A 213,992-nucleotide genomic window follows, 5' to 3' on the forward strand; every position below is an offset into this window, starting at 1 on the left:
GTGTGTATTACAACAAGCTAATGAATTTGGGAAATTGCAACCGGTTGCTTATGCATCCAGAAGTCTGTCTAAGGCCGAGAGGGCCGACAGTATGATCGAAAAAGAAGCGTTAGCGTGTGTTTACGGGGTATTGAAAATGCATCAATATCTGTTCAGGCTCAAATTTGAATTGGAAACTGACCATAAGCCGCTTATATCCCTCTTTTCTGAAAATAAGGGGATAAATACAAATGTATCGGCCCCGCATCCAGAGATGGGCGCTCACGTTGTCCGCATACAACTATGCCATCCGCCACAGGCCAGGCACAGAAAACTGTGCCGATGCTCTCAGTCGGCTACCATTGCCCACCACCGGTGTGGAGATGGTACAGCCCGCAGATTTAGTTATGGTAATGGAAGCATTCGAGAGTGAGCAATCACCTGTTACCGCCCGACAGATTAGAACTTGGATGAGCCAGGACCCCTTACTGTCCTTAGTAAAAAAAACTTTGTGCTCCACAGGAGTTGGTCTAGTGTCCCGTTAGAGATGCAGGAAGAAATAAAGCCGTACCAGCGGCACAAAGATGAGATGTCTATACAGGCAGACTGCCTCCTATGGGGTAGTCGGGTAGTTGTGCCAAAAAAGGGCAGGGACACTTTCATTAGTGATCTCCATGGTACCCACCCAGGCATTGTAATGATGAAAGCAATAGCCAGATCCCATGTGTGGTGGCCCAGTATCGATGCAGACTTACAGCCCTGTGTGCAGAAATGTAATGCATGTTCCCAGTTAAGCAATGCACCCAGGGAGGCGGCACTAAGTTTCTGGTCTTGGCCCTCCAAACCATGTTCTAGGGTTCATGTCGACTATGCAGGCCCATTCTTGGGAAAAATGTTTTTAGTGGTTGTAGATGCGTACTCCAAGTGGATTGAATGTATTGTGTTCCTAACACAGATGAGACTGCACACAGGGAGGTTAAAGTAACAGTGACCTCAGTCTTTATTAAGACACTCCAGAGTGAGGAACAGGCATTAGGGGCCGTCTTATATACAGTGCTCCCAAGGGATGCTGGGATTCCTTGGGATTTCAGGGGATGCGCTCCCTGGTGACGTTATATGGGAGTGCATGCTTTACAGATACACAACATCACTCCCGCCCCCTCAAAGTCAAAGTGAAAACTATTTACAAGGTGAGGCGGTCGGGAGCCTTTCTTTCCCTGGTGGACCGTCTCGGTACAAATGTCTGTTCTAGTGTGTTGGCTGTGCCCTCGCTGGGCTGGCGTGTTGTTGGCCCTGCAGGGCTGCTGGGTGAGCCTGGCCTTGCTAGACTGTTGGGCGTGATGGGTTCGATTTCTTGGTCCGGCGTGATCATTTGGGTGTGTGTTGTGGGCTCGAAGAAGGTGGTGTCTGCTGTGGGTTGTTCAGGGCAGTCTGTGAACCGCAGCCTCGTTTGGTCCAGGTGCTTTCTGCAAATGTGTCCATTGTCTAGTTTGACTACAAATACCCTACTCAATTCTTTAGCTATCACCGTGCCCGCGATCCACTTGGGACCAATGTCCATAGTTTAGCACATACACAGGGTCATTCAGATCAATTTCTCGTGACACAGTGGCGCGACCATCGTTTACATTTTGTTGCTGCTGCATGCTCTCTACCTGATCATGCAGGTTGGGGTGAACCAGCGAGAATCTGGCTTTAAGTGTCCTTTTCATGAGTAGCTCAACCAGGGGCACCCCTGTGAGCGAGTGGGGTCTCGTGCGGTAGCTGAGCAGTACTCGGGACAGGCGGGTTTGGAGTGAGCCATCGGTGACTCTTTTAAGGCTCTATATGATTGTTTATACTGCCCGCTCTGCCTGCCCATTGGAGGCTGGTTTAAACGGGGCTGAGGTGACACGTTTGATCCCATTGCGGCTCATGAATTCTTTAAATTCGGCACTGGTGAAACATGGTCCGTTGTCACAGACCAGTATGTCAGGCAGGCCGTGGGTGGCAAACATGGCCCTCAGGCTTTCAATGGTGGCGGTGGTGGTGCATCCCGACATTATTTCACATTCAATCCATTTTGAAAAAGCATCCACCACCACCAGGAACATTTTACCGAGAAACGGGACGCATAGTCGACATGGATCCTCGGCCATGGTCTGGAGGGCCAGGACCACAAACTTAGTGGTGCCTCTCTGGGCGCGTTGCTCAACTGAGCACACACGCAGCATTGCCGTACACAGGACTCCAAGTCAGAGTCGATACCGGGCCACCACACATGGAATCTGGCTATCGCTTTCATCATTACTATACCCGGGTGTGTGCTGTGGAGATCTGAGATGAACGTCTCCCTGCCCTTTTTTGGTAGCACTACGCGGTTACACCATAACAGGCAGTCTGCCTGAATGGACAGCTCGTCCTTTCGCCGCTGGAACGGCTTGATTAGCTCTTGCATTTCAACGGGGATGCTGGCCCAGTTCCCATGCAGTACATAGTTTTTTACTAGGGACAGCAAAGGATCTTGGCTAGTCCAAGTCCTAATCTGGCGGGCCGTGACAGGTGATTAATCATTTTCAAATGCTTCCATGACCATCAACAAGTCTGCGGGCTGCGCCACCATCAACAAGTTTGCAGGCTGCGCCATTTCCACCCCCGTGTTGGGCAATGGTAGCTGACTGAGAGCATCCGCACAGTTCTCGGTGCTTGGTCTGTGACGGATGGTATAGTTATATGCTGATAGGGTGAGTGCCGACCTTTGTATGTGGGCTGAGGCATGAGTATTTATCCCCTTGTTTTCAGCGAACAGGGATATGAGGGGTTTGTGATCGGTTTCCAGCTCAAATTTGAGGCCAAACAGGTACTGATGCATTTTCTTTACCCCGAACACACACACACACACCAATGTCTCTTTCTCAATCATGCTGTAGGCCCTCTCGGCCTCAGACAAGCTCCTGGAGGCATAGGCTACAGGTTGCAACTTCCCCGCAACGTTAGCTTGATGTATTACACACCCGACTCCATACGACGACGCATCATATGCTAGCACAAGTCTTTTACAAGGGTTATACAATGCAAGCAGCTTGTTGGAGCATAAAATGTTTCTGGCTTTTTCAAAAGCAATTACTTGTTTTTTTTCCCATACCCAGTTCTCACCTTTACGCAATAACACATGTAGGGGCTCGAAGAGGCTCCTTAACCCCCGTAGGAAGTTACCAAAATAGTTGAGGAGTCCCAGGAACGACCCCAGCTCCATGACATTCTGTGGCCTGGGTGCGTTCCTGATAGCCTCTGTCTTGGCATCTGTGGGCCAAATGCCATCTGTCGCGATCTTTCTCCCCAAAAACTCCACTTCTGTTGCCATGAAGACGCATTTCGACTTCTTCAGCCGCAGCCCTACGCAATCCAGTCGCTGGAGGACCTCCTCCAGGTTTTGTAAGTGCTCGACGGTGTCCCAACCCATGACCAATATGTTGTCCTGAAATACCACTGTGCATGGTACCGACTTGAGTAGGCTCTCCATGTTTCTCTGGAAGATCGCTGCAGCCGACCAAATTCCAAACGGGCATCTGTTGTAGATGAACAGTCCCTTGTGCGTGTTGATGCAGGTGAGGCCCTTCGAAGACTCCTCCAGCTCCTGCATCATGTAGGCCGAAGTCAGATCGAGCTTGGTGAATGTCTTGCCTCGTGCCAGCGTGGCAAATAGGTCGTCTGCCTTCGGTAGCAGATATTGGTCCTGTAGCGAGAAACGATTAATAGTTACTTTATAATCGCCACAAATCCTGACCGTGCCATCACTTTTGAGAACTCGAACAATCAGGCTGGCCCACTCGCTGAATTCCACTGGAGAGATGATGTCCTCGCATTGCAGCATGTCCAGCTCGATTTCCACTCTCTCCCTCATCATGTGAAGTACCGCTCGCGCCTTGTGGTGACTGGATCGTGCCTGTGGGACCAAGTGGATCCGCACCTTCGCGCCAGAAAAGTTTCCAATGCCTGGCTCAAAAATTGAAGGAAATTTGTTATGAACCTGGGTATATGAGGCCTCACCGACATGTGATAGCGCTCGGACATCATCCCAGTTCCAGCGGATTTTGCCCAGCCAGCTCCTTCCAAGCAGTGTGGGGCCATCGCCCGGGACAATCCAGAGTGGCAGTTCATGCACCGTGCCCTCGTAGGTGACCTTGACCATGGCGCTGCCCAGGACAGTGATGAGCTCTTTGGTATACATTCTCAGTTTCGTGTGGATGGGGCTCAGGGCTGCTCTGAGTGCCTTGTTGCACCACAGTCTCTCAAACATTTTTTTTACTCATGATGGATTGGCTAGCACCAGTGTCCAGTTCCATGGCTACGGGTAAGCCATTCAAGTTTACATTTAGCATTATAGGTGGACATTTCATCGAAAATGTGTGCACCCCATGTACTTCAGCATCTGCCTTCTCACTCTGAGGCTCGAAATTGCTTTGATCCACCATGGACCGATCTTCCTCTGCCACGTGGTGGTTAGCAGGTTTGCTGCAAGCTCGTTGGAAGTGCCTCATTGTTCCAAAGCTCTTGCAAACACACCCTTTGAAGTGGCATGAATAGGCTAAATGGAAGCCACCACAATGCCAACAAGGTGTGAATTGCCTTGCATTCATCCTTTGTTGCAGACTCTGAGTCATCTGGGTCACCTGAGGCCTGCTAGCAGTTGCAGACTCGTGGTTTCTGCCCTGTACATTTCTGCTCACAAACACAGTTCCAGTTAATTTATGAACATTGCTAGCACTTGTGTGCTGAGAGATTTGTTTGGTGTTATCACTGGTGGACATAAACGCCTGTGCTATCGCAATTGCCTTACTGAGGGTCGGTGTCTCTACAGACAAAAGTTTTCGTAGGATGGTCTCGTGGCCAATGCCCAGTACAAAAAGGTCCCTGAGCATCTGCTCCAGGTAGCTATCAAACTCACATTGTCCTGCAAGTCGCCTTAGCTCAGCGATGTAGCTCGCCACTTCCTGACCTTCAGATCGCTGGCACATGTAGAACCGATACCTCGCCATCAGCACGCTCTCCCTTGGGTTAAGATGCTCCCGAACCCAGTGTACACAGCTCCTCATACGACTTATCTGTGGGTTTCACTGGAGCCAGAAAATTCTTCATGAGGCTGTAGGTCGGTGCCCCGCAGACCATGAGGAGGACCCCTCTCCTTTTTGCAGCGCTTCCTTCTCCGTCCAGCTCGTTGGCTACAAAGTACTGGTCTAGCCGTTCAACATAGGCTTCCCAGTCCTCACCCTCCGAGAACTTCTCCAGGATGCCCACAGTTTGCTGCATCTTTGCGTTGGATTCGTATACTCGTCACCAGTCATTGTGTTCCTAACACAGATGAGACTGCACACAGGGAGGTTAAAGTAACAGTGACCTCAGTCTTTATTAAGACATTCCAGAGTGAGGAACAGGCCTTCGGGGCCGGCTTATATACAGTGCTCCCAAGGGATGCTGGGATCTCTTGGAACTTCAGGGGATGCGCTCCCTGGTGGCGGAACATGGGAGTGCATGCTTTACAGATACACAACAGAATGTGTGATAATGTCGGCAAACACGTCCGCTGCCACCATTGAAAGTCTACGGACCATTTTTGCCACGCACGGCCTGTCTGATGTCTTTGTAAGTGACAATGGGCCGTGCTTTGCCAGTGCCGAATTCAAGGAATTCATGACCCGCAATGGGGTCAAATATGTCATGTCTGTCCTGTTTAAGCAAGCGTCCAACGGTCAGGCAGAACGAGCAGTTCAAACAATCAAGCAGAGCTTGTAAAGGATAACTGAAGGCTCACTGCAGACGCGCTTATCCCGAGTCCTGCTTAGTTACCGCACAAGACCCTAATTGCTCACCAGGGTCCCTCCCGCTGAACTGTTCATGAAAAGTGCACTTAAGACAAAGCTCTCGTTAGTCCACCCTGATCTACACGAACAGGTAGAGAGCAGGCAGCTTCAACAGAATACATATCATGATCGCGCAAATGTGTCACACGAAATTGAAGAAAATGATCCTGTATTTGTGTTGAACTATGGACAGGGTCCCAAGTGGATTGCTGGCACTGTTCTGGCCAAAGAGGGGATTAGGGTGTTTGTGGTCAAACTCGCAAATGGACTCACCTGCAGAAAACACTTGGACCAAACCAAACTCAGATTTACAGACTATCCAGAACAACCCACAATAGACTCTACCTTTTTTGACCCTCCAACACACACACACAAGTGGCAACCAACCCAGCGGTTGACCATGAAGCAGAATCCATCACCCACAGCAGCCCAGCAAGATTCACCACCCCCAGCAGTCCAGCAAGGCCAGCTGCGCAGCAGCCCAGCGAAGGCCCAACAAGTGACTCACCAACACCAGCATTTGCACCGAGATGATCAACCAGGGAAAGGAAGGCCCCAGATTGACCTATGTTGTAAATAGTTACATTATTGACTTGGGGCGGGAGGGGAGTGTTGTTATGTAAGTAAACCCGTAATTACCATGTCTAACCACCAGAGGGCTTATCCCCTGGAGTCCCAAGGGATCCCACAATCCTTTGGGAGCACCTGTATATAAGGAGGCCTCACAGGCTGGAGAAGCACTCTGAGATATATAATAAAGGACTACGATAACACTTACTTTGAGCTTGCAGTATCTCGTCTGACTCTTTATCCAAGATATAACACTTTTTGAGCTGCTACCCACACCCTATCAGTGCGTGTACCTTCCATGGACGTGACAGCCCCCAGCAGGTTTGTCGTAGTTCTGGAATGCCTTGGATTTGTAGTCAATGGGGCTTTTGGTATGATTGTACCCTGGAATTGCGCTGTTGTGATGATGTCAGATGTCACTGCATATTATCACTTCCTTTGGCTTTGCAATAATTCTGTATGGCTGTCTGCACTTTCTACTTTTAATTTAACCCAGATGTATTGTATTATTATGCATTAACCAAAATTCTATTCAAGCCAATTATTACTGGACACTTGATTCCACAAAACAAAAGCTGCCAAATTCTGTATGTGCAATGCACACTAAGCATGTGTGGTATGTCCCATTCTAAGTAGCATTTAATACTTCCCATACAGTTTGAGTACAATTTAGTCATAACTTGCCTGTACATTTTGTCCTAAATATGAATCACCAGCGATGACTGATACAACAGAATGTCAGATGGCACGCGATGGTAATGTATCCTTAACATGAATTCTACAATGTGCAGTTAAATGAGAAGTATTCAAACAAACGCAGGTTCAGTTGACACTGAAGAGTGAACAAAATAATTTAAATTAAATTTTCTCACTTGTCAGCTCAGTCGTTCTTTCTGTGGTATAACCCAGATCCACAATATAATATTCTGCTGGTGAGAGCAGTCCCTGTGGCCAAACTGAGGTTCACTAGCACTTAGAGACACTCTCCTAGTGCACCATAATTCTCTCAGTTCCTAGACAGAACTCATGCTAAGGCTACAGTGCAGTCCTTAGTAAGTGGCCTACTGTTTTTAATCTGTTTTATTTCTAAATGTGTGTAATTAATTTCATCCTTAATTTTATTTGAAATTCACTAATCTACTCCCTGTTTGTTTTTCTCCCTGTGGATTTTTATCCAAATTCCTCCTGGCTACACTCTAGCAGTTATTCTGGTTTTTAGCATTTATTCTTGTGATTCTTAATTTTACTATAAGATTTTATCTACAGCTTTTTCAAATCTTTTCAATGCTGTTTGTATTCTGCTGCACACGGCCTTTTATCTCATGGTCTTACTTTCTCCACACCATATTCAGGCTTTAACTATCCTCTTATCTCCTCTTATTGCAAATGCAAGCCCACTTGTCATAATCACTTACTCCTGTCTCATAAATTAAATGTTAGATGAAGTAGGGTGGGAGGTTGCACGTGTGGAGCATAAACACCGGCATAGACTAGTAAACAAATGGCCTGTTTCTGTGCTGTAAATTCTATTTAATTCTATGTATGTGTACTTGAACGGGCAGACACCCCGTACTAAATGTCATTATGGCTTAATGTCCCTGCATTAGTGTTCCCACAATAGGTTTACTTCTGTATTTCAAAAAATTAGCACATTTGGCCTTCATACCTTACTTAACAATTCAGATTGCCAGTTAAATTTCCTTTTGAATTTATGTTCTCTTGCCACATTCCCTGACAAATAGTTTCAGAATATCTCTCTTTATTTACTCAACTGTACAGTAAATTAATGCTGTCTTGTAATTGTGTCGCAGCTTTCTGTGTGTCACTCGTTCTGTAACCGTCTTTAAGCTCTTGATCCTCCCTAAGCTTCCACTCATCTGTCAATCAGCTGTAACTGGCCCCTGCCATGATCCCAGGGCCACACACATCTTGGGGCAGTTTTATTAGAATGCTATGAAAGGTTGACCTATTCCCAAGAGGTTGCTTGATTTCAATCTGTTGCTTTTTGCTTCCATCTCCAAGCTCTGGAAGCAAGTGCGCTATAACTTCCCTCCTGTTTAATTGGAAGTACCACTCAGTCTCTCTGAGTCAGTGCATGGGTTCTCCTGAGTTCCAATGCATGACACTTCCCACTAGTAACTATCTGCCTCTTTTCACACAAGGGGAGGCACGAGCATTCAGTCTGATGTGATCTAAAAGGATTCTAGGTGTTCAAAAATACACATAAAGGGTCATTTTTACAGGGTCGGGATCTTGTGCGTTGCATGAGCACTGTTGCAAATTTTACAGGGTGCAGTTTTGCTGGCCAAAATGGGGCTGTGCTCCGATAAGCAAAAGGCTTGTTTAAATGGAAGAATTATTTAAAGAAGGCCCCATGCCAAATACCAAGGCTGGAATTTTGCCGGCGCTCAGAAGACAGGATTGGAGGCAGGGCAGCTGTCATATTGGAAATGATTGACAGCGGGTCGGGACCACACTGTCATCCCGCCTCCACGTTACTTTACCAGCTGTCGGGTCTGTCAACACTGAGCAGACCCAACATGCAGTGGCGGGGGAGGCAATTTAGGTGCTTAAGACCTTGTTAGGAGGCTTTTTAACACAATTTTGAGGTCAACTTACCATTTTTCCAGGTTTTCTTCAAGGTTGGCGCTGCTTGGAAATCATGTCAGGTAAGAACATCGGGAATTGTGTCATCATGAATTCCTTTCTTTACCTGACGGCTGCAAGTTTGCAATAAAAGCTCCCATCTCACAGCTGTTCACTTTCCAAGATCAGAATCTCTTGCTTACTGCATTTTGAAAGCACATTGACCTTTAGGTAAATTGCAAGTCGAAGTTGGGGTAATATATTAGCATGGATAGAAGATTGGCTGACAAACAGAAAACAGAGAGTCGGGATAAATGGTTCATTCTTGGGTTGGCAATCAGTAATGAGTGGGGTGCCACAGGGATCAGTGCTAGGAACCCAACTATTTGCAATTTATATCAATGACTTGGAAGAGGGGACTGAGTGTAATGTAGCCAATTTTGCTGACGATACAAAGATGGGAGGAAGGCTAATGTGTGAGGAGGACATAAAGAGGCTGCAGGAGGACATAGACAGGCTAAATGAATGGGCAAGGATTTGTTAGATGGAGTATAATGTTGGAAAGTGTGAGGTCACGCACTTTGGCAGAAAAAAAATCAAAGAGCAAGTTATTATTTAAATAGAGAAATATTGCAAAGTGCTGCAGTACAGCGGGACCTGGGGGTACTCGTGCATGAAACACAAAAGGATAGTATGCAGGTACAGCAAGTGATCAGGAAGGCCAATGGTATCTTGGCCTTTATTGCAAAGGGGATGGAGTATAAAAGCAGGGAAGTCTTGTTACAGCTATACAGGGTATTGTTGAGGCCACACCTGGAATACTGCATGCAGTTTTGGTTTCCATATTTATGAAAGGATATACTTGCTGTGGAGGCAGTTCAGAGAAGGTTCAGTAGGTTGATTCCGGGGATGAGTGGATTGACTTATGAGGGAAGGTTGAATAGGTTGGGCCTCTACTCATTGGAATTCAGAAGAATGAGAGGTGATGTTATCGAAATGTATAAGATTATGAGGGGGCTTGACAAGGTGGATGCAGAGAGGATGTTTCCACTGGTGGGGGAGACTAGAACGAGAGGGCATGATCTTACGATAGGGGGCCGCTCATTTAGAACTGAGTCTGTGGGGTTCGCTGCCTCAGAGAGCTGTGGAAGTTAGGACATTAAATAAATTTAAGACAGAAATAGATAGTTTCTTAAACGATAAGGGGTTATAGGGAGCGGGCAGGGAAGTGAAGCTGATTCCATGATCAGATCAGCCATGACCTTATTGAATGGCAGAGCAGGCTCGAGGGGCCTTATGGCCTACTCTTGCTCCTATTTCTTATGTTCTTTGGAGCAATCTCTCTATTCAGTGTCACCTCATTGGAATAACCTCTCACCACTGACAGATCGCTTCTGTCATCTCAAGTTCACCTGCCATCTATTACATTAGCATCGGTGTCCTTGAAACGATCTCACCTTGGTCCTCAGAATCCCACCATGATAAGCTCCAACTCCAGCAGCACCAGGCACACCAGCAGCACCACCAACAACACCAACCTTCTCCGCACTCAACTGATGCTGCACAGGACACAGGGCATCAGCACTGGCCACATTGCTGCCCGGGGCGCATGGGATGGCCTCACCATGGCCACATTTACTTCACTTGACGCTGCACACCCTAGCTGGTACATCATGCACCAGGTTGGCACCACCCCACACTAACAACATAAAGCATCCCTACAATGCCCAAGCCATTCCTTTCACACTCATCACCACTGCAGGGAGTACCCTTATGTCTCACCATTCACTGCAACTCACTAAGCCGCTGCCAAAGGTGCACACAAATCTGTGCAAGAAGTGTGTTGAAAATAAAGATTTCGATGTTTGACAACACATTAACAGAAACTTTACATGAACATTGGCGAAAACACCCAAGTATTTTGTTAGTTGGTATGCTTGCACTAGGATGAAAAAGAAAGAAAGACTTGCATTTTAATAGCGCCTTTCATGACCACTGGATGTCTCAGAAAGCGCTTTTTCGCCAATGAAGTACTTTTGGAATACTGCAGCCAATTTGCACACAGCAAGCTCCACAAACAGCAATGTGATAATGACCAGATAATCTGTTTTTTGTTATGTTGATTAAGGGATAAATATTGGCTAGGACACTGGGGATATCTCCCCTGCTCTTCTTCGAAATAGTGCCATGGGATCTTTTATGTCCACCTGAAAGAGCAGGCAGGGCTTCGGTTTAACATCTCATCCGAAAGACAGCTCTCCCTCAGCATTGCACTGAAGTGTCAGATTAGATTTTTGTACTCAAGTCCCTGGAGTGGGATTTGAACACACAACCATCTGACTCAGAGGTGAGTGTGCTACCCACTGAGACACAGCTGACACTGAGTATGAGGGTTGGCTAGTGAGATGGGGATGTGATAATGTAGATAGAGAGGAATGGGTGGAGGTGGAAGATAACCTAGTGTGAGTAAAGATGTGCAGGAGTAGGGTAGGAAAGGATGGGGATGTGATGAATGGCACAGCAGGATGAGGTTGAGTGTGGCTTTGCAGCAATGTTTCGTGGTCTGCTAATATCATTGAAAGGTTTACGCCACTGGAGCCAGGTCCTCATGACGGCATCCCTGCTTGTGTCCTCCTCTGCAATGTACAGGCTGCGTTGGTGTCCTGAGGAGTGCCCATTGGAAGGGAAGAAAACCTCTTTGCGTGCTTTGACTTCCTCCATAAACATATGGAGGGAGTCATGGGAGAGCCTGGGTGCAGCCCTCAATGCTGTACAACACTGACAGCACAATTGTCAAAATCAAGTTGGACATGGTCCCTTTAAGGAAACCGGCTGATGACGCATCATCAAATGAGGCCGGGAATGTAAAATCACTTCTACAGAGTGGGCTGCAACCAGCAGCAGGTTCGAACCCTGCTACCGACCCCGGCCACACTGAACCCATCTCGGTTGGTGAAATCGTGGCCCAAGAGTTTCAGCCAAGCTCCGCACAGCGACACTTTGCCCACATAACATGGGCACCTTAAAACTCTAAACGTCTGACCTGTTTTAATATCATCCTTAAAGCAAAGGTATTATTATTGCAGTTGGAGCTGAACTGTTGCCATTTTTCTGGCAGCAAGCATTTATTTTTACAATGAATAAAATAGAAATTACAACACAGAAACAAGCCGTTCAGCCCAACCAGTTCCTGTTGTTGTTGATCCAACACATCAGCAGTCGACCTAATCTCATGTGCCGGCTCTGTTCCCACACCATTTTATCCCTTCTTCAACTATCTATTCTTAAAAGTTGACAAAGTCTCTGCTTTAATCATTAACACTGATAGTGCATTCCACAGCCTCACAACCCTCTGTGTAAAAAAAAGTTTAGCCCCTCTCTGTCCTGAATCTTTTATATTTAATCTTATATCTATGTCCCTTTGTCCTGGACTGTTCAATCACTGGAAACAGTTTGTTTCTATCTATCCTATCCCATCAAATCATACCTTTAAATACCTCCATCAAATTAAATTAACAAGCCACCATTCTTCAAATTTGTATTCCTCATATCAGGTAGCAACAACAACAACTTGCATTTATATAGAGCCTTTAATGTATCAAAACGTTCCAAAGCACTTCACAGAAGTGAGTTTAAAACAAAAATTTGACCGAGCCAAAGAAGGAGACAGTAGGACAGGTGACCAAAAGCTTGGTCAAATTGGTAGGTTTTAAGGAACGTCTTAAAGGAGGAGGGACAGGATGAGAAGGCAGTAAGGTTTAGGGAAGGAATTCCAGAGCTTGGGGCCTAGGTTGCTGAAGGCACGGCAGCCAATTGACCGAAGGTTATTGGAGAAGCACAAATGCAGCACTAGGCTCTATACAGCAGCTTAGTGAATTTATGCTGTACATTTAAAATTTTGTATTTTTGCCTGAGCATTTTTACAATATTTTTCACCTTGCAAGGCAAGACTGTTCTACAGTTTTTTAAATAGCTCCTGCATTACAAGTTGCAGCTAAAAAGCTGCGAGGGTGGGAATCACTTAAGGTGGGAACATTGTGCTACATAAATTACATAAGGAGGATATTTTCACACATGGTAAAATGGTGCCACAAGCAGAATGCTTGCTTCCGTTAATACCTAAGGAGCTGTATTTATAGACGGCAGTATTCTTACCTGAGTATGTCAGAGGACAACTGTCTTCACCCCACTGCAGTGTCATCAATCAAACTATGCCATCTGCTGCATTCTGACTTGCATAAAACATAAAGGATGAGGCTGGCTCTTCCCATGATTCTGAAGGTATCAAATGGTATTAAGGCTTCATTGGTGCAGGATTCTTCCAGGGGACAAGTGCCAGAGAAGCCTGTTTATTCCACTGTGAAGCAGGTTTCTGATACCACGGGAAATCCGGAAAACACTTTTATAACATACCCAATGGAAAGAAGATATCAACTGAAGAGGGCAAAGAACTTTTACTGGCTGGCAGGATTCCCAGCAGTCCAGATCCTTCTAGGTGGAGGCCATGTGGCCACAGGTCAGCCGTAATGTATAGCTAACAGGAAAGGATACCACTCCATTAATGTGAAAGTTGATACTGCATGTTAATGACAAGGAAGACTGAATGATGCTTCGATTTGAAGGTCCTAAGAAAATGAATGGAAGCCTGTTTCACGAGCAGGACCTTTGTATGGGCCGATGACCCCATTTGGAAGCCTTCACTGAGCAGATAAGTTCAAATACCATGAGAAGAGGGGAGTTCTCCTGTTTCCTAGCCAACATTTATCCTTTAGCCAACATCACTAAAAAACAGATGATCTAGTCCTTGTCTACATTATAACAGTGCTTCAAAAACTACTTAATTGGCTGTAAAACGCATTGGGGCTTCCTGTGGTTGTGAAAGGTGTTTATATAAATGCCAATTATTTATTTTCTTCTTTCTTACTGCCAAACACACCATACAAGGACTAAAGTAGTAAAAGTGTTCATAGAATCATCGAAAATTACAACGCAGAAGGAGGGCATTCGGCCCATCGTGTCTGTGTCGGTCGAAAAAGAGTTACCCAGCCTCATCTCACCTTTCAGCACTAGGCCCATAGCCTGTAGGTTACAGTTCTTTAAGTGCACATCCAAGTACATTTAAATGTGATGAAGGTTTCAGCTTCTATCACCATTTGAGGCAGTGAGTTCCAGACTCCCACTACCCACTGGGTGAAGAAATGATTCCTCATCTCCCCTCTCATCCTTCTACCAACTACTTTAAATCTATGTCCCCTGGTTTTTTGACCCCCTCTGCTAAGGGAAATAGGTCCTTCCTAGCCACTCTATCTGGGCCCCTCATAATTTTATACACCTCAATAAAGTCTCCCCTCAGCCTCCTCTGTTCCAAGAAAATAACCCCAGCCTATCCAATCTTTCCTCATAGCTAAAGTTTTCCAGTCCTGGCAACATCCTCGTAAATCTCCTATGCTTCCTGTAATGTGGTGACCAGAACTGTATGCAGTACTCCAGCTGTGGCCCAACTAATGTTGTATACAGTTCTAGCATAACTTCCTTGCTCTTGTATTCTACGCCTCGGCTAATAAAGGAAAGCATTCCATATGTCTTTTTAACTTCCTATATATAAATGCCAGTTATTTATTTTCTTCATTCTTACTGTCAAGCACACCATACAGGTACTAAAATAGTAAAGGTGTTCTACAACCACGGCTTCCAAAATCATCTCCATTTGCTGCATACTGTACAGCTTTGTACCCAGGAGTGAGCATTCAGCAAGATGATAAGAAGGCCCAAGAAGCTGCTGGCCCATAGGAAGAGAGGAGGTTGACATGGAGGAAATTAATGAACAGTCCGGGAGATCAGTGCAGTATTCTGTGATCGGGAACTGCTCCCATTAATTGTCACATCTGTCATGTATGTATGCTTGGGGTCACTAGCCACCAGGTGGTGTGACTGTCGGAGGTCATTGGGCTGTACGCACATGTGTGCGACCCAGGTATAAAAGGCCAACCATCTTGTAATGTAATCACTTTGGGCCAGAATCAAGCAGAGCCAGGTTCGTACCTGAGTTTGTTTACAGTATTCAGTCTGTCGAGTTATTATATACATAACATTTGGCGACGAGATAACTTAAGAACCTTTGCATGCAAAAGTGAGCACAATTGGAATTCTGGAGAGATTCGTGGAGGGAGAGGACTGGGCAGATTTTATAGCTCGCCTGGACCAGTACTTCGTGGCCAACAAAATGGAGGAACCCACTGAAGCAGTTAGGCGCAGGGCGGTCTTCCTCACGGTTTGCGGTCTAAAAATCTATGGACTCATAAAGAATCTTCTCTCACCTGCAAGTCCAACGGACAAGGACTATGAGGAATTGTGTTCTCTGGTACGTGACCATCTCAAACTAGTGAAGACGGCGTCATCATCTCACGATATCGATTCTACAAGCACGTTCGTTCTGAGGGACAGGATGTGTTGGAATTCGTTGCCAACCTAAGAAGTCTAGCTGGACCGTGTAAGTTCGAAAACACGTTGGGAGACATGCTGCGGGACTTCTTTGTAATCGGCATCAACCATGAGGTGATCCTGCATAAGCTACTGGTGGCGGAGATGCTGGATTTGAACAAGGCCATTGTCATGTATTCAACTATCATTGTAATCCATGTATAAACTGACCTAAGTTGTACACCATGAGAACATTGACCACTAGGTGGTGAACTTGTGGGGGACACTCCTAACCTGGACTTTCAGGTAAAAAAGGGGAAGCTCCACCAATCTTCTCCACTTCAGTGCTGGCGAATAAAAGTTACTGGTCACAGAGTGACCTTCTTTCAAGTATGGGCCTCGTGTGCATTTATACTGTATAGTAAGGACATATTATTGGCGACGAGAAACTGGGATTTAAACCACGCGAGCATGGCCACTAGCAGCACAGACGAGAGGTACTGTGTTGGTGATGATTGGGATGATTTTATTCAGAGACTACAGCAAACTTTCGGTACCAAGGAATGGTTGGCTCAGGATTCGGCCGACAAACGCAGGGCTCATCTCCTGACGGTTTGTGGATCCAGGACGTACTCCCTGATGAAGGACCTTCTAGCGCCAGAGAAGCCGGCGGACAAGACTTTTGAAGAGCTCAGTAAGTTGATCGGGGATCACTTTAAACCGGCGAGCAGCATGCACATGGCAAGACACCGGTTTTACAAGCACCGGCGGCCAGAAGGGCAAAGCGTTCCAGACTTCATGGCAGACCTCCGGCGACTGGCGAGCCTATGTAAGTTCCCAGATGCATGCAGAGCGGAGATGCTACGAGACTTTTTTATTGAGGGCATGGGGCATGCTGGGGTTTTCAGGTAACTGATTAAGACCAAAGACTTGACCCTGGAAAAGGCGGCTTTGATGGCCCAGACATTTATCTCAGGAGAGGAAGAGACCAGAATGATGTTTGACAAAAATCTTGGTTTAAATGCAGCAAATGGACAGGGAGTCAACATTGTTAACGCGGCACACAGGCAGACAGGGGCAATCGGAATGCCCGATTATGTAGTCGAACCCAAAGGGGGAATTCAACAGAGACAATGGCTAGCTGAACGGCGATTCATGCCATCGCAAGGGACAATGGGGCCATCAACACCTGTCAATGATGCGTTTAAGGACAGTTACAGAGACAGTCAGAGACAAAATACCTGCAGAAATTGCAACGTCAGCGGTCACTTGGCATGTATGTGCAGGAAGCCTGCAGCCAGGTTGATGTACAAGGAGGATGGGCCCGATGTAATCCCTACGGGGCCAAATGAACACTGGGGGAAATCGCTGGAAGCTGAAGTTCAGCGAGTTCATGTTGAGCACGTAAACAGTTCATACACCAGGACGCCACTGATAATGATGAAAGTGCTCCTCAATGGCATCCCAGTATCAATGGAGCTAGACACAGGGCCCAGCCAATCCCTGATGAGTATCAAACAGTTCGACAAGTTGTGGGCGTCCAAGGCCAGGAGGCCAAAATTATCGCCGATTGACGCTCAGCTACGGTCATACACAAAGGAGATCGTTCCGGTGCTAGGCAGCGCCACGGTAGTCGTGACCCACAAAGATTCGGAGAACAGGTTGCCACTCTGGATTGTCCCAGGGGACGGTCCCGCACTGCTGGGGAGGAGTTGGCTTGCTGTCATGAACTGGAAATGGGGCGATGTCAATGCAATTTCGTCTGTGGAGCGAATGTCATGCTCACAGGACCTGGACAAATTTGACTCACTATTTCAATCCGGCATTGGCACTTTCATGCGGACCAAGGTAGTGATTCACATAAACCTGGACGCTAGGCCAGTACACCACAAGGCCAGAGAGGTGCCATACGTGATGCGGGAAAAGATAGAAGGCGAATTGGACCGCCTGCTGAGGGAAGGCATCATCTCGCCAGTCGAATTCAGTGACTGGGTGAGCCCGATTGTGCTGGTGCTCAAGACGGATGGGTCGGTCAGGATTTGTGGTGATTTCAAGGCCACCATCAATCAGGTGTCACTCCAAGACCAGTACCTGCTACCGAGAGCAGAGGACCTCTTTGCGACGCTATCCGGTGGCAAACTTTTTTCAAAATTGTACCTGACCTCAGCTTACATGACCCAGGAGCTGGCGAGTGAGTTGAAGAAGCTGACCACCATCACGACACACAAGGGGTTGTTTGAGTATAACAGTTCGGGATTCGCTCGGCTGCCGCGATCTTTCAATGAAACATGGAAAGTGTCCTCAAGTCGATTCCAAGGACTGTGGTTTTTCAAGACGACATCCTCATCACGGGTTGCAATACTGAAGAACACCTCCACAACCTGGAGGAGGTGCTACGCAGACTGGACCGGGTAGGTCTGCGACTGAAAAAGGCGAAGTGTGTCTTCCTAGCTCCAGAGGTAGAATTCCTGGGGATGAGGGTAGCAGCAGATGGAATCAGACCTACTGGGCACAAAACAGAAGCGATCCAGAGAGCACCCAGACCACGTAACACGACGGAGCTGCATTCGTTCCTGGGGCTTCCGAACTATTTTGGTAACTTTCTTCCCAAATTGAGCACGCTGTTAGAGCCGCTACACCTGCTCCTACGCAAAGGTCACGAATGGGTCTGGGGGGACAGCCAGGAAAGGACTTTTGACAGAGCACGCAATTTGTTATGCTCCAACAATCTGTTAACCATGTGACCATAGCTATATGACCCATGTAAGAAATTTGTGTTAACGTGCGATGCGTCGTCCTATGGGGTTGGGTGTTTGTTGCAGCATGTGAATGCCAAGGGTTAGTTACAGCCGATAGCTTATGTCTCCAGAAGTCTGTCCCAGGCAGAAAGGGGCTACAGGATGGTAGAAAAGAAAGTGCTTGCGTGTGTATATGCTGTAAAATAAAATGCACCAGGACCTGTTTGGCAGGAAATTTAAGCTGGAGACAGATCACAAACCCCTAACGTCCCTTTTGGCCAACAACAAGGCCATAAATGCAAATGCGTCGGCCCGCATACAGAGGTGGGCACTCACGTTAGCCGCCTATGACTATACAATTCGGCACAGACCGGGCACTGAAAACTGCGCCGATGCACTCAGCTCCCACTAGCCACTACCGAGGGGGCAACCGAGCATGCTGCTGAGATGGTCATGGCTGTTGAAGCTTCAAAAGCGAAGGCTCACCCGTGACAGCCCGTCAGATCAAAGTCTGGACAAATAGAGACCCGCTACTGTCTTTAGTCAAGAAATGTGTCCTGAATGGGGACTGGGCAGCCACGGACGGGGCATGCCCTGAGGAATTTAAACCATTTCATAGGCGCAAGGATGAACTCTCGATTCAGACCGATTGCCTACAATGGGGAAACAGAGTAGTCATGCCCCAGATGGGCAGAGAGGCGTTCATCCGAGAACTCCACAATGAGCACCCAGGCATTGTCATGATGAAGGCAATTGCCAGGTCACACGTTTGGTGGCCAGGGATAGATGCAAACCTGGAACTTTGTGTTAGCAGGTGCAACATGTGTGCCCAGCTGGGCAATGCGCCCAGGGAAGCCCCCCTTAGCCCCTGGTCCTGGTCCGCCAAGCCATGGTCACGCATCCATGTGGACTACACAGGTCCTTTCATGGGAAAAATGTTTTTGGTTGTAGTCGACACCTACTCCAAATGGATTGAGTGTGACATTCTCAATTCAAGCACATCCTCTGCCACGGTAGAAAGTCTACGGGCAATGTTCGTCGCCCATGGTCTACTGGACGTCTTGGTCAGCGACAATGGCCCGTACTTTACAAGCATTGAATTGCAGGACTTCATGGCAGGAAATGGTATCAACCGTGTCAGAACGGCACCGTTCAAGCCGGCCTCAAATGGCCAGGTGGAACGAGCAGTGCACATAATCAAACGGGGGATGCTCAGAATCCAAGGGGGTTCCCTACAAAGCCACTTATCACGCCTCCTGTTGGCCAATAGATCCCGACCACACTCGCTCACAGGGGTTCCACCCACAGAGCTGCTAATGAAAAGGACGCTCAAAACCAGGTTATCCCTTATACATCCCACCATGAAAGAAATTGTTGAGAGCAGGCGCCGGTCACAATGTGACTACCATGACAGGAATGCGAGGGCATGATGTATTGATGTCAATGACCCTGTCTTTGTCCTCAACTATGCTGCAGGGCCCAAATGGCTCACAGGCACTGTGGTTGCCAAAGAGGGGAATAGGATTCTGGTAGTTAAACTTACCAATGGACAAATCTGCCACAAACACGTGGATCAAACAAAAAGGAGGTTCAGCAACCCCACAGAAGAAGCAGAGGAAGAACACGATGTCGAGTTCACTCCACCACAGGTGACCTAACACCGGAACCAAGCGGAGGAGAGCCCAGTCACTGTGGGCAGTCCGGACATGCCTGAGGCACCGCAAACAGCAGACACTCAGGCCAGCGCCCAACAACCGGTGCCCCAACTCAGGCGCTCTACAAGGGAGCGTAAACCACAAGAGAGACTTAACCTGTGATCCCAATAAGACTTTGGGGGGGAGGTGATGTCATGTATTCAACTGTCATTGTAATCCATGTATAAACTGACCTAAGTTGTACACCGTGAGAACATTGACCATTAGGTGATGAACTTGTGGGAGACACTCCTAACCTGGACGTTCAGGTAAAAAAGGGGAAGCTCAACTCATCTTCTCCACGAATAAAGGTTATTGGTCACAGAGTGACCTTCTCTCAAGTATGGGACTCGTGTGCATTTATACTGTATAATAAAGACATATTAACCATCACGATTGCCCAGGCATGCATGACGACGGACAAAAACTTAAAGCAGATATCATCGAAAAATCGGAACTCGGCAAGTACTGTAAACAAGATTGTATCATCGTTTGGCAGAGCTGCGTATGGCAGGGCCTACTCGACTGCGTATGCGAAACCTGTGGCTGCCCAAAGTTCGCCAACAGGAATGAATCCGATTTCACCTTGTTGGCATTGTGGGGGCAATCATCGGCTTCATCAGTATTAGTTTAAACAGTACATTTGTAAAGGCTGTTCAAGACTGGGGCATCTCCAGCGCATGTATCCGCAACTGAGCAAGCATGTTGTGACACACCACATGGAGGATGATGACCAGTATAGCGCGGATCCGACATACCAGAGGAGTAAGTGCATGGACTGTATTCATTCCTAACAAAGAGCCAACTGATAATGATTAATGTGAAACTTAAAGGTGTACCGGTACCGATGGAATTGGACACGGGTGGGAGTCAATCAATAATGAGCCAGCGGACATTCGACAAACTGTGGGACACTAAGGCTGTGAGGCCTAAGCTGAATCCAGTCAATGCCATGTTGCATCCGTACACTAAAGAACTCATAACAGTGATTGACAGTGCAGTAGTCAAGGTGTCGTATGATGGTGCGGTTCATGATTTACCATTATGGATTGTTCCAGGCAATGGTCCAACGCTGTTCGGCAGGAATTGACTAGAAAAAATCAAATGGAATTGGAATGATATCAAAGTGTTGTCGTCAGAGGATGATACTCCATGTGCTCAAGTGCTGAGCAAGTTCCCCTCGCTGTTTGAACGAGGCATCGGCAAATTCACGGGAACCAAGGTGCAGATCCACATGGACTCAGATGCAAGACCCATCCATCATAAAGCTCGGGCGGTTCTGTACATGATGAGGGAGAAGGTCGAAATCAAACTGGACAGACTCCAGGGTGAAGGGGTCATATCACCAGTCGAATTTAACGAATGGGCCAGTCCCATTGTTCCTGTATTGAAGAATGATGACACTGTCTGGATTTGTGGAGACTACAAGGTTACGATCAACCGAGTTTTGAAACAGGATCAATACCTGTTACCGAAGGCTGATGACCTGTTTGCAATGCTAGCACTAACCTGGATCTGACATTGGCCTACATGACACAGGAGCTGGTCGAAACATCGAAGAAACTTACGTGCATGAACATACATAAAGGACTGTTTATCTACAACAGGTTTCCTTTCAGAATTCGCTCTGCTGCAACCATATTTCAGAGGAACGTGGAGAGTATACTGAAGTCCGTCCCTAGAACCATCGTGTTCCAAGATGACATCCTGGTCACAGGTTGTGACGCCGCTGAACATCTGAACAACCTGGAAGAGGTTCTACATCGTCTGGACAAAGTGGGACTCAGACTGAAACGTTCGAAGTGCGTCTTCATTGCACCGGAAGTCAAGTTCTTGGGAAGGAAAATTGCTGCTGATGGCATCAGGCCTACGGACTCAAAAACCAAGGCCATCAAAAATGCACCCTAGCCTCAGAATGTGACGGAGCTGCATTCGTTCCTTGGTCTACTCAACTACTGCAGTAATTTCCTACCGAGATTGAGCACTTTATTAGAGCCACTGCACATGCTGCTAATAAAAGGCGACAACTGGGTTTAAGGTACATCTCAAGTCAGAGCTTTTGAGAAAGCTACTAATCTGCTTTGCTCTAACAAGCTGCTGGTACATTATGATCCATGTAAGCATCTAGTATTGGCCTTTGATGCTTCGTCATATGGAGTTGGTTGTGTGCTACAACAAGCTAATGAGTCAGGTAAATTACAACCTGTTGCGTATGCTTCTAAAAGTTTGTCAAAGGTGGAAAGAGCCTACAGCATGGTAGAAAAAGAAGCATTAGCCTGTGTGTATGGGGTTAAAAAGATGCAACAGTACCTGTTTGGTCTTCGGTTTGAATTGGAAACAGATCACAAGCCACTCATTTCATTGTTTTCGGAAAACAGTGGTATCAATACCTGTGCATCGTCCCGTATCCAAAGGTGGGCGCTGACATTATCTGCCTATGATTATGTCATTCACCATAGACCTGACACCAAGAATTGTGCCGATGCACTGAGCCGTCTGCTGTTGTCCACACCGGAGGTGGAGAAGCCACAACCTGCAGACCTACTGTTAGTCACGGATGCTTGAAAGTGAAGGAACCCCTGTCACGGCTCAACAAGTTAAGACCTGGACCAGCCAGGACCCGATATTATCGGTTGTGAAACGTTGTGTTCTTAGTGGTGATTGGTCTGCCATACCCAAGCAAATGGGTGATGAGACCAAACCTTACAACCGTCGCAAAGACGAACTATCCATTCAATCAGATTGTTTACTGTGGGGTAATCATGTTGTTATACCTAAGAAAGGCAGAGAGAAATTTGTACAGAATCTACATAGCACTCATCCTGGTATTGTCATGATGAAAGCAATTGCCAGGTCTCATGTATAGTGGCCTGGAATTGACTCTGATCTGGAATCATGTGTGCATCAGTGCAACACTTGCATGCAGCTAAGTAAAGTACCAGCGGAATCGCCGCTGAGTCTGTGGTCGTGGCCATCTAAACCATGGTCCAGGATCCACATCGACTTTGCAGGTCCCTTCCTGGGAAATATGTTTTTAATTGTGGTGGATGCATATTCCAAGTGGATAGAGTATATAATCATGTCATCCATCATCATCATCATCATAGGTAGTCCCTCGTGATCGAGGAAGACTTGCTTCCATTCTTAGCATGAGTTCTCAGGTGGCTGTACAGTCCAATACGAGAACCACAGTTTCTGTCATAGGTGGGACAGATAGTCGTTGAGGGAAAGGGTGGGCAGGGAGCCTGGTTTGCCACATGCTCCTTCCGCTACCTGCGCTTCATTTCTGTATGCTCTCAGCGACGATACTCGAGGAGCTCAGCACCCTCCCGGATGCACTTCCTCTACTTAGGGCGGTCTATGGCCAAGGACTCCCAGGTGTCAGTGGGGATGTCGCACTTTATCAGGAAGGCTTTGAGGGTGTCCTTATAACGTTTCCTCTGCCCGCCTTTGGCTCGTTTGCCGTGGATGAGTTCCGAGTAGAGCACTTGCTTTGGGAGTCTCATGTCTGGCATGTGAACTATGTGGCCTGCCCAGCGGAGCTGATCAAGTGTGGTCAGTGCTTCAATGCTGGGGATGTTGGCCTGGACAAGGACGCTAATGTTTGTGCATCTGTCCTCCCAGGGGATTTGCAGGATCTTGCGGAGACATCGTTGGTGGTATTTCTCTAGCGACTTGAGGTGTCTACTGTACATGGTCCACGTCTCTGAGCCACACAGGAGGGCAGGTATTACTACAGCCCTGTAGACCATGAGCATGGTGATAGTTTTGAGGTACTGATCTTCAAACACTCTTTTCCTCAGGCGGCCGAAGGCTGCACTGGCACACTGGAGGCGGTTTTGGATCTCATCATCAATACCTGCTCTTGTTGATAGGAGGCTCCCGAGAAAAGGGGAAGTGAGCCATGTTGTTCAGGGCCACGCCATGGATCTTGATGTTTGGGGGACAGTGCTGTGCGGTGAGGACAGGCTGGTGTAGGACCTTTGTCTTACTAATGTTTAGCGTAAGGCCCATGCTTTCATACGCCTCGGTAAATACGTCGACTATGTCCTGGAGTTCAGCCTCTGTGTGTGCACAGACACTGGCATCATCCGCGTACTGTAGCTCGACGACAGAGGTTGGAGTGGTCTTGGACCTGGCCTGGAGACGGCGAAGGTTGAACAGCTTCCCAATGGTTCTGTAGTTTAGCTCCATTCCAGTGGGGAGCTTATCAACTGTGAGGTGGAACATGGCAGTGAGGAAGATTGAGAAGAGGGTTGGGGCGATGACGCAACCCTGCTTGACCCCGGTCCGGACATGAATTGGGTCTGTGATGGATCTGTTGGTCATCCAGTACATCCACAGCTACCATTGAGAGCCTTCGTGTCATGTTTGCCACTCATGGTCTGCCCGACATCGTTGTAAGCGACAACGGACCTGGCTTCACTAGTCTGGAGTTTCAAGAGTTCATGAAACTCAATGGTATCAAACATGTGAGGTCAGCACCATTCAAAGCCACATCCAATGGTCAAGCAGAGCGCGCCGTCCAAACCATCAAGCAGAGTATGAAACGTGTAACTCAAGGTTCACGGCAGACTTGCTTGTCATGCATATTACTTAGTTACAGGACAAGACCCCACACGCTTACCGGGGTCCCCCCTGCTGAACTATTGATGAAGAGAGGTTTCAAGACCAGGCTCTCTCTTGTCCATGCTGATTTGAATGATCATGTTGAATACAGACGTCAAAATCAGCAGTGGTAACATGATCGCGCTACTGTGTCACGCAACATTTCTGTTAGCGATCCTGTGTATGTACTAAATTATGGTCAAGGTCCCAAGTGGATCGCCGGTACTGTTATGGCCAAGGAGGGTAACAGAGTGTTTATCATCAAGCTCAAGAATGGGCAAACATGCAGGAAACATGTCGATCAGATAAAGCTGCGGCACACGGATGAACTGGAACAGTCTGAGGAAGACACAATCAGTGACCAACCAACCTACCCTCAGTCATCAGAGGACTCCGCTGTCATCAATGAATCTGGACTTTCAATGCCTGACGTGGTCATTGCCACTCCCATCAGATCGGCTACCCAGCCCCCAGTCATAACAGACTCAGAACGCTCGCCCAAGGCTGGAGTTGAACTGAGACATTCAACTCGGGAGTGGAAAGCCTCGGACTGTCTGAATTTGTAAAAAGACTGTTACTAATATCTTAAAGGGGGCTATTGTCATGTATGTATGTTTTGGGTTACTAGCCACCAGGTGGCGTGACTGTCGGAGGTCATTCAGCTGTATGCACATGTGTGCGGCCCAGGTATATAAGGCAAGCCATCATGTAATGTATTCACTTTGAGCCCGAATAAAGCAGAGCCAGGTTTGTACCTGTGTTAGTTTACAGTATTCAGTCTATCGAGTTATTACATACATAACAACATCTTTCCACCGAACATCGTAATGAAAACATTGTGCTCCCCTCCCCAAAGAAAATGGCAGGTGTTCCCTCTACTGAAACTGAACAGCTGTCTTTCTTGTTCCAAACCAGCACTGAAGAGCAATAAAACAATCATAGCCATGAAATTTCTGGAGGGCCCTTGAACTCCTGCCCACCCATGCCAGAAGCCATAGGCCAGGTCCCAAATCCCAGGGATTGGGTCAGTAACATACCCGTGGTGAACAGGCGTAGGTTCCATTGAGTCTACATCAGGAGCCAGACTGAGTGGAATTTCCCAGGGCAACCTTCAACTCCCACAGCCATTCCTCTTGACATGGAGGGGTTGGGGGTGCAGGTAGTAAATTCATCCATGGCCACTCTTACAGGATCAGTCCAAATGGGATGTATCAGCTTCCATCCCAAATCTCTATGCCTCCACCCTCAGTCTTCCCATCCTATCCAGCCCAAGGAATCTCAGGGCCCAGTTAAATTTTATGTATTTCTCAAAATATTGATGACCAATAATCTGCATTAGAGCAGATGATGTCTATGCTATGGGTGACGGCTACTGTCATAGCTCTTTTCAACCGATCACCCAGTCTGCCTATCTGCCAGCAGTAACTGAATGGTTAAAGGCTCAATCATGGCTCAATCACGACAGTGTTGATGGTAGAAAGTTGTACATCATGTCTCCTGCTATGATAATTGAGAAAGTGAGTGAGTGTATGAAGGATAATAAAGAATGGAGGTTACTTGCTGGGTGGCATTCCTTCAAACTTGTCCTCACTTATACCCAACACAGATCCACGCCCAAAAGAGCCTTGGCCTCCTCAAATTGTGACAGCTGCTTCAAGGTACATACCCACCCTGTCCTCGTCCTATGTTTGTGTCGCCTTGACTTGGAAGCATACATAATGTATGAAGATGTTAGAAACTGCCTACTTCTTCTTAGGCGGTCCCTCGTATCGAGGATAACTTGCTTCCACCAAAAAAGGATGAATTCACAGATGTTTCAATGAAGGACATAATATTCCAGGTCCCAAATTGCATATTGAAGGGTGGAAGATGCCTGTGTGTGGATTTTTTTAATGTTTGGTGGCCGTTGCACACCAGCCACCACATGGGCTTGACAGAACTAGGTCTTGGTCCAGTGGTAAGGATTAACCAAGACGACTAGAGACCAGCTACTGCCAGAAACTGCCTACCTCGTGCCCAGCTCATCTCCCATTTGTGCAAGAATTGGGAACTGCTTTGGAAATAACACTGACCAGAAAATATACTCAGTAATATTTAAGGCTATATTACATTATTGTTTCCAACAGAGGGGGATAATCCATCATCATAGACAGTCCCTTGGAATCGAGGAAGACTTGCTTCCACTCTTAACATGAGTTCTTAGGTAGCTGAACAATCCAATACGAGAACCACAGTCTCTGTCACAGGTGGGGCAGATAATCATTGAGGGAAGGGGTGGGTGGAACTGGTTTACTGCACGCTCTTTCCGCTGCCTGTGCTTGATTTCTGCATGCTCTTGGCGACAAGGCTCGAGGTGCTCAGCGCCCTCCCGGATGCACTTCCTCCACTTTGGGCGGCCTTGGGCCAGGGACTCCCAGGTGTCATTTGGGGATGTTGTATTTTATCAGGGAGGCTTTGAGGGTGTCCTTGCCGTGAAGGAGTTCCAAGTAGAGCGCTTGCTTTTGGAGTCTCGTGTCTGGCATGCGAACTATGTGGCTTGCCCAGCAGAGCCGATCAAGTGTGGTCAGTGCTTCAATGCTGGGGATGTTGGCCTGGTCGAGGACGCTAACGTTGATGTGTCTGTCCTCCCAGGGGATTTGTAGGATCTTGCGGAGACATCGTTGGTGGTATTTCTCCAGCAACTTGAGGTGCCTACTGTACATGGTCCATGTCTCTGAGCCATACAGGAGGGCGGGTATTACCACAGCCCTGCAAACCATGAGCTTGGTGACAGGTTTGAGGGCCCGGTCTTCAAACACTCCTTTCTTCAGGTGGCCGAAGGCTGCACTGGAGGCGGTGTTGGATCTCGTCGTCAATGCCTGCTCTTGTTGATAGGAGGCTCCCGAGATAAGGGAAGTGGTCCACGTTTTCCAGGGCCACGCCGTGGATCTTGATGACTGGGGGGGGGGGCAGTGCTGTGTGGCGAGGACAGGCTGGTGAAAGACCGTTGTCTTACTGATGTTTAGTGTAAGGCCCATGCTTTCGTACACCTCAGTAAATACATCGATTTTGTCCTGGAGTTCAGCAGGCATGTGCGCAGACGCAGGCATTGTCCGCGTACTGTAGCTCGACGCCAGAGGTTGGGGTGGTCTTGGACCTGGCCTGGAGACGGCAACAGTTGAACAGGTTCCCACTGGTTCCACTCCAGCAGGGAGCTTATCGACTGTGAGGTAGAGCATGGCAGCGAGGAAGATTGAGAAGAGAGTTGGGACGATGACGCAGCCCTGCTTGACCCCGGTCCGGACGTGGATTGGGTCGGTGATGGATCCATTGGTAAGGCTCATGGCCTGCATGTTGTCGTGGAGCAGGTGGAGAATGGTGATGTACTTTTGGGGGCATCCGAAACAGAGGAGCATGCTCCATAGACCCTCGCGGTTCACAGTGGCCTTTGTAAGGTCAAAGAAGGCCATGTATAAGAGGGGATTAACCACAGGGGTAATGTCATACATTGTGTAGGCTCTGGCTCAGACAGACGTGATCTGAAGGAATAAAGACAGAGGCAGTGATCTGAAAGAAGCAGTGGTTTTTACTCAGAATATTATGCCACACAATGCATTAAGTGACGATGTTTTGAATACACCTACACTGACTGCGATTTGCTGAAAGAAATGGCTATAAATATAGGGCCACAATTAGATTTAACAACACGTGTGTCTGAAGTTGACAACAGAAAATCGTGCGGCACAAGAAAATCCAGCAAGTCAGATCGGGCAGCACCCAACCCCAGAATGTGTTGAGCTGCTATCTAAAAGCTGTTTTGTTTCATACCCTGTAACTTTATTTTAACATTTGCAACAGGATGAAAGCGAAAGTACCCTGCCAACACAGAAGTAAAATATTAATTAAATTTATTCTAAGGTTGCTGAACAAACGGGAAACAAAACTCTAGTACTTAACCAGGAAAGTAATTTCTGGGCATCCGATTACCCATCTGCTCAATGCAGTCCTCGCAAAGCCTGTCAATGACAGATTGAGGTCGAGCGCAGGCACTCTGCCACTGACTGCTGCCTCCGCCTCATTTGCACAGACCCGAGAGAGCAACTACTCCCTGATAACAGAGATGCAAAAAAATACAAATGCCCTTTAGAAACCACCACACTGTCATCCAAAGATTTACTGGAAACACCCCACCATGCGTCAAACCGCGGGGAAATTGGAGTGAAACATGTGTGTGTGAGCGGGACAGGAGTCTGGCAACCCCCCGGAATCCCCCCCAGCAGCCCAGAGTTCATTCATTGATTTGTTTTGTATTTGTGCTCAGGGTGACCTCGGGCTGAGGGGTGGGGGGGAGATGGCTGACTCTCCCCGGTCTGCGGGTCACCTTCAGGCGGGGAGATCGCTGTGACCGGGTCCGCCTGGGAGCTGTGGAGAGGGGCAACACGTAGAGGTGGGGCAAACATGAACAGGGGGTAAGAGGGACGGGAGGAAACAGGGACGGGGGTAAACAAAGAGGGGGGTAAAGAGAGATGGGGAGGGATGGATAAACAGGGAGGGGGTAAACAGGGACGGGGTGGGGGGTAAACAGGCACGGGGGGGACACAGGGATGGGGGGGTAAACGGGGATGGGGGGGCAAACAGGCATGGGGGGGACACAGGGACGGGGGGGAAACAGAGATGAGGGGGATGAGGAGGAGGAGAAGGGGAGGAGGAGGAGAAGGAGGGGTGGAGGAGGAGAAGAGGGGGAGGAGAGGGAGGTGCGTAGGGAGGGAGAGGAGGGAGATGTATAGGGAGGGAAAGGAGGAAGATGGTGAGGAGGGAGGAGGAGGAGAAGTGTAGGGAGAGAAAGGCGGGAGGGGTGTAGGGAGGGAGAGGAGGGAGCGGTGTAGGGAGGGAGGGGAGAGAGCGGTGTAGGGAGGGAGGGGAGAGAGGGGTGTAGGGAGTGAGGGGAGGGAGACATGTTGGGAGGGAGGGGAGGGTGGAGTGTAGAGAGGGAGAGGAGAGAGTGTTGTTGGGAGGGAGAGGAGGGTGGGGTGTAGGGAGGAAGAGGAGGGTGGGGTGTAGAGAGGGAGAGAAGATTGTAAGGGAGAGGAGGGAGGGGTGTAGGGAGAGAGGGGAGGGAGGGTGTAGGGAGGGAGGAGAAGGGAAGGGTGTAGGGAGGGAGAGGAGGGAGGGGTGTGGGGAGGGAGGGGAGGGAGGGTGTAGGGAGGGGAGGTGTAGGGAGGTGTAGGGAGGTAGAGGAAGGAGGGGTGTAGTGTGGGAGAGGAGTGAGGTGTGCAGGGAGGGAGAGGAGGGAGGGATGAAGGGAGGGAGAGGAGGGAGGTGTGGAAGATGAGGGAGGGGTGTAGGGAGAGAAGGGATGGAGGGGTGAGGGATGTAGGAGGGAGGGGTGAGGAATGTAGGAGGAGTGGAGGGAGGTGTGTAGGGAGAGGAGGGAGGGGTGTAGGGAGGAAGGGAGAGGGGAGGGAGGGAGAGGGAGAGAGCAGGGGAGGGTGAAGAGAGGAGGAAGAGAAGGGGAGGGTGAGGAGAGGGGAGTGGAGGGAGGGAGAGGAGTGGAGGGGAGGAGAGGGGAAGGGGGGAGCATGAGGGAGGGAGAGGAGTGAGGAGGGAGAGGTGGGGGTCGGAGGGAGGGAGAGGAGTGAGGAGGGAGAGAAGTGGGGGAGGGAGGGAGAAGAGGAGTGAGGGAGGGACGGAGAGGAGCGAGAAGAGTGAAGGAGGGAGGAGAGCAGTGAGGGTGTGACGGGAGTGAGGGAGGGAGCAAGAGGACTGAAAGAGGGAACGAAAGGTGTGAGGGAGGGAGAGGAGCGAGGGAGGGAGAGGAGAGGGAAGGAGGGAGGAGAGGGGTGAGAGAGGGAGAGGAGTAAGGGAGGGAGAGCAGTGAGCGAGGGAAGGAGAAGGAGTGAGAGGAGGATGAGGGAGGTAATGGAGGGGAGTGAGTGAGGTTGGGAGCAGAGAGAGGGAGAGGAGAGGGAGGGAGGAGGGGGTGGAGTGAGGAAGAGTAGTGGGGGGGAGAAGAGTGAGGGAGAGAGTGGAATGAGGGAGAGGAGTGAGGGAGGGAGAAGAATGATGGAGGGATAGGAGTGAGGGAAGGAGAGAGTGAGGGAGGGAGAGCAGTGAAGGAGGGAGAGGTGTGAGGGAGGGACTGAGAAGTGTGAGGGAGGGGGTGAGAAGTGTGAGGGAGGGAGTGAGAGATGTGAGGGAGGGGGGGTGAGAGGTGTGAGGGAGAGAAGGAGAAGTGTGAGGCAGGGAGGGAGAGGAGTGAGGGAGATGAGGGAGGGAGGGAGAGGACTGAGGGGAGGAGGGAGAAGACTGAAGGGGGGAGGGAGCGGAGTGAGAGAGGAAGTGATGGTGGGAGATGACTGAAGGAGGGAAGGTGAGGGAGGGAAGAAGTGAGGGAGAAGAAGGGATAGTGGAAGAGGAGGGAGGGAGAGAGGAATGAGTGAGTGAGTGAGGAAGGAAGAGGATGGAGGGAGAGGACCGAGGAAGGGAGAGAGAGTGATGGAGGGAGAGGAGTGAGTGAAGGCTGTGAGGGAGAGAGAGAGGAGGGTGGAAGGGAGAGGAGTGAGGGTGGGAAGGGCTGGGAGGGAGGGAGAGGAGTGAGGTTGGGAAGGAATGAAGGAGATGGAGGGTGGGATTGTGGGAGAGGAGGGAGATTTCAGAGGGAGGGAGGGAGGGGAGAGGAAGGTGTGAGGGATGGAGGGGAGAGAGGGAGTAGAGTGAGGTGGAGAGAGGGGAGAGAGCGATGGGAGGGAGGGGAGAGAGGGAGGGGGAGGAGAGGGGAGAGAGGGGGAAAGTGAGGAGGGGGAAAAGGGAGGGGACGGAGGGGGTATGGGAGGGAAGGGGATGGATGAACGGAGGCAGGGGAGGGACGAAGGGAAGGGGAGGGGAGGTAGGGCGAGGAAGGGAGGGTGGGAAGGAGGGGAGGCGAGGGAGCGGAGGTGAGGGGAGGGAGCGGAGGGGAGCAAGGGGAGAGGAAGGAATAATGGAGGGAGGGAGAGAGAGAGGAGTGAGGGAGAGGAGTGGTGGAGGGAGGGATGGAGAGTAGTGAGGGGGGGAAAGGATGGATGGAGGGAGGAAGTGAAGGAGAGGAGTGAGGGAGAGAAGTGAGGGAGAAGAGTGAGGGAGATGAGCGAGGTAGAGGAGTGAGGGAGAGGAGTGAAAGGGGGGGATGCAAAGGGCGGGGTGGGAAAGGGAGCGGATGGAAAGGGAGTGGTGGGAGGGAGGGAAAGGGAGGGGAGAGAGGGGGAAGGGAGGGAGGGGGTAAAGGGATGGGAGAGAAGGAAGGAAAGGGAGGGGAGGGGAGCAATGGGAGGGAGGGGAGGTAGAGGAGTGAGAGAGAGGAGGGAGGGAGGGCGCGAGCGGAGAGAGGAGGAGGGAGAGGAGTGAGAAAGTGGAGTGAGCGAGAGGAGTTAGGTGTGTGAGGGAGGGATGTGAGGGAGGGAGGGATGTGAGGGAGGAAGTGTGCGGTTTGAGGGAGGGAGGGGTGTGAGGGAGGGAGTGAGTGGTGTGAGGGAGGGTGTGAGGGAGGGAGGAAGAGGAATGAGGGCAGAAGGGAGGGAGTGAGGGAGGAAGTGAGAAGAGTGAGGGAGGGAGGGAGAGGACTGATGGAGGGAGAGGAGTGAGGGAGGGAGAGGATGGATGGAGGGAGGGATGGATGGAGAGAAGTGAGGGGGAAGGAGAGGAGTGAGGGAGAGGAGTGAGAGGGAAGGAGAGGAGTGAGGGAAGGAGAGGAGTGAGGGAGTGAGAGGAGCGAAAGGGAGGGGAGTGGAGGGAGGGGTAAAGGAGGGGAGGGGCAGGAGGGGGGAAAGGGAGGGGATTAGGAGATGGTGGGAGGGGGAGAGGAGGGAGGGAGGGAGGGAGAGGAGTGAGAGTGGGAGGGAGAGGAATGAGAGTGGGGGAGGGAGAAGAGTGAGGGAGGGAACAAGAGAGTTGAGGGAGAGAGCGAGAGGAGTGAGGGAGGGGAGAGGGAGGAGTGAAGGTGGGAGGGGATGGGAGGAGTGAGGGAGGGAGGGGAGAGGGAGTAGTGAGGGAGCGGAGAGGGAGGAGTGAGAGAGGGAGGGGAGAGGGACGAGGGAGGGAGGCTGTGAAGGAGGGGGGCAGGATTGAGTGAGGGAGAGAGAGGAGTGAGGGAGGGAGAGGAGTGTGGGAGGGAGGAGTGAGGGAGGGAGGGAGGGGAGAGGGATGAGTGAGTGAGGGAGGAGTGAGGGAGGGGAGAGGGAGTGAGGGGGAAAGGAGGAGTGAGGGAGGGAGTGGAGAGGGATGATTGAGGGAAGGAGGGAAGAGGGAGGAAAGGGATGGAGAGGAGAGAGGGTGGGAGAGAGGGAGGTGGAGGGGGCAAAAGGAGGGGAGTGGAGGGGGGAAAGGATGGGGAGGGGAGGGGGGAAAGGGAGGAGAGGGGAGGGAGGGGGAAAAGGAGGGAAGGGGATGGGGTGGGGGAAAGGGAGGGGGAAGGAGGGGAGGGAGGCAGGGAAAGGGAGGGGGAAAGGGAGAGGAGGGAGGGACGAAGGGGGGGAAAGGGAAAGGGAGGAGTGGGAGGAGGAAGGGAGGGGAGGGGAGAAAGGGAGGGGGAAAGGGAGGGTAGGAAGGGGAGGGGAGAGAGTGTGGAGGGGAGGGAGGGAAGGGGAGGGGAGGGAGGAGTGAAGGGAGGGGGAAAGGAAGGGGAGGGGAAAAGGGAGAGGAGGGAAGGGGGAAAGGGAGGGGAAAATGGAGGGGAGGGATGGGGAAAGGGAGGGGAGGGGAAGGGAGGAGGGGGGAAAATGGAGGGGAGGGAGGGGGGAAAGGGAGCGGAGGGAGGGGGAAAGAGATGGGAGAGAGGGGGAGAAGTGAGTGAGAGGAGTGAGGGTGGGAGAGGAGGGAGGGAGAGGAGTGAGGGAGGGAGTAAAAGGATTGAGGGAGAGAGGGAGAGGAGTGAGGGAGAGAGGGAGGGAGAGGAATGAGGGATGGAGGGAGGGAGGGAGTGAGGGAGAGAAGTGAGGGAGGGAGGGAGAGGAGTGGGGGAGGGAGGGAAAGGTCTGGGGGAGGTGGGAAAGCTGTAAGGGAGGGGGATGGAGGGTGGGAGAGGATTGAGGGAGGGAGAGGAGTGAGGGGAGACAGAGGAGTGAGGGTGGGAGGGGAGAGGGAGGAGTGAGGGATGGAGGGGAGAGGGAGGAGTGAGGGAGGGGAGAGGGAGGAGTGAGGGTGGAAGGGATGGAAAGGAGTGGGGGAGGAAGGGAGAGGTGTGAGGGTGGTGGGAGAGGTGTGAGGGAGTGAGGGGAAATCGAGGTGAGGGATGGAGGGGAGAGGGACAAGGGAGGGAGGGGAGAGGAACGAGGGGAGGGAGGAAGAGGAGTGGGGGAGCGAGGGAGAGGTGTGAGGGAGGGGGACAGGAATGAGTGAGGGAGGGAGAGGAGTGAGGGAGGGAGGAGAGTGAGCGGAGAGGGAGGAGTGAGTGAGAGAGGGAGGATTGAGGGAGGGAGTGGAGAGGGAGGAGTGAGGGAGGGAAGGGAGAGGGAATAGGGAGGGAGGAAGGTGAGAGGGAGGAGTGAGGGAAGGAGGGGAGAGGGACAGAAGGGAGAGAGGGAGGGGGAGAGAGGCAGGGGTGGGAGGGGGAGGGGGTGGGAGGGGGAAAGGAAGCGAGGGCGGTAAGGGAGGTGTGGGGAGAAAGGGAAGATGAGGAAGGGAGGGTGGGAGGGAGCGGAGGAGGGATGGGAGGGGAGGGGAGAGGGAGGGAGGGGTGAGGGAGGGAGTGGAGAGGAAGACGTGAGGGGAGGGAGGGAAGAGAGGGAGTGGGAGGGAGGGGAGAGAGGGAGTGGGAGGGAGTGGAGGAACAGGAGAGAGGTGAGGGAGGGGAGGGAGTGAGGGGGAGGAGAGGGGCAGGGGATGGGAGGGGAGGGAATGGGAGGGGAGGGATGGGGAAGGGAGCGGAAGGGAGAGGGGGAAACGCAGGCAGGGGAGGAAGGGGAGGGGAGGAAGGGGAGGGTAAGAAGGTAGGGGAGGAAGAGAAAGGCGGAAGGGAAGGGAGGAGGAGAAGGAAGGAGAGTGAGGGTGAGGAAGGGGGGCGTGGGAGGGAGGGGAGATGAGGGAGCGGAGGGGAGGGGAGCAAGGGGAGGGAGAGGAGAGAGGGAGGGTGGCAGAGGAGGGAGGGAGCAAGAGAAGAGAGGACGCGAGCGGAGGGAGGGAGAGGAGTGAGGAAGAGGAGTGAGTGAGGTGTGTGAGGGAGGGGTTGAGGGAGGGAGGGGTGTGAGGGAGGGAGGGAGGAGTGTGAGGGAGGGAGCGAGGGGTGTGAGGGAGGGAGGGAGAGGAGTGAGAGAGAGGAGAGGATGGATGGAGGGAGGAGAGGATGGATGGAGAGAGGGAGTGGATGGATGGAGAGAGAGGAGTGAGGTAGGGAAGGAGAGCAGTGAGGGAGGGAAGGATAGGAGTGAGATTGAGGAGTGAGGGTAAGGAGTGAGGGAGGGAGAGGAGTGAAAGGGAGGGGAGGGAAAGGGAGGGGTGAGAAATGGAGGTGTGGGAAAGGGAGGGGAGGGAAAGGGAGGGGAGGGGAGGTTGGAAAAGGGTGCGAAAAGTTGGGGAGGGGAGGGGGGAAAGGGTGAGGAGGGGAGGGGGAAAGGGTGGGGAGGGGAGGGGGAGGGGAGGGGGAAAGGGAGGGGAGGGGAGAGAGGTGAGGGCAGGGGGAAAAGGAGTGGCGGGGAGAGGGAAGGGAGGGGAGTGGGGGAAGGGAGTGAGGGGGAAAAGGTAGGGGGAGGGAGGGAGGGAGTTAGGTAAAGCGAGGGGAGGGAGGTAGGGAAAGGCGGAAAGGGAGGGGAGGTAGGGGGGAAAGGAGGGAGGGGGAAAGGGAGGGGAGGGGGAAAGGGAGGGGAGTGGAATGGGGGGAGGGGAGTGAGAGAAAGGAATGGGAGGGGGAAAGGTAGGGGAGGGAGTGGGAAAGGGAGCGGGAAAGGGAGGGAAGGGAGTGGGGAAAAGGAGGGTCGGAACGGGAGGTGTGTGAGGGAGGGAGGGATGTGAGGGAGGGAGAGATTTGAGGGAAGGAGGGAGGGAGGGGGAGGGAGGGAGGGGGAGGGAAGGAGGGAGGGAGGGGGAGAGAGGGAGAGAGGGGGAGGGAGAGGGTGAGGAATGAGGAAGGGAGATGAGGGAGGGAGAGGAGTGAGGGCGGAAGAGGTGTGAGGGCGGGAGGAGTGAGAGGGAGGGAGGGAGAGGAGTAAGGGAGGGAGAGGAGTGAATGAGGGAGGGATAGGCGGGAGGGATCGGAGTGTGGGAGCGCAGGGAGAGGAGTGACGGAGAGATGGAGAGGAGTGAGGGAGAGAGGACGGAGGTGAGGGAGGGGCGGGAGCACGGAGGTGAGGGAGGGGTGTATGTCGGATGGGGAGGGGAGGCTGAGTGAATCCGTGCCCTCCGGAGGTGAACAACAGACGGGGATTTCCGCAGCCTTCCCCCGCTCTCTCTCTCTCTCTCTGCCTGTGTCCCAGCCCAGGAGCCGGTTGCGGGGAGTCCCTCTGAGGGAGGAGCAGGTCCCGCTGCCCAGTGTTCGGGAAGCTCTTCCCTACCCAGCGCCAAATCTCCGCTGATGTTTAAACCCAAGCTGCAATCTGCTGTGATCGGATTAAGCGGATCCGTAGCTCAGTCTCGGCGTCTCAGCCCGTGCTCCGTGTCCATGTGTTTGGGGCAATGCTGTTAACCCGGAATCGGAGGATGGAAGCGGCTCGGCGAGTGACCCGGACTCGGGCTGTAGAGTGAGAGCGGAGCGGACTCGGTACAGCGGCGGCTCCGGGCTGGGGACTGAGCGTATGGCGATGGGACTGAAGGATGAGCGTTGAGAGGGAGCTGGGGAAAGGAAGGAGCCTGAGCGACACCGAGCGACAGAGGGAGTCTCCCCACATCCCAGGACCCTGACCCACTCATCCTAGGATCATCACCCCATTTCCCCACACATCTCAGAACCCCATTCTCCCACTCATCCCGGGACCTCACTCATCCCAGAACCCTCACCCCATTCCTCCACACATCCCAGAACCCTCACCCCATTTCCCCACTCATCCCAGAACCCCACTCCCCCACTCATCCCAAGACCCCACTCCCCCATTCATCCCAGGACCCCACATCCCAGGACCCTGACCCCACATCCCAGGATCTTAATTCCCACTCACCCCAGGACTCCGGCCCCCACGTCCCAGGACACAGCCCCCACACACTCCGGGACCCTCAACTGTGACCCCCACTCACCCGACCTGTGACTCCACTCACCTGGTCACAGACCCTCGACCCATCCCAGTGGGGAACCCCTGTTAGAGCTCCAGTCGGGAGATCCTGCTCTGTCCCGCCTTTGGGTCTGAGGCCAGAGGTTTCCGGGGGGGGGGGGGGGGATTCCCTGGTTGCCCCTCCTTGGGCTCCCATTGCCGGGGTCCCCGTGGATGGCGGACGTGCCCACATGCTGCTGATGACGGAGGCGAGACTGGCAGAGGTCAGCGGGAGGCGTAGGGCAGCTGCTGTGCCTGCCAACACCACCTGCCTCGTGCAGGTGCCCGAGGAGGAGTGGGAGGATGACGAGGATGGGGACCAGGATTCGGATACCTGCAGCATCTTGTCAGATGACTCCTTCTACCCTCCTGACCTGCAGTCCCTAAGCAGTGAGACAGCGAGCGCAACAGGCGGCCCACTCAGCCTGTATCGGGCATGCGCCACAAGCAATGCCATCGGACTCAAGGGGCTGATGTGCCAGGAGCTGAGCGAGCGGGAAGTGATGGAGAGGGACAGGAATGGCAGGGTAAGTGAGAGACTGGGACAAGGGCTGGCACTGCCAGACACACTCTTAACACACTGCCAGACACACACACACTGCCAGACACACTCATACACACAGTGCCGGACACACTCACACACACTGCTAGACACACACACAAACACACACACTGCCAGACACACTCTAACACACTGCCAGAACACACACACACACACACACATTGCCAGACACACTCACACACACAGTGCCTGACACACTCACACACACTGCCAGACACACACACACAGTGCCTGACACACTCACATACACTGCCAGACACACTCACACACACTGTGCCAGACACAGCCACACTCACACACAGTGCCAGACACACTCACACACAGTGCCAGACTCACACATACACTACCTGACACACTCACACATACAGTGCCTGACACACTCACACACAGTGCCTGACACACTTACACACTTACACACTGCCAGACACACACACACACACTGCCAGATACACTCATACACAGTCAGACACACTCACACACAGTGCCAGACACACTCACACACACTCCCAGACACACTCACACACTGCCAGGCACACACAATCTCTACCAGACACACTCACACACACAGTGCCTGACACACTCACACACAGTGCCTGACACACTCACACACACACTACCAGACACACGCACACATACAGTGCCTGACACACTCACACACAGTGCCTGACACACTTACACACTGCCAGACACACTCACACACACTGCCAGATACACTCATACACAGTCAGACACACTCACACACACTGCCAGACACTCTCACACACAGTGCCAGACACATTCACACACTGCCAGACACACTCACACACAGTGCCAGACACACTTACATACTGCCAGACACACTCACACACAGTGCCCGACACACTCTGACACACAGTGCCTGACACATTCACACACTGCCAGACACACTCACACACACTGCCAGACACACTCACACACACTGCCAGACACACTCACATACACTGCCAGACACACACACACACTCCCAGACACACTCACACACTGCCAGACACACACAAACACTACCAGACACACTCACACACACTGCCAGACACACTCACACACATTGCCAGACACACTCTCACACACAGTGCCAGACACATTCATACACTGCCAGACACACTCACACACAGTGCCAGACTCACTCACACACACTGCCAGACACACTCACACACACTGCCAGATGCACTCACACATTCAGTGCCAGACACACTCACACACACTGCCAGACATACTCACACACAGTGCCAGACACACTCACACACAGTGCCTGACACACTCACATACACTGCCAGACACACTCACATACACTACCAGACACACTCACACACACAGTGCCTGACACACTCACACACACAGTGCCTGACACACTCACACACAATGCCAAGCAGTGGCACACTCACACAACAAGACATTTTTTTTACATATATTAAATCTAAGTCGTTCCTCCCCTTGATTTATTTTTATTTTTATCTCTGGTACTGCATCCAAATCCTCTACTGTGAAAACTGATACAAAGTAGGTATTTAGTAAGTCTGCCATTTCCTGATTTCCAGTTACACTATCGCCTGTGTCTGCCATTAAGGGGCCCACACTACTCTTTACCACCCTCTTTCTCTTTAATATATTTATAAAAACATTTAGTGATTTGCTTGATAACCCTCGCAAACTGTTTTTTCCTGTAATCCTTTTTACAGCTCTTACACTTTCTTTGTGTCCCTTTGCTGTTCTTTATATCTCTTCCAATCCATGGGATCTCCACTGTTTCTTTGCATTCGTATAAACCCTTTTAGTTTTATGCTACCTCTCACTTTCCTTGTTGACCAAAGTTACTTAATTACGAATGTAGAACTCTTGTCTTTTAGGGTATGTACAGATCTTTTTCGAATACCTCCCAGTGTTCATCCGTAGTTTTATCTGTTAATAGTTCTGCCCAGTCTATTGTGATCAATTCCCTACAAAGTCAGCCCTACCTAAATTTAACACCTTGACTCAGCCATCTCCGTTTCAAACCTAATATTGAATTCTATCATATTAGAGTCACTGTTCGCTAGGTGTTCCCTTCAGGCTCATTACTCATGACTAAATCTTAGATGGCCTGTTTGCTAGTTGGTTCAAGAACATATTGTTCTAAAAAAAACTGTCGCGAATACACTCGAGAAATTCGGTGCCTTTGGGACTCGAGTTGTGCTGCTTATCCCAGTCTATGTGAAAATTGAAATTTCCCAACTAGTTTGTTTTTGCAACAAGCTTCTTTGTTCTCCTGCTATTTTATCATTGCTAACTGGAGGTCTATAAACAACTCTCACCAAAGTCTTGCATCCTTTTTTTTATTCTTCAACTCTACCCATAGTGTTTTTACTGCCTGCTCACCCTTACTGATATCCCCTCTTTCTAATTGTCATGTATGTATGCTTGGAGTTACTAGCCACCAGGGGGCGCCACTGTCGGAGGTCATTAGGCTGTACGCACGTGTGTGCGGGCCAGGTATATAAAGTAAGCCACCATGTAATGTGGGCACTTTGGGCCCGAATAAAGTTGAGCCAGGTTTGCACCTGAGTGAGTTTACAGTATTCAGTCTATTGAGTTAATACATACATAACACTAATGCTGTAATAGTGTCCCTTGCCAATTTTGCTACTCCTCTTCGAATTTCCCTGTCCTTTCTAAAGACCATGTAACCTGGAATATTCATCTCCCAGTCATGCTCAGCTTGTAGCCAGGTCTTGGTGGTGGCTACTACATCATACCGTTTAGGCTGAATTTGCACTTCTAATTCACTTGTTATATTTCTTGTGCTATATGCATTAATGTATAGAACTATTAATTGGGCAATAAATTTTGACCTGCTCTTATCCCCTGATATTTTTAACACACATTTTAACTTATCACACTCCTTGTTTTTGTCACTTCTTTGTATTTTTATCAGTTACATATTTTGTTGTTATTACATATATTTGTTTCTGAACCTGAAGTATTTACCTTCAACACTATTGATGACCTGGACTTTGCACTCATCCCTTTTTTTAATCTTTTGGTTACTTTTATTTCTGCCTGAGCCCTTCCCGCGCCCCCTGCCCCCCTTTATTGGTTTAAAGTCCTTTTAAAGTGGTGATGGAGAATCTAATGATATTAAAGATGGATAAATCTCCAGGACCCACTGGTTTTCACCCCAGGGTATTAAAAGAAGTAGGTGAGGAATTTGTTGATGCATTAGTCATGATTTTCCAAAGCTCTCTAGATTGAGGAATTGTCCCTTTGGATTGGAAAACAATGTTACTCCATTATTTAAGAAGGGTAGGACAAATAAATTAGGAAATTATAGGCCTATTTGTCTAGTGCAGTTGTGGGAAAGTTACTAGAATCTGTTATTAGGGACAGGGTGACTGAGAATTTGGACAAATATGAGCTGATCAGAGAGAGCTAACATAGATTTGTAACGGATAAGTCATGTCTAACGAAGCTCGCTAACATTTTGAGGAGGTAGATGAGGGAGTGTCTATGGATGTTACTGACTTCCAGAACACATTCGATAAGGTTCCACATAGGAGATGGTTAACAAAAATAAGAGCACATAGTATTGTGGGTAACCTGTTGGCTTGGATAGGAAATTGGTGAGGAGTTGGGTGACAGAGAGTAGGTATAATGGGTATGTACTCAAATTGGCGGGATGTGACTAGTGGTGTCCCCCAGGGATCTGTACTGGGGTCTCAGCTTTTCACAATATGTATAAATCACTTGGTTGAAGGAATAGAGAGCCATATATCTAAGTTTGAATAACACTGACTTAAGTGGCACAGAGACGTTGATAGATTAGGTGAGTGGGCAAAACTGTGGCAGATGGAATTTGGGAAAGTGTGAGTTCATCCACTTTGAACCTAAGAAAGATAGATCCAAGTATATTCTAAATGGTGAGAAGCTAGGAACTGTGGATGAATAGAGATACTTAGGGGTCCAAGTATAGAAATCACTAAAAGCTAGTGGACATGTCCAAAAAATAATTTAAAATACTAATTAAATGTTGGCCTTTATCTCAAAGGAATGGAAGTTATGTTACAGCGCTCTGATTAGACCCATCTGGAGTACTGCATTCAGTTCTGGGCACTGCACCTCAGGAAAGATATATTGGCCTTGGAGGAGGTGCAACACAGATTCACCAGGGGGATACTCGAGCTAAAATGGTTAAATTATGAGGACAGGTTAGAATCATAGAATCATAGAAATTTACAGCGTGGAAGGAGGCCATTTTGGCCAATCGTGTCTGCGCCGGCCGACCAAGAGCCATCCAGCCTAATCCCACTTTCCAGCTCTTGGTTAGTAGTCCTGTAGGTTACATCACTTCAAGTGCACATCCAAATACTTTTTAAATGTGGTGAGGGTTTCTGCCTCTACCTTCCTTTCAGGCAGTGAGTTCCAGGTCCCCACCACCTTCTGGGTGAAGAAATTTCCCCTCAAATCCCCTCTAACAGTTACTTTACATCTATGCCCCCTGGTTGTTGACCCCTCTGCTGTGGGAAATAGGTACGTCCTATCCACTCATAGTTGCATGGAATGGGTTTGTATTCCCTTTAATGTAGAAGATTAAGGGGTGATCTAATTGAGGTGTTTAAGATGATCAAAGGATTTGATAGGGTAGATAGAGAGAAACTATTTCCTCTGGTGGGAAAGTCTAGAACAAGGGAGCATAACCTTAAAATTAGAGCTGGGCCGTTTAGGGATGATGTTAGAAAGCACTTCTTCACACAAAGGGTAGTGGAAATCTAGAACTCTCACCTTCAAAAAACTGTTGAGGGTGGGGGTCAATTGAAAATGTCAAAACTGAGATTGATAGATATTTGGTAGACAAGGGTATTAAGAGTTATGGAACCATGGTGGGTGGATAGAGTTAAGATATAGATCAGCCATGATCTAATTGAATGGGGGAACAAACTTGAGGGGTTGACTGGCCTACTCTTGTTCTCCTGTTCTTATGTTCAATGTTCCAGACACACTCACACACACTGCAGGCACACACTCACATACACACACTTCCAGGTTACCTCACATACTACCAGGCATGCTCACAGTGTCAAGCGCACTTAACAGATTATCCCATTGCTGTCTGTTGGAGCTTGCTTGACACAAATTGGCTACCATGTTTCTACATTACAATGTGACTACACTTCAAAAGTAGTTCATTGGCTAGAAAGCGCTTTGGGGCGCCCTGTGGTCATGAAGGTGCTATATAAATGCAAGTCTTTCTTTTCTTTTATAACAATCATACATCTTGGTCAATAAATTGTCCTGAAGCTTTTTTATGGTCATTTCAATGTACTGTCTTCCAAATAGCAGAAGGTACCAAAAAAGTCACTTGTACTGGTCGTTACTAATATTTTTTAGTTGGTAATGTGACTTTAATTTCAGGAGACTTTTAATCGGTTAGTTTGGGTCTTCTGTCTTTAGCCCATTTATTGTTGACAGCATTATCTCAAAGAGAGTGTCTGTTGTTGATGACGTGATTCTCTATAGGATTTAGATGAACTGGAAAGGGAACTAGCCTCTTAAGAGAGATTGAATTCCCTCATGGCTTTATGGTAAAATGAACTGCCTAGTTTGGCACTGAAACATACAGCCATGGGAGATGTCAGATCCCCGCTGATCTCAACTCGGGCAATAGTTGGGTGGCTACGTTGGCCTCAGTATCTTCAGGTTAGGGAGGGGGGGATGGGGTAAAACCTGTTCTTACCTCTGCTCACTATTTGGTGACCCTTTTGGAAAGGACATGTGTTGGGATTGGCTAGGGGGCAGGATTAACGAGGCTGTGATACCCCAATTATTGAATAGCCACTAACACCCGGGGTAATTTTAACCTAACTCGCTGGGCGGGAAACCCACATCATCGGGTGGAAAAACGAGTTTACATATCACCCAATATTACTCTCCCTTGACTTTTACACCCTGTCCAATATTACCCTCGTTGACATCAATGGAAAGTTGAATTGGGCGGAGTGTCAAACTAGCATTGCACCCGATCCCAACAGTTTCCCGACAGGCGGTTCAGGCTAAAATTGTCTTCATACTGTCCAGGCTCACTCAAAGAAAAAAATGGCTTCTTGAGTAAGGTTAACACTGCACCCCTTCAGAACATTCACGAGAGAGAAGGGAAAAAAGGAAGGAAACTGAGCAATTAAACATTGGACATAATCAATATAGGGCTATGGGGAAAGAGCAGGGGAGTGGGACTAACTAGCTAGCTCTTTCAAAGAGCCGGCACATGCTGTGCTTTAAGATTCTATGATTTAGTTTGAAAAATATTCTCACGTCCCCATTAAAATTGTTGATGATTGATATTATCTTGTGAAATAAATATTGTAGACTGTGTATGAGTAAATATTCAAAAGCAAGACTAACCAGGTTACTGGCAAGTAACAAGGTCAAAAGAGTGGAAGCATAAAACAGTATGCTTGTTGAGAACTGGTTGTCAGACAGGAAGCAAAGAGTAGGAGTAAATGGGTACTTTTCAGAATGGCAGGCAGTGACTAGTGGGGTACCGCAAGGTTCTGTGCTGGGGCCCCAGCTGTTTACATTGTACATTAATGATTTAGACGAGGGGATTAAATGTAGTATCTCCAAATTTGCGGATGACACTAAGTTGGGTGGCAGTGTGAGCTGCGAGGAGGATGCTGTGAGGCTGCAGAGCGACTTGGATAGGTTAGGTGAGTGGGCAAATGCATGGCAGATGAAGTATAATGTGGATAAATGTGAGGTTATCCACTTTGGTGGTAAAAACAGAGAGACAGACTATTATCTGAATGGTGACAGATTAGGAAAAGGGAAGGTGCAACGAGACCTGGGTGTCATGGTACATCAGTCATTGAAGGTTGGCATGCAGGTACAACAGGCGGTTAAGAAAGCAAATGGCATGTTGGCCTTCATAGCGAGGGGATTTGAGTACAGGGGCAGGGAGGTGTTGCTACAGTTGTACAGGGCCTTGGTGAGGCCACACCTGGAGTATTGTGTACAGTTTTGGTCTCCTAACTTGAGGAAGGACATTCTTGCTATTGAGGGAGTGCAGCGAAGATTCACCAGACTGATTCCCGGGATGGTGGGACTGACCTATCAAGAAAGACTGGATCAACTGGGCTTGTATTCACTGGAGTTCAGAAGAGTGAGAGGGGACCTCATGGAAACGTTTAAAATTCTGACGGGTTTGGACAGGTTGGATGCAGGAAGAATGTTCCCAATGTTGGGGAAGTCCAGAACCAGGGGTCACAGTCTAAGGATAAGGGGTAAGCCATTTAGGACCGAGATGAGGAGAAACTTCTTCACCCAGAGAGTGGTGAACCTGTGGAATTCTCTACCACAGAAAGTAGTTGAGGCCAATTCACTAAATATATTCAAAAGGGAGTTAGATGAAGTCCTTACTACTCGGGGGATCAAGGGGTATGGCGAGAAAGCAGGAAGGGGGTACTGAAGTTTCATGTTCAGCCATGAACTCATTGAATGGCGGTGCAGGCTAGAAGGGCTGAATGGCCTGCTCCTGCACCTATTTTCTATGTTTCTATGTTTCTAAGTATACTTGGGTAGGCGCAGATATTCTATTTGTATCAGTTTGTGTTGGAGTCAAAACTCCATGTGAACTTTATTCATCCTCCACAGCTTAATACAATCCTCAATGTGATACATATGATGGGGTTAAGATGCCATCATAAATCGCAAAGTTTATCAAAGCCTACTCAAATTCTGCCCTATTGAACATCCTGGATTATAACTGCTCAACCATTGGTGGCCGTGCCTTCAGCTGCCTCGGCCCTAAGCTCTGGAACTCCCTGCCTTAACCTCTCCGCCTCTCCACCTCTCTTTCCTCCTCCTTAAAACCTACCTCTTTGACCAAGCTTTTGGTCATCTGTCGTAATTTCTTATGTGGCTCGGTGTCAAATTTATTTGTTTTGTCTTAAAACACTCCTGTGAAGCACCTTGGGATGTTTTACCACATTAAAGGCACTATATAAATATAAGTTGTTGTTGTATTGCTGCTTTGGCAATCACTCCAGACTATGCTGTTCTATATAATGTATCCAGGTCTGGTGATTTCTTAGTGTAGTTCCATTTTTAGTTTTTGCCAGTGGGGGTATTATTGGTGGACACTTGTGAGGAAGAGCTTATTATTTCAGTAATGTGACACCTGGGACAGGCAGCTTCATATTTCAAGAACAACAACAGCATGCATTTATATAGCGCCTATAATGTAGGCAAACGTCCGAAGGTGCTTTGCCGGAGCATAATAAGAAAAAAATCGAAAACAAACCAAAGAAGGAAACATTAGGACAGGTGACCAAATGCTTGAAGAAGATTTTAAAGATAATCTGAAAGGGAGGTAGAGAGGTTTAGGGAGGGAATTTCAGTGCTTAAGGCCTAGGCAGCTGAAGGTACAGCTGCCAATGGTGGGACAAAGGAAATCAGGGATGCACAAGAGGCCAGAGTTGGAGGAACACAGAGTTCTCAGAGAGTTACAGGACTGGAGAAAGTTACAGAGAAAGGGAAGGACGAGGACATGGAAGGATTTGAACACAAGGATGAGAATTTTTGAAATGGAGGCATTTGGGAACAAGCAGCCAATGTAGTTCAGCGAGCATAGGGGTTATCGATGAATGTGAGAGTGCTTCAAATCTCAGTGACGTTCATGGGTTATGGATATTTCCCATGTGAATTCACTGTCTTGGTGTCATGGACATTAGAGACCAGACAAATTCTGATTCTCAACATACAGCTCGGGCCCACATGCCAACTCACCTGAGTCTGTTTTACCCTCCATTCCGTTGGAATAATGTCGACAAATATTTTTCTTGCTAAATTAGTTTTTCTTTTGGCCACATTATTGGGCTCTCTTCTGTTTACTGGGCTCGATTAGTATTAAATTGTTAGTTACAGAACATAAAAAATATAACCTGGGTGAGCTGATACAAATGAAATGTCTTGTGGCCACCCTGGTATATTGTTTTATGCTTTGTATTAATTTGATGGGTGCTTGCCAAAACATTGCAACGTAAAGGCACAAAAGGCGTGGAAATGCAGCACTGCATTCTGAAAACCTTGTGCTACTTGCACACGATAAAGGATGATCCATGGACTAGTCAGCTTTCCTCCCTCCCTCGATATGAAGAGGGTGGACTCGGAATCCCAGGGTCATTCTCCCAACCTCCTGCTGCGGCTCGGTGGGAAAAGGCCAGAACACCTGGAGAAACCGCGTGAACAGCTGTTTCTGCCATTTCTCTGGGAGGCTCCGCCGGGTGCCTGCTAAAGCTACGCAAGAAACATGGGAGGAACGGCCACAGAATCTCCAGCCCCGTGCTTCTTTCCTGTGTACTAGCAGCCCTAGAAAGGAAGGAAGAACTTGCATTTATACAGCTCCTTTCACGACTTCAACATGTCCCAATTTGCTTTACAGCCAATGGAATACTTTTGAGGTCGCGTCACTGTTGTAATGTAGGAAATGCAGCAGCCAATTTGTGCACAGCAAGCTCCCACAAACAGCAACAAGATGAATGACGAGATCATTTGTTTCAGTGAAGTTGGTCAGGAATATTGGACAGGAAACTGGGAGAATTCCCTTGCGCATCTTTGAAATAGTGTCGTGGGATCATTTGCATCCATCTGAGAGGGCAGATGAGGCCTCGGTTTAACCTTTCATCCGAACTATGGCACTTTGCAGTGCAGCAATCCTTCACTACTGCACTGGAGAGTCAGCTTATATCATGTGCTCAAGTCTCTGGAGTGGAATTTGAACCCACCACAATCTTCTGATTCAGAGGTGAATGTGCTATCACTGACCCATGGCTGACCCTTCTGCATGAGTGCAAATATTCATTTCTCCACACCAGTCATCCTTATTTCTCCCTTAGTCCTTAACCTTAGCACAGTAAACCTACTCCTACTTTAGATAATCTTCCTGCACAGCTCCAGTCCAGTATTGCAATTTGTGTTATCCTGGACCTTATAGCAGGAAGCTCTGATGGTCAGAGATTAAATGTGAAAAGACTGCTCTAGGTTTAGGCAGCGTTCCCAGATCATAATTGGATTTTTCCCCTTTGACTACCAATTATTCTTGTATTTATGGATGATGTCCCTGTATATTTTTCTGCAACATAGAAATCACAGGTACCGGGCTCCAACCAAGCACTACCTGTTCCCCCTAGTTTTCTTATGGGCGCGCTGTCCTTGAATGGGCAGCGCAACCCATTCAAAACTTTGCGCTTGTGCAAAATCTCCCATAGAAAAGCCGGGAAGCGGCCTGTGTGGGACGACTGCACAGCTTAGCGAAAATGTTGCCTGGTATCCCATCCAAGCAGCACCTCATTATATGACTGTTACACACTTGAAACATTCTGGTTAGAAACATCGGAACAGAAGTAGGCCTTTCAGCCCGTCGAGCCTGTTCCACCAATCAATTGCATAGAATGTACAGCACAGAAACAGGCCATTCGGCCCAACAAGCCTATGTGGGTGTTTATACAAGGCTCCTCCCACCCCTCTTCATCTAACTATCAGCATAACCTTCTATTTCTTTCTCCCTCATGTGTTTATCTAGCATCCCCTTAAATGCATCTATACTATTCGCCTCAACCACTCCTTGTGATAGTGAGTTCCACATTCTCACCATTCTCTGGGTAGAGAAGTTTTTGCTGAATTCCCTTTTGGATTTATTAGTGACTATCTTATATTGATGGCCCCTAGTTTTTGTCTCCCCATAAGTGAAAAAATATTCTCTATGTCTACCATATCAAACCCTTTCATAATCTTAAAGACGACTATCAGGTTACCCCTCAGCCTTCTCTTTTCAAGAGGTAACCTCCTAGTTTGTTAGGATAAACTTAGGTTTGTCACTACAATAATTAGCCTTTAAGGTAGGTTATGTATAGCAACTCTAAATCTTTCCTATTATTTATTCGTTAACATTTATTCTATTATAAATTAAATCTGCAATAATTTAAATGGGTGTGTGTTCCATTCCCAATTTAATGTTTCTGTTTGAATAGGATAATGTTTTCTCACGAAAGCAACAAGCCTGTTAAAGAAAGACTTTCATTTATACAGCGCCTTTCACGGCCACCGGATATCCCACAGCCAACAAAATACTTTTTTTGAAGTGTAGTCCCTGATGTAATGTAGGAAACGGGGCAGCCAATGTGCTCACAGCAAGCTCCGACAAGCAGCAACGTGGTAATGATAGATAATTTGCGATGTTAATTCAGGGATAAATGTTGTCCAGGACAACGAGGATAACTTCCCTGCTCTTCTTCAAAATAGTGTCATGGGATCTTTTACATCCACCTGAGAGAGCAGACGGGGTGTCAGTTTCATGTCTCATACGAAAGATGGCACCTCCGACAGTACAGCACTCCCTCAGTACTGCCTAGATTTTTGTGTTCAAGTCTTTGGAGTGGGACTTAAACCCAGAGCCTTCTTACTCAGAGGCGAGGGTGCTATCCACTGAGCCACAGCTGATGCATTCACTTCAACAAGATAAAAAAACAAAATACTGCGGATGTTGGAAATCTGAAATAAAAACAGAAAATGCTGGAAATACCCATCAGGTCCGGCAGTATCTGTGGAGAGAGAAACAGAGTTAACATTTCAGGTCAATGACCTTTCATCAGATATAATAACAAATCATGTCTGAGCATTTTAAATCCACAAAAAGTTGAAAAGATTTTGTATCATTTTTCAACGGGAAAGAAATGTTGTTCTTGGCTCTCACCAGAAACCTTCCTTTCATGTTGATTTATGGGTTTGGGTGCATTACTAAAATAACATTAATTTACAACAAAAATACAAATGCCAGATCAGAATTAAAAGACATTCTGCAGAAGGTAGCTGGCTTTAGGCCTAGGACACAGTATATTAACCATATCAGCGACTTTGCAGTAGCTAACATGAATTCCTTGTGGAAAAGGTTCATTTTTACATAACTTCAAGGTTACTTATATCGTTCAAGTCTTGATAATGATTTGAGACAAGAGAAGACAGACTTTCAGTCAGAGAAAGACATCATCATCATAGGCGGTCCTTCGAACGAGGATGACTTGCTTCCACATGAGTTCACAGATGTTTCAATGAAGGGCCCGATGTTCCAGTCCTGAATTCCAATTGAGGGGGTGGAAGATGCCTGTGCATGGATTTTTTTAAAGTTTGGTGGCCGTTGCACATCAGCCACCACACGGGCTTGACAGAGCTAGGCCTTTATCCAGTTGCAAGGGTTGAACCAGGACGACTGGAGACCTGCTGTGCTGCACAGGCCTAGTGTGCACACATATCACAATGTGGGCTGGACCATGCTGCCCGTGGGCCCTCGGCACTTCTGAACCCCGTATCCTCATTCGCCCCACCTTCGCCCACGATGTTCCAGGGCCCTATTTATAGCCCCGACCTGCGGCGGTGTTCTCACACAGGTCAGGGCGGCCCACAATGTTCCAGGGCCCGGTATCCATATACCTGGGTTAGACCACACTTGGAGCACTGTGCACAGTTCTGGTCTCCATATACCTTGGTTACACCACACTTGGAGCACTGTGCACAGTTCTGGTCTCCATATACCTGGGTCAGACCACACTTGGAGCACTGTGCACAGTTCTGGTCTCCATATATCTGGGTTAGACCACACTTGGAGCACTGTGCACAGTTCTGGTCTCCATATACCTGGGTTAGACCACACTTGGAGCACTGTGCACAGTTCTGGTCTCCATATACCTAGGCTAGACCCACTTGGAGCACTGTGCACAGTTCTGGTCTCCATATACCTAGGCTAGACCCACTTGGAGCACTGTGCACAGTTCTGGTCTCCATATACATTGGTTAGACCCACTTGGAGCACTGTGCACAGTTCTGGTCTTCAAATTATTAGTGACTATCTTATATTGATGGCCCCTAGTTCTGGTCTCCCCCACAAGTGGAAACATCTTCTCTACGTCAACCCTATCAAACTATTTCATAATCTTAAAGATCAGGTCACGCCTCAGGCTTCTCCTTTCTAGAGAAAAGAATCCCAACCTATTCAATTTTTCCTGATAGGTATAACCCTATCAGTTCTGGTATCATTCTAGTAAATCTTGTTTGCACCTTCTCCTGTGCCTCCATATCCTTTTTTTATAATTTGGAGAAAAAGATATATAGAATAGATGACTGATCAGTCCATTTACCTGCCTTAATTTCATATCCAATAATACCCTTACCTAACAAAAATCTATCAACCTCAGTCTTGAAACTTTCAGTTCACACAGCCTCAACAGCTTTTTGGGGGGAGAGATCCAGATTTCCACTGTCCTTTGTGAGCTTCCTGGTATCACCCCTGAACAATCTCACTCTAATTTTAAGGTAATGCTCCCTTGTTCTGGACTCCCCCACCTGAGGAAATAGTTTCTCTCCATTTACCCTATCAAATCCTTTAATCATCTTAAAGACCTCAATTACATCACCTCTTAACCTTCCATACTGGAGGGAATCCCGAGCGAAGTCTGTGCAGCTTGTGATTTAACCCTTTTAGCCACCGTTCATGCAAAAAGACTGAGAGAAATGTTGGGAATTAAAAATCATTGTTAAAAACATTATAAACCAAATACACACACTAAACAGATTACACATTAAACATGAGAGTAGGTTTTATCAATCGGTACTCCCATCAAAGAACTTTGTGTAATGAAACATACTTTGCAATTGTGGGGGTCAGCAATGAAAGGACTGAAAATCAAGCAAGCATGAGGTGGAAGTTGTAACCTTTGCCCCTAAATTTGTGACTTGCAGTTTTGTATTACAAACCTGTGGCTGGGAGTGCTATATCATAACATTTAAGAAAGAACTTGCATTTATATAGTGCCTTTCACAACCACTTTACAACCAATGAAATACTTTTAAAAGTGAAGTCACTGTTGTAATGTCAGAAACAATGCACCCAATTTGCGCACAAACAGCAATGAGATAACGACCAGATCATTTGTTTTTAGGTGTCGGTTGAGGGATAAATATTGGTCAGGATACCGGGAGAACGCTCCTGCTCATCTTCAAAATAGTGGCGTGGGATAGTTTACATCCACCTGAGAGAGCAGATGAGGCCTCGATGTAATGCCTCATCCGAACGAAGGCGCCTCCAACAGTGCGGCACTCCCTCAGTACTGCACTTGAGTGCCAGCCTGGATTTTGTGCTCAAGTCTCTGGAGTGAGGCTTGAACCCATAACCAGAGGTGAGAGTGTTACCCACTGATCCACACTGCTGCCTAAGCTTCATTTGCAAACAGAGAGGGGAAAAAATATACAGAACGTTATCATTTGGTCAGTGTTTATATCTGACTTCTACCCATTCATTGAATGTGTTGGCAAGGTTGAGTGGCTGGTTACTGAAAATTGTGCTTTACCAACTTTCACCATAATGAGCTGGATCATGGTGGTGATTTTACAAATTCCCACTGTTGGTGTGGAGTGTCACCCAGGGAGAAAATATCAGAAATTTAGCCAATTACTTGCCTTCCGGTAATTTTAAGGGATGGAAAATCATGGGAGGTCCGGTGGAAGGAGCGTGCATACCCAGGACTCAATAAACAAGATGTGCTCCTGGTATCTGATGCTTCGAGTGGAAATTCATAACATTACTCTATTTTCCGTACAATAATCCCAGTTCACAAATTAGAAACTGTCTTAAATCAAATGGTGAGTGACAACCCCAACTATCCCTTATTGTTCGTCATCATCTTGGTCACAGTCACCAATTGAAGGGCCATTTCCACATCAAACAGCTGGCTCCTACGACATGATATGAACACCAACCATTGTTTGAGGTCCTCTCTTTCACCGTTTCCTTCTGTGCAGCAACAGTGACATGACTGGAGTTGTCCTATCTGAGATATCTTTTAGATAGACGTCCACTTATTCTAGCTCCCTGTGTTATTTTCCTGCAAGAGTCTACATGGTAACCATCCATCCAGTAAAATGTTCAACCCATCCAGACTGATATCACAAGACTTCTAAGTACTTGATCTCAGCACTCAGAGCATTGCCAGCCAAATTTTCCATTGTGTTTCTGGCTTGAAATGATCCTGATTTCCTCACCGCTCATCTGATTTTTGGATTGCTCTTCTCTACTTTTACTGGAAATGTTTCACTCAGCTCTTGTTTGGCCTCTTCCAGACTGTGGCAGGGATCTCTTTTACAAATCTGATCTCCTCTGCTTTCATTAAACATCAGGCATTAAGAAAGAGTGAAGCAGCATTTGTCTTTCGGGTTTTGAAAAAATTGTTCTGTTTAGCTGACAGTCTTGGAGTTCCACTATTTAAATACGTCCTTGATCCTTGTAACATGAAGGACAATAACCACCAGAACAACTGAAGATTAGAAGTAACCACCTCAGTGCGTAAATCTTGTTTTTTTCAGTAGCTGTATTTAACTACAGTATGACGAAATAGTTGTCTTCACCAAATATTATCTTTGGAAAATCAAAGTTAAATTCGAAGAATTGAGTTGCTGTAACCTGACTGAATTCACAGAACTCCCCTAACGTCTGAACTAATCTACAATCTGACAAGTACAGGACCCAGTTCTGATGAAGGGTCACAGACCCTAAATGTTAACTCTGTTTCTCGCCACAGATGCTGCCTGACCTGCTGAGATTTCCAGCATTTTCTATTTTTATTACAGATTCCAGCATCTGCAGTATTTTGCTTTAGAAGTACAGGAAGCTAGTCATGGCTCCGCTTGATGTTGAAGGGAGCTTCATACACTCGGATATTAGGTTTGTTTCCTTCTATGAAGGAACAAGAGGAAGGTGAGCTCCTAATCCAGTGGCGGCCTCTTCAAGAAGACATTGCTTATACATTTTGGCAAATCCTTTTTGTCTGTCAACGTAATGACGTGCTGACTCAATTCATGCCATTGCACCATAACAGCATCACCATTCCACTTAACCATAATGTCACTATGATGGAAATTGGTGCACATTATTGAGAAGATGGAAAGAAAGTCTTAAGAGATGCAATGGCAATGGTTGTAATCACAATCTGCGCTTACAACCTCTTGTGTAGATTTTCCACTGGTCAGATGAGTAGCAGTTGAAACAATTGCCCCATTCCCTTTGTCAGCAAATTAAACATTCCCGAGGAACACCCAGCTAAGGATTTGGGTTCCTGCAGAAGCTGACAGAACAGTGTGATTAGGGAATGATTAGTGGGCACTTGTGCAATTTTTCGAAAGAGACACATGCGTCCTGAACACGTCTGCTGTAGATTTCACTTCCCGACTGATCAACATTTTAACTGAAGAAGGGTACAAATCTCCCATTTAGCAGCAGCTGGTCGATAAAACTGAGCAATTGCACTGACCCCTGTCTGCACAATACTGTGCATTAGCTACCTGACAGCTTGCTTCAGTCACGCATTTCCAGAGGTTACTACAATTGTCTGTGAGTCTACCTTTCGGGCCATTTCGCTCTCTTCCACCGACGTTCTTGACTTAATATCATTGGTAATCATTGGCGTCTCAGCAAAGAAGTTTACATGGGCTTACATAGGATATACGACACTGAAACATGCCATTTGGCCCAACTAGTCCATGCCGGCATTTATGCTACATTTGAGCCAGTTTTGCTGCCAGTTTCAAGGTCCTTTGATAATTGCAAATAGTGCCATCCCTCTCAGTGTGCGCCATTTTCCAGACTATACAGTTCTCATGAAATAAAATCTACCTCCATGTGAGCTACCTATCTCTTTCTCTTTCTTTCTCTCTTTTCTTTCTTTCTTTCTTGTTTGTCATCTGAACCACTCATTTGGAGAACTGCCTTAAACCAACTGACTGGTATTCCATATGGTGGAGAGAACACTGTAAATTATGCTGCAGTTGAAGATAAAGTAGTACAGCATTGAGTAGGCCAAAGGCTATTATTGATTTTATGACCCAAAGCCTGAAGATCTATTGGATTTATAATGCAGTGGAAAAACGTCAGGGGTGAAATCCCAGGAGTGAGAGAGAGAGAGACTCTAAATGAAAAAGCAAAATACTGTGGATGTTGGAAATCGGGAAAAAAACCAGAAAATGCTGGAATTATTCCACATCTGTGAAGAGAGAAACAGAGTTTGAGGTCGATGACGTTTCACTCAGACCATGAATGCATGTAACTTAAGTTCACACAGAAAGAAATTGTCCCTGTTAGTTACTGGAGGGTAGTTGGCCTGAGTCTCTCCCACCAGGAGTGGAATAGTTTATATTTACATTTTTAAATTTATCTCTTGCAATGTTGCTTGGAGGTCGAGAGTAGTAATTAATTGACAGTGAAGTGCTTTGGGATGCCCGGAGGACATGAACGCTCTTTCCTTCTTTCTTTATTTCCTTCTGATTCTTGGCATTAAGCGTCCTGAGTTTGGGCTGCACACGGTACTGATAGTTTCGGGTGGTCGGTGAGACCCTGAGCCAGCATTGAACTCTCTCCAAATCAACAATTTCCGAAACCATTTGCAGCAGAAAAACCCCTCCGTACATCCCATCAGGAAGAGTTTGTGCTGCATCAGCTGTCCTCCGGAGAATTCGGAGTCTGTTAGAGTTTTTAGCACGGTGATTTACATCATGCAGAGCTGTTTTTACTAACCGGCAAAGGTCATAAGGCAACAAAACAATTTCTACTGTGTATGTTTATCAGTGAAGATAGTGATGTAAGTATTTGATGTTTGGCTAGGGTTTCCAACCTTTCACAATTGTCCTGGAGTCTCCAGCGGTAACCGATTAATCTCCTGGACACTGTTGCGAGCAACCCAGGAAGAGCGTTAAGGAAACAAATTATTCATTTTCATTGAACACTTTTGTATCTTAGTTATAAAATATTGGAGATGGAAAAAGGTTGATTAACTGGGTGGGACTGTTGGAGGCAGGAGGTCATGTGATGAAACTTTCAGGAATATGTCCAACCAGAGTTGGTGGTTCTATGTGCTGTTCGTCTTTTCCTGCTTCCTGTTGAGTCCAAACGTCACGGTTTCAAGCCACACTCCAGGATTTGAGCAGATAATCTAGGCTGGCACCTCAGTGCAGTACTGAGGGAGCGCTGCACTGTTGGAGCTGTTAAACTAAGGCACCGTCTGTCTGTTCAGGTGGATGCATAGGATCCCATGGCACTATTCAAACAAGAGAGTGGGGGGGTTCTCCTCGCACATCTTCGTATTGCTGTTTGTGGGAGCTTGCTGTGCACAAAATGGTAGCGGTATTTATCTGCGATTACACTTCAAAATTAATTGACTGTGAAGCGCTTTGGGACGTTCTGAGGGCATGGAAGCTTTTTCTTTCTTTATTCTCTTCTCATTCTTGGCATTCTTGGGCTCCACACAGTACTGATAGTTTTAGGTGGTGAGAGAGGCCCTGAGACAGCATTGAACTCTCTCCTAATCAACAATAGGGAGGAAATAAACATGTACGCTGATGACACCCAGCTCTACCTCAATACCACTTCTCTCGACCCCTCCACAGTCTCTAAATTATCAGACTGCTTGTCCGACATCCCGTTCTGGATGTGCATTAATTTTCTCCAACTGAGTATTGGGAAGACAGATACCATTGTTTTCGGTCCCCGCCACAAACTCCGTTCCCTAGTCACTGACTCTATCCCTCTCCCCAACTTCTGTCTGAGGCTGGACCAGACTGTTCGCAACCTTGGTGTCATATTTGACCCTGAAATTAACTTTCGACCACATATCTGCAGCATAACTAACGCCGCCTATTTACACCTCCCTAACATTGCACGTCTCCGCCCTTGCCTCAGCTCATCCGCTGCTGAAACGCTCATCCGTGCCTTTGTTACCACTAGACTTGACTATTCCAACACATTCCTGGCTGGCCTCCCACATTTAACCCTATGTAAACTACTGGTGATTGAAAACTCGGCTACCCGTGTCCTAACTCGCACCATGTCCCCCTCACCCATCACCCCTGTGTTCGCTGACCTACATTGGCTTCCAGTAAAGTAAAGCCTTGATTTCAAAATTCTCATCCTTATTTTCAAATCCCTCCACGGCCTCGCCCCTCCCTATCTCTGTAATCTCCTCCAGCCCCCAAACCCCCCCGAGATGTCTATGCTCCTCTAATTCTGCCCTCTTGAGCATCCCTGATTATAATCGCTCAACCATTGATGACAGTGCCTCCTCTGGCCTAGGCCCCAAGTTCTGGAACTCCCTGCCTAAATCTTTCCGCCTCTCTACATTCCTCCTTCAAGTCGCTCCTAAAAACCCACCTCTTTGACCAAGCCTGGTCACCTGCGCTAATTTCTACTTATGCGACTCGGTGTCAATTTTTAAAATCTCATAATACTCCTGTGAAGGGTCTTGGGTTGTTTCACTACGTTACAGGCGCTATATAAATACAAGTTGTTGTTGTTCTGGTGTAATCTTGCGCAGGACAGTCCCAGTGAATCTACTGGGGGTTGTTAAAAGAAACTAGTATTTAATCCCACCACGTTATCTCAGAAACGTCCGAAAGGCACAATAGGTTACTTTGAGATGCAGTGGTTTATAATGTAGGCAAAAGCACAGTAAGATCCCACAGACACCACTGAGATGAATGACTCGTTAATCAGATTTATTTGGAGGTGTTGGTTGGAGGAGGATTGTGGGCCTAGGAAACCGGGGGATCTCCCTGACAGGTCCGACAATAGACATTGTGCAGTGTGGTTTGCCAGCTGTCCGATGTTTGGCTCCACAACCTCTTTATGAGCAGGGTGGCCTGCTATAATTTCTAATGTAATTAGGGTGGAAAGAATCCATCTTCTGCTGTTGCAGGCTTTGCCCAGTTTTTGGGAGCCTTTTCTGCTCACCAGCCCAGGGTCACATTGAAATATCAAAACCAGCCCAATTCAAAGTATGCAAACCTCTCCAGAAATCAGCCTCTCGAAGTTAAGTTCATCGCCACCAACAGGAAGAGGAGCAGCACTCCAGTCTGGGAAACTATTTAATAAAAAAATTCAGAGAGAAAAACAAATAAATATCTTACAATTGGGAACCAGGAGAAATAGAGATATATATGTATGAACATAGAATGACTTGGTGATATTATTGTTTGAACACTTAATCTGCTCAAATTGAATTCACTATTTATCTTAAGTGGGTTAACACCTGTATTAAAATAGCAGGCAGGAATTTGATACAGTTGTTGAGTGTTTTCACAATAACAGCAGCAACAGTCATTTCCAGGCAACTGATACTAATACAAAGATAATACAAGTCATAACAGAAAGACTGCATTGAAATAAATAAATCCCCTGAAACTGGTTGAATGTCGAGGTCACACAGTAGAGTAAATAATCTGCTGTAAGCCATGCTCTTGAGCTCTGCCTTGTGCCCGCTTCTGGGTGTGACAAAAGATGGTGAACCCAGCTGCCACCCTTTCTCCAGACCCAAATTGGACGTTGGGGTGTAGGGGGGTGGGGGGAGCGGGGAGAGGAGAGGAGAGAAGGAAGTGCACAGAATGTTGGATTTAACCATTCATATGTACAATTTAAAAAAAATGCAAGGACCAGAAACCGTGAACATTAAGATACATTTTATGAATTCCTGCTCCTGCATGATGTACACTCTGTGTGTGGGAGAGACAGGCACTGTGTGTATGTGTGTGTTAGTTCCACATCGTCTGTATGCCCGACACGAAACTCCCAAAGCAAATGCTCTACGCAGAGTTTCGACACGTCAAGCGAGTTCCAGTTGGGCAGAGGAAACATGGACCCTCAAGGACACCCTCAAAGCCTCCTTGATACAGTGCAACATCCCCACCGACTCCTGGGAATCCCTAGACCATAACCGCCCAAAGTGCAGGAAGAGCATCCGGGAGGGCGCTGAGCATAGTGAGTCCCATCGCCAAGAACAAGTAGAAACCAAGCGTAGACAGCGAAGGAGCGTGCGTCAACCCAGGCTCCTCACCCATCCTTTCCTTCAACCACTGCCTGACCCACTTGTGACAGAGACTGTAGGTCGTGCATTGGAGCAGGTCAATCCTCGACTCCGAGGGACTGCCTATGATGATTGTGTATGTGTGTGAGAGAGAGAGAGAGAGGCGACAGTGACACATACTGAGAGAGAGAGAGAGAGAGAGAAACACAGTTGCTGTGTAGGTGTAAGGGGGGGGGAGGGGAGAGGAACAGTGACAGTCGCTGTATACGAGAGAGATGGGCACTGTGTGTGTGTGTGTGTGTGTGTGTGTGAGAGAGAGAGAGAGAGATGGAGAGAGACAAGCACTGTGTGAGAGAGAGGGAGAGAGTGATATATCCATACTTATATGTTCATAGAAACATAGAAAACGTAGAAAAAATAGGTGCAGGAGTAGGCCATTCGGCCCTTCGAGCCTGCACCGCCATTCAATAAGATCATGGCTGATCATTTCCTCAGTACCTCTTGCCTGCTTTCTCTCCATACCCCTTGATCCCCTTAACCGTAAGGGCCATATCTAACTCCCTCTTGAATATATCCAGTGAACTGGCATCAACAACTCTCTGCGGTAGGGAATTCCACAGGTTAACAACTCTCTGAGTGAAGAAGTTTCTCCTCATCTCAGTCCTAAATGGCCTACCCCTTATCCTAAGACTATGTCCCCTGGTTCTGGACTTCCCCAACATCGGGAACATTCTTCCCGCATCTAACCTATCCAGTCCCGTCAGAATCTTATATGTTTCTATGAAATCCCCTCTCATCCTTCTAAACTCCAGTGAATAAAGGCCTAGTTGCTCCAGTCTCTCCTCATATGACAGTCCAGCCATCCCTGGAATTAGTCTGGTGAACCTTCGCTGCACTCCCTCAATAGCAAGAACGTCCTTCCTCAGATTAGGAGACCAAAACTGAACACTATATTCCAGATGAGGCCTCACTAAGACCCTGTACAACTGCAGTAAGATCTCCCTGCTCCTATACTCAAATCCCCTAGCTATGAAGGCCAACATACCATTTGCCTTCTTCACCGCCTGCTGTACCTGCATGCCAACCTTCAATGACTGATGAACCATGACACCCAGGTCTCGTTGCACCTCCCCTTTTCCTAATCTGCCGCCATTCATATAATATTCTGCCTTCGTGTTTTTGCCCCCAAAATGGATAACCTCACATTTATCCACATTATACTGCATCTGCCATGCATTTGCCCACTCACCTAACCTGTCCAAGTCACCCTGCAGCCTCTTAGCGTCCCCCTCACAGCTCACACCGCCACCCAGTTTAGTGTCATCTGCAAACTTGGAGATATTACACTCAATTCGTTCATCCAAATCATTAATGTATATTGTAAAGAGCTGGGTTCCCAGCACTGAGCCCTGCGGCACTCCACTAGTCACTGCTTGCCACTCTGAAAAGGACCCATTTATCCCGACTCTCTGCTTCCTGTTTGCCAACCAGTTCTCTATCCACATCAGTACATTATCCCCAATACCATGCGCTTTGATTTTGCACACCAATCTCTTGTGCGGGACCTTTTCAAAAGCCTTTTGAAAGTCTAAATACACCACATCCACTGGTTCTCTCTTGTCCACTCTGCTAGTTACATCCTCAAAAAATTCCAGAAGATTCGTCAAGCATGATTTCCCTTTTATAAATCCATGCTGACTTGGACCGATCCTATCACTGCTTTCCAAATTTTCTGCTATTTCATCCTTAATGATTGATTCCAACATTTTCCCCACTACTGATGTCAGGCTAACTGGTCTATAATCACCCGTTTTCTCTCTCCTTTTTAAAAGTGGTGTTACATTAGCTACCCTCCAGTCCATAGAAACTGATCCAGAGTTGATAGACTGTTGGAAAATGATCACCAATGCATCCACTATTTCTAGGGCCACTTCCTTAAGTACTCTGGGATGCAGACTATCAGGCCCCGGGGATTTATCGGCCTTCAATCCCATCAATTTTCCTAACACAATTTCCCACCTAATAAGGATATCCTTCAGTTCCTCCTTCTCACTAGACCCACTGTCCCCTAGTACATTCGGAAGGTTGTTTGTGTCTTCCTTCAAGAATGTATTTGTTCAATTGGTCTGCCATTTCTTTGTTCCCCATTATAAATTCACCTGAATCCGACTGCAAGGGACCTACATTTGTCTTCACTAATTTTTTTCTCTTCACATATTTATAGAAGCTTTTGCAGTCAGTTTTTATGTTCCCTGCAAGCTTCCTCTCGTACTTTATTTCCCCCCTCCTTATTAAACCCTTAGTCCTCCTCTGTTGAATTCTAAATTTCTCCCAGTCCTCAGGTTTGTTACTTTTTCTAGCCAATTTATATGCCTCTTCCTTGGTTTTAACACTATCCTTAATGTCCCTTGTTAGCCACGGGTTGAGCCACCTTCCCCGTTTTATTTTTACTCCAGACAGGGATGTACAATTGCTGAAGTTCATCCATGTGATCTTTACATGTTTGCCATTGCTTATCCACCGTCAACCCTTTAAGTATCCTTTGCCAGTATATTCTAGCCAATTCATGCCTCATTCCATCGAAGTTACCTTTCCTTAAGTTCAGGACCCTAGTTTCCAAATTAACTGTGTCACTCTCCATCTTAATAAAGAATTCTACCATGTTATGGTCACTCTTCCCCAAGGGGCCTCGCACAACAAGCTTGCTAATTAGTCTTTTCTCATTACACATCACCCAGTCTAGGATGGCCATCTCTCTAGTTGGTTCCTCGACATATTGGTCGAGAAAACCATCCCTAATACACTCCAGGAAATTCTCCTCCACCGCATTGGCTACCAGTTTGGTTAGCCCAATCAATATGTAGATTAAAGTCGCCCATGATGACTGCTTTATCTTAATTGCACACATCCCTTATTTCTTGTTTGATGCTGTCCCCAACCTCACTTCTACTGTTTGGTGGTCTGTACACAACTGCCACTAGCGTTTTCTGCCCTTTGGTATTCCGCAGCTCCACCCATACCGATTCCACATCATCCAGGCTAATGTCCCTCCTTACTATTGCATTAATTTCCTCTTTAACTAGCAACACCACCCCGCCTTCTTTTCCTCTCTGCCTATCCTTCCTAAATGTTGAATACCCCTGGATGTTGAGTTTCCAGCCTTGGTCACCCTGGAGCCATGTCTCCATGATGCCAATTACATCATATCCGTTAACTGCTATCTGCGCAGTTAATTCGTCCACCTTATTCCGAATACTCCTCGCATTGAGGCACAGAGCCTTCAGGCTTGTCTTTTTAACACATTTTGCCCCTTTAGGATTTTGCTGTAATGTGGCCCTTTTTGTTTTTTGCCTTGGGTTTCTCTGCCCTCCACTTTTACTATTCTCCTTTCTATCTTTTGCTTCTGCCTCCATTTTATTTCCCTCTGTCTCCCTGCATAGGTTCCCATCCCCCTGCCATATTAGTTTAAGTCCTCCCCAACAGCACTAGCAAACACTCCCCCCAGGACATTCGGAAGCTTCTTTCTTCTCTGAGGTGTGTGCAGACGTTTACAAAGTTCCCCTCGCTCCAGGATGTATTGTTGAACGTCAGAACAGGATCCTCTCAAGCCTGCTCTGCCATTCAGTTAGATCATGGTTGACCTGTACCTCAAATTAATTTATCCACCTTTGATCCATATCCTTTGATACCCTTATTTAATAAAAAAATCTGTCAAAAATGTCAATGGTCCCAGCATCCACAGCCTTCTGGTGGAGAGAATTCCAGATATCCACTACCCTTTGTGTGAAAAAGTGCTTCCTGATTTTATTCCTGAGTGACCTGGCTCTAATCCACTTGTTCTGGATTCCCTCACCAGAGGAAATAGTTTCTTTGTATCTACCCTATCAAATCATTTTATCATTTTAAACACCTCAATTAGATTACTTCTCAATCTTCTGAACTCAAGGGAATACAAGCCAGGTTTATGCAACATTATGACATAAAGCCTGCATCCGCCCTCCCACTCAATGATTTTCAGACTATTTTTACTTCTCACAAGTCTGTTATTTTATTTTGGGATTCTATCTCCTGCAAATGATCATTTCCTGTCATGAGATTTGCAGTTCTCTAAAGTGGTCTTTATTTTTAATATTTATTCCTGGCGTTGTTGGCCAGGCCAGCATTTATTGCCCATCCCGAATTACGCTTGAGAAGGTGGTGGTGAGCCGCCTTTTTGTACCGCTGCAGTCCGTGTAGTGAAGGTACTCCCACAGTGCTGTTGGGGAGGGAGTTCCAGGATTTTGACCCAGCAATGATGAAAGAACAGCTATGTATTTCCGAGTCAGGATGGTGTGTAACTTGGAGGGGAACTTGCAGGTGATGATGTTCCCATGTGCCTGTTGCCCTTGTCCTTCTAGGTGGTAGAGGTTTGGGAGGTGCTGTCGAAGAAGCGTTGGCGAGTTGCTGCAGTGCATCTTGTAGATGGTACATACTGCAGCCATAGTATGCTGGTGGTGGAGGGAGTGAATGTTTAAGGTGGTGGATGGGGTGCCAATCAAATGGGCTGCTTTGTCCTGGATGGTGTTGAGCTTCTTGAGTGTTGTTGGAGCTGCACTCATCCAGGCAAGTGGAGAGTATGCCGTTACACTCCTGACTTGTGCCTTGTAGATGTTGGAAAGGCTTTAGGGAGTCAGGAGGTGAGACAGTCGCTGCAGAATACCCAGCCTCTGACCCGCTCTTGCAGTTAAGTTTCTGGTCAATGGTGACCCCCCAGGATGTTTCGGGGTTGACTGTAACCAATAGCTTTTGATCAATACTTCTGTCTAGTGTTCACTTGTGAGCAAGTGTGTGCGAAAAATAGAAACACAAACAACAAAGTAAATGAATCAGATTCTGAAACCATGGCTTCTGCCAGAAAGCCCCTTCAGATGAGAATTCCAGTCTGCTGTCAACAAGCCTGTTGTCAAAAAATTCCATTGCCTTGTCACACTAGCAACATGGTTTAGATTGGAGATGACAGAGAGGAGGGAGCAGCGAGTGCTGTTCAACAAACTTATTTAAAGCATTTCCTGCCAAACATCTGGTGGTTCCTGTAATAGCACCATGAGCTCTCCCATAATATTAGGTCATATAAATTCTCTACAGGAAGTTGAGCACAATGCAGAAATTAGTGATTCCTTTTGTACCATAGAATCTTACAGCACAGAAGGAGGCCATTTGGCCCACCGTGCCTGTGCCAGCTCTTTGAAAGAGCTATCCAATTAGTCCCACTCCTCTGCTCTTTCCACATAGCTCTGCAAATGTTTCGCCATCAAGTATTTATTCAATTCTCTTTTGAATGTTATTATTGAATCTGCTTCCACCACCCTTTTAGGCAGTGCATTACAGATTACAGCAACTTGCTGCGTAAAAATAATTGTTTTCATCTCACCTCTGGCTCTTTTGCTAATTACCTTAAATCTGTGTCCTCTAGTTACTGACCCGTCTGCCATTGGAAACAGTTTCTCCTTACTCTAGCAAAACTCATGTTTTTGAATACCAGTTAAATCTCCCCTTAACCCTCTCTGCTATAAGGAGAACAATCCCGGCTTCTCCAGCCTCTCCGTATAACCGAAGTCCATCATCCCTGGTACTTTGCCTGCTAATCTTTGCATTTTTGTGATTGACAGTTTTAAGGGAACTGTCCTATGTGGGGTTAATAAAAGATGACACTTTCGGTACAGAATTGTCTACATTCCCCCATGGTAAATCAGTTCTGCCAATGCTTACAGAATTCATTGATGGGTTGAATGGAATTATGGTATGTTACCATTTTACCTGCCAGTAATGAACCATGTGACGTCAGTTAATGAGTGTGTTTTACAGTCATCATCATCATAGGCAGTCCCTCGGGATCGAGGAAGACTTGCTTCCACTCTTAGGATGAGTTCTGTACAGTCCAATATGAGAACCACAGTTTTTGTCACTGGTGGGACAGATAGTCGTTGAGGGAAAGGGTGGGCAGGGAGCCTGGTTTGCCGCACGCTCCTTCCGCTGCCTGCGCTTGATTTCTGTATGCTCTCGGTGACGATACTCGAGGAGCTCAGCGCCCTCCTGGATGAACTTCCTCCACTTAGGGTGGTCTATGGCCAAGGACTCCCAGTTGTCAGTGGGGATGTCGCACTTTATCAGGGAGGCTTTGAGGGTGTCCTTGTAACGTTTCCTCTGCCCGCCTTTGACTCGTTTGCCGTGGACGAGTTCCGAGTAGAGCGCTTGCCTTGGGAGTCTCGTGTCTGGCATGCGAACTATGTGGCCTGCCCAGCGGAGCTGATCAAGTGTGGTCAGTGCTTCAATGCTGGGGATGTTGGCCTGGACGAGGATGCCAATGTTTGTGCGTCTGTCCTCCCAGGAGATTTGCAAGATCTTGCGGAGACATTACTGGTGGTATCTCTCCAGCGTCTTGAGGTGTCTACTGTACATGGTCTACATCTCTGAGCCATACAGGAGGGCGGGCATTACTACAGCCCTGTAGACCATGAGCTTGGTGGCAGTTTTGAGGGTCTTCAAACACTCTTTTCCTCACGTGGGCGAAGGCTGCACTGGTGCACTGGAGGCGGTGTTGAATCTCGTCGTCAATGCCTGCTCTTGTTGATAGAAGACTCCCGAGGTATGGGAAGTGGTCCACGTTGTCCAGGGCTGTGCCGTGGATCTTAATGGATTATAACCATTATCTGAATGCTCGCATTAGATTACTGCCTTAGTGTTCACTTCATAGAGTCCTTTTTGTTAGTGGTAAATGATGCACGACTGCCAACCTGTAACATGTCCAATAATATAATCTTCTTGATGAACCATTACTGCACACTTTTGCCGCCACAATTTACAGTAAGGAATCCTGTGATTGCTGTATATAATGGGCTGTACTTTATTGAAAGAAAAATGGTCTGTTAAATAAATTAGTATGAAATAGATGACTGTTTTTAAACCCTATCCTACTAAAACCATGCTGTGCTATAACATCAGTATTGTGCAGCTAGGCCTGGTGTTTCCACCGATGGCGTAACCCGAAAGTTAGACCTGAAAACGCGCCCATTCTGCGGATGTCAAGTTACGCTCAAATTTCCTGCGAGTCTCATGAGAATATGCCCGAACATAAATCAACGTAAACAATCGGACCGAGCAAAGTGCCAAACTCACACCATATATGTTTATTCTTCAAGTATGAAAATTAAAGTTTCAACTCATTCAACCATCCTTCAGGCACAGCATGTTTAAGAACCTGCGATGTGACATTACTGAAGCCGTAAAAATACATTCAAAGGAACAAAAAATACAGAGCAGGTCTCAGTCAAGATAAATTAAAGGAAAAACGCTGAATTTCAAAAGAACACCAGATAAATGACTATTTTCTGTTGCGCCTGAAAAGCTGCCCAAAATTTGAAGAGAGCCTCTGAGCAAGAGCAATTGCAGGGAAGCTCTGTATCTTGGGGGCAGGGCCAGGTTGGGGGCAGAGATGCATTCAAGCGGAGGTATCAATAGACTATTATAAAAGATCGCTTGAATTGGATGTACTCTGAATCCTTTTTACACAAAAGGCATTGATTATAATACTCTGTCATTTTTGATCTGGCTAAACTCTACAAATTTTGAAGATAGAGGCTTCTGTCAACAGTCTCTCATTGTCTAAAAAAAAAACATTGTTTAGTTATGATTGGGCAGGGGAAGTTTACAGAAAATAATTGAAAACATTTCCAGGGAAACTTCCAACCACTTATAATTTACCAGCAGGAGGGATCTGTAGAGATCCAAACGTGACTGATACATGGCTAATAATCTTTTGAGTAAAGAACTTCAGTCACAGATTCTGAACGTGAGTGTTTGTTACAGACTTTGCTTGTGCAAAGTATTTACCGGAAGCTTTGATTTACTTCTGTTTTGTACAAAGGTGCACAGCCATGCAAAAACTGCAAGGCCAATGGGAATAGCCCAATCGGCATCATTAAAGCCACCATTTCTGATGAGCTTCTGTGGTCACAAGTACTGAGCAGATTGGATTTTAGATATTAAGGGAATCAAGGGATTTGGGGATAGTGCAGGCAAGTGGAATTGAGGTAGTAGATCAACCATGATCTCATTGAATAGCAGAGCAGGCTCGAGGGATCAAATGGCCTACTCCTGCTTCTATTTTGTGGGTTCAAGTCCCACTCCAGAGACTGGAGCACAAAAAATCCAGGCTGACACTCCAGTGCAATACATTGGGGAATGCTGCACTGTCGGAGGTGCCGTCTTTCGGATGAGACGTTCTCTCAGGAGGACGTAAAAGATCCCATGACACTATTTCGAAGAGCAGGGGAGTTCTCCCCGGTGTCCTGGCCAATATTTATTCCTCAATCAACATAACAAAAACAGATTATCTAGTCATCATAGGCAGTCCCTCGGATCGAGGATGATTTGCTTCCACATCAAAAAGTTCACAGGTGTTTCAATGAAGGACCTAATATTCCAGATCCCAAACTAAATCTTGAAGTGTGGAAGATGCGTGTGCATGGATTTTTTTAACTAGTGATGGCCGTTGCACACCAGCCATCACACAGGCTTGACAGACCTAGGTCTTGGTACAGTGGCAAGGATTAACCAAGACGACTGGAGACCAGCTCTGCTGCACGGACCTCATGCGCGCACATATTGCAGTGTGGGCTGGCCCGTAATGCCCCTGGGCCTTCGTCTCTTCTGAGCCCTGAGCTCGTGCATCATACAGAACACAAAAGTCCTATGTCTCGACATCTTTTGTTTGTCTAATTTCTCTCATTATCGCCTCTGGTCATTATCACATTGCTGTTTGTGGGAGCTTGCTTGTGTGCAAATTGGCTGCCATGTTTCCTACATTACAACAGTTACTACACTCCAAAAGTACTGCATTGGCTGTAAAGTGCTTTGAGACGTCCAGTGGTTATGAAAGGCGCTACATAAATCCAAGTCTTTTTTATTTTTTATGTTCTTATTGCTCATTTTTTAATCATGCTCAGCAAAATAGGGCCTTTCTTGAGAGTGAGAGGTCAGATAGTCATTTTAGGGTTTCCCAGTGACTCAGAGGCTAAACATGTTTTGTTTTGCACTGCATTATACAGAACACAAAGGTCCTATGTCTCGGCATCTTTTGTTTGTCTAATTTCTCTCATTATCGTCTCCTGTGTCTTGCACTGTCATCTTTTGTTTTCTCCCCTCTGCCTCTTTTTCCCTGGCTCCGTTCCTCTTCATTAGCTGTTCGTCTGCGACATCTCCCGCTTCCCACCAAAGGTCATCAACCTGAAACGTTTGACCCTACCCTTTCTCTCTCCACAGATGCTCGCTTGACCTGTTGAGCGTTTCCAGTATTTTTTTATCTGATATTGTTTCAGATTTCCAGCATCTGCAGTGTTTTCATTGATTTTCTTTTTGATCCAAGGTGCAATCCCTGGTCTGTTAGATGATCTAAGCCTGGGTAGTTGATCGTAGTGATAATGGGTGAGGCCGTACCCCAAGCACAGGTAAGGGGAGGAGGTGAGGAAATGGACAACATTGAAAACTAAATCAGTAGTTGAGCTCCAAGCTCTTCTGTTAACCTCGTTGTGCCAACGATATTTAGTCCACCTACTGCTGGGAATGACTTTGCTTGGAGAGCCAGTGACCTTTACAGTCTTATTCATGTTGGACCCCTTCACCTTCACTTGTCCGCAGTACTTTTGTGTGAACTGTCAACCATTTAAATATTGGCTGGAGACTGCTTAAATACTGACAAATGCTTCATTTCTACAATCAATCTTGTATTCTATTTCATTTTCCCCTTCTCCTTTCCTTCAGCTTCTCAGCTATTCCTATTTCTTTGACGCATTCTTTCTTTGTTGTACCTGCTCATCTATACGTCAGATTCTTGCACCTGTATGTTTTATTCACAACTTCTGATTTCTGCTAGACCAAACTCTCTCTCTAACACTGCTAGGTGGTTTCTGTTTCTAGACTGGGCTGATGGTTGCTTGTTACCAGGGGTTCATGGACATTGTCTTCATCTTGGCCCAGTGCCCTCACCTTGATGTCAACTCGCAGGACAAAGAGGGAAACACAGCTCTAATTATTGCAGCGCAAGCAGGTAAGAACTGGAATGTCTAATACATTTGTGAGTTCTAATACTTTCTGTCACAATGCTTCTGCCCTCCATTTTCAATTTATTTTCCACCTTGCTTCTCCCCTGCAGTTGAGGAGGGAGAATGCCTCTTAGCCTACTTCCAGACCTCTACCAGTGCAATGCCACATTTCAATTGACTGCTTCAGGAGTGCAAGAGAAGATTACGCCCCCCCCCCTTTTATTTTGTACTTGGTGACTCTCTCCACTCGCACACATCTAAAATGGCCACATTCAGTCCCACAATGCAACTGATCTGCTTGGCCTTGAGTGGCTCCAGTTCCTCCTTCTAAATGATCCGGTTGTTCAATTGTGATGACCTCTGATCGCAATTGAGATCATATCCTTTCTAATTAAAAAAACGGCACATCCAACAGTGCTGTGAGACAACCGCAGCTTAAGGCTGCTTCTGCTCTGACATTATTTTGGTTCACCAGTGTGAAAACACACTGAACATAAATGCAAATGCACAAATTAACGTGTGTTTACTTATGCTCCTAGCTTTGGGTCACTCTGCAGACCAACAAAGACAGCTCCTTGAGACATCCGGAAAAGTAAGATAGTAATTCAGCCGATCACTGCACAGTGACACTGCAGGCAGAGCGACAAAGAGAAATTTATCACTGACTTCAGCACTCAACAGGCAGAGTAATAGCCTTGACACAGAACCAAAAAATCTTTTAGTTAAAATCTTCAGGTTAAAATGATTAGTTGAAGCAGCAGTCAATGCACTGAAACCTGTTCAGTTCTCTTGTTTGATGTTATAGTCTTGTGATGATGGAGGTGGTTCGTGATCAATGATGCTTTATATCAGTTCAAATGTTTAATTCAAGCAAATGCCTTCGTTTATAATTAATGCCTAACAGACCGTGCTGCAGAAGAATGGAAGTAGCATGTTGGTGTACTGGAGGTGACCTGGTTATAATAAGCTGAGTATAGGAGAGGTAATTCCTCAGTGCTCACACACAGCCAGTACCAGTTTGCACTGTCTTGTGTCACAGGTCTACTTTGTTCATGCCTCAATTTCTGACTCCTGAAGAAAACATTCCTTAATGGCCTAAGTAGGCCAAGCTCACTGACCTACATTGGCTCCCCGTCCATCTCAATTTTAAAATTCTCATCCCTATGTTCAAATCCCTCCATGGCCTCACTCCTCCCTATCTCTGTAATCTCCTCCAGTCCCACAACCCTTCGAGAACTCTGTGTTCCTCCAACTCCGGCCTCTTGCACATCCCCCACTTCCTTCGACTCACCGTCGTCAGCCATGATTTCAGCCATCTAGGCCATAAACTCCTGTAATATCCTCCCTAAACCTCTTAGCCTCTCCACCTCTCTCCCCTCCATTAAGATGCTGCTTAAAGCCTACCTCTTTGACCAAGCATTTCACCACCTTTCCTAATATCACCTACTTTGGCTCGGTGTCAAGTTTTGTCTCTTTACATTCCTGTGAAGGGCCTTGGGATGTTTTACGACATTAAAGACGTTATCTAAATGCAAGTTATGATGGTAGTGCACATGAGGCATGCTACGTGCCTCACGTATGAGCAGATATGTGCAAACTGTGCCTACCAGAGCCTCCTATCCATAAATATAAATGGCAGCATTGAGGAACGTTATGATTCAATGTACAAATTTCCTTCATGTATAACTTTTTTTTAAGTATTGCTCACTAACCTTAAAAATGATGGGACTGTTTTTTGAGTTGATAACAGCTGCGATAAACCTGTCCTGTTTTTGCACAATTGCCCAATCAACACCATTTGTTCCAGTTTTTGTTGTAATGTTTGTTTTAAGAAGCTAAGTATACAAATTCTTCACACACAATGTTCTGAGGCTGTGGAATTCACTTCCCAGGTTAGTCAGAGAAAATAGTATGTTCCTCATGTGCAGCACCTACTGCCGCTAGATTTCGACAGCCTCACCCTCACAGCGGGCACCCTTCCTCAAAGCTGGCGTCCTTCCCTTCCGCTGCCTGACAAGGTTCTATTTTAATGTAAATTTCAATTTTCACCCAGCCTCTTTAAGCTCCTTGGGCCTTGCGTTGGCTTGAGTTGATTCCAGTGTATTGCATAGATCTCGGCATTTCCAACTTCCTTATAACTTTCAGGATTCTCATTTTATGTTTTAAAAAATGCCATCGATGCTAAGTGAGGTAAAATGTGATTGTGAGTTTGGACTTGAAGTGATTGTAGCATCCGTAAAGGCCATCTTTACAACCACTAGCAGATTTCTTTAAATGTCCTTAGGAAGTACAAACGCACACTCCGGTAAAAGACCCTTCCATTGTTTGTGATAATGCTCAGACAGGATTAGCTGAGATCTCAATTATTGACCTTTCTTAATGTGACCACTTCGAGAACTGAAGGTTAAAATTATTTTGTCTGAAGAAAGACTTACATTTATAGAGCACCTTTCATGACCTCAGTGCGTCCCAAAGTGCATTACAGTCAATGAAATACTTTTGAAGTGTAGTCACTGTTGTAATGTAGTGAAAAGCAATAGCTAATTTACCCACAGCAAGGCTGTAAACAGCAATGAGATAAATGACCAGATAATCTGCTTTAGGTCTTAGTTGAGGGATAAATATTAACCAGGACACCGGAGAGAACTCCCTTGCTCTTCGTTGAAATAGTGCAATGGGATTTTTTACATCCATCTGAGAGGGCAGGCAGGGTCTAGGTTTAACGACTCATCCGAAAGACGGCACCTCCGACAGTATCACACTCCCTCAGCACTGCACTGGATAATTTTGTCTGTGCCAAACAACCTCTGTTATGAGAAGGCTGCATTGCTAATTCGCTTCAGGGGAAGAAAAATTAGGGCAGCTTCTCCCAGCTAAAGTATGCACTGTGGGAATGAAGTATGGAAACAAAGCAATCCCCACACAGCTTCATATTTATGTGAGGATGGAGGCAAAATCCGAGGCACCTGCATGCACACACATACACACATAGAGTTTGTACGGTGACAGTCGCCAATCTGGCTTCCTTGCGAGACTGGAGGGGACACCTTGGGAGAAATTCAGCAATCCCAGCAGGAATCTGAGCTCAATGGGAGTGCGAGTCAGAAAATCTTTGCTGGGATCACTTAATTTATCCTATGATCTATGTTAAAATAATTGCCAAGTGCCCTTTGGAGACACCTCGTTGACCAATAGTATGGCATTCCGATTGTCAGTGTCATTTTCTAGCAATGTGATTGACCAATGGCAATCATATGACTGTTCTACGCGTATCACTTGCTAGCATCTTGGTAAAGGTTAGAAGTCTACCTTTTGCTTCTGTTATACAGATATATATTAGAGGCCGTTAACTGTAAACTGAAGGAACATGACGGTGACATTGTAAAACACAGATATCGGTTAATAGGAGCCTGACAACAAACAACAAAGCAGTAATTCAATCTGGCAGTTGTGCTGAGATTGGAAACTGAAGAAGCAAAGCTCAGGTGGTTTATGTTCATCAGCAGTACCCTGAGACTGATTTATGGTCTTAATCTTCACCGCTGGGCGTCTGTTAGTGTTTCTAAAATACACAAAGCAGTTTTTCAAGGGGTGCCTGAAAAATGTCAGCTTGGTGCATTTGAGGGCTGATTGAGCCAAGGGAATTAAGCATATGCACAGGAGTCGGCTATTCAGCCTGTTCCGCCATTCGGCCTGTTCCGCCAATCAATTCGATCATGACTGATCTGTATCTCAACTTCATTTATCCATCTTGGTTCCATGGCCCTTAATACCCTTACCTAACAAACATGTATCAAGGTTAGTTTTGAAATTTTCAATTGACCCCCAGCCTCAACAGCTTTCTGGGGGAGAGAGTTCCAGATTTCCACTACCATTTATGTGACAAAGCACTTCCTGACAACACTCCTGAACGGCATTGCTCTAATTTTAAGGTTATGACCCCTTGTCCTGGACCCCCCCCGCAACCAGAGAAGATAATTTATTTGTAGCTATCCTATCAACTCCTATAATCATCTTAAACACCTCAATTAGATCACCCCATAATCTTCTATACTCAAGGGAATACAGTATATACCTTTCCTGAGGTGCCATGCCCAAAACTGAATGCAATACTCAAAACTGAATGCAATACTCCAGATGAGATCTAACCAGAGCTCTGTACAGCTGCCGCATAACTTCCACCACTTTGGACTGGAGAAGTCCAAGGAATGGGGCAGAGATGGTCGTTGAGCTACAGCAGCATGGGGATCAAGAGGGAGTGCTGAAAGTGAACAGGGAGCAAGAGGGAATGGGCCAGAGAGTCTGTGTGAACAGGGAGTGAGTGTGAACAAGGAGTGAGTGGGCCAGAGAGTGAGTGTGAACAGGGAGTGTGATTGTGAGCAGGGAGTGAGTGTGAACAGGGAATGCGTGTGAGCAGGGAGTGAGTGTGAACAGAGGGTGTGTGTGAGCAGAGAGTGAGTATGAGCAGAGAGTGAGTGTGAGCAGAGAGTGAGTATGGACAGGGAGTGAGTGTGAGCAGGGAGTGAGTATGGACAGGGAGTGAGGGAGTGAGTGTGAACAGGGAGGGAGTGTGAACAAGGAGTGAGTGGGCCAGAGAGTAAGTGTGAACAGAGAGTGAGTGTGAACAGGGAGTGAGTGTGCGGGCAGTGAGTGTGAACAGAGAGTGAGTATGAACAGGAAGTGAGTGTGAACAGGGAGTGAGTGTAAACAAGGAGTGAGTGTGATGGCAGTGAGTGTGAACAAGGAGTGAGTGTGAACAAGGAGTGAGTGAGCAAAGAGTGAGTGTGAACAGGGAGGGAGTGAACAGGGAGTGAATGCGGTGAGGAGATTGACTAATACAGAAAATCTCTTGCAATTGCACTGATACTAAACGGGATTTATGATGCAAATGCACTTTTGTTCTGTCACGGAAAATACAACTCAAGGCCCCAGAACATTGTTATAGTACTGCTCACTCTCACCTCTGACCCCCGGTGATCCGCTCACTCTCACTTCTTCCCTGGGGATCTGTGCTCCATCACTTCTTTTCCTGGGGATCCGCTCATTCTCACTTCATCCCCCGGGGATGTGCTCACTCTCATTTTGTTCCCTGCGGATCTGTGCACCATCACTTCTTCACCCAGGGATCTGCTCACTCTCACTTCTTCCCCCAGGATCTGCTCACTCTCACTTCATTCCCTGGGGATCTGCTCACTCTCCCAACTTTCTGTGGGGATCAATCTGGTAGCCCTCTATGTTGTTTCTATGAAAACAGAACCCACAAGGACCAGCTCTGTAATCCCTGGGAGGGAGGGAATAGAATGGCACTCCCGGGGATAGAAACCAGTCAACTGCTGTAGGACAGAAAGTGATGACACCGCCATGCTGAATTGCAGGATTAACATTATCCTTCAATCCAATGTCATCACTCTTCTCTCGTTCATCAATCGTGCTGCTGGTGCTAACGGCACAATTGTCAACTTCACATCCCTTCCCTGTTCCTACTGGCAGTTTACAGTAAACCATATTATGGGAAGGACGGTGAATTTTTGTACAGTACAGCAGCTAACCTGTGAGGTTCTAGGTCACGCAGCACTGCGTTGAATAAAAGCAGCAAAAAAGCTTTCCACTGAAACCAAAGTATTTATCATTTGATAACCTCTTGCCCGTTACTTACATAGAGGCAGTGGTCCAGTCTTTCAGGACCATAACAACATCTACCCTCCTATAACCGGTTTTGTACATTGTAATGTATGACCAAGATGCAACATTCTTTCTACAATAACCCCTCCACCCACCCATAGGTATCATAGAATGATACAGTGAAGTAGGAGACCATTCGGCTGATCGTGCCTGTGCCGGCCCTTTGAAAGAGCTAACCAATTCGTCCCACTTACCCGCTCTTTCCCCATAGCCCTGCAAATTTTTCCTTTTCAGGTATGTGTCCAATTCCTTTTTAAAGTAACTATTGAATCTGCTCCCATCACGCTGTCAGGCAGTGCATTCCAGATCATAACAACTCGTTACGTAAAAATCAGAAACCCTGGTTCTTTTGCCAATTCTCTTAAAATGTATCTATTGCTCTGTATGTAGATTTACCAATCGAGAAAGGATTTACGTAGATTTACAAGAAAGGGTATAAAAGATAAACAGCATAAAATTGAAAAAAGACACATGTTTCTACTTGAACTGTGAAACACATGCCTGGAGCCTTAATTGATTTCCACAATATGATGATGGAACATCCAGTACAGCACATGTCTCACTAGAAGAGAGAAAAGTCTGGGCTCTCAAGAACACTTTGATATTGTGGGAAATGTGGGGTCATCAGGAAGGGGTACAGGTGCAGAATTTAATAGGATAGGTTCACCCAGCAAGATAGATTATAGGAAATTGAAACAAATTTGTGATAGGCCAGTGGGTTGTAGTCCAAACAATTGGACCAGGCACAAGAGTAAGTAAGCCACCATTAACAGCAAATAGGCTTCACAATGTCAACACAATCATAGAAACATAGAAATTAGGTGCAGGAGTAGGCCATTCGGTCCTTCGAGCCTGCACTGCCATTCAATAAGATCATGGCTGATCATTCAACCTCAGTAACCCTTTCCTGCTTTCTCTCCATGCCTCTTGATCCCTTTGGCCGTAAGGGCCATATCTAACTCCCTTTTGAATATATCTAACGAACTGGCCTCAACAACTTTCTGCGGTAGAGAATTCCACAGGTTAACCACTCTCTGAGTGAAGAAGTTTCTCCTCATCTCGGTCCTAAGTGGCTTACCCCTTATTCTTAAGACTGTGACCCCTGGTTCTGGAACTCCCCAGCAACGGGAACATTCTTCCTGCTCTAACCTGTCCAATCCCGTCAGAATTTTATATGTTTCTATGAGATCCCCTCTCATTCTTATAAACTCCAGTGGATACAACCGCAGTTGATCCAGTCTCTCCTCATATGTCAGTCCGGCAGAATGCACTGGACATTGCGTCGGTTTTGCCAAGGTGAAGTTACGGCCACGTTTCCGCACAAACTCATTAGCAAAAGCCCAAATGTGACATTACCCATGGATCAGCTCAATCAAACAGTGTAATCGATCGTAATCAATTTGTGACTGGAACAGACCATCTGCCAGCATCACAGGGGAGTGGGATTGCCAAGAAATTAGCCATTCTTCAACTGACTGATGCAGTGCTCTTGGTCTTACTTTTTAATTGGCTTCAAGTGATTGCTGCTCACTGTTGTCTTCAATTAACTAATTACTGCAGCAGAGCAGGACACACCTGTGTGGCTTCAATTGCCGTCTTGGAACAGGTCCTCGAGGTACCAAAAGGCAGCTCAATTGATTCAATTTTTACCAATTTGAATTGAATTTAAAGTAATTGCCGTAGGAGAAACAGACCTGGGTCAGGCTTCAATTGACTGCTGGTCACTGCAGGTCAGGTGATTGACGCTGGATTCATGTGACCACTGGTGCCTGAGCACCCAAGAACCGGGGCACAATGTGATGAACCCCTCCGAATGGGCGCAGTCGGCAGAAACTCGCCATGACAACCTGGGGGTGTGGCCAACTTTGTGGGCGGGGACTGCTTCGAGTGAGTGGACTTTTGAACTAGCGTAAAAGATTGCGAATACTCCAGCATAATGTGGTCATGGACGCAACTCACTTATGCTTAAAGTTCCACGATCTTCAGCGCTATTTCAATCGATTCTGCCCAGATCACAATGATATCTGGGTGGAAATCATATGGAAACTGCAGGTCCCTCAGTTTAGAGATCTGATTATAGGGACACAATTTCTCAAATACTGCTCCAACTGAGTGCTGCTTCTTGTCAGGAATGTCCGATTGGGCAACCAACACATTGAGGAAATGCTTGGATCGGTTCAGGATTTGGGATTCACATCTGCCAGTCCCAGAAGCTTTCCCTTCTGTGGTTGGGACCTTATTCAGCATCTTACAGGAATACATCATTAGGCCCTCGAATGTTCACTCACCCTGTTGCTAACCGGACATCTACAGGACATTGACCCCACCCGCCCCTCATGGATGACATGTGTGTGAAAGTCACAGCAAAAACTACAGGAATCTGGCCCAGAACAGAACATGTAAGAGGCATTCTTCATCTCATGCTGGGGCAGGGTTAACGATTATCAGTGTGCTAAGAGAGGAATTTGGCAAGCAGTCTAAGTGACTGCAAGAACAATACTTGTATCTTCTGTGGAGAAATGCCAATGAAAGTAAAACTCAATAATATGCCTCACCCACGAGCATCAGAAGGACTGCATCAGCGTGAGTTTCTTTGTTTCCATTCACCACATCCGCCATCCTTGTGGTTTTTCTGAATGAGACTGCTAACTTAATGTAAATTTAATATAGAATATGGACATCTTTGTGCTCTGGACCTGTACCCATTAGGAACGGGGGAGGGATTTTTTCCTATTTTTTGTCGATGTTGGTTATAAAGCTGTAAGATTGTAAAGCTGATTTTCCCCATTTTATACTCATGTTGTTTTTCAATCACTAGAAAATGAAGGAAAATATACTCCTTAAATTGAGCTTGTCCAAACTTAACTGCAGACATCTCTTGCTGTCATAGTCTCAGGTGGATGTAAAAGATTCCATGGCACTATTTTGAAGAAGAGCAGGGGGAGTTCAACCCAGTGTCCTGGCCAATATTTATCCCGCAACCAACTGACAAAAAACAGTTTATCTGGCTATTATCACATTGCTGTTCTTGGGACCATGCTGTGTGAAAAGTGGCTGCCATGTTTCCTATAGTACCACAGTGATGACACTTCAAAAAGTACTTCATTGGCTGTGAAGCGCTTTCGGACATCCTGAGGTCGGGAAAGGTGCTAGATAAACACAATTTCTTTCTTTCATGCAGTTAATAAGAACATAAGAAATAGGAGCAGGAGTAGGCCATTTGGCCCCTCGAGCCTGCTTCGCCACTTAATAAGATCATGGCTGATCTGATCATGGACTCAGTTCCACTTCCCTGCCTGCTCCCCATAACCCTTTATTCCCTTATCGCACAAAAATCTGTCCATCTCCACCTTAAATATATTCAATGACCCAGCCTCCAAAGCTTTCTGGGGCAGAGAATTCCATAGATTTACAACTCTCTAAGAGAAGAAATTCCTCCTCATCTCAGTTTTGAATGGGTGACCCCTTCTTCTGAGACTATGTCCCCTAGTTCTAGATTTCCCTATGAGAGGAAATATCCTCTCTGCATCTACCTTGTCGAGCCCCCTCATTATCTTATGTTTCAATAAGATCACCTCTCATTCTTCTGAACTCCAATGAGGTCAGTGTTAGGGAAGGAATATCCCTCCCATCCCATCAAACTTAGATCCCAGAAGCAAAAGAGCTCTTTTGTAACCCCCTTAATACTTTGCCTTTGCTGCAGCATTTGCCTGTGTAGACTAAGACCCACTTCACTGCATGTGGTTGCTGTTCATGAGTTTCTATGTGATTTGCAGACTCTAAATACCATTGCACCTTACTTTTTGCAGGACATATTACGATCACAAACTACTTGCTGAACTATTTTCCCGGAATTGACATCGAGAGGAGGAGCGCCCACGGGTTCACTGCACTGATGAAAGCAGGAATGCAGGGAAGAACAGATTGTGTCAGAGCCCTGATGTTGGCGGGTAGGTACTGATGATGTCATTGACGATGGTGGTTGGCGTCTCGCCCCTGTTCTCAATACAATCCCCAGTAAAGATGGCAGGACAAGTCGATCAGGCTGTTTAAAAAAGCATACGGATTCCTAGGTTTATAAATAGACTACAAAAGCAAGGAAGTTATGCTAAACCTTTATAAATCACTGGTGTACTGTGTCCAATTCTGGGCACCACACTTTTGGAAGGATGTCAAGGCCTTGAAGAGGGTGCAGAGGAGATTTACTCAAATGGTACCAGTGATGAGGGACTTTAGTTTAATGTGGAGAAACTAGAGAAGGTGGGATTGTTCTCCTTACAGCAGAGAATGTTAAGGGGAGATTTAATAGAGGTGTTCAAAATTATGAAAGGTTTTAATGGCGTACATAGGGAGAAACTGTTTCCACTGGTGGGAGGCTCGGTAACCAGAAGACACAAATTTAAGATTATTGGCAAATGAACCAAAGGGGAGATGAGAATTTTTTTTTTACGCAGTGATTTATGATCTGGAATACACTTCCTGAAAGGGCGGTGGAAACAGATTCAGTAGTAACTTGCAAAAGGGAATTGGATATATACTTGAAAAGGAAAAGTTTGCAGGGGTATGGGGAAAGAGTAGGGGAGTGGAACTAATTTCAAAGAGCCGGCAGAGGCACAATGAGATGAATTGCTTCCTTCAGTGCTCTATGATTCTAATCCCAGGCAGTGGCAGATGCCAAATGATCCTCTGCAGCATTGTAGCATGGATGAGGCCTGTAAAGTTGTGAGCTGACAGTGGCAATGAATGAGTTACAGGTCGTAAAGCTCCAAGTAGAACAGCTCCCTCTGGCGTGTTTCTCGAAACTTCAATCTCATTTCAACTTTGGTTCACAGAAAGGGCGTTCATTGGTGTCAATTTTGAATGAACAATCGAATCAGCTTGCGGTTTGACGCGCCAAGAAGGCAAAGCAGCTTTGAAATTCTGGTGTATGGCGATGCACAGTAATTTCACCTGCGGGGGGCACTTCTCACTTGGGTGCTATGTCAGAGTGGGTATCAATTATTTTCCCCCTTTTTTAAATTCATCCATGAGATGTGAACGTTGCTAGCGAGGCCAGCATTTATTGCCCATCTCTAATTGCCCTTGAGAAGGTGGTGGTGAGGCGCCTTCTTGAACCGCTTGCAGTCCGTGTGGTGAAGGTACTCCCACAATGCTGTTAGGTAAAGAGTTGCAGGATTTTGACCTAGCGATGATGAAGAAACGGTGATATATTTCCAAGTCAGGATGTTGTGTGGCGTGTAGGGGAACTTGCAGGTGATGGTGTTCCCATGCGCTTGCTGCTCTTGCTCTTCTAGGTGGCAGAGGACGCGGGTTTTGGAGGTGCTGTCGAAGAGGCAGATGCACGATGACTGTATAATGGTTATAAAATTATATAATCTTGCAGCATAGAAAGAGACCGTTCGGCCCATCGATGTAATATGAGTTTGGGCAGCTCAGTGGCACAGTTAGGAATGGAATTTTGGTTGTGTCCCAACTTATGGTGGTCAGACAATAACCTGAATTGATGCTCGGGTTCACACTTAGTGGCAGCAAAGAAGTACTGTATGAAGCTGTCTCCACCAAGCAGTAATACTGCCTTTTCTCACAGTACACGGAGGGATATTTGAAAGAGACTAACCCATAGATTTCTGTGCAAGGCTTATTCACTCATTACCTGATTTACAGATCGAGAACCTAAACTTTGCCTCCTCTTAAACAAGCAAGTTTGTTTAGTTTACACGACTGATTTTGTTTGGAAGCAGTGTCCTTAGTTTAGAGAAGTCCTGTTGATTTTTCAGCATCCTCCATTGCCTTCTGCTGGAATGAGGATCATTGGGTGCGATCTGAACAGAATACTTTGAGTGTAGTAGTAGTAGGCTGCACTGTAGTGTTGTAGAGTATAGGTCAATAGTAATAGAACTCAGACATTTCCCACTACAGATTCAGCACCTGCATTGACACCCAGCTCACCGAATTTGGCTGGACCTGGGTACGAATTGGATGGGCCGCAGCCCACCCATGACTAAGCCTCTGGGGCAATCAGCTCTGAGTGGATGAACATTCACAGTACACAACTGTCCCCAGCTCTGTAATCTCCTCCAACCCTACAACTCTCTAAGAAATCTACCTTTTCCCAGCTCTGGTCTCTTGCACATCCTAGATTTCTATCGTCCCACCATTGACGGCTGTGCCTTCAGTTGCCTAAACCTAGGCCCCAAGACCTGGAACTCCCTCCCTAGGTTACAATCTATATTAACGACTTGGAAGAAGGGACAAGTGTAACATAACCAAGTTTTCTGATGATACAAAGAATGGGAGGAAAAGCAATGTGTACAGGCTAAGTGAGTGGGCAAAAATTTGGCAGATGGAGTATAATGTTGGAAAGTGTGAGGTCATGCATTTGGGCAGAAAAAAATTAAAGAGCAAGTTATTATTTAAATGGAGAAAGATTGCAAAGTGCTGCAGTACAGCGGGACCCGGGGTACTTGTGCATGAAACACAAAAGGTTAGTATGCAGGTACAGCAAGTGATCAGGAAGGCCAATGGAATCTTGGCCTTTATTCCAAAGGGGATGGAGTATAAAAGCAGGGAAGTCTTGCTACAGTTGTACAGGGTATTGGTGAGGCCACACCTGCGTGCAGTTTTGGTTTCCATATTTACGAAAGGATATCCTTGCTTTGGAGGCAATTCAGAGAAGGTTCACAAGGTTGATTCGAAGATGAGGGGGCTGAATTATGAGGAAAGGTTGAGCAGGTTGGGCCTCTACTCATTGGAATTCAGAAGAATGAGAGGTGATCTTATCGAAACGTTTAAGATTATGGGGGCTTGACAGGGTGGATGCAGAGAGGATGTTTCCACTGATAGGGGAGACTAGAACTAGAGGGCATAATCTTAGAATAAGGGGCCACCCATTTAAAACTGAGATGAGGAGACATTTCTTTTCTCAGAGGGTTGTGGATCTGTGGAATTTGCTGCCTCAGGGCACTGTGGAAGCTGGGACATTGAATAAATTTAAGACAGAAATAGACTGTTTCTTAAATGATAAGGGAGTAAGGGGTTATGGAGAGCGGGCAGGTATGTGGACCTGAGTCCATGATCAGATCAGCCATGATCGTATTAAATGGCGGAGCAGGTTCGAGGGGCTGTTTGGCCTATTCCTGTTCCTATTTCTTATGTTCTTATGTAAACCTCTCTGTCTCTCCCTCCTCCTTTAAGATGTTCTGTAAAACCTTCCCTTTTCGCCAAAATTTTGGTCACCTGTCCTAATGTCTCATTCTGCTGTTACTGCTGCTGTTAATCACATCAAGGACTGAACCATATTTATTCTGACAGTTGATGTTTGTTTCTGCTGATGTTAATAATCCCTATAACTGGGCTGGAGTTTAATATTCTGGATAAATGGCATTGTAAAAATGAAAGTTGTTGTTAATTGGGACCAAACATTCTCAGTGAAGGTTGGTCTGCGAAATGGAACGTGCCACACTGATGAATGGGCTAAACTTCTGAGGCTAAACTTGAGGGAAACCCGCGCATCTGACCTGGCAGTATTTGATCACGTAAATTAAATGTTATGTTACCTGATGTACACAAAAAAAACTGACCCACAAAAAGTAGCTAAAGAAAAGGCTTGCACTTCTATAGTGCCTTTACAGCGTCAGGTTTTCCAAAGCACTTTACAGCCAATGAAGTACTTTGGGAGTGTAGTTACTGTTGTAATGTAGGAAACACAGCAGCCAATTTGGGCACAGCAAGGTTCCACAAATAGCTAAAGATAATGATCAGATAATTGTACTTGGGTACTTCTGCATGAAACACAAAAGGATAGTATGCAGGTACAGCAAGTGATCAGGAAGGCCAATGGTATCTTGGTCTTTATTCCAAAGGGGATGGAGTATAAAAGCAAGGAAGTCTTGCTACAACTATATAGGGTATTGGTGAGGCCACACCCGGAATACTGCGTGCAGTTTTGGTTTCCATATTTACGAAAGGATATACTTGCTTTGGAGGTAGTTCAGAGAAGGTTCACTAGGTTGATTCCGCGGATGAGAGGGTTGACTTATGAGGAAAGGTTGAGTGAGTTGGGCCTCTACTCATTGGAGTTCAGAAGAATGAGAGGTGATCTTATCGAAACGTATAAGGTTATGAGGGGGCTTGACTAGGTGGATGCAGAGAGGATGTTTCCACTGATTTGGAGACTAGAACTAGAGGGAACGATCTTGGAATAAGCGGCCACCCATTTAAAACAGAAATGAGAAGAAATTTCTTCTCTCAGAGGGTTGTAAATCTGTGGAATTCGTTGCCTCAGAGAGCTATGGAAGCTGGGATATTGAATAAATTTAAGACAGAAATAGACAATTTCTTAAATGATAAGGGGATAAGGGGTTATGGGAACCGGGCGGGGAAGTGGAGCGGAGTCCATGTCAGATCAGCCATGATCTTATTGAATGGCAGAACAGGCTCAAAGGGCGGTATGCCTACTCCTGTTCCTATTTCTTATGTTGTTATAATTTGTTTTTAATTATGTCGGTTGAGTCAGGATACTAGGAGATCTCCCATGCTCTTCTTCAAAATAGTGCCATGGGATCTTCTATGGCCACCTGAGCGGGCAGACAGGGCTTCGGTTTACTTAATGTCTCATCTTAAAGATGACACCTCCACCAATGCAGCACTCCTGCATCAGCCTCGATTATGTGCTCAAATCTCTGAAGTGCGACTTGAACCCGCAATCTTCTGACTCTGGTGAGAACGCTATCTCTGAGCCAAGGATGACACCTAATTCTGGAAAATAATTAATTTCAGCTGGTCCTCCTTCATTGGTTCAGACTCTATTTTAGGTAATGGTGTACGATTCTGAAAGAAGGAGAAATATCTTACATTCATATATATTTTCTCTCTAGGTGCAGATATTAATGCCACGGATCCAGCGAGGGGTTTTACCCCACAACAATGGGCAAAGTTTACAGGGCGGTATGAAACCATCTTTCTTATGCACAAACTCCTGGCCAGGCCCTGTCCAGTCCAATTCAGTGACCGATACAAGCCAGAGTGGCCAAAATTGAAAGAACTCGTAGCCAAAGCCAACGAACCCAAGAACTGTTGGGAAAAAATCTGTGAGACTATCAGGTCAACCTTGACCATCAACTTTCCCCATGATCCAGAAGAAGATGGGCCGCTTGACCACATGGTCAGGATGACCACCTCCATGTCCAGCCCTTTTGTTGCGACTGGATGCAGGACAATCTTTCCGAGCAGCCCCCCATGTGTGGGCAAGAGGAGGTTCATGGTACAGGAGATCCTGAGACAGCAGGAGCCTCGGGAAGTGAAAACTCCGGACAAGGATTATGTTAAATACCAAAAATTATTTCAGAACTCTGAGCTAGTCGTGGCCCCCAAAAGGAAGGAAAGGAGAGCCAGCCTGCAGCCGAAGAGCTCTCCTTCCACGCAGGTGACAGTCGCTTCCTCCAGGAGGGGCAGTCTGATGCCCTTGGGCTTGCTGAGGTGGAGCAGCGTGCAGCCTGGGGTCATGGTGCCCAAGGTGCGTGTGGTCAAGGCGCCCACTCCGACCTACAACCCCGAGAGTGTGCGCCGAAAGAGCAGTGAGAAGGGCAGCAACTTCTTGGAACTACCCAAGTGGAGGTACAAGGAGCTGAAAGAGGAGAGAAAGAAAGCGGAGGAAGAAGAGAAAATAAGAGCTCAAGAAGCAGAGAAAAGTAGCTTTCAAAACAGAAAATAAAATAAAAACTACAAAGAAATCGGAATCTTGCACTTCTGATCGATTCCATTGATCAATAGGAAGAATGATTAACTGAAAGGAGCGGTCTATGAGTTGTGTAGGGGCCTGTCCTACAGTTGGAGCACACAGAATATCAGCGATAAACAGTTGAATGTAATGGATAATTCATGCTATGCTATGGGGAGTATGATTTTAGTGACACAGGATATGGTTAGCTGTTTCCCATTTACTTATGTTCTGAAATCTTCAGCTCAATGAATGCAATCTGCCCTTGTGTAAATAATGTCTAGAGACAAAATCAATGATGCCTCTATTATAACCAATGTTAAAACTGTGCTTAGCACGTAATTCTGAAAATTGTCAAAGACATTTTATTTATTTTTAATACACCATGCGGACAATTTGGGCTTCTGTTTAATAAGCGGAGTGTCACAGCATCAGTGAATGCTTTCTGCAGGTTTGCCTGCATTGATCGAGCACTGACCTCATATACCTCAAGCACCCAATGTACTGATCAGCATGGCCATCACATTCTGCACTTTTAACAGCTATAATTGGTCGATAGGACTGAGAGGTCTGGTACGTCAACAATTCAATTGTGTCGATTAAATTAAATTGTGAGATGCTCCAGTGCTGCAATCACATTGGATAACCCACTACAGATCTGATCGATTAATACTCCAAAATACTTTGGAATCTGGTTTTATTGATATTCGTACTGGCGCAAACGAGTATTTGCCCCAGGGCAGTGAATTTGTTTTGATGGTGACTGTACTGGGCAGAACAGCCATGGCCACAGCACGTTTGAAGGACATGATGGTGAGCTCGGCCGTCACTTGATGGACAATGTCGAGAAGTTCTCTTTGTTTCTGAAGTTGGCAGAAAATGATTAGACAGCTGTAAGAAAACCAGCTACAAGTGGCAGAATAAAACAATTCATCTCCCTTGCATTTATATTTAAAGAGAACAATTCATGATATGGATACATCTATGTTGGGTGGGGAAGGGGGGGGATTAAGGGAAGACATCTACCTCTTCGATCAAGCTTTTGGTCACCTGCCCTAGTGTCTCCTGCTGCAAGTTGTTGTTGAAGCTGAATTCTACATTTACTGATGCTCACTGCAGTCATTCTGCTTGGTTCACACAACAAAGGCAACCTTGGAAGAATTCGGAGCACATGCTTGACCTTTGCCCTCCCCGGGCAGAGGTTACACCTGCACCGTAGAAACAGAGGCCCACTGAGGAGTGGAAGTTTTACATGTATCATTTTCAGTGAAGTCAGTTGTCTTTTGGACAGAGCAGTATTGACCTATTTCAGTCTTGACCTTTTATTTTTTTTTTTGAAAGGGATGTAACTAAAAGGATGTTTAAAGGGCCCATTATTAGTCTACGGCTTATTCGAGACACCTGGCTCAGTTTTGAAACACCTCAGGCAGTTTTCAACAGCTACATGTCTTTATGACATCTTGCAGGATGCTGCAAGGCAAGTTTGCATCGTGGACTCTTTCCAAGAGAGGACAGGGCCCTTTAACAGATTATACAAGGAAAATGTGAGGGCAAGTGACAAGACAGCTCTTTAGATGACTGGTATGTCCAGCTTAGTGCATCAAAAGTCCTGTTTACCCAGGCTGCTAACCACAAGGCAGAATCAGATGTCACTTCTGTAAGTGTCTGTCTAGTTTGTGATGTTAAAATGCACAGAACACCATTGCCGATCTGTGCTTGGCGATGTATTGTGGGCCCACAGATCTGTCTACATGCCAGAATCGGTTTTCATTAATATGGGAGCCACAGAGGTTGTACAATGCCAGCACTAGATCAGATCACCCAAGGGTTTGCACCGAGAAGGTGCCAGCTTGCAATCTATGGAGCAGGGAGTCACTTCCTTGTCTGTATGATTGGGACAGGAAACATTGCATGACTAGGCTCATATAGTTAGCATTATCAGTGGGATTATATTAATTATATTCCAGGGAGGAATCCACTTGGTGCTGTTGATGTGCTTCTAGTTGATTTAGACAAGAGATTTAGCAAAAGTAGCCAGTTCGAGGTCAAAAAAGGCCCATGTCTATAAACTGATTGTAATGTGAAGTTGAGATGTTACAAATATTGACTACCCCAAGCTACCATTTTGTCATTGCCTATCTAGTTTGTGAAGTTAAAACACATAGGTCATCACGGTTACTCTGTACTTGGCTATGCATTGTATGTACTGTGGATCCATGTCAGAAGCTAACCCAAGTGTACACAGGTGAGAAACTGTTTTAAGGGTTTGATAGAGTCCAACTCAAAAACCCAAGGGAAAGTGCTTAAAGCACATTGCAGCTTAAATGTGGTAGTCAATATTTGTTTTAATATACCCTTGGGCTGCAATCAATGAAACTAAAGGCGGCTTTTTTTTTTAGCCCTACTATTGATTGCCCACCCATGATAATGGTCTTCATCCCATGTCCAGCTCTATCGCATGTCTCCTCTGCAATCTTACTGGAGCCCTCCCCCTCAAGAAATAGCCACAAACCATGATCTAAAAGGCACACAATGGGGTGATATTGGCTGCAATATTCACCCAACCAAAGAAGTTTCAGTACTTGTGAATCATTTGCTTTGGATACACTTACTGGAAAAGCATCATCCCAGAAGAGAACCTTGGCACGTGTCCTCCATTTTATTGGTGGCAGTCAACTCTGACTGAGGCCTACGGCCCACCGAGCACTGTTCTCAGTCAAGGGATGTAGCATGTTTTAGGCCTAGGATGGAATACATTTAATAATATAAGGCAGGGCACTCAGGGATGAGGCAGTCCACACCAGCTATGGCACATAGGATGCCATTGCACAGGATTCTGGTGTTTTTACTGCTAGTTCGCCAATTAGCAATAATTTAAAAAAAATGGTTTCACCCTTTTCCCCCTGGTGATGTTTTTATATTAGAGGGGGAGGAGTTAAAATGTAATAATGGTTCTACACTGTGTCAGATTAATATATTTATATGCAATTTTTTTAATGTGCAATACCACGCTATTTTTACAAAACTGCTGCATAATACTACTTGGGTCGTTTGAAAATAATTTTATGGACTTGCAGAATTGACGTGGGAACTGTCACTTTGAATCTTATCAAGGTTGATCCTTGCTGAAAAAAATACTAAATATGACTAATTATATGTACTTGCAAAAATGCATCAAATATTGAATGTCATAAATGAAAAGGTTGAAACTCACACTATAATTGATTTGAAAACTATGTTTTTGCAAGAAAAAAATAAACCTGGCTGAAAATGCAGACCACTCATTTTGCTAATGTGAGATTTTCTTTTTCAGCACATTCAGGGTCCCAGTGGATTTCATTTGCAACACATCAGGTATATAAGGGCCAGCAATTTGCGTCAGCTAGTTTTACAGAACATCTGACAATTAATTTCAGTCTACTGTCTCAGCCATGTGATTGCACAAGCTCAACTGTGTATCCACTTCTTATCTCTACTCAAGGATTATCTCTTTTTGACCAAAGGCAGAGTAATCTGGAATGGTTTGTTCTACAGGACTTTGTATTGATTAAATAAGAAACAAATTAAGCACGAGGTATAATAAGAGAAAATGCTGGAAATACTCAGCAGGTTAGGCAGCATCTGTGGAGAAAGAAACAGAGTTAACATTTCAGGTCAATGACCTTTCGTCAGAACTGGAAGAAGTTAGAGATAAGGCAGCTTTTAAGCAAGTATGGAGGGGAGGAAAGAATGGAGAATGGAAGAGATTCCTTACAGGAAGCAGGGTGGAAGGAAGTGCAATCAAGTTAGCGGTGCGCTTATTGTAGATATTGGTCGACAGCCTATCTCCAGAAAATTGAGATAGAAAAGGTGAGGGAAGAGTCAAGAGATGGACCACATGAAGGCGAGCGAGGGGTGGAAATTGGAAGCAAAATTCATGAAGTTTTCCAGTTTGGGGCGAGAGCAGGAAACAGCACTGTTTAAACATAGTCATCAATGTACTGGAAAAACAGGGGAGGAGATCAGAGTGGGACTGGAACAATGGATGTTCCACATATCCCATGAAAAGGCAGGTATGGGTTCTCATTTGGAGACGTGAGTGGAGGCAAAGGATAAATTGTTCAAAGAAAGAACAACAACTTGTATTTATATAGCTCCTTTTAATGTAGGAAAACAACCCAAGGCGCTTCACGGGACAAAAACATTTTTTGACTCCGAGCCAAATAAGAAGAAATTACGGCAGATGACCAAAAGCTTGATCAAAGAAGTAGGTTTTAAGGAGTGTCTTAGAGGAAAGAGAGGTTTAGGAAGTGAGTTTCAGAGCTTGGGGCCTAGGCAGCTGAAGACACGGCCACTGATGGTTGAGCAATTATAATAATGGATGTTCAAGAGGGCAGAATTTGACGAGTGCCGATATCTTTGGGTGGGGAGGGGGGGATTTGTAAAGAAGGATGATAATTTTTAAATCAAGGTGTTGCTTAACCGGGAGCCAATGTAAGTTAGCGAGCACAGGGGTGATGGGTGAACGGGATTTGTTGCGAATAGAACATGGGCTGCCGAGTTTTAGACGACCTCAAGTTTACGTAGGATAGAATGTGGGAGGCCAGCCACGAGTGCGTTGGTATAGTCAAGTCTATAGTAACAAAGGCATGGATGAGGGTTTCAGCAGCAAATGAGCTGAGGCAGGGATGGAGACGGGCAATGTTATAGAGGTGGAAATAGGCGGTTTTAGAAATGTGGCTGGCAGCTCATTTCAGGGTCAAATACGACACACCTAGGTTGCGAACAGTCTGGTTCAGCCTCAGACAGATGCTAGGGAGAGGGATGGATTCAGTGGCTAGGGAACGTAGTTTGTCGTGGGGACTAAAGACAATGGCTTAGGTTTTCCCAATATTTAATTGGAGAAAATTTCTGCTCATCCAATACTGGATGTTGCTCAAGCAATCTGACAATTTAGAGACCGTGGAGGGGCCGAGAGAAATAGTGGTGAGGTGGAGCTGGGTGTCAGCAGCTTACACGTGGAAAGTGACAGTGTTTTCAGATGTCGGCTAGGGGCAGCATGTAAATAAGAAATAGGAGGGGATCAAAGATAGATCCTTGGAGGACACCAGAAGTAACGATGTGGGAGTGGGAAGAGAAGCCATTGCAGGAGATTTTCTGGCTACGATTAGATAGATAAGAATGGAATCAGGGCGAGTGCTGTCCCACCCAGTTGGATGATGTTGGAGAAGGATAGAGTGGTCAACCACATCAAAGGCTGCAGACAGTTTCAACAAATTCAGCCAGCTGGAGGAGTGTGGTGGATGGGGACTGGTTGAGCCTCCATTCAAAAAGAAGCGGTGGTCCCGCAGGCCATCCTGATGGGGGTTGCTGCTGTAGATGGACTGTATGTCCATGGTGAAAATGTATAAGGTATGTAGCAAGTAAGATTCAGATAATTCGGTGAATAGTGTGTGGCCATTTATCAGCTAGTTCCTAAAAACTGAGACGGTGGCAAGAGAATCATACGGCACAGGAGGTGGCCATTCGGCCCATCGTGCCTCTTTGAAAGAGCTATCCAATTAATCCCACTCCCCTGCTCTTTCCCCATTTTTCCTTTTCATGTAAATATTCAATCTCCTTTTGAAAGTTACTAGTGAATCTGCTTCCACCACACTTTCAATAGGCGGGACTTTCATTGTTAAACCTCTGAAGAAGACATTTTGATGCTAATGTTTTGAGCCCTTACTCTTTTCTGATGCACACAATCTCTTACTAAACTATATTTTGATGACCATTCGTTCGTAGTTTCAGAAAACACTGAAATGACTGTGAAAGCCTCTTTTGTCACTATTGTAAAAACGTATTCTTGTTACCCTTACTCTCAAGCAAACATAGAAACAGGAGAAGGCCATTCAGGCACTTGAACCTATTAGAAAAGCCAGGCCCCCGGGCTGGGAATCGAACCTGTGGTGTAAGCGCCAAATCCTAACCACCAAAATACGCTGCAGGTGGGCCTCTTGTTGCCCACTGTGCCATAACCTTGGCCAAACGAGGGAGGTGCTGCCAGGCATCTACTGTTGCCACTTCAGGACCAGTTGCTACGGGAGTCTGTTAAAGAGGCTGAAGTGGCACCTTCGTTCTTCCTTTATGGAAGTGGCTGTCAGCTGCTCAATGTCTTCTCATAACACATGGTTGAGATCGCTACTCAAAATAAGGAGAATTTTTTTTATACATGGAAAATTGCCCATCATAGAACTGCAGAGTCAACATACAGCACTTAGAAAATGTAAACTGAAAATTAGTAAATAAACACAGCTGCTTGACTACTTACAACATCTCTGCATTGGTCCTGTAGAAACTTATTCTGTTGAGTGCATTACATTAAGTCATTTTCATTTAGTCGGTTTGCAGTCTGTATGCACAAAACTCACTCACACAGCAGATAATTGGGTCTAATTGTTACCTTCACAGATGTGATCCCACTCCCAGGCTGACCTACACTGTTCCAATGAAGCTCAAGGAACAGCACCTCATCTTTTGATGAGGCATTTTACAACCTTCAGGTCTCAACACTGAGTTTGACAATTCTAGATGATTTACTTGGACAGCAGGTGCTGGTAATGATCCTGCTGTAACCAATTACAGCTCCTCTGGACTTCTCTTTTGTTTCTGTTGTCCCATTACCACCCCCTTTTGCTTTGCATCATCATCACTTTTGTCATTAATCAGTCCTGTCCTCTTTCTTCTCCTTGCTTTTTCCATGGCTCTGTACTTGCTTCTAAATGTTACATTTCTAACTAACTTCTGCCAGTTCTGATGAAAGGTCATCGACCTGAAACATCAGCTCTGCTTCTCTCTTCACATAATCTGCCCGTTTCCAGCTCTTCCTGTTTTTATTTAAATGTGATTGTTCCTTTTAAAGTCTCAGGGCTTTAAAGGCTTAGGGGCCGGAATTGTCCTCAGCTGCAAAGTGGGGAGGGTACTTCAATTTATCCGGAAATTTACCGCCCGGCGGGAGTCAGAGGAAAGAGCTCTTTAACTGTGACACTGCCTCCCAGTGCTTTGGGGCATTGTTTGAGACGGTGTAGGGGAGGGAGGGGGAGCAGTGATGACTTCAACGCAATGCAGACCTGCCACGTCGCGCTGATGCGTCGCAACATCCCTCCCCTTGCCTACGTGGAGCCCACTGGGCCACCAGGGAGGGGTTCAGCCGGGCTAGCTGCCCGGCACCCAAGAGGGGGTCCCAGGCTGCCTGATGGCAGCTCGGCTGAACCAGCGGCCACCATTGTCGGGCCGACTCAAGAGTCGTCCGACAATTACTGACAGCTTACCACTGCGTGAAGTTGTAGGGGGCACTGACTGGCGGTGTCTGCGCCCCTATGGGGCAATTTCCCCCACGGGGCGCTAAGGGGCTGGTGCTCCAGGCGAGGCAGAAACACTGGGCGCAGCAGAAACCCATTGCTGCCACCCCTGGCCCATGGGCAATTGCAGATGTGTCGGCCCTACCGCCTGCCCCATGGCGGAAAGGCGGTAACGGGCCTTAAAGAAGGGGGCAATTTCCCTCCCTTAGTGTCAGCCATGGCTCAGTTGGTAGCACCCTCACTTCTGAATCAGAAAAAAAAGGAATTGCATTTCTTTCACAAGACTCATTCCAAGGTCTTGAGCACAAAAATCTAGGCTGACACTCCAGTGCAGTCTTTCAGAGGAGATATTTAAATTGAAGCCTCATCTGCTTTCTCAGGTGGACGTAAAAGATCCTATGGCACTATTTTGAAGAAGAGCAGGGGAGTTATTCCCGGTGTCCTGGCCAATATTTATCCCTCAACAAGCATAATAAAAAGCACTAAAACAGATTATCTGATCATTATCACATTGCACACAGCAAGATCCCACAATCAGCAAATTGGCTGATGCGTTTCCTACATTACAACAGTGACTACACTTCAAAAAGTACTTAATTGACTGTAAAATGCCTTGATAAATCCGGTAGTCGTAAAAGGCACTATATAAATGCAATTCTTTCTTTTCTTTCTCATTATTCAGAGGAACTGTTAGACAGTGCATTGTCTGACACTCCCAGTGCAGTACTGAAGGAGTGTGGTGCCATTGGGGGTGCCGTCTTACAGATGAGACATTAAATTGAGGTCTTGTCTGCTTTCTCAGATGGACGTAAAAGAAGAGCAGGGAAGTTCTCCCAAGTGCCCTGGCGAATTTTTATCCCTGAAAAAACATTATTAAAAGGCAGAAAATGCTGGAAATACTCAGCAGGTCAGGCAGCATCTGTGGAGATAGAAACAGAGTTAACGTTTCAGGTCGGTGACCTTTCATCAGAACTGAAAAATGTTGGACAGTAATTTGCAGTCAGCAGCGAAGCAAAAGCGTTTGCCACTGGCCCTAAAGTAAGCTTCCTACAAAGATCTTGCGATCTCTGTGGCAAGAAATTCGGGTTTGCCAAATGCAGTTGATATCAGCATAGTTCAACGGGAATCCCATAGCGTGAACTGCTATGACATCAATAAGCTGTCTAAGCAGCCAATCACAATGCAGAATTCTCACAGACTGAGAACAAGGAAGTGAAGGAGCTCCTTAAGTTTCTTAAATTTTAATTTTTACTAAAATGGATAAATTTGACACACTACAAAATTAAAATTAGTTTTTCCAAAATTAGTTTTCCAAAATTAAAATGAGTTTTTCCAGTTTGTTTAGCAGTCAATACGCTGTTAAAACCCCAGTTACACCTAATCCAAAAGGGTCTAACTTTTAATGGGGTATTACTGCAGAAGAGCCAACGTTTTCATCTGATTTTACAGATTACATTGATTGCCGGCTGTATATGCACAGCGCAGCCAATGTCAGAGGACTGAATGACTGACCGAAACTTCAGCATTTCTGCATTAGGGTGCACATATGCTGTTCGTTCGCTGTTATTACCCACCGCAAATTTCAGGCCCATACAGATGCAATAGGTTTTAAGCAATTACAGAGGTATTAAAGGGGGGAGGGGAGTAAAGAACAAAAGGGAAGGTCTATGATAGGGTGGAAGGCAGGAGAGATTGAATGACAAAAGGGATGATGGTACAAGGGAGTGGTAATTTCTTTACCTGTCCCATTACCACCCGCTTTTGCCTTGCACCATCATCCCTTTTGTCATTCAATCTCGCCTGCCTTCCACCCTATCACAGACCTTCCTCTTTCTTTCCTCCCATCTCCATTTTCTCTGCCTCAGTACTTGCTTAAAAGCTGTTACATCTGTAACATTTTCTACAATTGGCTGCGATGTTTCCTAAATTACAACAGTGACTTCGAAAAAAGTACTTCATTGACTGCAAAACGCTTTGGGACATTGAGGTCATGACAGGTGCTATATAAATGCATGTTCTTTCTTTCAAGGCAGAGTGATGTCCAATTTCACCTCCCACTTCCCTGCGTTATCTGTACAGTTGCTCCTATTTCACAGCACACATACTTACTTTTAGTTACCTTATCGGTTACTTCTGGCACGCTGATGCCCTCAGTTACATCTTCTGCAGGGATTCAAAATGTATACTGAGTCACACTGTGAAACAGCACGAAATATACTGACCGTAACCAACACATGTGCACGCAACGCACACGCGGAACACATGCATGCACACAAAACACAAGCGTACACGACAGACGCACACATACACACGATACGCACACATGCACGAGTGATCAACGTATTGTCACACACATCTCTATCATTCCAGAAGCACAACTTTTATCTATTATTTCTGAAATAATATCAAAAACAAAACAGTATCCTGGGTACCAATTTAATTAAAAAATGGCTATTATCTTTTCAAATGTGTTTCGACAAGGTTTACAAAATTTAAAACCGTAGCTCTGTTTCTAAAAACAAAAGAAAAATTTGCTTCAAATATCTGAGACATTAGGAGTCCAGCTAATGGATTGACATTTCCCACAGATTTCTGATCTACACCAATATCTGTACATTCATTCCGAGGGCTCGGGTCCTTCACTTGCGAGGCTGGTGGATGGAATGATTGATCTGATGTGCAACAGGCAGTTTCTCCACTGATGGGTAAGGCTTCTGGTGGGCAACTTGGGCAGCAGCTGGAGGAAAGTCTTTATCTCCCTGTGACAGGAATAATCAAAGCACAATTGGTCTGTATCTAACAACATAAGCAACAACAACAACAACTTGTAATTATATAGAGCCTTTAAAGTAGTGAAACATCCCAAGGTGCTTCACAGGAGTATTATGCGCTAAAAATTTGACACTGAGCCGCATAAGTAGAAATTAGCGCAGGGAAGCTTGGTCAAATAGGTATGTTTTAAGGAGCGTCTTGAAGGAGGAAAGAGAGGTAGAGAACTGAGAGGTTTAGGCAGGGAGTTCCAGAGCTTGGGGCCGAGGCAACAGAAAGCACAGCCACCAATGGTTGAGCAATTATAATCAGGGATGCTCAGGAGGGCAGAATTAGAGGAGCGCAGACATCTCGGGTTGTGGGGCTGGAGGAGATTACAGAGGTAGGGAGGGGCGAGGCCATGGAGGGATTTGAAAATAAAGATGAGAATTTTGAAATCGATGCGTTACTTAACTGGAAGCAATATAGGTCAGTTCCTGTTTCGTCATTCAATTAGATCATGGCTGATCTGTATCTTAACTCCATCTACTCGCCTTGGTTCCATAACCCTTAATACCCTAGGCTAGGAAAAATCTTATCAATTAGATTTAAAATTATTAATTGACTTAGCCTCACCAGGTTTTTGCTTGTGTGAAGAAGTGCTTTCTAACATCACTCCTGAATGTTTTAGCTCTAATTTTAATGTTGTCCCCCTTTAATAGACTCTCCCACCAGAGGGAATAGTTTTTCTCTATCTACCCCATCAAAGATGGCACCTCCGACAGTACAGCACTTCATCAGTACATCAGGAGTGTCAGCCTAGATTATATGCCGAACTCTCTGGAGTGGGGACTGAACCCATGACCTTCTGACTCAGAGGCAAGAGTGCTACCAACGTAACCTCAGTTAACGTGCTCCTCAGAAGAAGAAAAGGGCTAAAGGGTGCTGGTGTGGGTAACCACACAAGCCACAGTTCAGTGGAAGTATTATGTGCACATTACAACAATGACTACGCTTCAAAAAAAGTACTTCATTGGCTATAAAGTGTCCCAAGGTCATGAAAGGCACTATATAAATGCAAGTTCTTTCTTTTTTCTGACTACTTCACCATCCCCTTCCCATTACATAACAATTAAGTCACAATTTTTACTTAACTAAATAAATTCATTATGAATACAATATACAGTGTGTAAATTCCCAAAAAATAGTGACACAGCAACTGTGCAATTTGGACACTCAAAGGCTGGAAAAGAGGTACAGAAATTGATTTCCAAAAGTTAACAGGGTTAGAATTTCCAAGAGGGGTTTCCCGTTTTACCTTGTTTCTTCCGGGTTTTCCCCAAGCTTCCCGTCGGAAGAATCCCCACAGGGTTGTTGTTTTTTTTGAGTGGGAGTTAAATTACGAAATCCAGACAGTATTATATAACGTCAATGGGGCTTTTGTGGTGAGCTTTATTGCTCTCATATTTTATAGAAAGCATCTAGTGGTGAAAATCCAGTACTGCAGTGTAAAAATGGATAGAACCTTGGAAAGTGCCTGCAACTCCTGAATATTTTTAACACAGACTAGTTAGGATTGTCATCTTCCCTTGTCTTGTCTTTCCCACCAGTATTGCTGAACTTTTCAAATGGAAGCCACCTAGAAGTTTTAACGGGCAATACAGCAGGAGCTTGTTCTTTAGCCCACCAAGCCAAACTTCCCCCAAGATTCCCCCTCGCCCCAGCACTGAATTCTTATCTTTCTCAAGTTTCTCTCCTATCTTCCCTCATGCCATTACCAAGTTCATCTTGTCCATGAGACCTACCTCCTGCTCCCTCGATCCTATTCCTACCAAACTGCTGACCATCGATGTTCCCTGTCATTTTTTTCGGCCCTGCGTAGGCCTTTCATAATCCCGCTCACGCGTGGTTTTAATGTTGAAAAGCCGGCTGCACAGGTTCCTTGGAGCATCACGCAGCTCACAGGGAACATAGCTGCCCACTCGACTTCCCATCCTGGCCCCCATGTTAGCTGATATTGTTAACAGTTCCCTCTCTTCAGCAACTGTCCCCCTCCCCTTCAAATCTGCCGTCATCATCCCCCTAAAAAAAAAAACACCCTTGACCCCTCTGACCTTGCAAACTACTGCCTCATCTCCAACCTCCCTTTCCTCTTCAAAGTTCTTGAACGTATTGTAGCCTGCAAAACCACGCCCATCTTTCCTGCAACTCCTTGTTTGAACCCCTCCAATCATCACTGAAATGGCCTTAATCAAAGTCACAAATTACATCTTGCATGATTGTGACTGTGATAAACTATCCCTCTTCATCCTTCTTGACATGTCTGCAGCCTTTGACATGGTTGACACACCATCCTCCTCCTTCATCCAGATGGTTGGGACTGCACTCGCCTGATTCCATTCTTATCTATCCAGTCGCAGCCAGAGAATAACCTGCAATGGCTTCTCTTTCCACTTCCACACCATTAATTCTGGAGTTCCCCAAGGATCTATCCTTGGCCCCTTTTATTTCTCATTTACATTTTGCCCCACGGCAACATAATCTGAAAACACAACATCAGGTTCCACATATACACTGATGACACCCAGCTCTACCTCACCATCATCTCTCTAGATCCCTCCACTGCCTCTGATTAGTCATGCTACTTGCCCGACAACCAGTGTTGGATCAACAGAAATTTCCACCAAATAAATATTGGGGAGACCGAAAACATTGTCTTTGTTCCCTGTCACAAACTCTGTTCGCTAACCACTGACTCCATTCCTCTCCCTGGCAACTGTGAGGCTGAACCAGACCGTTTGCAACCTTTATGGTCAGCCGTGGTTCAGTGGGTAGCACTCTCACCTCAGTCAGTAGGTTGTGAGTTCAAGTCCCACTTCAGAGACTTGAGCACAAAAATCTAGGCTGACACTCCAGTGCAGTACTGAGGAAGTGCTGCAGTGTCGGCGGTGCCGTCTTTCGTCTGAGATATTAAACTGAGGCCCCACCTGTTCGCTAAGGTGGACGTAAAAGATCCACCTATTTCAAGGAGGAGGAGTTATCCACGGTGTCCTGGTCAATATTTATCCCTCAATCAAAATCACAAAAACAGATTATCTGGTCATTATCACATTACTGTTTGTGGGAGCTTGCTGTGCTCAAATTGGCTGCCGCATTTTCTATATTACAACAATGAATATACTTCAAAAAGTACTTCATTGGCTGTAAAGCGCTTTGGGACATCCTGAGGTTATGAAAGACGTTATATAAATACAAGTATTTATTTTTTGGCGTCCTATTTGAACGAGATAAGCTTTCAACTACATATCCGCTCCATCGCCAAGACTGCCTACTTCCACTTCTATAATGTCACGCGTCTCCCCCCCCTGCCTCAGCTCACCTGCTGCTGAAACTCTCATCCATGCCTTTGCTACTTCTAGATTGGACAATTCCAATGCTCTCCTGGCCGGCCTCCCACCTTGCACCCTCTGTAACTTGAATTCATCCAAAAATCTGCTGCCTGTATCCTAACTTGCACCTTTCTCTTTTTAATTAGATTTTAAACTAGATAAGTCTAACTAGAGGGATGGCAGGGCAGCTCAGTCCCGTGGAGTGCATATCCTGTGACATGTGGGAAATGCTGGACGCTTCGCGTGGCCGAGACAACCATGTGTGCAGGTGTTGCCTCCAGCTTCAAATACTCAAAAGCTCTGCGTTTGAGCTTGAGCGAGGCTGAAAGCTACGTGGATAGCACGTTTCAGGAGGTGGTCACCCCGCAGCTTAAAAGCGTGCAGGCAGAGGGGAAGTGAGTGACCACCAGATGAAAGAAGAATGCTAGACAGGTAAGTGCAAGAGCCCCCCCCTCCGCATCCATCTCGCTTTCAAACCAATATTCACTTCTGAGTATCGGTGAGGGTGATGGTGCCTCTGGGGAGTGCAGCCAGAGCCAATTCCAAGGCATCATGGGTGGCTCAGCTGCACAGGAGGGAGGGACGAAGAATAAAAGAGCTCTAGCGATAGGGGATTCTATAGTTAGGGGAACAGACAGGCGTTTCTGCGGCCGTAGACGTGACTCCAGAATGGTATGGTGCCTCATCCGGTGCCAGGGTCAAGGATGTCACAAAGCGGATGCAGGGCATTCTGGGGGGAGGGGGTAAACAGCTAGAGGTCGTGGTCCATATCGGGACCAACGACATAGGTAAAAAGAGGGATGAGGTCCTACAGGCAGAATTCAGGGAGCTTGGAAGAAAATTAAAAGGGTAGGACTTCAAAAGGTAGTAATCTCCGGGTTACTACCGGTGCTATGTGCTAACGAGTACAAGAACAGAAGGATAGACAGGATGAACACGTGGTTGGAGAGTTGGCGTAGGAGGGAGGGCTTTAAGTTCTTGAGGCATTGGGACCACTTCTGGGGGAGATAGGACCTGTACAAACCGGACGGGATGCACCTCAACAGCGCCGGGAGAAATATCCTCGCGGGGAATTTTGCTAGTGCTGTTGGGGAGAGTTTAAACTAGCTCGGCAGGGGGATGGGAACCGGAGAACAAATTCAATAGGGAAGGAAGTAAAGCAGAAATTGGATAGTAAGAATTTAGAAAGCAAATCTGTAAGACAGACGAAACAAGAGTTAGTAAATAGTAATCAAGGAGGTCTTCCTGTGCTAAATAGTATATACTTTAATGCAGGGATTATAGTGAATAAGGTGTTGAACTAAGAGCACAGGTAGACACTTGAGATTATGACATTATAGCCATTACAGAGACATGGCTGAAAGAGGGGCAAGTTTGGCAGCTCAATATTCCTGGTTACAGGATTTTTAGACAAGATAGACGGGGAGTTAAAAAAGGGGGAGGGTCGCGGTGTTGATTAAAGAAACTATTCCAGCTGTGAGGAGGGATGATATGTTAGGGGGATCATCAAATGAGGCCAGATGGATCGAATTGAAAAATAAAAAAGGGCGATCACACTGCTGGGCATGTATTATAGACCCCCAAACAGTGAGAGGGAGATGGAAGAGCAAATATGTAGGCAAATTCCTGAGAAGTGCAAAAACTATAGGGCAGTAACAGTAGGGGATTTCAACTATCCTAACATTAACTGGGACAAAATTAGTGTGAAGGATATAGAGGATGCAGAATTCCTAAAATGCATTCAAGAGAACTTTTTTAGCCAGTATTTAGCAAGCCCAACACTGGAGGGAGCGGTTCTGGATTTAGTTTTAGGGAATGAAGCTGGGCAGGTGGAAGGGTTTAGGTGCTAGTCATCATAATTCAGTCAAATTTAAGGTAGTTATGGAAAAAGACAAGAATAGACTAGGAATAAAAGGATAGGCCTGGAATAAAAGTCCCAAATTGGAGAAAAGCTAATTTTGCTAAGTTAAGGAATGATTTGGCCACAGTGGACTGGAAACACAGTGGGTAAATCAATGTCGGAACAGACCCGAAGGCTCAGGCCAAACATGTGCCCTTAAAGAAAAAGGGTGGGAATAATAATTCTAGAGCCCTCTGGATGTCCAGGGACTTTCACGGGAGGATAAAGAAAAAAAGGGAAGCTTATGTCATATACCAACAGCTCAATATTATAGAATCTTTGGAGGTATATAGAAAGCTAAGAGGCAAAATTAAAGAGAGTATCAGGAATGCTAAGAGAGAGCATGAAAAATTCTTGGCTAGTAAAATTAAGGAAAACCCAAAGACGTACTATAAATTTATTAAGAGTAAGAGGGTAACTAAAGAAAGGGTATGGCTTATTAGAGACCATGAGGGTAATCTTTGTGTGGAGGCGGAAGATGTTGTTAGGTTCTTAATGAATACTTTGCATCTGTTTTCACAAAGTAAAGGAGCAATGCAGATACTGCTATCGAGGAGGAGTGTGATATTCTGGATGAAATAAACATAGCAAGAGAGAAAGTATTAAGGGATTCAGCAGCTTTGAAAGTAGCTAAGTCCCCAGGCCCAGATGAAATGCATCTTAGGCTGTTGAGCGAAGTAAAAGAGGAAATAGCAGAGGCCTTGACCATCATTTTCCAGTCCTCTTTGGAATTGGGCATGGTGCCGGAGGATTGGAGGACAGCTAATGTAGTACCCTTGTTTAAGAAGGGAGAAAGGGATAGGCCGAGTAATTACAGGCCTGTCAGTCTAACCTCAGTGGTGGGAAAGACAGGATAAATCTACATTTGGAAAGGCAAGGATTAATTAGGAACAGTCAGCACGGATTTGTTAAGGTAAGATCGTGTTTGACTAACCTGATTGAATTTTTTGAGGAGGTAACCAAGTGGGTCGATGAGGGTAGTGTGTACGATGTAATGTATATGGACTTTAGCAAAGCTTTTGATAAAGTCCCACATGGTAGACTGGTCACGAAGATTAAAGCCCATGGGATCAAGGGAAAGTGGCAAGTTGAATCCAAAATTGGATTAGAGATAGGAAGCAAAGGATAATGGTTGATGGATGTTTGTGTGACTGGAAGGATATTTCCAGTGGGGTTCTGTCGGCTCAGTACTGGGTCCCTTGCTTTTTGTGGTATATATCAATGATTTAGATTTGAATATAGGGAGTATGATTAAGAAGTTTGCAGACAACACTAAAATTGGCTGTGTGGTTGATAATGAAGAGGAAAGTCATGGGCTGCAGGAGGTTATCAATCTACTGGCCAGGTAGGCAGAGCAGTAGCAAATGGAATTTAATTCAGAGAAGTATGAGGTGATGCACTTTGGGAGGACTAATAAGGAAAGAGTATCCACATTAAGCGGTAGATCATTTAATAGTGTAAATGAACAAAGGGACCTTGGAGTGCTTGTCCACAGATCCCTGAAAGTAGCAGGCCAGGTGGATAAGGTGGTTAAGAAGACATAAGGAATGCTTGCCTTTATTGGCCAAGGCATAGAATATGAGCAGGGAGGTTATGCTTAAATTGTCTAATACTTTGGTTAGGCCACAGCTGGAGTACTGCGTGCAGTTCCAGTCACCGTATTGTAGGATGGACGTGATTGCACTTGAGAGGATGCAGAGGAGATTTACAAGGATGCTGCCTGGAATGGAGAATCTTAGTTGAGGACAGATTGGATAGTCTGGGTTTGTTCTCATTGGAACAGAGGAGGTTGAAAGGAGACCTCATTGAGGAGTACAAAATATTAAGGGGCCTGGATATAATGGATAGCAAGGGCCTATTTCCATTGGTGGAGAGGGGTCTATTACAGAAGAACATAATAAATAGGAACAGGAATAGGGCATATGGCCCCTCGAGCCTGCTCCGCCATTCAATAAGATCATGGCTGACCTGATCATGGACTCAGCTCCACCTCCCCATAACCCCTTATCATTTAAGAAACTGTCTATTTCTGTCTTAAATTTATTCAATTTCCCGGCTTCAACAGCTCTCTGAGGCGACGAATTCCACAGATTTACAACCCTCAGAGAAGAAATTTCTCCTCATCTCAGTTTTAAATGGGTGGCCTCTTATTCTAAGATCATGCCCTCTAGTTCTAGTCTCCCCCATCAGCAGAAACATCCTCTCTGCATCCACCTTGTCAAGCCCCCTCATATCTTATAGGTTTATAAGATCACCTCTCATTCTTCTGAATTCCAATGAGTAGAGGCCCAACCTACTCAACCTTTCCTCATAAGTCAACCTCCTCATCTCCGGAATCAACCTAGTGAACCTTCTCTGAACTGCCTCCAAAGCAAGTATATCCTTTCGTAAATATGGAAACCAAAATTGGGGCGTAGTTTTAATGTGGTTGGTGGAAGGTTTAGAGAGGATTTGAGGAGAGGCTTCTTTATGCAGAGGGTTGTGGGGATCTGGAACTCACTACCTGGAAGTGTGGTGGATGGAGAAACCCTCACCACATTTAAGAGTGTGGTTGGATGGGCAAAAGTGCCGTAATCTGCAGGGTTGCAGATCTAGAGCTGGTAATTGGGATTAGACTGGATAACCTCTTGTTGGCCGGTGCGGCTATGATGGCAGGGAATCGAATATGGCCAGGATGATCTCCTGGACTAGTTTCGATCGCCTGGATGGTTCATAGAGGAATTTTTCCAGATTTTTTCCCCCCCAAATTGGCCTGGGTTTTTAATCTGGTTTTTGCCTCTCTCAGGAGATCACATGGCTCCGGTTGGGGTGGAGTGTAGAATGTTTCAGTGTAAGCTGTGTCGCAGTTGTGTGGGGCGGACTGGTTGGGCTGTGTGCTCTATACCTTTCCGCCATTGTTCATAGGTTTATATATAACCTTCAGGGCTGCTGACCGAGGACCATGCGGCTCTTGTCGGCCGGCATAAACAAGATGGGCTGAAACGGCTTCCTTCTTCACTGTAAATTTCTATGTTTCTAAATCTTGTTCACTCATCATCCCTGTACTCTCTGGCCTACACCGGCTCCCAGTCTGGCAATGCCTCGAATTTTAAAATTCTCATTCTGGTTTTCCCTCCTTGTCCTTGGCCTTGACCCTTCTTATCTCTGTAATCTCCTCCAGCCGTATGACCCTCCAAGATCTTTGCACTCCTCCAATTCTGGCCTCTTGCACATTGCCAATTTTAATTGCTCCACCATTGGCAGCCGTACCTTCAGCTGCCGAGAATTCACTCTCTAAGCCTCTCCTTTTCACTACCTCTCCCTTCTCTTCTACGATGCTCCTTAAAACCTTCCTCTTTGGCCAGGCTTTTGATTACCTGTCCTAATATCGCCTTATGTGCCTTGGTATCAAATTTTGTTTGATAACGCTCCCGTCCCATGGGCGACTTTAATCTACATATAGATTGGGCTAACCAATCTCGTAGCAATACAGTGGAGGAGGATTTCCTGGAGTGTATTAGGGATGGTTTTCTAGACCAATATGTCGAGGAGCCAACTAGAGGGCTGGCCATCCTGGACTGGGTGATGAGTAATGAGAAAGGACTAATTAGCAATCTTGTTGTGTGAGGCCCCTTGGGGAAGAGTGACCATAATATGCTAGAATTCTTCATTAAGATGGAGAGTGACACAGTTAATTCAGAGACTAGGGTCATGAACTTAAGGAAAGGTAACTTCGATGGTATGAGACGTGAATTGACTAGAATAGACTGGCAAATGATACTTCAAGGGTTGATGGTGGATAGGCAATGGATGAACTTCAACAATTGTACATCCCTGTCTGGAGTAAAAGTAAAACGGGGAAGGTGGCTCAACCGTGGCTAACAAGGGAAATTAAGGATAGTGTTCAATCCAAGGAAGAGGCATAAAAATTGACCAGAAAAAAGCAGCAAACCTGAGGACTGAGAAATTTAGAACTCAGCAGAGGAGGCCAAAGGGTTTAATTAGGAGGGAGAAAAGAGAATATGAGAGGAAACCGGGAACATAAAAACTGACTGCAAAAGCTTTTATAGATATGTGAAGAGAAAAAGATTAGTGAAGACAAACGTAGGTCCCTTGCAGTCAGATTCAGGTGAATTTATAATGGGGAACAAAGAAATGGCAGACCAATTAAACCAATACTTTGGTTCTGTCTTCACGAAGGAAGACACAAATAACCTTCCAGAAATACTTGGGGACCGATGGTCTAGTGAGAAGGAGGAACTAAAGGAAATCCTTATTAGTCAGGAAAATGTGTTAGGGAAATTGATGGGATTGAAGGCCGATAAATCCCCGGGGCCTGATAGTCTGCATCCTAGAGTACTAAAGGAAGTAGCCCTAGAAATAGTGGATGCATTGGTGATCATTTTCCAACAGTCTACCGACTCTGGATCAGTTCCTATGGACTGGAGGGTAGCTAATGTAACACCACTTTTTAAAAAAGGAGGGAGAGAGAAAACGGGTAATTATAGACCGGTTAGCCCGACATCAGTAGTGGGGAAAATGTTGGAATCAATTATTCAAGATGAAATAGCAGCAAATTTGGAAAGCAGTGACAGGATCGGTCCAAGTCAGCATGGATTTATGAAGTGGGAAATCATGCTTAATAAATCTTCTGGAATTTTTTGAGAATATAACTAGTAGAGTGGACAAGGGAGAACCAGTGGATGTGGTGTATTTGGACTTTCACAAGGCTTTTGACAAGTCCCACACAAGAGATTGGTGTGCAAAATTAAAGCACATGGTATTGGGGGTAATGTACTGACGTGGATAGAGAACTGGTTGGCAGACAGGAAGCAGAGAGTCGGGATAAACGGGTCCTTTTCAGAATGGCAGGCAGTGACTAGTTGGGTGCCGTAGGGCTCAGTGCTGGGACCCCAGATATTTACAATATACATCAATGATTTAGATGAAGGAATTGAGTGTAATATCTCCAAGTTTTCAGATGACACTAAGCTGGATGGCGGTGTGAGCTGCGAGGAGGACGCTAAGAGGCTGCAGGGTGAATTGGACAGGTTAGGTGAGTGGGCAAATGCATGGCAGATGCAGTATAATGTGGATAAATGTGAGGTTATCGACTTTGGGGGCAAAAACACGAAGGCAGAATATTATCTGAATGGCGGCAGATTAGGAAAAGGGGAGTTGCAACGAGACCTGGGTGTCATGGTACATCAGTTATTGAAAGTTGGCATGCAGGTACAGCAGGCGGTGAAGAGGGCAAATGGTATGTTGGCCTTCATAGCTAGGGGATTTGAGTATAGGAGCAGGGAGGTCTTACTGCTCCTTGGTGAGGCCTCACCTGGAATAGTGTGTTCAGTTTTGGTCTCCTGAGTTCTTGCTATTGAGGGAGTGCAGCGAAGGTTCACCAGACTGATTCCCGGCATGGCAGGACTGACATATGAGGAGAGACTGGATCGACTGGGCCTGTATTCACTGGAGTTTAGAAGGATGAGAGGGGATATCATAGAAACATCTAAAATTCTGATGGGACTGGACAGGTTAGATGCAGGAAGAATGTTCCCGATGTTGGGGGAAGTCCAGAACCAGGGCACATAGTCTAAGGATAAGGGGTAAGGCATTTAGGACTGAGATGAGGAGAAACTTCTTCACTCAGAGTTGTTAACCTGAGAAATTCCCTACCGCAGAGAGTTGTTGATGCCGATTCATTGATTGTATTCAAGAGGGAGTTAGATATGGTTCTTATGGCTGAAGGGATCAAGGGGTATGGAGAGGAAGCAGGAAAGGGGTACTGAGGTGAATGATTAGCCATGATCTTATTGAATGGTGGTGTAGGCTCGAAGGGCCGAATGGCCCACTCCTGCACCTATTTTCTATGTTTCTATGTGAAGCGCCTTGGGACACTTTACTACATTAAAAGGTATTATATAAATGCAAGTTGTTGTTAAAAGTCAAGCTTCCAAAGGAAGAATTGAATTGTGTGCATCGTTAGTCATCAGCTAACAATAGCGGCAGAAACAGTGCTGGCACTTACACAGTGGTAGCTAGTGGCAACAGCTGGGAGATCTCGAGACAACACGAGGGCAAGTGCGCACTGTGACCAGGTACAGACTTAGAAGAGGTCACAGGTTTAGAAGAGAATTTTCTGTCTGTTAGAGACTTCAAAATATCAAAAACAATGGCAGAATAAATGTATTTAAACTGAAGCAGAATAAGACAAACAAAAATAAATACAATACACAAATACAAGATCTTCACTAATAAATCTAATATGGAATTCAGGAGAAGCTGCTTTACCTAGAGAGTAGTTATAATGTGGAGCGTGCTACCACAAGGAATAGCCGAATAGCATTGATGTCCTTATGGGGAAGTTTGATAAGTACATGAGGGAGAAGGGAATAGAAGATTATGCAGATAGGGTTAGATGAAGAGGCTCATGTGGAGCATATACACCGGCACAGGCCAGTTGGGCTGAATGGCCTGTTTCTGTGCTGTAACTTCGATGTAATATGTAAAGTACAAGTAATGAAGGTGAAAGCTGCAAATACTGGAACTTTTCAAAAAAACAAAAGTGCTGATCTACTGTTTATTTCCAGTCAGCAGATGAAAGAGAAAATGGAAGCTTAACGCCTCAGGAGTGCACGGGGGAAATCGAACAAAGAGTTTACACCCAAAACATTAACCAGTCTTTTTTGCTTTCCGTGCGCTGACAGACAGGCTGTGCATTTCCAGCAACCTCTTATTCTCTTCTTGCAGAAACGGAGTAAAATTGAGAGAAGTAGATGGTTTCTTACCCTTGCTATAGCACCAGAGATAACGATCGGTACAGTCGGTTTAGGACTGAAAAAGAAAAAGCAAAATAAAAATTTACATATGACTGTGCCAATCGGAACTGTTATAATTTGACATCTAATAGAGGATAATGAAAGAAAACGCACTCACATTGTGATTCAACACAGCCCAATACTACTGAAAATCCACAAGTACAGCAATATTTACAGAAAAGCATGAGGCTTAAAACAATAATCAACATTAGTGACAGCAGTGACAATATTCTAATGGTTTGTAATTCTGCCCTCCTGAGCATTCCTGATTATAATCGCTCAACCATTGGTGGCCGTGTCTTCTGCTGCCTAGGCCCCAAGCTCTGCAACCCTCTGCCTAAACCTCTCCACCTCTCTTTCCTCCTTCAAGACGCTCCTTAAAACATACCTCTTTGACCAAGCTTTTGGTCACCGATGGTAATTTCTACTTATGCGGCTCGATGTAAATTTTTTATCTCATAAAACTCCTGTGAAGGACCTCGGGACGTTTCAGTATGTTAAAGGTGCTATCTAAATACAAGTTGTTGTCGTTGTTTACTTGTCATATTGCTCATCAATCAGCACTTAGTGTGATTTGTTACCAGACTTCCTTCCGTTTTCTTTTTTTCCCCAATCTTCCTTTTGCAAGTTTGAGCCTTTCTATATATTTAGTATCCTTCCCCCGCAACGCCCCCCCTCCCCACCGCACCATTTAACAGCTCCCAGGATGGGAGAGTGGGATCTGGGAGGGGGGGTGGTCGGCCAATTGCGGGAGTCCAATCATGTGTAGGTTAGCTTGTTGGGCCTGGGGGATATACTCTTGCTCCTCCTGGCCCACAAACAGTGCAACAAAGGATCTTCCCTCATGGATCCAGCCCTTCTCTACTCCTTTTACCTGCTGGTATTCCCAAGGCCTCGGAATCCTGGCCTCCATCAGTTAAAAATAAAAATGCAGTTACAATAGAGGCATGCAGCCTCCTTAAAATATTTTAGTTACCGACCTGCCTTCTGAGAGTGAGTTGATCATTTCCACCCCCCCCACCCCCGATCTGCCTCAGAAAGTGGGTGGTTTTGACCCGGATCAGGAATTTTAAAAATATTTTAACCTTTCCACCCTCCCATCCAGCCTTGAGGGTAAAATTCTGCCCATAATCTTTAATAAAACCTCAAGCGTTTGACTGCGAATTGAATTCATTCTTGCCGTCCAGGCACAGCAGGACTGCAGCCTTTGTTTATATTATTACAAAACTTAGATTCTTAACAGCAAGATGCCACAGACCACAATCAACTAATGGGCAATTAATTTTGATGGTGATCGTGGTGGAGGGATAATTGGCCAGGACAACAGAAGAACTCCCTGTTTCCATGATTAGCACCAAGAGATCTACCACATCTATCTCAACCACCAGAATTGGTTTAACCTCAGTTTAACATCTCATCTGCAGGACAGCACCACCAGCAATCCCTTGATGCCGTGTTGGGAGTGATCGTCTAGATTGCACCCTCAAGACCACAAGGCAAATATGCATTCCCAGTAAAGTCCCAAAAGAGCCGAGAAAAATTAAAGCAGGACTCTGCAGATAATGGTGGACCATTTTTTTAAATCTGGGCTTCCTCCTTGATCAGCAGAAATGGTAAAAGGATATACACAAACTTTCTACTGCACCAACTCGGACCAGAGCTATTGGGCTTTTAGGATCACATCTCCTTCTTGCTTTCGGGGCATTCATCTAGAATCATCTCCACTCATTGCTTGCAGATAGCCTATCTTCAGGCAGAGTATGAGCCTAAGATGGGTCTTCATGCCCGCAAAATGCTGGATGTTCTGGTATCTTCTCTACGACATCACAAACACACACATACAAGATGGCTTCAACTCAGGAACTTGTCAGGTGATCTGTCACCTGATGCTTTTATTGTATTTCCAGCAATGGCTGTATTACCAAAGTAATCCACTAGGTGGAGCAGTAGTCGACTAGGTGGAGCTATACTGCAGATGTGCTTTTGTATTTTCTGAACCCATGATTATTTCCAAGTCACATTGCTGCTTTACAGTAGTGTGTGTTCCTCTACATGTTGATATATTGTTTCACTAGAAAATACTTACCACAGGCTTGGACCCTCAGAAAGAGATCTCAATTGATCTACAGTCTGCTTGACAGCCTAATGCCAGTGCTGCAAATGCTTTGGCTGTGAATGATATCACCGAATTTCTTGGAAGTATGCAGCTGAATCAGTGTAAGATGCCGACTCACTGCTCTCAAAGAATATTGCTGGCACTAACATGTAGATGGCCTATTAAGGTTTACTAGCTCTAATGGAATTTGCATTGTTGTCTCACTTAGAACATTGAAGAATCATAGAAGTTTACAGCACGGAAGGAGGCCATCTCAGCCCATCGTGTCCATGCTGGCCAACAGGAGACTATCCAGCCTAATCTCACTTTCCAGCTCTAGGTTCGTAACTGCGCAGATAGCAGTTAACGGGTATGATGTAATTGGCATCACAGAGACATGGCTCCAGGGTGACCAAGGCTGGGAACTCAACATCCAAGGGTATTCAGCATTTAGGAAGGATAGACAGAAAGGGAAAGGAGGTGGGGTGGCGTTGCTGGTTTAATGCAATAGTAAGGAGGAACATTAGCCTGGATGATGTGGAATTGGTATGGGTGGAGCTGCGGAATTCCAAAGGGCAGAAAACTCTAGTGGGAGTAGTGTACAGACCACCAAACAGTAGTAGAGGTTGGGGACAGCATCAAACAAGAAATCAGGAATGTGTGCAATAAAAGTACAGCAGTTATCATGGGCGACTTTAATCTACATATTGATTGGACTAACCAAACTGGTAGCAATGCAGTGGAGGAGGATTTCCTGGAGTGCATTAGGGATGGTTTTCTAGACCAATGTGTCGAGGAACCAACTAGAGAGCTGGCCATCCTAGACTGGATGCTGTGTAATGAGAAGGGACTAATTAGCAATCTAGTTGTGCGAGGCCCCTTGGGGAAGAGTGACCATAACATTGTAGAATTCTTTATTAAGATGGAGAGTGACACAGTTAATTCGGAAACTCGGGTCCTGAACTTAAGGAAAGGTAACTTCGAAGGCATGAGGCATGAATTGGCTAGAATAGACTGGCAAAGAATACTTAAAGGGTTGACGGTGGATAAGCAATGGCAAACATGTAAAGATCACATGGATGAAATTCAGCAATTGTACATCCCTGTCTGGAGTAAAAATAAAACAGGGAAGGTGGCTCAACCATGGCTAACAAGGGAAATTAAGGATAGTGTTAAAGCCAAGGAAGAGGCATATAATTTGGCTAGAAAAAGCAACAAACCTGAGGACTGGGAGAAATTTAGAATTCAACAGAGGAAGACTAAGGGTTTAATTAAGAGGGGGAAAATAGAGTACGAAAGGAAGCTTGAAGGGAACATAAAAACTGACTGCAAAAGCTTCTATAAATATGTGAAGAGAAAAAGATTAGTGAAGACAAACATAGATCCCTTGCAGTCGGATTCAGGTGAATTTATAATGGGGAACAAAGAAATGGCAGACCAATTGAACAAATACTTCGGTTCTGTCTTCACGAAGGAAGACACAAATAACCTTCCGAATGTACTAGGGGACAGTAGGTCTAGTGAGAAAGAGGAACTGAAGGATATCCTTATCAGGTGGGAAATTGATGGGATTGAAGGCCGATAAATCCCCATGGCCTGATATTCTGTATCCAAGAGTACGTAAGGGAGTGGCCCTAGAAATAGTGGATGCATTGGTGATCATTTTCCAACAGTCTATTGACTCTGGATCAATTTCTATGGACTGGAGGGTAGCTAATGTAACACCACTTTTTAAAAAAAGAGCCAGAGAGAAAACAGGTAATTATAGACAGGTTAGCCTGACATCAGTAGTGGGGAAAATGTTGGAATCAATCATTAAGGAAGGATGAAATAGCAGCACATTTGGAAAGCAGTGACAGGATTGGACCAAGTCAGCATGGATTTATGAACGGGAAATCAAGCTTGACAAATCTTCTGGAATTTTTTGAGGATGTAACTAGCAGAGTGGACAAGGGAGAACCAGTGGATGTGGTGTCGTTGGACTTTCAAAAGGCTTTTGACAAGGTCCCGCACAAGACATTGGTGTGCAAAATTAAAGCGCATGGTATTGGGGGTAATGTACTGACATGGATAGAGAACTGGTTGGCAGACAGGAAGCAGAGAGTCAGGATAAGCTGGTCCTTTTCAGAATGGCAGGCAGTGACTAGTGGCATGCCGCAGGGCTCAGTGCTGGGACCTCAGCTCTTTACAATATTCGTTAACGATTTAGATGAAGGAATTGAGTGCAATATCTCCAAGTTTGCGGATGACACTAAACTAGGTGGCGGTGTGAGCTGTGAGGAGGACGCTAAGAGGCTGCAGGGTGAGTTGGACAGGTGAGGTGAGTGGGCAAATGCATGGCAGATGCAGTATAATGTGGATAAATGTGAGGTTATCCATTTTGGGGGCAAAAACACGAAGGCAGAATATTATCTGGATGGTGGCAGATTAGGAAAAGGGGAGGTGCAACGAGACCTGGGTGTCATGGTTCATCAGTCACTGAAAGTGGCCATGCAGGTACAGCAGGCGGTGAAGTAGGCAAATGGTATGTTGGCCTTCATAGCTAGGGGATGAGTGTATAGAGCAGGGAGGTCTTACTGCAATTGTACAGGGCCTTAGTGAGGCCTCACCTGCAATATTGTGTTAAGTTTTGGTCTCCTAATCTGAGGAAGGACGTTCTTGCTATTGAGAGAGTGCAGCGAAGGTTCACCAGACTGATTCCAGGGATGGCTGGGCTGTCATATGAGGAGAGACTGGATCAACTGGGCCTTTATTCACTGGAGTTGTGAAGGATGAGAGGGGATCTCATAGAAACGTATAAGATTCTGACGGGACTGGACAGGTTAGATGCGGGAAGAATGTTCCCGATGTTGGAGAAGTCCAGAACCAGGGGACATAGTCTTAGGATAAGGGGTAGGCCATTTAGGACTGAGATGAGGAGAAACTTCTTCACTCAGAGAGTTGTTAACCTATGGAATTTCTTGCCGCAGAGAGTTGTTGATGCCAGTTCATTGGATATATACAAGAGGGAGTTAGATATGGGGGTCAAGGGGTATGGAGAGAAAGCAGGAAAGGGGTACGGAGAGAAAGCAGGAAAGGGGTACTGAGGGAATGATCAGCCATGATCTTATTGAATGGTGGTGCAGGCTCAAAGGGCCGAATGGCCTACTCCTGCACCTATTTTCTATGTTTCTATGTAACCCTGCGGGATACGGCACTTCAGGTGCACATCCAAGTAATTTTTAAATGTGGTGAGAGTTTCTGCCACTACCACCCTTTCAGGCAGTGAGTTCCAGACCCCCACAACCCTCTGCATGAAGAAATTTCCCCTCAAATCCTTCGACCAATTACTTTAAATTTATACCCCTCTGCTATGGAAAATCGGCCCTTTCTATCCACTATATCCAGGCCCCTCATAATTTTATACAACTCAATGAGGTCTCCCCTCAGCTTCCTCTGTTCCAATGAAAACAAATCCAGCCTATCTAATCTGCCCTCATAGTTTAGATTCTCCACTCCTGGCAACATCCTCGTAAATCTCCTCTGTACCCTCTCCAGTGCAATCACGTCCTTCCTGCAATGCGGTGACCAAAACTGCACGTAGTACTCCAGCTGTGGCCGAACCAGTGTTTTATACAGTTCAAGCATAACCTCTTGTATTCTATGCCTCGGCTAATAAAGGCAAGCATTCCGTATGCCTTCTTAACCATCTTATCCACCTGGCCTGCTACTTTCAGCGATCTGTGGACATGCACTCCAAGGTCTCTTTGTTCCTCTACACTTCTCAGTATCCTACCATTTAATGTGTATTCCCTTTCCTTGTTAGCCCTCCCAAAATGCATTACCTCACGCTTCTCAGGATTAAATTCCATTTGCCACTGTTCTGCCCACCTAATCAGTTGATTAATATCTTCCTGCAGTCCACAGCTTTCATTATCAACCACACAGCCGATTTTAGTATCATCTGCAAACTTCTTAATCATACCCCCTGTATTCAAGTCTGGATCATTGATGTAAATCATAAAAAGCAAGGGACCTAGTACTGAGCCCTGCGGAACCCCACTGGAAACACCCTTCCAATTGCAAAAACACCCATCAACCATTACCCTTTGCTTCTTGCCTCGGAGCCAATTTTGGATCCAACTTGCCACTTTGCCCTAGATCCCTTGGGCTTTTACTTTTGTGACCAGTCTGCCATGTGGGACCTTATCAAAAGCTTTGCTAAAATCCATATACGCTACATCATAGTCTTTGCCTTCATCGACCCTCCTGGTTACCTCCTCGAAAAATTCAATCAAGTTAGTCAGACATGACTTTCCCTTAACAAATCCGTGCTGACTGTCCTTGATTAATCCATGTCTTTTTAAGTGAAGATTTATCTTGTCCTTCAGGATTTTTTCCAATAATTTTCCCACCACTGAGGTCAGTCTATCCCTTTCGCCCTTCTTAAACAAAGGTACCACATTAGCAGTCCTCCAGTCCTCTGGCACCACACCTGAAGCCAGAGAGGATTGGAAAATGATGGTCAAAGCCTCTGCAATTTCTGCTCTTGCTTCACTTAACAGCCTGGGATACATTTCATCCGGGCTTGGGTGTTTATCCACTTTCAAAGCAGCTATACCCCTTAATACCTCCTCTCTCACTATGTTTATTTCATCTAATATTTCACACTTCTTCTCCTCGATAGTAGTGTCTGCATCGCCCCTCTCTTTTGTGAAAACAGACACAAAGTATTCATTAAGAACCATACCAACATCTCCCGCCTCCACACACGGATTACCCTCATGGTCTCTAATAGGCCCTACCCTTTTTTTTAGTTATCCTCTTACTCTTAATTTATTTATAAAACATCTTTGGGTTTTCCTTGATTTTACTTGCCAAGAATTTTTCATGCTCTCCCTGCTTTCCTAATATCCTTTTTAATTCCACCCCTGGACTTTCTAGATATTCAGTAGTATTTAGCCCTTGAATTCTGTCATAAGCCTCCTTTTTTTTCTTTATCCTACCCTGTATGTCACTCGACATCCAGGGGGCTCTAGATTTGTTAGTCCCTCACTTTTTCTTTAAGGGCACATATTTGGCCTGAACCCTACGGATCTCCTCCTTGAATGCCTCTCACTGCTCTGACACTGATGTACCTTCAGTAGCTGTTTCCAGTCCACTACGGCCAAATCACTTCTCAGTTTAGCAAAGTTGGCTTTTCCCCAATTTAGAACTTTTATTCCGAGTCTATTCTTGTCCTTTTACATAACTACCTTAAATTTGACTGAATTATGGTGACTAGCACCTAAATGCTCTCCTACTGATACCCCTTCCACCTGCCCAGCTTCATTCCCTAAAACGAAATCCAGAACCACTCCATCCTGTGTTGGGTGTGCTACATACTGGCTAAAAATGTTCTCTTGAATGCATTTTAGGAATTCTGCACCCTCTATATCCTTCACACTAATTTTGTCCCAGTTAATATTAGGATAGTTGAAATCTCCTACTATTACTGCCCTATAGTTTTTGCACTTCTTAGAAATGTGCCTACATATTTGCTCTTCCATCTCCCTCTCACTGTTTGGGGGTCTATAGTACACTCCCAGCAGTGTGAGCACCCCTTTTTTGTTTTTCAGTTCAACCCAAATGGCCTCATTTGATGATCCCTCTAACATATCATCCCTCCTCACAGCTGTAATAGTTTCTTTAATCAACACCGCAACTCCCCCTCCCTTTCTACCCCCCTCGATATCCCATCTGAAGATCCTGTAACCAGGAATGTTGAGCTGCCATACCTGCCCCTCTTTTAGCCAGGTCTTTGGAATAGCTATAATATCAGACTCCCTAGTGTCTATCTGTGCTCTCAGCTCATCTGCCTTATTCGCTATACTCCTTGCATTTAAGTATATACTATTTAGTACCGCCAGACCTCCTTGTTGACTACTTTCTAGCCCTTGTTTCCTCTGTCCTTCAAATTCACTTTCTACATTTTTGCTTTCCAATTCCAGCTTTACTCCCCTCCCTGCTGAATCTATTCTCAGGTTCCCATCCATCTGCCAAGCTAGTTTAAACCCTCACCAACAGCACTAGCACCCCCCGCCCCCCCGAGGATATTGGTCTCGACTCTGTTGAGGTGCAACCTGTCTGGCTTGTACAGGTCCCACCTCCCCCGAAGCGGTCCCAATGCCTCAGGAATCTAAAGCCCTCCCTCCTGCATCATCTCTCCAGCCACCCGCATTCATCTGCTCTATCCTCCTATTTCTGTACTCATGAGCTCGTGGCACTGGGAGTAATCCGGAGATTACTACCTTTGAGGTCCTGCTTTTAATCTGCCTCATAAACTCCTTAACTCTGCCTGCAGGACCTCATCCCTCTTTCTACCCATGTCATTGGTACCGATATGTTCACCTTCTCCCCCCAGAATGGCCTGCACCGCTCAGTGACATCCTTGACCCTGGCACCAGGGAGGCAACATACCATCCTGGAGTCACGTCTGCGGCCGCAGAAACACTTGTCTGCTCCCTATTACTATTGAATCCCCTATCATTATAGCTCTTCCACTCTTCTTCCTACCCACCCCCTGTGCAGCTGAACCACAAGTGGTTGCACTCCCCAGAGCCACCATCGCCCCCACCAGTACGCAGAAGAGAATACCGGTTGGAGAGCGAGATGGACTCAGGGGACTCCTGCACTACCTACCTAGTCATCCTCTTCTGTCTGCTGGTCACCCACTCCCTCTCTGCCTGCACACTCTTAAGCTGTGGGGTGACCACCTCTAGAAACATGCTATCCATGTAGCTCTGAATCTCGCGGATGCACCGCGATGACTCCAGCCGCCGCTCAAGCTCCAAAACGCGAAGCTCAAGTTGATGCAGCTGGAGGCACCTCCTGCACACATGGTCGTCCAGGCTGCACAAAGTGTCCAGGACTTCCCACATGCCACAGGATGTGCAATCCACGGGACTGAGCTGCCCTGCCATCCCTCTAGTTCGACTCGGAACTATCAAGCAAAAATAAACTCTAAACCTTAGCAAAACACACCCAGCAACTACTCAGCAATCAGCTGATTTAATTAACCTTTATTTAAAGACTTAGTACTAACTTAACAGAAAGAAAACCCACTCACCCACTACTCACCAATCAGCTACATCCCTTGTGCTGATAGAAGATAGAGAAAAAGGGCAGGATAAGACAGCATTTGTAGTAGATAAGAACGTAAGAATTAGGAGCAGGAGGAGGTCATACGGTGCCTCAAGCCTGCTCTGCCATTCAATATCATGGCTGATCTTTGACTTCAACTCCACTTTCAGCAGGCTCCCAAGATACAGGCAGGGCACCAATATAGTCAGAGCTTCTGGAACTCTGAATGCTGCAACATTGTTGGGATGATGACAACTAAGCTTTGCCCTTTAAGGTGTCATATTCCTTAAATTTGCTTGGATTTTAAAAAACATTAATTCTCAGAATGTGGACATCACTGGCAAGGCCATCATTTATTTCCCATCCCTAGTTGTCCTGGTTACAATTAAGTGGTTTGCTCGGCCACTAGAGAGTGCAGTGCAAAAAAATACATGACATGCGCATCCGCACACTAGACACAGAAACTTTCTATATAGACTAGCAGATTTCCTGTGGTATTCCTCACAGTGAGTTGTGGTATTCCTCACAGTGAGTCAGAGGATATTCTATTTTAGAATATGGTTGTTATACCTTTTAACATACAATTAGCAGAGTCATTGATTTACAGTGAGTGAATAAGTCGAATTCCACTTTCATTGATTGGCATTCTGGAATTTTTGCCCATGCTTCGGGAATCCGCAGGTTCTCATTGGTATTTTTCTAGCCACCTTTGACTCTTTTAATTTATATAGATTCTGATCATCAGTTCTGATTTGCTGCTGTTTTACTTAGTCAACAAAGTGCGATGCCAAAAGTCAGGTAGGTCAAAGGTGTCTTAAAGGAGGAAAGGCAGAGAGGTTAAGGAGGGATTTCCAGAGCTTAGGGCCTAGGCAGCTGAAGGCACGGCCATCAATAGTGGAGCGATTAAAATAGAGAATACACAAGAGGCCCGAATTCGAGGAGTGCAGAGATCTCAGAGGGTTAAAGGTCAGGAGGAGGTTATGTTAGAAGACTTGCATTTATATAGCGCCTTTCATGACCACTGAATGTTTCAAAATGCTTTACAGCCAATTAAATACTTTTGGAGTGTAGTCACTGTTGTAATGTTCTGGAAAGAGTAATGGTCAAAAGCAGAGCCAGGCCAGCCTGCCAGTGATTCTACAGCGGGGCCATCAATTTACCCACTCCTGCTCCTATTTCTCATGTTCTTACATCAGTAATCGGTTAATGATTGCCAAATGTGCTTCCAGTCCCCAAGCAACGGTCAGCAAGGGGTCCGAAAAAAAAATAGTATCTCATGATTTCTATACCAAATCTCATGATTTCTAGGAGTTTGCCTCCTAACTTTTAAGGCGGTGGGGTTGGCAATACTGTAACTGCTAGAGATTGATTGCCATGATTAGTCAACAACTTCCATTATCATTTCAGCAGGAATGTTCCATTGCAAAATATATGTATATAACAATGGCAGGGGACGAGTGCACTCTTTGGAAGCTGTGTTTTTTTGGCAGCGTGCAAGACTGCAGGAAGATATCAATGAACTGGTCTGGTGGGCAGAACAGTGGCAAATGGAATTCAATCCGGAGAAGTGTGAGGTAAGGCATTTGGGGAGGGTTAACAAGGCAAGGGAATATACATTAAATAGCAGGACACTGAAAAGTGTAGAGGAACAAAGGCATCTTGAAATGCATGTCCACAGATCCCTGAAGGTAGCAGGACAGGTAGATAAGGTGGTTAAGAAGGCATACGGAATACTTGCCTTTATTAGCCGAGGCATAGAATACAAGAACAGGGAGGTTATGCTTGAACTGTATAAAACACTACTTAAGCCACAGCTAGAGTACTGCGTGTAGTTCTGATCACCACATTTCAGGAAATGAGAGATTGTACCAGAGAGGGTAGAGAGGAGATTTACGAGGATGTTTCCTGGACTGGAGAATTTTAGCTATGAGGCAAGATTGGATAGGCTGGGGTTGTTTTCTTTGGAACAGGGGAGATCTTATTGAGGTGTATAAAATTATTAAGGAATAGGAAGGACCTATTTCCCTTAGCAAAGGGGTCAACGACCAGGGGGCATAGATTTAAAGTAATTGGTAGGAGGTTTAGTGTGGTTGGGTCTGGAACTTACTGTCTGAAAGGGTGATAGAGGCAGAAACCCTCACCACATTTAAAAAGTACTTGGATGTGCACTTGAAGTGCCGTAACCTACAAGGCTACGGACTAAGAGCTGGAAAGTGGGATTAGGCTGGATAGCTCTTTGTCGGCCGGCACAGATACGATCGGCCAAATTGGCCTCCTTCCATGCTGTAAATTTCTATGATTCTATGATTCACTACAGTCGGGCGAAGGAATCATAAATTTTCCAGCGATCTGGGCCAGATGATGGCATCATTGCCCTTTGTCGAATTTCTGATCCATTCCAAAGATTCACCCTGAATCCGCACAGCTTCGAGCTTAACTGATAAAGTTCCGCATGAAAGACTGTCAAAAGCCTTTTGGATATTCTAGGTACACCAGGGTACAGGGCTTTCCACAGCCCCTTGGTATTTCACTTACTCAAAGAAGTCGAGAACATTGATCGCCGTGACCTTTCTCTTGAGTTCATGTTCAACTAGACTATTATTTTCCCCTCCAAGCCACGCAACATCCTGATTTGGACATATAATTGCTGGTCCTTCATCATCTGGCTCAAAATTCTGGAATTCCTTACGTAAGAGTACCTTCACCACACAGACTGCAGTGGTTCAAGGCGGCGGCTCATCACCACCTTCTAAAGGGCAACTAGGGATAATAATGGCAATAAATGCCGTCCTTACCAGCGACACTCACATCACGAGAAGGAATAAAAAGAGATCATCCTCAAATTTACCCGATATTTGATTCTATTAGTTCACACCAGGATTGAAGACTAATATTCTGTAGTTACCATTGTCCCTTTGTTACCCTTTTATAAATGCGTGCACCACATTATCCTGTTTCCAATCTACTGGTATCTTCCCACTGTTTATTGGTTCCCTCGTAATGACAATCAACACCTCACAAATATTAATCCCCTGCCTTTCTCCATGCTGTGGGATTTATTTGTTCAGAGTCCTTTTAAGAATTAACTTTCATTTATATAGAACATTTCACTACCTTGGTATGCCCCAAACTGCTTCACAGCCAATTAAGTACTTTTGAAGTGTAGTTACTGCTGTAACGTAGTCTCTCTAGGACTTTATAATGAAATCGTTAATGCTTTTGAGGCAGCTTATGTTGATGTTTTCCTTTGTGAATATTTGGAGGACGTAATTCTTCAGAATATTAACTACTTTGTGTTCATCGTCTGTTTCAACCCCATTTATGTCTCTCGCCTCATCTCTGACTGCCTTCGTCATCAGTGAAAGAATTTGCTACTGTTATGTTTAGTGTCCGCAGCTGTGCATTCTCCCAGACCTCCTTTACCAAGTTAATCACAGTTCACTCCGCTTTTCTGATCCTGATGAAATGCATCCCAGTGTATTAAAAGAGATGGCGGAAGTTATAGCAGATGCATTCGTTATAATCTACCAAAATTCTCTGGACTCTGGAGAGGTACCAGCGGATTGGAAAGCAGCTAATGTAACGCCTCCGTTTAAAAATGGGGGCAGACAAAAGGCAGGTAACTATCGGCCAGTTAGTTTAACATCTGTATTGGGGAAAATGCTTGAAACTATCATTAAGGAAGAAATAGCGGGACATCTAGATAGGAATAGTGCAATCAAGCAGACGCAGCATGGATTCATGAAGGGGAAATCATGTTTAACTAATTTACTGGAATTCTTTGAGGATATAACGAGCATGGTGGATAGAAGTGTATCGATGGATGTGGTGTATTTAGATTTTCAAAAGGCATTCGATAAGGTGCCACACAAAAGGTTACTGCAGAAGATAAAGGTACGCGGGGTCAGTGGAAATGTATTAGCATGGATAGAGAATTGGCTGGCTAACAGAAAGCAGAGAGTCGGGATAAATGGGTCCTTTTCGGGTTGGAAATCGGTGGTTAGTGGTGTGCCACAGGGATCGGTGCTGTGACCACAACTGTTTACAATATACATAGATGACCTGGAAGAGGGGACAGAGTATAGTGTAACAAAATTTGCAGATGACACAAAGATTAGTGGGAAAGTGGGTTGTGTAGAGGAGAGAGGCTGTAAAGAGATTTAGATAGGTTAAGCGAATGGGCTAACGTTTGGCAGATGGAATACAATGTCGGAAAGTGTGAGGTCATCCACCTTGGGAAAAAAAACAAAAAAAGGGAATACTATTTGAATGGGGAGAAATTACAACATGCTGCGGTGCAGAGGGACCCGGGGTCCTTGTGCATGAATCACAAAAAGTTAGTTTGCAGGTGCAGCAGGTAATCAGGAAGGTGAATGGAATGTTGGCCTTCATTGCGAGAGGGATGGAGTACAAAAGCAGGGGGGTCCTTCTGCAACTGTATAGGGTATTGGTGAGGCCGCACCTGGAGTACTGCGTGCAGTTTTGGTCACCTTACTTAAGGAAAGATATACTGGCTTTGGAGGGGGTACAGAGACGATTCACTAGACTGATTCCGGAGATGAGGGGGGTTACCTTATGATGATAGATTGAGTAGACTGGGTCTTTACTCGTTGGAGTTCAGAAGGATGAGGGGTGATCTTATAGAAACATTTAAAATAATGAAAGGGATAGACAAGATAGAGGCAGAGAGGTTGTTTCCACTGGTCGGGGAGACTAGAACTAGGGGACACAGCCTCAAAATACGGGGGAGCCAATTTAAAATCGAGTTGAGAAGGAATTTCTTCTCCCAGAGGGTTGTGAATCTGTGGAATTCTCTGCCCAAAGAAGCAGTTGAGGCTAGCTCATTGAATTTATTCAAGTCACAGATAGATAGATTTTTAACCAATAAGGGAATTAAGGGTTATGGGGAGTGGGCAGGTAAGTGGAGCCGAGTCCACGGCCAGATCAGCCATGATCTTGTTGAATGGCGGAGCAGGCTTGAGGGGCTAGATGGCTTACTCCTGTTCCTAATTCTTATGTTCTTATGTTTCCCCACTTCTGTCTGAAAATCAATGGGAGGAGAGTTCAACTTTTCCAAGATTTTTGGCAGAACTGGAATGAGAATTTGTGTGAGGATGGACCAAGATCGCTGAATGCTGGAAACTGAGGTGGAAATCCGAGAATTATTGCTTCTACATATGGGCCTAATCCAAAAGCGATTAACATACAACCAAATTTGTTAACAGCTTTTATTTAACATCCTTTAGAAATACAACAAAAAGGATTTGATTAAAAAGGGAATTTGGATTTTATTGCTTCCATTTGGGGCTTCAGTTCAGCGAGGCTGTCCTGCATCATTGCCAAGTTGAAAAAGCAGGTAAAGATCCTGCTCCAAGTCCTGTGTGAATATTGGTCTGTAACCAGGGTAAGAGCTCTGGACTGGCTCCTCCGAGGAGGATAGGAGCCAGCTTCTGCTCAGTAACCTTCCCTTCAAAATCATCATCATCATCATCATCATAGGCAGTCCCTCAAAATCGAGGAAGACTTGCTTCCACTCTAAAAAGTGAGTTCTCAGGTGACTATACAGTCCAATATGGGAATTACAGTCTCGGTTACAGGTGGGACAGACAGTGGTTGAAGGAAAGGGTGGGTGGGTAGTCTGGTTTCCTGCACACTCCTTCTGCTGTCTGCGTTTGGTTTCTGCATGCTCTTGGCGATGAGACTCTAGGTGCTCAGCTCCCTCCCAGATGCTCTTCATCCATTTAGGGCGGTCTTGGGCCAGGGACTCCCAGGGGATGTTGCACTTTATCTTCATTCCCTTCAAACAGTACAACAGAGATCGGTAATTCACAGGTACAAATTTATATCCCAAGGAGTATGTCCTGAGCTGCAAATATCATGCATTACCCAAAGCTACTTTTTTCATGAATTGCAAAAGAAAAGGAGAATTTAAAAAAAAGAATTTCAGGTATAATGCTCCAAACCATGCCATCAGATAAATGCTGATAGTCATTGTATGAAAAAAAAGGAATCCAATTCTTTATTTTGGGGTGGTGGTGGGAGAAAGAGGTGGGTTAGGGAGGTACAGATAGATGTATTTCTAGTAATTATTTGAAGCATGCGCAGTGTCTATGCTGACTAAATGGAGAAAGGATGGCATTCACGAGTGATTAGCATTTTATGCCAATTTTGCTTTTTTGGTTGGTGTCAAAAAAAATGTGCGCGTCAAAACTTAATTCAGAAAAGCATTTGTTCTGAACCTTTAATTATGGAAGTGGTCAAATCTTAATTAGTTAGTTAGCTCTGTGAATGGCTCTCTGGTGCACAATCTTGCATCTGGTTTCTTGTCTGCAATATCAGACAATATGTGGCTTCAGCACTGCTTCGTATCAAGGATGCCTGGCTGCTGAGTTGAAATGAGCCAGGTGATTGCGTTCTAAATTAAGTCAGTGCGGTAGCAGGATCAGACAGAAGTCTTTATTTGTTCACTGTACTTTTAGGTAAAGTCATTATTTGTTTAGAGAGATGAAACTCACACGAAACCAGCACGCAGACTGCGTCTTGCAACTATTTCAGCCATTGTGTTTTTGTTGACATTTTTATTGAAGTGCATTTCAATTCTTCTACCTATAAATAAATCTGACCATTAAATCCCACATTTGTGGGGATGGGAGTAGAAATCTGACCCCTGACTGCAGATTACTTAAGGAATAAGGAACCCATGAATGATTGGCTCATGTATTCCAGTGCAGCTCTCCACCGGAGGAAAAATTGTGCATCATTTCACGAGTTTGTTAAAAGGAACGGATATTAACTGTTTTTTTAAAAAGAAATGTACATTCTAGATATACATGTTATTTTAAACTCTACTGATACTGTTCAAACTATGTCTAATACATCTGTTTCTGTACATGGAGTGTAAAAAAACTGATTAGCTTTATCCTGTACGAATCTGCCTCATGATGTAGTATTTGCCACCATCTGACAAGTCCGCTAACAAAATGAGAACACCGCCTAAACCCCAGCAGTAACCCACTGCTGTCAGGGTACACGGTTAAACTAAAAAGAGTTAGGTACAAGGAATTATGTTAATGAGGCTGTTGAGAGCAGGTTACTCGCCTGTCCCCCACCCGTTAGTAGGCGCGTTCCCAACAAGTTGAGGTCGGTTTTCAGATTTTTAAGAATTTAACCTGCCCCTCTACTGCCCGTCCTGGTGGGTTAAAATTCCCCCCATAGGGTCAACTGAAGACACTAAACTATCAGCACATCTCAACCACTTTTCTCAACCTTTTCCCTGCATGTGTATTGTACAAATGCTTGTCTGAAATGTAATCTTGGAAGACCAAAGCCATCCGCTACGGATCCATCTTTCCTCCTCCCTCTAAATTCATTCATAATGCTAGAGTCATACTCCAGCCGGAGATAAGCCTCCTAATTTCTCTACCACAAAGACTACCTACTTTCACCTCCCAAAAGTCATCGGCTTCTGCCCCTTCCTCAACACAGGAGGGAGGGAGAGAGAAAACAGGAAATTATAGACCGGTCAGCCTGACCTCAGTAGTGGGTAAAATGATGGAATCAATTATTAAAGATGTCATAGCAGCGCATTTGGAAAGAGATGACATGATAGGTCCAAGGCAGCATGGATTTGTGAAAGGGAAATCATGCTTGACAAATCTGGAATTTTTTGAGGATGTTTCCAGTAGAGTGGACAAGGGAGAACCAGTTGATGTGGTGTATTTGGACTTTCAGAAGGCTTTCGACAAGGTCCCTCACAAGAGATTAATGTGCAAAGTTAAAGCACATGGTATTGGGGGTAGTATGCTGACATGGATTGAGAGCTGGTTGGCAGACAGGAAGCAAAGAGTAGGAGTAAATAGGTACTTTTCAGAATGGCAGGCAGTGACTAGTGGGGTACCGCAAGGTTCTGTACTGGGGCCCCAGCTGTTTACATTGTACATTAATGATTTAGACGAGGGGATTAAATGTAGTATCTCCAAATTTGCGGATGACACCAAGTTGGGTGGCAGTGTGAGCTGCGAGGAGGATGCTATGAGGCTGCAGAGTGATTTGGATAGGTGAGGTGAATGGGCAAATGCATGGCAGATAAAGTATAATGTGGATAAATGTGAGGTTATCCACTTTGGTGGTAAAAACAGAGAGACAGACTATTATCTGAATGGTGACAGATTAGGAAAAGGGGAGGTGCAACGAGACCTGGGTGTCATGGTACATCAGTCATTGAAGGTTGGCATGCAGGTACAGCAGGCGGTTAAGAAAGCAAATGGCATGTTGGCCTTCATAGCGAGGGGATTTGAGTACAAGGGCAGGGAGGGGTTACTACAGTTGTACAGGGCCTTGGTGAGTCCACACCTGGAGTATTGTGTACAATTTTGGTCTCCTAACTTGAGGAAGGACATTCTTGCTATTGAGGGAGTGCAGCGAAGGTTCGCCAGACTGATTCCTGGGATGGCGGGACTGACCTATCAAAAAAGACTAGATCAACTGGGCTTGTATTCACTGGAGTTCAGAAGAATGAGAGGGGATCTCATAGAAATGTTTAAAATTCTGATGGGTTTAGACAGGTTAGATGCAGGAAGAATGTTCCCAATGTTGGGGAAGTCCAGAACCAGGGGTCACAGTCTAAGGATAAGGGGTAAGCCATTTAGGACTGAGATGAGGAGAAATTTCTTCACCCAGAGAGTGGTGAACCTGTGGAATTCTCTACCACAGAAAGTTGTTGAGGCCAATTCACTAAATATATTCAAAAAGGAGTTAGATGTAGTCCTTACTACTAGGGGGATCAAGGGGAATGGCGAGAAAGTAGGAATGGGGTACTGAAGTTGCATGTTCAGCCATGAACTCATTGAATGGCGGTGCAGGCTCGAAGGGCCGAATGGCCTACTCCTGCACCTATTTTCTATTCTATGAACAGCTAAAGAAAACAAAGGCTGCTATTAGATTAGCAAAAAGGATAACAGAAAAGAGGATTATAGACAATTGTAGAAGTAATGGGAAAAGCTTTTTCAGTTATTTGAAGATTCAGAGAACCATCAAAGACTGTATTGGTGATTGTAACCTGTCCTTGAACATCCTTCAAAAGGACTCGCTGGGTATGGCGAAAATATAAAATGAGTACTTCGCATCAGTCTTCACTCTTGAAGATGATGCTCGACTGTTAGAATTGAATGATTTTAATAATAAAATTAGTAATATTAACACAGATGAACACATTGCTTTAGATAGAATTAAGAACCTGAAAATAGCTGGGTCAGATAATATCCACCAGAGGGTCCTCAGGGAGATGGGATTTGTAATAGCTCACTGCGCTCTGGGATGGTTCCTGTAGATTGGAAGGAGGCTAATGTAATCACCATCGTTAAAAAGTGACAAAATGGACCTGGGTAATTACAGGCCCATTAGTTTGACATCAGTAATAGGAGAGATGCTTGAAGGCATCATCAGGGTTGCAATACATGATTGCTTAGATAGAGGGGGACATATAAGGGACACCTAATATGGCTTCAAATTTGATTGTATTTATATTTTTGAACAAGTCACCAAGCTGGTGGATGTGGGAAGTCCAGTATGCAATGTCTACATAGACTTCCAAAAAGCTTTTGGTAAAGGTACTGCACAAGAGGCTTCTCTACAAGATCGAAGTCTCTCGTATTAGTAGTAATATATTGAGCTGTATTGAGAACAGACTAGAAGGATGTCGGCAGAAAGTAGTTAGAAATGGATTTGGATCTGTTTGGAGTCCGGTCACCAGTGGTGTCACGCAGGGATTGGTATTGGGGCCGTTGCTCTTTATTATTTTTATTAATGATCCAGACATAGGTCTTGCTGAATTCCTTCAAGCGAGAGCTGGATCAGTTCCTGGCTGGGGGGAGAAGGGACAAAAAAGGTAGGTACTGCAGGGAACTCAGGGCCAGAATGGTCTCCTGGACTCGTTCTGATCGCCTAGGTGGGTCGGACAGGAATTTCCCAGATTTTTTCCCCTCCAAATTGGCGTGGGCTTTTATCTATTTTTTTAACCTCTCCTAGATCACATGGTTTAGGTGGGGTGGAGAGTGCGAGACAGGCTGGATGGACCAGAGGGTTTTTATCAGTCCGTCATTGTTCGTATGTTTGTATCTCTGCAAGGCAGAAGGGGAAAAAGGTGCAGGTTTTGGACTATAGGTAGACTTATGAAAACTCTCGAGTTTATGAAAACAATCCGTTTGAATGAGGATATCGCAATCTAAAAGCCAGAACAGCAACACACTGGCAATGAGTGTCACAACCAGAACACCCTGTATAGTTGACCCTAATTGAACAATTAATGATATTAAAACATCAATGTGGTGTGAAAGAGTGATCACGTTCATCACAGTAGTCAATCTATAGTTATATAAACATAGTGTATACTAGTTATAATTTGTTCAGAATGTCGTAAAGCAGGTGAATGTTGTAAAAAAAAAAGGTGAGCAAACAAAAAAGAGAACACAAAAAAAACCTCCCACAAAATAAATGGAATAAATTACATTAGAAAACATTAAGAAAAAAGTAGGTTGGAAATCCTGAAATCGCACGATATAGAAATAAGTGAATAAAACAAAAATACACCAGCAAGCTAAAGTTGATTATTAACAGCTGTTCCCCTTCTACCCCCTGCCTTCCCCATCAAGATGGTATTAAAATAAAACCGAGCTGCTGCTTCGATCATTCACACAATCACATACTGCAGGTTATTTATATTTAATCATACTTTTAAATTACAATTGCTCAATTTCCACTGGGGGGCAGTCTAGGACCGCAACATGTACAAATGCACGTCATAATGCAGAGATTTATGACTGTTCCAACAGACACGCGCGCTCCTTGCAAAGGTCCCCTCCTCGTCACCACGGCATCTGCATGCTCCAATTTGCAAGGTCCCGTGTCTTACTAATGAAGAACACTTCACAGAATACACCGAATCTCCTTTATATTTCACAGGGCCTCCTCATTACAGACAAGAGAATCTCCCTGTACCAAAGTGCAGCCGACCAAAATACATATTTCCTGAAAGCCTCCCAGTTCAGTGACTGCGTTTGACATGATTTTTGTTCTGCTCAACAGCGCCGGGATTTGTCGCTATAATTTTGCATCCCTAGTAGGTCTATTCTTAGCCCCTCATCATTCATCAGTGGGGAGCACAGAGAACATGCCCTCCGGGATTGCAATATTCAGTCATGCCCAGTGGTATTGCTGGTCTAACAAACGGCAAGTGCAATAAACCCGGCTTGCCGACACCAGGATTGATCTCAGGGTTAAGAGGCCTTCAGTAAATTCAGACGTTTGGTTGGCTTGAGGTCAGTACAGTAGGTCCTATTTTGGACAGGTGGTGGTCAGTATAGTAGATCCAACTTTCGTTGGGTAGCGGTCAGTACAGTAGGTCCCTTTTTGGTCGGGTGGTGGTCAGTATAGTAGGTCCTAGTTTTTGACTTCTGAGCGACTGAGTTTCCACTCTGTCTAACAGCTTCTGCTCCAAAATACTTTTAATAGAGGTTTTAGTGAATTGTCGAATGACCATGCAATACAGCAATTCTAATGCAAGAAAATCCATGATATAAATAGTCAGTGTTTGCTAACGGAGTTAGATCAGTTATGCAAACATATTACACATTAAACACCCAATGAATATAAAATATTCTATTATAAAAGGCAAAATTCAGTAGTCCCTCTCCAATAGGATTTCAGGTGTCTCTTACCTTCATTGCTTTCTTTTCCCCTCTCATGTTTGATCAGGTATCTATTAAAACTCACTTTCACAGCCACATCTCTTTCCTCAGCAATTGTCTCTGGCACAGACTTATTCCAGAGAGACTCCAACTGATGCAACAAATGTTGCATATTCACCCATGATTAGATATTTGCATGATATTCAGCTTTCTCGAACCACTGATCTCGCCCCTTCCCGAGATCCACGCTCAATGGCATGCGCTACCACGTATGCTCTTGGCCTCTCTCTTCAGCAGAACCGATGCGATCGCTCTCAGAATTGTCTTGGTCCACAGTTCCATTTCATGCTTTACCTCATCCTGCTCTTCTTTTCAGGTGTCAAGGACCACAAGCTTCAACATATCAACACACCTCCAGATCGTTCTTCCCCTTCCCTTTGATCTGACTCCATCACTCGTTCGAATCTAATTCTTTGCTGTGTTTTCACTATCCCCTCTGACCCCGAATGATCAATCCTCAGTTTCTTCCCCTTACGCCCCAGCTCAACGAATTCCGAGCTCGGCACAATGCTGAGCTCTTCTTCCATCACCAGGAGTCTTGCCAACACCGCCCAGCCGCCCCTTGCTTCTTCCTTTTTCCTCAACCGACGATTCCCCTCCACTGTGGTCAACAGGGCCTTCGGCCGTATCTGTCCCATATCCAGAACTTCTGCTCTCATGCCTTCCCTTCCTAGCCAGAGCCAAGATAGGGTTCCCCTTGTCCTCACCTTTCACCCCAGAAGCCTCCACATACCGCCATTTTCACCACCCCCTGCTCAATACCACCACCAAACACATCTTTCCTTCCCCTCCACTTTCAGCATTCCACTCTTCCATCATATCCAATAGCCACTCCCCTTCCCACAGCACTTTCCCTTGTAGGCACAGGAGATGCAGCACCTGCCCTTTCACCTTCCCACCATCCAGGGCCCCAAATACTCCTTCCAGGTGAAATAATTCAGTATTAATGTATTCGCTGATCACGATGTTGTCTCCTCTATATTGGGGAGACCAAATGCAGATTGGGTGACCGCTTTGCTGAACACCTCCATTCGGTCCGCAAGCATGACCCCCGAGCTTCTGGTTTTCATTCTCAATCCCACTCTGACCTCTCGGTCCTTGGCCTCCTACACTGTTCCAATGAAGCTCAACGGACCTCGAGGAACAATACCTCCTCTTTCGATTAGGCATTTTTTGAACCTTCCTGACTCAACACAGAGTTCAATAATTTCAGATCATAACCACTGCCATTTTTTGGACAGCCGGTGCTGGTAATGAATCTGCTGTTGCCATTTACATCTCTTTTAGACCCATCTTTTGTTTCTTTACTCATCCTATTTGTCTTACACTATCAACCCTTTTGTCATTTAAGTCTTTTGCCTTCCAACCTAACAAAGACCTTTTCTTTTGTTCTTTTTCCCCCGTCCCCCTTTCCTTGCCTCTGCACTTGCTTAAAACCTGTTTGTTGCATAACATTTTCCAGTTCTGATGAAAGGTCACAGACCCGAAACAGATGCTACCTGACCCGCTGAGTATCTCCAGCATTTAAAAAAAAAATTATATAATTCTCTATGTAGGCTAATAAATGACGAACTGAAGCAATATAAAAAATGACACTGAATGAACAGAGAAAAACTCAGAAAATGGACCTAGGAGTAATAGAAAGGCCAATTTCAATGTTCAGACAACGTGGCAAAATAACAAGCAGACCCAACAGAATCCGATGATAATGAACCAGATTAGAATATGTCTACAGAAGCGGTGCTAAGGCTTTTACAATTCACTGGTTAGATTTGACAGTCAATTCCAAAAGGTCTCAATACAAATTGCAATAGCATCTCCTTCTCGAACCTTCAACATGAATCTCATCACACTGCAGGGTACCAGAACCAGAAATGTCCTTATGATGTGTGTTTCCCATGCACTTATATCTTTTGAAAGTTTATCGGCTGAAACAGGCTCAAAATGGGTATCATTTTCTATAACTTTGCTTTGCGAGTCAAGACACCAGTTATTGTTGAATGCTCACTGTTTTTCATCACCAATTTGCCTCCCAAGCTGTGCAGTCAACTTAGTATGATACAATACAAACCACTTTTGATTAACTGAAATAAGAATGAATTACAGGGGATGGGGGGGGGTGGGACGGGGGGGGGAAACTGTGCAGAGGAAGAGGGGTAAAAATTCAAATCTATAGTATGTTGTACAATGCAAGATTGCCAGAGAATGAAGTACAAATATGCATGCGCTCTGTACATCAATGCACTTACTGAAAAACCAACTCACAATCTCATTAACACTGTATATACATACACACCTCAGACCACCCACACGAAATAGAAAATTGGTATAATAACCCAAGAGATATTAGAATGGCTATTAGTTATAAAAGACATAGGAATTGTTAGATGAAAAAAGACCAAGGTCCATCTAGTTCGCCTTCTGCCATCCGGGTTGTCGCGTGATACAATGATAATGGAGTTGTTGCTTAATGATGGCAATCAATCTCCATCAATTCGTCTACAACATACGCAGGCATGAGGAAAACTTCAGTGCTGGAAAGTTTAGGTCCAAAGTCACCTGTTCTTCCCCAGCATGCTACACTTACCATGTTGTGTCTCAAATTACTCACATATTGGATCGCAAAATATGATTTTCTGAATAAATTATTCCAATCGAGAGTTGATATCAAACCATAAAAGCATTGCTAGCTATCTGCACATAACCCAGTTTTAACCTGTTACATCTTTATAAATGTGAGCACCATTCATGCGACTCATCAGCATATATACATTGGTGTGCAACATGTGACTCAGTCGGTATCGGACATAACCAGAATTGTAAGCTCTGCAGATGGTGATAAATGCCTTAACATATGCACGGTTTAGATTTGATATCTGAAATAAAATCAGATTAGTGTCTTTGTAATTCACAGACAGCAAACCAGGTTTTACGATCATAAAAACCTGGATTTATATAGTACTTTATATCAAAAAGTCTCAAAAGCACTTCATAGTGAATTATCTTGAAGTGCATTAATCGTTATGTAGCCAAATATAACTTCAATATGTAGTGAATTAAACCTTTAAACAGTATTGTATAGAAAAACAACAGGTTTGAAGGGTTAAATTAGAGGTGTGCAGCAGATGGTGCTGGCTTCAGGGTTGTGCGTACCCAGATGGTTACAACCTTAAACCACAACTGCATTAACGTTATTCCACGAATGACGGATTCTAAATGTGAGCTTCTGTAAAAACAGAAGTGGAGATGTGCACAATGTGCAGTGTCGCCTCAGCCTCCATCAGCATGACATTATCCAATCGGTTACTCAAAGATAGGGAAAACACAGCATCTGCAATTAAAGCTTGGAGTGTGTCTTCATATTCACTTTACACCCAGGCCTCTGCTAAGCAGAGATCAATTAGGACCAACCTAACCACTTAATCACCCTCAGGATCAATGTAAATTAAGGTAGGAATATGGGAGCACTTAATAACAATGGAACAGTTTTGGTACAAAGCAGAAGTGATGCTGCAATGAACTCAGGAACAGTAAAGGGCCAGCATCTCCAGTCACCCCACCACTGGCGACCATGCTTTCAGGCACCTAGACCCCAAGCTTTGGAATTGCCTCACTAAACACCCTTTCTCTCTACCACCTTTAAGACCTTCATTAAAACCTTCCTATTTGATCCAAGCTTTTGGCCACTCATCTTAATAACTCCTTCTTTGGCTCAGCATCCTTTTTATTTTAATTATGCCTCTGCGAAGCACTTTGGGAGTTCATTGTACATTAAAGGAGGTTGTTATATTTACCTATCGAGTCAACAGAGGACTGTACAATAATTTTACCTAAATTTTTGATGATACTTTTCCTTTAAATTTTCTGTTGGTTTTATTGCCTTTTGCGTTCTTTTCCCCTAGCCCTGGCTAGAGTGGAAGTCAACAGCTGTTGTGTTTTGTGATGTTAACCATGGTCATTTGGATGAGACATTAAACTGAGGCCCCATCTGCCCTTGCAGGTGGATGTAAAAGTTCCCATGGCACTATTTCAAAGAAGAGCAGGAGAGTTCTGCCTGGTGTCCTGGCCAATATATTTACCCCTCAACCAACATCACTAACACAGATTATCTGGTCACCTGGGAGGGCAGATGGGGCCTTGATTTAGCATCTCATCTCAAAGACAGCACCTCTGACAGTGCAGGACTCCCTTGGTACCGTACTGGGGGGTACCAGCCTAGATTTTGTACACAAGAGTGAGACATTAACAGTGTGGAGGAACCAGCTTCTGTCGGGTAAGATTACTCTACCATCAGCTGAGACAGCTGCTGCACGTCCTACTTCAATCTGATTATTAATGAAATACGGAGAGGCTACATGACCAAAGCGTCCCATTTCTTCAGTGGTGGAATTTTTCCTTTGGTTCTGTTTTGTATTGACACAGGCATTCGTTTGCTCTAAATGGAAAACTGTTAACTGGAACAATCCAAATTGGTTTTGACAGGTAGGTACGAGACCCACATACAAAATTCTACGCAGGCAAATTCAAGTATTTCTTTTCCAGTAGCTACCAGTTGCCTCAAGGTTGCTCAACAACAACCTGCAGTTATTTAGCACCTTTCGAGTGGTAAAATATCCAAAAGCGCTTGTACAATCAGGGTACATTTGAAAGGGGGAAAAAAATCAGTGTGGCTATGTTTTTTTAAATATGCATGAGAAATGAGAGCTCAAAACAGCTGTTTAGTCTGTCCACAGTGTTCTGTCAATGTTTTTGATTCTAGGGAATAACCGAGGATTGAGAAGGGGATGGGGGAAGCAGAGTGATTAGGCAAACACTTAGATAAAGATTGTTAGGAGGAAACAACAGCTGAGCAGGAGACACTTGTAACCAGCAGGTGCAGCTAAGGACTCAATGAATGATCGGAAACGAGCAAAGCAACTGGTTGGAACTGGAATTATATTTTCCCTGATGGAGGGATGGGTCAGATGAAAGGACAACCTGTGGAGATGATTATCAATCATAGGAATTCTCTAGATATCCAATGTTTGATGTACTGTGTCTGAAATGCTGCAATGCAGTCATTTCAGTCTCCAGTCTTTACTGTCTGAAAGGTTTCACTACCAATGGAGGAAAGCATTATTAATATTTCAACATTTATAATAAGTGAATCATTGATGGTGAGCTTTCAAAAAGTTTCAATTTAAACTACTACTCCAAACAATTGGACTCAGAAAATGTAGAAAGGCCAGACGAGGTAAGAAATGCCCCCTCCCCCGGACTTCAATTGCTGAAATCAAGGCCAATATAGATCAGATCAAACAAGCTGTCAAGAAACAATATGATGATGATGTTGCTACCTATCTCTCCTCCTTTAAACACCCCTTAAAACCTACCTCTTTGACCAAGCTTTTGGTGACTTGTCCTAATATTTCCTTATCTGGCTCAGTGTCAACTTATGTTCAACAACACTCCTGTGAAGCGCCTGAAGACGTATTACATTAAAGGCACTATATAAATGCCTGTTGTTATTTTTGATGGCACCAAAGTCAATACTCTGATCAGGCCCGATGGTGGGAAGAAAGCCTACATCAATCTGGCCCCTGATTGCACTGCACTGGATGTTGCGAATATGAATGGCATCATCAAAACTGGTTTCAAGAGCTGTATAAATATTGCAATAACATTTTAAAGTACAGGAAAAAACTACCATGGTGATTGCATTAATAGACTCAAAACATGGCAATAGGCATTGGCCTAGAATTTGCTGGAGTGGTGCATCTCGGTGTGCCTAGTTAGAACTTTCTCTCATCAGTCAGCTCAAAAAGTGTTCAAACCACAAATTGCTGGGAGTGCGAGGTGATAATGGTGCGGCGAGGGCAATGGGGCATCTGGGACCTTGGTGAACAATGGAATCAAAAAGGTCTATCTCCTTAATCAATGACATTTAGAATAGGGATAGAAACAGGAATGACAGAAAAGGAAATAAGGTGAATTCTTCTCTTCTTCTTAGGCAGTCCCCCAGAGTCGAGAATGACTTGCTTCCACACTAATATGAGTTCTAAGGTGACTGATGTCTCTGTTACAGGTGGGGCAGGTGATGGTTGAAGGGACGGGTGCACTCCTTCCTCTGTTTGTGCTTGGCTTCTGCATGCTCCCAACGAAGAGACTCGAAGTGTTCGGCGCCTTCCCGGATGCTTCTCCTCCACTTTGAGCGGTCTTGGGCCAGGGATTCCCAAGTGTTGGTGGGGATGTTGCACTTTTTCAAGGAGGATTTGAGGGTGTTCTTGAAGTGTTTTCTCTGCCCTCCTGGGACTCACTTGCCATGTCAGAGCTTGGAGTAGAGCGCTTGTTTCGGGAGTCTAGTAGCGGGCATGTTTAGAGTCAAATCAGGTATACAAAGAGAAATAAAAAAAGAGTGGGAAAGAAAGATTGGATTGAGAGAAAAAGAAACAAAGGAAAAGTAAAAAAAACATGTAGCATTTTATTTTTTTTAAAACCTCTAGGAACAATTTACTACCTGCAGGAGTGAGATTCCATAGTTTTAATTGTTCCCTTTAAGGACTGAAGAGATTGAAGGCTTTACAGGAACATTAATCTCGACATTAAAAGGGTACTTATGTCGTTAACTTTCTGCAATGAGTTTAATTAGTTTCAACAGCACAAATATATCAATTTTTTTTAAACTAATGAAGTCGAGAGCGAGCTCCCATTTCGGCAGACTAACGGCGCAAATCATCCAGCAATTTGTGGCGATTCACAACTCGCAGCGTATCTCCTCCTCGTCAAAAATTGCTGGATTATTTATAATAACGGCACACATTAAACTCACTGAGTTTCATTGCAAATTCTGGCCCAATGTCTCATTGCTTCCATTCACGGCAAGATGAAGAACGACTCCTCCCAAATGGAACTGGAAAGCGATAGTCACCATTAATTGCTGCAGCATGACAGTTGGGGTGCAGCTATATTTTCAGAGAATTCCAGGCAGAGGTAGTCACTACCCAAATTTTATGAGTAAACATATTTGAAGTACAACGATAGCAGAGTCATGAACATTCGCTTCTCCTTCATGCTGTCCAACCATACCAGGCCTGTCTACTTCTTTCTCTGCTGATGTTACCTGTTTGAATTTCACAGACTTGGAAAGTCCTGCTCTCAGTGTGGCTGCTTTGATATTATATCATTTGCTGATTTAGGAGTGATCCACCAACAGCAAAACTGAGGGTAGACCTTTCTAAGCCTGTGGAATTCAAACAGGTGAAATCAGAATAGAAAGCAGCTTGCAACATTGCAAAAAAAGTAACTTCCCCAAGTAACTGTACTGTTTAAAACCCTCAGATTACAACTTCAGATTATTATTTTAGCTTGGTCGCTAATGGGCATCATATATATTGGGATTAGTGTAGGAAAGGCATTCCAACATTATAGGGTTAATTTCTCAAACTCTTGAAAGGATTTTTTTTGTATGATTGACTAGTCATCAACTCCAGAAGTTAGTGTTGGAATTATGGTCAGCAAAATACTACATTCTCATTTTTAATTTAACCAGGTGCGATGAACCTTTCAGAGATAATTATTTGGATAGTAGGTGTGTATGATTTTAATGAAACCCCCAGTACTGAGGAGAAGTGACTAATGGGTCTGATTGCCTGAAGTAATGTTTTAATTTTGAGAAGCCAAGGTGATTAAAAGGGAGCTTTTTTGCCTGAGTTTTCAGAAGCAACATGAATTTGAAGAGAAAGATTTAAATTGTTTTGGAGTACAATTCAGAGACAAGTACAACAGTTTAAAGTATATGAGTAAAATTCATGCAAGATGTTCGCCTTCTAACTTCAAGCTAAGACTGCTGATGAACCAGGAAAGAAGACCATAGATGCATTCGAGGCCTGACGCCAGCACACTGCAGAGGAAGACAGAACGGTTTTCATATAGTAGTTAGACTTATATCTGATCACAGATGGAGTATGTTTTTATATTGATCCTGTCCAAGATATAGACTTAAAACAGGAAGACTGCAACGGATGTATTGAGAGATAAATAATAAATTAGTTACTGTTGTAAGGTTCAGGAACGCAATTTGAGCTTTCTCTAGAGGATCCTTTAAGGACTAAATTTGAACGAATATTGTGCTAAAATTATCCATATGAAGTGCTTAAATGTCATTACCCCAGACGATTCTGCATTTACAACCAAATATTTTTAAAATTACACAGGTACAAACATGATACATAGAAACAGGAGTAGTCCATTCACTCCCTCAAACCCATTCCGCTATTCAATCAGATCATGGCTGATTTGTACCAAGACTCCATTTATTCACCTTTGCTCCATATACACAGTGCAATTTAAGTTAAACCCTGCATTACCTCACTAGTAACATGCAGTAACCGGGGCTTTAACACATGAAAACCTCGCAATCAGTGGGTTAGACAAGTACGGAAACTCCCCATCTCCATCCTGGCACTGTTGAGTTATCAGTGAAGTATACACATAAGCTTAGAATAGAATCATAGAAATTTACAGCACGGAAGGAGGCCATTTGGCACATCGTGTCTGTGCCGGACAACTAAGAGTTAGCCAGCCTAATCCCACTTTCCAGCTTTGTCTGTAGCCTTGTAGGTTACGGCGCTTCAAGTGCACTGTCGAGAAATTTTTAAATGTGGTGAGTTTCTGCCTATACCACGCTTTCAGGCAGAGTTCCAGACCACCAGCACCTTCTGGGTGAAAACACTTACCCCTCAAATCCTCTCTAAACCTTCTACCAATTACTTTAAATCTATGCCCCCTGGCTGTTGATCCCTCTGCTAAGGGAACTAGGTCCTTCCTATCCACTCTATATAAACCTCAAGAAGGTCTCCCCTCAGCCTCCTCTGTCCCAAAGAATACAACCCCAGTCTATCCAATCTTTCCTCATAACTAAAATTCTCCAGTCCAGGTAACATTCTTGTGAATCTCCTCTGTAGCCTCTCTGGTGCAATCACATCTTTGCTGCAGTGTGATGACCAGAACTGCATGCAGTACTCTAGCTGTGGCCTAACTATTGTTTTTCAGTTCAAGCATAACCTCCTTTCTCTTGTATTCTATGCCTCGGCTAATAAAGGCAAGTATTCCATATGCCTTCTTAACTACCTTATCTACCTGTTCTGCTACCTTCAGGGATCTGTGGACATACATTTCAAGATCCCTCCATTCCTCTACACTTCAGTCCCCTACCATTTATTGTGTATTCCCTTGCCTTGTTAGCCCTCCCCAAATGTATTACCTTACAATTCTCCGGGTTGAATTCCATTTTCCACTGACCAGTTCATTGATATCTTCCTGCAGTCTACAGCTTTCTCCTTCGTTATCAACCACACGGCCAATTTTTGTATAATCTGTAAACTTCTTAATCATACCCCCTACATTCAAGTCTAAATCATTGACATACACCACAAAAAGCAAAAGGACCTAGTACTGTGCCCTGCAGAACCCCACTGGAAACAGCCTTCCAGTCACAAAAACACCCATCGACCATTACCCCTTGCTTTCTGCTTCCGAGCCAATTTTTGATCCAACTTGCCACTTTGCCTTGGATCCCATGGGCTTTTACTTTTGACTAGTCTGCTACGTGGGACCTTATCAAAGGCATTTGCATATACACTACATCAAGTGCACTACCCTCATCGACCCTCCTTGTTACCTCCTCAAAAAATTCAATTAAGTTAGTCAGACACGACCTTCCCTTAACAAATCCATGCGGACTGTCCTTCATTTAGAAAGACACTGATTAATCAAGATTTATCCTGTCCCTCAGAATTTTTTCCAATAATTTTCCCACCACCGAGGTTAGGCTGACTGTCCTGTAATTCCTCAGCTTTTAAACAACAGTTAGCAATCCTCCAGCACCATACCGGTAGCCAGAAATTATTGGAAATTGATGGTAAGAGTCCCTGCTATTTCCTCTTGCTTGAACAGCCTGGGATACAGTTCTTCCGGGCCTGGGGATTTATCCACTTTCAAAAGATACTAAACTCCTCAATACTTCCTCTCTCATTATGTTTATTTCATCTAATATTTCACACTCCTCCTCCTCCCCCCAATTGCAATGTCTGCATCACACCCTCTTATGAGTGAAACTAAGGTCATGCTTTAACTACGACCTTGACAGCCGAATGGGCTAGTGTACAAACTTTTGCTTATGTAACTGTGGTCAGCAGCCTTCTGTACAAATAGTATACAACAGGCTGCAGCTATTCTCACCAATTAGTTGTGCTAGAAATGAAGGAGAAAGAAAAAAAAAGACAAAAAGAGATAGAGATAGAAAGAGGGGAAAAGACAGATGGACAGACAAAAAAAAATACACATGTATGGAATATCTTGCACAATCTCAAGACATCCCAAAGTGCTTTGCAGCTAAAAAAAAATACTTTTGAAGTGTAGTCACTGTTGTAATGTAGGAAATGCAGCTGTCAATTTGCAGCTTCACAGGAAGCTTCCACAAACAACAATGAGGTAATGAGCAGATAATCCATCTTAGTGATTTTAGTTAAGGGGCAAACTTCCCTGTTCTTCTTCGAAACAGTGCCAAGGGGGTTTCTTTTACACCCAGAGCTTTGGCTTAACATCTCACATGAAAGACGGCACCTCAGACAGTACAGCATTCCCTCAGTATGGCACTGGGAGTGTCGGCCTAGATTACATGTTCACGTCTCTGGAGTGGGACTTGAACCCACAACCTTCTGACTGAAGGCAAGAGTATTACCCACTGAGCCATGGCTGACACCTTTATGTGACTGGTTATTTATTCTAAGCAAGTGTCAGGGTAAAATCCTCTGCCTGTCGACCTCAGAATTGTAGGTCAGCAAGCACAGGCTAAATTAAATCTTAATATTGTATCTGTTGACAATCCATTTACATAGATAATAGAAATTCTAATCAGAATAAGGGTTAATATTGAATTATTGTTCAATAAGCAATAAATATTTTATGCAAGGACGCTATAGAGTAACTGAAGCTCAATACTTTATGGTCTACAGTTTCTCCTTTCGGTGTTCACTTGTCCAACACATTGGTTTTCGATGCAAATGTTAAGACATCTATGCTGTAGAACATTCAATTATTTAATCAGCTGGATGATCCTAGTTTCATAGCCCTGTGCGAATAGTATACAGTCAGCACTGACTATTTATTGTGACCTGCATTTTAACATCATTTGGTTTGATGCCATCTGCCCGAGAACAGCTGTACAATGTCTCCATTTAAAACACCTAATTAGATAGTTATGATTCTTCATTCTACTTCAAGGTTTAATTTTGATTGCAATAAGCTGTCTATTTATGGGCCTCCACCTTTTAGCCTCAGTACATAACTAATTACTTTAAAACTCGTAACATTTTTCTTTTTAAAAAAAAAACTTAAATTGACCAAATCAAGTAATCTGTGCTGTAAATTAGCTAAGATGCATTTTTAAACGAATGCCAAACGAATTCAAAGAGCAGTCTATTTTTGAGCAAACATCTGTTTGAATTTTGTTTAGGCAATCTAGTCCAGATTCATAAATGCAGAAATAATTACTCAGCTGGCTGCTGAGTATTGGTACATCTTTAAAAAAAAATTGTTTAAAACAGCCAGGACTTTAAACGTGAAGATTTAAAAAAAAAAAGAGAAATGTCAATTTGTAATTATAACTGCTGTAACAGCACCTCCAACCCAGAGGCAGAATGTGAATCCACCACATCTGTAATGTATTTATAGTCATTGCCGCAACTGTTAATTAAAAAATATTTTAATTTACAGGCAATCCTTGTTTAGAGTCTAATTTGTTTAAGGATGCATTCAAAAATTAGCAACGTGATAGTGAGTAGATTATTCTCTTTCTAGATGCACAACGAGAAAGGAAAAAAAAACGCGGCAAGTTTTAATGATATTCAAGGCAATGCCATTAGCACTTGCTGTTTTTGCTAGTAGGGCTCATATGCTCTTTATCTATAATCCAATTACATTCATATTTGCCCAAATATTATTCCAATCAGTGTTATGAATGAACAACTTGCATTTATATAGCACCTTTAACATAGTATATCGTCTCAAGGCGCTTCACAGGAGCATAATCAGACAAAAAAAAAATCGACACCAAGCCAAAGATTAGGACAGGTGACCAAAAGCTTGGTCAAAATGAAACACACTTTCATCTTTTGAATGGCGGGGGGGGGGGGGGCGGTGGAGGAACACAGCTACCTTGTATCTTCCTCTAGATAACGAGCTGAGAATCTGGAACTCACCACTTGATTAAAAGGCCGCATCCTACCATTCTTACAGCACATTCATAGAAGCATAGAAACTAGGTGCAGGAGTAGGTCATTCGGCCCTTCGAACCTGCACTACCATTCAATAAGATCATGGCTGATCATTCACCTCAGTACTCCTTTCCTGCTTTCTCTCCATACCCCTTGATCCCTTTAGCCACAAGGGCCATATCTAACTCACTCTTGAATATATCCAATGAACTGGCATCAACAACTCTCTGCGGCAGAGAATTCCACAGGTTAACAACTCTCAGTGAAGAAATTTCTCATCTCAATCCTAAATGGCTTACCCCTTATCCTTAGACTATGTCCCCTGGTTCTGGACTTCCCCAACATCAGGAACATTCTTCCTGAATCTAACCTGTCCAGTCCCATCAGAATTTTAGATGTTTCTATGAGATACCCTCTCATCCTTCTAAACTCCAGTGAATACAGGCCCAGTCGATCCAGTCTCTCCTCATATGTCAGTCCTGCTATCCCGGGAATCAGTCTGGTGAACCTTTGCTGCACTCTCTCAATAGCAAGAACATTTTTCCTCAGATTAGGAGACCAAAACTGAACACAATATTCCAGGTGAGGCCTCAATAAGGCCCTGTACAACTGCAGTAAGACCTCCCTGCTCCTATACTCAAATCCCCTAGCTATGAAGGCCAACATACCATTTGCCTTCTTCACCGCCTGCTGTACCTGCATGCCTACTTTCAATGACTGATGTACCATGACACCCAGGTCTCATTGCACATCCCCTTTTCCTAATCTGCCACCATTCAGATAATATTCTGCCTTCGTGTTTTTGCCACCAAAGTGGATAACCTCACATTTATCCACATTATACTGCATCTGCCATGCGTTTGCCCACTCACCTAACCTGTCCAAGTCACCCTGCAACCTCTTAGTGTCCTCCTCACAGCTCACACCGCTACCCAGCTTAGTGTCATCTGCAAACTTGGAAATATTACACTGAATTCCTTCATCTAAATCATTAATGTATATTGTAAATAGCTGGGATCCCAGCACTGAGCCCTGCGGCACCCCACTAGTCACTGCCTGCCATGCTGAAAAGGACCCATTTATCCCGACTCTCTGCTTCCTGTCTGACAACCAGTTCTCTATCCACGTCAGTACATTACCCCCAATACCATGCGCTTTAATTTTGCACACCTATCTTGTGTGGGACCTTGTCAAAAGCCTTTTGAAAGTCCAAATACACCACATCCACTGGTTCTCCCTTGTCCACTCTACCAGTTACATCCTGAAAAAATTCTAGAAGATTTGTCAAGCATGATTTCCCTTTCATAAATCCATGCTGACTTGGACCGATCCTGTCACTGCTTTCCAAATGCGCTGCTATTTCATCTTTAATAACTGATTCCAACATTTTCCCCACCACTGATGTCAGGCTAACCGGTCTATAATTACCCGTTTTCTCTCTCCCTCCTTTCTTAAAAAAGTGGTGTTAGATTAGCTACCCTCCAGTCCATAGCAACTGATCCAGAGTCGATACACTGTTGGAAAATGATCACCAATGCATCCGCTATTTCTAGGGCCATTTCAAGGACTCTGGGATGCAGACTATCAGGCCCCGGGAATTTATCAGCCTTCAATTCCATCAATTTCCCTAACACAATTTCCCGCCTAATAAGAATTTCCTTCAGTTCCTCCTTCTCACTAGACACTCGTTCCCCTAGTATTTCTGGAAGGTTATTTGTGTCTTCCTTCGTGAAGACAGAACCAAAGTATTGGTTTAACTGGTCCGCCATTTCTTTGTTCCCCATTATAAATTCACCTGAATCTAACTGCAAGGGACCTACGTTTGTCTTCACTAATCTTTTTCTCTTCACATATCTATAAAAGCTTTTGCAGTAAGTTTTTATGTTCCCAGCAAGCTTCCTCTCATACTCTATTTTCCCCCTCCTAATTAAACTCTTTGTCCTCCTCTATAAAATTCTCCCAGTCTTCAGGTTTGCTGCTTTTTTTGGCCAATTTATATGCCTCTTCCTTGGATTTAACACTATACTTAATTTCCCTTGTTAGCCACGGTTGAGCCACCTTCCCCGTTTTATTTTTATTCCAGACAGGGATGTACAATTGTTGAAGTTCATCTATTTGATCTTTAAATGTTTGCCATTGCCTATCCACCGTCAACCCTTGAAGTATCACTCGCCAGTCTATTCTAGCCAATTCACGTCTCATACCATCGAAGTTACCTTTCCTTAGGTTCAGGACCCTAGTGAATTAACTGTCACTCTCCATGCTTCCTTGCTTGCGCAGTGTTATTCTACATTAACGTCTTTTTGTATTATGATCAAGATTCCTTTTTAAAGTTAAAAAAATGACTAATTATAGACAGCATATATGCACAAAACTGCACAGCTTCAAAGTATAAAAAACAATTCTTGACCATTTCTTAAAAGAACCTGTCAAGTTCCAATTATTTTGCTGATCTGATAGATCAGGTTAAAAACACACCCAGAACAATGTAAATCTGAACACACCCTTGTTTCAATGAGTGAAGAAAAACCAAACCCAAGTGCTCATGAACAAACAGGCCTGATTAAAGGACTGTATGTGACCAGCAAAGTGATAAAACCACACTGACAGCTTTGCTGTGATTTTTGTTAAATGCACATTCAGCAGCCTTGAACCGTCTACAAAAAGGAATAACAAAGGGAGAAGAGAATTATAACAAGGCTGTTAAATCAGGATGTGCATAACAGTGTTTTAAAAAAAACCCTGAATTTTAATGAGTTCTCATCAGCTGCATAAATTCAGCTCCATAGACAAAGGGATAAATTTTACCAGTTTAGGCTCCCTGTGGTCAGACTCACGAGATAGGTGGTCAGTACATGCAATTTTTTTTAAATTTATGAATTTTAGTGACTGGATAATTGTGTTTGTGAGGGCACACAGACCTCTCTACCTGACGGTTTCATCTGACCTTTGGTTAAGCAAGGCTCTCTAGCCAGACCACTAACTCAGTAAAATATTAATTTTAGTAAACAAGACAAATTTTTCATATTACACAGAAGCAGCTGGGTTTGAACACAGCAAGATAAAAGTAATTGGAAATTTATTGTAACCGCAAACCTACAAAATAAAATCTACCATCTAAAATATTGAGAAGACTTTAGCTTAAAAGTCAATTAAGATGACACAGAATCCCTGTAATTACTCAGCATAATTAGCTCGTAGAACTAGACAAAATGGAATGGGGAGGGGAAGGGGAACAATTGCATTTTGTTGGGATTCTCCAAACTGGGCACGAGAGTCTACAGGCACTTTGACATTTAACATTAGGGCTGCAGGAAAGGACACTGAAATGAAGACTTTGACATCAGAGTGCTGGTTACCCATATTATTTTATGCAATATGCCACATTCTGGAATACCAAGCTAAATCTTGGCTTCTATTCTCTACTGCTAACCATCTTAAATCCCTCTCCTGTCTCCTCCATCCTCACCTGCGACAAGTGTGAGGAGCTCATGGACTTCTTTGTCTCTAAAATTGAGACCATCCGTTCAGCTGCCTCTGCCACTTCCCTTCCTTCCCCATGCCCACCGTGTTAAACTTCTTTGAAGATTCCCCCCGCCCTAGCCTTACATTTTTCTCCAGTTTCTCTCCGATCTCCCCTCATGACTCTCTGCATTCATCTTGTCCATGAGACCCACTTCCTGCTCCCTCAACCCTATTTCCACTAAACTGTTAACTATCCAAGGAATAGACAAGATAGAGGCAGAGAGGTTGTTCGGGGAGGCTAGAACTAGGGGGCACAGCCTCAAAATACAGGGGAGCCAATTTAAAACCGAGTTGAGAAGGAATTTCTTCTCCCAAAGGGTTGTGAATCTGTGGAATTCTCTGCCCAAGGAAGCAGTTGAGGCTAGCTCATTGAATATATTCAAATTACAGATAGATAGATTTTTAACCAATAAGGGAATTATTGGTTATGGGGAGTGGGCGGGTAAGTGGAGCTGAGTCCACGGCCAGATCAGCCATGATCTTGTTGAATGGCGGAGCAGGCTCGAGGGGCTAGATGGCCTACTCCTGTTCCTAATTCTGATGTTCTTATGTTCCTTTTCTGACTCCCATGTTAGCTGGCATTGTTAACTGTTCTCTCTCGTCAGGTACAGTCCCCCTCTCTTAAATCTGCTGTCATCACCCTCTCCTCAAAAAAAAACCCTTGACCCCCTCCGTCTTTGCAAACTACCACCCCATCTCCAACCTCCCTTTGCTCTCCAAAGTCCTTGAATATGTTGTCGCCTCCCATATCCGTGCCCATCTTTCCCACAACTCTATGTCTGGAGAGATTCAATCAGGTTTCTACCCTGCCACAGTACTAAAATGGCTTTCATCAAAGTCACAAATAAGTTCCCTAGTGATTGTGACATAGGTAAATCATCCCTCCTCATCAAAAACTCGGCTGCCCATGTCCTAACTCTCACAAAGTTCCATTCACCCATCACCCCTGTGCTTGCTGACTTACATTGGCTTCTGCCCTCTTGAGCATGCCTGATTATACTCGCACAACCATAGGTGGCCATTCCCTAAGCTCTGGAATTCCCTCACTAAACCTCTCCGGTTCTCTATCCTCCTTTAAGACAGTCCTTAAAACCTACCTCTTTGACCAAGGTTTTGATCATCTGCCCTAATTTCTCCTTATGTGGTTCAGTGTTAAATTTTGTATTTTATAAAACTCCCAAGAAAGGCCTTGGGACGTTTTACTGTGTTAAATGAGCTATATAAATACAAGTTGTTGTTGGTGGTGAAAGTGGGACCTGTTGGGAGGATCAATGGGAAAAGCGACTTATTTTCTATGCCTCTAATGCTCATTCTTGGAATCCAGGAAATGTTGGGTCCCATATGGTGCTGGGGAGCATGAAGATTACCTCTCTTATACTGTCAAGTGCACTCTTATACTGTCAAGCGACCATGGCAACCATTGTACCATACAACAATGTAGTGACAGGATCTATTGCCCTTAAGCATAGGATAGAACGGAGTCTACTGATGGTGAGGTTAAAGCCAACGACTGTGCAAATGGAGGTTGGGGCCGGGGGAGGATTCACATCCTGTAATTATCTACAGAAATGTACCAATTGAAATTGGAGAATGTTTCACAAACTGTGCAAATATATAATCTCAGGATTCCTGGAATATTTCAATACAGTGGGGGTATGGCAACTTGCATATGGTTTCAAACAATGCCACTCTAATCTGCCCACTAGGAAGCACCCAGAGAGAAACCAATAGGTGCTACTGATATTCTCTGTCTTCTTCTATACCTCACAGTTAAGATTAGGAATTCATGGCACGAGGGAAGTATTGTTCCAATCGCATTTTATTCCAACTCAGCATCATCATCGGCGGTCCCTCAGAATCGAGGAAGACTTGCTTCCACTCCTGAAGTGAGTTCTTTGGTGGCTGAACAGTCCAATACGAGAGCCACAGACTCTGTCACAGGTGGGACAGACAGTCAATGAGGGAAGGAGTGGGTGGGACTGGTTTGTCGCACGCTCCTTCCACTGCCTGCGCTTGACCTCTGCACGCTCTCGGCGTTGAGACTCGAAGTGTTCAACGCCCTCACGGATGCACTTTCTCCACCTAGGGCGGTCTTTGGCCAGGGACTCCCAAGTATCAGTGGTGATGTTGCACTTTATCAGGGAGGCTTTGAGGGTGTTCTTAAAACATTTCTGCTGCCCACCTTTGGCTCATTTGCCACGAAGGAGCTCCGCATAGAGCACTTGCTTTGGGAGTCTCGTGTCTGGCATGTGAACTATGTGGCATGCCCAGCGAAGCTGTTCGAGTGTGGTCAGCGTTTCAATGCTGGGGATGTGGACGAGGACACTGATGTTGGTGCGCCTGTCCTCCCAGGGGATTTGCAGGATCTTGGAGACATTGTTGGTGATCCATCTCCAGCGACTTGAGGTGTCTTCTGTACATCGTCCATGCCGCTGAGCCATACAGGAGGGCGGGTATTACTACAGCCCTGTAGACCATGAGCTTGGTGGTAGGTTTGAGGACCTGGTCTTTGAACACTCTTTTCCTCAGGCAGCCGAAGGCTGCACTGGAGGGGGTGTTGAATCTCCGCATCAATGTATGCTTTTGTTGACAAGAGGCTCCCGAGGTATGGGAAATGGTCCACATTGTCGAGGGCCACGCCGTGGATCTTGATGACTGGGGGGGCAGTGCTATGCGGCGAGGACAGGCTGGTGGAGGATCTTCGTCTTACGGATGTTTAGAGTAAGGCCTATGCTTTGATATGCTTCAGTAAGTACATCGACTATATCCTAGAGTTCAGCATCTGAATGTGCGCAGACGCAGGCATCTTCCGCGTACTGTAGCTCGACGACAGAGGTTGGGGTGATCTTGGACCTGGCCTGGAGGTGGCGTAGGTTAAACAGCTTCCCACTGGTTCTGTAGTTTCGTTCCGCTCCAGTGGGGAGCTTGTTGACTGAGGTGGAGCAGGGCAGCGAGGAAGATTGAGAAGAGGGTTGGAGCGATGACGCAGCCTTGTTTGACCCCGGTCTGGATGTGGATTGGGTCTGTAATGGAGCAGTTGGTAAGTATCACGGCCTGCATGTCGTCGTGGAGCAGGCGAAGGATGCTGACAAACATTTGGGGGTATCCGAAAGAGAGGAGGCCGCTCCATAGACCCTCGCGGTTGACAATGTCAAAGGACTTTGTAAGGTCGAAGGAGGCTATGTATAAGGACTGGCACTGCTCCCTGCATTTTTTCTGCAGCTGTCACGCTGCAAAGATCATGTCTGTTGTGCCCCGCAGGGAACGAAATCCACACTATGACTCCGGCAGAAGCTCCTTGGCCATAGGGAGAAAACAGTTGGAGAACTCTAGCAACAACTTTCCCAGTGGCTGATAGCAGGGAGATTCGCCTGTAGTTGCTGCAGTCGGACTTGTCCCCTTTGTTAAAGATGGTCACGATCACTGCATCTCGGAAATCTCCTGGCATGCTCTCCTCCCTCCAGATGAGTGAGAGGAAGTCATGTACCCGCGCCAACAGCGCCTCTCCGCCATACTTTAGCACCTCAGCTGAGATTCCATCTGCTCCCGTAGTCTTGTTGATCTTGAGCTGTTTTATGGCTTTTCCTACCTCGTGCAATGTTAGGGTTTCACGGAGGTGGTGGCGGGTCGCATGCTGCGAAATGGAGTCGAGAACACTCGAGTCAAAGGCAGAGTCTCGATTGAGGAGATCTTCGAAGTGTTCCTTCCAGTGGGCCCGGACTGCCTCGGTGTCCTTGATGAGTGTTTCCCCATTCTTGGCCAGCAATGGGGTGGGACCTCGGGTGTTTGGACCATAGGTAGCCTTGACTGCGATGAAGAATCCTCGCACATCATGGCTATTGGCCAGCTGCTGTATCTCCTGTACTTTCTCCATCCACCACCTGTTCTTTAGATTCTGGGGTTTTTGTTGCACCTCAGCCTTGAGCCGTCTGTAATGTTGCTTTGCTGCTCCCACGTTGGGTTGTTGCTGGAGACTCAGAAATGCTCTGCGCTTGCGATCTATTAGTTCTTCGATCTCCTGATCATTTATATCAAACCAGTCCTGGTGTTTTCTGGTTGAGTGACCAAGCGTCTCTTCACAAGCACTGGTAATGAAAGCCTGGAGGGAAGATCAAGCACTGTGGGCATTCAACATCTCAGGGTCATCAAGGCATGCCAGGTTAGCTGTGAGGCACAGGCTGAATAGGGTTCTCTTAGCTGGGTCTTTAAGTGCCCCGGCATTAACTTTTTGTGGCATTACTTCTGCTGTCCCCTCTGTTTTGCGGCTACGTTAATGTTGATGATGGATCGGATTAGGCAGTGGTCAGTCCAGTAGTCGTCAGCTCCTGTCATGGCGCGGGTGATGCGCACATCTTTGCGATCCCTGGCTCGGGCGATGACATAGTCGAGCAGGTGCCAATGTTTGAAGCGAGGGTGTTGCCATGATGCCTTGTATTTGTCCCTCTGGCGGAACAGGGTATTGGTGATGAGGAGTTCATGTTCGACATTTCGTCAGGAGTAGGGTGCTGCTGGAGTTGGCTTTCCCTACCCCCTCTCTGCCAATCATGCCTCCCCAGAGGGCTGTGTCTTTGCTGACCCTGGCGTTGAAGTCACCTAGGAGGATCAATTTGTCGCCTGTGGGGACACAGGACAGGGATGTTTCGAGATTGGAATAAAAACCCTCTTTGGTCTCATCTGTTGCATCGAGTGTTGGGGCGTACGCACTGATGACTGTGGTGCATTGGTTCCGGGATAGGATGAGTCGGAGAGTCATGAGGTGTTCATTAACCTCGCAGTGGGGAGTCTTTGAGGCGGTCGACCAGCTCATTTTTGATGGCGAAGCCAACTCCGTGAAGGCGGCGTTCTTCCTCTGGTTTTCCTTTCCAGAAAAAGGTGTAACCTATACCTTGTTCCTTGAGCTGGCCTTCCCCTGCCCGCCGGGTCTCGCTTAGGGCGGCGATGTCGACGTCAAAGCGTCTAAGTTCCCGGGCGACTATGGCGGTGCGGTATTCCGGCCTGTCGCTGTTGGAGCTGTCCAAGAGGGTCCGGATGTTCCAGGTCCCGAACTTCATGTTAATCAAGTGGGAGATGACTGTGCATGAGTTCTTTTAACACGGGCTTGACAGAGCTAGGACTTGGTCCAGTGGCAAGGGGGTCCAAAACTGGATAACAGGCACTGCTGCATGAGTCTAATTGCCTACGGCGAGATATTGGCCGCAAGCTCGGTGCAGAGTAGTGCCCTTGATGGTAGGTGGCCCGAGGCTTGGTTGGGGGCAGGCATTAGGAAGGTCAGTTGTCCGCTGGAGTTCCGAGGGATGTTAAAAGTTTCTTCCAAAGTTTTTCAAAAGTTTCTCCGGAGGTTTCAAAGAAAAATTCTCCAAGTTGCTTAAAAGTTTAAAAATTTTCCCAAATTGTTTAAAAAGTTTCAAAAAGTAGATTAAAAGTAGATTTTTTCAAAAGTAGATTAATAGCAGATTTTTTATAAAGTTGATTAAAAAGAGATTTTTTATAAAGTTGATTTTTTTTTAAAAAGTTGATTAAAAGTCTAAAATGTAAGTCAGTAGTCTACAGCCCAGTCAGTGTTCACCGCTAACAACCTTGGGTTGGTACAGCCCATCGTTGGGCCGGGCCGGCTGGCTGAAGGGACCTGGAGTGCGTCGTTGGGTCAGGCCTACAGCTGAAGGGACCTGGAGTGCATTGCTGGGTAAGACTCTCTGGCTGAAGGGACCTGGAGTGTGTTGTTGGGCCGGGCCGGCAGGCCGAAGGGACCCAGAGTCCCGCAGTACTGCCCCTCAGACAGTGCAGCACTCCCTCAGTAATCTGAAGAAGGACATTCTTGCTATTGAGGGAGTGCAGCGAAGGTTCACCAGCCTGATTCCCGGGATGGCTGGACTGACATATGAGGAGAGACTGGATCAATTGGGCCTTTATACATTGGAGTTTAGAAGGATGAAAGGGGTTCTCATAGAAACATACAAGATTCTGACGGGATGGGACAGGTTAGCTGCGGGTAGATTGTTCCCGACGTTGGGCAAGTCCAGAACCAGGGGACACAGTCTTAGGATAAGGGGTAGGCCATTTAGAACTGAGATGAGGAGAAACTTCTTCACACAGAGAGTTGTTAACCTGTGGAATTCCCTGCCGCAGAGAGTTGTTTATATCCACTGAACTGGCATCTTCAAGAGGGAGTTAGATATGGCCCTTACGGCTAAAGGGATCAAGGGGTATGGAGAGAAAGCAGGAAAGGGGTACGGTGGGAATGATCAGCCATGATCTTATTGAATGGTGGTGCAGGCTCGAAGGGCCGAATGGCCTACTCCTGCACCTATTTTCTATGTTTCTACTGCCCCTCTGACAGTGCAGCACTCCCTCAGTACTGCCCCTCCGACAGTGCAGCACTCCCATCTCTATTGGGCTATTCCAACTACAGCACATAGAGCTGGAGTTATCGTGCTTTAAAGATCCACTTCCAACATTCTTGGGCAGAAAAGATAGGAAGAAGAAAAGTAAGAGTAGAGGGCAGAGAAACCCAAGGCAAAAACAAAAAGGGCCACATTACAGAAAAATTCTAAAAGGAGCAAAGTGTGTTAAAAAGACAAGCCTGAAGGCTCTGTGCCTCAATGCAAAGAGTATTCGTAATAAGGTGGACGAATTAATTGCGCAGGCAGCTATGAACGAATGAGATATAATTGGCATTACGGAGACATGGCTCCAGGGTGACCAAAGTTGGGAACTCAACATCCAGGGGTATTTCAACATTCAGGAAGGATAAAAGGAAAAGGAGGTGGGGTAGCGTTGCTGGTTAAAGAGGAAATTAACACAATAGTAAGGAAGGACATGAGCTTGGGTGATGTGGAATCTATATGGGTAGAGCTGCGGAATACCAAAGGGCAGAAAACACTAGTGGGAGTTGTGAGGTTGGGGACAGCATCAAACAAGAAATTAGGGATGCATGCAATAAAGGTACAGCAGTTATCATGGGTGACTTTAATCCACATATAAATTGGGCTAATAGCAATATGGTGGAGGAGGATTTCCTGGAGTGTATTAGGGATGGTTTTCTAGACCAAAATGTCGAGGAACCAACTAGAGGGCTGGTCATCCTAGACTGGGTGATGTGGAATGAGAAAGAACTAATTAGCAATCTTGTTGTGCGAGGCCCCTTGGGGAAGAGTGACATAATATGGTAGAATCTCTTATTAAGATGGAGAGTCATACAGTTAATTCAGAGACTAGGTTCCTGAACTTAAGGACATATCAAGAAAGACTGGATCAACTGGGCTTGTATTCATTGGAGTTCAGTAGAATGAGAGGGGATCTCCTAGAAATGTTTAAAATTCTGACAGGTTTACACAGGTTAGATGCAGGAAGAATGTTCCCAATGTTGGGGAAGTCCAGAAACCAGGGGTCACATAAGGATAAGGGGTAAGCCATTTAGGACCAAGATGAGGAGAAACTTCTTCACCCAGAGAGTGGTGAACCTGTGGAATTCTCTACCATAGAAAGTTGTTGAGGCCAGTTCACTAAATATATTCAAAAAGGAGTTAGATGTAGTCCTTACTACTAGGGGGATCAAGCAGGAATGGGGTACTGAAGTTGCATGTTCAGCCATGAACTCATTGAATGGCGGTGCAGGCTCGAAGGGCCGAATTGCCAACTCCTGCACCTATTTTCTATGTTCTATGTTTCTATGAAAGGTAACTTCGATGGTATGAGACATGAATTGGCTTGAATAGGCTGGCGAGTGATGCTTAAAGAGTTGACGGTGGATAGGCAATGGCAAACATTTAAAGATCACATGGATGAACTTCAACAATTGTACACCCGGTCTGGAGTAAAAATAAAACGGGGAAGATGGCTCAACTGTGGCTAACAAGGGAAATTTAAGGATAGTATTAAATCCAAGGAAGAGGCATATAAATTGGCCAGAAAGAGCAGCAAACCTGAGAACTGGGAGAAATTTAGAATTCAGCAGAGGAGGACAAAGGGTTTCATTAGGAGGGGGAAAATAAGTATGAGAAGATGCTTGTCGCGAACATAAAAACTGACTGCAAAATTTTCTATGGGTATGTGAGGAGAAAACGATTAGTGAAGTCAAATGTAGGTCCTTTGCAGTCAGAATCAGGTGAACTTGTAATGAGGAACAAAGAAATGGCAGACCAATTAAACAAATACTTTGGTTCTGTCTTCACGAAGGAAGACACAAATAACCTTCCGGAAATACAAGGGGACTGAGGGTTGAGTGAGAAGGAGGAACTGAAGGAAATCCTTATTAGTCAGGAAATTGTGTTAGGGAAATCGATGGGATTGAAGGCTGATAAATGAAGGCCTAGAAATAGTGGATGCATTGGTGATCATTTTCCAACAGTTTATCGACTCTGGATCAGTTCCTATGGACTGGAGGGTAGCTAATGTAACACCACTTTTTAAGAAAGGAGGGAGAGAAAAAACAGGTAATTATAGACCGGTTAGCCTGACATCAGTAGTGGGGAAAATGTTGGAATCAATTATTCAAGATGAAATAGCAGCACACCTGGAAAGCAGTGACCGGATCGATCCAAGTCAGCATGGATTTATGAAAAGACAAATCATGCTTGATAAATCTTCTGGAATTTTTTGAGAATATAACTAGTAGAGTGGACAAGGGAGATTTGGATGAAGGAATTGAGTGCAATATCTAGAAGTTTGCAGATGACACTAAGTTGGGTGGCGGTGTGAGCTGTGAGGAGGATGCTAAGAGGCTGCAGGGTGACTTGGACAGGTTAGGTGAGTGGGCAAATGCATGGCAGATGCAGTATAATGTGGATAAATGTGAGGTTATCCACTTTGGTGGCAAAAACACAAAGGCAGAATATCTGAATGGTGGCAGATTAGGAAAAGGGGAGGTGCAACGAGACCTGGGTGTCATGGTACATCAGTCATTGAAAGATGGCATGCAGGTACAGCAGGCGGTGAAGAAGGCAAATGGTATGTTGGCCTTCATAGCTAGGGGATTTGAGTATAGGAGCAGGGAGGTTTTACTGCAGTTGTACAGGGCCTTGGTGAGGCTTCACCTGGAATATTGTGTTCAGTTTTGGTCTCCCAATCTGAGGAAGGACGTTCTTGCTATTGAGGGAGTGCAGCGAAGGTTCACCAGACTGATTCCCGGAATGGCAGGACTGACATATGAGGAGAGACTGGATCGACTGAGCCTGTATTCACTGGAGTTTAGAAGGATGAGAGGGGATCTCATAGAAACATATAAAATTCTGACTGGATTAGAAAATAGAAACATAGAAAATAGGTGCAGGAGTAGGCCATTCGGCCCTTCTAGCCTGCACCGCCATTCAATGAGTTCATGGCTGAACATTCAACTTCAGTACCCCATTCCTGCTTTCTCGCCATACCCCTTGATCCCCCTAGTAGTAAGGACCTCATCTAACTCCTTTTTGAATATATTTAGTGAATTGGCCTCAACAACTTTCTGTGGTAGAGAATTCCACAGGTTCACCACTCTCTGGGTGAAGAAGTTCCTCCGCATCTCGGTCCTAAATGGCTTACCCCTTATCCTTAGATCATGACCTCTGGTTCTGGACTTCCCCAACATTGGGAACATTCTTCCTGCATCTAACCTGTCTAACCCCGTCAGAATTTTAAATGTTTCTGAGGTCCCCTCTCATTCTTCTGAACTCCAGTGAATACAAGCCCAGTTGATCCAGTCTTTCTTGATAGGTCAGTCCCGCCATCCCGGGAATCAGTCTGGTGAACCTTCGCTGCACTCCCTCAATAGCAAGAATGTCCTTCCTCAGGTTAGATGCAGGAAGAATGTTCCCGATGTTGGGTGAAGCCCAGAAACAGGGGTCACAGTCTAAGGGTAAGTGGTAAGCCATTTAGGACCGAGATGAGGAGAAACTTCACTCAGGAGTTGTTTACCTGTGGAATTCTTTACCGCAGAGAGTTGTTGATGCCAGTTTGTTGGATATATTCAAGAGGGAGTTAGATATGGCCTTTACAGTTAAAGGGATCAAGGGGTATGTACAGAAAGAAGGAAAGGGGTACTGAGGTGAATGATCAGCTATGATCTTATTGAATGGTGCTGCAGGCGCGAAGGGCCGAATGGCCTACTCCTGCACCTATTATCTATGTACAGTCCTCAATGGGTCAAAACACATAAATTTTCTCTTTCAATTAATTAGTTATGGTTTTAAAAAAAAGCCTACACTAACTCTGAAGATTCTGCACAGCAAACACATATGCTGTTACAACATTTCCATGTAAATCTAGGAGTGAATGGGAAATGCAAACCTGAAAGTTGTAACAGTATGGGCCCAAGTTTCCACATGATTTGGGCCTGATTTTTTAGGAGCAACTGGTGGAGAACGGACTATCTTAGAAATCGCAATTCTCCACATTTTTTTTTCTGCAGTTATAGTCAGGTAGAACAGTTCTACTTTGGAACAGAATTTTTTCTTCAAAAGGGGGCATGTCTGGCCACTGACGCCTGATTTCAAAGTTTCCAAACTAACTTAGAATGGAGCAAGTGATTTTTGTAGAACTGAAAAAACCTGTTTTACACATTAAAAAAAAAATCAGGCGCAGGTTACAAATTAGGCGTCCAGAACGAGGTGGGGGGAAGGGAAGTCATTAAATTCTACAATAAATCCTTATTTATACTTCTACAAATAAATCCAACCTGAATAAACATTTATAAGCCAAGAAAAGATTAAATAAACCATCTTCCTACCTGTGTGAAAGTGCTTCAGCCACGGAGAATGCTGCAGTCAGCCTCACAAGTTGAGGCGCCCGTTCGTTCCCGCGGGGGAGGGAGGAGGCGCCCGTTCGTTCCCGCGGGGGAGGGAGGAGGCGCTCGTTCGTTCCCGCGGGGGAGGGAGGAGGCGCCCGTTCGTTCCCGCTGGGGGGGGGGGGGGGGGGGGGGGAGGGAGACAGTGAGAAGGCTGCAATAAGCCTCAGTGCTGATGGTAATGTGCTATTAAAAAAATGTTCAAAAATTAAACAGCTACAAAGAACTACAAAAATGGCCGAGTGCCAATGTTTTCTTCACACTGCGCGTGCGCGAACGCTCCAACGCACACGCGCAGCGTTGCCGGCGGGAAAAAAAACGAATTTAAATGGTACCCGCCCCCTCCCACTTACAAAATCGGCGTGAGTGTAGGCTCTGGCCCCCTGGGCGCCGCACCAAACAGACAAGGAGCTGCAAAGCGCTCCAGAATCGCGCGTTTTTTTCCGGCGCCGTTTTAGGCGCGAAAAACGGGTGCCCAGCTCGGAGGGGCGCCCGTTTTTTATCGTGTGGAAACTTGGGCTCTATGAATTTAACTATCCCTCTTGTGATAACGATGAAGAATACACTACAGAGCAGTTTAAAGAATTTTTATTTGATTTATATTTGATGAGTAGTAGTTGTAAAATGAGAAGTCAAGCAAGAGTCAGCATGGTTTTATGAAACGGAAATAATCTCTGACAAATTTGCTGGAGTTCTTTGAGAATGTAACAAGCAGGGTGGATAAAGGGGAACCAGTGGATGTGGTGTATTTGGATTTCCAGAAGACATTCTATAAGGTGCCACATTAAAGGCACAAGATAAAAGTTCACGGGGTTGGAGGTAATGTATTAGCATGGATTGAGGATTGGCTAACTAATAGAACAGAGAGTCAGAATAAATGGGTCATTTTCCAATTGGCAAACAATAACTAGTGCGGTGCCGCAGTGATCGGAGCTGGGTCCTCAACTATTTACAATCTATATTAATAACTTGGATGAAGGAACCGAGTGCAATGTAGCCAAGTTTGCTGATGATACAAAGATGGTGGGAAAGCAAATTGTGAGGACACAAACAATATGCAAAGGAATATAGACAGGCTAAGTGAGTCAGCAAAAATTTGGTAGATGGAGTATAATGTAGGAAAATGTGAGGTTATCCACTTTGGCAGAAAAAAATAGAAAAGCAAATTATAACTTAAATGGAGAAAAATTGCAAAGTGCTTCAGTAGAGAGAGACCCGAGGGTCCTTGTGCATGAAACACAAATAGTATGCAGGTACAGCAAGTAATCAGGATGGCCTTTATTGCAAGGGTATATAGAGTATAAAAGCAGAGAAGTCCTGCTACAACTGTACAAGATTGGCATTCAGGCCACACCTAGAGTACAGCGTACAGTTTTGGGCTTCATATTTAAGGAAGGATTTACTTGCATTGGAGGCTGTTCAGAGAAGGCTCACAGGATTGATTCCAGAGATGAGGGGGTTAACTTTTGAAGATAGTTTATGTAGGTTGGGACTATACTCATTGGATTTCAGAAGAATGAGAGGTGATCTTATCGAAACATACAAGATAATGAGAGGGCTCGACAAGTTGGGTGCAGAGAGGGTATTTCCACTCAAAGGGGAAACTAAAACTAGGGGGCATAGTCTCAGAATCAGGGGCCGTCCATTTAAAACTGAGATGAGGAGGAATTTCTTCTCAAGAGGGTTGTAAATCTGTGGAATTCTCTGCCCGAGAGAGCTGTGGAGGCTGGGTCATTGAAGGCGGAGATAAGACAGATTTTTGAGCAATAAGGGAATAAAGGGTTATGGGGCGCGGGCAGGGAAATGGAACTGAGTCCATGATCAAATCAGCCACGATCTTATTAAATAGCAGAGCAGGCTCGAGGGGTCAAATGGCCTACTCCTGCTTCTATTTCATACGTTTCATATGACGGTTCTTCTGAGAATTTGTCGCGTTCAATCGAGCCCAGATTAAAAACACATTGAAAATCACCCATCTGGTTAAACATTGGTTAGCCAAGGCTCATGGGTACCACCTCGGAGTCAAAAGGATGTCGGTTGAAGTTCCACTCGAGAGAGAGACCTGGACACAAATCTGAGTTGATACTCCAATGCAGTACTGAGGAAGTGCTAAACTTTTGAAGGCACCATCTTTCGGATGAGATGCTAAACCTCTCGCATGGATGAAAAAGATCCCATGGCATTATCTCCTTGATGGCCTGGCCAATATTTATCCCTCAACCAGCAACATTAAACAGATTAGCTGGTCATTGTCAGGTTGAAGTTTGTGGCATCTTGTTGTGTGCAAATTGGCTGCTGTGTTTCTTACATTACAACAGTGGTTACTCTTCCAAAAGTACTTCATTGGCAGCGAAGCGTTTTGGGGCATCCTGAGGTTGTGAAAGATGCTATATAAATGCAAGTCTTTCTTACCACATTAAAGGTTAACAGATATCCTTCTCATCTGAGCAATACTTGCATGGCAAGCTCGGTATTTAATTAAATAACACATTTTAGTGCCTGAGCTAGTCAACTCATTACTAACGTGAAAGGAATAGAAAACGCCTCACATCTTTGCGTCCATGAGATGCGCAGATTTAAATTTAAAGGCCTAATATCATGTATTTGTTTTAAATCTTGCGATATAGAATAAAAAGAGGTAATCAAAGTTGCAGATGATCTGATGGGACCACATTATTCCCAGGCAATGCTGTTGTCACTAATTTTCTTGCTATAGTAATAAAACGGTATTTGGATTGGTCAAACTTGCTGACCTTGCATCCTAAAATGGAGAAACATAGATCTTAACGACCGCAGGATGTGTCAAGGCCCATTACTCGGGTGCCAGATTCCTATAGGAGCCATTGCGGGGCTGGGTGACTTCATACATAGAAACATAAAAACATAGAAAATAGATGCAGGAGCAGGCTATTCGAGCCTGCATCGCCATTCAATAAGATCATGGCTGATCGTTCCTTCAGTACTCCTTTCCTGCTTTCTCTCCATACGCCTTGACCTCCTTAACCGTAAGGGCCATATTGAACTCCCTCTTGAATATATCCAGTGAACTGGCATCAACAACTCTCTGCGGCAGGGAATTCCCAAACCCCACCTACTTCCCATATCCAACTCCATCTACTCCCCATATCCACAAAACCCACCTACCCCCATACCTCACCTATTCCTCAAATCCCCATACCTCACCTATTCCCCAAATCCCCAAACCCCACCTATTCCCCAAATCCCCAAACCCCACCTATTCCCCAAACCCCACCCGCTCCCCGTACCCCCAAACCCCACCCGCTCCCCGTACCCCCAAACCCCACCCGCTCCCCGTACCCCCAAACCCCACCCGCTCCCCGTACCCCCCAAACCCCACCCGCTCCCCGTACCCCCAAACCCCACCCGCTCCCCGTACCCCCAAACCCAACCCGCTCCCCGTACCCCCAAACCCCACCCGCTCCCCGTACCCCCAAACCCCACCCGCTCCCCGTACCCCAAACCCCACCCACTCCCCGTACCCCCAAACCCCACCCACTCCCCGTACCCCCAAACCCCACCCACTCCCCGTATCCCCAAACCCCACCTACTCCCCGTATCCCCAAACCCCACCTACTCCCCGTATCCCCAAACCCCACCTACTCCCCGTATCCAGGTAAAGCACTGCAAAGCTTTCCAAAGGGGTGAAATTAGACTTTGGCGGCTGGGCGAATATTTGGGGGGGGGGGGGGGGGGGTGGGCGGGGCACAGAAAAGTGCCCACAAGCCCTGAAGGTGGTGGGTGGCAAACTCGGGGAGCCGGGCGGGGGATATGGAGAGCCAGCCGATCTCAACGGCTGGGCTTCATTACCATAAACTTTCCCAAAACCCCGCCCGCACCCATTTTACACTGAATTTAATTCCAGCTCCCCTCCTCTCGCCCATATTATCAACATACCTCTGACAGTTGGGCGAATTTAGCGGTTTTTGGGGCCAGCCATGCACTAAATTGAAATCTTGCGTTTATTCAGCATACTGTGAAAGTGCTTGGTAGTTCCTTAAACAGCAAAGAAAACAAGAGTTGTATCAGGGTTTCCCTGGTTAGTCCTGGAGTCTCCAGGAATTGAACATTAATCTCCAGAACACTGCTGTGAGCAACCCTGAAGAAAAATCATAAGAGCATTAAACAAAATTGGTTTGTTTCATTTTCTTCAAATACTTTATTAGTTATAAAAATATTGGCGATGGCCAAAAAAGGCAGTTTCAGTAACAGTAAAGATTCCAGTGGCAACAAGGAGTCTGTTCCCTTCTCAATTGGCTTGGGAAGGCAATGTGCCTGGAGGATGGACCAATGACAGGAGAGTGGGGCGAGATGGTTCGAAGCATGAAGTGATGAAACCTCCAGGAATACACAACCAGAGTTGCCAACCCTAAATTGTATTGAGTTGATTAATGGCCGTTAATTATTATGTTTCATTAGGCAGTTTTACTTTAATAAAGTGCAGTTGAGCGCAGACACACAGTACTCCAACACTTGAATACAAATGACCCAACCTCTTGAAAACAGCCCACATTTTTTCATTATTCTTGCAAACTGCCATCGAGCGTTCAGTTGGAACTAAAAGCACGGAACTGGAAATACCCTTTAGGAATGGGAACCATTGGTCTTGAGCTTGCAGGCAAGAAAAATAACAGCACATAACGGTCACATGTCTCCATTTAAATGCCACACCAGGACAACTTTATATAATGAAAAAGTGACAGTTAAAACATTACTTTCGAAAGAAACTTTTAAAAAAAGCACCCATTACGTCCTAGTGAGAAAGAAAGATGCATTTATATAGCACCTTTTACAATCTGTAGGGCCAATTGTGCCAGTTTCACAGACTTTTGAAGTGTAGTCGCTTTTGTAATGTAGGAAACACAGCAGCCAAATTTCCACAGCAAGGTACCACAAACAGTGGGATAATGACCGGATAATCAGTTGGCTGAGGGATTAATATTGGCCAGAACACCAGGGAGAATTCCTCAGCTCTTCTTCAAAATAGTGCCGTGGGATCTTTTATGTCCACCCGAGAGGGCAGACGAGGCCTCGGTTCAACATCTCACCTGAAGGACCAGTACCTGCAACAGTGCAGCACTCAGTCAGTACTGTACTGAAGTGTCAGACTCGATTTTGTGCTCACGTCTCTGGAGTGCTACCAACTGAGCCACGGCTGACAGTGTGAGCAAACCATTACTGCCAGACTTTGTTTAATGAGGATAATGGCTTGATATGGTGGCATATTAATTAAACATCTTCAATCATAAACAACATGGAACAATACAACAATCCTTCAGTGGCAGATACTAAAGACTCTTGTTAGATCAGCATTAAGCTACATAGAAACATAGAAAATAGGTGCAGGAGTCGGCCATTTGGCCCTTTGAACCTGCACCACCATTCAATATGATCATACAACTTCAGTACCCAATTCCTGCTTTCTCTCCATACCCCTTGATCCCTATAGCCGTAAGGGCCACATCAAACTCCCTTTTGAATATATCTAACAAACAGGCCTTAACAACTTTGTAGCAGGGAATTCCACAGGTTCACAATTCTCTGAGTGAAGAAGTTTCTCTTCATCTCAGTCCTAAATGGCTTGCCCCTTATCCTTAGACTGTGACCCCTTTTTCTGGACTTCCCCAACATCGGGAGCATTCTTCCTGCATCTAACCTGTCCAATCCCGTCAGAATTTTATATGTTTCTATGAGATCCCCCCTCATTCTTCTAAATTCCAGTGAATATAAGCCTAGTCGATCCAGTCTTTCTTCATGTGTCAGTCCTGTCATCCCGGGAATCAGTCTGGTGAACCTTCGCTGCACTCCCTCAATAGCAAGAATGTCCTTCCTCAGATTAGGAGACCAAAATTGCACACAATACTCAAGGTGTGGTCTCACCAAGGCCTTGTACAACTGCAATAAGACCTCCCTGCTCCTATACTCAAATCCCCTCGCTATGAAGGCCAGCATGCCATTTGCATTCTTTACTGCCTGCTGTACCTGCATGCCTACCTTCAATGACTGATGTACCAGATCTCATTGCACCTCCCTTTCTACTAATCTGTCACCATTCAGATAATAATCTGCCTTCCTGTTTTTGCCACCAAAGTGGATAGCCTCACACTTATCCACATTATACTGCATCTGCCATGCATTTGTCCACTCACCTAACCTGTCCAAGTCCCCCTGCAGCCTCCTAGCATTCTCCTCGCAGTTCACACTGCCACCCAGCTTAGTGTCATCTGCAAACTTGGACATATTACATTAATGGATGTTGTAAATAGCTAGAGTCCCAGCACTGAACCCTGGCGGCACCCCACTAGTCACTGCCTGCCATTCTGAAAAGGACCAGTTTATTTCCACTCTTTGATTCCTGTCTGCCAACCATTTCTCTGTCCACGTCAATACATTACCCCCAATACCAAGTGCTTTAATTTTGCACACTAGTCTCTTGTGTGGGACCTTTGTCAAAAGTCTTTTGAAAGTCCAAATACACCACATCCACTGGTTCTCCCTTGTCCACTCTACTAGTTACAGTCTCAAAAAATTCTAGAAGATCTGTCAAACATGATTTCCCTTTCATAAATCCAAGCTGACTTGGACCGATCCTGTCACTGCTTTCCAAATGTGCTGCTATTACATCTTGAATAATTGATTCCAGCATTTTCCCCACCACCGATGTCAGGCTAACCGGTCTACAATTGCCTGTTTTCTCTCTCCCTCCTTTTTTAAACAGTGGCGTTACATTAGCTACCCTCCAATCCATAGGAACTGAACCAGAGTCAATGGAATGTTGGAAAATGACCAATGCATCTACTATTTCCAGGGCCTCTTCTTTAAGTACTCTGGGATGCAGACGATCAGGCTCTGGGGATTTATCGGCCTTCAGTCCCTTCAATTTCCCCAACACCATTTCCTGACTAATAAGGATTTCCCTCAGTTCCCCCTTCTCGCTAGAGCCTCGATCCCCTAGTATTTTCAGGAGGTTATTCATGCCTTCCTTAGTGAAGACAGAACCAAAGTATTTGTTCAATTGGTCTGCCATTTCCTTGTTCCCCGTTATGAATTCACCTGATTCTGACTGCAAGGGACCTACATTAGTCTTCACTAATCTTTTTCTCTTCACATATCTATAGAAGCTTATGCAGTCAGTTTTTATGTTCCCTGCAAGCTTACTCTCATACTCTATTTTCCCAGTAGTGTAACCTGGACCCTGCATTACACAATTAGGACAGAGCTACTATAATTATACTGTTAGCAATCAAAGATAGAATCATCGTAACATTTTCTTCATGGCAAAAATAAACATTGCGTAAAATTGGGAGGTGGCAGAAAAAGTAATTTGGGTTCTTAACCATGTACATTGACAATAATTCAAAACAAATGAATTAGCACAAATACACACTGTATCAAAGGTCAGATATGGGCAAACATATTATAGACATTGCATTAATTCTTATATACACAATCCACCCAACCAATCTATTATCCTGCCTCCTCCTCCCCAAAAGTCAATACACATTGCAGTGATAGATAAAGCAGCATATACGCTGCTGCATTGTACCAAATGTCAGCTTGGTTCAGTTGGTAACAATCCCACCTCGGTGTCTGAAGGTCATGGGTTGAAGACCCACTATCGATTGCGCACGTAGTCCAGACTGACATTTCAGCACAGGACAGTTGGGAGTGCTGCACTGCCGGAGGCGTCATCTTTGGACTTTTTAAAGACGGATGTAAAATATTTCATGGCACTATTTGAAGTGGAACGGGGCGTTCTCCCAGTGCCCTGACCAACATTCCTCCCTCAGTCACCACCATCAAAAACATTACCAGTCATGTTTGCCTACACATGAAGAATGAATACACTTCAAAAATAATCTACTGGTTGTAAAGCATTTTGGGCTAGCCTGAGGATGCTATATAAATGCTGTGGAACATTTTCTACATCAAAAGGCACCACATAAGTGCAAGTTGTTGTTGTTGTTTATAGGCAGAAAGCCCCCTCTGCATTATTTTCACTATTAATATTTCAGTAAGTTTGGAGCCAGCAGGGGAATTTCACTGGGAATCCAACCCCATCAGGGGCATTTGCTCAACATAATCAACAAAATGAATTCCTCAAATTCAATTTTTTTATAATGCACAGAGCATTCATACCCAAGCAGTTTTCCAGTAGCACATTTTTACCAAAGGAAACTCTCCAGATTGAGTGGAATTGGATTGCTTTTGAAAATGTAGATTTCAAAACACTTTGAATGGTCAATTTGATTTTTATTTAATATAGGATATAATATCCGTTGCATGATTAAGATTAGGCAATTTGTTTTTCCAATATGCCAACCAACAGTTTGCCCTCTTTATCTGTTTGTTCAGTCATTTATACCTCCTTTTAAAGAACACAATCTACACTGACTGTGTATAATATATTCAATTCAAACTTGATCTCAGTACGTTGCTTGACGGGTCTGTGGCAATTAACTCCATAGCTGTTTTCTTCCAGATATTCAAGCATGTTTTTTTATTGCATTTTAAAGGCTAAAGCAAAGTATTCTATTCTTCCCTGATGAAAGTCTTGTAGATACACTATTCTGTACCTAGAGAATCTATAAAAACCTTTGTTAATATAAATGTAATATCCTGCTGTTTCTTTATTTTTTAATTAACTTCATTAATTGAGTTCTGTTGTTTTTATCTTTTAGATAAAAACAACAGAAGACAGAGGTTGTAAATTTACACAAAAACCTCAACTAACATCAAACTCTCATCATCTTAAATCAGCTGAAGGAAGCACTTGTGCTCATGTTATAAGGAAAAGGCAATGCCAGAACCTGCCCCATATTTCTCAGCTCTTTGATCACAAACTAGTTGAACAAGCTGGGGCTCTTTTCTCTAGAAAAAAAAAAGGTCTTTAAAATTATGAAAGGGCTTGATAGGATAGATGTAGAGAGGATGTTTCCACTTGTGATGGAGACCAAAACCAGGGGCCATAAATATAAGATAGTCATTAATAAATCCAATAGGGAATTCAGGAGAAACGTCTTCACCCAGAGAGTGGTTAGTGGAACTCGCTACCATATGGAATAGTTGGGGCGAATAGCATAGATGCATTTAAGGGGAAGCTAGATAAGTACATGAGGGAGAAAGGAATTGAAGGTTATGGTGATAGGGTCAGGTGGAGTAAGTTGGGAGGAGGCTCGTGTGGAGCATAAACATGGCATAGACCAGTTGGGCCGAATGGCCTGTTTCTGTGCTGTAAATACTATGTAGTTAAAGTTTTTCTGGAAAATCATAGAGTCCTTTTGCTCCTTCCCTGTCGGAATGAAAATCAACTGTCAGTGATGCAAAGGCAGATATACCTGGAAATAGGGTTGCAATTTTTTTTAGTGTTGGGATATTAAGGACGTTATATAAATGCAAGTTTGTTATTTTTACATTGTTTTGGTCTCCTCCCCTTTATATAATCCCCACTCCAAGTCAATCACATGTTCCGTCCGAGTCGAGGGCAGTGGTCCACCAGTCTTGCCCATGGGAGTGTTCAAGAGAAACAGAGTGTTTTTTTCCCCTCGCCTGTGGCATAACTTGTACTAATCTGTTGCTTCATTATAGATTGCCCTCTCAATTACAGTTGTAGTCTGTCTATTTCTACCATAGTGCCTAAAGTGTGGACCAACCTACCCAAACCACATGCATTAAAGTAGTTTGTTCACAAACCACCATTTTCACTCATGTGGACATCAGAGCTATTGTCTCCGATACATTTTCTTAAAAGTTGCTCAGACTTTTGAACCATTTTAATTTTGTGCAGATGGTTTTAACCAGTGAAGCACTCTTATCAATGTCCATTTCCACGGGCATGGAATATAGCAATTCTTTCCTATAATTGACCCCGCATACTAATGGGCACTAGCGATAATCCCCAAATCAGGCATGTCTAAGTAGCTCATATCCATTCGCCTGCGCATTTAGGCTGCCACTGAGCCCATTACTTCTATCTCTTTTTCTTCCCTTATTGTAGGTTGCATTGACATCCTGGCTGAGTGAAGCCTGGTTCACAGATGCCAACATCTTTCCCCTTACTGAAGCCTTCCCGCCTGCCTACATCCTCCACCATCTGCCCCCTCCTCACCAATTTACACTTGGGTCTATCCCCCCTACTCTTCTGGTACTTTCTCCTCCTTTCAGCCAAACAACTTGTTCCATTCCTGTCACCTCTTCCATCTACTGCTAAAACCCTCATTTATGCCTTTTATCACATTCAGACTTGACTATTCCAAAGCCATCCTGGTCAGCATCCCACCCTCCACCTTCCATAAAGTTCAGCTCTTCCAAAGCTCTGATATCCGTATTCTGACTTGCATCAAGTCTCACTCACCTATCATCCCTATCCTTGCTGTCTTACATTATCTACAAGTCCCCCATTGTCTCTTAAAATACACATTCTTGTAATTAAATCTCTTCATGGCCTCGCCCCATCCCATCTCTGTGATCTATAATCCCCTGAACTCTCCATTCCTGTGACTTTGGCCTTTTGTGCATCCCCTGACCCATTGCCTTGCCACAAACAGCTATGCCTTCAGTTGTCTCGGACCTACATTATGGAATTCCCTCCCTAATCCCATCCGCCATCTCCTCCCTCAAGACCAACCTTAAAACGCATCTTTTTTGTCCAAGCTTTTGGTCACTCCTCCTAATCTCCTTTGGCTCAGCTGCCATTTTTGTCTGATTACACTTCTGTCAAGCATCTTGGGACATTTTTCTGCATTAAAGGCCCCCCTAATAAACGCAAGTGGTTGCTTTTATTGATCAGTCATCTTTACTATTTCCATATTATAACTGGAGGTCAGTAGTAGGCCTTTCAACCACCTCGGGTCTGCTCCGCCATTCAATTAGATCATGGGTTATCTGTACCTCAACTCCATATTCCTGCCTTTGATCCATATTCCTTGACACCCTTACCAAACAAATCGATCTGTCTTGAAAGCTCCAATTGTCCCAGCATCCACAGCCTTTTGGGGGGAGAGAATTCCATATTTGTACTAACCTGTGTGAAAAGTGCTTCCTGAGTTCACCCCTGCCATTCACATCCTATCTTGACTAATGTTTTTTTAACTCTTGGCATTACCATTTCAATTTGGCCCATCATCCCTTTTGTCTCTCTAATCTCTCCTGTCTGCCACCCGATCACAGACCTTCCCTTTTGTTCGTTCTTCCCCTCCCTCTTTCAGTGCTTTTTTAAAAATGCATTCTTTCCGAACACTCTTCAGTTCTGACGAAGGGTCATCGACCCGAAACGTTAACTCTGCTTTCTCTCCACAGATGCTGCCTGACCCGCTGAAATTTCCAGCATTTTCTGTTCTTATTACCGAGCTCTAGTTTTAAGATTATGTAGCGACAGTTCCCGAGAAAGGCTTCCCCTGTATGCCCCACCCTTTTATTACCACGAAGCAACACCAAACTTCTTAGTCCATGTATACCTGGCCTATTTCGGTCTTTTTCCTCGACAAACTCCCTCTTACTTTCCCCAACCAAATCATTGTAGCTTCAATGAACAGAAAACATATTGCTGCCACTATGTGTACATAAATTAGTCTTTCCTAGTTAATTTTCCCAGTCAAGCTTCATTCAATCCCTCTTCATCATGTTTCTTCAATCTTGCGTTTCTTATTTCTAGTAGTTAGTTGGCTCCCTCCAAGAAATTACAATCTATAAACCTTCTGCCAAATTATAATACACATGGATGCTTTGACTCCCTTAAGCAAAAAGTATTCTTTTAGCACCAATATTATAGAGCCTAATGAGCTTCATTTAGAGCAGCATATTCCCAATCTGTAATTGTCAAATCACATAGCAGAACTAAAACTAGTTTAATTATACTTTTGGATGTATCCACATGAGAACGAACCACATTTATCCATCTATAATCAGACGGCCATTACTTATCTATGCATCAATAGCAACATAAATCCTCAAGTCTTCAGCTGCCCTACTTAAAATCTGTATTAATTTAGTCAAAATTACACCACCAGATGATTAAAGCATACCTCCTTAATTCCTCACCCTCTTCCAAATCCATATCGTCAGAATTGGTTTTGACACCCCCTTAGAATAGGTTCCTCTTATCTCATTGTTCTTCCCACAGTTGTCTTCCATTCAATTTTTATTGCTTTAAAAAAAATCTCTATGTTGCTAGTATTTACTGTTGACATCTTGGAGATTTCAAAGCATCACAAGTGGCATGAAAAGTAAATCCACAGCGACAAGTGCTGGTGTTAACAATGGGTTGCGTTTAAGGAGACAGTTTCCATTTCTTAAGTACACGCAGGGATGCGCACAAGAACACAGTAGATGTGATGCTCTCAGGATAACCTTAAGACTGCCAAATATCTTCCTTCTCCGTGGGAGCTTAGAATACAAGTCTGCTGCTGGAATAATTCACTCCTTTTCTAGGCTCTTTAAAACATTTTCTCTCTCTCACAATCTAACCGGGAGTTAATTGACAGGAGAGATTTTGGGCTCAATATTCTACAACTCACTCTTAAGCAGCAGCATTCCAAGGTTAAGTGTTGCATTGGTGAAATTTCCTAATTACATTTTCTTAAGCCTAACAGAAAATTCTACATGTTTTATTTCTCCTTCAAATTTTTGCAAAGATATAACTTCTTCACTTTCCACTCCTCATCCACGTGTTCACTGCCCTCAAATTAACTTTATTCAGCCTTTTTGCCAGGCTATTTTTTTTTTCTGTTCATCTCTATTTACGATAGTTGCTTTGAATGTTAAACACTTTCACCCCACCCTATCTCTGCAACCTCTTCCAGTCATTATACTTTCCCACAACCGTCGATCCCCGTGTTCCACCCATGTTCCCATTTCTTAGTTCCCTCTCACCATTGGGGGTAGATCCTTCAACCGCCTTGCCCTACTCTAGGGTTTCCAACTTTCCAGGGTTTTCCTGGAGTCTCCAGGAATTGAAGATTAATCTTCAGGACACAGCTGCGGGCAGCCCAGGAGAAAAATCATAGGGGCATTAAAAAAATGGAGTGTTGCTTTCATTTTCTTTAAGCACTTATTTATTAGTTATAAAATTACTAGAGATGGGGAAGAACAGCTGTTTGACTGGGTGGGGGTTGGAGGCAAGAAATCATGTGATGAAACCTCCAGGGATGCATCCAACCAGAGTAGATATCCCTACCCAACTCACTAGAGCTACCTCCCTAAACCTGGCCTCATCTTTCTCAATCTTTAAAAATCTTCTCAAGACCCATTTTTGAGGAAGTGATTAAAGTGGACAGGGGAATGTCTATGGATGTTATTTAAATGGATTTCCAAAAGGCATTTGATAAAAGTCCAACATAAGAGACTGATAATGAAGGTCGAAGCCCAGGGAATTGACGGCAAATTATTGACCAGGTTAGGAAATTGGCTGAGCGGCAGGAGACAGGCAGTAGAGATAATGGGTAGTACTCAAACTGGCAGGAGGTGACTAGTGGTGTCCCGCAGGGATTTGTGATGGGGTCTCAACTATTCACAGTATTTATTAACGACTTAGATGAGGGCATAGAAAGTCATATATCCAAATTTGCCAATGACACAAAGATAGGTGGCATTGTAGACAGTGTAGATGGAAGCATAAAATTACAAAGGGGTATCGACAGATTAAGTGAATGGACAAAACTGTGACAAATGTGAGGTCAGCCACTTTGGACCTTAAAAGGATAGAACAAGGTACTTTCTAAATGGTGAAAGGCTAAAACAGTAGCAGTCCTAAGAGACTTGGGGGTCCAAGTATGTAGATCATTAAAACATCATGTACAGGTACAAAAAATAATCACAAAGGCTAATGTGATGCTGGCTTTTATATCTAGAAGACTAGAATACAAGAGGGTAGAAGTTATGCTGCAGCTATACAAAACCCTGGTTAGACCAGACCTGGAGTACAGTGAGCAGTTCTGGGCACCACACCTTAGGAAGGATATATTGGCCTTGGACGGAGTGCAGCGCAGGTTTACCAGAATTATACCTGGACGTCAAGGGTTAAGTTACGAGGAGAGATTACACATATTAGAGTTGTATTCTCTAGAATTTAGAAGGTTAATGGGTGATCGGATCAAAGTTTTCAAGATATTATGGGTAGAGAGAAACTATTTCCATTGGTTGTGGATTCTAGAACTAGGGGGCATAATCTAAAAATTCAAACCAGACCATTCAGGAGTGAAATTAGGAAATATTCGACACAAAAAAGGGTAGAAGAAGTTTGGAACCCTTTTCCGCAACTAGCAATTGATGCGAAATCAATTGTTAATTTTAAATTGGAGATGGATAGCTTTCTGTTAACCAAAGGGATATGGGCCAAAGGCGGGTAAATGGAGTTAGGTCGCAGATCAGCCAGGATCTAATTGAATAGCGGAGCAGGCTCAAGGGGCTGAATGGCCTACTCTTGTTCCTATGTTTCATCTTTTAAACCAAGCTTCTTCCTAATCTCTCCACCCATGTCTCACCATCCAATCCCTCATCTATTCCCATTTATTTTTTTAAATTCTGTTTCCTTCCCCCCTTGCCCCCATTCCAGTAAAGTACCTTGGAATATTTCTACATTAAAGGCGCTATATAAATGCAAGTCTTTGTTTTGTGGCTTGTTGGCTCTACTGATTAATATTTGATAATTCAAAGCAGTATTTGCATTTGACCTTTAATGGAACCATTTCAGATGAGCAGAGATTTCTTTACGCAGCGGGTTGTTACGATGTGGAATGCACTGCCTGAAAGGGTGGTGCAAGCAGATTCAGTGCTAACTTTCAAAAGGGAATTGAATAAATAGTTGAGGGGAAAGATATGCAGGGCAATGGGGAAAGGACAGGGGAGTGGGACTAATTCGTTGCACTTTCAAAGAGCCGGCACAAGCACGCTGGACCAAATGACCACCACCTACGCTGTATGATTCTCTGATTCAATCCCCCAGATGGCCTCCTTCTGTACTGTATCATTCTATGATGCCAATATAGTCTGCAGGGTTTTCTGGCTCAGCAGACTTTGGAATGGTAAGTAATATTATACTTAGAATGCGCAAGAATACCAACAGTTAGACAGGCCCACAAGAGACCCGCAGCAGTCATGTTTATTTTAAAAACAATTAAAGCAAATGCATGACCCAAAAAGATCAAATGCATTTAGTAAACTGAAGAGATATTTTCATTTGATAAGATCAAATAGTTTTAAGTTTTTCAAGTATCAATTTACCGCGGCTATGCAACTAAATGCATATCAAAGCAGGGTAGGGCAAGTAGAGAAAAAAAAAGGGGCCAAAGAATGTGATATCTGTTGCTAGCTGGTGTGGTGGTTGCTGACCCTCTGTACTCCTTCAAGGGAGAGCTGGACTGGGACAGAGATCACATCATATAGAAGGCAAGTGGCTTTATAAATAACACATGGTCCATGTGATGTCCTGGACTGGTTTCAATCACCTGAAGCAGTCAGAGAGTAATTCGCCAGAGTATTTTTTCCCCCTTATTACCCCCAAGGTTTTACTCTTTTTTGCCTCTCGAAGGAGATTACTGGCTTTAGGAGGTTGGGTGAGGGGGCTGGGTGTTTATTCGTGAAACTCGAGTGTGGGGCAGGCTTGATGGGCCAGCTGGTCTTTGCCTGTCCATCATTTCCTTATGTTCGTAAACTCCCTCAAACTGGAGCCTAGAATTTCCTTGAAATTAGCGATACGGCTGTTGCCCCTTTAAAAAGAAAAGATTGCGTTTGCCAGTGGCTGACCGAGGGGCAGTCAGAGGCAAGCACAGATCTTTGTGGAAAATAGGCAAAATTAAAAAACAGCTTCCAAAAGCTGTACCGAGTCACAGAAATCACAAAACAAAGTTTGCAGACTCTTCACCCTCTAAAAACTGTCACACCTCTGCCTCAATCCGATGATCCTGGAAGCTGCTGCACGTCACTTATCTCAGTCTAACTTACCCAGAGTGAAATTGGAGTGCAGACCCAAGAAACTCAGGAGCCGTCACAGCACCGGCACTCACTGGCGTCCGCAAACAAGGCCAGAGTGAGCGCGCGAGTGTGAAACGTCTTTCCACTCAGTGCCAACTATTCTCAATGTGGCATCGTCATCAAATATGCTAATCTCATAGGCTAAAACATACCTGTATCCACAGGGAGCAAAGTCACCACATCAGTTCATGCTCTGCCGTTTCTAGTAGAGTTAAGAACGACTATTGATTATTCCACTTGGAGATAAGTCAATCTCACCTGTTGCTTTCCCAGTCTTCGCTCTCTTTATCTTTCTCCACAGCAGAAGCCTGGGTCACAGGGCCTTGATGTTTCTTCACAATCCGCATACCACCTGCTTTAACTGGAGAGACAGAGTGAGAGCAAGAGCAGGGGAAAGAGAAGGAGCGGAAGCAGAAAGTCAGGGGAGGAGGCAGACTCCAGCGTAACAGGAGAAAAGGCAATGGAGTGTGAGAGAGAGAGAGAGAGAGAGAGAGAGAGAGAGAGAGAGAGAGAGAGAGAGAAGTTCATGTAGAATAACATTTTACAAATTACTGGACATTTACATGTTCCTTAACTGGAGTCACATTGCATCTTAAAAAAAAGAGACATAATTAAATCATTTACTACTGAGTGAAATCATTAATCTTTTGATTTTATGTGGCTGTGATTGTGAGGTATAGCTTAGTAACAAAATGTTCCTTCAAGGTATAAAGGATTTTCCAAAAGAACTCTTTCTGAATGTACCTAATCACCCTCATCTCTTGTGGGATACTGTTTCCTATCAAGCCATGGACCGGGACACCTTCCTGAGTTGGGAATCAAAGTTAACTGTTACTGCATGAAAGCACATGCAAAGGAAGCCGGTATACCATTGCATCCAATGTACTGGTCGCACATTCAGGCTTTTTTATTGGACCAGTTCTATGAAAAAAACAGACAGAGGGAAGCTACGGGAGGAGAAACAGATGGGGAAGGCTGAGAAAGGAAGGATGGGCAGGCGGAGGAGAAAGGGAGGAGGGGAAGAGAAGAGGCGAGGAGATGTGTGAGGTTCAAAGCAACAGGGAGAGTGGGCGGGGTGGAAAAGACAGTAGGGATGCTGTGCACAATGTGATGGGAGGGAAGGAGAAAGGGAGAAGACATGTGAAACACAGAAACATAGAAAATAGGTGCAGGAGTAGGCCATTCGGCCCATCGAGCCTGCACCACCATTCAATATGATCATGGCTGATCATGCAACTTTAGTACCCCATTCCTGCTTTCTCTCCATACCGCTTGATCCAGTTAGCCGTAAGGGCCACATCTAACTCCCTTTTGAATATATCTAATGAACTGTCCTCAACAACTTTCTACAGGTTCACAATTCTCTGAGTGAAGAAGTTTCTCTTCATCTCGGTCCTAAATGGTTTACTCCTTATCCTTAGACTGTGACTCCTGGTTCTGGACTTCCCCAACATCAGGAACATTCTTCCTGCATTTAACCTATTCAAATCCCTTCAGAATTTAATATGTTTTTATGAGATCCCCTCTCATTCTTCTAAATTCCAGTGAATATAAGCCTAGTCGATCCAGTCTTTCTTCATATGTCAGTCCTGCCATCTCGGGAATCAGTCTGGTGAACCTTCGCTGCACTCCCTCAATAGCAAGAATGTCCTTCCTTAGATTAGACCACCAAAAATGTACACAATATTCAAGGTGTGGCCACACCAAGGCGTTGTACAACTGCAGTAAGACCTCCCTGCTCCTATACTCAAATCCTCTCGTTATGAAGGCCAACATGCCATTTGCCTTCTTCATCACCTGCTGTACCTGCATGCCATATTTGAATGACTGATGTACCATGACACCCAGGTCTCGTTGCACCTCCCCTTTTCCTAATCTGTCACCATTCAGATAATATTCTGCCTTCCTGTTTTTGCCACCAAAGTGGATAACCTCACATTTATCGACATTATACTGCATCTGCCATGCATTTGTCCACTCACCTAACCTGTCCAAGTCACCCTGCAGCCTCTTAGAATCCTCCTCACAGCTCACACTGCCACCCAGCTTAGTGTCATTTGCAAATTTGGAGCTATTAGATTCAATTGTTTTTTGTTGAAATCATTAATGTATATTGTAAAGAGCTGGAGTCCCAGCACTGAGCCCTGCGGCACTCCACTCGTCACTGCCTGCCATTCTGAAAAGGACCCATTTATCCCGACTCTCTGCTTCCTGTCTGCCAACCAGTTCTCTATCCACGTCAGTACATTACCCCCAATACCATGTGCTTTAATTTTGCACACCAATTTCTTGTGTGGGACCTTGTCAATACACCACATCCACTGGTTCTCCCTTATCCACTCTTCTAGTTACATCCTGAAAAAATTCCAGAAGATTTGTCAAGCATGATTTCCCTTTCATAAATCCATGCTGACTTGGACCGATCCTGTCACTGATTTCCAAATGCGCTGCTATTTCATCTTTAATGATTGATTCCAACATTTTCCCCACCACTGATCTCAGGCTAATTGCCTGTTTTCTCTCTCCCTCCTTTTTTAAACAGTAGCGTTACATTAGCTACCCTCCAGTCCATAGGCACTGATCCAGAGTTGATAGACTGTTGGAAAATGATCACCAATGCATCCACTATTTCTATGGGCAATTCCTTAAGTACTCTGGGATGCAGATTATCAGGCCCCGGGGATTTATCGGCCTTCAATCCCATCAATTTCCCTGACACAATTTCCCGCTTTATAAAGATATCCTTCAGTTCCTCTTTCTCACTAGACCCTCGGTCCCCTAGTATTTCTGGAAGGCTATTTGTGTCTTCCTTCGTGAAAACAGAACCACAGTATTTGTTTAACTGGTCCACCATTTCTTTGTTCCCCATTATAAATTCACCTGAATCTGACTGCAGAGGACCTACGTTTATTTTCACTAATCTTTATCTCTTCACATATCTATAGAAGCTTTTGCAGTCAGTTTTTATGTTCCTGGCAAGCTTCCTCTCATACTCTATTTTCCCCCTCCTAATTAAACCCTTTGTCCTCCTCTGCTGTATTACAAAATTCTCCCAGTCCTCAGGTTTGCGGCTTTTTCTGGCCAATTTATATGCCTCTTGCTACTATTTCTACTCTGACTAGCACATGGCACTTGTAGCAATCCTGAGATTACTACCGTTGAGGTCCTACTTTAATTTAACTCCTAGCTCCCCAATTTCAGCTTGTAGGGCCTCATCACATTTTTTAACCTATATCGTTGGTACCTATATGCACCACGACAACTGGCTGTTTACCCTCCCCCTCCAGAATGCCCTGCAGCCGCTCCGACATCCTTGACCCTAGCACCAGGGAGGCAACATACTACCCTGGAGTCTCGGTTGCGGCCGCAGAAACGCCTATCTATTCCCCTTACAATAGAATCCCCTACCACTATAGCTCTCCCACTCTTTTTCCTGCCCTCCTGTGCAGCAGAGCCACCCATGGTGCCATGAACTTGGCTGCTGCTGCTGTCTTCTCCTGATGAGCCATCTCTCCCAAAATGGTCTATCTGTTTTGGAGGGAGATGACCGCAGGGGATCCCTGCAATACCTTCCTTCCACTGCTATTCCTGCTGGTCACCCATTCCCTATCTGCCTGTGTAACCTTTACCTGTGGTGTGACCAACTCACTAAACGTGCTATTCACGACAACCTCAGCATCGCAGATACTCCAGAGTGAATCCATGCGCAGCTCCAGTGCCGCAATGCGGTCTGTCAGGAGCTTCAGTAGGACACACTTCCTGCACACTCTAGTCAGGGATATTGGAAGCGTCCCTGATTTCCCACATAGCACAGGAGGAGCATGACACGGAACTGGGCTCTCCTCCCATGACTTAACCCTTAAATTAACTTAATTTGGCAACAATGCCAAAGGTTACCTACTGATAAGAAAAGAAAAAGAAAAAGATAAAATACTCACCAATCCACCAGACACAAGTAGACACAAAAAGCAGGTGCGCATGAGGTGGAGGGCAAGATTTTATATCACAATCAAAGGACATCCCAAAGTGCTTTACAGCCAATTAAGTAATTTTGAAGTGTAGTAATGTAGGAAACGCAGCAGCCAATTATGTACAGCATGGTCCCACAAACAGCAATGTAATAATGACCAGATAATCTGTTTTTAGTGACTTTTGTTGAGGGATAAATATTAGCCAGGACACCGGGGAGAACTTCCCTGCTCTTCTTCGAAATTCGAAATAATGGCGTGGTATCTTTTATGTCTGTCCGAGAGGGCAGATGGGGCCTCAGTTTAACGTCTCATCTGAAAGAAGCACCTCCAACAATGCAGCACTCCCTCAGTACAGCACTGGGGAGTCAGCCTAAATTTTCTGTTCAAGTCTCTAGAGTGGGACTCAAATCCACAGCCTTCTGGCTCAGAAGAGAGAGTGCTCTGAGTCATGGCCTAACCAAGAGCAACATTTTATAGGATCTAGGTGGTAAAGTGCAGGTGATATCATGGATTGGACTTTAAAAACACTAATCCGAAAGGGTGTTGGGTGCACTCATGTGTCATTTGAGTATCTTTTAAATTGAATGGACAAGTCTCAGAGTGCATGAAAACACCAATGTTGTGAAGAGTAGGAGTTGAAGTAAATCAAGGTACAGTGATTGGCATCAAGCTTGGATTTTTGCAAGACAGAAGATTGGAGGAGGAATGGAAGATGGGAGTGGAGGGAGGGGGGCAAGGAGCTCCACAGTCCTAAGGGTCATAGTTGTTGTTCCCGATGGCTAAATTACCAACCTTGGCCATGCTTTCGGGTTGTCAAACCTCTGGGATTGTCCTCGAGTCTCCAGGAATTAAACATTAACATCCTGGAATAAAGCTGAGATCAACTCAGGAGGAGAATCAGTTTTTAAAAATGTGTTTTCTTCCCCAGGAGGCTGCATGACTGGATGGGGTCGTTGCAGGCAGTCATGTGATGAAACCTCCAGGAACATATCCAGCCAGAGTTGGCAACCCTTTAAGCAGAGGAGTTCAGCAAGGGCCAAGCACTTCCAAAAAAAAGGTAGACTAGAGACGGACAACAGTGTAAAGGGCACCCTCAAGGGCATTCTTGCACAATCCTTGTAACCAGATGGAAAGCAATACAGGCAGAGAGGCCAGGTAGTAGCCTGCGATTCTCAGACAAAGAATGGTTTTTGGCATAGAGATAGACCGGGGGCAGAGCAGGGAGGGTGCGCTTTCAAAATAACATTGTGCCGTCTGGTTTGTTATAATTGGTTTTAAATCTGCCTACTCAAAGTTTATTTTTCCCCCCTTAAAGAATAGGCAACGGTGTGCTTTTGATAACAGATAAACTAGTCATATAGACCGTAGCAGGAATAGTACACACTAACCTTCAAACGTGGCACTGTACTACAAATTTTCACGGTCCAAGGACGGGTCTAACTAGAAAATGCTTCTGCTATTCAAAAATAGGACTGCTCTTGAGCTAAGTTATAAGCCAGTGGTTCAGGTATCAAGTCCTGTAACCAGACAATGCTTTTACTATTCTTTTGAAAATATTTATCAGGTTAAACAAAATAAATCAGAATCAGAGAGCTTTCTGGAAAAAAAAATTACTCATGCAACAAAAAAAATCTTCAAAGCCTTCCATTATGTAAGTGAATGATTCTTTTCTCCGCTAATGGAATGAATGTGCATGTGCCCATCCTATATACTGCTGCCTTTTACCAAGACAAATCACTTTCTAATCCTGCCTCCCAAATGAATCTGCCACTTGTGTGCTCAACATTAAAAAAGGCTTTTAAGCCAGCCAATTATGTAACCATTCCTCACATCACCCCTGGAGATTGCCAAGACTGCACAGAAACACTTGTGTGTATATGCAGATTAACAAGGAATCCTGAAGAACATCTACACATAACCTAGGTCAAATCAGTTAATATTGAGTCAGAATTTTACAGTCAGGCCAAGACTGTGTACTGGGTACGGAGGTCAGAATATAGGATAACTCTCTTGAGCTGTAACATTTTATTAATGGCCAGTTATAGCCAAAAACCCATCAATCAACAAATTCTGATCAACAGAAATATAAATCCATCTTTCTCTTTCAGATGCTGACTGACCTGTTCATTTTCAGTTTTTCACAGAATCATAGAAACTTACAGCATAGGAGGCCGCCATTCGGCCTGCCGCGCCAAAGCTGGCTCTTTGAAAGAGCAATCATGCTTAGTCCTACGTCCCCGCAACTTTCTCATCCTCAAGTAGCTGTCCGACTGCCTGTCAACATTATTTATGGAATCAGCTTCTACCACCTTTTCAGGTAGAGCACTCCAGATCCTGACAACTCTCAGTGAAATGTTTTTGTCTCATCTCTCCTCTAGATTTTTTTCCCAATGATTTTAAATCTATGACCTCTGGTTACTGACACACTCGCCCAAGGGAATCGTTTTTCTCTATTTATTCTATCAAAACCTCTCGTCTTGAAAACCTTTATTTGGTCACCTCTTAACCTTCTCCGTTCCAAGGAGAACAGTCCTAACTTTTTCAACTTTCCTCATAACGAGTAATATCCTGATAAACCGCCTCAGTACCCTTTCTAAGGCCTTTATATCTTTCCCGAGTGCGGTGCCCAGAAATGTCCACAATACTTCAGCTGAGGCCTAACCGGTGTAAAAGTTCTAGCTTGATCGGTTTGCTTTTATATTCTATTCTTCTATTTATAAACCCATATGCTTTTTTTAAAAACCACCTTATCAACTTGCCCTTCCACCTTTAAGGATTTGTGTATATGGACACCAAGGCCTTTCTGCTCATCTACATTATACCGTCTTTCCATAATAGTTCTCCCAAAGTGCATCACATCACACTTCTCCGCATTGAACTCAATCTGCCATGTTTCTGCCCATTTCACCATCCTGTCTCTGTCATCCTGAAGCCTATAACTATCCTCATCACTATCTACTACTTTGCCAAATGTCATCATATCTGCAGTCTTTATAATGCTACTCCTACACCCGAGTCTAGGTTGTTTATACAAAGTGAAGAGAGTAATGGACCAAAAACGGACGCTTGGGGAACACCACTGCAAAACACCTCCCAGTCTGAAAAAACACCCATCCACCACCACCCTTTTCTTCCTGCTAGTGACTATCATGAGGGAAATATTTTTAACTGGCCCTTTCTGGGTTACATCATTTTAATGCTCCTGATTTTAGTTCATTTTATGTAATCAGACTGCTGCATAAGCCGTGAGTCAGGCCAAGTGTGAGGCTTTGCTTAAAAAAAATCTTGCCATTCTTTGAATGCAGTGGATTTCCATGACTCTTATCCTTCTGAATGTAATAATTTTTAATTCCCCTAAAGATAGTGTCTGCTTCTGAATGTGTGGGGGGAGGGGTGGAGCAAGAGAGAGAGAGAGAGAGAGAGAGAGAGAGAGAGAGAGAGAGAGAGAGAGAGAGAGAGAGAGAGAGAGAGAGAGAAGCGGGTCTGTGTGTCTCCCCCCCACCACACGTGTGTCAGGGGGCCGCAATGTTGTAGTGGGGCGCACTGGAATGCAGCATCCAGTGCAGGCTCTCGAGAAACCAGCTTTATTCAAGTGTTGGAGGCAGTGCAGAGCGGTGAGAATGATCCGGATCTAGCTTCGGGAGATGCTTGAGCTTTTCAGCCCAAAAGGTGGAATCAATCGGGTGATTTTTGTAAACCCAAGATATCAGTTCAAATTAAACTGGGAGTCGAACTAGTGAATAATGGCTTAAACTGGGAAAGGGTGATTTTAGAACTGATAGCGGGCACTCAAAGTGATCAGTGTGTGGCATGAATTTTCCAAAAGTCAAGGCACAAATTCTGAGATCATTTATGAGACAACCCTGTGCTACTATAGGGGATCGTAAAATGGGCCAAATGGCCTCCCTCACCTGTAATCGAGGGATTGGGGATCGGGCGGGAAAGTAGAGTTGAGGTCAAAGGTCAGCCTTGATCATATTGAATGGTGGAGCAGACTCGAGGGGCCGAATGGCCTACTCCTGCTCCTATTTCTTAATTGTGATGTGAAAAAATGAGTATATTTCTACAGTTTTGGCAAATGGGAGAATTAGGTACTGCTTTTCTGATGAGCAGGACGTTTAAAAACCTAAATCCAGGAACAAATGAGGAATGCGAATGGAACAAAATCGATCGAGTTTATATTAAAGGAGTGGAAATCAGTAGTTGAGGTATTCGTTAGAAAGTCGGTGCATTTCCCCGTTTGTTTTGGCCAGTGACGTTCAAAGAAGAGAGAACTCGCATTTATTACAGTGCCTTTCGTGGACATACCGAGCATTTTACAAAAGTGCAGTCACTTTATTTAATGTAGGCAGGCATAGCAAGGTTCCATCAACTGCACCTGAATGAAGTTGCCAGATAATCTGTTATTGGTGGTGGTTGTGGAAGGGGATTTGTTGACCAGGAGCCTGGGAAAACTCCAGGTTGTCCTCGGGATCAGCAGGATTTTCCTCATCCACCTAAGCTGGCACACTGAATCATCATTTGTTTTTTCATCCGTTCCTGGGATGTGAGAGTCGCTGACAAGGCCAGCATTTATTGCCCGCCCATAATTGCCTTGCTTACATAAACATAAGAAATAGGAACAGGAGTAGGCCATACGGCCCCTCGAGCCTGCTCCGCCATTCAATGGGATCATGGCTGATCTGATCATGGACTCGGCTCCACTTCCCCGCATCACTCCCCATAATCCCTTATCCCCTTAGTCTTTGAGGAACTGTCTATTTCTGTCTTGAATTTATTCAATGTTCCAGCTTCTACAGCTCTGAGGCAGCGAGTTCCACAGATTTACAACTCGCTGAGAGAAGAAATTCTCCTCATCCCAGTTTTAAATGGGCAGCCTCTTATTCTAGTTCTAGTCTCCCCCATCATCTCTGGAAACATCCTCTCTGCATCCACCTTGTTAAGCCCCCTCATAATCTTATACGATTCTGTAAGATCACCTCTCATTCTTCTGAATTCCAATGAGTAGAGGCCCAACCTACTAACCTTCCCTCATAAGTCAACCCCCTCATCCCCGGAATCAACCTAGTGAACCTTCTCTGAACTGCCTCCAAAGCAAGTATATCCTTTCGTAACTATGGAAACCAAAACTGCACACAGTATTTCAGGTGTGGCCTCACCAATATCTTGTATAGCTGTAGCAAGATTTCCCTGCTTTTATACCCCATCCCCTTTGCAATAAGGACCAAGATACCATTGGCCTTCCTGATCACTTGCTGTACCTGCATACTAACTTTTTGTGTTTCATGCACAAGTACCCCTAGGTCCCGCTGTACTCCAGCACTTGGCAATCTTTCTCCATTTAAATAATAACTTGCTCTTTGATTTTTTTTTTTCTGTGTTTGCCGTCCTGAACTCTACTCCCCCTCCCCCCATAGTAAATATTTACCCATTGTCTTTGGTCCTCAGCAAATGAGGGTACGGGTCCCAGGAGAGGCGAGGGCCCAGGGGCAGCACGGGCCTGCCCACACTGCGATATGTGCACGCACTAGGTCCGTGCAGTAGAGCAGATCTCCAGTCGTCCTGGTTAAGCCTTGCCATTGGATAAAGGCCTAGCTCTGACAAGCCCATGTGGTGGCTAATATGCAACGGTCACCCCACGTTAAAAAAAATCCACGCACAGGCATCTTCCACCTCTGGAGTTCAGGACTGGAATATCAGGTCCTTCATTAAAACATCTGTGAACTCATCCCTTTTGGTGTGGAAGCAAGTCATCCTCTTTGGAGGGACCGCCTATGATGATCTCTTCCTGCCACTGAACCAATTTTGTATCCATACCGTCCCATTCCCCTCAATTCCATGGGTTTCTATCTTCTTAATAAGCCTTCTGTGTGGCACTTTGTCAAACGCTGTCTGAGAATCCATATATACAACATCCACTCCACTGCAATGATCAACCTTCTCTGTTACCTCAAAAGAATTTAATTAAGTTAGTTAGACACAAATTTTCCTGCAACAAATCCATGCTGGCTCTCCTTGATTAACCCAAATGAAACTTTATTTTGTCTCTAATAATGGCTTCCAATAACTTGCCCACCCCCAATGTTAGGCTGACTGACCTGTAGTTTCCTGGTTTATCCCTCTCCCCTTTCTTGAGTATTGGAAGAACATTAGCAACTCTCCAGTCCTCTGGTACTACTCCTGTATCCAATGAAGACTGAAAGATTGTGACCAATGACCCTGCTATTTCTATTTTTGCTTCTTCCAACGATCTAGGATGCATTCCATCTGCACCAGGTGATACCAACTTTCAGTAATGCTAACCTTTTTAGTACATCTTCTCTATTACTATCCTGTCCATAACTTCCCTCTCCTCTTTTAGTGTAACCTTCACATCATCTGCTTTCTCTGAAGACAGATGCAAAGTCCTCATTTAATGCATACCATTTCCTCTGCCTCTACATGAAGATTTCCCTGTAGTTTCTTAGTAGGCCCAACTTTTTTCCCCTAGATAACTGCTTACACTTTATATGTTTATAAAATGTTTTGGGGTTCAATTTAATGTTGTCCGCTAATCTTTTCTTGTAACCTCTTTTTGCCTCCCGTATTAACTTTTTCAATTCCCTTCTGTACTTTCCATAATATTCATTATTAACTGAATCTTGCTCGTGACATTTGTCAGAAGCCTCCTTTTTCGGTTTTATTTCCTTGGTCTACCAGGGCATATTAGCTTTAGATGCTCTACCGTTTCCCTTCAAAAAGGAATATGTCTAGTTTGTACCTGAATGCCTTCCATTGCTATGTTACTGCTTTACCCTTGTCCAATCTACCTGTGCTCGGTCCCTCCTTAAAATCACTGAAATTAGCTCTTCCCCAGTTGAGCATGTTTACCTTTGATATTTTCTAGTCTCTTTTCATAATTACTCTAAACCAAACTCTGTTGTGGTCAAAGTTAGATTGATGATCCCCTACTGTAACACTTGTCCCATTTCATTTCCCAGAACCAGATCTTACATTGCTTCCTTCCTTGTTGCACTGGAAACATATTGATCGAGAAAGTTCTCCAGTACACATCAGAAATTCCTCTCCTTCCCTACCCTTAGCACTAGATTTTTCCCAGTCTTTAATTAAAGTCTCCTAATATTACTACTCTATTTTTGTTACACGCCTTTGAAATGTGTCAACAAATTTGCTCATCTATCTCCTTCTCGCTGTTTGGAGCTCCATTAACAAACTCTTAGCACTGTAACAGCCCCCCTTCCCCCCGCCCTCCGTTCCTCAAACTCAAGACAAATAGCTTCAGTCCTAGAAAATTCTTTCCATTTAGAACTGTATCATTTGTAATCAATACTGCCACATCCCCTTCTCTATCATTCCTGAACACTTGGCAACCAGGAATATTAAGAACCCGTTTTTCCTGGCCTTGTTAGAGCCATGTCTCTGTTAATACAACCTCATGTGGCAATTTGCATCTGCAGCTCACAAACCTTAGTTACACAACAGATATTGATGTACATAGAATTTAATATCTCCTTCGTCACTTTTGTTATTCTGCTCAACCTGGTCCCTGCAATTTTTGGGATATTTCTAATTTTACTGTTTATATTTCTGCCCTCTGATCTAATTTCTGCTCCTTTCGGATTCCTCTCCCCACAAAATCAGTTTGTCGCATTTCATTTTTTTTTAAAAAAAGTATCAAATAATAATTATTTTAAATAAAAATGTAACCTTTCTTTTGCTCACAAGTATTTCAACAGATTCTGAATCTCAAATCTTATACTGTTTCTGAGATTAAGGGCTGTTAAAGGCTACCGCTGTGTATGGCAAATGTTTGGGCAAAATCAAACCACACTTTACAACCGGAAGAATTAAAGGGCCATGGTGAAAAAAATTCTTAAAATCACCCAAAAGTTGAAACATTCTTATAGAATCATACAACACAGAAGGAGGCCATTTGGACCATTGTGCCGGTGCTGACTCTTCAAGAGCTATTCAGTTTGGTCCTATTCTCCTGCAATTTTCTCCCCTTCAAATATTTATCCAATTAAATGGGTATTAAAATAATTTTACCAATTATCAGCTCCAGTGCAAAGCTTCATTTGACAAAAAAGGGATTTCGGCATAGGCCCAATGAGCTGAATGGCCACCATGGGCTGAATGGCTGAAAGTGCTGCAAGATTCTATGTCACAAATTCCAGCACATAGATGATGCTGACTGCTTTGCAGCTTTTTGTGCATTCAAGTCACATTCCCTCAAAAATAAACATTTGCTGTGTGGGAACATCTGAACTGATAGCGTGGTAAAAGATCAATAAAACTACAAATGCAATGATTTTCTCTGCCACTGGTAAGAGTTAACTTGTGGAAGCCTGTATCAACAGGTCAACTCTTCCAGCTGTGGAAAACCTCTGTCGTTTAAAAAAAAAATAAAATGGCTTCCTCCAATGTCTCATGTCTGATCTTCACAATAATAATTATTCACTGGAAGAGAGATTCTGACGCAAATTTCTTGGGATTTCTAGATTGCATTAAAATAGTGAAGTTAGAGGTGAAAGATTTAAACACAGTTGTTCGGAATATGGGGATGGAGGGGAAGTGGGGGGAGAAAGAGGGCAAATGTGAAAGGATGCAGGCCTAGGATTGTGATAGGAGGAAAGAAAAATTGGACCATGTGGTCTTGAGCACAAATCTAATGTCAGTGACGCTAGAAGGGATCTTGCTGTCTTCAACTGTCCTCGGGAATAGTTGTTCTATAGGGTCACTTGTCATTTGTATCTGCACGCCTTTAATGTCACAGAAATATGCAAACAAAGATCAGGTGAAAATATTCACGAGCACCCAAAAGTGACTTCCAAACCATTACTTATGGCACAATCTCTTCTACATTCCAAAAACTGGGCAAAAGATACAAGCTAGACCTCCAATCACTCACAGCCAAAAGGTGGAAAATCTGGTGTCCCACTAACAGAGGATTTATAATTGATACAAATTCAAACATCATGCATCTTAAAATAGTGTACTCATTAAGATCTTATTTTTTTAAATCAAGTTTCTCAAACTAAAGGATGGTATTGTACTGAAAAAAAAAATCAGACTATTCTACCCCCATTCTTTTCACTTCTAATTTGCTCTTCCCTTGCTTCGCCCCTGCATTTCCTGAAAGTGCAGCCATTTTGGGCTGGGGTTCCACAGGCAACAATGGCCTTCCAGCTCTTCACCAATGTAGCCATCCTTCAAGCATGGAACTGGATAACACACAGTTTGCTGGTGGATATCAGAGCTGAACCCAGACATCCAGATACACATACTTAGAGCAGGAGTCCACTGACAGTGATCCAGAGCAGGAGCCCCAGCCGATGCTTCCTTTCCTCAATCCAGGTACAGAGGTGAACTGTAGCCCTTGAATGTCACTCCCCAATTGACTAACTCAGCACAGAGCAGTTGACTGGTGTTTGGTTATCAAGCCACCTTTAACAGTTAGAAAAGTAAAAGATTCCCTTTTAAGTCAAAGTGACTCGAGAAGCTGTATATTGAAATTACTACTCCCCTTTGAAAATTTTAAACAGGTCAACAATCAAATGAATACAGATCAAATGCACTTAATCTTTAAAAGTTGATTAGCATAATTTTTCTAGCCAAAACTGATATTTGAGCAAGTTTACCCAGCAATAATGTGCATTTATATAGCACCTTTAATGCAGTAAAACATCCCAAGGCACTTTGCAGGAGTGTTATCAAAAAAAGTGACACCAAGCCACATAAGGAGATATTAGCACAGGTGAGGTAGGTTTTAAAGGAGTGTCTTAAGGAGAAAGAAGAAAGACTGGCACTTGTCTAGCACCTTTCACGACCTCAGGACATTCCAAAGCACTTTACAGCCAATGAAGTACTTTTGGAGTGTAGTCACTGTTGTAATGTAGGAAATGTGGCAGCCAATTTGCACACAGCAAGCTCCAACAAACAGCAATGCGATAATGACCAGATAATCTGTTTTAGGAGAGAGTGGTAGAGAGGACAGAGGTTTAGAGCGGGAATTACAGAGCTTAGGCACGGCCACTAATGGTGGAGCGATTAAAATCAGGGATGCGCAAGAGCCCTATCTCAGAGGGTTGTAGGGTGGAGGAAGTTTCAGAGATAGGGAGAGGTTAGGCCATGGAGGGATTTGAAAAGAAGAATTAGAATTTTTAAATCAAGGCAACAAGTTTATAGATCATTCAAAATAAAAACAGAAAATGCTGGAAAACACTCAACAGTTCTGATGAAAGGTAATCAACCTGAATCGTTAACTCTCATTCTCTCTACACACTTAATCTGTGCTGAGTGACATTCGAGTGAATTAGGGAGTGACATTCAAGTGCTACAGTTGACATCTGTGTATCTGGGTTGAGGAAGGGTAACGTCGGCTTAGACTCCTGCTGAATGTTTTCCAGAAGTTGTTTTTGTTTCCTAGTTCCAGCATCTACAATATTTTACTTTTGATTTAAAGGTAGTTAAATCTGCTTTTGTAAAACCAGTCATATTCCCAAACCATTGCTTATGGAACATTACATTACATGCTTGATATAGTCAGAAGTGCCAAACCCAAAATGTTAACTTGTTTGTCTCTCCACAGATGCTGACAGACCTGAGTGTTTCTAGTATTTTATATTTCTGCTTCAGATTTGCAATCTCTGCCACTTGTTTGCTTTTATTTTATAGAAGACATAGTGGATTTAACTGACACAGATGCATTTAAAACTAATGAACTATTAAAAGCACATGCTGAAATACCCAAGATCCGAATTTTAAGTAAATATCCTCAAAAGTAAATGAGACAAGTATTGGCACAGTAATGATTACTTGTTTATCTCTCTCTATTTGCCCTTTACCCTGCCTCACTCGAATTGAATAGGAGTAAAACGTGCTCTCACTTCCATAATACAAACGCGTTATTTCTTCTGTTTCAAAAGTAAAACTTCAGTCCCCAAATACAAAAAAAAAACTTTAATAAGTTTGACAAGGGTTGGAACAGGAACTCTGGGACTGTACCCTGTCCACTGATTAGCACGGTTGCATCACTTTGACTTTCTACCCCACACTTTCTGAGATTTATTTTTATAGTGAGTGAATTTTGCAGCCTGTGCTCCAGAGGAAGGAAAAACAAAACAAGTAAATGATGCCTCAAGCCGCCCATCTTTGAGAAGCAGGGGTTGTACGTACCGGCAGGAAGGTGGCCCGCTTTGGTTTCCACTTTCTCCTTGGGAGGCGATGACATCCTTGCCCCTTCGCTACTTTGCACTCACTCTGTGCTACAAAGTGACAACGTGGCTTTACAACACACACAGCTGCTGGGCAACACCTCCCGAGCATGCGCACCTCCACCAGTCGCTTCCCAATCCTCCCCTTCCTCTCCATCCCATAATGTCATCACGCGCCGGACGCCGGCGTCGCCGTCAAAAGTGCGGAGCATGCGCGTTCGCAGCCCAGCGCGAAGCCATGACGGAATGCGGCGTGACGTGAGGCGGGGGCAAGGAAAACACGCCCCCACGTGGCGCAGCAGCAATTAATTAATAAAGCAGCATTGTGACGCAATTCGCAGCCCAGCCACTTGTAGGACCTGCTGGGATTAAAGAGCCCAATGAGCAAAGGAACCAATGGGGAGATGAGATATATTTTTTTTAAGCACACACAGAGTGCTGATGATCTGGAATGCACTGCCTCAAAGGGTGGTGGAAGCAGATTCAATAGCAACTTTCAAAAGGGAGTTGGATACATACTTGAAAATTTGCAGGACTATGAAGAAAGAGATGGGGGTGGAAATGGGTCTAATTGAATAGCTCTTTCAAAGAGCCGGCACAGGCACACTTGGCCAAATAGCCACCTTCTATACTGTATGATTCTCTGATTCAAACCCCAACCTTCAAGTCACCAGTTAATGGCTTCCCACCATAGTTGTCAACTTCCCGTGTTGTGTACAAACATTCCGCATGTCCAGCCTCAATTCATCCAGCTCATCCCAGGGCTCAGTAGCTCGTTGATCCCGCAACATTTATAGTCACGCTTGAATCCATCACTAGAACATCAATCCTAACGAATCTGAATCTATGCCCTCTTGGCTTATGTCATGGCTTACATTTAAGTAATGCTCTGCATTTAGCTTTCCATACTGTTTAATACCTAGCTTGTTGATCATCCTGGCATTGCACATGAGGAGTCAAGACCAAGCACAGTTTTCAGGTGAGGTGGAACTGGAGACCAGGACATCATTGGGCCAGGGCACACATATAATTCAGCCCCATTTTAAAGTCTTACATATTCTCCTTATTTTTATATTTCATGATAAATTATTCGAGCAAGAGGAAATTACGGGGTGATCCAACTGAGCTGTTTAAAATCTTGAAGGGATGGGACAGGGTAGATAGAAACAGACTGTTCCCAGTGTTTGAGGCGTCTAGAATGAAAGAACATGGATATAAAATGAACTGTCAGAGACTTAGGACAGAGAATAGGAGTGACTTTTTATACAAAGAGTTGTAACTGTGAAGTTATTTCTCTCAACTTCTCTGTGTTGTCAGCTGTCTAAGCCCTAACCTCTAGAACTCCCTCCGTAAACCTCTCCGTCTCTCAACCTCTCTCTCCTCCTTTAAGATGCTCCTTAAAACCCAACTCCACCGATTATAATGCCTTCATCTTTGGCACGTGTCAACTTTTGTCTGATTATGCTCCTGTGAAGCACCTTGGGACGTTTTACTACATTGCAGGTGCTGCATAAATGTAAGTTGTTGTTGAAGCAAACACGATGACAACATTAAAAAAAAAATTCGTTAGGTGATTGAAGAAAATAAATATTGGATCAGGGCACACACTTAGGATTATGATTGCTGTTCGTGTGGTGGGTAAACACCTACATCTTCGGTTGGGCCGAATGGTCTGTTGCAGTTTTATTATCTCTGCAATTCCACGTCCAATGAAAGTGATGTTCTAAACTTGTTGTGGTGTAATTACCCTCTCCTACCAGTGGTGGCGCTGCAGCACATCCACTGGGAGGAAATTGCAATTACTGTGTGGCAAGTTTATGCAAGCAATTTCCCTTATAAGAATTCAGAATGTGACAAGTTGTCAGGAAGTGCATGCAGATGTAAGATTTTTAAGATATATTTGTACAAGGCTCCATTTGCATAATCTTTCATAGAAACATAGAAACATAGAAAATAGATGCAGGAGTAGGCCATTCGGCCCTTCTAGCCTGCACCGCCATTCAATGAGTTCATGGCTGAACATGCAACTTCAGTACCCCATTCCTGCTTACTCGCCATACCCCTTGATCCCCCTAGTAGTAAGGACTTCATCTGACTCCTTTTTGAATATATTTAGTGAATTGGCCTCAACTACTTTCTGTGGCAGAGAATTCCACAGGTTCACCACTCTCTGGGTGAAGCAGTTCCTCCTCATCTCGGTCCTAAATGGCTTACCCCTTATCCTTAGACTGTGTCCCTTGGTTCTGGACTTCCCCAACATTGGGAACATTCTTCCTGCATCTAACCTGTCTAACCCCGTCAGAATTTTAAACGTTTCTATGAGGTCCCCTCTCATTCTTCTGAACTCCAGTGAATACAAGCCCAGTTGATCCAGTCTTTCTTGATAGGTCATCCCGGGAATCAGTCTGGTGAACCTTCGCTGCACTCCCTCAATAGCAAGAATGTCCTTCCTCAGGTTAGGAGACCAAAACTGTACACAATACTCCAGGTGTGGCCTCACCAAGGCCCTGTACAACTGTAGCAACACCTCCCTGCCCCTGTACTCAAATCCCCTCGCTATGAAGGCCAACATGCCATTTGCTTTCTTAACCGCCTGCTGTACCTGCATGCCAACCTTCAATGACTGATGTACCATGACACCCAGGTCTCGTTGCACCTCCCCTTTTCCTAATCTGTCACCATTCAGATAATAGTCTGTCTCTCTGTTTTTACCACCAAAGTGGATAACCTCACATTTATCCACATTATACTTCATGTGCCATGCATTTTCCCACTCACCTAACCTATCCAAGTCGCTCTGCAGCCTCATAGCATCCTCCTCACAGCTCACACTGCCACCCAACTTAGTGTCATCCGCAAATTTGGAAATACTACATTTAATCCCCTCGTCTAAATCATTAATGTACAGTGTAAACAGCTGGGGCACCAGCACAGAACCTTGCGGTACCCCACTAATCACTGCCTGCCATTCTGAAAAGTCCCCATTTACTCCTACTCTTTGTTTCCTGTCTGACAACCAGTTCTCAATCCATATCAGCACACTACCCCCAATCCCATGTGCTTTAACTTTGCACATTAATCTCTTGTGTGGGACCTTGTCGAAAGCCTTCTGAAAGTCCAAATATACCACATCAACTGGTTCTCCCTTGTCCACTCTACTGGAAACATCCTCAAAAAATTCCAGAAGATTTGTCAAGCATGGTTTCCCTTTCACAAATCCATGCTGACTTGGACCTATCATGTCACCTCTTTCCAAATGCACTGCTATGACATCCTTAATAATTGATTCCATCATTTTACCCACTACTGAGGTCAGGCTGACTGGTCTATAATTCCCTGTTATCTCTCTTCCTCCTTTTTTAAAAAGTGGGGTTACATTGGCTATTCTCCACTCCAAAGGAACTGATCCAGAGTCAATGGAATGTTGGAAAATGACTGTCAATGCATCCGCTATTTCCAAGGCCACCTCCTTAAGTACTCTGGGATGCAGTCCATCAGGCCCTGGGGATTTATCGGCCTTCAATCCCATCAATTTCCCCAACACAATTTCCTGACTAATAAGGATTTCCCTCAGTTTCTCCTCCTTACTAGACCCTCCGACCCCTTTTATATCCGGAAGGTTGTTTGTATCCTCCTTAGTGAATACCGAACCAAAGTACTTGTTCAATTGGTCCGCCATTTCTTTGTTCCCCGTTATGACTTCCCCTGATTCTGACTGCAGAGGACCTATGTTTGTCTTTACTAACCTTTTTCTCTTTACATATCTATAGAAACTTTTGCAATCCGTCTTAATGTTCCCTGCAAGCTTCTTCTCGTACTCCATTTTCCCTGCCCTAATCAAACCCTTTGTCCTCCTCTGCTGAGTTCTAAATTTCTCCCAGTCCCCGGGTTCGCTGCTATTTCTGGCCAATTTGTATGCCACTTCCTTGGCTTTAATACTATCCCTGATTTCCCTTGATAGCCACGGTTGAGCCACCTTCCCTTTTTTATTTTTACGTCAGACAGGAATGTACAATTGTTGTAGTTCATCCATGCGGTCTCTAAATGTCTGCCATTGCCCATCCACAGTCAGCCCCTTAAGTATCATTCGCCAATCTATCCTAGCCAATTCACGCCTCATACCTTCAAAGTTAGCCTTCTTTAAGTTCTGGACCATGGTCTCTGAATTAACTGTTTCATTCTCCATCCTAATGCAGAATTCCACCATATTATGGTCACTCTTCCCCAAGGGGCCTCGCACAACGAGATTGCTAATTAATCCTCTCTCATTACACAACACCCAGTCTAAGATGACCTCCCCCCTAGTTGGTTCCTCGACATATTGGTCTAGAAAACCATCCCTTATGCACTCCAGGAAATCCTCCTCAACCGTATTGCTTCCAGTTTGGTTAGCCCAATCTATGTGCATATTAAAGTCACCCATTATAACTGCTGCATCTTTATTGCATACACCCCTAATTTCCTGTTTGATGCCCTCCCCAACATCACTACTACTGTTTGGAGGTCTGTACACAACTCCCACTAACGTTTTTTGCCCTTTGGTGTTCTGCAGCTCTACCCATATAGATTCCACATCATCCAAGCTAATGTCCTTCCTAACTATTGCATTAATCTCCTCCTTAACCAGCAATGCTACCCCACCTCCTTTTCCTTTTATTCTATCCTTCCTGAATGTTGAATACCCCTGGATGTTGAGTTCCCAGCCCTGATCATCCTGGAGCCACGTCTCTGTAATCCCAATCACATCATATTTGTTAACATCTATTTGCACAGTTAATTCATCCACCTTATTACGGATACTCCTTGCATTAAGACACAACGCCTTCAGGCTTGTTTTTTTAACACCCTTTGTCCTTTTAGAATTTTGCTGTACAGTGGCCCTTTTTGTTCTTTGCCTTGGGTTTCTCTGCCCTCCACTTTTCCTCATCTCCTTTCTGTCTTTTGCTTTTGTCTCCTTTTTGTTTCCCTCTGTCTCCTTGCATTGGTTCCCATCCCCCTGCCATATTAGTTTAACTCCTCCCCAACAGCACTAGCAAACACTCCCCCTCGGACATTGGTTCCGGTCCTGCCTAGGTGCAGACTGTCCGGTTTGTACTGGTCCCACCTCCCCCAGAATCGGTTCCAATGCCCCAGGAATTTGAATCCCTCCCTGCTGCACCACTGCTCAAGCCACATATTCAACTGCGCTATCCTGCGATTCCTACTCTGACTAGCACGTGGCACTGGTAGCAATCCCGAGATTACTACTTTTGAGGTCCTACTTTTTAATTTAGCTCCTAGCTCCTTAAATTCGTTTCGTAGGACCTCATCCCTTTTTTTACCTATGTCGTTGGTACCAATGTGCACCACGACAACTGGCTGATCTCCCTCCCTTTTTAGAATGTCCTGCACCCGCTCCGAGACATCCTTGACCCTTGCACCAGGGAGGCAACATACCATCCTGGAGTCTCGGTTGCGGCCGCAGAAACGCCTATCTATTCCCCTTACAATTGAATCCCCTATCACTATCGCTCTCCCACTCTTTTTCCTGCCCTCCTGTGCAACAGAGCCAGCCACGGTGCCATGAACTTGGCTGCTGCTGCCCTCCCCTGATGAGTCATCCCCCTCAACAGTACCCAAAGCAGTGTATCTGTTTTGCAGGGGGATGACCACAGGGGACCCCTGCACTACCTTCCTTGCACTGCTCTTCCTGTTGGTCTTCCATTCCCTATCTGGCTGTGTACCCTTTCCCTGCGGTACGACCAACTCGCTACACGTGCTACTCACGTCATTCTCAGCATCGTGGATGCTCCAGAGTGAATCCACCCTCAGCTCCAACTCCGCAACGCGGTCCGTCAGGAGCTGGAGGCGGATACACTTCCCGCACACGTAGTCGTCAGGGACACTGGTGTCGTCCCTGAGTTCCCACATGGTACAGGAGGAGCATATCACGTGACCGTGCTCTCCTGCCATGACTTAACCCTTAGATAGGCAACAACAATGCTAAAGTTTACTCACTGTTATAGAAGAGAAAAAAGAAAAACTACTCACCAATCACCAGCCAATCACTTACCCCCTTGGCTGTGACATCACCTTTTGATTTCTTTCTACTACTTTTTTGCCTTCTCTCCCCGCTGCAGCCGCACAAGCTGAGCCTTTATAGGCCTCACCAACGCCAGAAACTCCCGCCTCTCGGACTGCCGCCGCCTCTCGATGATTATCTTGTCCACTGAAATGGTCCTCGCCCGTTAACCAGAGACCGAGTCCCTCCACTCCCTCTTCAATCGCTTGTTCCTGTCTGTCCCGGTAGAATTTTGTCAACTGGAACAATTGGTGATCGTCGCACTTTGTCAAGAGCTCAGTGATTGTCGAGTTTGGATCTGTGTCCTTTCTCATTCTTGTTGAAGATGTCAGATCTTCTCCCCTGTTTGGACCTCCAGCCAGGGTGGTGACAGGCGTTCCCAGCCTCTGATGCTATTGTTCAATCGTTGTTTTCAAGGATAAAAAAGCCTTCTTTCTTTTGCCTTCCCTCATAGCTCAGTCTTCTCACAGTAAGGATCGGCCTCAAGACTTTGCCTTATAGTACCTCTGGGCTAAAATTTGTTAGCCCTCAAAAAACAGGTGCAAATGCAGGCAGCACGCTAACTTCGTGCTGCCTGATAATTAGCATGATTGCGGCATTCAGCCCAGTGCTGAACACACTGCTGAGTGGATGAACGCTCAGCTGGCTGCTTAAGTTCATGCGAAGCTCGCACCAATTAAAGCTAGCCTGTACTTCTTAAATGCAGCCTTCACTTCTTAAAGGGGAGGTACATTTTGCCTGCAGCAGCTCATTCAACTGGTTGGGGAAGAGAGTGAGAGGAGAAATAAAAACAATGATGTCACAACGTGGTTCAAAGCGTGCTTCAAGGTTCTCTGAGGCAGCACTGGAGGCCTTGGTATAGGAAGTCAATATGAGAAGAGAGGTTCTGTTTCCATAAAGGACCAGGAGGCCCTCCAGGCAAATGCATAAAATCCATCAGGAGCAGATAGCCACTGTGGTGAATGGCAGCAGTATAGCCCTGAGGACATGGACACAGTGCAGGAAGAAGTTTATTGACTTCACATGAGTTGTCAAGATTACTGAATTCATCTTCAAATTCCATATCTTACCATCTGCACCACGAGCCTCACACACTGCTAAATGCACCACATCATCATCACCATAGGCAGTCCCTCAGAATCAAGGAAGACTTGCTTCCACTCTTAGAATGAGTCGTTAGGTGGCTGAACAGTCCAATATGAGAGCCACAGTCCCTGCCACAGGTGGAACAGACAGTTGTTGAGGGTAAGTGAGGGTGGAACAGGTTTGCCGCACGTTCTTTCCGCTGCCTGCACTTGATTTCTGCATGCACTCGGCGATGAGACTCGAGGCGCTCAGCGCCCTCCCAGATGCACTTCCTCCACTTAGGGCGGTCTTTGGCCAGGGACTCCCAGATGTCGGTAGGGATGTTGCACTTTATCAGGGAGGCTTTGAGGGTGTCCTTATAACGTTTCCTCTGTCCACCTTTGGCTTGTTTGCCATGAAGGAGTTCCGAGTAGAGTGCTTGCTTTGGGAGTTTCGTGTCTGGCATGCGGACAATGTGGCCTGCCCAGCGGAGCTGATCAAGTGCGGTCAGTGCTTCAATGCTGGGGATGTTGGCCTGGTCGAGGACACTGATGTTGGTGCGTCCGTCCTCCCAGGGTATTTGTAGGATCTTGCGGAGGCATTGTTGGTGATATTTCTCCAGCGACTTGAGGTGTCTACTGTACATAGTCCATGCCTCAGCCATACAGGAGGGCGGGTATTACTACAGCCCTGTAAACTATGAGCTTGGTGGTAGATTTGAGGGCCTGGTCTTCGAACACTCTTTTCCTCAGGTGGCCGAAGGCTGCGCTGGCGCACTGGAGTCAATGTTGAATCTCCTCATCAATGTCTGCATTTGTTGATAAGAGGCTCCCGAGGTATGGGAAATAGTTCACATTTTCCAGGGCCGTGCCGTGGATCTTGATGATTGGGGGGTAGTGCTGAGCAGCGAGGACGGATTGCTGGAGGACCTTTGTCTTACGTAAGGCCTATGCTTTCGTATGCCTCAGTAAATACGTTGACTATGACTTGGAGTTCAGCCTCTGTATGTGCGCAGACGCAGGCGTTGTCCGCGTACTGTAGCTCGATGACAGAGTTTGGGGTGGTCTTGGACTTGGCCTAGAGACAGCGAAGGTTGAACAGCTTCTCACTGGTTCTGTAGTTTAGTTCCACTCCAGCGGGGAGCTTGTTGACTGTGAGGTGGAGCATGGCAGCGAGGATGTTGATGAACTTTTGGGGTCATCCGAAATGGAGGAGGACACTCCATAGACCCTCGCGGTTGACAGTGCCAATGGCCTTTGTAAGGTTGAAGAAGGCCATGTATAAGGGTATTGTGTATGAAATAATCTCCCGAGGCTGAGTACTGTAAGCTGAAACTAGTATGACCTTGGTCTCTTTATTATAACTCCAGAGTGCATAAACAACAAGGTAGCAAGCCTTTTATAACAGCACAGCACGAGGTGTGGGTGACCCGTAGGACTCCCGCAGTCACGCCCTCCGGTGGCAACTATAACATAACATCATTCCCTTCAGAGTCTTTGATACAACTATTTACAGGTTGAGACGGTCGGGGACCCTTCGCTCCCGGGTTGATTGTCTCAGTTCAAAGCTGGGCGTGGGTGAGCGGGTCAGGGCATCGCTGCACTGTGGTGCAGTGTGTCTGGCCCGACTGTCCCAGGGGACAGGTTCTTCTTCATGGTTGGCAGCAGGGTCGATTGATGGTTGTGTGTGTTGTGATAGGTCGTCAATGTTGATGTCTTCTTCCGTTTGTTCCTGGTTGTCGGTGAAACGCAACCTGGTCTGATCAATATGCTTTCTGCACGTTTGGCCATTTGTCAATTTGACTACAAACACACTACTCCCCTCCTTGGCCAAAGCAATGCCAGCAACCCACTTCGGCCTGGACCATAGTTGAGCACAAACACCGGATTATTCACATCAATATCACGAGGTACAGCCGCACGGTCATGATACATGCTCTGCTTTCATCGCCGGGTTTCCACATACTCATTGAGGTCTTGGTGGACTAGAGAGAGCCTTGTCTTGAGGGCCCTTTCCATAAGAAGTTCGGCAGGCGGGACCCCTGTGAGCGAGTGGGATTGTGTCCGATAAGTGAGCAGAACGCGAGACGAGCGTCTGCAAGGATTCATCCGTCACTCGCTTCAGGCTCTGCTTAATCGTTTGGACTGCCTGCTCTGCTTGGCCATTGGAGGCAGGCTTGAAAGGAGCAGACCTGACATGCTTGATGCCGTTGCGGGTCATGAACTCACTGAACTCGGAGCTAGTGAAACAGGGTCCATTGTCACTGACAAGGACGTCGGGCAGGCCATGCGCGGCAAACATTGCTCTGAGATTTTCAATGGTGGCTGTGGATGTGCTGGATGACATTATCACACATTCAATCCATTTAGAGTAGGTATCCACAACTACGAGAAACATTTTCTCGAGGAAAGGACTGGCATAATCAACATGAATTCTGGACCATGGTTTGGAGAGGAACTGAGGGAACTGGGAGAAATCCTTATTAGTCAGGAAATGGTGAAAGGGAAATTCATGGGATTGAAGGCCAATAAATCCCCAGGACCTGATAGTCTGCATCCCAGAGTACTTAAGGAAGTGGCCCTAGAAATAATAGATGCATTGGTGGTCATTTTCCAACATTCCATGGACTCTGGATCAGTTCCTACGGATTGGAGGGTAGCTAATGTAACCCCATTTTTTAAAAAAGGAGAGAGAAAACAGAGAATTATAGACCGGTTAGCCTGAAATCGGTAGGGGGGAAAATGCTGGAATCAATTATCAAAGATGTAATCGCAGCGCATTTGGAAAGCAGTGACAGGATCGGTCCAAGTCAGCATGGATTTATGAAAGAAAATCATGCTTGACAAATCTTCTGGAATTTTTTTCAGGATGCAACTAGTAGAGTGAATAAGGAAGAACCAATGAATGTGGTGTATTTGGACTTTCAAAAGGCTTTTGTCAAGGTCCCACACGAGATTAGTGTGTAAAATTAAGGCACATGGGTTTGGGGGTAATGTATTGATGTGGATAGGGAACTGGTTGGCAGACAGGAAGCAAAGAGTGGGAATAAACGGGTCCTTTTCAGAATGGCAGGCAGTGACTAGTGGGGTACCGCAAGGTTCAGTGCTGGGACCCCAGCTATTTGTAATATATATTAATTGATGCGTTCATAATAAAGGATGAAACTGAGTACTGTGTACAATGAGCAAGTGTGACCTTAGCTCCTTTTAATAAGACCCAAAGTGCCGGTACCTCGTGGGTGGCCTGCTTATATACTGTGCTCCCAAGGGATGCTGGGATCCCTTGGGACTCCAACAGGTAGGCCCTCTGGTGGTAGTGTAATACAGGTTTCAAGGGGTTAACTACATAACATTAATGATTTAGATGAAGAAATTGAATGTAATATCTTCAAGTTTGCAGATGACACTAAGCTGGGTGGCAGTGTGAGCTGTGAGGAGGATGCTAAGAGGCTGCAGGGTGACGTGGACAGTTTAGGTGAGTGGGTATATGCATGGCAGATGCAGTATAATGTGGATAAGTGTGAGGGTATCCACTTTGGTGGCAAAAACAGGAAGGGAGATTATTATCTGATTGGTGACAAATTAGCAAAAGGGGAGGTGCAACGAGACCTGGGTGTCATGGTACATCAGTCATTGAAAGTAGGCATGCAGGTACAGCAAGCAGTAAAGAAAGCAAATGGCATGTTGGCCTTCATAGCGAGAGGATTTGAGTATAGGAGCAGGGAAGTCTTGCTGCAGTTGTACTGGGCTTTGGTGAGACCACACCTTGAGTATTGTGTGTAGTTTTGGTCTCCTAATCTGAGGAAGGACATTCTTGCTATTGAGGGAGTGCAGCGAAGGTTCACCAGACTGATTGCTGGGATGGCAGGACTGACATATGAAGAAAGACTGGATCGACTAGGCTTATATTCACTGGAATTTCGAAGAATGAGAGGGGATCTCATAGAAATATATAACATTCTGACGGGATTGGACAGGTTAGATGCAGGAAGAATGTTCCCGATGTTGGAGAAGTCCAGAATCAGGGGTCACAGTCTAAGAATAAGGGGTAAGCCATCGAGATGAGGAGAAACTTTTTCACCCAAAGAATTGTGAACCTATGGAATTCTCTACCACAGAAAGTTGTTGAGTCCAGTTCGTTGGATATATTCAAAAGGGAGTTAGATGTGGCCAAAGGGTAAAGGGATCAGGGGGTATGGAGAGAAGGCAGGAGTGGGGTACTGAAGTTGCATGATCAGCCATGATCATATTGAATGGTGGTGCAGGCTCGAAGGGCCGAATGGCCTACTCCTGCACCTACTTTCTATGTTTCTATGTTTCTACCTATCCCTGTCATGCTGCAGACCATGGGGAATGACAACTAGAGCACCCATGACTGGGAGCAAGTGGTTTGACCAGAACCGTTGAACAAGACCTTCTCCACTTGCAGCACCACTCCCTGTCACCTCACCAACTTTAAACAACTCTGGAAAGCTCCAAACCCTTCTACAAACTTACACAGGGGCAGTAGAAATTAATCAGCATCTAACTTTAAAGTATTTGCCAATCCCTTAAAATATCACTGGTAGGGGGTACTTGCTGCTGCTGAACACATGTTCAGTTGTGCAGAGTTAAGACAGGGTGCTAGCTCCAGCATTGAAAACGGAAAAAGCAGCACTGGCGTCAAATCAGAATTGCATGTTGATTGACACATGATCTGCTTACTCAACATACTTCCGCCGCACGCTCCTAATGCCCACCCTATCGTCCTGAGGAAGATGGCGTATGGCGTGGCACGTACCAGAAGTGTGCGTGCCTGGCGCAGGTGCCATTGTCAGACCAAAATGGCATCTGTAGCGCTGAAAAATCGGGCACTACAGAGTCGAAATTTTAGTCCTTTGTGTTTTAGTGACCAAAACTGGAGGCAGTACTCAGTGACTAAAGCAAAGCCATCCGTCTTCCACTGCCGATTTAGCAATATACTTTGGCAATCTATTTGCTTTGTTCATTGCTATTCCACAATGACTTGATATCTTAAGTGCCAAGTCTATTAATATCTCCCCGATCTCTTTCAACTCACTTTCAATTACTTCCACACAATTTGTGCACAGCAGGTCCATCAGCGTCTGGGAGGAGTAACGATAGGTTTTTGTAAACACGTCAGCAAGACTGGAAACTGGAAGATAAATGAGTCCTGTGATGTTCCTGACTTTCTCTCCCTCCGAGCTCCTGACCGTCTTCCCCCCTCTGATCTCCTTTCCTCTCCCCCCTCTGATCCCCTCTCCTCTCCCCACTCCGAGTTCCTGATCTCCCCCCTCTGATCCCCTCCTCTCTCCACTCCGAGTTCCTGACCGTCTCCCCCCTCTGATCTCCTCTCCTCTCCCCCCTCTGATCCCCTCTCCTCTCCCCACTCCGAGTTCCTGATCTCCCCCCTCTGATCCCCTCTCCTTTCTCCACTCCGAGTTCCTGACCTTCTCTCCCCTCTGATCTCCTCTCCTCTCCCCACTCCGATCGCTTGACCTTCTCTCCCCTCTGATCCCCTCTGCTCTCCCCACTCCAATCTCTTGACCTTCTTCCCAAACACATGCAGCACAGACAGTCCGAAACTTCGGCCTGACATCTCTGCCTGGGGTAGGGGGTGAACAATCGATAGTGAGCAGTGTTGAAGCACTGGCTCCACGGCTGCAATGCCCGAGTCTGGAGAGCACACCCAGACTCCCACCCCGAGGCTGTGCTCTATTATCAGGCCTGCGCCCACCAGCCTGCCCCATTGATCGCCAGCGATGGGTGATCAAGGGCCCTCCAGTGAGCATGCTCTGCAACGATGTCGGGTGCGCCTTGCAGCTCCGGTTAGGATCTGTCTCCATGTTTGTACATATAATCACTCCGTCCCTTAATAGCAATGAGCAAAACAAATGGGGGAGGGGAAAAGAACAACAGGTAGAACTTAAGAACCAGCAATGCTGACTGCTGTCACATTGAGCTGTTAATGGCTAAAATTGTCAACAAAAAGTTTTTTTGAAAATCTGATACGAGGAGAAAATGAGTGGATGGTATGCCAAAGCTCATCTCAGTGAGGTATTAAAAGAACAATCATCAGGAAATTGTTTTGGTCTTTTTGAGGTGTCAGATGGAAGAACTCATGCGTCTGAATCAGAATATTGTGAGTTCCACGAGAGAGACTTGAGCATAAAATCTAGACTGACACTCCAGTGCAGTACCGTCAGTAATGCTGTCTTTCAGAAGAGATGTTGAACCAAGGCCCCATCTTTCCTCTCAGATGGTTTTAAAAGAGCCCATGACACTATTCGAAGGAGAGCAGGAGAGTTATGGCCAATAGTTATCTCTCAACCACCATCACTAAAACTGATCATTTTCACATTGCTGTTTGTGGGACCTTGCTTTGTGCAAATTTGTAGCTGCATTTCCTACATTATAACTATGGTCGCACTTCAAAAAAAAAGTACTTCGTTGGCTGTAAAGTGCTTTTGGATATCTTGGAGATCATGAAAGGCGCTGTATAAATGCAAGTTCTTCCTTTCAGGCCTCTCTGGAATCTGTATCTCATTACCATCAAAAATGTGGAGGGGGCCTGTTTGAGGCTTCTGTGAAACCAGATTGAAATTTATTGCTTATTGTTTGAAACAGAACTATTACCTGCAGCACCGCGGTACAAGACAGAGTGATGTGAAGTGTAGCTTTACGCTTAAGTGCTAAAGGCATCAAGTGGTATGTTGCACGTGGAGAAGGTGTTGTGAACATTGCCATCATAACGTTCAGTATCAGTGATTACAGAAAAGGTAATTGAACCTTATTTAAATCAGAACCTAGTTTGCCATGAGAATGATAGCATCCTTCTCCAATGTCCAGCTGGGTGGGACTGCACTCACCTGGTTCTAATCGTAGCCAGAGAATCATCTGCACTGGCTTCTCTTCCCACTCCCGCATCATTACCTCTGGTGTCCCCGCCCCCCCCCCCACCACAAGGATCTGTTCTTGGTCCCCTCCTATTTCTCATCTACATGTTGCCCCTTGGCGACATCATCCGAAAACACAGCATCAGTTTCCACATGTATGCTGATGACACTCAGCTCGATATCACTCCCACTTCTCTCGATCCCTCCACCGTCTCTAAATTGTCCGACTGATTGTCCGACATCCAGTTCTGGATGAGCAGAAATTTTCTCCAATTAAATATTCGGAAGACTGAAGCCGTTTGTTTTCAGTTCCTGCCAGAAGCTCCGTTCCCTAGCAACTGACAACCCTCTCCCCAACTTCTGTCTGAGGCTGAACAACACTGTTTGCAATCTTGGTGTCATATCTGAACCTGAAATGAGCTTTCAACCACATATCCACTGTATAATTAAGCCGCCTATTTCCACCTCCGTAACATCGCCAGTCTCCACCCTTGCCTCAGCTCATCCGCTGCTAAAACCTTCATCCATGCCTTTGTTACCTCTAGACTTGACTATTCCAATGCACTCCTGGCTGGCCTCCCTCAATATACCCTACGTAAACTTGAGGTGATCCAAAACTCGGCTGCCCGAGTCCTAACTCGCACTAAGTCCAGCTCACTCATCACCACCCCTGTGCTCGCTGACCGACATTTGGCTCCCGGTTCAACAACACCTCGATTTCAAAATTCTCATCCTTATTTTCAAATCCCTCCATGGCCTCGCCTGTCCCTATCTCTGTAATCTCCTTCAGCCCCACAACCCCTCGATATTGGTGTTCCTCTAATTCTTTTCTCTTGAGCATCCCTGATTATAATCACTCAACCATTAGTGGCCCTAAGTTCTGGAATCCCCTGTCTAAACTTCTCCGCCTTTCTATCTTTTTCCTCCCTTAAGACACTCCTTAAAACCTATATTTTTGACCAAGCTTTTGGTCACCTGCCCTAATTTCCCCTTATGTGGCTTGGTATTTTTTGTCTCATAATACTCCTGCGAAGTGCCTTGGGACATTTTACTACGTTAAAGGAGCTATATAAATACAAGTTGGTGTTGTTATAGGTGTTACAGCACCTCAGCCTAAACTGGATTTCACTGAATAACAGTAATATTAAATGGGGCAGGAATATAGTTTGAGCTTAGCAAGGCTAAATTCACAGATTATGGCTCAAGGTATCACTCGTTCACTTCTAGTGATAAATCTGTCCCTTGGGTGATGTTTGCATGAAAGTAGTTCACCTCTTTCCTCAGCCTACCATTTTATTGCAGTATCTGTCTCCCTCTGTGATGGTCCCGTTTGACCTCTGGAGCATATCTATAATGAGCAGTTGACCATGTTCATTTTCTTCCTTCTGCCACCTTTTCCTGACCTTTTTGCTAATCTCACATCCACTGTTATCGATGATACTTCAATTTCTGTTATACCCTACTTCCTCTCTGCTTCAAAACCTATGCTATAAATTAACTGTTTTAGTACATTTTATATTCTCCGCTACTAATTTGATTTCAACAAATTAACCTTTCTTCTATGTTCAAACATCCAAAAACCTTCTGGCCGTTACATTGTTAATTTTATTCCTGACCTTTTCTGAGCATTCTAATCCCTTATAAAATCTTCCAGTTTCGGTGAACTTTAAATATCTGCGCTACTACAGGAGTTCCATTTCAAGTGACCTGAACAATCATAGTGATAAAATTCAGCTACGAGGAGCATTTGCCAAGATATCATTTGGACAAGTCTTAAAAACTGTCAGATTGTAATTAGTTTTACAAGACCTCGGTTTTAAATAATCTTCTTCCGTCTTTTTATCACTTTGTGTAATCAGCAGGGAGGAATATGACACAGATAAAGTCTTCTAAAGGCTTCATGGTGCCTCGCAGTTCAAGGACCAACAAACATAAATCTCCCTTTGTTCTGACCGTACCTCTTGCTTGTCACCATAGCTTTCAGCATCACCCGCATTCAGGCATCGATGTGCAAAGAATTAAGCTTTTAACACGATAATTTGAACATTGCTTGCAGTTATTAGGTGTCAGTCAGGGCTCAGTTGTCAGAGGTTCCGTCTTTTGGCTGAGATTTTAAACCGAGGCCCCATCTGCCCTCAAGTGGATCTCACTGCACTATCTTGAAGAAGAGCAGTGAAGTTTTCCCCGGTGTCCTGGCAAATATTTATCCCTCAACCAAATCGCTAAAACATATTGGCCCCTATTTTCCACTTGCTGGATTTTTGGCGCCCGCGTATGTTAACAAACGATTTTTTTTTGTGTACGTTTGCGGCAGGAAAAGAAATCGGGACTTTCGCCAAAACAAATATTGGAATTTGGCGCAGCGCTCTCTGAAGTTAGTCTGGGGGGCGGAGCTTCAAGTCTGCGCTAAAAACTCTCTGGGCATGTGCGAAAAGCTGAAGTTGCCAGGGCAACCAGAGATGCTGAAGCCAGCGCCCCCAAAAGGACTGCTATCCCACCTCTGCCGAAAGGGCCACAAAGGACCTCTTCCCCCAGCTGGACCCATGGCCACCGCTCCACCCCCCTCTCCCCGGCTGGACCCAAGGCCGCACCCACACCCACCCTTGCTGGACCCACAGCCACCGAACCCCCCCATCTTACTGGACCCGGTGCAATCCTGGGCCGAATAGCCCTCCCGGTCCCAAACTTCAACTCGCAGGGAGAGCGGGACTGAGCGGGGGGTCATTTAGCCCGGGAGTGCAGCAGGTCCAGCCGGTGGGGAGCAGTCCTTTTGGCCCGGAAATCTCCTTCCCTTGCTCCAAAAAGAGTTCCCTGTGGGGGGAAAAGGGAATTTTAATGTGTATTCTTCGTGCCTCGCTGCTGTCCTCCTGTGCCCCGCGCTGATTCCTTAAGTTAACGTATAATTTTGTTTGCGGGGTTTTTGGGCATTGTGCGCCGCGCTGAAAAAAATTGAGGACGGCCAAAATCGATTTAAGTCCAGAAAAACGGCGCCTGGACCCGTTTTGACTCCTGTCTGCAGCAAAAAAAATTTAAACTGGCGCACATGGTCGGCGCCGGTGTCCAAACGTTGGTAAAAGTTGGAACGGGAGTATTTCACACCAAAAAACGTTTGGACACAAAAGAACGGCGCACAATCATGGCGAAAATAGAAGCCATTATCTGGTCATTATCACATTGCTGTTTGTAGGAGTTTGCTGTGTGCAATTTGGCTGCTGCGTTTCCTACATTACAACAGTAACTACACCTCAAAAGGTACTTCATTGGCTGTAAAGTGCTTTGGGACATCTTGAGGTTGTGAAAGGCGCTATGTAAATGCAAGTTCTTTCTTTAAAGGACTTAAAACAAAAATCCCCAGGGATAGATAGTGTAAATCCCACAGCCCTGAGAAATATCTGGAAACCATGTCAGGACAAGGATGTAGTAATTCACTTTTTATCTGTATTCACTGACTGCGATACAGAGCCAATACACAGGGAGAGGCCTTAACTTGGGTTTTACTGCATAAATATCTCGTGAAATTGTACCATTACGAAGGTGTTCACTTAGCCATTGACTGAGTGTGACCTTTCCCTTGCTGGCAAGTAAATTAAAGAAACTTCTGCCGGAGGTGAAGGTGTCTGAGTCGTTTATCGGAGGTCGAGATTTCGACAGTTACTTCTTGGAGGTTCCACCGAGATGCATACACTCTGCCCTGTGAGTAAAACGGATACAGGCATAGTGCCTCTCCAGTGAAAGGCTTCAGTGGCCAAAACAAGGTGAGCCTTTTGCTCACAAGAGGTTTCTTCACTGTTGAATCGCATATGTAATCTGTTGTCCACAGGGGAGGTACTGCAATCTACGAGACTCGACATTTAAAAGTTAAAGTTATTTTTTTATGATCATTTCTTTCTCAGCTTGCAGGCAGAAGAGATCTGGTTCTGGAAATATCTTGAAACAGCCCGGGGAAGGTTTCAGTAGGAAAAGGTAAAAAGAGCGCTAGTCGATCGAAGGTTCTTATGTGATAAGATTAGGGGGAAAAAGTGCTAATCGATCGAAGGTTCTTATGTGATAAGAGTTAAGGTAATGGGACCATAAGTTTTATAAGTTTTAATAGGATAAGTTAAGGACTCGGTCTGTAGTGGCGTACAACGCAGACTGAGAATTGATTATTTGTTTAGATAAAGTTTAAGGTTATGATTTGTATACTTGCGTGAATGTTGTTTGTCCTAATTGTTCTTGTTATACTGTTGTGTTCAATACCTTTGAGCGACATTGCAATTAGAGAAACGGGAAGAGTCACTAGGGAAAATTGTGATTCGGAAAAACAAGGATTGATTAAGAAAAGAAACAGTAACTGATTAATCAACTACAGTTGGTTCGTGCCAACATCTCTCACACACCCAGACTGAACCTGAATTAAGAGCCTTTTCAGGCCACGTAACGGCCAGGAAAAGTGGGCGTAGAGAACTCGGTTAGCTAAAAGGATTGTGAGATCAGAAACTGTGGAAAATCTTAATCATCCGGAATGGGTGCCGGAGCAAGTTAAAACACCACAAAAGGGCACACCAGCCTATTTTATGCTCCAGAATTGTGGTCAGTCTTCATTTGACCACCAAAAAAAAAATGGGTAAAGTAGACTAAGGGTGAAAACAGGCCATTTCCACCCGATGGTTCATTTAATTTAGAGAGAACAACATGTCTAGAGGAGTGTCTTATAAACAGAGATCCAGGTAGAAGAGGTAAAGAAAAAAAAAGGAAAGTAATAGAAAAGGCCTGGGTTCCGATTCTTCAAGCCCATGTAAAATTAACAGAGGAAGTAAAAAAAAAGAGAACCTGATGGTGACTTATGGATTAAAAAAAAATAAAGCTGGCCAGCAAAAAAAAGCTTTATTGAATGAAGAGAGACTTTTGTGAATGTCTGTCTTTGAATGAGAGTGCTTCTGTGTTTTTTTTCCTCATGTGTCTGGAAGCCTGTTTGGAAAGGTGGTGCAACTGCCTGTTTGTTTTAGCTCCACCCACTTTTTCAAACAGAGTGAAGTTTTTTTTTAACCCTTTGTAGTGTTGTCCTGTATGTGGGAAGTTTAGATATTTTAAGTTAGAAACGCAGGTGTGGATTTATTCGGATGAGAAGTTACGGAGCTAGGAAATGCACAAAGGATAGGTTTGTTGAGACCGGTGGTTTTAAAAAAAAAAGAGAATTTATTTGACACGCTTACTTACTTGTCGAAAGAAGACACGCAATCATTGATTATATTGGAATGAAAGACATAAATTTAGTCTAGGTGTAAGATAAAGAACGGGAAGGGAAGTTGTAATGCCTTTTTTTTTAAAAAGCCTTCATGGGTCTCTCAAGGCTGCAGACTGGGGGAGTACGCTCCCATTGTCCTTGGTGTAAAATCTTGACGTGAAAGCTTCTAGCTCAGTAAGAGGATTTGTTTTTTTAGATAAAGGTTGGCAGTACAATATTTGAATTGGGATTTTGAGATATTTCAGGTGATCGCCTTGATCAACATTTTGGGTGTATTGGAAAAATCTTGGGTTCGGAAGCCTTTTAATAAAATTATAAAACAAATACTTTACATTCTGTGATCTGTGAATCACTATAAGCATAAATGAGAAGTCCGTGTAACATACCGATTCTTCCGGTTCAGAAGCAGAAATGCAGGTGTGGATTTATTCGGATGAGAAGTTACGGAGCTAGGAAATGCACAAAGGATAGGTTTGTTGAGACCGGTGGTTTTAAAAAAAAAGAGAATTTATTTGACACGCTCACTTACTTGTCGAAAGAAGACACGCAATCATTGATTATATTGGAATGAAAGACATAAATTTAGTCTAGGTGTAAGATAAAGAACGGGAAGGGAAGTTGTAATGCCTTTGTTGTAATGGAGGTTTGTCCAAGACCTACGAGCTGTGAATGAATCTACTATATTCTCACAATGCTTAAAGAAGGATTTGGAATGAATTATCCAGAGTCTTAAGCAGTCCCTCACTTCAGCACCAGCCTTGGGATTACCAGATTACACTAAGACATTCAACTTATTTGTTCATCACAAGTCGGGTTTTGCACAACCTGTTTTGACTCAGTTACATGGTGACAGGCAGCGACCGATAGCGTATTTCAGTACCCAACTAGACCCAGTGGCATGCGGACTACCAGGATGTCTTCCTTCATTGGCAGCAGCTTATTACGCTGTGCAACAGGCTCAGACAATAACTCTAAATCATCAAACCGTTTTATATATCTCACACTCTGTCGAGATTTTACTTACTAAATGTGCCACCCCACACCTAACTTCTGTAAGAACCACTAAGTATGAAGTCGAACTGTTATCAAATCCGAACCTTATCATCAAAAGATGTACTACCTTAAACCCAGCCACTCTACTCCCCACGGAAGAAGACGGCGAACCCCATTCATGTGAAATGGTAACCGAATTAGTGACTAAACCACGTATCAATTTAACAGAATCAGGGGAAGTCATAACGGGGAACAAAGAAATGGCAGACCAATTGAACAAGTACTTTGGTTCAGTATTCACTAAGGAGGACACAAACAACCTTCCGGATATAAAAATGGTCAGAGGGTCTATTAAAGAGGAGGAACTGAGGGAAATCTTTATTAGTCGGGAAATTGTGTTGGGGAAATTGATGGGATTGAAGGCCGATAAATCCCCAGGGCCTGATGGACTGCATCCCAGAGTACTTAAGGAGGTGGCCTTGGAAATAGCGGATGCATTGACAGTCATTTTCCAACATTCCATTGACTCTGGATCAGTTCCTATCGAGTGGAGGGTAGCCAATGTAACCCCACTTTTTAAAAAAGGAGGGAGAGAGAAAGCAGGGAATTATAGACCGGTCAGCCTGACCTCAGTAGTGGGTAAAATGATGGAATCAATTATTAAGGATGTCATAGCAGCGCATTTGGAAAATGGTGACATGATAGGTCCAAGTCAGCATGGATTTGTAAAAGGGAGATCATGCTTGACAAATCTTCTGGAATTTTTTGAGGATGTTTCCAATAAAGTGGACAAAGGAGTACCAGTTGATATGGTGTATTTGGACTTTCAGAAGGCTTTCGACAAGGTCCCACACAGGAGATTAATGTGCAAAGTTAAAGCACATGGGATTGGGGGTAGTGTGCTGACGTGGATTGAGAACTGGTTGTCAGACAGGAAGCAAAGAGTAGGAGTAAATGGGTACTTTTCGGAATGGCAGGCAGTGACTAGTGGGGTACCGCAGGGTTCTGTGCTGGGGCCCCAGCTGTTTACATTATACATTAATGATTTAGACGAAGGGATTAAATGTAGTATCTCCAAATTTGCAGATGACACTAAGTTGGGTGGCAGTGTGAGCTGCGAGGAGGATGCTATGAGGCTACAGAGTGACTTGGATAGGTTAGGTGAGTGGGCAAATGCGTGGCAGATGAAGTATAATGTGGATAAATGTGAGGTTATCCACTTTGGTGGTAAAAACAGAGAGACAGACTATTATCTGAATGGTGACAGATTAGGAAAAGGGAAGGTGCAACGAGACCTGGGTGTCATGGTACATCAGTCATTGAAGGTTGGCATGCAGGTACAGCAGGCGGTTAAGAAAGCAAATGGCATGTTGGCCTTCATAGCGAGGGGATTTGAGTACAGGGGCAGGGAGGTGTTGCTACAGTTGTACAGGGCTTTGGTGAGGCCACACCTGGAGTATTGTGTACAGTTTTGGTCTCCTAACTTGAGGAAGGACATACTTGCTGTTGAGGGAGTGCAGCGAAGATTCACCAGACTGATTCCCGGGATGGTGGGACTGACCTATCAAGAAAGACTGAATCAACTGGGCTTGTATTCACTGGAGTTCAGAAGAGTGAGAGGGGACCTCATAGAAACGTTTAAAATTCTGACGGGTTTGGACAGGTTGGATGCAGGAAGAATGTTCCCAATGTTGGGGAAGTCCAGAAGCAGGGGTCACAGTCTAAGGATAAGGGGTAAGCCATTTAGGACCGAGATAAGGAGAAACTTCTTCACCCAGAGAGTGGTGAACCTGTGGAATTCTCTACCACAGGAAGTAGTTGAGGCCAATTCACTAAATATATTCAAAAGGGAGTTAGATGAAGTCCTTAGTACTCGGGGGATCAAGGGGTATGGCGCACCTATTTTCTATGTTTCTATGTTTCTATGTAACCCTGATCTAGTGTACTATGTTGACGGATCAGCCTTACGAAATAATAGGGACCAACCTAGAGCGGCTTATGCAATTGTAACCCAGTTTAATATTGTCGAAACAGCCTCTCTTCCAGACCCCTTTTCAGCCCAACAAGCCGAATTATTTGTGTTAACTCGAGCCTGTATTCTGGCTGAAGGACAAACAGTTAATATCTACACTGACTCCAGGTATGCTTTTGGGGTATCACATGACTATGGACAAATTTGGAAGATTCGCGGGTACCTGAATTCTTCAGGAACCACTATCAAAAATACAGAACAAGTGGAAAATCTCCTGTGAGCCATTCAATGCCCTTGAAACTTACCATTATCAAATGCCAAGCACATCCAGGCCAGTCGAAAGAGGTGGCACTTGGGAACGCCAGAGCTGATAATGCAGCTAAGTCAGCAGCTCTTGTCAAAAGGGAGGATGCAGGTGTCATTGTTCCCACTAAGGAAAAATAATTGCTCAGATCCGCCACTCACTATTAATGATGTGCTGGCCTTTCAGACACAGGCCAGTACGGAGGAGGTGGTGACCTGGACAAAGGATCAATGTTATAAAAATCCAGAATGAATATGGGTTCACCACGACGGCCGCGTGGTGGTGCCCAGATCCTTACCTCCATGGATTGCCCGATGTGTTCATACATTCACACATGCAGGCAAAGGGGGGATGGCAGATTATATTTTGGCAACTTGGTATGCACCAGGTATTTCAGCAATTGCAAAACAAATCTGTGAAAATTGTGTTACCTGTCAGACAATGAATCCGGGTAAGATGGAAAAGGTAGAATCTGCCTCCCACCCAAATCCAGTGGGGCCTTTTGTACATTTACAAATGGATTTTATTGAATTTCCTATGTGTGTGGGATTCAAGTATGTATTACTTATTGTAGATGTGTTCTCGAGATGGATTGAAGCCTTTCCATGTAAAAAGACCGATGCCACTACTGTTGCTAAATGTTTGTTAAAAGAAATCGTACCGCGCTTCGGAATCCCTGCTAAGCTTTCTAGTGATAACGGGTCACATTTCACGGGAACTGTTATAAGAGAAATGTGTAAAGCTTTGCAGATTAATCAATGTTTTCATTGCAGTTATCATCCACAATCAGCTGGACTTGTTGAAAGATATAATGGAATGCTTAAAAATAAGCTGGCAAAATTATGCAATGACACTGGACTGAAATGGACAGAACAGCTGCCCTTTGATGGTAATGCGATCTGACAGCAACAGAACAACAGGCCTGTCACCGCATGAGATAGTTATGGGATGTCCCCAACAATTACTTTTTACAGCACCATTTACTGCAAAACAAATGGACATTCACAAAATGGAGGAAAATATGTTGAATTATTGTATTGCACTAACCAAATGTATTTCCAGCTTTCATTCACAGGTAAAGGAAGCTCAAGTCAAGCCAGCGGAAGGGAAGTGTCATAACCTGGAGTCAGGGGAATTCATTTACATCAAAATCTTTAAAAGAAAAAGCAGTCTACAGCCAAGATTTGAAGGACCATACCAGGTCTTGCTAGCGACTAATACTGCAATCAAGGTAAAGGAAAGACCAACATGGATCCGTGCGTCCCATTGCAAAAGGGCACCTGACCAGGAGGAAGGGAAGAAGGAACCAGAGGAACAAAAAAAGGAAGACTGAATAAGGAACTGTATGGACTATGGGGACTGATGGTGCTGGGCTTGACAGGGTTTTACTTTGCATTATTGATTATACCAGGGGTACAGACACGCCACTGAAGGGAACTGCAAGTAAACGTATTTATGGCACTGAGTCATAAGTATGCTCAAGAAAGAAACTTGTCGAGTTGTTGGATATGTTCCCATGTACCTGTCCACTCCCAAGTGGGTATTCCCCTGAGATCTGTCCTCTTTAACGAATCAGAAATGGTAGAATGGTTGATAGTGCAAAATAGGACAAACCTAACCAAGATGTCAGAAACAAAGGAGCAAACAGAATGGAGGTCAGCAGGGTATAAACTTGGAAATACTGAAGGTATAATATGCCAAGTGAGTAATGAGACTAAAGGACCAGGAATGGGACGCAGCAAGTGTTCCCAAATGACTAAATGACAAGCCGCAACTAATCCCACTGATGGGAGAAAGATAGCAACCGTTGGCTGGACAATGGTCCATAACAAAGCCGCAGGTGAAGGGTGGGAAGGTGAGACCACTCGAGTATGGATGGCGCGAAAGGATCAGGACCAGAACAGAAAAAGGAAGACTGAATAAGGAACTGTATGGACTATGGGGACTGATGGTGCTGGGCTTGACAGGGTTTTACTTTGCATTATTGATTATACTGGGGTACAGACACGCCACCGAAGGGAACTGCAAGTAAACGTATTTATGGCACTGAGTCATAAGTATGCTCAAGAAAGCCAGGACCAGCACCTACTTTATTTGTGGCCATAAAGCCTACCCATGGTTACCAGCCAACTGGACAGGGTCCTGTTACTTAGGATATGTGGTACCCTTTATCAGATCAATAAAGACTCTAAGGGATGCCTATGGAAGCCATAGATTTAACTTGGCTAAGTGGCATATTCAAGGTAATGGTGCCACCTTATGGAATAGCATCAACCGAATGGCAGTTACTGGAACTGGCTAACTTAGTCGAATCAGTAGCCAACGCAACTTCCCAAGCCTTCGAAGGGATGAATGATGAAATGGTAGCCATTCGAACAGTGGCTCTCAAATCGTATGGCCTTAGATTATCTCCTAGCCAAGGAAGGAGGGGCATGCGCATTAATAGGTGGAGAATGCTGTACGTATATCCCGGATAAATCAGAAGAAATCGGCAGTCTAGCTGAATACATTAGGAAAAAGGTAATAGAGTATAAACACACAGTTGGCCAGGATGGTATCACCTTGTGGGGTTGGGCATCGGGATGGTTGGGATCCCTAGGGAGATCTGTGGTACAGGGTTTGATCATATTCCTGCTGATAGATATAGGGCGAAGACTATTACTTGTCTTGGTTAAGTGTTGCTGTGCCAGGGTGGGAAAAACCATGTTACCTACCGAGACCACGGCTAGAGTTATGGAAGCAACAACTACTGAAGGCTCTTGTGTGGAAATGGAAATAGAGAGACTGTACAAGATCAGAATGGATTAAGTTGCCCTTGTGAAGGACAAAATGGGGGAATGTGGAAATCTATTTTTATCTAAGCTGTACCACACTGTAGTTTTGTGCCCTTTTTAATATAAAACAAAATGGAGTCCTGGTCCTTCCAGGAATTTCTGCAACAAGCAGTTGGTTTGCATAAACAGCTAAACCTGGCTTGAAATGGCTGATAGCCACCAGACAGCTAGAAGGCAAGTCCTGCTGAGACAAGTACCCCCCATGGTGGTCTCCTATTGTCTATACAAAACCAGTTCCACTCCACCCCACCCTTTTCGAAGTACTCAAACCACCAGCCATTATCTCTTGTAGAGACCTCATCCATTTGATGCAAAAAGATAACTGACTAGGAAACTGGACAATCCTGACACAATGCATTGCAGGTAATAGCTCATTACTTCACTCTCATCGAGTGATGGCCGGCTGGCCAACTAATAACCTGACAAAAGGAAATATCTGGAAACCATGTCAGGACAAGGATGTAGTAATTAACTCTTTATCTGTATTCACTGACTGCGAGACAGAGCCAATACACAGGGAGAGGCCATAACTTGGGTTTTACTGTATAAATATCTCGTGAAATTGTACCATTACGAAGGTGTTCACTTAGCCATTGACTGAGTGAGACCTTTCCCTTTCTAGCAAGTAAATTAAAGAAACTTCTGCCGGAGCTGAAGGTGTCTGAGTTGTTTATTGGGAGTCGAGATTTCGACAGAGTCCAAGGGGCATAACCTTAAAATTAGAGCTAGGCCGTTCCGGGATGATGTCAGGAAGCACCTCGCCACACAAAGTGTAATGGCAATCTGGAACTCTCTGCTCCACAAAGCTGATGAGGAAAGATCAATTGTAATTTTCAAAACTGAGATTGATAGACTTTTGTCAGGCAAGGGTTTTGAGGGTTATGGAACCAAGGCGGATAACTGAAGCTAAGATACAGATCAGCCTTGATCTAACAGAATGGTAGAACAGGCTCTCATGGCTGAATGACCTACTCTTGTTCCTATGACCCTTTTCGTTGGCTGTCGACCAAAGACCCTCAGCTCCTACCACCAGTATACAGTGGCATTGCCGGCCTTCTTGCCAGCCATGCCTCATACCTGATTGCTTTCACCTCCAACCTGCACACTCTCTTGAATCCCAATACTGCTGCCTCTAACTGGGCCACTTTCCTGAATCTGATCCTGCTACCTCTTGCCACTCTCAGTTACAAAGACAATGAGAGGGGCAAGAGAAAAGAAAATAATTTTTTTTTTAAAAATACAGATAATGACCAAATAATCTATTTTAGTGATGGTGGTTGAGGGATAAATATTGGACAGGACACCAGGGAGAACTCCCCAGCTCTTTTTCAAATAGTGCCGTGGGATCTTTTACGTCCACCTGAGAGCGCAGATGGGCCTTTGGTTTAACTTCTCATCTGAAACAAAGCACCTCCAATAGTGCAGCATTCCCTCAGTACTGCACTGAAGTGTCAGCCTAGATTATATGCTCAAAGTCTCTGGGATGGAATGTGATCCCACAACCTTCTGATTCAGAAGCAAGAGCAGACAAAGGGGTCAGTTTGCAAAGGCAGAAAGAGAGGAAAAAGAAATGAAGACAGAGATGGAAACATAGAGGTAAAGGAGGAGAGAACAACTGGACTGAAGGAGGAGACAAAGGGAAAGAGAGGTTGAAGTGAAGGAGGAGAGAGAGAGAGTAATAGAGGATGCATTTACTGCCCAACTTTAATATCAGGCAAAGCAGTTTCTGCTTTGTACCCATCCTAAAGTTATACTTGAAATGCACTCTGAATCAGAACTGACCCATTCAGTGGTAATTTCACAAAGATCCAGCTCACTCTCCACAGGGCTCTACACCTTTAATCTAGGTGGTCCTAAGGTCATGGGTGTCTGAGACGAGCAATCTGCAGAAATAATGCCTGACAACCAGAAATGGGGGAGTTTTATTTCTGTTATTTTTCAGTCCCCAAGTCTTCTACCTGATTAGGTTTTGAGGCTTTTAATCAACCTTCTGAGGAAAGGGAAGATTAAAATAGCCAATCTGTTTCAGATAATTCAGCTAGTCAGCAGATTAGCCTACCAATGACCTGAATAACTTTGACTTTTAAGTAAGAATTCAAATTTGTAATTGAAAATTCCTTAGTTTCCTTCTTGTTTAGGAATATTAAAGGGTAGGGATAGCAAATGAGCATGCTCTGCAGGAATGGCCAACCACCACCCAAAAGTGAAAATCTAGCCCAGTGACTTTCTCAGGCCAGCTGAATCAGTTTGAATAAAAGGACAACTGGCTGTCCCGGTCGATAATTAGTGCATCTTCACAGGCTGACGATCCACTCAGAGGTGAGCTGGCTGCCTTTCTGTGTCTGGTCGGGGGAAGAGGTCACTAATGGTGGAGCTGTTTTGTGAAGTGAAATGTGGAAGCTGAGTGGCCTATTATTTTCAGAATATTTATGTGCACATCTTCTTCATTCCCTTTGATTCTGCCAAAATAAAAAGCTGCATAGTAAAATGTTACTACCGCTGAGCTATACAGAAGTTCAATCATTCTGCTGTGTGATACGTAAACCCACAGATCAGCGGTAGCATCAATTATTGAGTAGGTCAATGAAACAGTGCGGCTCTCGAGGCTTAAAATAAAGGCGTTTGGATTCTACAGTTAAATACAAAATATTTGCTTCTGTGTTTCTTCATAAATGTCCGCATTTTAGTTTAATAACAAAAAGGTCAGTAATCCATCTGCATATTCATCCAAAATAGTTTCTTCGCACCAATAACTGTGCCCTGGCCTCTGTGTATGGGAGATGTTTATTTTAAGCTGTTACTATGGTTATAGCTACAGTTTGAACCAATGGTTCCCAACCTGAATGTCACAACCGCCTGCCAAGACAGTACCGCCACTTCACTCCCTAATGTGCATCGCAATATGGCAAGAATGGAACAGCTTGGCAAGAAAGAGCACCACAGCAGGAGTGCAGGGCACATCTGGAAATAGCTTGGCAGTAGAGGGGAGCAGAGTGACTCTTAGTTGTGGGCACATGGCTATAGGGAAAATGGGGTCACGGAAGGGCTGAGATCCGCTGGTTTGAACAGTGTGGCAGCCAAGAAACCACCACCAATTGCCATATCGACAGGCTTGTGTATGTTAAATTTATTGAGCTGTGACAGATCAGATCCTGATGTGGAGGCAGACTATGCTCAGCCATGCAAATAGAAAGGGCAGCCACACCCCCAATTCTGGATTCATACGGCAAACTGGACGAGCGTAATTTTGACTTTGGGCGATAGTGTAAAACGGGCGATATCGGATCAACAATTGGGAGGGATGCATAACGAGTGGCTGAATCAATACCGCTCGCTTTACACTATCGCAAAGTCAAAATTACCTCCAGAAATGTAGAGAAAGAGAGAGAAAGTCAAAATAAATCCCAATGTTTCGTACAGCTTTGCCTCCAAGCAATTGTATCTGAGGCTGCAAATGAAACGCCAATAAAAAGTTGCACTTTGCAAAAAGTTGCTGTACATGTTAAGAGCCTGAACTGGGAATCAGACTGGGTGGTTGGCAGTGAAGCTGAGGTAATCATTAGGTGATGGGTTCTAATGTGATGACAATACGCAGGTGGATTGCATCCTCAAAATTACCACAGGGGAACCAATGGCTTCTTGGTTCCTCTTAAATAGGTACTTATGTTCTCAAATCCTTTACTGTACAGGTCAGGTGCAGAGTAAAGCTACCTCAGAAAAGTCTTGCCTACTGGGACTTGAGCTACTCCTCACATCTGCCATCCCAATGGTCTCCTTTTGCCAATCCAGTGTCAATTAACGACGAAGTCTGGACAGTTTTGTACTATGTACCCATACTCATATAAAAATGCAATTGAGAATGCAGCAAATAATTTCGTATAGAATTTTAGGAAGGAGTCATCAGCCGGTCAGTCAGGACTGGAGTATAAGTCTGAACCAAAAGGGGAGATGACAATGCATAGACGTCCATTTTGTTTGGACGCCTGGCCTATCAACTTGACTGCGCAGTGCCCGTTATTCAGGCACTAACCAGCCTACTAAGCCCCAAATCAATGTTCCCCCTAAGGTGCGCGGGTGCACAGCCATGCATTGATCAGTAGGTCTTGAGCAGGCTGCTCACCAGCTTTTGCAGCTGGAAAAGATACCGCACATGCGGGCTGCACAGCAAATTTAAAGGGACAGTGCATGAAAAAAAAATTAGAGGGAACGTTGCCCCCAATACCTGCCTGCCATATTGAAAAATAATTTTCGTGCAGTACCCACATCTGAAATAGGCATTGGATGCTTTGAATATGC

General features: G+C 45.0%; 2 protein-coding genes across 2 annotated transcripts; one reads left to right on the forward strand and one right to left on the reverse strand.

Moving 5' to 3' along the window:
- Positions 1-36,798: 36,798 nt before the first annotated feature.
- On the forward strand, positions 36,799-83,531 carry LOC139264070 (ankyrin repeat domain-containing protein 33B-like). Its single transcript, XM_070880167.1, has 4 exons — positions 36,799-37,150; positions 68,013-68,142; positions 77,629-77,769; positions 82,696-83,531. The coding sequence occupies exons 1-4, from the start codon at positions 36,815-36,817 to the stop codon at positions 83,529-83,531; spliced, it is 1,443 nt and encodes a 480-aa protein (XP_070736268.1). The 5' UTR covers positions 36,799-36,814.
- Positions 83,532-93,281: 9,750 nt separating this feature from the next.
- dap (death-associated protein) lies at positions 93,282-184,504 on the reverse strand. The gene is made up of 4 exons (XM_070880574.1): positions 184,308-184,504; positions 169,417-169,519; positions 105,664-105,709; positions 93,282-93,618 (listed from the first exon to the last, which is right to left on the reverse strand). Exons 1-4 carry the CDS (start codon positions 184,360-184,362, stop codon positions 93,499-93,501), a joined length of 324 nt encoding a protein of 107 aa, XP_070736675.1. The 5' UTR covers positions 184,363-184,504; the 3' UTR covers positions 93,282-93,498.
- Between the last annotated feature and the right edge of the window lie 29,488 nt (positions 184,505-213,992).

This window comes from Pristiophorus japonicus, chromosome 5, assembly GCF_044704955.1.
Source record: "Pristiophorus japonicus isolate sPriJap1 chromosome 5, sPriJap1.hap1, whole genome shotgun sequence".
NCBI lineage: Eukaryota > Metazoa > Chordata > Chondrichthyes > Pristiophoridae > Pristiophorus > Pristiophorus japonicus.

Excerpts from the sequence above, each read along its gene's own strand:
- LOC139264070 (XM_070880167.1), top strand. The coding sequence starts at position 36,815 with ATGCTGCTGATGACGGAGGCGAGACTGGCAGAGGTCAGCGGGAGGCGT. Across the intron at positions 68,143-77,628 it reads AATTATTGCAGCGCAAGCAG|GACATATTACGATCACAAAC; the intron begins GTAAGAACTGGA and ends TACTTTTTGCAG. Across the intron at positions 77,770-82,695 it reads CAGAGCCCTGATGTTGGCGG|GTGCAGATATTAATGCCACG; the intron begins GTAGGTACTGAT and ends TTTTCTCTCTAG.
- dap (XM_070880574.1), bottom strand. The coding sequence starts at position 184,362 with ATGTCATCGCCTCCCAAGGAGAAAGTGGAAACCAAAGCGGGCCACCTT. Across the intron at positions 105,710-169,416 it reads GAAGACTGGGAAAGCAACAG|TCCTAAACCGACTGTACCGA; the intron begins GTGAGATTGACT and ends TTTCTTTTTCAG. Across the intron at positions 93,619-105,663 it reads TCTCTGGTGCTATAGCAAGG|GGAGATAAAGACTTTCCTCC; the intron begins GTAAGAAACCAT and ends TTCCTGTCACAG.